Source organism: Hermetia illucens, chromosome 1 (genome assembly GCF_905115235.1).
Source record: "Hermetia illucens chromosome 1, iHerIll2.2.curated.20191125, whole genome shotgun sequence".
In the NCBI taxonomy this organism is placed as follows: Eukaryota; Metazoa; Arthropoda; class Insecta; order Diptera; family Stratiomyidae; genus Hermetia; species Hermetia illucens.
The window spans coordinates 198,598,366-198,886,723 of record NC_051849.1 but is presented as its reverse complement, the minus strand read 5'-3'; the positions used below and the strand labels follow the sequence as shown (position 1 = coordinate 198,886,723).

The 288,358-nt window shown below is 42.6% G+C and overlaps 9 protein-coding genes across 23 annotated transcripts; 6 read left to right on the top strand and 3 right to left on the bottom strand.

Annotated features, from left to right (window-relative positions):
- The first annotated feature begins 66,651 nt into the window (after window positions 1-66,651).
- On the top strand, window positions 66,652-75,830 carry LOC119646166 (equilibrative nucleoside transporter 3). The gene is made up of 6 exons (XM_038046542.1): window positions 66,652-66,906; window positions 74,059-74,350; window positions 74,423-74,881; window positions 74,945-75,030; window positions 75,091-75,290; window positions 75,353-75,830. The coding sequence occupies exons 1-6, from the start codon at window positions 66,652-66,654 to the stop codon at window positions 75,462-75,464; spliced, it is 1,404 nt and encodes a 467-aa protein (XP_037902470.1). The 3' UTR covers window positions 75,465-75,830.
- A 9,759-nt stretch (window positions 75,831-85,589) lies between these two features.
- LOC119646559 (mitochondrial basic amino acids transporter) lies at window positions 85,590-99,674 on the top strand. 4 transcript variants are annotated; one of them, XM_038047038.1, is made up of 5 exons: window positions 97,799-97,918; window positions 97,990-98,000; window positions 98,078-98,181; window positions 98,371-98,832; window positions 98,896-99,674. In XM_038047038.1, the coding sequence occupies exons 3-5, from the start codon at window positions 98,148-98,150 to the stop codon at window positions 99,540-99,542; spliced, it is 1,143 nt and encodes a 380-aa protein (XP_037902966.1). In that variant the 5' UTR covers window positions 97,799-97,918; window positions 97,990-98,000; window positions 98,078-98,147; the 3' UTR covers window positions 99,543-99,674. The 4 variants fall into 4 exon arrangements, with proteins under 4 accessions (XP_037902965.1, XP_037902967.1, XP_037902966.1 ...); XM_038047037.1 differs by lacking the exons at window positions 97,799-97,918; window positions 97,990-98,000 and adding an exon at window positions 85,590-85,981; XM_038047039.1 differs by lacking the exons at window positions 97,799-97,918; window positions 97,990-98,000 and adding an exon at window positions 85,590-85,981 and having other exon boundaries at window positions 98,354-98,832.
- Window positions 99,675-105,373: 5,699 nt separating this feature from the next.
- On the top strand, window positions 105,374-121,324 carry LOC119661492 (neutral and basic amino acid transport protein rBAT-like). Its single transcript, XM_038070857.1, has 4 exons — window positions 105,374-106,206; window positions 119,506-119,690; window positions 119,755-120,491; window positions 120,575-121,324. Exons 1-4 carry the CDS (start codon window positions 105,856-105,858, stop codon window positions 121,165-121,167), a joined length of 1,866 nt encoding a protein of 621 aa, XP_037926785.1. The 5' UTR covers window positions 105,374-105,855; the 3' UTR covers window positions 121,168-121,324.
- A 5,347-nt stretch (window positions 121,325-126,671) lies between these two features.
- On the top strand, window positions 126,672-129,861 carry LOC119661406 (coiled-coil domain-containing protein 40). Its single transcript, XM_038070735.1, has 6 exons — window positions 126,672-127,613; window positions 127,672-127,814; window positions 127,871-128,430; window positions 128,489-128,633; window positions 128,699-128,907; window positions 128,982-129,861. Exons 1-6 carry the CDS (start codon window positions 126,778-126,780, stop codon window positions 129,774-129,776), a joined length of 2,688 nt encoding a protein of 895 aa, XP_037926663.1. The 5' UTR covers window positions 126,672-126,777; the 3' UTR covers window positions 129,777-129,861.
- A 5,277-nt stretch (window positions 129,862-135,138) lies between these two features.
- Window positions 135,139-146,564, top strand: LOC119660263 (plasmolipin). Of its 3 annotated transcripts, none has more exons than XM_038068732.1 (4): window positions 135,139-135,478; window positions 144,930-145,058; window positions 145,130-145,396; window positions 145,485-146,564. In XM_038068732.1, exons 2-4 carry the CDS (start codon window positions 144,936-144,938, stop codon window positions 145,608-145,610), a joined length of 516 nt encoding a protein of 171 aa, XP_037924660.1. In that variant the 5' UTR covers window positions 135,139-135,478; window positions 144,930-144,935; the 3' UTR covers window positions 145,611-146,564. The 3 variants fall into 3 exon arrangements, with proteins under 3 accessions (XP_037924660.1, XP_037924670.1, XP_037924652.1); XM_038068742.1 differs by lacking the exon at window positions 135,139-135,478 and adding an exon at window positions 135,728-135,910; XM_038068724.1 differs by lacking the exon at window positions 135,139-135,478 and adding an exon at window positions 144,677-144,817.
- Window positions 146,565-151,074: 4,510 nt separating this feature from the next.
- On the bottom strand, window positions 151,075-152,608 carry LOC119646236 (magnesium transporter NIPA2). The gene is made up of 2 exons (XM_038046626.1): window positions 152,241-152,608; window positions 151,075-152,127 (listed from the first exon to the last, which is right to left on the bottom strand). The coding sequence occupies exons 1-2, from the start codon at window positions 152,458-152,460 to the stop codon at window positions 151,280-151,282; spliced, it is 1,068 nt and encodes a 355-aa protein (XP_037902554.1). The 5' UTR covers window positions 152,461-152,608; the 3' UTR covers window positions 151,075-151,279.
- Window positions 152,609-158,030: 5,422 nt separating this feature from the next.
- Window positions 158,031-210,591, bottom strand: LOC119658550 (PIH1 domain-containing protein 1). Of its 2 annotated transcripts, XM_038066009.1 has the most exons (5): window positions 210,449-210,591; window positions 210,292-210,388; window positions 168,315-169,012; window positions 158,231-158,374; window positions 158,031-158,177 (listed from the first exon to the last, which is right to left on the bottom strand). In XM_038066009.1, the coding sequence occupies exons 1-5, from the start codon at window positions 210,515-210,517 to the stop codon at window positions 158,127-158,129; spliced, it is 1,059 nt and encodes a 352-aa protein (XP_037921937.1). In that variant the 5' UTR covers window positions 210,518-210,591; the 3' UTR covers window positions 158,031-158,126. The 2 variants fall into 2 exon arrangements, with proteins under 2 accessions (XP_037921937.1, XP_037921938.1); XM_038066010.1 differs by lacking the exons at window positions 210,292-210,388; window positions 210,449-210,591 and adding an exon at window positions 197,243-197,334.
- LOC119658491 (multidrug resistance-associated protein 1) lies at window positions 180,837-265,088 on the top strand. Of its 9 annotated transcripts, XM_038065954.1 has the most exons (18): window positions 180,839-181,012; window positions 181,084-181,282; window positions 210,850-210,928; window positions 211,028-211,327; window positions 211,399-211,677; window positions 219,301-220,206; window positions 220,266-220,403; window positions 221,151-221,297; window positions 225,980-226,064; window positions 226,125-226,835; window positions 226,902-227,016; window positions 227,075-227,240; window positions 227,296-227,503; window positions 228,499-228,722; window positions 256,156-256,373; window positions 256,468-256,971; window positions 257,100-257,481; window positions 263,806-265,088. In XM_038065954.1, exons 3-18 carry the CDS (start codon window positions 210,884-210,886, stop codon window positions 263,995-263,997), a joined length of 4,620 nt encoding a protein of 1,539 aa, XP_037921882.1. In that variant the 5' UTR covers window positions 180,839-181,012; window positions 181,084-181,282; window positions 210,850-210,883; the 3' UTR covers window positions 263,998-265,088. The 9 variants fall into 9 exon arrangements, with proteins under 9 accessions (XP_037921935.1, XP_037921895.1, XP_037921882.1 ...); XM_038066007.1 differs by lacking the exons at window positions 221,151-221,297; window positions 228,499-228,722 and adding exons at window positions 220,784-220,930; window positions 242,190-242,410 and having other exon boundaries at window positions 180,837-181,282; XM_038065967.1 differs by lacking the exon at window positions 221,151-221,297 and adding an exon at window positions 220,784-220,930 and having other exon boundaries at window positions 180,837-181,282.
- A 5,142-nt stretch (window positions 265,089-270,230) lies between these two features.
- Window positions 270,231-287,783, bottom strand: LOC119661709 (sphingosine-1-phosphate phosphatase 1-like). The gene is made up of 5 exons (XM_038071164.1): window positions 287,263-287,783; window positions 287,015-287,168; window positions 276,573-276,669; window positions 271,563-271,735; window positions 270,231-271,510 (listed from the first exon to the last, which is right to left on the bottom strand). Exons 1-5 carry the CDS (start codon window positions 287,621-287,623, stop codon window positions 271,093-271,095), a joined length of 1,203 nt encoding a protein of 400 aa, XP_037927092.1. The 5' UTR covers window positions 287,624-287,783; the 3' UTR covers window positions 270,231-271,092.
- Between the last annotated feature and the right edge of the window lie 575 nt (window positions 287,784-288,358).

Below are 288,358 nucleotides of genomic sequence, written 5' to 3'. Positions count from 1 at the left end.
ATCCTGAATCGCACACTTTTAGAGTGCTTAGAAGAGGTTTGGTACATTAACCGAGTTCAAAGCGGTAAAATGGTTCTCTGGTGGAACAGAGAACTGCAAAAACTGGGGATATCAGCAATAAGAATGAATATAAGTAGCTGGTAAAACGTTCGAAGCGAGACTCCTTCAGAGCACTAGAAAGTAAAAGGGAACCCACAAGGTTGTGCTGAGTCGTTAAAAAAACATGAATCGGCTAAGTTTGGCTCTCTTAGAAAAAAGGATGAATCTTTGACGAACATGCAGTGCCTTCAGACTACGTGAGTCCGGATACCGGGCAGCGAAGTCCTACGGCCACAGCAACGTCCTAGACTAAGTGCCTCGGGAAATCTGGGCATTCCCCACGGACTATGCCACACGCAAGCTGAACTTCACGAAAAACTTTGTTGTGGACTTCCCAACCAGGGCAAAGTGGAAAACCAGTGGCGGGTTGCAAGGTTATGACTCAGTATTCTTTACCGACGGATTACAGATGATCTGTGCATCCAAGTCGTATTTCAAGCGGAAGTACTGGCGATGTTGAAAGTCTATCGATGGCTGGAGCGAGATACGAGCCCCAGCGTAACATAGCCATTCTAACCGACAGCCAAGCAATGACGACACCTTTCAGACTGGTGGGGTAGGGCGGAGACGCGCTGAACCGTCTGGTCGGCACGCTCAAGGTTACCCTCCTCTGGGTTCCCGGGCATAGAAACATAAAGGGGAATGAGCAAGCTGACGCTGGCCAGGTGAGGCTCAATACAGGCTGAATACAGTCGGTGTTTCGCTGGCGGCTGTCGGGGGCCGAATCTACTCGCACTACCTAGCAGCCGCGGGACTAAGATGGCGAGCTGTGCCAAGTCAAGGAGAATTTGGTCCGCTGATAACATAGCCCGATCACGAGAGCTAGTGTGCCAGACGCGTGCAAATGCATTCAAAATTACGGCAGTCTGCACGGGGCACTGGCCCATAGGGGACCATGCCACCAGCATACCCTACAATTCGCATTGCCGAAGCTACGAGAAGGAAGGAAAACCCTCATGCACTTTCTCTGCGATTGCCCGGCTCTAGTTAGAGTCAGGCTGCGGACACTGGGTAAAGCATTTTTTGGGGACTTCAGAGAGATTTCTTGCTCACCACAGCACTAATTGGGCTACCCAGAGCGGCCACTGATACCTACCCCTACCCTTTCACGATCTCCAGAGTTGACTCTGTATAGACTTACTTGGAAGTACATGACCCTGGAGAGCAGGTCACAGAATAGAGAGGAAGAGAATTGGCTCTAAACACAAAAGTGTTACAAGGGGACAATGCGAAAACGATGATTACCAACGAAAAAGCCAAAGTTGCTATAATGTCCTTTGAATGCTATCCAGCAATCTCAAAAATGGGTAATTAAAGCACTTAGAGTGAAATGAAACCTCGGTTGCCTTAACAAAAGAGGATTCAATTTCTTCCATGCCTGGACCGGAACTAGTAATTGGACGGTCAGAGACATTGGCTAATGCACCCATCAAAACCTGGGAACAAACTCCCCTTAATGGCAGGTGACAGAACCTTAATGCTGCTTTTCCGCCGAAAACGGGTTCCGCTCCTGTTGCGAAATGGACAAGCGTTCTTCACACATGGACAGCATGAAGACATAAGTAAATTAGTCCGAGGAAAATAAATACGTGTCTGCACACTAACTATGGGCCCCCTCACTGGAAAGAAGAAGGAACTCCGAAGAGCCCTTCAGAAAAGGCGCATTGATATTTGCGCTCAACAAGAACGAGGCGATCCGCTTAAAGGAGACAAGACATTGGCTGCTAGCGTTGAGCGTCGAGATATTTAAATGTCTCAATTCTGCTTGCTGCCACTAACTGCCTCTTTCATTAGGATCAGTCGACAATAATGCAGTCTCAGACTGTTTTTTTGAAATTGCTCGAAATCATCTTCATTATGAGACGCTTGGAAAGTATCACCTGCATAGGCACAGCAAAGGACGTTGTATGGTTCATGCATCAGTATTCCTAACAAGAAGCAAGAGGAGTGGCGAGAAAGTCCTTACTTGATGAACACTTCCTAAGACACGAAGCAGTTTTAATACACCTGTCACAATTCAAATTTTACTCATTGGATCACAGTAAAACAATTTAACCGAGCGTATGTGCTCCTCCGGCACTAGGTGTTGTCGCAAACCATACCAGATGAGTTTGTCTGATACGGAGTCAAGCGCGTTCTCTGGATGCACAAATGCTTTGTAAAGAGGGCAATATTCCCTACATAACTAATACGCCTCCGTTAATAGTTCCGGTATTCTTGACAAACATGATTTGAATCACGGTTATTTGAACGATGTCAGGAATGCGATTGTCAAGGATGCGGTCAAAAATCTTCATGTTATATAACAGCAATAGGATTTGTCGATCATTTAAAGACTCTATTGAACTGCCTTTCTTTTTCCATATTGGAACGGTCGTGCTTTCTTTCCAGTTAGTTGGCGTTCTATCCTCCTCCTAACCCGAATGAAGAGCTCACTAAGGCACAGTGTTGAGTGCCAGCTCTTCGCGTTCCAGAGTTTAGCTATGGTGTCGTGGTCCTGTTATTTCACCCGATCTCATTCATAGTGCAGCCTTCTCGATTTTTCGGACACCCATGACCTTGTACTTATGAATACATGGCTTATCAAACAATTGTCTAATCTTCCTACATTTTACAGTGGAAACAGTGAAACGCAAATCGGCTATATTCTCATAAGACGCGAACATTTTACCACCGAAACTGACTACAAAGCCGTTTCCTATAGCCACCAATAAAACAGCGTGAGGAACGCACTGGCATACTAGGCATTAAACGGTAGCGATTTCGTGAGAACAAAGAAGAAATATTCTTACTAACGCGATTATCAGCCATCACGAATGTGGAAGAATCGTGGAATCAAATTAAAGACACGATCCAAAAAGCGGCCTCTGCAACCCTCGGGGTCACCAAGCCAGGTAAGCGGTACATCAGCCGAGATACTTGACTTTCGAATGACGAAGTTGAAATGAAAGTCCGCGAAAAGAAATGCCTCCACCACAAGTTTAACGACGATGAAAGCCTCGCCAATTGGTAAATTTATAAGAAAGCCAACCGAGAAGTAAAGAAAGCGATCGCTGTCACCCAAGCGGTCCATTTTACGATAAACTGGACACTCTGGATGGCGAGAAACATCTGTATCGACTTATTAAAAGCCAATACAAACGCACACAGACGGGACGACCGACGAGCTACGACGGATAGATGCACGGTACACCGTGAGAAACATCGCCCTCTGTACATTGCATTTCTGGCGAAACTCTTTGACAGTGTGCCACACGAATTCATCTGGTGAAATTGCTTCACGCATCAGCGCAACCTGGATGAAGTGGCGTTCTTTTTGATCGACAAATGTCGAATGTCTCAAATCTAAAATTTACCGCAATATCGTCCGTCCTGTTGCCCTCTATGGTTCTGAGTATTGGCCGACTATAAAGAACAATGAACGGCGTCTTGCGGCAATGGAGATGTTACATTGGAGAAGTGGCATGGGACGCCTTGACCATCCGAAATGAGGATACCTGCGATCGATATGGGGTTGCAACGATCGTGGAAAAATCGAGAGAGACCCTTCTCTCTCGATTTTTTTGAATGGTAAGCGATCAAAAGGCTGACCGAAACAACTGTGACTTGATACGCTAAATGGTGATTTGAAGTCCTCAAGACATCTCTGCAAACACTACCAGAAATGGGGAATAAAAATAAACGAGGCAAAGACGCGGGTCTCCATCTTTCAAGGAAAATCTAGCTACCCTAATTCTAGAACCATCCACAAGAATGCTAGATGCTTAAAGTTCAAAGTCGGGAATTCCACAGCGAACAAGTCAGAACCGATCAAGTACTTGGGAATTCAACTCGGTGATTTCCTAAGTCCAATCCTCACCTTAAGCCTGCTATTAGTAAGGCACGCGGTGCATTGAGTACAATCTACTTTCTTTTTCGAAAGAAGATAGGTCCAAGCATCAAAACCAAACTGACTCAATATGGAACCTTGATACGACCAACCATATGTTACAGGGCCCTATATGCTCATCGTAAGCCATGGAAAAGTATATGGCTTTCAAACGCGATTTTTCAAAACAATGGAAAACCAACCAAATCCAACTGCATCAACAGGGTGGTGCTCAGAGGTGGCTGGTAGGAAGACGGGGCGGCAACCTTGTCGGCCGAACCAAAACCAAGTGGCAGGAGAAGAACCTCCATGGTGGTGGCACCGGGAGACGCTGTATCGCATTGGCTTGCCGGCCTTGATGCAGTAGGCGAATGTTCCAAAGGCCTAATTAGGGGGATCAGACCCGAATCGGCAAGGGGACTCATCTTAAGTGGCAATAGTCACAAAACCTTACCAGAGGTATTCTAGTACTATGGGAACCGGGATAGCCCCTGGATGCATATATTTCAGGAGAATTCCTGTTGTATCTGCATTCAGCTCGGTTCTTTGTGGTTGGCCCCAAGTGAGAGCTTCATTAGGATCAGTCGACAATAATCCAGTCTCAGACTGTTTTTTAGAAATTGCTCGAAATCATCTTCATTATGAGACGCTTGGAAAGTACCACCTGCATAGGCACAGCAAAGGACGTTGTATGGTTCATGCATCAGTATTCCTAACAAGAAGCAAGAGGAGCATGTGGTTGCGTTCAAGCGAACAGAAACCTTCGGGTCTCAGCGTGGTGTTGCGTTTCAACACGGGTGCCGTACTCCTTAGTTCGGTAGAAATTTAGGCAGGTCTTGCATTCACCAGTATGAATGCTGAACAATGCACTCGGTATAGACTGGTACCGTCGTAGCTTGCTACGGCGAGACTCTAATTGTGGTCACAAAATCAATCTGTGTCTTAAGAAGACCGTGGGATTAAGTCGACGAGACAGGTACCCACGTAAAACCCGATGACGTAACTACATCAACAGGGTAAAATAGCCAACCAGATTTCTTCTTCCCTGCCAATTCCACCCTTAAATCCCAAATTCTCTGCCTCATTGATACACATTGCCTAGTGGAAGTACATAGAGTATAAGTACAGGAAATGTTATGTGTTAATTGTAGAAAATAGTTTTTAAGTAATCATGTTAGGTTAAGTTAGCGTAGCTAAGTAGTTTTAAGCCTACTCGCTACTTCAGATTGATAGAGAATGGAACCAGGTCCCCCTTATGAGTTGGAAATGAAGAAGTCAGATCTGCCAAAAGGTTTTCTCGAAATAATAAATGTGAAGTTATGGTATTATAGGATATGTCCCGAACAATCTCTATCTGCTCAGAAAGCTTCCCTGTATCAGTACCTAGAAATTCTTAAGCACCCTACTTCATGTCCCTATTTCTTCTATGCTTCCGATAAACCAAGTCTATTCGCGTAATTCCCTCGTGCTCGATTGATAAAAACATTATCAAAAAAATTTTCAAAGACAAGTGGTATAAAGCTGCTCTTGAAGCAAAACTGAGAAATGTCTTCCCTTAAAAGTCACCCTATAAAAAATTTAAAATTCATCTCATCAACTTTATTATTGTGTGAAGTATCTTAGATATAAGTTCCCAAGTTGACTTTGGATAAACTTGGAGTTGAAAATTTGATTAGTTCAGCTAAAGTCTAAGAGTGAAATGCTTGACCTCCAAACCAGCTTATCTCTGACCGCAATGCGACTTCGGGGTAGGCTTGCCCTTTCAAGATTCACGTACAAAGGGGAAGACATTTTGAATAGTAATTAGCAAGGCAGGATTAAATATGAAAATATTTTAATATTTTCATTTTGGCAACCATAATCCCGTTGGCCTTTTCAGTGATTTTCCACTAAAGAATTGCTTTGTGCGGAATCAACCTCCGCGAAAAGTTTTCTGAAACAATGCTAAAGTCTTGCAAAAATATGAAGCCTAGAAAGTCCGAAAATCTTTTCGCATTTTGTTTGGGCATTTTCTAATTATTGAAGCTTAGAGAAATTAGAACGGTCCGATGAGAAGATATTTTGATTAGAAAATATGTTAATTAATTATACAAGAAACGTTGCAGACAGAATACAAAGTAGAAGACGTAGAATCGCGGGCATGACTTTAAAATTTTCCAGTCATCAATTATTCAACGCATTTCAGCACTTTGCAGACGATTTTCAAAAATATTTTTCTAAGCCCCAAGCCTGCATATTTTGACGCGGCAGATTCCAGTGAGTGGCAGAAAGTAAGCCAACGCCAGATTTCATTATCCTGATAGGAGCCGATTACCCCAACCACGGAATTCTTCTTATGTGCGTAACATCGGAATGATTATCCCGTTCGTCTGGCATTATCCAATCGCAATATTTCAAGAGAGATTTAACAAATTAAATTAATCAAAAAATAGGATCAAAAGCGGTATCAATCTTGCAGTAATGCCGATAATGCCAGACCGACTAATACGATACAGCCAACCATGTTTCCTTACATTGTGTCGTGCGCGTTCCAAGAGGAACTTTTCAAAGACAATTTAATTAATTATTACTTTCCGCCTTGAGTTTGAATGTAATGGCTCTATTTAAATGGAACAATTTTCCTACCAACAGGGAGAGTTATTGAACAGATATTTCTTTTTTTCCGTTTTCAGTGTTACCGAGCGGATTTTTTGAGAAGAAGGGTATCATTTATTGGTATGGCGAAAAAATTGCGCCGGTGCCCCTTGAATTTACAGAAGGACTAGATGCTGGAAAGATGCGTCATGAAGAGAGGACGGTAAATACAAAGAAAAATCACTGATCACCGGTAACCGGTGATACCAACAAATGCACTTGTGAGCTTCCTGTTGCTATTTAATAATAGTCATTGTGACTTAAAGGAGCCATTTTTCCAGAGGTAACTATATTTCTGGGTAAGAATATCTTAAAGCGGTAATTTCTTGATTGGAATTAAGGCTGAGTTGAGTGACTTTGAAGTTGGTTATCGCGTCTACTCGTCTGGTAGATAATCTCGCAAATATGGTCTACGATAGTTTTCTTCTCTTTATCCTTTATATTTAATTATAGATATCTCTTGCATGCTTTTGGCTCATCCTCCGGGGGCTCCGAAATAAACATAGAGATGCCATTGGGCAGTTTATTGGGCTATATAGAGCACATGGAAGAATTCATGTCAGTACTGTCATGACTATAGAAAAAGTCATCTTGTAGGAGTATGTTCTTCAACACCAGTATTAAACAAGTCGATCTACCGGAAGCTGGACACTTCTAGTATAAAGGTTTTGTATTCGTCTAATGCGAGGCACTTTCTATGCACGTTGTTCAATTGATACATTGCCAAGAATACAAAGTATCCTTTTATACTTAGCATAAATATTGTGCTCATCCTACACAAACAATCATTTCCTTCCATCTCCACCACCAGCGTTTTGGGAACAAGGTTAACGATTCTATCTCTAAGCTCCTCCTCCCCTTCTCCCAACTACTACTTTGACGTAGAATTAGGGAAAACATCCCACTCATAGTCAGTCATCAGTTAGAACACCTTAGCAGCTTCAATAGCCAAGGAGTACCTTTTTCCAAACTAGAATTTTTTGTTTTTAACGTATATATATATATATATTGCGAGAGCGACATACCCCCTTCTTCAGTATAAGACTTCCAATTCGGGGGCCGACCTAAATACCCGGTTGAGCGCGCCCTCCTCATTTTGAAATCGAACGTTCGTCTAGATGGTAACCCAGAAAACCCTGACAATCGCCTCTCTCTTCTATCTCCTCTTCCAAGGTCCTAAACTTCCATCCGCATCTCTGCAAGTTAATCCCTAGGTTGCTAGATCGGTAGAAATACCAAGTCCAGATACAATCATACCTTACACATGTGCTGCTGGCATCTCACAAAAATCAGTCCGTTTTACCACCTTCTTTTCCTTGTTCATCGCCGACCTTCCAAAACAACCATCATACCCTAACCCCATACGAGTCCACCAATGTTCAGGCGAGTTGAACCTCTATACCTCCACTAAAAATATCCCGATATGCAAAGCAATGGCTCTCCAATTATCCCTAAATCCCCAGAAATGACAAACCATCCTCTTCCATAGAAACACTCGCTTGACGTCGAAAATATGGACAGACCCTGTCCCTACAAATTTGCAACGCTCAGGTCCCTACCGTTAAAGAAGTCATCTGCCTTGGGGTCACCATGAACTTCCATCGCACATAATCCACTGGGCTGTATAATCGGTGTCTTCAGATCCCTATGCCCTATCTTGAAATGCAGCGTCCCAACACTCGAATAGATTAGAAGCTGAATTACTTTAAATAGCTTATCTCATTTTCCGGAGTTACGAGCGCGAAATCCTCCGCCATTGTGCCAGCACCTTCAAAAATAGAAATCAGCCCAAATATATCTTCAACCAAATCCTGTACGACTTCTGTCAAATTCTCTGCATCGACGTCATCCTAGCCCGCCATTTTCTCAACTTCCTTACCAAATACCAATTTCATCGCAGCCCATTCATTACCCATCCCATGTAGATCAAGATCGTTTAAGAGAACCTTCTGCGAACTAATTTGTTCCCCCAATTCCTCCAATTCAAAAGCCGTTTTTTTGTAGAGTAGTCTACATGGTTAACTACTCCCAACCCCAGTTTTAAACTCGATGGGATCATCAGCGTCCATCCCACCTTCTAGTTTCAAAACCCCTCCCGTATGCCCCATCCTATCCACATCCTCGATAAAATTGGGTAAATTTCTAAAATATGGTAATACACCATTATTAACTCTTACTGTGCAAATATTGGAGCGGCAAATATTTTGAGGCTTTGAATTCATCCAGATGCACTATTGTGATTTTCTTCAGATTTTTCAGTTGAATAGGTTCTGAGAAAAAGATCTATTCCATTTTCTGGGGCAGACATTTTGAGCCCTCACTTCCCTCATCGAATATCAAAAATAGAAGCAGTTTAGAATTAACCACAAAAAGGACCCATAATTTGTTATCTCTGGGCCGAAATCATGTTGGCGCCAAACCGGAGGTGTTAACCTAGGCGCCGACATGAATTCGCCACACCTTACACTGCCATATTCTGTGGAAAAAAACACTCACCCCTTTTTCTCATGTATGGGAAACCCCTCCTTCTCAAACTCAACAGAAAATGGCACCACTTGCTATTTGCAAGGCGATTCACAGACTACAAGGTCTCGCCAAATTTTGTGACAATAAGTTCATCTGTTCCCGAGTAAATTGCGTGCGACAGACAGACAAACAGATAGGCGTATGGTTACCCACCGACGGCAATAACACGAATCCAAATTCCTAGACTTTGAAACGGTCATATTCGTTAAGTCGCCTGTCACCTTACGGAGAAGCTTTTTTTGAAAAGATGCTTCAACTCTCTATTGACTAAATTTGAGGACATGGCCTATCAGAACATTGCGCCGAAAATGTCATCATTCGTTCTAGAAATCACGCCAAACAGTGGGGGACCCCTAAGCGTAAAAATTCAAAAGATCTGATACTAGCCTGCGAAAGCAATGGATAAAAAATTATTTATGTAGGTTTTAGTGCATTCGGACCTCGTACTAGGCACACCATCGGAAAGAATCCTTCATATAACAGAGGGCATTGGGACAGTAAGCAACTAGTCAATATCATGATACACTTTCACCAATCCGGAAGTTCCAATTCCTAGTGGAATTATGCATTGTTTGACCTACGATGGACCTGTACTAGACGAGCTACCTAGAGGGCGGTGGGTAGGACTGACCAAGACGTTAATCCGCAAAGACGCCGAGCTAATCTCCTTCCAGGGATTGTATCTTTTGAGACATAGGGACTACCTCCATTATCCTTCGGACCCGGTAGTAATAATTGCAATAACCAGGGAGGAATTGCTCAAAATTCATAGCAGGATGGAAGATAACAAACCAACGGACCTCAACAATATATAATAGGCTATGAAGTCGAGGGCTACCTCCAGTAACCCTTAGGCACGGTAGTAATAATTGCAGTAATATATTCGCAGAATTGCAGATATCAAACCACAGATCCTCGACAGTATACACAATAATGCCCCTAAGTGGCTATTAACTGGAGGCAGGGGGTATTTGTGTGGCTGTTCGATGAAAGCTTGGCGGAGAGGTCCGTCATTGTAGTGCTGAAAACCAATGCTGTTGCTTAAAGTTAGTAAGCTTCCTGGAAAACAGACCGATATGCCTTTGGAGCACTATGTGGAAAATTCTGGAGCTGATTGGAAAGTACTAGCTTGATACTCACAGAGGACAAGTACAGGCGGTGCTAACCAGGACCGCATCCCTGGCTGTTCTGGCTAAGTTACCTTGATGTATTGATGTATTTCCCTTGTTCAATCCTTTGTCGAGCATAGAGCATCCACACAATCTTAAAATTCAATAAGACTTTGCTTGAGTTTCATTATCAGGGACACGAATGCTTAGTTTTATTATCAGGCACACGAATGCTGCAAATGATAAGCCTACAACAGCGGGATAACACGTATACGATCACAAACATTCAAGGCGAGCGGACTTCGAGGCTGACACGAAACCGTCTAGACCACCGCACCCGTGAAAACTCCTAAATAGAGTAACTACTGAGATGGTGGCAACAATAATGAGTGAAATTATGCGGTGTTTCCAACGATTAATTATCTGAAATAATAAAAACTTGTTTCTTTTTCGTTGGTGTGAATATTTATTTTTGAAAAGACCGATATTTCGGGAACCACTTGTTCCCTTCATCAGTGCTAACAAGAACAAGTTGACGCCACACGTTTTAACGATGCGCTGGTCGGGCTAGACGAGGAATCAATTGAGCTCGTCTTCGACGTGTTGGAGCAAGGTTCATATGAAATATTATCATCACCTAATACGGCGTCTGTCAGTAAGTGAGGCAATCAAGCTGAATCACTTGGTGACGAAATAGTAACCACCATAGCAAATTTAGACGACACCGTTGCTGCTCTCCATTCACGACGAAGTGCCCGAAACAGGTCGAAATCCGTTCCTCGAAATAGGCCCCCTGCCATTTTGGGCGCAGACTTCCTGTGCCACTATGGTTTAACAGTGGATCTGGAACACAATTCCCTCATTGATCCCACAACCAACTTTACGTCATCAGGAACGATCTCCACCTACCCATGCAACATTCTATCTATCATCCGTGCACATCTTCAAAAATATCGCAACATAGCTACCGAGCGTAGCCTCTCCTGGCCAGTAGAGCTTGATGTTCAGCAGCACATTAGCACCACCAGCTCCACCATCTTCTCTACGGCGGGTCCACTACCACCACAGAAGGTCGGAAGTTCGGAAACAGTTTGAAGAGCTCCTCAATCAGGGTATATGCAGACCCTTAGACAACTGTTGGTCTTCGCCACTCCACATGATCCCTAAACCAGACGAATGGAGACCATGCGATGACTATAGACGCCTAAACGTCCACAATATTCCGGACCGATGCTGCTCATTCATAACTTTGCACATTCTCGTCTGTCGTAGCAGCCGTTGAACTTTCGAAGCAGTTGAACCGCGCCCAACGAAACTACAGTACCTATGATCGTCAGTTGTTAGCCGCGTGCCTCCCAATAAAATACTTTCGCACAATACGTTCACAGACTACTACCCTCTTACCTTTTACATATCGCTATTTGCAAGGCCAATAAATTAACACTAGCGAATAGGAAAAACAAATTTTTATTATTTCAAATAATTTAATGGCTAAAAATACCGCGTAATTCCACTCAGACTCTTACATTTGCCTTACAACAGAAACCCGACGAAACGTCTCCTCGTCAACTCAGACACCTAACCTCCGGCATCCAACGCATGTCTGGAAAAGACAACGTAGATGCTGATGCATTGATGCGTTTCTGTTTTTCAAGGCCTGAGGAGTAACTGCAACTACATTTTCAGAGAGTTCCCCATTTTTGGCTCGACCTCTACATTATACTGCGAAACTTCAGAAAAGGGTCCAAGGCCATACATTCCAGCCGCTTTTCGCAAGCGAGTTTTTGATTCCGTTCAAGATCTGGCATTCCCAGGCATCCGAACAACGAACCGGTTACTCACTGCGAAATATTTCTGGTCTTCCACAAACAAGAACTTCAATTCTTTGGCCAGACAATGCATCGCATGTCAGAAATGTAAAACTTGGAAGCATATGAGAAAAGAAGAAGGTGTATTCCCCAGGTCCACCAAGCGCTTTCACACTGTTCAACTCGACATAATTGGCCCTTTGCGGGACTCGCATAGTTTCAGGTATTGCCGCACAATGATCAATAAGTTCACGCGATGGCCTGAAGGAGTCTCCTAAAAGATATTACGGCGCTATCATATGCCGAGGCCCTCTGTCGAGAGTAAATTCCACACTTTGATGTGCCGGCGATCATCATCACTGACCAGGGAATGCAGTTTGAATCCTCTCTTTTCTCGTAGTTAGGTAAACTCCTAGGCTTCGAATGCCATCGGACAACTTCCTACCATCCTCAGTTTAATGGGATGCTAGAAAGATTGCACAGGATGGTAAAGGCCGCTAAAATGGCGCAAGACGACCCTTTCTGGTCGCAAGTCCTTCTTCTCGTCCTACTTGACCTACGGACAGTCAGCCGGGTGGGGTTAGCTGCAAGCCGCGCGGACCTTGTATGTGGAGAGAACTCCCCAGCGACCCAGTTCTCGACGCACTGTCAAGCATAAACCCTAACGGCCTGTTCCGTTTGCTCGCGGATGCCATGAGCCAAATCAAACCACCGCGACCCTCCAAACTTGCGAAAAACGTCGCCCGGGAACCCAGGAATCTTAAGTCGCACACGCATATCTTAGTAAGGACCTACGCCTCCAAGAGGCCGTTTCGGTCACCATAGAAGGGGCCTTGAGCGAGATCCGCACCACTTTACCCTCGACGTCGGAGGCGCGGCCAAGGAGGTCTCGATAATTCCCCTGCAACCTTTCTTCCGGGAAAAAAATGCTCCCTGGGGAAAGCGGAAACGGCGCGTTCAGTTCGACTTGCCAAGCTGAGGAAGTTAAACCTCGGACGCTCACTGAAGCCCCCAGGTTTCAGCTGGGATGGAGTGCTGTGGAGACCGCCGCTGTAATAAAATCTGCCACTGCGTAAATTTAGCTGCAGTGGAGTTCTGGAGCGGCGCACTCTCAAAGCGTCCCGTCCAGCGAAGAAAATTCATGGATCTAGCAGTGAGGCTGCATCGCTAGGTCTGACGACGAGGCTGCTTTCTTCTTCGAGCTGCAGTCGGCGAATTTGGACGGATTTTGGTTGTGGCTTTATTAATAAAATAGATTAGATTGTCGCTATATGTGATAACGTAGACACTTAATTATATATTTCTTTCATAAAATTTGAATTCTTTCAAACTTTGTAAAATCTTTCAATTTAAAAAGTTGGCGATCAATACAAGCTACTTTTCTGGAACATACGCTCTCAGAGGGTCAACTGAGTTCCGATGGTGGCAAATAACCCCCGATGAGGTTCGTGACAGTAGCAATATCACATAACTCTCTTGAAGGCTCCGGTCTAATCGATCTCGAATGCGTAAGAACTGCATCCCCCAACGGCTTAACTGGAATCATTTCAGTGTAGAGAACCGCATATCGCGTACGCTCAAAAGCGCTGCAAACTTAAGTAACTCGAGGAGATAGTCCCTTTTTTACTCTCCTCCTTATATCAGTTTTTAATCAGCTAAAATGGCAGTAGACATTGCAGTAACGACAAATTGAATCTAAAAATCAAAAGAAATTTCACAAAGAGTCCAATAGCTCAGTTCACATCACTAAGCAAATCCGATTAATTCCAATCCTTATCCTGCGCTCCTAAATAAATTCTAATCAACTTTCAATTGATTTGGCAACACAACAATGATCATCCCATTTTCCCAAAAATTTCCAAAATGTAGAGCACTTTCCCACCACCTCCATCCGGAATCCTCAATCTCAATTTCGATTAAGCATTTGATAAACACTTGCGTTTCGCTTTCGCATCTAATCAATATCCTTGGGTAATGATTTAACTCAAAGGCGAGCAAGCGGGAATACATTACGTTAACATTAGCGCTAGTGAGTGTTACTACGGAATGGAGGCGAAAGGCAGGAGTCCCCGATGGAAAACATTGAATTTATTTGGTTAAATCGGATTTCAATGGCGCTCTTTTGCTACCAGAGAAATGTTTTGAGATGAAATCACTTTGAAATTTGTCGAAGCTTTCATTTTAAATTTAACGTAAATGATGGCGCTCGGGGGCTGAGATTGTTGAATAGTGATTTAGCAGCCGCCGGGTGGGCCTGGGACGGGGTCTGTAGAGTGCTCCTTGAAGGGTGAGGATAATACAAGGAGCTTTTTATCACAAAATTGAAACGACGGCGAAATCAAATCAAAAGCTCCTTGAGAGTTCCAAGCCGAGAGTATCGTCTTGCCATTTTATATGTACTAGCTATCCCTGAAGATTAGACGAAATTGAATTTCAGGACATACACCGCAATCTCTGCAACCCACTTGCGCTGCACACACACGCTGACAGACCTCCATGTGAGGACGCCCGTGATGCGATGTTCTTGTTCAGGATTCACTTTTTGACGCTCTCCGTCTATTTCGCAGAAAAGTGAATATGCGGTAAAAGGATAGGGAAAGTACACAGCGTCGTTGTCGCTCGTCGCCAAAAGCAATCCCCAATGTAAATAAAAGTTCAAAATTGAGTTTAAATCCGCAATTGCCTTGATAAACTCATTCTCCTTCTGGCTGACTCCAGCCAGGACTCTGCGATCCGGCCCCCGGCAGTGCTGACATCAGGACCCTCCAACACGCGGCCTCATCTTTTCCCACTTGATACCATTGCCGCTGTTGCTGATGGTACAACCAGCATAAACACTCGATATTGAGAATCGAGATCCGGATCCGATTATTTACACATACAAACGCACTCATGTATAATCGCGAACGTAATTTAGTGTAATAAATTGTCTTGGCTTTTGATGGATACGTCGTGCCTTAAGATGCGGATTTATCTCTTAAGCCTTCTTCCATTTCCAGATTTGTGAATGTATGCGTTTATCTTGTCGAGAGAATTTATGTAGGTGACGTGCGTCTGGATTTCTGCTTCCAGGCAAGGATGTCTAAGCTATTCAAATTTGTATCCATTCGCATCAGGAGGAGGCTCTGTTAAATCTATTAAAAAATGAAGCAACTGATTTCGAGTGTTCAAAGCAATTTATTTCTGCTTGATCGGCACTTTTCAAACGTCGGAAAGGTAGGAAGGGGGTTGCAATTTTCTTTGAGGCGTAAGTTGATTTGCCCTGAAGCGAAAAATAGGAATCCAAAATCAAAATTTTCCTGAAATCAACTCCCACAAATCGCGAAATTTGCAGAATCTCAAAATCCCATAATCCGATTTCTTGCCCTTCATCCGCTCCACTCGGGAGTCCATCAGAAAACTATCAGCACGGGCAAGGGAATCCTCTGGCCGCAAGCGCTCAAACAGAAAAAGTTATTAATCAACCTCTCTCGGTATTTCATCAAATTTTTTGATGACGAGAGAATCCTTTCGTCAAATTCATTTGTCACACTCAAAAATTAATTCAGAGATTTTATCACGGTACCGAACTCCATTTGACACAGCACAAAACCATTGCAATGGAAAGCCCGAAGGGTACCGAGACTAACTTTACACACTCACTGTAAATGGGCGAGCGGGTGAAAGGTCATTGTCGTAGTTGTTGTTGGTCCTTTATTTCCTTCGTTTTTTGTATGTCCTGCCATCCGATTTTACACAATCATAAATTTCTCCCGAACTGTCCTAATGGGGGAAATTCGATGCCAGATAAGGAAATCTAATTTATTTTTCTCAGTTTTTTTCCGGGTGACGTTTGTATTATTTGGCCATCCCGCCGTTAAGCTCGTGTGTCGAGGGTTAGGGCATAGTTGTGCAAATGATAGCGTTAAAAGGACGTAGCCGAAAGCAAATATGAGTTATGGTGCTTTAGTTCAGAGTGAAACGGGCGGAGGATAGCAAATATGCATTCGTAGTTTCTTTGAAATGAAGCTAATGAAAATTTTGCTTAGATTTAAATTTAGATATAGATAACGAAAAAAGGATATTTGTGCCGACTTTTAGTAGCAAAATTGTCTGAAGCTGTGTCTATTTCACATCAGAAATTAAGTAAATCAAAAAGGCGGGGCAACTTCGTTAAGACAAATGATCTCCACTCAAATTAGGACACTCACGACTTCAACCCGTTCTTTATATTGTTATAATACTTGTGATCACGGGGACAGAAGTATCACAAAAACCTACAAAGGAGTGGCCAAGTAGCCCTTGCAGAGACTCCCCCTCGGACACCACCTTATAGTGGTGGGAGAATTTGTGGTCGTTTACTACTCCACTAAAGGTGTCCAAAAACACATGAAGATAGAAACAAAGAATTGTAAATCTCCAAGTGGTAAGAAGTCACAAACTTCGAATCCACCAGCGACTTTGAGAAATCAGGTCGTGGTCGAGGCACGGTTTTTGGAAGACAGGCTCTCCACTTCAGTGGAAAACCTACAACCGATGGCTACGAGGCGCTCAGCCAAAAAAGATACTACATGACACTGTTGCCTAAGTCTTCTAAAATACAGAAGACGCAGAAGGAAACTTTAGCTGCAAAGGAGAAGGGACTACAGGCTTAAAATTAATAGACAAGAGGTGGGGTTTTAAATGTGAGTATATATTTACCCCCTTCTGGCTTCTATAAGCTTGCCTGTCAGAAACTTCTCCTTTGCCTGTACCCGGAAAAATGGAAGAAAGGGAAGCTGGTAATGTGGATGCAACTGGTCTAACGCCGGTATGTTAAAACAGATCCCTACAGACCGGACACCGTAAACCTGGGAGGGCTCCTAGCCCACGACAACGGAAGACACTGCGAAAGAAGGCGAAGTTTCTTGGGCATGAAGTCATGGACATTGCTACACCACTAAGTGTGGCGATATCCAGAGAAATCGGACGCAAGAAAGTGGAACTTTCAGCAGAAGGTGAGGACAAGCTGTTAACCCCGATGAAGTCCACACCGAATGCAGTAGACTTTCCAGTTAGCGACGGTTTTCATATTAGATTACACTAATGGCCACAAACATAAGAGTTAGTCAAATTAACCTGCAAGCTTCTTCCCATCTACTGGCGGCAAAGTTGCAGGACTGTCATTATATATTCCTTGTTCAAGAGCCATGGGTTAATTTTAACAGAATCTGTGGTATTGGATCAGTCAAGGGAACTAGGGTCTTTTTCGATGAAAGATCCTTGGGACCGAGAACCTGCGTTCTGATGTCAAAATTGCTAAAAGCAATCATGCTGAGACAATTCTGTTCCCAGGACTTTGTTGCGATCAACTTACAATACCAGGTTTTTTTCGGGGGGTAGGGTAGATGAATGCATTTACGTACTCAGTGTTGAACTCCCGGTTCGGCACGTCGTCGGACTACCAACTAAACACCTCCCCATCGTCAGAGAGCTAGCCTGCAACCGTTTAGGTGTCTAGTGTACTTTGAATTATTTCTGACTAATACTCGCTACTGATGCACGAAATTAGTTTGGTTTTAAGGATTTTCAGATCTGCACGAATTTGCCTCTAATGAATGACAAATGAAATTTCTTTCTTGTATTTCGAATTATATTTCTGGTGAAACGCCAGCAACTCACTTCAATTATTTAATACTATGTCAAAATAGTTGGCAAAAGCCTACTCCCCTTTTTAATCGGCCTCGTGGAGAGTTCAAATATGCCACGGAGAGCACTGGTGGTGGCGTCCGTCAGTCGAATTAACAACATTCGAAATAAATTTCCATGTGGATGTGTGTCGAGCGGAAGGTGTGGTTTTAAGGCGGTGGAGGAGTGGACGCAGCAATCCAGAGTCTGTGAGACCTGATCTCTTGTCGAAGACCGGGCAATTTTGGAGTCTTTGGTTCTCCCAGTATACCAGCTCCGCGACGCTGGCAGCAAATTCCTCTCGGCGGGTTGTTCGGAGGCCAAATAGGACGAAAGGCCAGACTTGAGTCCAGGACGGATTAGATTTCAGCGTCCGATGCCAACGCTCTAGCATCCCATTGGATTGCGAGTGGTATGCCGTAGTCCGCTGGCGTTTTAATCCCAGGAGTTTGCCTAATTCCGAAAAAATAATGGACTCAAATTGCATTTCCTGGCCAGTGATAATCACTGCAGGGACACCAAAGCGAGGGGTCCACTCTCGACAGAAAGCTTCGGCACAAGATTGCTCCGTAATGTCGTCTTTCAGAGGTATTGCATCAGGCCACCGCGTAAACCTGTCGATGATTGTGAGGCAATACTTGAAACCGTTCAAGTCTCGCAAAGGGCCTACGATCTCGAGGTGTATTCTGTGGAATCGCTTGGTAGTGCATGGGAATGAGCCAACTTCTGTATTTAAATGCCTGGTGACCTTACACTTCTGGCATGCGATGCACTCTCTGGCCCAGGAGTTGACGTCCTTATTCATGGAGGGCCAGAAGTATTTTTCGGTGACTAGCCGATTTGTTCTCCTGATGTCTGGATACGCTAAGTCGTGAACCGCGTGGAACACTTCCTTCCGAAAGGTGGCCGGAGTATATGGCCGGGGGGGGGGGACTTCGCAGCAGACGAAGAGGTTCGAGCCGAAGATGGGCAACTTTCGAATTTTGTATTTGAACTAGCTTTTAAAGCTCGGCTGTCGAAGCTGACGAGGGAACGCTTTGTCGAGCTTTTGTTTTAAAGCATACGTGAGAGGCTTATGGTCCGTGAACACTGTGAAGGGCCTTCTAGGGAGAAACGGAAGTATTTAATTATCAAGTACGCGGCGAGCAGTTCTCGATCGTGAGTGCTGTAGTTCCGTTCAGCGGGGTTCAACTGTTTAGAGCAAATGCTCAACGGCTGCCAGACTTGGTTCACCTTTTGGTGAAGAGCAGCACCTACTGCGATGTCAGAGGTATCAACAAAAACGGCTAAGGGTGCATCTTGTCGAAGAAATGCCAAGAGTGTACCATCAGCCAGTTGTTGTCGAGACTTGTCACCCGCGCGGACAGCCTCTTCAGACCACACAATCTCTCGTGTGTCTTTTGTTTTGGGGCCAGACAAGTACGCATCCAAAACGGACTGGCATTGGGCAGTATTGGGCAGGAAACAACGATAGAAGTTTAATTTGCGCAAGAACCTCCGCAGATCCACTAACGGGGGGAAGGAGTAAGGGAACTGCCAGTTCAAAGAACCCCTGCCATCCGGCTCCTCCATCGGTCGAGCTCTATCTTCTTAGCAACGAAAAGGACCCGAACGTAATGGGCAACACGGCTCCGTCTGTCAGCACTCCTCAGCAACTCCACGATAATTTTGTCTGGAGGAAGATCCCATGTGTTTAAATAGAGCAGCTGACGATCCAACTTTTACCAAAAAAAAAATGTGGTGGATGTCGTCCACAACTCCATTGCAAAGCACACAATCCGGAGATCGCGCCTTTTCAATCTTGTGCAGGTAAGACTGAAAACCTCCATGCCCACTTAAAAATTGGGTAAGGAAATAGTCAGTCTCACCATGCTTCCGATTCAGGCACGCAATTAAGTTGCCGATGAGCCGCGCCATCCATCTGCCTCAAGGTTCATTTTCGCAATACAGCTGCCACTCATCTAGAATGCGTTGACGTTCTTCACCAGTAACAACCTCCCTTGGCTCATCTCCCCTGCGCTTGTATATGACTTGACGCTCCATAGCAAGAAGGGCAACGGGGATCACTCCCGTCATCACCATCACAGCTGGTTCACCCGCACAGCTCCCCGTCTCTGTACTTGCGCGAGAGGTGTACAATATATGTCCTTACCAAGAGCTTCAACCCCAACCTCTGTGCCGTAGAGCAGGAAACACTGCGTTTAACTCATCAGGAGACGTAGCCTGCTAGACGTAAGACTCCCAATGTTTGCTATTAGCGTACTTAACACCGAAATTCCAGATGCAGGCTTGTTCGCTGATGCTTTGATTTGCTCCAAAAGCTCATCTTCGAGTTAAGAGTCAGCCCGAGGTACTTTACCGCTAGTTTTGACTCGACTATCGATTCGCCGAACGATATGGGATGCAGGATCTGAATTCTCTTTTTAGTCAGGACGGCTGCCTCGATTTTCTCCAGTGCGACTCTCCTGGCATGTCGAGTTTAATAGACTATCATAGGGAGCGTTCCAGAGGTCCGAACCTAGGATGGATCCCTTCCCCGACGTGACCTCCACCCTCCTCTGACCCTCTAGTGTTTCATAGAGCAGGGAGCTATTCCTCAGATAGTCCCTTAATATCCGTAAGAAATAGTTCGGCACGTGGAAAGTATTGTCTAGTGTGCCTAGAATGTCTTTCCATTTTACGGAATTAAAGGCGTTTCTGACGTCAAGCGTTATCAGGAGCGCAACCCGTTGAGTTCGACGGCTATGTGCCTCCGCTCGTCGAACGGCATCCACGACTTGCATGACAGCATCAACTGTGGATTTCACTGCCCTAAAACCAAGCTGCCGGGGAGATGAATCTTCGGCAGCGTATATCGCTTCAGTGAGTCTACTTCTGATGAACTTTTCGAGCACTTTTCCAGCAGTGTCAAACATACATAGTAGGCGGTATGAAGACGGCAACTCAGGGTCGCCTTTCCCTTTGTGGATCAGCGCAAGTTTCGCCACCTTCCAACGAACAGGGAAAGTACCCTCTTTCAGGTAAGCGTTGAATGTGCCGAGCAGTAGATCTGGTCGGTGTTGGAATACCAGTTTGTATACCTCTGCTGGAATACCATCGGGTCCTGGCGCCTTCTTGCTTTTCATAGAGAGGACTGCCTGTTCCAACTCTTTTATAGAGAAAAGTGGACAGTCCACTGGAGGCTATGCGGGCCGTCCTTATCAGGTTCATAACTGAATTTTCGCGCCGTTGGGGTGGTCCGGTGTTTAGAACTACCAGTCATGTCCTCGTCGGCATTTCGAAAATTCGTTTCCCCCTAGAGTCTGTGTGAGGCATGCCCCATTCAAGGGCCCTAGCATTGAAGCCACCCCCGATCAGGATCCGCCCATCGCCAAAGATAGCGTCTTCCAAAGCATCAAGGCTCCATCAGTCCAGCATCGTCTCATTCGGCGTAAGATAGACACTAAAAACGTTATCCCTGATCACCGAATCCAGACAAATCCGTCCCCTCGGTCTTGGGTAAAAACCCTAAGGAGGGCGCCATCCCGAGCCCAGATGGCAGCGGTACCTGATATATGTCAGAGTGCAATGAAACTGGGTCCTTGTTTTGGTACTGCTCACTGATGAGTACTAAATCAGTGTCGTGAGCGGTTGTACTCCCGTGCATATTGATTTGTAAGATACGAATCATGTTGACCGCATCCTAGCTCTTTCCAACTCTGCTCTAAAGACTGGACACCGCCCCGAGCCCGTAGTGTGTGCAACGTTCTCAGCAATCGCGCCATGGTCTCTGCATAAGACGCAGCTTCCGTTTTCATTGCAGGTGTTCGCTTTATGGCCTGCCTGACCGCATTTCCGGCATGTTGTCCTTCTGTCAGGTCCCCGTCAGGTTTCAGATGTGCGCCCATAATCCAAACATCTGTAACATTTGGTTGGGGCGGCCCGGATTCGTATCCCACACACTACCCAACCAATTCTTATTTTCCTGCTATTTAGAAGCTTCCTCGCATAATGCTCGGCAACTTCCACCACAGCGAACTTTTGGCCTCGGGAGTTCGGAGAGGTGATATCAATCCGGGCATTGGTTACCTCCGGATATTCGCATTTGATGGCCCCTTCTACCTCGTTCTATTCTGTGAAGCAGTCAAGGTCTCGGATTTCCAGAGAACACGTGGGTTCCAGGCTGGAAACCAAAGCTTTTTCTCCTAGAAGCTCCTTGACTGCTTCACAGAACGCAATTTTATTTGTTATTCTGGGCCTAATTCGACTGGGCCTCCACCACCCTTCGTTTTTCGAATGGAAGGCACTTCTGCTCCGCTATCTTCGAACTTGATCTTGTAGCAGATTTCACTGAGGACTTCCGCAAAAATCTTGCCTTCAGTCGGCTTAACAACGAGAGCTGGCGGTGTAGTCCTCCGTCCTCTCCTCATCTTTTCTTTTGGTCCTCCATCTTTTTCGTCCACTTTAATTTTAAGCAGAAGGTTTTCCGATGACGGGGCGTGTTGTCGTCTCTTGTCCCTCTTCGCCTTCTACTTTTGAGCCCTGGAGAGTACCTTAGTGAAGTCTTCTTCAGATGCCCCTTCCTCCTTTCGTTTCTTCCCCAGTTCTCTCTAAAACGGGCTGTCCGCCATCCATTTGGCGCTCACGGTGTTCTCATCGGGAGACGCGGTTGCTTCTGCTTCTCGCGGATTTTCTTTTACTCTCCACGTCCGCCTCTTATACGAAATTCTGTCCAGGAGCTCAGCCAGTTTTTCACCCCTTTGCTGACATTTTCCCGGAGGAATGACGCAGGTTGCAAGCGCGTCTCAACTCCTACATATTTCTTAATGAGCCTTTCCTCTTCAGGTTTCGCCAGAATGATCGACAGCGCTCCCACTCGGCTTATGTCCGAAACCATCTGGCTAGTTTCAGAAGTTCCTAACCCGCCTCTTTCCGCACTGCTTTAAGGTGAGCTTACGGTGCCTATAAATTTTATGTTTAGAGAAGGCCAATTCAAAATAGTTACTAATACTCATACATACTTTTATTTTCTCTGCCCCCCCTCCCTCAAACGAAATAAATCTAGAATAACTCAAAGCATCTGACTTTGATGGTATTGTAGCGACTTTTTTCACCCACAATTGTCCATCTAACCAAAAGAAATCCCACACCAAAACTCCTTACATTGCTCCAGTTTCCATGAGCGTCCTTTCAAAGGACATTGAGTTCTCTCTGAGCAAAAGCATATCTCATTCAACATGGAAACTCCTATTTTTATATTCACATCTCTAAAGGAGCAAAGCGTCATTATCTCAAACGGAAATCGGATCCACATTTTCTCTGAGAAAAAAGAAACAAAATACGAATTCAGCTTTTACATGTCACTTTTCTCTCTTCCGTATCTTCCATAAGGATATTTGCAACCAGAGGCTAGATTATAATTTAGGAATTCTTTCATTAAAATATGACCAGAAGCAAGATTTCGGGTACAGAGAACGGGAAAGAGCGTATTGCTTTGATCATCATTCTTTTGTGTAACTTAAATGAGAAACGTGACACCTACTTTGAAGGTTTTTCGATGCTTCCCTTTTGTGTGGAAATGAGGGTGTGAAGTAAATAGAATGCGTTGCGTAACAGTAATGATCGATTTTTAGATTTTTTACCCTCACTGTAAAGTGATTAACTTGAACCAGATTACATCCTCAATGCTCCGACAATTAAAGCTACACCCCCAAGGAACTATATGCTCTCGTGTATGAGTTTGCACTAGGAAACACTGCAATATAGCCAAATATCGATACGCACCCCCAGGCTAGTGTATCATCAATTATAAAGTTTCTAAAAGCCATTATTTGATAATTTGCAGATAATATTTCCATAACTTTGGGCTATTTCCCTGATAATGATGTTTCCTATCGCTTTGTAAATTAATTACCTCATTTGCCCGATAAAGGACCTTCATATATGGAAATGTGTGAAAAGGAGTCGATAGACACTAGGAGCCCCTAGTTGTGTTTGGGATAGTGCTAATATTAACAGCGGCAACAGAATCTCGACTGGATATTGAAAGGATGGAGCAGACTTTTGGTCAATATTTTGTCAGGATTCCAACTCGATATTAATCTTTCAATTTCCAAAAATAGAAACAGGCGAGAGTATGTACAAAAGTTAGGACTTACCCCTTATGGCTAAAATACTCCTCAATAAAAATTCAACTTCGGACATGTTAGCAAATAAAGGGAACACGACAAACAATACTAAGAATCAAATAGTATCTGAAGAAAAACAACAAATTGCTCCGTCATAGAAACTTCAGGAAATGAAACTAATGAAAGCTACATGAGGCGTAAGAGCCAACTACCAACAAAATTCAACCCGAACTCGGAAACACAATATTTGGGATTGGACATGACTATCTATCTTTAGAATACAAACAGATACCCAGCTCCAAAAACGAACTAATCCCTTTGAACAATGATAAATTTCGAGGCTGATTTATGTAAGGAAATAATCGCGGAGCCACTTTAAATATTGCGATTTTTGGCAAACCTAGACGCCAGGGTAATGGTTCTTAATATTTTCCACTCTTTAGAGGGTTTTTTTGTTCGCCAGGAACACGGAGCTTCGAAGTAAAATTACGCTGGTCCAAATTGGTATTACAGAACATTATTTATATTATATGAACAACCACGATAGGAAGTTTTGGGTTGGTTTAAAGGACAACTGTCCCTACCTGAATAACACCTGAGTGTTACGTCGCCCTATAAAGCTGTCATCGCTCGAAAAAAGCTATCTCGGGCTTCCAGATGAGAAGTGTAATAGCACTGGGGCTCTGGAACAATTTGGTATCTCAATAATATCAACAGCTCCACCTAGATGCTGCTAGCCAGCAAACTAATAGGCAGAACCGATAGGCCGGTACTTTTTTTACTATCGGCATTCCTGAACCGGATATCGAGAAGGTACAGAAGCGAATGGGCTGCCGGCTCTACTACGGACTTCCGGCCGTCACGTTACAAGTTTGTGGAGAAATCGGAGATTTAAACTTCCAACATGCTGAACCGTTAAATACCAATAGAAGTGCTAGATCCCGCCCATGTATCATCATCGCAACAACCAGTATCCGGTCTAGGCCTACCTTAATAAGAAACCCCAGGCATCCCGATTTTGCGCCGAGGTCCACCAATTCGACATCCTTAAAAGCTGTCTAACATCCTGACATACGCCATCGTTCCATCTCAGGCAGAATCTGCCTCCTCTTCTTTTTTTACCATAGATATTGTCCTTATAGACTTTCCAGACTGGATCATCCTCATCCATACGGATTAAGTGACCCGGCCACCGTATCCAATTGAGCCGGTTCTTATCCACAACCGAACGGTCATGGTATCGTTCATATGATGATTCGTCGTTATGTACGCTCCAAATTGCCCCATATGCATGTATGGGGCCAAAAATTCTTCGGAAAATTCTTCTCTCGAACGCGACCAAGAGTTCGCAGTTTTTCTATTAAGAACCCAAGTCTCCGAAGAATACATGAGGACTGGCAAGATCATAGTCTTGTACAGTAACAGCTTTGACCCTATGGTGAGACGTTTCGAGTGGAACAGTTTTTGTAAACTGAAATAGGCTCTGTTGGCTGCCAACAACCGTGCGCGGATTTCATCGTCGTAGCTGTTATCGGTTGTGATTTTCGACCTTGGATAGGAGAAATTATCACCGGTCTCAAAGTTGTAGTCTCCTATCTTTATTCTTCCTGTTTGACCAGTGCAATTTGATGTTGTTGGTTGGTTGGTTTTCGGTTCTGACGTTGCACCATATATTTTGTCTTGCAGCCCAATATCTCGCCTCAATCTCGGGTCGTTCTTCGGGTCGGGTCGTTTATGATCTCGATATCGTCAGCATAGGCCAGTAGTTGGGTGGACTTAAAGAGGATCGTACCTCTTGCATTTACATCAACATCAAGGATCACTTTCTCTAGATCCAGGTTAAAGAGCACGCATGATAGGGCATCACCTTGTCGTAGACCGTTGTTGATGTCGAATGGTCTTGAGAGTGATCATCCTGCTTTTATCTGGCCTCGCACATTGGTCAGGGTCAGCCTAGTCAGTCTTATTAATTTCTTTGGAATACCGAATGCTCTCATGGCCGTGTACAGTTTTACCCTGGCTGTTATCATAGGCGGCTTTAAAGTCGATGAAGAAATGGTGCAACTGATGTCCATATTCCAACAGTTTTTCCATCGCTTGCCGCAGAGAAAATCTGATCTATTGCTGATTTGCCAGGAATGAAGCCTCTTTGGTATGGGCCAATGATATTCTGGGCATATGATGCTATCCAGCCTAGCAAGATAGCGGAGAATATCTTACAGATGGTACTCAGCAACGTTATACCTCTATAATTGCTGCACTAAGTGATATCTCCCTTTTTATGTATAAGACAGATAATACCTCGTTGCCAGTCGTCAGGAATTGATTCGGTATCCCACACCTTGAGTACAAGTTGATGAACCACTTCGTGTAATTGGTCGCCTCCATATTTGACCGATTCGGCTGTAATTCCATCGGCTCCTGGCGACTTCAGTTGGCGTGTCCTCCAACTCGCCGATGTTCTGGTTGTTCAGTAGTTCATTAAAATTCCCAACCCATCGCTCCAATATGCCCATTCTGTCGGAAATCAGATTTCCCTCTTTGTCTCGGCAGGGTGCTCAGAGGTGGCGGCGAGGAAGGTGGGGCGGCAACCCTATCGGCCAAACCAAAACCAAGTGGCCGAGGATAACCTCCATAGTGGTGGCACCGGGAGACGCTATAATCACTTTGGTTTGCCGGCCGTGATTCAGTAGGCGAATGCTCCAAAGGCCTAATCAGGGCGATCAGACCCGAGTCTGCACGGGGACTCATTTGAAGTGGCAAATTGGTCACGAAACCTTACCAGGGGTATACTGGTACCATGGGAACCGGGAAAGCCCCTGGACTCACATACTTCGGGTGAACTCCTTTTGTATGTGAGGACAGCTCGGTTATTTGCGGTTGGCCCCCCTGTTGGGAGTTTCATGGTGGTTGTGGTTATGCTCAAGGGAGAAGAGACCTTCGGGCCTCGACGTGGTGTTGCGTATCAACACGGGTGCCGTGCTCCATAGTTCGGTAGAGATTTAGGTAATTCTTGCATCCACCAGTATGAATGCTAAGCCATGCACTTGGTATAGACTGGTACCGTTGTTGCTTGTCTCAGCGGGGCTATGATTGCGGTCACAAAATCAATCCGTGTCTTAAGAGGACCGTAGGATTAAGTCTCACGACAGGTGCCTACGTAAAACACCATGGGCTTCACTTTGTCTCGGCAGGATGAACATCGAGGTGTGTAAGGCTTCATCCTACTGATTTGTTGGTAAAACTTGTGCGCCTGGTACGGTTGCTCCCTGTACTTTTCTAGTTCGCAGACCTGTTGGTTCTCCCAGGCTTCCTTTTGCGTCTGTAAAGAAGCCGATAACAGCAAGTTTCATTTTTTGGCTGACTAAGAAACCCACTCCGAGCACATGGTTTACTGGATGGCCGCTATAATATGTGGTGTAGCGACTCTTCTCCAGGAAACCGGCCCATGTGCAAAGCATCTTCTGTAACGCTGTTACATCAGCCCTATATTGGGACAGGGCTAGCTGCTTGGCAGCTTCATCCCTGTACGGGGAGCGCACGTTCCATGAGAAAATGAGCAAATCGTTATTCCGTTGTCGTTGGCGGATTCGTCGTTGTATTATCCGTCCAGTCCGAGGCTCCTGTTGTGGCTTCGTAACAAGTTGTTTTCCGTCTAGGGTTGTCAGCCCTACCCAACCCCCAACCTGGAGGACTGGTTGATACAATTTGTCCCATTTTTAGGCGCAGGAGTTGTCCTTCATCCAGTGGTGTTGGTTCAGCAGGCGTTTCCCAGGTTTTATGCTCCAGTACGCGTTTTGCACTGGGACATATACTACCCTTTGACCACCCCGTCCATGTATGGTGGCTTTAAAAAACCTCCAGCCTATCATCGCCCTTGTGAAGTCGACATCACGATGGTCACATTAACCAATCGCTTATTTTCCAATCAAATATGCCAAGAATAAAGGCCCATCACGTCTCTTGGGTTTAGAACTTACTTATTTTCTTTAACTTGTAACTTATTTACAACCAAATTGACCACATGTTGATCGAACACCGCTACCTCTCAGCCTTGATGAATGTCAGAATATATAGAGGGGCCAATATAGACTCGGATCACTATCTCGTTGGCATGGTACGCCGAGCTCGAATAAGAACACCATCCAGAATCCTCTCTGACAATCAGGTGAGAGTTAGCACTGAAGCCATCCACAACACTACAACGTCTGCAACGCCTACAAGAGGGAAATGGATGCAGCAATAACCACAGTCAACAGAGATCCTGGAGACGGGCACGCGCAGAACCTTATCACGATCTCCGGCGAGCGGAGAAACGACTTCACAGACGGAAAAAAGAAGCCTGAAAGAACCAACAAGTCTGTGAACTCGAAAAGTATAGAGAGCAACCGCACCAGGCGCGCAAGTTTTACCAACAAGTCAGCAGGATGAAGCCTTACACACCTCGATGTTCATCCTGCTGAGACAAAGAAGGAAATCTGATTTCCGACAGAATGGGCATATTGGAGCAATGGGTTGAGTACTTTGATGAACTACTGAAGAACCTGAACATCGGCAAGTTGGAGGTCCCGCCAACTGAAGAAGATTGAAGATTGAATTCAGCCTTATTGGTTATATATGGAGGCGACCAATTACACCAAGTGGTTCATCAACTTGTGCTCAAGGTGTGGGACAGTGAATGAATGCCTGACAACTGGCAAAGAAGCATTATTTGTCTCATACATAAAAAGGGAGATATCACACAGTGCGGCAATTATAGAGGTATGACGTTGCTGAGTACCATCTATAAGATATTGTCCACTATCTTGCTAGGCCGGATAGCCCCATACGCTCAGAACATCATTGGCCCATACCAAAGAGGCTTCACTCCAGGCAAATCAGCAACAAACCAGATTTTTTCTCTGCGGCAAGCGCTGGAAAAATTGTTGGAATACGGACAACAGTTGCACCATCTGTTCATCGAATTTAAAGCCGCCTATGATAGCATAGCCAGAGTAAAACTGTACACGGCCATGAGAGAATTCGGTATCCCGACGAAATTAATAAGACTGACTAGGCTGACCCTGATCAATGTGCAAGGTCAGCTAAAAACAGCAGGATCACTCTCGAGACCATTCAACATCAACAACGGTCTAAGACAAGGAGATGCCCTATCATGCGTCCTCTTCAACCTGGTCCTGGAGAAAATGATTCGCGATGCCGATGTAAATACGAGAGACACCATCCTCTTCAAGTCCACCCAACTACTGGCCTACGCTGACGCTATCGACATCATGGGAAGAACAACCCGAGATGTGCAGTCTACCTTCATTCAAATCGAGCAGGCGGCGCGAGATCTTGGACTGCACATTAATGAAGGCAAGACGAAGTACATGGTGGCAACGTCAGCGCCAAAACCAAAAGAACGAACAACATTGAATAGCACTGGTCAAACGAAAACAATAAAGATAGGAGACTTCAACTTTGAGACCGTTGATAATTTCTCCTATCTAAGGTTGAAAATCACAACCGATAACAGCTAGGAGGATGAAATCCGCCCACGGTTGTTGGCTGCCAACAGAGCCTATTTCAGCTTACAAAAACTGTTTCGCTCGAAACGTATCACCATAGGGTCAAAGCTCTTACTGTACAAAAGTATGATGTTGCCAGTCCTTATGTATTTCTCGGAGACGGGTTCTTAGGAAAAAAGTCTGGGAACTCTTGGCCACGTTCGAGAGAGAGAGAGAGAGAAGAATTTTTGGACCCCTACATGAGTATGGACGATTCCGTAGCCTACATAATGACGAAATCAATGAGCGATACCATGGCCGTCAGGTTGTGCATAAAATACGGTGGCGGGTCACTTGATCCGTATGGATGAGGATGATCCAGCCCGGAAAGTCTATAGGGGCGATATCTGGTAGGAAAAGAAGACGAGGCAGACCCTGCCTGAGATGGAGCAATGGCGTAGGTCAGGACCCCGGGATGTCTGGAGTTCCTTATTAAGGCAGGCTTAGACCGGATACCGGTTGTTGCGCCGTTGATGATGGATATTCATACAGAGGATTACCGCCTTCAGCTCTTTCATCGTGAAAAGTCTGTCGACTTTAGTCGTCCCTTACGCTGTTGACATAAACTTGTCCGATGTGCACCGGGAATAATGCTCGTACGATATGGTCCATTTCTGCAGGAGACTGATTTTTCGATTTACACATAAACCCCCAAGGATTTCCATCCACCTCATCAAGTAACTCCTGCTAGCAATGAACTTTGCAGTTATTTATCGCGCTTTCCAGTCTCCTTTTAGCTGAGTTCTTCTCTGTCATTCTGGTGCCTGTCGGTCATTTGAACGCTACCCCAAACAAGCTGTCGTTGTCAGGTTCATAACTGAATTCATAGTAGTGTCAACTGCAGCCGCTCCACTCCCGAAGTATCCTCCAAAGCAACGCCCAGGACCGAGTGATAACTATCGATCTCTTCGACCACTAGTCATCTTAAATTTGCCATTTATAAAAACTTGAAGTTTCAATTTTTATCATGCTGGTACAAAGGACAATATGACTACTAAACCTATGAAGTTTCTACCCCTTCTGGTAATTTTCAACATTCCACGTGCTGCTCGTCTGCTCTCCTTCTCCCGTTGGCGAAAAACTACCCAATTAATTTCACGGTACAAATAAAAGGTTTCAGTTCGTTATAACCCAAAACTAACACCTATTCAAGTTTCCTTGACACCACTTAATTTATTACACGGTACTGAACCCGTTTTGTATCATTCAATTTATTCCGTTGATTATGTAATTAGTATCGTTTTCTTCCATTGTTACGGTGCCATCAACATTTCCGCCGTTGCTATCCATTACTTCCGCAATCCTTTATTCCCTTCCGTCGCTCGTGTTCATTCAATAGAACCCCGAAAAAAAAAGATGAGATTTTACTCGAACAACATGCCAAGAAGTGTAAAGGGAAATTATCCGCTGGAAGGACGTGTAATTTATCATTCGCAATGCTACTCATTAGGATAATTACAACATTTCAATCCGATTAAAGATCCTCACATGTTTTCGAGATGAACTTCTAATGTCAGGATATCAGGAAAAATATTTAGGGAAGTCACCACGCAACAACATTTCATTTCTCTGAGACTGGGTAACGCACAACAACCCGCTTCGGCTCTCATTTCTACGTTTATCCTAGATACTCCTATGTGGATGGCTCAGTTCATCCACAGCTTCTGTTGCTTGAATGGGTTCACATTATAAAGATGAGCCAAATGTTTTGGGGATGAGCAAAAGCATACATACATATGCATGAGGACGATACTGAGAAGTGCTGTATGTCAGACATTTGCCTCCTTATTCAAGCTTCGCATTTTGCCGCCTAAGGATCGAACGTTATGTGTTAACCTGATTAGAAATCCAAGCCAAGAGGGCTGAAGTCTAAAATGTTCTCTCCTTTGGATCCGACTTAGAAACTTGAGGCCAGATTCATACCGGCTCGAAGTCGAACCATTCCTTAAGAGCAAAAATGGTTTTCAGATATTATCATTAAAGGAAATCTGCATCGTCTCCTCTCTCAAGAACCCCCAGAACGATTCCTAATATTTCCTGACAACAGATACTCCAGCACTTATAATACATCCTTTTCCAGGATTACATTCCGCCAAAGAACTTTTCGGGTAAAGCTATCGAAATCATTAGAAACAGGAGATGCTATCAGGGAAGTATCTATTCCGTCGAAAAGATATTAATAATGATGAACGGAATTTGGTAGTCATTATCGCTTTATGTTTAGGTACACGAGTGTGTGAATATGTGTGCAGATGGTATGAGCATAAAAGGCTTTTCAAGCCATTTTGGTTTACCCAGGCAACAGCGAATGAAAGTGGGAGAAAATAAGAAAGTGGATCAGCAGATTTATGAGAAAAGTTTGGATGTGCGAATATAATACTATTTAAGCTCAATTTGGAAAGATAAAAATTATTGGAAAAGGCAAAATCATAAATTTTCTTATGATGTACTTGCGGCAAAGTTGGACTGTTAAATACGAAGGGTTTCGTTTTTGCGGAAAACAGTCTTTATCAGGAAGTTTTTAGAATTTTTAAAATAAATTTATTTAATATTTTAAAAAGAATTCCAATTAATATCCAACTTTCTAAATAATTTTGTTCAAAAATGAACCGTATTAAAATTTTTACTGTCTGTCTGTTTACCCATCTGTCACATGTAGTTTTCTCGGAAATGACGGCACCTATTGAGATGAAATTTGCCAAACGTTTTTGAACTCCTTCGCTCGCCATTTGATGAAACCAAGTTGTTTATTTGCCGTGGACAGGATTCTGTCATATTCCAGATTAAAGCGTAATTTGTTGTCCAGAACTATACCAAGGTCGATGACATGATCGACTCTGTTTAGTTTTACGTTATCAACAGAGGAAGAAACTCTTGTGAGAGAAGCTTATCCTGTTGCATTTATCAGCATTCAGGTAGAGCTTATTATGAATACACCAACGTTCCAGAGATTGTAGCTTGGATTTAAGAAAGTCTGCGGATAGTATGGTACATTTTCGAGTCGCCCGCATAGAACAGGTGAGGGATGTTAGACACCACACGAGATAAGTCGGAAATGGAAATGTTAAATAGAAGCACAGCTAAAACACTACCTTGCAGTACTCTAGAAAACAAGAAAACCCTCTTGGATGGATGTCCTTGAAACTTAACGAATTGAGTTCGATCCAGAAGATAGGATTCCTTAAGACAATATACCGAAGTTACGTAATCTGCTTAATAGAATATGATGGTCGACCCGATCGAAAGCCTTGCTGAAGTCTGTTTAGATCATGTGTATTTGGTGTCCCTCTCCCAATTCACAGCGGACGTTAGAAACTAGAATGATGAGCTTAATGGAGGCTCACCTACCTTTTAGAAACCCATGTTCTTGTTCGTTGAGAAGAGGGTCAATGACAGGAGTGAATTTATCGTAGATCAGTTTCTCCAATAGTTTAGGGATAGCTAACAAAATAGCAACACCTCGGTAATTTTCAACCGACTGTCTGCCACCACTCTTAAAGATGGGCGTGAGATGAGAGGACTTCCACATCGATGGGAAAATAACCATTGAGAACCCATTTGTTAAAGATCATATGCAGAGGTGTATGGTCTATGCACAGCGCCAAAAAGTAGGGAGGGATTAGAATGGGGGCCGGGAAATCTTCAAAAGACACTGGCCTGGACACGCCAATGTGTGGGATTCTTACCCACTAAAACTACCCCCGATGCCTTTCACAGTTTGCTCTGGATAGATGCGACCATGAAGTTGATCGCATCAGAGTCTTCCTGACATACTAGCATTCTTCACACCAGTTTTTCTGGTACAAGCACCTTTCCTAGAGTCTCCTCTAGGTTCTTTCTTTCCTCCACAAATCTCGGACCGTGAAATAATACGTGCTTCTGGTCCTCTGGGACTCCATTACAGTTTAGGCAATCGGGTGAGGTATCTAGTTTAAACCTGAACATGTATTGGCGATATCCTCCATGCCCCGCGAAAAACTGGGGAAGATTATAATTAATCTCACCGTGCGTCTCTCCAACCATTCCTTGATGGCAGGGATGAGCCTGTGTGTCTAACGACCCTTTCCCGAGCGTTCCCAACGCTCTTTCCATCTATTTGGAGATCTCTCCCTTTCGGCGTTTTTCGTCTGCGATAAAGGCGAGATAGACTTCGTATAGTATATATTCGTCATCTCATCTGCCAAGATATCATTGGGCATCATTCCAAAGATTACGAATGATGCATCCTCTGAAACAGTCCTGAATGCCAAGCAAACCGTTAGGACTGTTATTCTGAACTCACTACCCTAGCTATAAACAACCTGGAAGCATGCCGTGGCCCTCCCCCGGCACCATCCTTGGCAGGGCCACACTTGCAGTTGATGCTTTGTCTCAAGGATATTGCACGTGCTGCTTATAGCTGAGCTTCCCATTTATTATCACTCCCAAGTATTTGATCACAGGCTTAAAAGTGATGATATGATTTCCAATTTGAATATGGGCATAATTTCTTTTACGGCGCTTGGTGAGGAGGACCGCACGCTTCGAACAACTCAGCGAACATGTCCGGTCTGGATTTCACGGCAAATTTAAGGGCCCTATTCGCCACGCTTTCTAGATTCGAAGCTTTGTTATTCCCTATTCTACCGCAAATCTTCAGCATCTCGTCACTGGTGACTGGCAGTATTGCCGTCACATTCAGAGGCCGCTGGAAGGTCTCTGTGCCCTCCTCTTGCCGGGGGAGTAACCCCTGGATAACTTTTAAGAAGCGTGATCTGCAGAGATGATCGGCCTCTCAATAGGCCCATCACGATTCTATAGGCGCTCCCCCACGAGTTTACATCCGTTACCGAACAGAGCTTCTTAAAGCATTCCCTCTTGCTCCGTTGGATGACAAGCTTGAGGGTTTTGCTTGCTTCCTTATAGGCGCACTCTTGTTGCCCTTGGTCGATTCTGCCTACCGCCTTCTGAGCTGCTCTTCTGACAGGCTGATCAAAGGCTAGCTAGTTCATTATTCCACCAATAGTTTGGTTTTCTACAGGAGAATGAGCACCTCCAAGGTATGGATACGTCACACGCTTTGATGATGCATTAGGCCACATTGCCAGCTCTTTCTGTAGAGGCGCCTGCTTTCTTAGGTTGGTCTAGTCTCACCTCTATGAAGGTATGCTCATCCAGAGCTTTACCAGACCAGCCTGACATCTTTCTCGGTTGCGGACATTATGGTTTTCTGCCCGGTGTCTCCATTCATAGCCCAAAAAAGATTGCCTAGTAATCACTGTGGGTGTAGTCTTTGCTGATGCACCAGGACATTCTACGTGCCAGTGTAGGGCTGACAAAAGTTAGGTCCACGATTGAGGCAGACCACCCTTTCTGAAAGGTGTTTACATAACTTTCGTTTGCCAGAATTATGTCCAACTGTGCAAAAGCGTCTAGTATACTACAGCCCCTTGCATTTGTCTCTCTGCTACCCCACTTACGGGCCCAAGCATTGAAGTCACCAGCAATCACCCTTGGACTACGACTCCTTGTGTCGAGCACAAGACTGTCAAGCATTTCATCGAATTCGGACAGTGTCAGACTTGGTGAGACGCAACAGCTGGACACATATACCCCGTTTATTTTCGCCCACACAAAGCCGGTGGCTGTCTGACTCCCAGTACATTGTATGGCTTGTCGTCCGCATGCCCATATCGCCGCTCCACCAGTCGAATCTGTAACCCATACGCCCCGCCACCGTGATGGTTTCTATAGGGTTCACTAATGATGGCAATTTCCACCTCGGATTCGTAGATGGTCTGCTCGAGTAAATCTTGAGCGACCCTGCAATGATTGAGGCTTATTTGAATAAGCGTCATCTTTTCAGTTAGGGCCTTCCTAAATTCCGGGCATTTAGCACTTCCGGCAATATGCCGATAATCCCGTCCCTCACTTCCTTCGCAAAATAAGCATTTGGGGTCCCTATTGCACGCTTTGGAAATATGTCTTTCTCCCCACACCTTCTGCACCGATCGGACCGATCAATGCTGCTGGTGCATGCCTCCGCGAAATGACCAAACGCGAGGCATTTGAAGCACCTCTTTAGAGAAATCTGCTCTCTCAGACGACAAACAACCCATCCGATTAGGACCTTTCCAACGGCCAATAATTTTTGCAGTATATCCACTAGTAATTGCAATGTGGCCATTTGAATATTGCGATAGGCTTTCCGCAAACTCACAATGGACTCCTCGGCAAGTTGCTCCAACTTGAAGTGTTCTATCAAAGCAGTGCAAATGTCTCCTTCGGATGTCACTTCTTGGAGATCCTTGTGCTATATATAGACCTCATGTTTTTGGGTCCATACTGTGACATTCTCACCAAGTGAGTTCTTAACCTGAGTTCGGAAGCCATCAGTTTTTCCCAAGCAGTTTTTTTAGCTCAAACATGAGGTCACCTTCCTGGGTCCTTCGAATCTTGCTGACATTTCCGCCTAGATTTTTTAGGTCGCGGTCAGCTTTGACCTTTTTCAGTATCTCCTCTGCTGATTTCCCAGAGGATCGACATCCCGCACCCTCTTGTTTGGTGGTAGGTTGATTGCAATACGATTAGGTGTCACTTGGAATTACGTTCCTCCTGCTGTGATTTGCTGTAGAGTGCACTAGTATTCTCACCATATTTTTTATGGCTTGGTACTCGTTGTGCTTGTCCTTGATGAACTCAGACAGTTCAACTATTTTTGCAGCAAGCTGTGTACTTCAGAGTTCAGTTCTCCATTAGTCCTACCTCCCGTTGTTGCCCCTCTTGAATGTGTGCGGTCGGTGTTCTTGCTGTTTTTTTTTTCGTCCAGCGATTTGCTTTCAATTCATCCTTCTTCGATTTTTTACTGGTATCCTTGGTAGAGTGGTATTTCGCTTGAGTATTTCCTTTTCCAAATCTAAAACACTTGTGGCATTAGATGCCACGGTGGCCAAGTTGTCCACCACCGAAGCGCTGTGGTCGAGGGATATCGACGGCCGGGTGCCCGCTTGCTCACTCCCAAAAGCCACCTGTACTGGAGTTCCAAGCCCCTGCACCATAAGTTTCCTCCTTCTCCCGTCATCCATAGTGGTTTTATGTTCTTGGTATCCTTTCCATATCCTTTCCGCGCACCAGAGATGAGCAAACACTAGCCCATGCACAGCCAGAAAAGAAAAGGGCATGAACACAGATTTACACATCAATAGGTATGCCCCAATCCGCCAGCTGGGGTCGCACCTGATGGGAGATCTGGCCACTCCTCACAGGTCTGTCTATCTGTCGGTCCGACAAACGCATTTTTTCTCGGAAACAGTTGTAGCGATTCGCACGCGTTTTGCAAGCAAGAGAACGATAAGCTTCCAGGTCATGTAGGACCTAGTTCTGGGGTATACCAAGCTCATTGTGATAACGAGAGGAGAAGAGTTTTAAGGATTTCACGTCAGTAGGTAACCCTTCTTGTTTAATCAATAAAGACCAACCTGAGGATAACCTCAGGTGCGCGGGGTAGCACAGAGAAAAGTGTAATGAGCGGTTTGTTCTAAATTTTTTTAATAAACTTGTGGTATAATAAACGACGGAACGCACCTAGAACAGGATAACAGAAGAGAACAGAGTACCCATTCCAATAAAAGGTTGGGCACACACTGGAGAGGTACACTATGTTAAAAACCTTGCCAAATTGCCAAAATTCAAAGCTTTCAAATTTGGGCAGGTGCAGCAGATTTTCACCAAAAGTAAAGATTTATTTGCGTTGAACTGGAACTAGTTTGCCTCTCTCGCGCTACAATTTTTCAATATTGCTATATTAAATCCTACCCGATCTCTCTTGGTGACAGCTCGTGCGACAGGCTGACCAAGAAAATGCATCCTATGTTGTTAAAAACAAAATGATCACGTTGAGAGATCCTAAGCCTCGGAGAAATGCTAGGGCGTTCACCCCAGACCACGCGGCAAGATAGGCCCCTATCCTGTCGAGCAATCAGCAGAGGTTCTTGATTGCGTTAGGACGTAAGTAAATTAGTCTGAGCTACTTGTCTACACGCTAAATATTTGTATACTTACTGGAAAGACGGAGGAACTCGCAAGAGCTGTTCAAAAAAGGCGCATTCATATTGGCGCTCAACAAGAAACTCGATGGTGTGGTACCAAAAGTTGCAACCCAACGTGAATAAAAAATCCCAGGACATAGGTCAACCTGATTCCAAGAAAGACGACTTCTGGCAACTACTTGACACAAAGATCTGTAACGTGTCTGCTGATCACTATATCATCGTTACCAGCGGTCTAAACAGTTCTGTGGATGAAAGGGCAGACGGCAACAGGTGCCATGAGGAAAAGAATATGGAACATGTAATGATGGTGGCGAGAGTATAGTGGATTTCCGGACACTCATGACCTTGTACTAGACTATCAAACGGTTGTCTCATCTTCCTACAGTTTATAATAGCAACAGTGAAACGTAAAACGAGTATATCCTCATAAGACGCAGGCGTTTTATCACCGGCATGTCTGCAAAGCCACTTCTTATGACATCCTCGCACCTTAGCATTGGCATTTGATTACGGTATCAGGAGGAACGCAGAGAAACCCACAGCTAAAAGAGAAAGAATTACCACCATTGATTCCATTCCATTCCAACCGATTTGTTTCAAAGTTGTCAGCTGTACAGATTTTCATAAGACCAAATCGATCCCAAGGAGACTCCTGGTTTCCACCTTATTCTGGGCAAGACAATCCCGGAACTTCCAAGATATACCATTATCTAACTGGCATTTATTTAATGGTGTCTTACGCCTCGGCTTCCGAAAAACTTGTCACAAATACTGATAATATCGAAAGAAACTGAAGATTCTACATCCTATAGATCGATAAGCCACAAGCCAGAAAAGCCATAATCAGAACTGTTACTAATTGCTTCTAACCAAGGTACAACAATACTTGGGCGAAGCGGAAACCATTCCTTCTCACCAGTTTGGGTTCAGCACAAAAAACTGTGCTTTAGAAGATATTAGGTTCTTGCATATGAAATGGCCGATTTGGCAATCAAGTGAAATTAGTTTCGATTTTGCTGTATCAAACCACCGCCAGTTGGCGCTGTTGGTATCGGATAATGAAATATAAATACTCCTACATTTAATCAAGGAGTCATTTCAGCTTTGACCATCGTTGTGATAAGAGTGAATAAAAAGGAAAAAAGATGGAAAAGAGGCAAGAACGTATACTTTTTTTGTATGAGTTCAAACTCGGTCATAAAGCAGCGAAAGTGACCAGGAACATTAACAGTACATTTGGAGCTGATACGATAAGCGAACAAACCACACGGCCGTGGTTTGGAAAATTCCGGCCAGGCGACGTAAACCTTCAAAGTGAGCCACGTGGACATCCAGGACCATCGCCTGATAACGGCAAGCTGCGTTTGCTAATAGAATCCGACACACGTCAGTCTGTGAGAGACATTGCAGATCAACTGGGCGTACACTATTCGACAGTTTCCCGATACTTGCATCAACTTGGAAAGGTGAAAAACTCGACAAATGGGTTTAGCAAACCCTTACGGAGCAAAACATGGCGCTTCGAATGGAAATTTGTAGTTCTTTTCTCTCCCGCAACAGAAGCGATCCCTTTTTGCACAGAATAGTGACATGTGATGAAAGGTGGACATTATACGACAATCGTCGCCGATCAGCACAATGGCTAGCTACTGATGAGCCACCGAAGCATATGCCGAAACCGAACCTCCATCCGAAGAAGGTAATGGTGACTGTTTGGTTATCTACAGCTGGAGTTATCCACTATTCTTTCTTGGCATCTGGAAAAACGATAAATGCACAGATAGACTGTGCCAAACTTGAGAAAATGCACCAAAAATTGCGTATTCAACGGGCGAGATTAATCAACAGAGATGACAATCATGACAATGCACGACCTCATGAATCCAGAACAAGCATGTGGATCATTTTTTGGCGGAATAACAATTGAGGAATGAAGAGGTCATCAAAATTGCCGAGTTTATCAACCCCTGAAACTTGGACTTTTACAAAACTGGCATACATGCTCTTGTATCTCGCTGGGAGAAGTACTTTGAATCGACTGACACCTATTTTGATTAATTAAATTAATTTTTGTAAACTTTACTGTCGTTTAAAGTTTTTGTACCAAATCGGCCATTTCATGTGCAACAACCTAATAGATAGTGCTGCCTGGCCGTGTTCCTTAACATTTTACGAGCACTGGACAACGTCTGCCATGTAGGCCTCATCTACAAATTCAAGGAAAAATTTCCTGTGAGTACCCGCAAAATACCTAACTCGTATTTTAGCGATAGAAAATTTATTATTAAACAAAAAAGCTTCATCTCACGCATCCAACATCCAAGGCGGGGTACCTCAAGGAAGTATCCTCCTCAATAAATTTTACAAGCTCCCGTGATGCATTAGAAATTTCCATATTCACCGCACCTTGAAAATTTTACCTACAAAAAGTGGGATTAATCAGGTGAAACAAACATATTCTGATAAACTTACTACATATCCGAATAGACTGGTCAAGGACCTCTCAGACAAAAGTACAACCACTTGAAGAAGGAAAGTCTTCAGCCTTCGGAAAACCACTCTTTCTTCACGAACGGTGGTAGGGGATGTAAACTGTTTTAGATTTACGATTTGATAAATATTAAAAAGGTTTAAAAATAAATTCCTGAAAAAAGTATGGGTTTGGAGTCATTTTCTATTGCACTACATCTATAGATTGTTCTTGGTCAAATCCATTCCTGTAGGCATTAACTACGCACTTTCCCTGACATCCATAAAAAAATTAATTTATTATAGCATTTTAAAATGCTACTAAATTGTAGCCACTATCCATCACCAACTCCCAACCTGGGTTTATTATTCAAGTCAAGGGTGCTTACCTTACTTACTCAGTTCTGCGGCTTTGAAGCGAAAGTCAGTGAGAGTAATTTCTATGGTAAAAGGACCTTTTACACATAAACTCATGTAATGGTGTTACTTTACGAGTGTGAATTTGCATTCGTGAAAATGCATAAGCTGGTCCTCATACTAACCTGTTAAATATTCATTGCAGGAAACATAAAAGAGAGCGTGGTATGGCTCAACCTGGTTTGCAAATTGCTGTGATTCTGATTTATGATTACTTATGCAAACGGACACAATGCATATGCATGTATGTGTGCTTTTACAATCCTGTGATTTCAAAATATTATCCTACTAAGTATGCTGTCGCTTTTCTTACACAAGTTCTATTATGAAGGTGCGTTGCCTCTCATGAATAATAATTATTGCGTTTTCTTCAGTCAGCATTTTCTAGCTCAGTCATCTCAATCAATCTGATTGCTAATCTTTTTGCTCGTAGTAACAGCCAACCCTCCGGGATCTTAGATAGTCCAGGGAAGAAGCAGTTTCTTTCATTTTCGGACCACCAAGAATGTAAAGGGCAGTGAGTAGGTTTTTTTGGGAGTAGGGTAGGTGAATGCGTTTACACACAGAGTGTTGGACTCCCGCAATAGCACGCTGGCGGACTACCAACTAAACACCTCCCTGTCATCAGAGAACTAGCCTGGAACCGTTTGACACATTACTTCGGGCTAGCCCTCCCGCTCTTCCGGCTTTGGGAGCCTTCAAGTCAGGGAATTCCTTTCACCAACGGAAGGGGAGGGGAGGAAGGGAGTTGTCATTAGTTGAGAGAACCCCTTACCGTCCGATCCCTCCGCAGGTCGAGTTCAATCTTCTTCGTACCCGAACATAATGCGGAATACGATTCCAGCTGCCAGCGCTCTTCAGCATCTCTCTGACAATGTTGTCTGAAGAGAGCTCCCCTGCGTCTGCATAAAGGTGTGTTCAGCGTCGTCCACCACTCCATTGCAGAACAATCAGGACATCGCGCCTTCCCAATCCTGTGCAGGTAAGACTGAAAACCTACATGCCCACTTAGAACTTGGGCAAGGAAGTAATCAATCTCACCGTGCGTTTTGTTCAACCATGGGTCTAATTTGTTAATGAGCTGCGCAGTCCACTTGCCCCTTGGCTCATTTTGCCAAGAAAGTTGCCACTCGCTAAGGGTGCGTTGACGTTCTTCACGGGCAGCCACCTTCCTTACGGCGGTAGATAGCTTTGCGCTTGGCAAGGAGGGCAACGGGGGTCACTCCCGCGATCTCCATCACAGCCGGTTCGGAGACGGTGCGATAAACAGACGCCACTCGCAAAGCTCCCCGCCTCTGCACTTGAGCGAGGCGTTTACGATGCACCTCCTTGTCAAGGGCATCAGCCCATACCTCCGCACCATAGAGAAGAACCGACTGCGTTGCTCCCATGAGGAGACGTCTCCTAATTGATATAGGGCTCCCGACATTCGCCATTAGCCGACTCAAGGCCGCGACTCCAGCTGCAGCCCTGTCCGCTGCTGCTTTAATTTGCTCGAAGAAGCTCATCTTCGAGTCGAGCATTAAACCAAGGTATTTAATCGCTGGTTTTGACTGTATAGTCAACTCGCCGATCGATATGGGACGCAGAGTCGGGATTCTCCTTCTGGTTAGGATGACTACTTCGGTTTTTTCTAGCGCAAGGTTGAAACTGTGAGCAGTCATCCATCCGCTTACCCGTCGCATCAATATGCCAAATCTCCTTTGCGCCTGTTCAACAGTGCGTCCGGCAACAAGTGCCGCAACGTCGTCTGCATAACCGACCAGGCGCGACCCTTTCGGCATGTCGAGTCTCAGCAGACTATCGTAGGAAGCGTTGCAGAGGTCTGGATGGATCTCTGTGCTACTCCCGACGTAATTTCCATCCTCCTCTGGCCCTCTAGCGTCTCATAGAGCAGGGAGCGGTCTTCCAGATAATCCCTCAATATCCGCAAGAGATAGCTTGGCACGTGAAAGGAGTTCTCTTGTGTGCCTAGCATATCTGCCCATCTTACGGAATTAAAGGCATTTCTGACATCAAGCATTATGAGGAGCACTATCCGTCGCGATCGGCGGCTGCGTGCTCCGGCTCGATTAAACGATTTCCCTGTTCTAAACCCGAACTGCCTTGCGGATAAGTCCCCGGCAGCACGGATCGCTTCAGCGAGTCTACCCCTGATGAGCACTTTTCCGGCCGTGTCAAGCATACACAGCGGTCGGTATGCAAACGGGGTCTCCGGGTCTCCTTTACCCTTACTGATCAACGCGAGTCTGGCCACTTTCCATCGACAAGGAAAAATGCCGTCCTTCAAGCACGCGTTGAACACTTCAAGCAGCAATTCTGGCCGTTGGCGGAACACCAGTTTGTAAACTTCCACCAGAATGCCGTCAGGACCTAGCGCCTTCCTGTTTTTCATAGTGAGAACCGCTTCTTCGAGCTCTCTCATTGTGAAAAGGAGGCAATCCAGCGAGTAGGTTCATCCTGCTGATCATGCTCTATTTACTTCCTGATCACGTCTTAGGACAAGCTGATCTAGTGGCGGGCGTCAGCTCAAGAGTCAGTACCATAAGGTCATTCGTATTCTAAATAAGATAGCAAAAAGTATGGATACTGACGACAAGCGGGATGAAAAGGACCTCGCTAAACGTCAGGCAACTGCCGAAGAATACAATAACAAACGCCTGGGAAATCAACCGAAATGAAGTCTACCGCTTTAAAGCGCAATCGGTCTGAAGATGAAGTCGAACAGTAAAAAGAGGAGCAGAGTGTGCAAGTGATCGCACGCCAAGCAACCTCTGAAAATAATGAAACAACAACGTCCAGCCGACGAGGCACGAACTGCGAAACCATTCAGTGACACGGTCAGGAGTCCCGTACTTCTGGCACTAGTACCAAAAATGTGCACCAGTGTTGATTCTACTGACTGCTGACAGAGATGGAGTGATGCATCCCCTACTTTGAGTCCTCCCAGGTGGACCGCGCCAAAATCAGTAGTCGTCACCGCCAATGAACTATTCAAGGAGATGAATAATAAGAACTGCCGAGCCTCCAAGAAAGCAGATGATCCTCGAAGTGCGTCTTAGTTAATCTACAAGTCTTTCTCAGAAAACATCAACGTCGCGTTTATACGATCAGAGGAGTCTGAACCATCAATTTATTTCATAGCTCAAGAGACACTGATCGGGACAGATCTAGACAATGTAGTCCCGCCAGAAGGAAACCATACAGACCCAGCTCCAGCGACTTACCCGTGGTCATAGGCTAACACGCGGCAGCAGAGTGCAAGTATGTTTTCTCCGCTTCCACAGTCCATGACCGATCAGCTCCACGTAAAGAACTACAATATCTAATGACCCCTATCGCAAGAAAGAAAGCCAACCTGTTGATAGGCTGCCAATGCAGGTCCTTCGCTTTTGGATAGCTCAGAAATCACCGAAGGAGGTTTGTTCCTCGTTGTTGTTTTAATTTACACAAACCTAGCAGTAAACTAACCTTTAATTTCCCCCGCTTGGAGACCTATGACGGTTTCGAGAAGGTCGGGGAGTGTGTGGACAAAGACTCTTTTCAATCTAAATCTCACTGTAAAGGTCTCCATTTTTTCCAGAGATCCCAGAAGAATCGACCGGAGGAAGTTTGGTCAATTTATCACCAATAAATTCTCCGGTGCACAAATTAGCAACATTTGCATGACAAATGAGCTGGTGTCAAAAGTCGAGACTCTGGAAAATGCAGTCAAAACCATCTTCAAATCCTTTAGTCCTGCTAAATGCAGCAAGAACATATTGTCATCATGGTGGAATGGAAACCTATCCAACCTCAGGAAGTTGAACAGAGAGTTCTACAACATGCACAAATACTGACAGTCATACAAAGACTCCATGAAAAAATACAAGTCAGCCATTCAGAATGCCAGGAATCAACCCTGACTGAACTTTTGCCAGAATATTGAAAGCAACAGCAAATCTATGAGATTCAGAAAGATTCTGGTCAAGAAACATAGGAGCCCATTTCCTATTTCTTAAAAAGCCGGAAGGTTCCTGGACTGAATCTTCTAGCGAGGCCGTGAAGCTGCTAGTTCCGACGCACATCCCCGCCAGTAAGAAGGACTGTGAGTGCGCCTCTGAGCAAGGTGTCTACAAACCCAGTCATGTGAGATTATTAAATCGGTAAAATCAGCTGAGCTATTGACGGTTTCTCCGCATATAAATCTCCGGACCCAAGTGACATAATGGCGATAATTCGCCACAAACAGCAAATAAGGGTTGTGCCGCGACTCTTTCGGATACGTACCGCAATTTTGGAGACGTTCACGTGTGTTTTTCGTATCGAGAGCGAGCAATCGCGGCCATGAATCCGAGAAGGACTTTCTGCCAATCAACCTGATCTCTTTCATGTTGACGACCCTAGAAGGCGCGCTGAGGATCCACTTAGTGACGTTTATGGGGAGAACGGCCTTTTTCAAGTCTTAGCACGTCTACTTCAAAGGCAAATCCACAGAAACCGCTTTTCACGAGGTATTGGCACAGTTAAGCGGTCGTTACACTACAACCTATAAATCCCAGCTGACTTCCTGGATATAGAGGGAGCATTCAACAACCTTAGTACCAAGGCCATCAAGGAAGTCCTAACAAAAATAAGATTCGAAACGTATGTATCCATGTATGCAGTAGAATGGAGGAAGACGAACGAAATAAAGGAGACGACATATACGGACGACTTGGTGATATTGATATCAGCGATGTTTCCCTCCGTAATGAGGGAGGGAGTGTTAGGAAAGGTGCGCCTGTGGCCTGCAAGATGCCGACTCGTCATAAATACAACAAAAACGAAACTGATTTTTTTCACCACCAAGGCAAGACTACCCGAATTCTACTTTGCGCGGCTAAATGAATAAAGACAGGTTCTTTTCTGCAATATAAAGTATCAAGTTGTGATCCAGGGTTCTATGTTGAACTAGAGACTGAACATAGAACTGAGAGTTCAAAAAAGGCTTCATAGCCTTCTACCCCTACAAAAGAACCTTCGTAAGGAGATAGAGTCTTGGGCCCAGAGAGGTTCTCTGCATGTACACAGCTTCGGTTCGTCCCGTCCTAACATATGCTTCTATTATGTGGTGGCAGGCGCTGAAAAAGAATAATCGTGTGCACGGCACTGCAGTTCTGCCCAGCAGGTGGCCTGGATGTACTCCTACAGCTTCTCCCCCTTTACACCCCAATTAAATGCGCTGCACCGTGTAATGCTGTCCGACTACGTGAGTCCGAAAATTGCAGAGCAAATCAAGCCATAGTAACATTCTAGGCGAAGTACCTCGGGAACTGTAGGCATTCCGAACAGTCTATGCCGCACGTAAGCCAAATTTTCAACCAGGGGAAGAGTGGAAGACCGCCAAAGTGTTCCAAGGTTATTAAACAGTATTCTTCCCCGACGGATCAAAAATGGTCTTTGGAGTCGATACGGAATCTTTTTCAAACGCAGATAGTGTACATAGGTGCCAGGGGCCAGAGTATTCCAAGCAGAAGTACTGGCGAATCTGGAAGCCAGTCGATACCTGAAGCCATTAAGTGCAGGAAGGGGCTAAACAGTCTCATCACCCTGAATGTAAGCAATCTAGAGGTATACCGTGACCCTTCTACATGCGACATGATTCTCACCGGGTCCATATTTGCGGTGCAAACCTTTTCGTAAGTATATTCTATGTACTGCTTAAAATTGAGCTTGGTATTTATCATCACTCCCAAGTATTTGAGGATCGGCTTTGAAACGATGATATGACTCCCAATTCTAATCCGAGCATAATTTCTCTTTCGGCACGTGGTGATGTGGACCGCTTTCATCTTCCGCAAGTGCAGTCAGCGGTCTCTAACCAGAACTTAAAAGTATTAACTGCACCTTATGAGTTCAACTCAGTATCTTCGAGATTCTTCGCGTCCACAACCAGTGCAATTTCATGGGCGTATCCCACCACCGTGGCCTCCTCCGGAACCGGGAAATTGAGTACATCATTGTGCATGATGCTCGACAGTAATGTGACAATTACAGAGTTATGTGAGATACCTGCGGAGATAATGTACTTCATGGGCCCATCACCAGTGTCATTCGAGAGCGTCCGTTCTTGCAAGTGGCAGTTGACAATAGTAGCGAGATAGATGGGAACAATTGGCAGTCGTTGCCAGGAACTTTTTTATGAAGCTACAACTGGTCGAGCTGAATGCATTCTTCATGTCCAAGGTAATCACCACGCAATATTTGCTAGTACTACCCTTTCCGTGAATCGTTTTCTCGTCCAAGCCAGCAACCAATTTGATGGCATCAACGGTTGATCTGACTTTACGCAACCCATACTCTCGATCTGAAAGGACTTCTTGGCTCTCAACAACTGGGAGCAATTTATTATATTATATATTAACCGCTCTAACATTTTACCCATAGTGTCTAGAAGACGTATGGGTCTATGGTATGATGGTTCATCTGGAGATTTGCCAGCCTTAGGCAGCGGTACCAACTTTTATCGCTTCCATATTGCAGGAAATATTGCCCCGAATATGCACGTTTCGAACAACTCAGCGGACATATCCGGTCTGGATACGCCGAACTAGAGGGCCCTATTCGTGATACCGTCCAGGCTCGAAGCTTTGTTACCACCTATTCTATTACAGATCTCCAACAGCTCGTCTGTGGTTACTGGCGGAGTTGCAGCGACCTACAGAGATCTCTGAAGGGTCTCAGCACCCATCTTTTGCTGGAGAAATAACCCCTAGCTATTTTCAACGGAAGCGTAGGGCACGTGATCTGTGAGATAACCGGGCTCTGAGTCATCCCATAACAAATCTACAGGCACTCCCCCGGTTTTATATCCGCCTTCAAGCAGAGCTCCTTAAAACATTTCCTCTTACTCTGCTGAATGGCAAACTTAGCGGATTTCCTTATAAGCGCCCTCTTTTTCACTTAATCAATCCCATTTCACCTAATGAATCCCCATCCCCCCAGCTCATCTGGCTCGGTGGCAAGCTGATCGAAGGCTGACAAGTCCAATATGTCACCAGTAGTTGGGTCTTCTGCTGGGAAAAGGACATCTCCTAGGTATAAACGCGTCACATACCTTGAAGATGCATTGTACTACATGAAATGCTCTTTCCGTGTGGCCGCCAGCCTTAATAGGTTGGTCCAACCATTAGTTTAGTTTAGTTAAATGGGGGGAGCCGCAGCTCCGAGCACTCAGGCCATTATTAGGCCCATTGTACTATCCCCGTAAGTTGCCTATTCAATGGCTTCCCGCCTACGGTGTTCGCAGGCTTTAGCGAATCTGAGAACATTCTCAAGAGGCAGAGAGTGTGCAGATTCTTCATTGAAGAAAACCTTGCGAAGGTGTCTTCGTCTGAGATCTGAGGATGCCGGGCAGCTGCATAAAAAGTGCAGGGCAGTTTCCTCCTCCTCCTCACATTGGCTGCACACAGCCGAAACCACTACCCCAATCTTTTCCATATGGTAGTTTAAGGGGCAGTGTCCCGTCAAAAGCCCTACTAGGGTTTTCATGTCCCACTTCTTAAGGGACAACAAAAATGCCGCTCTAGTGGCCCTAGGCTCCTTCACAAGGATTTTCGCTTGCCGGCAAGAGTCCAAATTTCTCCATTCGGTTGCGTGAATCCTTGCAATTTCACCTTTCAGAGTAGACTTGACAGTAGATGGTCGGATTCCAAGAGCTGGTTCTGGGCCCACCATTGTGGATCCAGACCCTCGGCGAGCCAGTCTATCAGCCCCCTCATTACCGGCGATGTTAGAGTGCCCCGGCACCCACATCAGGAATGTTTCGTTCAGTCGGCCAAGTTTCAGCAGCACCTGATGACAACTCCACACCAACTGGCCTGATATGTTGTTGCCATCTAGTGCTGATAATGCCGCCCGACTGTCGGAACAGATTCGAATGGTGCGACCCCTCCATTTTTGTCGCAGACATTCTTCTGCTGCCAATGAAATGGCATATATCTCCGCCTGGAATATGGTCGTCATTTTTCCGAGAGGTCGGGCCAGTTCTGTAATCGGATTCTCCGAGAACACCCCTGCACCTGATCCATCTTCCATGACTGACCCGTCGGTGAAGATTATTAGGTCTGTAATCTGAAAAGACTCATGACCACTTGTCGACCATTCTTCTCTTTCGGTGATTACGACAGTGTATGTCTTTTCAAAGACGAATCTGGAAACCATATGATCGGTCGGCATGAGGGCTACCGGATGTTTTTCAAGAAATTTCCATATAGACGCATGCCCGTTGGATTGGCCGCCCCAATGTGCCACGCCCCAATGGTATCGAGCCTATATGCGTCGTTGGCTGCTTTCCGTTTCACCTCCAAGTAGATGGGGGGTAAATTTAGGATGGCTTCAAGTGCCGCAGTCGGCGTAGTACTCATTGCTCCAGTAATACTTAGGCAACCAAGTCTCTGAATCTGCGTTAGCAGCTTCCTGCTGTTAGCAAAGTTCAGTCTTGGCCACCAGACGATGCATGCATACATCAAAATGGGTTTTATTATGGATGTATACATCCAATATATCCGTTTGGGTGAAAGTCCCCAGGTCTTACCTATCGCATTCCTACAGCACCAGAGCAATCTGCAGGATTTCTGGTATTGTTCCTAGATATGATGCTTCCACGTTAACTTGGAGTCGAAATGTACTCCTAAGTACTTGACTGTTTGTGCCAGCTGGATTTCCGCCCCTGCTAAGGTGGGTAGCGTATAGCTGCCCCACCTGACGTTCTTAGTGAACATAACTAGTCCAGTCTTTCTAGCGTTCACCGTGAGTCCATTGCGGAGGCACCAGCTGTGGATTACATGCAGAGTTGCATTCAAGCGGTCACATACTGTGTCCGCAAACTTGCCGGTAATTATTACAGCTAGGTCGTCCGCAAATGCTTGGGCGAAGACTTTTTTGTCCTCCAAGAGCCACAGCAGGGTATCCATCACCAAGAGCCATAACAGTGGAGAGAGAACCCCTCCCTGTGGGCAGCTCCTGAGACATCCTGCTTCAATAGACTTCTGGCCGACCGATATGTGGATTTTTCTCCACTCTAGCATGTGAAGGATCCAACTGATTAGCAGCGGTTCGATTCCATGCTGTCTTGCCGCATCACAAATTGCCGCAAATGAGGCATAATTGAAGGCACCTTCGATGTCCATGAATGCGCCTAAAGCGTATTCTTTATCGGACATCGCCTTTTCAATTTTTGCCGTAAGTTCATGGAGTGCTGTCTCCGTGGATTTGCCTTTCTGGTAGGCGTGTTGCCTATGGTGAAGTGGCCATTTAGGAATGTGTGTATCCCTTATGAACCGATCTACTAATCTTTCTAGTCCTTTTAGCAGAAAGGACATTAGGCTGATCGGTCGAAAGCTTTTTGCGTCTGTGTAGGTGGGTTTTCCTGGTTTGGGAATGAACAACACCTTCACATCCCGCCATTTAACTGGAATATAAGCGTGTGCTAGGCATGCCCGATATATATTCCGAATGTGTCGACCCAGGGCATCCATTCCTTCTACTACTAGCGCAGGAATGATGCCATCCGGACCTGCAGACTTATATCTGTGGAACGAGTTAAATGCCCATTTCACTCGCTCCAGTGATACTACTTTGCATGCCAGATTCCAATCTCTCGGTTGAGGGCTGTATGCACCTGTTGGCCCCGAGATTAGATTTTGGATGCTGCCTAGGAAGTGTACTTCAAGCAAATGATTTGCCGTTTCTTCATCGCTTTCTGTGTACTTCCCATTCTGTAAACGTAAGTAACCCAGTTTCTGGCTTTGACCAGAATCCGCTTCAGCTTTGACGTTGCCTTTGCCGATCTTATGCCTTTCTTTAGAGCCTTCTGTGCCTCTTTATAGCGATTCCAGCTAGTGCTTGATTCGCCCTTCAGAGCACGATTAAGGAGCATCCTTGTCGTTCTCCTCTGTTTTGCCAAATCCGAGTTCCACCATGGTGTTTTACCCTTCTTTGGCATTTTGAGTGGACAGCTTTCTTCGAAAGCTTCTCTCATGCTAGTTGTGATCATCTGGGTTGTCTTCTCAATTCCAGCAATGGATTTGATGCGCCTCCTAGGGATCGTGACTCGGGCGTTCAATTCTGTTTGATACATTACCCAATCTGTCTTCCTCGGATTCCGAAATGGAGTGGGTGGAGGTAGATCCATGCCCATAACGAAATCAATGCGTCTGTGATCCGAGAGTGTGATATCGTTTGATACTCTCCACTCTCCGATCAGAGCCGCGATGTCAGGAGATGCCACCGTGATGTCGATGACCTCTCGCCTGACCACGTTGAAGAAAGTGGGTTCATTACCCACATTTAGGATCTGCAAATCGGTTCCTACTAGATACTCCAGTAGTCTCGATCCTCTTGCATTGATGTTCGAACTTCCCCAGCATATGTGGTGAGCATTGACATCACATCCTGCTACTTTTGGCATATTGGATAGCTCTGATGAATGTTCCACTGGGAACGTCTTCTGCGTCGTAGGGGAAGTATGCAGAGCACCATAGTATCTCTTTATCTCCCTGTTGACTTTTTATGGTTAGCTTAGCCGATGTGGTGTCGCCATCACATAGATCGTTAACCAGGTTAGCTTGGAAGTCTTTGGAGACTACCATGCAGGTGCGGGGTCGATCGCTTCCATTGGTATACAATAGATCAGCATGTTGGAAGTTTAGGCCCCTGACTGCCCCACCAACAACCCACGGTTCTTGTATGAGGTATATAAATGTCTTGCAGCTATTGATCCGACGACTGATAACTGCAGTCGCCGCTTTACAATGCTGCAAATTTACTTGGGAGATGTGGCACCTCATTTATGTTTCAGATGTAGATGCCGGGGGCTGCATGTCCCCTTCAATGGTTTTAGGAGCCGACACTTGTAACGTGACGGTCCCCAGCCCATAGTAGAGCCGGCAACCCGATTTTTCCCGAACTTTCTTAACATCAAGTTCGGGAACGCCGATAGTGAGAAAAGTTCCCGGCCTATCGGTTCTCTCTCCTGTTTTGCTGCCTAGCAGCAACCAGGTGGAAGTGTTAAGGTTGTTCTGTACACCAAGTTGTTCCAGAACCCCGACACCATTTCGCTCTTCTTCTGGAAGCCAGAGAAAGCACTTCTTGATCGATGGCAGCTCAGAGACCCTTTTCAAGGTTAGTCGCGCACCCTCCCACACATCGTTAAGGGAGGAACAGTACTGCCTGAGCCACTCGTTCGTGTCTTCGTCGGCAAAGTTCAGCCGTAACATTTTACGGTATACACCTACCGACTCAAAGCAAAGCTTAATGCCTTGCGCAGACGCAGTCCTTACAGCTAGGAGGAGTTTCCTTCTAAGCTGTTCGCACTGCTCAGTATCGTAGCCGGATGGATTAGAGTCGTCATACAGGACCCATCCATTGGCTTCGATAGCCTTGGCTGCAAATGAAGGCCTAGCCGTTGCCGGCCGAGCCCTCTTTGCCGCCTTTTGTGTCGAAGAGTTAGGATCGTCCGAGGACCGCTGCCGCTTCGGTTTCCGCTTAGCCGCAGGTGCCCCGAACGCTCCTTTCCCCTCAACCTTGGCACAGCTCTTTGGTTGTGCGTTGCCCGGAGGCGGTTTGCCCGAAGGCGGTTTGCCCGAAGGCGGTTTGCCCGGAGGCGGTTTGCCCGAAGGCGGTTTGCCCGAAGGCGGTTTGCCCGGAGGCTGTTTGCCCGAAGGCGGTTTGCCCGAAGGCAGTTTGCTGTCCGTGGACAGGTGCTTATCCATGGGCAAGACTTTAGCCTCAGCAGGTGGCGCCGATTGGAGCCTGGGGTCAGGAGTACTGACAGAAGGGGCCTGCTTCGGCTCATCCATTAAGGACTGGGTCCCAATTGAATTGGATCCCACTTGAATAAGTGGGAAATCTGAGTCTAGACTCAGGTTCTCCATCGATGAGCTCAGGGTTGCCCCTTCACTCGGGGTTGGATCGTCACGATCGAAGTTTAATTGTGTTTGCTTAGTAGGTTTGTGTTTTTGTTTTTTTGTTTTTTCATAGTTGGCTGCCATGGCCTCAATTTTTCCGGGGAAAGTAAGTCGATCTCGGCAGAGCCCCTTTTTGCCGAGACAAGGCTAGTTGAAACTGGGGGTCGCCTGGTACCCAGAGTTCACCGTTTGCGGCCACATCTTAACCCCTGTGACCATTCAGCCCTCGGCACGGTAGTCACACCTTGGCTTGGGGTTTTGATTACCGCTTGGCTTCAGGTTTCACCTCCCGTTTCCTGGAGGATCTTTCTTACTGAGCACCCTCACCACGTCAAGGTAGGTAATCGTCGAGGGAGACCAACCATACTTTCATATAGCTTTGCTCACTCAATGCTTTTGTTGACCAAAATGGCGTCCTTCCCGGCTTTGGGTATGCTCTTTGCTTGCCATGTGGCTGTCTCCATAGTTGGAAGATAATTGCCTGCACCAGTATAGGACTGACAAAGATCATGCCTACAACTACTGGACCAGACATCCCTTTCTCAAAGGTGTTTGCGTTACCTTCGTTGATCAGACTTCGGCCTTTTGCTTTTTCTCTTTCTCCCCATTCGAGAGCCCACGCATTAAAATTACCGGCGATTGTAACCGCGTCCTAAGAAGGTATCGTCTGCTGGTCGAGATGACCCGGGATCCAGGTTTGTGTAGCCGCCTTTTGCTGTTCTGCGTCCGGCTGTTATCCATTGCCTAGGTTCTGTGTTTGCCTCCTGGAGGGGTGTTGTAAGTTGCTATCTTAAGGCAACTTATTCTTTTTGATCCGGTTTTCAATGAGGTTCCTATTGTATCCGGTTTTCTTGACTGTTTCCAGGATGTAGTTGACTACGTAGATGACTAAGAAACCTACTCGGAGCACACGATTTACTGGATGGGCATTATAATAGATGGTGTAGTGGTTCTTCTCCAGTAAACCGATCCCTGTCCAACGCATCGCCTGCAACGCTGTTGCATCAGCCCTATAGTGGGACAGGGTATCGACTAGCTGCTTTGCAGCTTCATCTCTGTACAGGGAGCGCACGTTCCATGTGAATTTATTCCGTTTACGTTGCCGGGTTCCTCGTTGTGTTATCCGTCCAGTCCGAGGTACCTGTTGTGGCTTCGTAACTTCGGTTTTCCGTATAGGGTTGTCTGCCCTACCCAACTCTCAACCTGAAGGACCAGTTGGTACAATTTGCCCCATTTTTAGACGCAGGAGGCGTGGAGGTGGAGTTAGGGTTTGGTAGTGGAGCTGTTGGTGTTGATTCAGCAGGCGTTTCCCTGGTTTTAGGCTCAATCATGGGTACCACGTTTCGCCCTGGGACCTATAATACTCTTTGACCACCTCGAATAAAACAGAGCTAAAAAGTGGTCTGTGCTAGCTAAAAAATAAAAGCTTTAAATTCACAGTCCCATGCAGGATTGAATTCATTATTCCGGCGAAGGTGTACCTTTCGAATTCTAAGCTAAAACCCCCAAGCAGTTAACAATTACCAACCCTTGGTTTGAAATGGAGAACTCGTGGAAAAAAAGGCGTCTTCCTTTTGAACGGCGAGATGACTCGGTGAATACTTATTTTCGTCCCTTGAGCGGTAGCTTTAGATAATGTTGCCTTGTCAACTCTACTTCTGTTAACTGGAGAAATGCTATCCTAATCACCTCGGCCATTGACATTAACATTTTCTAAGTGACGACATTTACTTTCAGAACTTTCCTTGATTTCCGAGGTTGATGACCGACATCAATTCCCAAAGCTAAATTATCCAGAATAGATCGTTTAGACCAAGATACTTATGTCTGGCATTACTTGCAGAGGCGAAAGTCCTTGTAAACTTCACGAGATATAATACATTAAAGTCTCATAACGAAGTACTTCTCTCAAGTGGTTCGTTATCTCAGGTGACTAGTCTGGAACTTTTAACCTTTCGGAAGGAATCCAACGGCATAAAAGATATACGTAAAATTTACGAGACGATTCCATGTGGGATGTGGTCGTCAAATTGGTAATACGCAAACATGGCTGTAATAAAGGAAAGTGACATCCGAATTGTCATGGCTTTCCCTAAATAATTGTCTAAGTTTTCACTATAAATTTTACAATCCAATTTGCGGAATCAATTACCCATGCAAAGGTTTTATTGTCGCTCGCACTCGAAACATATTCAGGGAGCAAAGTGCGTGGCAAACTAAAAACTCCGAACAAGTAGCGAACTTAGCGGCTTAAAAGCCACTTCATGTGATTCATGATTTGAAATTGTTGTGACGGTTGGAACCGGCTACACAGGACCCTCGTATTTAGTGCCATTCCTTGCAAAACTTTCCCTAATTTATGAATTCGGACGGGACCAAGTGGGTTTTTAATCATTACTCTTCCATTTTTTTTTTCGTCCTGGAACCGAAGCAATAAACTAACTAGTTACGGTCTAAGGCAATCCTTGCAATTAAAGTCATTGTCGTTCCGTGCTCATTCATTCGAACAGACAGACGGACAGACGGATCGCGGAACGACTGAGCGATATAGAGAAAAGTGAATGGAGGACCGAATGAAATCAACAAGAATGACTGCATTATTGGTTTGCTCCTGGCCCGGGAGGAAGGACGCTGGCGACGCGCTCCCTCGTCCTCATGACAGACGACTACAAAATACCAGAGACAGAGTAACGATGACAATATCTACGTCGACAGCAATTTTCCCGTCTACAATTTACAATTCCCGAGTTTCCATTCTGGCCGAGACATAATGGAGATTGCTATTTGTCGACTAACTTGGCCTGATGACGATAGGACAGGCACGATGCGGGGTATAGCCCTAATTTTTGATGATAATTTAAATTTAATTGTGCAGAGAAAGTTTAAATTCGTTTAGATGAAATAGAGAGAAGACAATGGATGAGAGGTTTCCGCTGAGACAAATGGTTTATGCCTTTATTTGGTTTGATCCTTTTGCAAGTTGCCGGTAGAAATGCAGAAAGGCCTGAAACTAACAAAGTTATCAATGAAGGATTCGCAACTTTTGTGCAAATCATGAAAACGTAAACATCCCGACGGGTTTCCGTCATTTCATCCCTTTTGGAAGAGATCTGAACGCAATCACATTTGAAAAGTTGTATCGAAAGTTCAGTCCTTATTTTGTGTGGATTTAGTCAAACCTGCGGAAATAAAGGAGGAGGAGAAAGAACGCCAAATTAAGAAATCGCTGTTGAAAAACAATTTTAAACCTTCTCATTCCAGCATCACGGTGGGATCGATATATATATATGGTTTTCCTTCGCCCCTAGGTGGGGTATGGCACGTCAACCATACCTACACGCCATCGCTCGCGATTACCTGAAATGCCCTTTAACTTCTCTCATGACTTCCCGAGACGCTTGAACTCGTCCTCTACTGTTCTGTGCCAAGTGCCTTTGTGGTGACCCACTCCTCGGCCATCTTGGAAGAGTGCATGCAATTGTCATCATCATCAACGGCGCAACAACCGCTATCCGGTCTAGGCCTGCCTTAATAAGGAACTCCAGACATCCCGGTTTTGCGCCGAGGTCCACCAATTCGATATCCCTAACAGCTGTCTAGCTACGCTATCACTCCATCTCAGACAGGGTCTACCTCGTCTTCTTTTTCTACCATAGATATTTCCCCTGGTTTAAGTGACCCATTCACCGCAACCGTCGTGGTAACACTCATTAAATTTCGTCGTTATGTAGGCTACGAAATCGTCCTTCCTCATGTAAGTGGCCAGAAATTCTTCTTAGGATTCTTCTCTCGAACGCGGACAACAGTTCGCAATGTTTTTTGCTAAGAACCCAGTTTTCTGAGAAATACGTAAGGACTGGCAAGATCATAGTCTGGTACAGTAAGAGCTTTAACCCTATGGTGAGACGTTTCGAGCGGAACAGTTTTGTAAGCTGAAATAGGCTCTCTTGGCTGCCAACAACCGTGCGCCGATTTCATCATCGTAGCTGTTATCGGTTGTGATTTTCGACCCTAGATAGGATAGGATATCAACGGTCTTAAAGTTGTAGATCTCGCGCCGATTGCCGCCCACTCGATCTGGATGAAGGCAGTTTATACGTCTCGGGCAGTTCTTTCCATGATGTCGATAGCCTAAGCATAGGCCAGTAGTTGGGTGGACTTAAAGAGGATCGTACCTCTTGCATTTACCTCAGCATCACGGATCACTTTCTCATGGGCCAGGTTAAAGAGGACGCATGATAGGGCATCCCCTTGTCGTAGACCGTTGTCGATGTCTTGAGAGTGATCCTGCTGCTTTTATATGGCCTTGCACATTGGTCAGGGTCAGCCTAGCCAGTGTTATCAATTTCGTCCTTACCTTGGCTATGCTATCATAGGCGGCTGTAAAGTCAATGAAAAGATGATGCAACTGTTGTCCATATTCCAACAGTTTTTCCATCGCTTGCCGCAGAGAGAAAACCTGATCTGTTGCTGATTTGCCTGGAGTGAAGCCTCTTTGGTATGGGCCAATGATGTTCTGGGCGTATGAGGTTATCCGGCCTAGCAAGGTAGCGGAGATAAGGTGGTACTCAGCAACGTGATACCTCCATAATTGCTGCACTGGTGGTCAAAGGGTAGTATAGGTCCCGGGGCGAAACGTGGATTGGTACCCACGATGGAGCATAAAACCTGGGAAATGCCTGCTGAACCAACACCAACAGCTCTACTACCAAACCCTATCTCCACCTCCACGTGGTGACCGCTGGGAGCTCTTTCTTGACGAAAAGCTGCAGACGGAGAAGGATGAAGGCGAGTCTCCCGCGCCTAAAAACGGGACAAATTGTACCAACTGGTCCTCCAGGTTGGGGGTTGGGTAGGGCTGACAACCCTACACGGAAAACAACCTGTTACGAAGCCACAACAGGAGCCTCGGATAGGACGGATGTTAAAACGACGGACCCGGCAACGACAAAGGAACAACGATTTGCGCATTTTCACATGGAACGTGCGCTCCCTGTACAGAGATGAAGCTGATAAGCAGCTAGCCGATACCCTGTCCCAATATAGGGCTGATGTAACCGCGTTGCAAGAGATGCGATGGACAGGGACCGGTTTCCTGGAGAAGAGCCACTACACCATATATTATAGCGGCCATCCAGTAAACCATGTGCTCGGAGTAGGTTTCTCAGTCAGCCAAAAAATGAAGCCTGCTGTTATCGGCTTTGAAAGTATAAGCGAACGGCTATGCACTCTGCGCTTGCGAGGCAAGTTTAGAAATATAAGCCCCATAAACGTTCACGCCCCTACAGAGGAGACTGCAGAGTCGGAGAAGGATACCTTCTACGAGGCAGTAGAAAGAGCCCTCGAAGCCTGTCCCAGATATGATATCAAAATCATACTTGGGGATTTTAACAGCCAAGTAGGGAAGGAGCCCGTATTCAGGCGATACGTTGGCTCCCATAGCTTACACGAAAAAACAAATGATAACGGACTGCGGACTATTCAATTAGCAGGGTCACACGAAATGGTTGTTGGAAGTACCTGGTTTGCGCGGAAAGCGGTCCACAAACATACGTGGGCCTCTCCAGACGGGACCACTTTCAACCAAATTGACCACGTGTTGATCGAACGCCGCCACCTCTCAGCCTTGATGAATGTCAGAACATATAGGGGGGCCAATATAGACTCGGATCACTATCTCGTTGGCATGGTGCTCCGAGCTCGAATAACAATACCACCTAGAATCCCCTCTGACAATCAGGTGAGAGTGAACACTGAAGCCATCCACAACACAACCCTCCGCGACACCTATAAGAGGGAAATGGATGCCGCAATAACCGCAGTCAATAGAGGACCTGGAGATGAAGCATCAACTAATGATCTTCACAACCACCTGAAGAACGTTATCATGGATACGGCCACAAATATACTTGGCCCCAGCCGCAAAAGGAGTCGGAACGGCTGGTTTGACGATGAATGTAAGCTAGCAACGGAACGGAAGAATGCCGCATACCGAGTAATGTTGCATTCTCAAAGAACGCGGGCACGCGCAGAGACTTATCACGAACTCCGTCGAGCGGAGAAGCGACTTCACAGACGGAAAAAGGAAGAACCAACAAGTCTGTGAACTAGAAAAGTACAGGGAGCAACCGCACCAGGCGCGGAAGTTTTACCAACAAGTCAGCAGGATAAAACCTTATACACCTCGATGCTCATCCTGCCGAGACAAAGAGGGAAATCTGATTTCCGACAGAATGGGCATATTAGAGCGATGGGTTGAGTACTTTGATGAGCTACTAAACAAGCAGAACATCGGCGAGTTGGAGGTCCCGTCAACTGAAGACGACGGACAAATACTGCCACCACCAAGTTTAGGAGAAACAGTCCGTGCAATTCATCGGCTAAAAAATCATAAGTCGCCAGGAGCCGATGGAATTACAGCCGAATTGGTTAAATATGGAGGCGACCAGTTACACCAAGTGGTTCATCAACTTGTGCTCAAGGTATGGGACAGCGAATCAATGCCTGACGATTGGCAGCGAGGCATAATCTGTCTCATACATAAAAAGGGAGATATCACACAGTGCAGCAATTATAGAGGTATCACGTTGCTGAGTACCATCTATAAGATATTCTCCACTATCTTGCTAGGCCGGATAGCCCCATACGCCCAGAACATCATTGGCCCATACCAAAGAGGCTTCACTCCAGGCAAATCAGCAACAGATCAGATTTTCTCTCTGCGGCAGGCGATGGAAAAACTGTTGGAATATGGACAACAGTTGCACCATCTATTCATCGACTTTAAAGCCGCCTATGATAGCATAGCCAGGGTAAAACTGTACACGGCCATGAGAGAATTCGGTATCCCGACGAAATTAATAAGACTGACTAGGCTGACCCTGACCAATGTGCGAGGCCACATAAAAGCAGCAGGATCACTCTCAAGACCATTCGACATCAACAACGGTCTACGACAAGGGGATGCGCTATCATGCGTCCTCTTTAACCTGGCCCTCGAGAAAGTGATCCGTGATGCTGAGGTGAATGCAAGAGGTACGATCCTCTTCAAGTCCACCCAACTACTGGCCTATGCTGACGATATCGACATCATGGGAAGAACCACCCGAGACGTTCAAACTGCCTTCATCCAGATCGAGCAGGCGGCGCGAGATCTTGGGCTGCACATCAATGAAGGCAAGACAAAATACATGGTGGCAACGTCAGCACTGAAGACGAATCAACCAACAACATCAAACCGCACTGGTCAAACACAAGCACGAACAAGAATAAGGATAGGAGAATACAACTTTGAGACCGTTGACAATTTCTCCTATCTAGGGTCGCAAATCACAACCGATAACAACTACGATGATGAAATCCGCGCACGGTTGTTGTCAGCCAACAGAGCCTACTTCAGCTTACAAAGACTGTTCCGCTCGAAACGTCTCACCATAGGGTCAAAGCTCTTACTGTACAAGACTATGATCTTGCCAGTCCTCATGTATTCCTCGGAAACTTGGGTTCTTAGCAAGAAAAATTGCGAACTCTTGGCCGCGTTCGAGAGAAGAATCCTCCGAAGAATTTTTGGCCCCCTACATGAGGATGGACGATTCCGTAGCCTACACAATGACGAAATCTATGAGCGATACCATGACCGTCCGGTTGTGGATAAAATCCGGCTCAATAGGTTACGGTGGGCGGGTCACTTAATCCGTATGGATGAAGATGATCCCACCCGGAAAGTCTATAAGGGCAATATCTGTGGTAGGAAAAGAAGACGAGGCAGACCCTGCCTAAGATGGAGCGATGGCGTGGGCCAGGACGCCAGACAGCTTTTAGGGATATCGAATTGGTGGACCTCGGCGCAAAACCGGGATGTCTGGAGTTCCTTATTAAGGCAGGCCTAGACCGGATACCGGTTGTTACGCCGTTGATGATGATGATGTGATATCCCCCTTTTTATGTATGGGACAGATAATGCCTCGTTGGCAGTCGTCAGGAATTGATTCGCTGTCCCACACATAGAGCATCAGTTAATGAACCACTTGGTGTAGTTGGTCGCCTCCATATTTAATCGATTCGGCTGTAATTCCATCGGCTTCCGGCGACTTATGGTTTTTAAGCCGGTGGATTGCACGGAATGTTTCTCCTAAACTTGGTGGTGGCAGCATTTGTCCGTCGTCTTCAGTTGGCAGGACCTCCAACTCGCTGATATTTTGGTTGTTGAGCAATTCATCAAAATACTCAACCCATCGCTCCAATATGTCTATCCTGTCGGAAATCAGATTTCCCTCTCTGTCTCGGCAGGATGAACATCGAGGTATATAAGGCTTCAACCTGCTGACTTGTTGGTAAAACTTGCGCGCCGGGTGTTGTTGCTCCCTGTACTTTTCGAGTTCACAAACCTGTTGGTTCTCCCAGGCTTCCTTTTTCCGTCTGTGAAAGCATTCTTCCGTTCCGCAGTTAGCTTACATTCGTCGTCAAACCAACCGTTCCAACTTTTCTTGTGGCTGGGGCCAAGTATGTTTGTGGCCATATCAATGATAACATTCTTCAGGTGGTTGCGAAGATCATTTGTTGGTGCTTTTTGTCCAGGATCTCTGTTGACTGCGGTTATTTCGGCATCCATTTCGCCCTTATAAGTTTTGCGGAGGGCTGTGTTGTAGATGGCTTCCGTGTTAACTCACACCTGATTATCAGAGGGGATTCTGTGAGGTGTTATTATTCAAGCTCGGAGCACCATGCTAACGAGATAGTGGTCCAAGTCTATATTGGCTCCTCTCCCGACATTCATCAAGGCTGAGAGGTGCAGCGTTCAATTAGCACGTGGTCAATTTGGTTGAAGGTGGTCCCGTCTGGAGAGGCTCACGTATGTTTGTGAACCACTTTCTGTGCAAACCAGGTACTTTCAACAACCATTTCGTGCGATACCGGTAACTGAATAATCCTCAGTACCTTATCATTGGCATCCCTATGTAAGCTATGGGAGCCAACGTATCGCCTACTTGGCTGTTAAAATCCCCAAGTATGATTTTGATATCATACTTTCGACAGGCTTCCAGCGTCCGCTCAACTGCCTCGTAGAAGGTATCCTTCTCCGACTCTGCAGTCTCCTCTGTAGGGACGTGAACGTTAATGAGGCTTATATTTCTGAATTTGCCTCGCAAGTGCGGAGTGCATAGCCGTTCGCTTATGTTTTCAAAGCCGATAACAGCAGATTTCATTTTTTGGCTGACTAAGAAACATATTCCGAGCACATGCTTTACCGGATGGTCGCTATAATATATGATGTAGTGCCTCTTCTCCAAGAAACCGGTCCCTGTCCATCGCATCTCTTGTAACGCTGTTTCATCAGCCTCATATTGGGGCAGGGTATCGGCTAGCTGCTCAGTAGCATTCGGTCTGTACAGGGAGCGCAAGCTCCATGAGAAAATGCGCAAATCGTTAATCCGTTGTCGTTGCCGGGTTCGCCGTTTTGAAATCCATCCTGTCTGAGGCTCCTTCCATTTCTTCGTAACATGTAATGTCAGCTCTACCCAACCCCCAACCTGGAGGACCAGTTGGTACATTTTGTCCCGGTTTTAGGCGCGCTGAGACTCGCCTTCATCCTTCTCCGTTTGCAGTTTTTCATGAAGAAAGAACTCCCAGCGATCACTACGTGGAGGTGGAGATAAGATTTGGTAGTAGAGCTGTTGGTGTTGGTTCAACAGGCGTTCCCAGGTTTTATGCTCCATCGTGTGTACCAATTCACGAGTCGCCCTGGGACCTATACTACCCTTTAACTGTGTAATAAATACACAATTATTAAAGTATTATCTTGTATTTCTCTTCGGACATATTTCGCAGCAGAATTCCTCCAGCAAAGTAACGTAGCAGTAATAACAGTAGTAGTAGTAGTAGTAGCAATAATATATGGTCAACCAAATCTTCTTCATCATAACTAATACTTGACATGGTGTAAAAACTACTTTCCGCAACGTCGTTACGCTACTGACTGCAATACGTATCTCCACACATATCAACTGATCCAGATTCAGTTGCTCCCGCGGATAAGGAACATAAACTGATTGCAAAGCAGTTGCACAAGTAGTTATTGGGAAATCATTTTGCAATTCAAGTTTGAAAACAGTCGACTCGTGTGTGGAGGGCCTTAGCCTTAAGGGGGTCACCCCGTGTGAAGGCCGTTTTTTTTGGCTTTTTTTAGAAATTTTTTGTGAAGAACTGGATAAAGATACAAATACGAATTTTTCACCATATATTTATTAATACCTTGAGCATGCGAAATATTTTTTCCAGCGCGATAACATAGTTCATTATTGAAATTCAGAGCAATTTATACACCCGTCTCCAAAGAAAAGGTGTTTTTCTGCTGCCACGCTAGAGGGCGCTGCGATCATATTGAAGAAAAAAAAGTAAACAGCATTTTAACGTGCGGACTTAACTACAGTCCGCAAAGTAGGATTACTAAAAAATATTGAAAGGTGAATTTTTGGTGCCGCGTCCTAGTTTGCGGACCGTAGAAAGATGTTCTGAATAAGTCGTGAAAATTTCAAAGAATTTCTTTTGATAGATTTGGGGCTATGGTGGCAACCTATTTTCAAAATGCAGTTTCGAGAAGAACCCATTTAAAGAGTAGAATGCGATCTTATGCGACTTATTACGTGTTTAACACTATAATTTCCGAACGACTCCAAATATCAAAAAATCACTTTGCCCATATATTCTACACTATATCTAGATACAATTGATGCCAAAAAAAAAATCGATTTCTTGGATCCGACACACGGGATGACCCTCTTATTTACCAGGCGATTCGTTTTAAACGCCTGCTGAGGGGCGAAATAGCCCAGTGCCGAAGATGCCAGCTCTACGGTCAGTCAGCAGTGAACTGTCAAATGACCTTGGGATGTGTAAAGTGCGAGAAAGGCCATATCGCAGCCGAATGTTCGCTAACTGAAGCAAAGGGCAAGGGAAAAACCTTCTGCGTCAACTGCGGAAGCGAAGGGCATCCGACTTCGTACCGTGGGTGTCCTGCATACCGGCATGTTAAGATCACAAGGCAGCAGGCGTCAAGATCGACCCACAGGACGAAGGTATCAGCGGCGTTGGACGGTACCGTCCCTTCGGCACCAATTGTCTCGTGGTTCCCGTTTGCAGAAGTAGTCCGACAAGGGGAAGCTAAGAAACCCTAGCAAGATGCAAGTGGCTGGATGAACACCATCTTGAATAAAATATTAACCATGTGTGAAAACATGCAGCATACGCTACACGTACACAATACAAAAATAAACAGCATAACAGAATATTTACACAAACAGCATGCCCGCTGCTAGGTGTGTGGTCATAGCGGTGCCAGTGGATGGTCTCCGGGTCATCGCGATTAATGTGAATTCCATCGTAGGAATCCGCCGAAGAGTAGAGCTCCTTAATTCGCTGCCAGGCAACAGCCTGACATTGTCTTGATTTCAGAAACCCACCTCAGTCCAAGGCATTCGATAACATTCAAGGATTTTAAATTCGTAAGGAACGATGGACGAAATTGTGATGGGGGAGGTGGTACCGGAATACTTGTGGGTCGCCATTATCGTTTCAGGCATATTAATAGGCGTGAATTTGTTTTCACTGCCTAGAGGAGGGAATTTATACACTCTGTCAGTTTATGCAGTGGGAAACAATCGAGCCTAGTTTAGGGAGGAATTCCACTCTCTGTTTACGATACTCGAACTGAACAGGCTGCATAATTATTATCGCGTTCATCCGAGAATTGAAGTCACGTTCTGAAAGTTCCTACACTATCGCCATCTTATAGGGATGAAAATGAAGATCATCACGAAGAATTCTTCTCACAGAACGATCGGATAGTCCAAGGGCAGATGCGTGTTTGCGCGCAGAACGCCATGGCGATCGCAACATTGACGCTCTCACTGCTTCAATGTTCTCAGGTGATCTAACGGGCCGAGGGACTCCAGTTCTTCCTTTTGTGGCACTTGCAGTTTGTCTGAATGTAGTGACCCATGTAACAATTGATTTGCGGTCTGGGACGGGAGCCAACGGGGCTAAATTAAAGCGACTCCGAAATGCACGCTGTGTTGCAATAGTCGAACATCCGCTTGAAAAGTAAACCTCAACGGCAAAGGCACGCTCCTCACTATTCCAACGCATGATGGCGATTGAACCGTGTCGGGATAAAACTTTACAGTATCCCCTCTTGTACGAGACCACTAGCGCTCCGCTATGACATCAACTAACTGAGTGGCGCGCATTTTAAAAAAGGAAGTTATGCTGCCGCACCCTGTATTATAGCCGGCGACTTGAATGCTAAGCATATCTCGTGGCTAAACGCCATAAACAATCCCAGAGGGATATTCCTCGAATCTTGGATAGAGCAATACCAGATAGAGTATAAATGAGTCCAACCTGGCCCAGGGCAAATTCCTATCTGGATTTGTGCATTGCTGACGCGCGAAAGTTTCTGCTTTAATGTGTCCAGAATTTCAACTACGGGTGTCTTACTGGGAATGGCATAATTCCGGTAAACCCTCTGCAGTTTATTTCTCAACTGTCTGCTGGCATTGCCAATGCTGATCTGAATCAGTCTAACAATGTCCTGCCTTAGTGAGTCCCGCCGACGTTCCAGACGAATTTTCCATGGTGGATCTCTTTTGTCACTCAAACCAATAACACGAAAGCAAATCTTCTGGACGTGCAATCTGATAGCCGTATCTGCACCACAATACACAAGTGATTGTAGTTGCAGCAGCGACATATCAGCATACAGCCGAGATGCAATCTCTGGATTGATTTGAGATAGAATTCCCGGAGTTGTTGGAGATGCATAGAGCCTGGGAATACCTGGTCTATGCAAAGAATCCATATCCGAGAATTTTATACACGCTCTTTGGAATTCGTCCCGAACCTCAGCGGAAACCTCAGCTGGAAGGTGGAGAAGAGTGCTTCGCCGAGTACTGAATCTGTTGCCTGAAGTGCGGCGTGGTGTTGTTGATGCCGCCGCCTCTGCCCCCATCGACTCTCGGTCACCAGTTTCCCCGATAACCTCAAGTCGAACACGTTCCCTGATGGTGGCCGGCATTGTGTCGCTGCGTGTAATAAAGCGGTACTGGTCTGCGACTCGCTGCACATTCACGTGCGCGAATTGCGGGAAAGGCTCGACGAATCTCTGGTGTAACAAGGGGCGGTAAGACGTTGTACCCGCCCTCGCCGTTATTTCGTAGTAGGAGCGAATGATGAAGCGGTTCATTTCTTCAGTCCATTTCATCCGCTGCCTACGCGAACCTGCTGAAATGGTCGCCACAGATTGTGGCGAAACAGTTGCAGCAGGCGAAGCAATGCTCCTAGTCGTCGTGACGTCTAGACGTCGAACCACCCCATGACTAGCAGTTTCGACGCCGTGCTGTCCATTACTGGAGCCCGACCCAGTCACCAAGTCAGAGGACTCCCGCCGGGTATCCGTACCGGACCTTAAATTCCTTCTTCTTCTCATAGATGGATTTGCATTTTATACCTCCTTCCTCAGTGAGTAATCTCTAAGAATGCAAAGTTCCTGCACTTTCCTCACCTACCCCCCGAGACACTGCGGTGGCGTCAATCCATTCAGACTGAAGCTATCCATCCCTCTTCCCTTCACAACCGGGGGACCGAAATTTTATTTCTTTATTTATTTTTTTTTATTATTATTATATTTCTTTATTTGCCACTGAGGCCAAGCCAATTCTGTCGGTTTTTTTTACCATTTCCCGACAACTTACTGTAAAATTCAATTTTTATTTCTTACTGTTTCTCTTCTCGGTCTATAAATCGTTATCCAAAAATTTTGAGAGCCCACAGTGGCCGTTAGATTTAAGTTATTTTTGTTAGTTTAAAAGATTGTTTTTTTTGTTCATTTTTCCAATCTATAGTACACCTGTTTCTTGAAAATTCAAAATGTTTTTAAAAAAGAACTAAAAAAAATCATGCACATGGATTGAGTCTAGAATAATGGACATATTTTACATGTAGAAAAAAATTAGAACTAATAGAGTGCCACCTAGCAATAAATCGAAAGACAGATTTGCATATTTCAGATTATATCGATCCAAAATATCCAACAGATGGCACTCAAACTTTACTAAAAATGGACTCAGACAGAATCCAAAACCAAATGTACCAACAGATGGCGCCCAATTAATTTTGACTCAATCAGCTGTGGTAATTATTTTTGTTGACATCGAAATCAAACAAGTGCCCCTTTGACAGCTTCATGCCTGTCCTCCACTAACTTCGTGTGTCGTCCTATTGTAGTGAGCCCGCATCTTTCCGAACGTCGCGACCATTCGATAATCAATTTAATTAAATCGTTAACGAAGCAAAAAAAATCGACCTCGCAGCAACCCCAGAACTATAAATGGATAACCGATAATCGACCAGTGGCTTTGTTACACAATAATCGTTCCCTATAGCATCCCAGCGATCTTGCAAAAATGACCACTTCCATTAACAATCGGCCTTTGCTGGAGGAGAGCGAAACTAGTGAAAATGAAGAAGACTTCCTGGACAACAGCTACACCGACACCCCCGGCACCAGCAAGAACACCGTGAGGACGGACTCCCAAGCGGAATTGGTGCGATTCTCCCAGAGTGTTCCCGCCGACAAATTCAACTTCAGCTACATCATCTTCTACCTTCTCGGAGTGACGACTGTCTTGCCTTGGAATTTCTTCCTGACGGCCGAAGAGGTGAGTTTTCCAGTGTTATCGATTCAAGGTGCATTTCAAGAGATTCAGTGCACATGCACCGGCCAACAGTGTCCGCCATATGGTTGCAGCTAATGCGCATCCAGACAAAGGGTAACCATTATCACTAACAAGCCAAGCGAAATCGAATTCGAATCACAGACTCGGGTGAGCGCTATCAAGTGCCAAATTGGAGCAAGTGGCTGGGGTCAAGTTTCAGCCAATTCGTTTGTTACAACAAAGCCCAAGATAGCTATGACTAATCGTCGCTCTTTGCAGCTCCGAAATGTAATGTGCCTCAGTGATTGCATCCGTGATTCCAGTCGCCACTGATACAAGTGGAAATAAGCGAAGACTGTACCACTTGCAGCTGAGGATTATCTGGTGCTTCACGGTTCCGAGATTGATAAGAAGCTGTCGTGGTCGAGTTAGCACTTGAAAGTGATCAGATTCTACGTAGTTTCTTGGCGCACTCTCACTGAGTCGGTTATTTAACGATTATTTTGATGGGAAACATTTCCTCAAGCTCCTTATGCGTATGAGGATTGATAGATGTTGTAAAATTGTAATGAATGAAGTGCATAGACTGGAATTCGCTACTTACCCTTTATCTGGGAGTTACCCTAAATGTAAGCAGCGGAAAAGTTAGATCATTCAAACCTTAGTTGGCTCCTAAACAGAAAGTACAGAATCAGCTATGGCCAACCTGTCAGTAGCAGCGTATCTCTTTTATTAGCTAAATGAGAAAGGATCCACACATCTAAAAAATATTTCAATCTTCTTTTCAATAAACAACAACTACGAGCGTGTAGGAATATCGATAATGTGAAAAGTAATTTCAATGCATATCACTATTTCCAGTAATCGTGAAAGTCGGGTGTGTTATTGTTCTAGTTTAACTTTATCTGCTAATGGCGTCATTGGGCTCCAAGCACCTAATCTGCCAGATCATGAGCTAAGCAAATGGTAGCCATAAAATTAAACACAATGACGGGATGAAGATTTAGCGAGAAAAAATGTGAAGATCTGCTTTTTGTATCAAACCATCAAAATTCTATGAAAAAGTTTCCTTCAGTGAGTATTCCCTCATTTGGAAAATGCTATATTTTCAGTAAATACTCGCAGTTTACATAATCTATAGCATATTCGCGGAAAAACATTTCATTTACATAATCTATAGTATATTCGTGGAAATACTTTCAGTGAATAGTGGAATTATTGAATGGAATGCTTGAATGCAAATTTAATTTATTGCACAAACGACTATATTGAGAAGAAAGCGAGAAAACATTCTAATATGAAACAACTCCAGAAAACTCGTTCAAAAGCTCTTAACGTCCCTGCTGTGTAGGCATAATACCACGGTTCTCTATGGACCCGGATTGATTTAACAACCACAATCAGAGCCTCGCACGTTCAGGATTCATATCAGTGGATACGAGAGCCATCTAAAACCTCTGCTGCAACTAGACAGTATCGCGTCCTAGTTGTACAGCGCAGTATCGTTGTGCCCATAAAGAGCTCGTGATATGAATGCAAATACCCCCTCCATGAAACTCCGATAAGGGGGGCAACTACAAATAACCGGGCTAAGAACACATCCTCCAAGAATTCTCCTGGAGCACATGGTCTCATAGAGCTACCCCGGATCCCCTGAATCTGCCCCATACAGGACAGAACCTCGATTAGCGGTATTTCAACCCTGAAGCTTCCTCTGGCAAACACACATTTCGCGTACTCATATGTGACTTTTGTTCCATCTCATGTGCCACTTTAATCTGACACCTTCATCTGATAATTTTTTTACCTCAAACAAGCTTATCACTACTTATTATTATTATGTTAAGGGGTTAGTTAGTTTAGTTTACTGGCGGAAGCCACATCTCCGAGCACTCAGGCCATTGTTAGGCCCATTGTACTATCCCCGTAAATCTCCTATTCAATGGCCTCCCGTCTATGGCGATCGCAGGCTTTAGCAAATCTGAGAACATTCTCCAGAGGCAGAAAGTGTGCAGATTCTTCATTGAAGAAAATCTTATCAAGGTGACACCACAACCCCAATCTTTTCCATATGGTAATTTAAGGAGCAGCGTCCCGTTATAAGCCCTACTAGGATTTTCATGTCTCACTTCTTAAGGGACAACAAAATGCCGCTCTAGTGACCCTAGGCTCTTTCGCAAGGATTTTCGCTTACCAACAAGAGTTCAAATTTCTCCACTGGGCTGCGTGAATCCTTGCAATTTCACCCTTCAGAGTAGACTTGACAATGGATTCCAAAAGCTGGTTCTAGCCCCACCATTGAGGATCCAGACGCTCGGTGTCTATCAGCCTCCTCATTATCAGCGATGTTTGAGTGCCCCGGCACCCACATTTAGATTTAGGATAGCTTCAAGTGCCGCAGTCGGCGTAGTACTCATTGCTCCAGTAATATTTAGGCAACCAAGCCTCTGAAACTGCGTTAGCAGCTTCCTGCTGTTAGAAAAGTTCAGTTTCGGCCACCAGAAGATGCATGCATACATCGAAATGGATTTTATTATGGATGTATACATCCAGTGTATCCGTTTTGGTAAAAGTCCTCAGGTTTTACCTATCACATTCCTACAGCATCAAAGCAATCTGCAAGATTTCTGATATTATTCCTAGATATGGTGCTTCCACGTTAACTTGGAGTCGAAATGTACTCCTAAATGCTTGACTGTTTGTCTGTTGCGGAGGCACCAACTGTGGATTTCATGCAGAGTTGAATTCAAGCGGTCACATACTGTGTCTGCAAACTTACCGGTAATTATTACGGCTAGGTCGTCCGAAAATGCTTGCGCGAAGACGTTTTTGTCCTCCAGAAGCCACAGCGGAGTATCTATTATCAAAGCCATACGAGGTTAGTAGAAAGTAATGAGACTGATTCCATAAAAACCGTATATTTAAAATTATTCTACAACTCTGCCATTCCCTTCAAAGTAGTCCCCTTGTGCAGCTATACAGTGATTCCAGCACGTTTTCCACTCTTCGTAACATTTCTGGAGCGCTTCGACTGAGATGTCCTCGTTTCCCCACTTTCGTGACGAGCACCACCAACACACGTCTACTCAACACGACACAGCAGGCGAACTAAACAAGCTAGAGTGGTGGTGGATATATCAATGGAGAGGTGAAGGGGAAGGGAATTTGAAGGTTGCATGTTTACCACAGGCGTCTCAATAAAATCAGTCTCATTACTTAATTGTCTAACCTCGTAACAGTGGAGAGAGAACCCCTGCCTGTGGACAGCCCCTAAGACATCATGCTTCAATAGACTTCTGGCCGACAGATATGTGGATTTTTCTCCACTCTAGCATGTGAAGGATCCAACTGATTAACAGCGGTTCGATTCCATGCTGTCTTGCCGCGAATGAGGAATAATTGAAGGCACCTTCGATGTCCATGAATGCGAAGACATCGGCTTTTCAATTTTTGTCGGACATCGCCTGTTCAATTTTTGCGATGAGTTCATGGAATGTTGTCTCCGTGGATTTGCCTTTCTGGTAGGCGTGTTGCCTATGGTGAAGTGGCCACTTAGAAATGTATGTATCCCTTATGAACCGATCCACTAGTCTTTCTAGTCATTTTAGTAGAAAAGACACTAGACTGATCGGTCGGTAGCTTTTTGCGTCTGTGTAGGTGGGTTTCCCTAGTTTGGGAATGAGTAACACCTTTACATCACGCCAATTAATTGGAATATAAGCATGTGCTAGGCATGCGCGATATATATTCCGAATATATAGACCCAGGGGATCCATTCCCTCTATTTCTAATACAGGAATAATGCCATCCGGACCTGCAGACTTGTATCTATGAAACAAGTTAAATGTCCATTTTACTCGCTCCAGTGATACTACTCTGCATGCCAGTCTCTCAATTGAGGGCTGCATGCACCTGTTGGCCCCGAGATTAGATTTTGGATGCCGTCTGGGAAGTGCGTTTCAAGCAAATGGTTTGCCTTAAACGTAAATAACCCAGTTTCTAGCTACGTTCTTTAACCAGAATCTGCTTCAGCTTTGAGGTAGCTTCAAGGCAGTTAGTCTCTTCGCAAAAGCGTCTCCATGATGATCGTTTAGCCGATTTTATGCTCTTCTTTAGAGCCCCCTATGCCTCTTTATAGCGATTCCAGCTAGCGTCTAAATCGCACTTCAGAGCACGATTGAGGAGCATCCTTGTCATTTTCCTCTGTTTTGCCAAATCCGAGTTCCACCATGGTGTTTTACACTTCTTTGGCATCTTGAGTGGACAGCTTTCTTCGAAAACTTCTCTCATGCTAGTTGTGATCATCTGGGTTTTCTTCTCAATTCCACCAATGGATTTGATGCGCTTCCCAGGGATCGTGACTCGGGGGCTCAATTCTACTTTATACGTCACCCAATCTGTCTTCCGAAATGGAGTGGGTGGAGGTGGATCCATGCCCATTACGAAATTAATGCGTCTGTGATCCGAGAGTGTGATATCGTTTGATACTCTCCACTCTCCGACCAGAGCCGCGATGTCAGAGGATGCCATCGTGATGTCTCCTACTAGATACTCCAGTAGTCCGGATCCGCAGCATATGTGGTGAGCATTGACATCACATCCTGCTATTACCCCCATGCCTCTACTTTTGGCATATTGGATAGTTCTGATAAATGTTCCGCTGATAACGTCCTCTGCGTCATAGGGGAAATATGCAGAGCACCATAGTGTCTCTTTAATGTTGACTTTTTATGGTTAGTTTAGCCGATGTGATGTCGCCATCGCATAGATCGTTAATCAAATTAGCCTGGAAGTCTTTAGATACTACCAGACAGGACCGCGGGTCGATCACTTCCATTGGCATACAACAGGTCAGCATGATGGAAGGCCCCTGACTACCCCACCAACAACCCACAGTTCTTGTATGAGGCATATAAATGTCTTGCAGCTATTGATCCAACGACTGATAAATGCAGTCGCCCCTTTACAATGCTGAAAATTTATTTGGGAAATGTAGCAACTCATCTACGTTTCAGATAAAGATGCCGAGGACTGCAGGTCCCCTTCAATGGTTTTAGGAGCCGATACTTGTAAAGTGACGGTCCCTAGCCCGTAGTAGAGTCGGTAGCCAGATTTTTTCCGAACCTTCTTAACATCGGGTTCGGAAACACCGATAGTGAAAAAAGTTCCCGCCCTATCGGCTCTCTCTCCTGTTTCGCTGCCTAGCAGCATCCAGGAAGTATTGAGGTTATTCTGCACACCAAGTTGTTCCAAAACCCCAGCAACATTCCACCCTTCTTCTGGAAGCCAGAGGAAGCACTTTTTTAACGATGGTAGCTCAGAGACCCTTTTCTGGGTTAGTCGTGCATCTCTCACACATCGCTGAGGGAGGAACAGTACTGCCTGAGCCACTCGTTCGTGTCTTCTGTTAAGAGGAAGTCCCACCACGTCCTTAAATAACTTTTCTGCTCCTTTGGCTGGTTATAGTGTACCTATTAATCATAATATCTCAAGCAAGTCTATAACCGTTAGGAATTTTAGTACATTCTCAATTTCCATATCTTTCAACTTTTCATCTGGTATTAAGTGTTCTCCCAAATGCCACGACCTACTTTGAACGTGTGCCGGACACTGTCCCAGAACATGTATATGGGTTTCGTCACCCTCCGCACAGAACCTGCAGGCAGTGTCCGTAGATATCCTTAGCGTCCCTAGGTGATAATTTAGCCGACAGTGACCAGTGACAATTCATACTATGATTCTGAGTTTCTTTTTGGTGAGGTTTAAGCAATCCTTTGTGCGCTTGGGTTCGTATCTCCTGATAAGCACCCTGGCCTGCTCCATTCCTGGTAGGCCCGCCCAGTATAGCTACGTCAACCGTTCCTCTTCATTTTTTAAGAAGAAGGGTTCTGGCTCTTCCAGTTTGCCTTGTTACTCCAATGTGTTCAAACTTCTTATCGAAGTGAAACTTTGTTGGCATGTTATCCCTTGTTATCAATAATTCGGGATCATCAACGGTGCAACAACCAATATCCCCCATAGCTGCCTAGCCTCCTGGCCTACGCCATCGCTCCATCTCAGGCAGGGTCTGCTCCGTCTTCCTTTTCTACCATAGATATTGCCCTTATAGACTTTTCGGGTGGGATCATCCTTGTCCATATGGATTAAGTGATCCGCTCACCGTAACCTATTGTGCCGGATTTTATCCACAACCTGACGGTCATAGTATCGCTCATAGATTTCGTCGTTATGTAGGCTACGGAATCGTCCATCCTCATGTAGGAGGCCAAAAATTCTTCGGAGGGTTCTACTCTCGAACGCGGCCAAGAGTTTACAATTTTTCTTGCTAAGAACCCAAGTCTCCGAGGAATACATGGAGACTGGCAAGATCATTGTCTTGTACAGTAAGAGCTATGCCCTATGGTGAGACGTTTCGAGCGAAACAGTTTTTGCAAGCTGAAATGACGTGCGCGGATTTCATCGTCGCAGCTGTTATCGGTTGTGATTTTCGACCCTAAATAGGGGAAATTATCAACCGTCTCAAAGTTGTAGTCTTCCACCTTTATTGTTCTTATTTGACTAGTGCCATTTGATGTTGTCACTTCTTTGGTCGGCTGAAGTTTCCATCATGTACTTCGTCTCGCATTCATTATTGCGCAGTCCAAGATCTTGCGTGGCCTGCTCGATCTGGATAAAGGCAGTTTGTACATCTCGGATTGTTCTTCCCATAATATCAATATCGTCAGCATAGGCGAGTAGCTGGGTGGACTAAGGCGATGGTGCCTCTTTCATTAACGTCTGTATCACAGATCACCTTTCCCAGGCCCAACAATGGATTGACGTGCCAATGTAAACGACAAAAATGGAGTCTTTGCCGCATAAATTTATAATAACATTCGAACCATTCGGAAGCCAGCCGGAGTAATCGATTTTATTTAAAAAGTTAAATTGCCATCACTCTGTCAATCCTTGCCATAAAAATACTCTAGACGATCAGTTTGCTATAATTTTGTCATTCTGACTGACGCCAGACTGATGAAATACTGATCATATACGATCGGTCTATGTACATTTCCTTGAATTTTAATATTATGCAATCTCCCTCCACAAATCTCAAAGCTTACTTTAAATAATATTTTTAATATCACTAAACAGTAATTTTATTGTTTCTTACAGTACTGGATATTCAAATTTCACAATGTAACCGACAATAGTACAACTGTTTTAACTCCAATCCAACGAACTATTACTTCTGATCTCACAGTTGCGGGATCCATTCCCGGAACTGCGTTCCTCATAATAAATGCTCTGGTTAGCCATTTAATTCCACTTAAGCTTCGAATGATTGGGTCCATGGTTATGATGTTGTTATTTTTCATCGTAACAACGGCATTTGTAGAAGTAGAAACAGATAGCTGGCAATATGGATTCTATATATTGACTCTAACTATAGCCGTTTTCATCAATAGTAAGTATTGCATGTTTTCAATTAATTTATAGTGAACAGGTTTGTTTCTTAACTTGGTTATCTTCTTAACAGGTGCTGCAGCTACTCTGACTGGTGCTCTAATGGGTTTAGCTGGTCTATTTCCGTCCGAATATATGACCGCCGTAGTCAGTGGTCAAGCACTTAGTGGTATATTTTCAGCACTCTCCGATATTATTTCACTTACTTTTGGGGCCCCTCCAAAAACTACTGCATTTGTATACTTCTCTATCGGAACTCTGACAGTCATCATATCATTGGCCTGTTATGTAATAATGTCGAAGACACTGTTTTTCCGGTTTTATCAGAATCAAGCTCATAAACAAATCGGGTCTTCAACGAGCCTGCAAGACGTGAATGATACCTTACAGCCAAATTACAGAGAAGTGATCGGAAAAATTTACTTATATGCATTTTCCTTATTCTACGTTTTTGCTGTGACATTGTGTGTCTATCCAGCAGTTACGGTATTGGTACAATCAACAAATCATGGACAAGGGCATCCATGGAATGGTAAGCTTCAACAATTTTCTTTAATCGAGTTTTTTTCTGACTGCACCATTCTAATTTTCACAGATGTGTACTTCACGCCAGTAGTAAATTATTTGCTCTTTAATTCGGGCGATTATTTAGGGAGAATCCTGGCTGGAATAATAGAGAAGGTAAGAAACGCCCAAAATATTCAGGATTTCCTCATTCAATCTAAAATAACTTAATTCCAGCCGAGGAACAAACCGCATTTGATAGTGTTAATAACTACCATTCGCACTGCCTTCATACCAATTCTTATGATGGGATATTCAACGCTCCATAAATTTTTACCAATTGTTATCCACTCAGATTATGTATTTATTCTGATATTAGCTGCATTTGCTGTTTCCAATGGATACATAACGAATATATCTTTGATAATGGCTCCCAAGTAAGTACCGAATATTTATAGATGTAAGAGAATCAATATGGTAAAATGTATCCCTTTTCTAGGATGGTAATGCAACACGAAAAAGAAATGGCATCCTCTATGATGGCGGCTTGTCTTGGTCTGGGAATTGCTGCTGGATCGCTTGGAAGTATGGCTTTAGTTGGGCTGTTTTAATGTGCAATATAAACATAAATCACTTTGTGATTTCAATCCGTCTGTTATTTGTAACTTGTGCGACCAATGACATCGAGTTCAGTTGTTTGTGATAATTTATTTTTTAAAATATGTTTTATGAACATATTTTATCTGCAGTACACTGGATTGTAATGTATCGAGCTTTTACTCAGCTTAATTAGCAAATTTTTTAAATTTTAATTTTAATTGTTGACTTGTATTTTGATAAGTAATTTTAAATGAAACATAATGTGACTACGATAACTATGAAACAATGGATCAATATAATATAGGAAAATCTGTATAAATGTGTCCTGATGTAAGTGTCTTAAATGTAGAACAATAAAGAATGCATACATGACATAATTGGTCTACACTTTGATTGCCAAAAGAATAATAAAAGAACATCGAATTTAAAAAAAATACATTCAACCCTTAATCCCTTGATTCTTCAGTACATTCTTCATGCCTTGAGTAATATCCAAGTGTGTACTTTTTTGCCTCTTTATTTCTTTCCTTAAATAGCGTATATGGCTTCTGACTTTGTTCTTGCCAGACTTTTCTTTTCTCCTATAGAATGTTTCCGCGGTGTCCATTTTTTGAGACTTAGTTTAGCTTACTCGAGAAGCCGCAGCTCCTAGCACTCAGGCCATTGTTAGGCCCACTGTGCTATCTCCGTAAATCACCTATTCAATGGCTTCCCGCCTACGGCGTTCGCAGGCTTTAGCGAATCTGGAAATATTCTCCAAATGCAGGGAGTGTGCAGATTCTTCATTGAAGAAAACCTTACCAAGGTGTCTTCCTCTAAGATCTTAGGAGGCCAAGCATAAAAATTGCAGGACCGTCTCCCCCTCCTCCTCACATTGGCTGCACATAGCCGAAACTACCACCCCAGTCTTTTCCTATGGTAGTTTAAGGAGCAGTATCCCGAGCGAGTCTCCCGCGCCTAAAAACGGGACAAATTGTACCAACTGGTCCTCCAGGTTGGGGGTTGGGTAGGGCTGACAACCCTACACGGAAAACAACATGTTACGAAGCCACAACAGGAGCCTCGGATAGGACGGATTTTAAAACGACGGACCCGGCAACGACAAAGGAACAACGATTGGCGCATTTTCTCATGGAACGTGCGCTCCCTGTACAGAGATGAAGCTGATAAGCAGCTAGCCGATACCTTGTCCCAATATAGGGCTGATATAACAGCGTTGCAAGAGATGCGATGGACAGGGACCGGTTTCCTGGAGAAGAGCCACTACACCATATATTATAGCGGTCATCCAGTAAACCATGTGCTCGGAGTAGGTTTCTTAGTCAGCCAAAAAATGAAACCTGCTGTTATCGGCTTTGAAAGCATAAGCGAACGGCTATGCACTCTGCGCTTGCGAGGCAAGTTTAGAAATATAAGCCTCATAAACGTTCACGCCCCTACAGAGGAGACTGCAGAGTCGGAGAAGGATATCTTCTACGAGGCAGTAGAAAGAACCCTCGAAGCCTGTCCCAGATATGATATCAAAATCATACTTGGGGATTTTAACAGCCAAGTAGGGAAGGAGTCCGTATTCAGGCGATACGTTGGCTCCCATAGCTTACACGATAAAACAAATGATAACGGACTGCGGACTATTCAATTAGCAGGGTCACACGAAATGGTTGTTGGAAGTACCTGGTTTGCGCGGAAAGCGGTCCACAAACATACGTGGGCCTCTCCAGACGGGACCACTTTCAACCAAATTGACCACGTGTTGATCGAACGCCGCCACCTCTCAGCCTTGATGAATGTCAGAACATATAGGGGGGCCAATATAGACTCGGATCACTATCTCGTTGGCATGGTGCTCCGAGCCCGAATAACAATACCACCTAGAATCCCCTCTGACAATCAGGTGAGAGTGAACACTGAAGCCATCCCCAACACAACCCTCCGCGACACCTATAAGAGGGAAATGGATGCCGCAATAACCGCAGTCAACAGAGGACCTGGAGATGAAGCATCAACTAATGATCTTCACAACCACCTGAAGAACGTTATCATGGATACGGCCACAAATATACTTGGTCCCAGCCGCAAAAGGAGTCGGAACGGCTGGTTTGACGATGAATGTAGGCTAGCAACGGAACGGAAGAATGCCGCATACCGAGTAATGTTGCATTCTCAAAGAACGCAGGCACGCGCAGAGACTTATCACGAACTCCGTCGAGCGGAGAAGCGACTTCACAGACGGAAAAAGGAAGCCTGGGAGAACCAACAAGTCTGTGAACTAGAAAAGTACAGGGAGCAACCGCACCAGGCGCGGAAGTTTTACCAACAAGTCAGCAGGATGAAGCCTTATACACCTCGATGCTCATCCTGCCGAGACAAAGAGGGAAATCTGATTTCCGACAGAATGGGCATATTAGAGCGATGGGTTGAGTACTTTGATGAGCTACTGAACAACCAGAACAACGGCGAGTTGGAGGTCCCGCCAACTGAAGACGACGGACAAATACTGCCACCACCAAGTTTAGGAAAAACAGTCCGTGCAATTCATCGGCTAAAAAATCATAAGTCGCCAGGAGCCGATGGAATTACAGCCGAATTGGTTAAATATGGAGGCGACCAGTTACACCAAGTGGTTCATCAACTTGTGCTCAAGGTATGGGACAGCGAATCAATGCCTGACGATTGGCAACGAGGCATAATCTGTCTCATACATAAAAAGGGAGATATCACACAGTGCAGTAATTATGGAGGTATCACGTTGCTGAGTACCATCTATAAGATATTCTCCACTATCTTGCTAGGCCGGATAGCCCCATACGCCCAGAACATCATTGGCCCATACCAAAGAGGCTTCACTCCAGGCAAATCAGCAACAGATCAGATTTTCTCTCTGCGGCAGGCGATGGAAAAACTGTTGGAATATGGACAACAGTTGCACCACCTGTTCATCGACTTTAAAGCCGCCTATGATAGCATAGCCAGGGTAAAACTGTACACGGCCATGAGAGAATTCGGTATCCCGACGAAATTAATAAGACTGACTAGGCTGACCCTGACCAACGTGCGAGGCCAGATAAAAACAGCAGGATCACTCTCAAGACCATTCGACATCAACAACGGTCTACGACAAGGGGATGCGCTATCATGCGTCCTCTTTAACCTGGCCCTCGAGAAAGTGATCCGTGATGCTGAGGTGAATGCAAGAGGTACGATCCTCTTCAAGTCCACCCAACTACTGGCCTATGCTGACGATATCGACATCATGGGAAGAACCACCCGAGACGTACAAACTGCCTTCATCCAGATCGAGCAGGCGGCGCGAGATCTTGGGCTGCACATCAATGAAGGCAAGACAAAGTATATGGTGGCAACGTCAGCACCGAAGACGAATCAACCAACAACATCAAACCGCACTGGTCAAACACAAACACGAACAAGGATAAGGATAGGAGAATACAACTTTGAGACCGTTGACAATTTCTCCTATCTAGGATCGAGAGTCACAACCGATAACAACTACGATGATGAAATCCGCGCACGGTTGTTGTCAGCCAACAGAGCCTATTTCAGCTTACAAAGACTGTTCCGCTCGAAACGTCTCACCATAGGGTCAAAGCTCTTACTGTACAAGACTATGATCTTGCCAGTCCTCATGTATTCCTCGGAAACTTGGGTTCTTAGCAAGAAAAATTGCGAACTCTTGGCCGCGTTCGAGAGAAGAATCCTCCGAAGAATTTTTGGCCCCCTACATGAGGATGGACGATTCCGTAGCCTACACAATGACGAAATCTATGAGCGATTCCATGACTGTCCGGTTGTGGATAAAATCCGGCTCAATAGGTTACGGTGGGCGGGTCACTTAATCCGTATGGATGAAGATGATCCCACCCGGAAAGTCTATAAGGGCAATATCTATGGTAGGAAAAGAAGACGAGGCAGACCCTGCCTAAGATGGAGCGATGGCGTGGGCCAGGACGCCAGACAGCTTTTAGGGATATCGAATTGGTGGACCTCGGCGCAAAACCGGGATGTCTGGAGTTCCTTATTAAGGCAGCCCTAGACCGGATACCAGTTGTTGCGCCGTTGATGATGATGATGATCCCGTTAAAAGCCCTACTAGGATTTTAAGGGACAACAAAAATGCCGCTCTGGCAACCCCAGGTGCTTTCACAAGGATTTTCGCCTGCCGGCACGAGGTCAAATTTCTCCACTCGTATGCATGAATCCTTGTAATTTCATCCTTCAGAGTAAACTTGACAGTGGATGGTCGGATTTCAAAAGCTGTTTCTGGCCACACCATTGTGGATCCAGACCCTCGGCGAGCCAGTTTGTTAATTTCCTCATTACCAGCGATGTTTGAGTACCCCGGCACCCACCTCAGGAATGTTTAGTTCAGTCAGGCAAGTTTTAGCAACACCTGATGACAACTCCACACCAACTAGCTTGCTGTTGCTGTTTAGTGCTGATAATGGCGAATGACTATCGAAACAGATTCGACCCCTCCAGAAATTCTTCTGCTGCCAATGAAATGGCATATATCTCCGCCTAGAATATGGTCATTTTTCGGAGGGGTCGCGCCAGTTCCATAATCGGATTCCCCAAGAACACCCCTGCGCCACATTACTCACCCGTCGGTGAAGATTATTAAGTATATAATCTGAAAAGACTCATGACCATTTATCGACAATTATTCTCTTAAGGTGATTACGACAGTGTATGTCTTTCCAAAGATGAATCTGGAAACCATATGGTCGGCCGGCATCAGAGGTACCGGATGTATGTCAAGGAAGATAGACGCATGACTGTATGATGAAGTGAAGGGGGTAGATTTAGGATAGCTTCAAGTGCCGCAGTTGGCGTAGTACTCATTGCTCCAGTTATACTTAGGCAATCAAGCCTCCAAATCTGCGTTAGCAGCTTCCTGCAGCTAGCATAGTTCAGTCTCGGGCACCATACATCCAGTGTATCGGTTTTGGTGAAAGTCTTACCTCTCCTATTCCTACAGCACCAGAGCAATCTGCAGGATTTCTGATATTGTTCCTGGATATGGTGCTTCCACGTTAACTTGGAGTTCTCCTAAATACTTGATTGTTTTTGCCAGCTGGATTTCCGCCCCTGCTAAGGTGGGTAGCGTATAGCTGCTCCACCTGATGTTCCTAGCGAACTAACTAATTCAGTCTTCCTAGCGTTCACCGTGAGTCCATTGCGGGGGCACCAACTATGGATTTCATGCAGAGTTGTATTCAAGCGGTCACATACTGTGTCCGCAAACTTGTCGGTAATAAGGGCTAGGTCGTCCGCAAATGATTGTTTGAGGCTACTTCCAGTATAAGATTTTCTTTCTTTTCTCTGCTTTCCTTGCTCATCGGTCCATGACTCTGTAAGAGTGCAAACATATGTTATCTACGTAGTTAATGTGTTTGAGAGAATGAAGAGATAAAGTATCGCTGACAAAATACATCCTTGGAGGACTCCAACTTCAAATACCTCTAAGATTTCACTTTGCTCCAGCACGTAACATTTTGCGTCATCATATGCCGCCCCAATAATGGTTCCTAATTTCGCTGGAACTCCTCTCCTGCAAGGAGCACTCTCTTTGCTCATGCAGTCGTTCATCGATGATGAACAAGTGAAGCCGAGATCTGAACCGGGAAGAGCGGATAAAAGGGAAGCTGGCGGTGTGGACGCTATTGGTTTAACGCCGGTATGTGGAAATGAATCCAAGTGGCCCGGACACCGTGACCTGTAAGACCCTAACCTGGAAAGACCCTAAGTCGTCGGCAGAAGAGGGCACTGCGAAGGAAGATGAAGCACCTTGGGAATGTAGACATGGACGTGGCTGTAACGTCCAGAGAAATCGGACGATAGGAAGCGGAATTTTCGGGGAAGGTGGAGATAAACTGGAAACACCGGTGAGATCCACACTGGACGCACCTGTCTCTTCTGTCAGCGGTAATGTATGCAAGAAGCAGAAGACCAACGCATCTGTTGTGTCCGGAGGGCTGCATGGTTAGAGCACAAAGCTGTCCTACGGAAAGCCGCGGTTCAAATCTCACTGTTGGTAGTGAGGTTTGTATCGTGATTTGACGTCGGATACCAGTCGACTCAGCTGTGAATGAGTACCTGAGTCAAATCAAGGTAATAATCTCGGGCGAGCGCAATGCTGACCACATTGCCTCCTACAGTGTTCTGTAGTGTACCGTTACGGTCTTGAATGAAGTGCTCTAACACACTTCAAGGCCCTGATCCAATTGGATTGTTGCGCCAATGATTATTTTTATTATTATTATCTATTGTGGCCAACACTTTATTGTGTTCCGCACCAGAGCTTACATCCACGCGTCCCGCGGGGATTAGGACCGTTGTGCCGGGAGGTGATCAAATCAGCTCCCATAGGAATATGGACATGAAGGCGGGAAGGAAGAGGACGTATGCGCAAGCTGCAGCCCTCGTATGGGGGGTGCACTGGTGAGGGGACTACAGAGTGAATCCTACCTTCTAGTAACTTCTCCTACGCCTTCCAAGGAACCGGTGAAAGGAAGCGAAGCCAGTGACGTGAACGGAACTGACTTGATGCCAGTTCGAATCATTGAATTTATGCAAACCGGACACCGCGAACCAGTCAAGGTGGTAAGTGGAAAACAGACGAATGCCCTGCGGGATGAGATGAGATTTTTCATAGATGAGGATATGAAAACTGCGGCTTTTCTCAGGGAAATCAAACACGAGGGGATCGAGTCTCTAGCGGTACAGTTTAGGGGGAAACCCTGTCACACGCGGACTGTTTATCCTTAAAACATTAGACTAAGTTGGCGTATGCAGAATCAGGTGGTCTCGAACTCTTAATAGGTTGCGATGCGAATGCTCAACATATTAGTTGGGGCAGTAGCAAATGACATCCAAGAGGAGGAAGGAAGCTATTTGATTTTATCACTTCAACTGGTCTTATGACTGCAAAGGTAGGGTGCACCCCTATGTTCGTGGGACCGAGAAGAAGCGAAGTAATTGACCTAACAATCTGTACCTCAAAAGTGTTAGAGTTGATTACACATTGGCGAGTGCCAGACGGGGTCTCACTGTCAGCTCACCGATACCTAGAACTCAATCTGACTATTGCAAGCGAACAGCCTGCAGTACAAAGCGCAGTAAGAAAACGGATTGCACAAAGTTCAATGAACTTCTTGGCAATAAAGTACAGTTCCCTAGGCGACTAAGCACTCCTTTGGCGCTGGACGATGAATTGAAAACTCTGAACTGCACACTTTTAGAGTGCTATGAAGAGGCTTATTCTATTTCCCGAGGCCAAAGCTGTAAAACAGTTCCTAAGTGGACCCGGGAATTGCATAAACTAAGGACATCAGACAGGCGACTTCTGAACTGGGCTTGCAAAAGTAATAAGAACGAAGACTGGTTAAATTTCAGGAACTCGCAACATGAATATAAGAGGCTCGTTAGGTGTTCGAAACGAGACTTCTTTAGAGCGTACTGTAAGGAACTGGAAGGCGAAAGAGAGACTTCAGGACTGTGCAGAGTCCTTAGAAGGGATGAGTCGGCCAAGTTGGACTCTCTTAGAAAACCCGACGGTACTTTCACGAGCTCCAGACTGAATTGAGTACAGACCCTCCTGGAAGTACACCACCGGGAAGAACGGGTGAGAGAAGTGGTAGGGGGAGAATTGACGGTTCTTGCAACCCCTTCAACACGCAAGTGCTGCAAACTGCAATAGCGATTGTTACCCATGAAAAGGTGAGAGCTGCCATACTGTCCTTTGAACATTTCAAAGCACCTGGCATGGATGGCATCTATCCGGCAATGCTAAAGGAGGGTATGGAATTGATAGACCACTAGCTTACTCCAAACTACAATTTTATTTTATTGTGTATATATATGTTTCGGGAGCAACTTACTCCCTTCATCAGTGGGCTATTCCTTTGGGACAATACACAACGATCTTTCAGACTGAAGTGTATACGATCCTAAGGACAGCAACCTGGATGATTGACGAGCGGTTGAAGGGTAGACGCATCGCAATCTGTAGCAATAGTCAAGCTGCATTGAAGGCGTTGGGCAGTACTTTGATCACTTCAAAAATCGTTCAGGAATGTAGAATCCGATTCTGTTTCTAGATTCAATACGGTGCTTTACTCTGGTCATTGTGGTGTAGAGGGAAATGAAATCTCGGATCCCTTAGCAAAAGAGGCTTCAACTTTCCCCATGCCCGGACTGGAACGATCAATTAGGGTATCGGTAACATTGGCTAATGCTGGTATCAAAAACTACGAACAAGCTTCCCATGATGACATGTGGCTGAGCCTTAATGCTGCTAGACACACCAAACTTCTTCTATCAGAACCAAACAAACACACTGCAAAGTTTTTCCTTCTGAAAAGCAGGAAAACTTGCAGAAGTACTGTGGGCATTCTGACTGGGCATATGTTCAGAATAGGAATTATCCAAGGTGATACGTGTCCATCCTGTAATGAAGAAGCGGAATCCACGGAACATTTTCTATGTGAATGCCCCGCCTATGGACACATCAGACATCAGATTTTTGGCCCTGATGAGCTGGAACTGCAGCGGGTAGCATCACATCCACTAACGGAAATCCTGCGATACATAAACGAATCCGGGATATTTTGTTAGACGGAGGAATCGAGTATAATGGACCACTAAGGTCTGAGTGCTCAATGGCTTCGCCTCTCCCCACCTCAAACACACAGCCACACACATACAAGGATATTGTTGGGATTATTCCGCTGAAGAAAGCTGCCGAAATACATTTTCGGGGAAATAAACTAAATTTAATTCAGTGACTAAAAGGGAAGTAGAATCAGTTGGTTTGTTGGAATTAACAATTCGGTGTATTTATCGCCTTACTGAGAGTAATGTGTCTTATCACTTACATATGATCACTCCAAGCTCCACGGGGAAAAGCATCCATTTAAAAAAAATGATGCTTTTCCTAAAGATGAGGGACCATGGACCAACACAATCAAGGAGAGTATCTCCCCATTTGTGCTCGTTCGTCTTCAAGCGGTCGTTCATATTATAAATAAAACATCGAGCCCCTCTTTAAAATTTTTGAAGTTCCATTGCCTCGTGCTCCAGAGTTTTAAGAAAACTTCCAATTGATCTTAAGGACATTTCTTGTTTGTAGGCTCTAGGAAGACCAAGCAATTGGCTTCCTTCTTTTTAATTAAATTTGGGAGAAGTACGGAAGGTTTTCTGACAACTTAGGTGATCTCATAACAGCTCTTCCCGGCTGACCCCATGAGAGGATCCAGCTAGAAGGTATCATTCTTGTTTCCCTATATATCCGTTCACTATTAAACAGTGTTCATCCAAATTGATGGTAAGATGCTGGATAGGATAGGTGCTCTATGCATATTTGGAAGATCTCATGCAATTTTTTGGTTTAGTGCCTTCTCATCATAAAATTGCCTCTGCAAGATATATCAGTTCACCTATTTTTCGAAAACAAGTTCTAAATTATTAATAAAGTTCCAAAAAACCATCAGAAACAATATAACAAAGTGTTGTCTTGACCTGACAAGTTGAAAAGGTCTAAAATTTGCATTTCTTATCATCATTAATAGTAAGCATGAGCTGCAAACATCAGTCTTAGCTATTAAATTCGATTGTTATCACTTCTCTAATAATATTGCAAAAATAACCCAAGATTACTGACTATTGCATGCATTACTTGAGATAGTTATTTACCTTATAATGAATGAATAGTGTTCATGACATCCTCTCAAGGTCTCAAAATGAAAGAATCATCGTGCGTATTTATACGCAGCTTTTCCGCAAAATGGAATATAACACAATGTTGTTCTCTTCAAAACAGCCCTGTTTGCACCATATTACGTGAATCCAGAATATGCTGAATAATCAAGCAAAGCCTATGAGTATGTCCTGAACAACGCAAATTTCCCTATAACAAATCACAAGACTGTATATAATGCATATGTATATATAACTTCATCAGTAAATCAACATAACATTTTGACCCACGTTTCATTGATAACCTCCGACGTAGGATCTCGTTTCGAACCACATTATCTCCGCCAAAAGATTCCACCATTTAATGCAACAACAAAAAAGCTACTTATATGCTTAGAGAAGTGAAAAGTTTTGAACAATTATAAGACATTCGATCAGTTTTAGAAATTCCATCAGGGTCTCAACACGGCGAAAACGGACGACTCAAGTTCAGGTTTTTTGGTAAACCCGGTTTCCACGTAGGTGCTTAGAAAACAGTGACAAGTTTTTTTCAAGTTCGAGAAAGATTCTGGTTGTTTTTATCCTTGAATTGTGACAATCTGACCAATAGTGTACCTAGGAAGTCCTTCTTTTGGACGTTTCTTTGGACAAGAAAAACCAAAGTGTATATAAAAGAGAAAGTGATTTGGAAGGCAGTGGAAGTACTTTGAAGTAGATTTACTGTAAACATGTCCATCGGATTTTTATGTTTTTCAACATTGTTTTCTGCAATTGGATAGAATAAAGGAAGACACAAAGAGAATTCCTACTAAAAGTAAGTACAGATATGTGATTAAACAACATATAATATATACATATTCCCCTTGTTTTCAACCTCGCGGATATATGATCAGTTTCATTTTCTCCCAACTTGTCACCCTTATTGGATGGCACAGGGACATACTTACTTTCTCCCATTTATAACAAAAGTAAGGCAGTAAAACTTTAAGTGGACTCTTACGAATCGAGATAACAAAGTAACTTTCCTAACAATGACCGAAGAGATAGGAAATGGATCTTTGCCATAGTTGTACATAAATCAAAATTCCATATCATCAAATGTGAGCAAATACCATACCGACACGTGCCATTGATTCTCATACACATCTCTAACTCTAGACAGATTTCCTACAAAATCTGTATGTATATGCGAAAATGTAACTTTGTTTCTCTGATAATTAAATTGACTAGATTAGACGAATAATGGCCGAATATCATCCAAATAGATGATAATAGCAGTTTCCGGGGAAGCACGCTCTCTCTATATGTTAGGTCAAAAATCAAATTTTCTTATATACATTCATCTATTTTCCCACTTTCCAATGTACTTACAAAAGCCCACTATTATTCAAGAAAAATATTTGAAGCTATTTCACCATGAAATGTTCAACTCTTGGACCCGAGTAAGATAGTAGAATAGAACCATACAATACCTACCATAAGGCGGCTATTATAGTGGGTGTGGTAGCTGTGGTGATTACATTACAATCAAGAGCTGACCCGGTCACCGTTGAAGCAATTCGGAGATATCTTCCTATTGCTAATGCAAGCACTTGAGACGACAATAAGGAATCGAAGTTGATCTGCCTTACCTTTCTGTTAATCCTTACCTGTTACCTTCGTCATCGAGACAATGCGAGTTGTAGTTGGGAATGCGATAGTAACCGGTATCGTGCATACCATTCCATTCACAGGTCTGCATCTTTAGTAGGCGTACTGATTTTAAATAAATTTGGATCTATGTCTGAGCTTCTTTTTCTTCAACCTTTGTCCCGTTCACAAGCGGGGTCGGTTCGTTGTGATCGAGTTCGCCATTTGACTCTATCAAATGCCTGATCTGGGTGCAATCTTGAGACTTTTAAATCCCCATCCGGCGTATCGACCCACCGTAGTTTTGGCAGGCCTTTTGGTCGTTTTCCATCGACTTCGATGTTCAGACCAATCTTGGCAAGTGAATTCTCGTCTACGTAATCATACCATCAAAGACACCTCTCTCCCAATTTTTCCACGATCGGTGCAACCCCATATCGATCGCGAATATCCTCATTTTGGATGTGATCAAAACGTGTCACGCCACTAGTCCAACGCAACATCTTCGCGTCCATTACCGCAAGACGCCGTTCATTGTCTTTTATAGTCGCCAACACTCAGAAACATAGAGAGCGACAGGACGGATGACATTGCGGTAAATTTTAGATTTGAGTCGTTCGTTGATATGTCGATCACAAAAAACACTAGTTGTGGGAAGCCACTTCAACCAGGTTGCATTAAGGCGTGAAGCAATTTCATAACGCAGTTCTCCATTAGCTGGTAGCGTTGACCCGAGGTATTTAAAGCGCCAGTTCTGGGCAGCGGCACACAGCCAAACGCTTTCTCTAGAGCCAGAAATGCAATTTACACCGCGCAGCGTGTATTGCGTCAGTTGTTCCGCAGTTTTTTTTACAAATCCGGCTTGATTCACGGTTATTTCAACGATTTCGCGAATACGGTTGTCAAAAATGCGTTCAAAAATCTTCATGAAATGGGAAAGTAACAGGATCGGACGGTAATTTGAACATTCTACTGGACTACCTTTCTTTTTCTATATTGGAACTGTAGTACTTTCTTCCCAGTCAGATGGTATTCTACCTTCCTGAATAATCCGATTAAAGAATTCACTGAGCCTACCTCCTCGACTTTGAACGGCGTATATAGGTTCTGTAAGTATGATTTACAATTTTCCAAACTAATTTCAGAACTTTCCAAATTAGCTTTAGACCTTACCAAATCTATTTCATTTTTCAATATTTTATTATCAAGTTTTATACGAACTTTGGGTGGAGTTGAGGTTCCTTGAAATACATCTGAGTGGCTCATCAAGTTTCTATCATTATTTGTTTTAATGGATCATGGTATTGTTATTAGTTTGGGACTTTTACCCATCCTCGGGAGCACCTCAGTTTGGTTTAATGAAGCAAATAACGATAGAAAATTGGTGAGCAGCCCAGATTTTTTCCAATGAATCCCTATTCTTATCCAGAGGTAAAAAGCTAATATAAAACTTGATAGTAAAATATTGAAAAAATTCTGACTTGGAAATGGGAAGGTTTGAATTTGAAATAGAAAATTCTGAAATGGATTTGGAAAAGTTTGAAGTTAGTTTGGAAAATTCTGAAATTAGTTCCAATTGTCCAAATTCTGAATTTGACTTGCAATACCTATAAATAGAACTGTTCTGCACAAAATATGAGGCACGTCTAGAACGGAGGGCTTTCACGACCTAGGGAAGGGTTTTCAATACGTTAGCAGCCCCGACCCCCACCATTCGAATGAGACCATTCGAGAGAGTATATTGAAAAATCTTGATACAGAATCATTTCTTGGAAAAAATGCTGATCCAATCTAACCAAGTGCGAAACACGCGTCGTCAAGGACGACGTCGTGAAGGACGAAACTCCAGTTGAGGTTTTCAATGAGATGAAACTGTTTATGGAGTTTGCCCAGTACACGCTTGAAACCTTTGAAAACAAAAAACAGTTTCAACATCGTTTCCATGGCGTTGCATCTTTTCACCCCCGCCAAATTCAAAATTACTATTTTCTGCCAAAAAAATCATAGCATTACTGTTACCGGCCATAATGGCAAAATTTTGTACACTTACTTTCTGGAAATGCTTCATATTTTACCATACATAGGAGATAGACAATTACCATTAAGGCCTTATACTCAGTGACGACATCCTCCAGGCGGCACGCTCAAGGTCACCCTCCTCAGGGTTCCCGAGCATAGAGACATAGAGGGGAATGAGGCGGGGCTCTGCTCTTGGCAGTCCTTCAACGGGTACAGTCGGTGTCTCGCTGGTTACTGTCAAGGGGGGAGTCTACTCGCACTACTTAGCATTAGCGGATCTTAGATGACGAAGGCTTACCAGCTGTGCCAAGTCAAAGAGGATCACAAGAACTCCTGTGTCTAGGCACCATTTAGTGGCAACCTCTTGATTTTTTTCAGATTTTTCGGTTAGGTAATTTCTGAGAATGGGTCCGTTAAAGAAATGATCCCTTTCAACCCTCCGCACTCCCCACCTTTCCAACAAATATCAAAACTAAGACTTCGGCTTCGGAAAGTACTAATCGAGACCTTTTATTTGATACCCCACATGACTATATTTGATAAAAAAAAATTTACACCCCCCTTCCCCCTCCCTTTTTCATGTATATTAACCCCTCCTTAAATTCGAAGTAAAAGAATTTACTTCACTATCTATATGAGCGTTCACAGTTCCCACCTTTCTACCAAATTTGGTGTCCATCGCTATAACCGTCTCCGAGAAAAAAAATTCGTATGACGGACAGACAGATGGACAAACAGACAGACAGTAAACCCATTTTAATAAGGTTTTGTTTTACATAAAACTTAAAAAAAAATGGAAGCTAAAGGTTTCGTTTATGGCAGAGATAACTCATCTGGTGCTGTTTCACCTTTCTTGGAAGCACCGTTACCGATCACATGTGTTGCTCGCTCCTTTATATAAATTCACAAACACGACGAATTATATTCAGGACGAAAACCGTCTAGTTGATAAGGCAGCGTCTAATGACTTGCCTCTCTCTCTAGATGAAACGATTAGCCTTCATTTTTTAAAAATTGGGTGCTTAGCCAAAAACCTATGGGCAGTAGACCAAAAACATGAGAAAGACTTTCTTCTCAACTGGTTCGGCCATTCATCAAGTGGATACGGTCTCAGGACTACTTCAATTTTAAAATAAAAATTAATCTTACTTGATTTAAGCAAATAGATAAATCTTTATTTAATATAATCCAAGTATACAATCATAGATAATAATTTCAAAGATCGGAATTTGGAGCCAATACAATTTTGGTCTATATTTTAGCTCATTGCCGACTAAAGGATTTAATCTATATTGTACTTCATCATCATCATCAACGGCGCAACAACCGGTATCCGGTCTAGGCCTGCCTTAATAAGGAACTCCAGACATCCGTTTTGCGCCGAGGTCCACCAATTCGATATCCCTAAAAGCTGTCTGGCGTCCTGACCCACGCCATCGCTCCATCTTTGGCCTCTGCCTCTGCCTCGTCTTCTTTTTCTACCATAGATATTGCCCTTATAGACTTTCCGGGTGGCATCATCCTCGTCCATACGGATTAAGTGACCCGCCCACCGTAACCTATTGAGCCGGATTTTATCCACAACCGGACGGTCATCGTATCGCTCATAGATTTCGTCATTGTGTAGGCTACGGAATCGTCCATCCTCATGTAGGGGGCCAAAAATTCTTCGGAGGATTCTTCTCTCGAACGCGGCCAAGAGTTCGCAATTTTTCTTGCTAAGAACCCAAGTTTCCGAGGAATACATGAGGACTGGCAAGATCATAGTCTTTTACAGTAAGAGCTTTGACCCTATGGTGAGACGTTTCGAGCGAACCTTCGAAATAATAAAACTTTCTTATTCGCTAATGTTGAGTTTTATTTTGCGATATTTCTGGAATCACTTATTCCCTTCATCTGTGCTAACAAGTTGGCTCATCAGTGGGTTTATAAGCTATATTTATACTGATCTAAATCTATAATACTATTCTAATTATGGCTAAATTAGTTTTTAAAGGCTTATATCTAAATCCTGAAAAAGAAGAATATTTAATTACATTTTAAGAACTTATCTATCGATCTTGAAAAAAGAAGAAGTTTTTAATTAGTTTTTTAAAAAAATTTTAAATAAGGATGAATAGCAATTACCTAGATCGGAATTCAATCTAGTGTCTACCGGCTGTTTGTTAATGAATAAACTTTCGTCCAGCTAGTTAATTTTCATTACCTTTTTTGGCAGCCTCCTTCATATGCTCCCTAATTCTAGTAGTTACCAGTTTTTTCGTTTGTCCGATATACACCTTCGGACAAGCGATTTTATATATACCGCTCATCTCCCCTACCGTTTTCTGGTCCTTTTCTCTAGGCAGCTGGGATTTTAGCTGGTAGATACGACTTGATCCTACCAGTTGAATGTCGAACCTTTTCAATGTCCGTTTTATATGCTTAGACAGATTTAAGAAGGTGACAGTTGATCTTTTTAATGCGGTAAAAGTCGATCGTTGGGTGTACAGTGTAGTGAGGTTACTACGTTCTAACCTTCGTGCGTGTCTCCTGATCATCGTGTGGTGGTGCTGGTATACCCGTTCTTCCTTGCGGTGTCGATAATGTAGATCCGAGTGAAATTATGTGGTGTTTCCAACGATTAATTATCTGAAATAACAAAACTTGTTTCTTTTTCGTTGGTGTGAAAATTTATTCTTGCAAATACCGATATTTCAGGACAGTGTCACACTGATAAAGGGAACAAGCGGTCCCCGAAATATCGGTATTTGCAAGAATAAATTTTCACACCAACGAAAAAGAAACAACAAGTTTTATTATTCCAGACATAATGTAGAGTTTTTCGCTCTGGTAGTCTTCATCTGTGAGTGGGGTTGTAAGAAGGCGGTGGATCATCGTGCCATAAGCTGCCATTTTATGCTGGTAACTAACTATATACCGCTCATCTCCTCTACCGTTTTTCGGTCCTTTTCCCTAGCCAGCTGGGATTTTAGCTGTTAGGTACGACTTGATCCTACCAGTTGTATGTCGAACCTTTTCAATGCCCGTTTTATATGCTTGGACAGATTTGAAAAGATGACACTTGATCTTTTTAGTGCGGTAAAGGTCAATTGTTTCTAACCTGAAGCGTCCAGCTTCCAGTTTCCCGACTTGTTTGTATCTGTTGTAGATTGTCGTCTTCACGTTTGTTAATAATACTGAGCTTCTTGTGTGAAGCGTATGAGGTGAACTGCAATCAATATGGTGTTTCATAGATCAAATTATTTGTGTAAATGGCTTTTTAAAAAGTAGAAGGCAATTGAATTTTTAACTATGGACCCATGGAACTGTCAGCTACTCATCATTCCTCACATAGCTAGCTAGCTATTATTCTGCGCTCAAAGCCCCTCGAATTGACAAGTTTTGCATTCATTGCAAGAAAAGTCCTCAGAGCACTGACATTTTAAATAATTTGTGGCACGCTTATTGCAAATAGCATGCGCCTGGCTCATCAGTTATATTCATTCCTGATTTCATGGGTAGATAATTCCGATTTATTAATGAAGTTGATAATACGTAAGCGGCGACACACTATAAAATCACAATAAATTTGCAGTCATTAACTTTCCAATTGCGCAGTAAAATAAATAATTAAATTTCTCTATGATCCTCATTTTGTAAATATTTGCGTCTTTCCAAATGAACCAAAAACAATTCGCCCAGAAGTAAATCATATATGTATGCATCAATAAATCATTTGAAATCAGAACCCTCAAAAAAGAGAACCTTGGACAATGTCGACTAAATTCGTTCAGAGAAAATCATAATGATTCTGCCTCCTATTGAAAAAATGAAAGTCACTCAGAGATTATCGCAATTATATATATGTATGTAATCATATATTTACGTGCTAACTTTTTTATTAAAGGAAAAGTGATAACACCCCGAGTTTTTGATTGCTGCTAATGAGGCTGAATATTTAACTGAAAGCTAATCATGATCAACGTAAGAAAAGTAGAACACCCTCGGCAACGAAGTACTTTTGGAAAAGTTTTTCGGGTCAAATGCTATAAAAAAAATTTTAAAAAAGTTTCTTCAAAGTAAAGTATCTAATAAAATGTTATTTTTTTTGTATTTTTACTCCAGACTTTTTATGTTTGCCAATAGAAAAAATGGTACCATTCAGTTACAACCATAATCTAAGGAAGGGAACATTTCCGTGATTGAAGCAAGTTAAATTTTGGAACTTTGAATTATGTTTTGACTTCAATGTGTAGATTGTACTGAGCACGAAGTGCAAAAATGATTGATAAAGACCATCAAATTATGGGATGATTTTTAATCAAATTTAAGGATTTAAGGGTCAGTTTGGTCCATAATGTAAAGATTGGAATATGTAGTTAGTTCATACAAGGTCTTACGTTGTGTAGATGAATATTTTTTATTAGGTAATTAATGTCAGTAACTCTTGTTTGTATTGATTTTGAAGTAACAAGGCATAATTGTATATGGACGAAACACTCGGTACTTCAATTGACATCACATCTATGGAATTTCAAGACTTAAGATTAGTTTTTTTATGGGTAGAGGTGAAAATCTTAAAAAGACGCTGCTGCGCCAGGCTGCTGCAGTGTGTGGGATTCTCACCCACTAAAGCCACCCCACTTCTCCACCCATATCCTCGCGGAACCACCGTGGAGTATTACTTCGCGAGGAGGGCTCTGGTTTACACCAACACAACTAAGTCACGCGTCCGTTGCGCTTTCCGTGCTCGTTCCAGTTCTTTCAGTTTCTCCGATATCGCAGTTACTGTTCCGCTGATCGAACTCCAGTTTGCTGCGGACCTCAGCATCTCCTCCACGAAATTATGGGGTCCAATAACTGCGTTGAGGGCATCATATCATACTTGGCATCATCCTTGCTAGAGATGAACTAGCTTTTGCTGCCTTTTCGCGAGCATAGTCCAGGTGGCCCTTGAAGCTCAACTCGATCATTACCCCCAGGTATCTAATGATCGATTTTGAAACGACCCCGCGCTTACTAACCCGTTTTATCTTCCGCCAGATCCAATTTCACCATTTGGAGTCATGCTTTGATAGCATGAATGGTTTCACTTCCACGTCCTGGTGGTCTTTCGCAACTACTACCACTGCGAGATCGTCTGCAGAACCAATCAATGTTGACGCCCATGGCACGCGAAGGCCGAGCACTCCGTCATACATTATGTTCCACAGCAGGGGCCCCAGTGCGGAGCCTTCGGTCCGTCGTCCGTCTCGTACCAAAAAAGTCTCTCCGAAAGGTAACTCTCAACTATCCGACCTAAGTAACCAAGAACACCCAGTTTAACCAGGGTGCCCTTAATTCAACTCCAATTGGCTGAGTTAAAGGTTACCACCGCGCAGGCTTCCGGGGCCAGGTCCTCCTCGACCGTTGCAAAGACATTAACTGCGCTCTACGAAACCCATATTGCCGCTCCGATAGACCAACCGCTAGCTCGACGAACGGAAGCAGCCTGTTGTAAATCGCTCGCAGACATTATGCTCTCAACAGTGCGATTTCTTGGTTCCGCCAGTAGTTTGGTATCCTACTGTAATGAAACTTGCGCCGCGGCATTGTAGAGTCGCAGGCCTCAGTTATCCGTTGACATAACTGGCTCACTTTTTCCAGCGTCGTTCCCTTCAGGTCGTAACCTCTTCTAAAGCCGTCAGGAATGTCTCTTCCTAGGAAGAGGTGGTTTTCATGCTTTTGATGCTCACTCAACTGTCGCCTCCCCCGTTCCTGATGTCGAGACAGATGGTCTGATGGTCACTGTGGGTATAGTGTTCACTCACCCGCCAGACCATCCCTTTCGCCAACGAGGTACTGAGGTAGGTTAGATCAAGGTTTGAGCCTAGTACTCTGCCTTGACGGGGACACGCAACCAACTTTGGCGAGTACAATGTCCAGCTCCGCGAAGGTTTCAAGCAAGATTTAGCCCCTGGGGTTCGTCACTCGACTTCATCAGTCTAAAGCCCACGCGTTGAAATCGCCGGCAATGATTTTGAGGCTTTGGTCTCTAGCGTTTTTGAATGCCTAGAGATGCAAAACCGATTACTTTCGGACCCACTCGAAAGCCATTAACATCGGTAAAAACTGTTACGCAAGAGAGTACCATTCTCAAAGTATGAGACAGCCAATCAATGCCTGACGACTGGCAACCAGGCATTATCTGTCCCATACATAAAAAAGGGAATATCACGTAGTGCAGCAAGTACAGAGGTATCACGTTGCTGAGTACCATTTATAAGATATTCTCCGCTATCTTGCTAAGCCGGATAGCCGGTGGCTTCACTCCAGGCAAATCTGCAACAGATCAGATTTTCTCTCTGCGGCAAGCGATGGAAATGTTGGAATATGGGCATCAGTTGCACCATCTTTTCACCCCTATCATGCGTCCTCTTTAACCTGGCCCTCGAGAAAATGATTGGCGATGCATGACCTGAATGCGAGACGCACCATCCTCTTCAAGTCCACCCAACTACTAGCCTACGCTGACGATATTGACATTATAAGAAGAACAACCCGAGATGTACAGTCTACCTTCATCCAGATTGAGCAGGCGGCGCGAGATCTTGGGCTGCACATTAATGAATGCAAGACAAAATATATGGTGGCAACGTCAGCGCCAAAACCAAAACCGAAAGAACGAACAACATCGAATCGCTTTGGTCAAACGAAAATAATGAAAATAGGAGACTACAACTTTGAGACCGTTGAAAATTCCTCCTATCTGGGGTCGAAAATCACAACCGATAACAGCTATGACGATGAAATCCACGCACGGTTGTTGGCTGCCAACAGAGCCTATTTTAGCTTACAAAAACTGTTTTGCCACCATAGGGTCAAAGCTCTTACTGTTCAAGACAATGATCTTGCCAGTCCTTATTTATTTCTAGGAGACTTGGGTTCTTAGCAAAATAACTGTGAACTCTTGGCCGCGTTCGAGAGAAGAATCCTCCGAAGAATTTTTCGCCCCCAGGGATTCTGTAGCCTACATAACGACGAAATCTATAAGCGACATCACGACCGTCTGGTTGTGGATAAAATCCGGCTAACCAGGCTGCGGTGAGCGGATCACTTAATCCGTATGGATGAGGATGATTCAGCCGGAAAAGCCTATAATGGTAATATCAATGGTTGAAAAAAAGACGAGGCAAACCCTGCCTGAGATGGAACGATAACGTAGGTCACGACGCCAAGCAGCTTTTAGGGATATCGAATTAGTGGACCTCAGCACAAAACCGAGATGTCTGGAGTTCCTTATTAAGGCAGACCTAGACCGACCAGTTGTTGCGTCGTTGATGATGAAAAGAGTACATTGAATGACATGTAAACGGATGATTCGTCTAATCAAAATATATGCTCTTTTCAGCAATTCGTCTGATTCGACTAGCTTTTGGAAAATGTTAGGAGGTCAAATACCGAGTGCCGATGGTCAAACATGGAGGCGGGTCCATGATGGTACGGCGTATTTTTTCTCGGAATGCAGTTATCCCAATATTTAAGACTGTAGATTTTATGGCTGCTGGGAAACACTGTAGTTTATTATCGGAATCTATGCTACTTCAGTCCCGCGACTAATTGGGGAACGATTGGATTTTTTTTAATAATAATAATAATCGTTGGCGCAACAATCCATGTTGGATCAGGGCCTTGAAGTGTGTTAGAGCACTTCATTCAAGACCGTAACGGTACACTAGGAGGCAATGTGGTCAGCATTGCGCTCGCCCGAGATTATTACCCTGATTTAACTCAGGTACTCATTCACAGCTGAGTCGACTGGTATCCGACGTCAAATCACGATACAAATTCCACTGCCACCAGTGAGATTTGAACCGCGACCTTCCGTACGACAGCCTTGTGCTCTAACCACTCAGCTATCCGGATTTTTTTTGCAGTACAATAATCTGTAACTTTCGACTCTAATGATGGAAAGTTCGTTAGCTGATAAACACCTAGACGTCTTTCAATGACCTGTACAAGTTCCTGAATCCCAGCCAACATCTCTGGGTTCTCGATTCAGACTAGATCGGACTTCAGGAAACCTATTTTATTTCTCTTTAAACTATGCCGATTCCCATCCAAGCATTATATATTGCTGAAAAAAAGCCCTTTCGTCTACTAATGCGAAGCTCAAATTTGGCAGCTGTTCCTGGGACACCATAAAATAACATGTTCCATTTCGATTTCCTAAATTTATCATGTGTAAAGGCACCTAAATAATTGGCAGCACCATTACTTATAAGGGCATTGTAGACGTCTTGGGAGAAAACAACGCAACCTCCCAATCTAGTAACCTTTAAGCTTCCTCCTCACAAGTTTTAGCTAGGTCAGTTCTAGGACTCGACTCTGAGTCCCCGTAGAGGTTAGTTCAGTTGAAGTTCGTTTAAATGCATGGGACCTTATCCACCCTCATAATGTCGAAATTGGAGCCACATTTTCTGGCCACAGTGGTTAGGCGATTATTGGTTTGATAGTCACAACTCAAAGTGTTATCGACTGTATACATGATGGCTTCCCCTGGTGGGAGGAGCTATTTTCTAAAGGCAGGAGAAGGTTCATTGGCGAAGCCAAAAATAACATGAAAGAAGCATGACTGTCAATGATTGGTCGTCTACCAAGGAGGAAGAAGCATATTAAAGAGTCAGGCTAATGACTATCTGTGCAGTCTAAGAGCCTCCCTAGAGTTCAGGCCTCAGGTTGGCCCTAACACAAAATTCACAATTTTAACCACTTTTCAACTTTATGGATGATATGATCCTGTAGTGTCAGGCCACATGCCAACCAAGTTAGCTTTTCCTTTCCGAAAGCATTTATGTAGCTCGTGTGCTTCATCAATAGAATTTCTGTTGGGTGGTTTATTTCTTGTCAATAATGATCGTGCTGGTTAAAGTTATACCAGTAGCTTCTCCTTCTCTTCATAAGTGCTTAGATACTTTGCGTTCTTTCTCCAATCCAAAATTATAGCCCTCTTAGCAACTCTTTAAAAAATGACATTCGAAATATTATTCTTACTTCAATCTTTCTGACTTTTCATCTTTTTTATTACAAATAAAATATAAATAATTTCAAAGCGTTGTCCGTTAGGTATTTCTGAATGATGATTTTACATTCAACCGCTCTATGTAGTCCACTTCCATTTCTGTCCCTCATGCTGCAATAATGAACACATAAACCACATATATGTGAATACTGTTTTCTTTTATTATTGAATATATTTTTAGAAAGAATATTTATCTATTTTATCTTTATTTTATGATAGCTTCAACGTAAGGCAAACCCTACCCTCAAAGTAACACTGTATTTCGGCTGTAAAGCTGTAAGTGTCAAAAATGGCCTTAGACTTTTTCGCGGGGTGCTTGGGAGGTATGTATACTCTACTATTATCATAATTCTAAAATTTTAATCAAAGTTGACTCTTTCAACCGAGGGCAGCTACAGATTCGTGACCTGACCCAATTTAATGGTCTCAACAAGAAGATGTTCTTATTTCCAAAATCCTCAAATGGTCCTGACACAATAAAATATCTTAATGTAGTCTCCGACAAATTCCAGGATGCGCTGGAGTATTGGTCTCCCACCCACTGGACACAATCAAAGTTCACCTCCAAACACAGGATGCCAAGAACCCTCTCTATCGCGGTACATTCCATTGTCTCAAAACTATCATCGCTAAGGACTCAGTACGTGGTCTCTATCGTGGCATGTCCAGTCCTTTGGGGGGAGTAGCTTTCGTAAATGCAATTGTGTTTGGCGTTTATGGCAACGTTCAACGAATCACTGATAATCCGGAATCGCTGAAATCCCACTTTTTAGCTGGCTCCACAGCAGGTCTAATACAGAGCTTTGTATGTTCACCGATGGAGTTGGCGAAAACTAGGTTGCAATTACAAGAAAACTTCCCAAAAGCTACGAAATATAAAGGTCCTCTTCATTGCCTTGGTGACATATGGAAAAAGCAAGGATTGCGTGGGGTTTTTAAAGGACTGAGTATCACAGCATTCCGAGACGTACCAGGTAAAGTTGCTTCTTTACTTGCAGAATTCAAGTCGTTTTCATTGTTCTTCTCTATGTCCTTAGGCTTTTCCAGCTATTTCGTCAGCTACGAGGTAATGATGAGTTGTGTTCAACACCCAACAGCTGTACATACCCTTATGGCCGGCGGGCTAGCCGGTACCTTCTCCTGGCTCGTTTCATTTCCCGTTGACGTGGTAAAATCTAGATTGCAAGCCGATGGTATGTCAGGACATCCTCAATACACGGGAATTCGAGATTGTATGCGAAAAGGCTACCAAGCAGAAGGGCTATCATTCTACACAAGAGGTCTTTGCTCAACACTACTTCGTGCGTTTCCTATGAATGCTGCCTGCTTTTTGGTTGTTTCCTGGACTTTGAAGTTTGCCGAGAATTTTCGTCTGAATGTGAACATACAGCAATCACAACCTTTGGTGATTATGAGTTCGCAACATACTCCCGTGGCTGGCCCCCATACCGGACATCATTTCAAGTTTCACGAGGATCATCATGAACATTCTCGACGAAGATCACATTTGATTAAGAGTCTGCTGTTCTTTGGTGCTTTCAGCGAAGCGGTTTGCAGTGCGGAAATAGTGGAGCTTGCTAATGATCTCTATGATGATCACTATAGCTACTATGATTTCAATACGGAGTCTTTCTGTCATTCCAGGAAACACATGGAGGATGATTATTGCTTAATAAGTCATTGATTCTATGCCCGGTTAGGACTATGTAAATATTCTCTATTTTATTTTTACGGTTTATTATTCTACTTTCATTTTTTAACTGTTTTATTTATTTATAAAAATTTTATATAAAATAAAAAATGCTTAGCACGCCCCTAAAAACTTTCTGAGTTTGTATTTGCTTGAAAAGTAGTAAAATACATTGCCTTACCTGCTACGTCATCAGGTCGAAGTCCGATGCAGTCTTAGCTTGATATTCCTCACCGTTTTCATTTATTATCTCTTTCCTTATTTTTATTAATTTTTATTTTTATTCAACACGACGATGATTCTCAGTGAATACATATGCAGTGCATATTTCTTCAAAAAAGCTACCAAAAATGTGTTGTTTTTATTTTTCATAATTTTTTTAATTTATTTATCCCACTGACATTGGTAAATCCCAATTATATGTACGGCCACTGCCGCTTGGGTTTCCCGTCCGTAGACAGGCGCTTACCCATGAGCAAGACTTAAACCTCAGCAGGTGGCGTCGATTGGCGCCCGGGGTCAGGAGTGCTGACAGAAGGGACCTGCTTCGGCAATTCCGTTAAGGACTGGGTCCCAATTAAATTGGTTCCCACTTGAACAAGTGGAGAATCTGAGTCTAAACTCAGGTCCTCCATCGATGAGCTTAGGGTTGCCCCTTTACTAGGTTTTTGGTTTTTTTTCTCATAATTGGCTGCCTCAGTTTTATCGCGGAAAGTAAGTCGATCTCCGGAGAACCCCTTTTTTGCCGAGACAAGGCTGATTGAAACTGTGGGTCGTCTGGCACTCAGAGTTCGCCGTTAACGGCCACATCTTAACCCCTGTAACCATTCAACCCTAAGCTTGATAGTCACACCTTGGCTTGGGGTTTTAATTACCGCTTGGCTTCAGGTGTCACCTCTCGTTTCCTAGAGGATCTTCCTTACTGAGCTCCCTCACCACGACAAGGTAGGTAATCGTCGAGGGTGAGCTCTGGGAGTTACTAAATCCCTTTTTTTAGCCTTGGGCCTAAAATTGGTGCTTCAGCCAGGAGAGCATTATTTTCAATGTCGCCGAAACGCGTAACATAATGTTCTCTTAAGTTGAAATAAGCTTAACGCAAGTTATTTCATCGATGGATTTTTGTATGTGTTTCTCCATAATTGCGCAATATATAATATTATGACCGTAGATGCCGCTGATTTCTTCTTTATAAAATATTTTAAGGATAGAAACAGTCTTTTCGATAATAACCCAGTCGACAGGTGAGAGACCTAGGTCAGTCCTTACTAGGGCAATTGTTGCAATGACGGCATCTTTTATCCTCAGCATTCTCTCCAACAAATCGTAGGTGGAATTCCAATTTTTTTTTGGCCCCTTGAACGCTACTATGGAAATATTTAAGTTTTCTAACTAAATTCAAGGTATGTGCAAAACAGCTGATAGAGCGCGATCCTCCTAAATGGACAACTCCTAGCATATTAGCTGCGTTATCGGGAACTACCGTAAAGATAGTATATTAGTAAGTTGAAGCTTGTTTGCTAGTCTACTTTTTCTACCATAGATATTGCCCTTACAAACTTTTCAGGCTGGATCATCCTCATCTATACGGATTAAGTGACCCGCCCACCGTAACCTGTTGTAGTATCGCTCATAGATTTCGTCGTTATGTAGGCTACGGAATCGTCCATCCTCATGTACGGAGCCAAAAATTCTTCGGAGGATTCTTCTCACGAACTCGGTTAAGAGTTCGCAATTTTTTTTATTAAGAACCCAGGTTTCCGAGGAATATATAAGGACTGGCCAGATCATAGCCTTGTACAGTAAGAGCTTTGACCCTATGGAGAGACGTTTCGAACGAAAGCGTAGGCCAGTACTTGATTGGACTTGAAGAGCATGGTACCTCTCGCATTTACATCTGCAACGTGAATCACTTTCTCCAGGACCAAGTTGAAGAGGACGCATGATAGGGCATCCCCTTATCTTAGACCGTTTTTGATGTTGAATGGTCTCGAGAGTGATCCTGCTGCTTTTATCTGACCTCGCACATTGGACAGGGTCAGTCTAGTCAGTTTCTCTCATGGCTATGCACAACTATACCCTGGCTATGCTGTCATAGGCGACCTTAAAGTCGATCAAAAGATGGTGCACTGACATCCATATTCCAACAGTTCTTCCATCGTTTGCCGTATGATTTACCTGAAGTGAAGCCTCTTTGGTATGGCCCAATGATGTTGTGGGCGTATGGAGCTATCCGGTCTATCAAGATAGAGGAGAATATCTTATAGATGGTACTCAGCAACGTGATACCTCTATAATTGCTGCACTGCGTGATATCCCCCTTTTTATGTATGAGACAGATAATGCTTCGTTACCAGTCGTCAGGCATTGATTCGCTGTCCCATACCTTGAGCACAAGTTGATGAACCACTTGGTGTAACTGGTCGCCTCCATATTTAACCAATTCGGCTGTAATTCCATCGGCTCCTGGCGACTTATGATTTTTTAGCCGATGAATTGCACGGACTGTTTCTCCTAAACTTGGTGGTGGCAGTATTTGTCCGTCGTCTTCAGTTGGCGGGACCTCCAACTCGCCGATGTTCTGGTTGTTCAGTAGCTCATCAAAGTACTCAACCCATCGCTCTAATATGCCCATTCTGTCGGAAATCAGATTTCCCTCTTTGTCTCGGCAGGATGAGCATCGAGGTGTATAAGGCTTCATCCTGCTGACTTGTTAGTAAAACTTCCGCGCCTGGTGCGGTTGTTCCCTGTATTTTTCTAGTTCACAGACTTTTTGGTTCTCCCAGGCTTCCTTTTTCCGTCTGTGAAGTCGCTTCTCCGCTCGACGGAGTTCGTGATAAGTCTCTGCGCGTGCCCGCGTTCTTTGAGAATGCAACATTATTCGGTATGCGGCATTCTTCCGTTCCGTTGCTAGCTTACATTCATCGTCAAACCAGCCGTTCCGACTCCTTTTGCGGCTGGGGCCAAGTATATTTGTGGCCGTATCCATGATAACGTTCTTCAGGTGGTTGTGAAGATCATTAGTTGATGCTTCATCTCCAGGTCCTCTGTTGACTGCGGTTATTGCGGCATCCATTTCCCTCTTATAAGTGTCGCGGAGGGTTGTGTTGTGGATGGCTTCAGTGTTCACTCTCACCTGATTGTCAGAGGGGATTCTAGGTGGTATTGTTATTCGAGCTCGGAGCACCATGCCAACGAGATAGTGATCCGAGTCTATATTGGCCCCCCTATATGTTCTGACATTCATCAAGGCTGAGAGGTGGCGGCATTCAATCACCACATGTTCAGTTTGGTTGACAGTGTTCCCATCTGGAGAGGCCCATGTATGTTTTTTGGACCGCTTTCCTCGCAAACCAGGGACTTTCAACAACCACTTCGTACGATACTGCTAACTGAATAATCCGCAGTCCGTTATCAGTGGCATCCCTATGTAAGCTATGGGAGCCGACGTATCGCCTGAATACGAGCTCCTTCCCTACTTGATTGTTAAAATCTCCAAGTATGATTTTGATATCATACTTGGGACAGACTTCGAGGGTCCGCTCAACTGCCTCGTAGAAGGTATCTTTCTCCAACTCTGCAGTCTCCTCTGTAAGGGCGTGAACGTTTATGAGGCTTATATTTCTAAATTTTCCTCGCAAACGCAGAGTGCATAGCATTTCGCTTATATTTTCAAAGCCAATAACAACAGGTTTCATTTTTTGGCTGAGTAAGAAACTTACTCCGAGCACATGATTTACTGGATGGCCGCTAGAATATATGGTGCAGTGGATCTTCTCCTGGAAACCGGTCACTGTCCAACGCATTTCCTGCAACGCTGATACATCAGTCCTATATTGAGACAGGGTATCGGCTAGCTGCTTGATAACTCCATCTCTGTACAGGAAGCGCACCTTCCATAAGAAAATGCACAAATAGTTATTCCGTTATCGTTGCCGTGTTCATCGTTGTAAAGTCCATCCCGTCCGAGGCTCCTTCTGCGACTTCGTAACGTTGATTTTCAACCTTTTCGTTAAGAAAACGCTCCAAGCGATCACCATGTGGTGGTGGAGATAGGGTTTGATAGTAGAGCTGTTGGTATTGGTTCAGCAGACGTTTCCCAGGTTTTATGCTCCATCGTGGGTACCAATCCACGCTTCGATCTGGGTTTGAACCAGAAATATAATGCAGTCTAATATGAAAACCGCCGCTTATTGAAAAGTTTGCTGCATGCAGTGTGGATCTCACCGGGGTTACCAACTTGTTCTCACCTTCCGCCGAAAGTTCCGTATTCTTGCGTCCGATTTTTTTGGATATCGCCACACTTGGTAGTGTAGCAACGTCTATGTCCGCATTCTCAAGAAACTTCACCTTCATTCGTCGTGCTTTCCGTTGTCGTCGGCTAGAAGGCCTCTCAAGTTCTCGGTATTCGAGCTGCATGGATCTGTTTCCACATACCGGTGTTAGACCAGTTGTGTCCACATCGCCAACTTCTTTTTCTTCCGTTTTTCCTGGTACAGACGGGGAAGAAGGTTCTGACAGGCAAGCTACAATCCTTTCTCCTTTGCGGCTAAAGTTTCCTTGTGCCGAGCCTTCCCTCCCGTATTTTGGAAGAGTTAGGCAAAAGTGTCACCGACAGGCCGGTCGTAGTCAGGTTTCCAGTTCCTTTCATTAAGAGAGTTGCTATACTATCCTTTCTGGCTAACCGCACCGTAGACACCGGGTGTAGGTTTTCCACTGAAGTGGAGAGCCTGTCTTCCAAAGATTTCTTCGTGGGGGAACATGAATTTGGATAGGCCTCCAAAATCCGTGCCTCGGCCATGACCTGGTTTTTCAAAGTCGCGAGTGGATTCGAAGTCTGTGGTTTCTTACCACTTGGAAAGTTACAATCTTTTGTTTCAATCTTCATGTGTCCGAGGGGGGGGCCTTAATACGTAGTAGAGAATTTATCTTACCTGTAGACTGTCACTAGGTTCATCACGAAAAAGTTAGCAAATCATTATATGACCTTATTAGAGGACAGTCGAAAGTCTCCACTGGATATATCTAGATGTCTACGCGTAACCTGGAGCTTCCAAGTGATCTATTGAATTTGCCTTCACTCAGGCGTAACGAACAGGAAGAAGTATTAAATATGTACATACATAGATATGTAAATTTCAATACCTGGACCGTCCGCATTTTGACTAATTGGCTACTTTGTTTTTATCGATATGCCAAAGCAGATGTCTGATAAGGACCTAATTAAATATTTCTAAGCTCAAACAAAAGATTAGTAAAATGCAACACGTACTCAAACAAATTATCACATACTGAGAATTCCTTGGCTTATTGGGATCAGATGTCCACTATAAACTCTAGCCTTAAATTTGATGATGATCCCTCATAAATTATTATGAAAAGATATCATATGATAGTTAAGTGGGCCTTATTGTCTTCATACGCTGGCATTCTACGTATGCACGTAGATAAGTAATCACTAACTTGAGGCTTGAACACTTTAAACTTGAACTTAGCCGGGTATCTGATATCCGATAAAAGCAAATCAATCTGAAAAAGCAAAATCTGTGCGTCAACACATCCAACGTGCAAACTATTTTATTTTTGTACCCAGACATTCGTGAAAGCTTTGATTCAAATTCGAATTCGAGCGCACGAAGCTCAGCTCTCCCCAATGCATATTTGTGGATACGTAGATACTTCTCTCCTAAAAAAGTTCACCTTCAAAAAATATTTACTTTCTGCTCTGTTTGAATATTTCCCATGTATTCTCCGATATATGCCTTAGTCTGAGAAAGAAGGCCCGAAATAAGAATTTTTAGTGCGCCGTCGCAGCATCTTCGCCTCAGCACACCCCGTCCTCTTGAAGGGGAGCGAGCCCACACTGAAAAGTTCTAAAGGAAAATCGGAAAACCCCTCAGAGTATTTATCTTTTCCCGAAGTCACATTGATGAATTTTTCGTTGCGTGTGACTTTCATAGAGTTAGTTGTCTGCAAAAGGAGACAACTTGCCGTGCCGAGAAAATACATTAAGAAATAGCCATTAATTCGGTCTCAATTGAAATCAATTGAAGTGAATTATCTCAATTCCATCTAAAGTCAAAAGATAAATTGGCCATAATTCGCCGGCCGTTGAAAAAAGCTTTCGATTTCCACTAAGAACTCAGTCTATTACGCGATTCTCTTAGCATATTTCACTCAGTCGCGGGTATATCAATTTTCGCTTTCGTGCAATTTTGCATATGTGTATTATGAAACATCGAGTGTGCTGTTGATTCACCAGAAAGAAAAAGTTCACATTTCGTGTTTAGTGCTTCGTACATTTATTGCGATGAACAATTTGGGTATATCTACGGATCCGGCACTCTTGAGTGTTGATTTGCCGACGTCACTAACAGAATCCCCCTCGGTTACCACCTTTTTGCCGGAGGAGGATGCCTCCACGTGTCCTTTGTTGCCCAACACCCCGTCGCCACCCCCGCTCGCGTTCTCACATCCTCTGACACCAAGCGTGGACAATGAAAGCAACGATTCGGTCAACTGCGAAGACACGAAAGCAGAAACAAGTTCATCAGGAAGTAGCTCGGGGATTGCAATGGATGCTCCTGATGCAGCCGCCACAAGTCTGTTCAATAAACATGCCTACCATCATTTGGGAAAGAATGGCGACATTGCGATACAGGTAAATATTCAGACGGATTAAATTATAAGCTTTAAAAACAGATTTAGATTAAAGTGTTCCCCGTAATTTCACATGTTATCATACTTCCGAATATAGTTCAACCTCTCTAGTCTCTCTAGTCGGATACACCTCAGAAATCTATGTATCTATCTACAAAGTTAATTACGCAATGTTTGAAGTATGTCCACATGCAAAGCCCAAAACTGATAGGAAACAAGTCGCAAAACCGGAAAATGAACACTTCATCTATTTCTCCATTGCTTTGTTAAAAAATTAGTTAAAAACCTAAAATATAAAAATAAAATGCTCCCATCTAAGTATTACTAACGACTCCTAACAACGCTTAACCTAAGTAATCAGACGATTTTTTCATACAAACAATTTTCAAAATCTAAAGCCGTCTTATGTAGTGTAATGATACGAAATAGTGTATCATCTGTGTAAAGTAGGAACATACCCATTTGCAACAACCCCTAACCCCGGGGACCGGACGACCACCGTGTTACACAATCAGCTAATCTTCAAGCAGTTAGATTGTTCCAGTAATTGTAATAAATATTATGCGATGATCGAGGTTTTAGGGAAGTTATCAAGCAGTTCTACCAGAAGTACTCTCGCCCCTTATATGGTCTTTTACTACAGTGTATATCAGACTATACACTTTAATTTCAAACCAATACACTGTGATTTCTTGGTATGCAGTAAACTAACATGGAAGACACAAAAAACTATATAGAAAACAGCAGACTTTCAACAAAACTTTGTAGTCTCTGTTTTCAAATTAAGGCAATTGAGTGAAGAAGATAAACAGGTAAAATAAAACCCCTTTGGTCCCCTCTCTAAGAAGTAATCAGTCGTCACAACGCTTAACCTCGGTGGCTATTTGTCCAAACCGGCTGATTATCGTTAAAAGCCCCAAAGTTTCAAAATTTGCATTGGTAATACAATCCTCCGACACCACAACCTCTGACAATCAGGTGAGAGAGAATACTGAAGCCATCCACAACACAGCCCTCCGCAACACTTATAATAGGGAAATGGATGCCGCAATAACCGCAGTCAACAGAGATCCTGGAGATGAAGCATCAACAAATGATCTTCACAACCACCTAAAGAATGTTACGATTGATACGGCCACAAAGATACTTGGCCCCAGCCGCAAAAAATGGACATATTAGAGCGATGGGTTGCGTATTTTATTGAACTGCTCAACAACCAAAATATCGGCGAGCTGGAGGACCCGCCGACTAAAGACGACGGACAAATGCTGCCACCACCAAGCATAGAAGAAACAGTCCGTGTAATTCATCGGCTTAAAAAACATAAGTCGCCAAGAGCGGATGGAATTACAGCCGAATTAGTTAAATATGGTGGCGACTTATTACACCAAACAATTCATCACCTTATACTGAAGATGTGGAACAGCGAATCAATACCTGACGACCCATTCATAAAAAGAGAGATATTACACAGTGCAGCAATTATAGAGAAATCACGTTGCTGAGTACCATCTATAAGATATTCTCCGCTAGGTCGGATAAGCCCATTCGCCCAGAACGTCATTGGTCCCCAAAGAAGCTTCACTCCAGGCAAATCCGCAACAGATCAGATTTTCTCTATGCGAATCAAGGTAAGAGACTATAACTTCGAGACCGTTGTTAATTTATTCTAGCTAGCGTCGAAAATCACAGAAGAAGATGTTGACTGCCAACAGAGCCTATTTCAGTTTGCAAAAACTTTATGCCAAAAGTGTAAATGTTCATCATATTAAAATACATCATAAGGTGTATAGGAGTATTTGTGGAGCAGAACGAATAGAATGATCTCCAAATCAAAAATTTGTTGCCGAAACTGTTCCTATTAACCATCATTATTCAATGTTGTTTCCCTGCGTTCTTCTTGCTCCACCGTTGGAAGCTTGGAAGTCTTGTCATTCTCATGATCATACCTTATCTGCGCTATCACATGCTAAGACAAAACAAAATGTGAACCCCACAACATTGCTACTATCAAGTGATTGACAAGGCTTCCAACTCAACAATTTCAAAAAAGCTTTGCGCTCTCCGCCTACAAATTAGCCATCAGTCGAATAGTCACCACTTCTGGTTTTACAGTATTCTTATTGGTAACCTCGTACCACTTTACAATTTACTTCTTCCCGTTTTGGAGCTCTCGTCCCCATCTGCCACTTTGTCATTTGTTTATCTACTATTCCCTTTTTTAAGGTAAACACAAAACCTTATTAAAATCGGTTTACTGTCTGTCTGTCTGTCCGTCTGTCCGTCACACGCATTTTTCTCGGAGACGGTTATAGCGATTGACACCAAATTTGGGGGGGGGGGGGGGGGGTCCCCATACATGCAAAAGGAGTGCGGGGGGTTGAAAGTGATCATTTTTTTAACGAACCCATTCTCAGGAACTACCAAACCGAAAAATCTGAAAAAAATCAGGGGGCTGCCACTATATGGTGGGCTCCGAAATACCCTCCATACCGATACCTGTTCAAATAAAGTTAATAATAGTATATTACTATAATTTTTAGTAATTGTCAGGAAACCCCCCCCCCCTTAAGTTCACCCTAGAATCACCAAGTTTTGCAGAAATATAGGCTACAGTATAGAGCATAATTTCCCCAAATTTGGTGAAAATCATGCTATTACTAACAAAGTTATACTAGATCAAAACTGTCGTTCCTCTGCAAATTCAAGACTATGAATGTCAATATCACTTGAAAGTGGCTATTTTCACATAATATATGCATATTTTACGTGCTACATGCTAATGGGACAAATGCACACTCAAATCTTTTTATAAAAGAAATACACAAAACCTTTCATACCTGAAGCGTCTACCTTCCAGTTTCCCCACTTGTTTATAATTTTACCTTCCTGGATGTGGTTTTTTACCAGTTTGTCAGTTCCTGGCTCTTCACTGTTTGTGCTCTGGATTTTCATTTACATTTAAATTTCCTCGCGTCTGTTCACTTTGAAGATTCCCCAATTGCTTTGTTTCAGCGCTACCCATCATTATACTGTGTTCACTGAAAATGATTGAAATTCAAAAGAAGTTGCGAGATAGGCGAGAGTGTGATAAAGTCACGCTATTAACACTAATTTGCTACCTAAAATTGATCTGCAACACAAAGTCAAAAGCAGACAATCCAAAAAGCAGCTTTCTGACGATCTGGAGTGGTGAATGCGATGCAAACAACACGAACCTACTATCGAAAGAAACCTAGGACGAAGAAGCAAAGAAGCCGTTGTGGAATCACAATGAAAAACACTTTTCGCGACGTTGAGCCTATATATAATTCCTCTATAAGTCTGTTTGGTATGGTCTCTCCATCTGAATCAAACTGATCGGATCTGATGTCTTACCTTCCTTCTCCTGAAAACATCACATCAAGTCTTGGCTATTTATGTAGCCTTTGTCAGTAAATATCAATAGCTGTGAGAGAGAGAGACTGCAGAGAATAGTGACGAGAGCAGCCACGGTTCTGATTTCCTTTGAATCCGATAATGGAAGAATTTATCGACCAAACGTGATCCAGCATGGCAACATATAACAATTAAAGAGCACACCTTAAAAGGTGACCTTCTAGATGAAAGGCTAGCATTTCACTAAGGAGCTTAAAAGGTTAAAATGCATGTATTTTATCTAGCCTCATTGCTTCAGAAACAAACAAAAACTAGTGGAGGTCCAGGGGTCTTGAGATGCTCCAAAATAAGGTCTTGTGATTCAGGCGCAATGGAATAAAAGTCTCTATGTCTACAAAATATAATTAAATTCAGAATCAAAGAAACCTCTAGCCAACAGACAAGTAACTAACATCCTAAGTTACAACCCCAGAATCAGCATACACATATTAATTGCGTCATAATTCTTAGACTAGTGTCACATTTGTTATTTTGAAGTGGCTTAGTAGGCACAACTTAAAGAAAGTTCTTCCTTTTTTTACTAAAAAGTGACTTATTCAACAAATATCGTTTTTCGGGAATCAGTTATTCCGTTTTCCCGAGATTTCCAAGAGAACAACTGGTCCCCAAAATGTGGTATTTGTTGAATAAACCAATTGGTACCAAAAAAAAGAACCGTCTACAATCTAATCATAGGCGTATGTCTTTTAAAATAGAGCCAACTTACCGAGATCTTCTAGGCACAAAAATATAAGTAGTCACTTATCTGGGCTAGCAACACATATTAGTGAATATGCAAAAAATTTATCAAACCGGGCAATACCATCAAAATAACATTTTTTTTTTTTGAGGATTGAGTTGGTCCTAAGTGTCCATTATTTCAACGGTACTACCACTTTCGGTCACGCCGCTCCTAGGATAGAAGTGAGGCAAAGTCTGAAAAATTACCTCTGCCGTGGACGAAAACACCAGCTGCCTTTCAAATTACGCTTTTAAGTTAATACTCTATTCAAATGAAGGATAGAGGAGTTCCTTGTTGAAAACTCACAGACACTATGAGAAAACTCACAGAATCGTTCATCAAGGTGTGACTGCAAGATGGTGAGACTAGAACCCGCATTTGGCGTTAGGCCGACCATTGTCAAATTTACTCTGAAATTCCATCGGTTTGTGAAAATCTTTGTGAAAGAACCCAGTGTCTCTAGAGCAACATTGAAAACCTTAGTAGGACTTCTAACGGGGTTCTATTCCTCAAACTACCAAATCTGAAAAATCGTTGTGGTGGTCTCGGTTAAATGTAACCAATGTGAGGTAGAAGGGGAAATAGTCCTGCATTTCATATGAAGCTTCCCGGCCTCCTCAGTTCTTACAAGAAGGTACCACAAAAAATTTTCTTCAACGATGAATCTACCCTCCCTCTACTTCTGGAAGACGTTCTTAGATCCACATAAAACCGCAAACGCCGCAAGCAGGAGACGATATGAACAATTTTAGAGGATAAAACAATGAGTCTAATAGAAGGTCTGAACAACTCCCCACAGTATTACAACTTTACCTACCCTAACCTTCCCCTTTCCTAACCAATATTTTTTCTATTGTACTTTCCCTGTGCAGTTTTTCACCTCCAGTAAATTTTGATAAATGCATGCTATTCCACCGGAAGTATAATACTCAGTGGATACGCGATAGAAGAAATTAGTGGTAAACAATTTCGAAAAAGCATAGGGAACCATCTTACTATCGCCTGATCGCTGGTGGTTATTCTGCAAGATTCTCAATCTATTTCATAAGCAGTGTAGATAACCCAAAATTGTTATTCTTAATTGTTGTGTCCGAATTTAAAGATCTACAAATAGATTGATTTGAACCAGAGATTAAGGGAGCGCCTTTTATGTTTTAAATAGCAAACTTAGCACGCACTTTAAGTAATTATCGAGTTAGTAACGTCTTTTTTTAGTCTTATGTCTTATGACGTGGATGACGTATTCTAAAATAGCAAAAAATGATAAGACAAAGCTTAAATTACGTCGATGAGATTATCGTCAATGCGTCTTTTTCAAAAAATTATTGAAGCAAAAACACACCCCCCATGAATAAGTTATCTCATTCGCGTGATCTGTCTCCTTGAATATTATGCACAATCGGGTAGTTTGCTCATTGTCTTATTCTTTTATTTTTTTTATCTAAATTTTCGATGTCATCTCGGACATCAAATGCATAGTAAACATCGATAATTAAATAAATCAAGATCATGTGCCAACTGATGGATGTTTGGCAATCAATTGCCATGTGCTAATGAGAGAATTCAGTGAACTTAGTTTCTGGTTACTAACAGGTAGCGGCATTTGGCTAGACATGGTATTTTTAGGAATAGTTAGTATCATCTTAAAGCTGTTCCTAAGTGCCACTGCATTGTTCAGAGCGTACCTTGAAAATTCAGGATAAAGCGATAATAATAATGATAAGTATTCTCTAAAAAAAAAATATGTGACCCTCTTAAAAGTGTAGGAACATTGTGCCTTAACCAGACATTCAATCATACTACATTGTACGAAGCTAAATCATGTGTCGTGTTGTCAGCAAAATTATCAAAATAATGTTCGAAAGAAAGTAAATCCCTGTGCTGATAGTGAATCACGGAAAGCTCTGATAAGATAAGGAAGTGCATCCATCATAAATTAAGTATTCTCCCACACACTTGTATGGAATAAAACGTGACGTTTGTGGGTATATTTGTACATGGAATAGCCATTGTTAGTAATTGTCTGGCAAGTGATATTGATGCTTCCAACCATTATATAGATAAGTAAATATATGTGCAGCTTCGACGAATATGTAAATGATTTTCGCAAGCTGGTGTTAAAATTAAAATTATGTACATTGCTAGACATTTCCTAAGAAAATGTGTTCCACTTTTGGATATTCGCATCAAGATGATAAAAAATGTAATCTTCTTTAAAGTTTAGTAGACTACGGCACATTACTTTCAAGTTTTACGGACCTTGCGAAATCCACGATAAAGCAAATCTATAAAGAATGTCTGGACCCAGAAGGTCGCAGCTCAAATCTCACTGGAAGCAGGAGAATTTGTATCGTAACTGGATGTTGGATACCAATCGACTCAGCTCTGAATGTGAGTACCTGAATCCTTTCAGGGTAATAATCACGGGCGTGCGCAAGCTTGACCACATTGTCTGCTACAGAGTACTGTAATCCTGTAGTGTACCTTTACGGTCTTGAATGAAATGCTCTAACACACTTCAACGCCCTGATTCGCCCTGATTTTCCGAGTTGTCACAATCTCGGCAGATGCCGAATTTTACCTAATAATAGCACTAAGTGCCAAGCAAAACCAAAGGGCGCTGGTGGTGGTAGGTCAATGGGAGAATCCGTCGAGAACTCCCCGCAACATCGAGTACATATGCAGAATGGTGTACTTCTACATGGCTTGAAGCAGACTGTGTGAGAGTCCCAGGACATCAAGGGAAGCCGTGAGGGACTTACGTACAATACCTGTAGCTGACAATATTATGGAAACTACAACCGCCCGCTCGAGACACCAAATTTCTTTGATTGCTCGAGTCAGTGGCTCATAGTTGACCTTCTTCTCCAAGCATTTCCGTTCAATGTTGCTATTATGGGGGATAGCAACATCAATAATATACGCGGAGCGACCCGTCTTGTCAACTAACTGCACGTCACGCCTGTTGTGTGGAATGAGCCAATCAGTTAGAACTTGCCGGTCCCAAAACATGCTGTAAGCAAAACTGCTTGCGGCTCATATCGGTAAACCGGACATGTTCCTGTGCAAGGTTTTGATGGATCACCTTACATATAGCATTGTACCTGGTGGTGTAGGGTAGGTAGGTATCAGTGGCCGCTCCGAGAAGCCCAATTAGCGCTTTGGTGCGCCGTTTTGATGCCACAAACTCCTAAGACCGTGACTGTTGTTATAGGAACAGGGAAGCAGAGTCCAGCTGGCTCGGATCTTCAGAGCCAGCCCGTAGCATTCACGAAGAAAAGCAGCTCTCCTACCCTGCAGCTAGAAATCTCACTAAGGTCCCCAAAGAATGGTTTACCCAGTGTCCGCAGCCTGACTCGAGCCAGAGCCGGGCAATCGCAGAGAAAGTGCATGAGGGTTTCCCTTCCTTCTCCGCATCTACGGCAATGCGAGTTGTAGGGTAAGCCGAGCCTAGCGGCATGGTCCCCTATGGGGCAGTGCCCCGTGCAGATCGCCGTAATCTTGAATGCATTTGCACGCGTCTGGCACAGGAGCTCTCGTGATCGGGCTATGTTGTAAGCGGGCCAAATTCTCCATGATTTGGCACAGCTTGTAAGCCTTCGCCATCTCAGGCCCGCGGCTGCTAGGTAGTGCGAGTAGACTCGGCCCCCGACAGCCGCCAGCAGAACACCGACTGTATTCCCCGAGGGACTGCCAAGAGCAGAGCCTTGCCTGGCCAATCCGTCAGCCCACTCATTCCCCTCTATGTTCCTATGCCCGGGAACCCAGAGGAGAGTGATCTTGAGCGTGCCGCCCAGATGGTTGAGCATGTCTCTGCACTGCCCCACCAAACGGGAAGATGTCGTCGTTGAGCACAAGGCCTTGATGGCCGCTTGGCTGTCGGTCAGAATGGCTATGTTACGCTTGGGGCTCGAATCACGCTCCAGCCATCGACAGACTTCCAATATCGTCAGTACTTCCGCCTGGAATACACTGGCGAAACCTGGGAGACCATACGACTTGGATACACCGTGTGTATTCGAGAAAACCCCCGCGCCGACTCCATAGGCCATCTTTGATCCGTCCGTAAAGAATACCGTGTCATAGTCTTGCAACACGCCGCCGGTCTTCCACTTTGCCCTGGTTGGAAGGTCCACAGCAAAGTTTCTCGTGAAGTTTAGCTTGCGTGTGATATAGTCCGTGTTGGATGCCCAGATTTCTCGAGGTATTTCATCTAGAATGTTGCTGTGGCCATAGGACTTCGCTGTCCAACATCCGGACTCACGTAGTCTGACGGCACTGCACGCTGCAATATATTTGATGTGGAGGTCAAGGGGGAGGAGATGCAGGAGTACATTGAGAGCATCTGCCGGGCAGGACTGCAGAGCCCCGGTAGCACCTGCACACGCGGTTCTTTGAATCCTGTTAAGCTTCGTTCTATTGTATTTCTTCTTCAAAGCCTGCCACCATACAATAGATCCGTACGTCAGGATCGGACGCACTACAGCAGTGTACATCCAGAGAACCATCCTCGGCCGGAGACCCCATTTCTTGGCAAAGGTTCTCTTACAGGCATAGAAGGCTATACAAGCCTTCTTAACCCTCAGTTCTATGTTCAACCTCCAATTTAGCTTAGGATCCAGGATTACACCCAGATACTTTACATTAGAGGAAAGAACCAATCTTTGTTCATTCAGCCGTGGTAGATGGAATTCAGGTATCCTTGTCTTGGTGGTGAATAGCATCAGTTGCGTTTTGGTTGGGTTTATGCTGAGTCCGCATCTTGCGGCCCACAGGCACACCTTTCGCAACGCTCCTTCCATGATGTCGCTCATAATGGACAGAAACATCCCTGATACTAATATCACCAAGTCGTCGGCATACGCCACCACCTTCACCCCGCTGCTGTCCAATGTACGTAAAATTTTGTCCATTACTATTAACCAGAGCACCGGTGAGATACCACCACCCTGGGGCGTGCCTCTGTTCACAGCTCTGGTCAAGTGGTTGCCTCCCAGATCGGACTGGATTATCCTGGTACTCAGCATGGATATAATCCAATGCGTGAGATACCCCTCCAGTCCAATACCGGTCAAGACTTCCTTGATGGTGTTGGTACTGACGTTGTTGAAAGCTCCTTCTATATCCAAGAAGGCAGCAAGGGTATACAGCTTGTACTGCAGCGACCGCTCAACCGTGCCAATTACCTCGTGGAGGGCGTTTTCTGTGGATTTTCCTTTGAGGTAGGCATGCTGGGACTTAGAGAAAGGCGTTCTCTCCATAATTGTCCTTAAGTGAATGTCCAGGACGCGTTCTAGGGTCTTCAGCACGAAAGAGGTCAGGCTGATTGGCCGAAAGTCCTTCGCAGACTCATGACCTTGCCTGCCCGCTTTCGGTATGAAAACCACCCGTGCGCGCCTCCAGGACTGCGGTACGTATCCTAAAGTGATGCAGCTTCGGTAAATCTCAACAAGCCACGGCACAACCCTTTCCTGCTGCTTCTGTAGCATGACTGGCATTATGCCATCTGGGCCTGGAGATTTGTATGCGGAGAAGCTGTTTATAGCCCAGCCGATCCTATCCCCGGTAATTACCGATTTGATAGTCTCACACAGCTGGGGTTGCCGCCTGGTGGTGTATTGCACCGGTGCCATAAGAGTACAGCCAGAAATGAGATGGTCCAACGTCTCTAATGCCAAACCACACATTCTGCACTGGTCGTTTTCCACCCGCTCTTTCATTATGAGCTTTTTATAAGCTCGGGTGGCGACTACCCCGTCCTGAATGGCACACATGAACCCCTCCGTTTCAGCAAAGAACTCCTCAGAACACAGCCATTTGTTCGACAAATGCAAATCGACAAATGGCTGCCAAAGGAAATTCACGTGTTTACAGTGCATTGCCTTTCATTTTCATTCATCGATTCGCTCTCGCTCCGACTTCACCCCACTCAGAGGATTAAAAGATCGATCCTTCAAATTAAGTGGAGTCAGCCCACAGTCTGCCTTACAGGATTCGACATTTGTCTAATATAAACTGCATCGAAATATCACGACTGTACATGTCTACTATTTACAACAGACTTCTAAGATGGTCATCAGTACCAGCATACAGCTTGATGTCATCTAAATACATCAAGTGTGTCAGTTCACGCTTAGCACGTAGGCCATACTTTATTGCAAAACCATGCCCTCTAGCATTATTCAGTAGCCATGAAAGGGGGTTCAATACCATGCAAAACCAAAGGGGATTCAACGAATCCCCCTGGAAGATGCCCCTCCATATATGAATGAGCTCTGAGGTATTGGCACCCTCAGATGTACGCACTGATAAGGTGGTATGCCACCCTTTGGATCAATGCCATACAGATGTAGGACATCGATTAGCCAGGTATGCTGGACACTATTGAAAGCCTTGGCATAAGCGATATAGCAACTAAAGAGATTTCTTTGGACTCTAGTTGCTTGTCCTACAACTACCGAGTTGCTTTTTGCTACTCCTTGACCCAACTCGGCAGACCTGCTCTTCCTCGGACAGAATATTGTTGGTCTCAAGGAGCGCATTGACCCTTCCACGAATAATAGACGTTATGAATTTGTAGAGGGTTGGTAAGCAAATAATCGATCTTGAATCTGTGGGATCCTGCACCGTGTCCTTCTTAGGGATAAGGTAGGTAACCCCGCAGTGAGAAGGAGTGGAAATTCTTCCGTCCGACTAATGACCTGATTTATGCTGTATGCCAACCGGCCATTTATGCTGGTGAATTTTTTGTACCAGAAGTTTTGCACTCGATTCAGACCTGGGCCCCTCCAGTTCTTCGAGTTGTTTATGCTCGTCGAACTTGCTCTTCGGTAACATCCGCAAAATTCATGCCAGACATATTGGCATGGCGGATGCCTTCGGCGGTGATCCACTCAGCATGCTGAGCGGGTAACCCCCAAAGTCCACCCCAGTATTCTTTCGCTTCCGTCACCGAAAACTGCACAGTCTGGACGCTCTGTTCGGATTCATTGAGAGATCTAAAAAAGCTCCGCTGGTTCCTCGCGTATGTTGCATTTTGGACACGTCTGGTGTGACTTTCGCCATACCGTCGTAACCGACTACATATGACTGAAAGTTTCTGCATTAGTGTGTCCAGAATTTCAACTACGGAGGTCTCACGGGGAATGGCATAGTTCCTATAAACCCTTCTCACTTTATATCTCGCGCTTCTACTGGCGTTCCCAATGCTAAGTTGAGTCATCCTGGCAATGTCCTGTCTTAGTGAGTCCCACTGACGTTTCAGACGAATTTTCCATGGTGGATCTCTTCGGTCACTCAAACCAATGACGCGAAAGCAAATCTTCTGGCCGTGCAATCTGACAGCGGTAACTGCACCACAGCACACAAGTGATTGTAGTTACAGCAGAGGCATATCAGCACACAGCCGAGATGCAATCTCATCATTGATTTGAGATAGAATTCTTGGATTTGCTTTAGATGCATAGAGCTTGGGAACACCTGGTCTCTGCAAAGGGTCCATTTCCGAGAATTCTATACACGCTCTTTAGAATTCGTCCCGACCATCAGCAAAAACCTCAGCTGAACGATGAAGAAGAGTGCTACGGCGAGTACTGAAACTGTTGCCTGCAGTGCGACGTGGTGTTGTTGATGCCGCCGCCTCTGCCCACATCGACTCTCGGTCACCAGTTTCCGGGGTGAACTCGAGTCGAACACGCTCCCTGATAATGGCCGAGATTGTGTCGCTGTGAGTAATAAAGCGGTACTGGTCTGCGACTCGTTGCACAGTCACGTGCGCGAATTGCAGGAAACGCTCGATGAATCTCTGGTGCAACAATGGGCGGTAAGATGTTGTACCCCCACCCCCCCTTATTTCTTAGTAGGAGCGGGTGATGAAGAGGTTCATTTCTTTAGTCCACTTCATCCGCTGTCTACGCGAACCTGCTGAAGTGGTCGCCGCAGATTGTGGCTCCTGGTCGTCGTGGCGCCTAGACGTCGAAACGCCCCACGACTAGCACTTTTGACGCCGTGCTGTCCATTACGAGAACCCAACCCAATCACCAAGTCAGACGACTCCCGCCGCGTTATCCGTACCGGACCTTAAATTCCTTCTTCTTCTCACAGATGGATTTGCATTTTGTGGGGACAGCTTCCTCAGTAGGTAATTTGCAATACTGCAAAGTTCCTACACTTTCCTCACCTACCCCCGGAGACACTGCGGTGGCGTACAGCCATTCAGACAGAAGCTATCCATCCCTCCTCCTTTTACAACCGAGCTTGGGACCGGCTACGGCGGAGTTATTATTATTATTATAGGGGTGAATTTAGGTAAAAATTTCCATTTTTTCTAGGCACCTCCTCCTTTCTATCACCCCTTCCAATAAGGATAAAAGCAGGATTCCGCTAACAACTGACGTTCTAGTTTTCCACACCATACTATCTAGAATATAGGCAGCTATATCCAGTACAATAATGAAGATTGCAAAGGAAGTACCACATCTTGCAATGCAAGATTAGTGGAATAAAAGTTTCATAAACCAGCAAAAATTGCAAACTAGTCCTCGTTATCATTGCGTTCGCTAAAATGAGATTTTACCGCCAAATGCCCACCTACTAGACTCAACTACATTCTGAGTTGTCTGGGTATTACCGGGCCATTCAGACTACAATGACTTATCTCTCCTCCTTTGTCAACCAAGCTTGGGACGATATTTGACGGAGTGAAAATAGGAGCTTCATGTACACAAATATTCTTTCATTAAAAATCCACAAAATCTTTCATACCGAAAGTTAGGGCCTTGCTTTCTTGTTGTCTTAAAAGAGGAGCACCATAGTTCCCACAAACTTGCCTTTAACAGGTCTATTGTTCTATTCCTTAAGCATTTACACTGTGGTCGCGCTTTGAACCAAAAATGTAGGGTCAAGGCTGCGAACCTGCCGCCTCAATCAACTCGGCCATCGCACCGTCTATTGCATACGTACCATTCATACGAAATTTCATTATAATCTCCCCGATAAGGCCATTCAGCTAGGTATTTCCAAAAAAAACCCTTATGCATCTGTCTAAAAGGGGATACGATTAAGGACCAAATAATCTTCTTTTTTTCATTTCCTAGTTATTATTGAAACAAAAAGAATTATAAATAATTTCACTCATTGCAGGAAAATGGACTAAAACAAAGTGGTCTGCTGAACATCCCCATTACAAAGGACACACCCAGCTTTGTCTCCTGGAATTGGCCATTGATTCGAAAATGTACATTTTTCCTATTCATGTCAAGCCTCCTGGCCATGTGTGCTCTCGTGGTTGCTATGATAATAATGCTGCCAAAAACATGCAATCCAAGGTATAAAATTAGTCCCTCCGTAATAGGGTCACTATTTTACAATTATCTGACATTATTTTTACAGGATAAGTTGGTTCAAAGGAAGCGTTTTCTATGAAATATTCCCGGCGAGTTTTCAAGATTCCGGAAATGATGGATTGGGCGACCTCCGAGGCATTGCTTCTCGTGCTGAATACTTCCAAAGCATCGGCGTCGGTGCAATCCGGCTCAATTCAATATTCCCTTCGCAACATTATCCTGACCACTACGAGAATATTTCAACATTAACAGCTATTGATAAGACATTAGGCAACGAAGCGGATTTTATGCATATGATCAACATCCTGCACATGCGGAATGTATCCGTAGTCTTAGATTTACCCATTTACCCATATTTGAATCAACTGGGAATTGCGGAGATTGTTAACGTGTCGTTAACTAACGAAACTATAACCACAACCAAATCGTCCTTGGAAAGTAGCAATGTTATCACACAAGCTATGAGGTACTGGTTGGCTCGAGGTGTTGATGGTTTCTATGTGAAGGGATTGGAGCACTTCATCGATGATCCCAATTTCGAGGATAATATCGCCGAATGGAAGTATGTCTTAGGAAGTGACCGAGTGTTGATGATTAATAAGAAGGTTCTTGAGAAGATGGATAAATTCAGTGCTGCACAGATTATGAAGTATATTGATTTGGTTGAAGTATTCTTAGATATATCGAACGGAACCCAAGCTGTTTTTGAGGAAATTACAGCCACACTATCCAGTTCGCTTGCACCTGAATTAAGTGGTCCATGGATACAGTGGACTTTAGGAGGTATGTATATTCATCACTTACACGTCCTCTTCCTGATCAGAAGAAAGGATTCATTACTTTTTTTTTCTTATTTTACTTTCCAGGAGTTGGCGAGCAGCGTATGTCCCGAGATGCCTCACCAAATGTAACTCTCGCAGCCAACTTGATGCAGCTTACACTACCGGGTACCCCAAGCATATTCTATGGGGACGAAATTTCACTGCAAGAATCACATGATCCTCACAATGAACACAGCGAAACCAAGCACATGCACCATCTGTCTGCCATGATGTGGAATGGTACCCAGCAGTTTACGAATCGTGAAACTCTGCCATGGCTTCCGCAAGGTGCTTCAGCATCTATGCATCACTTGGAACTGATATCCGAAATGATAAATCTCCGCGATCGATCACCATCTATCTACCAAAACGCAATTGCGAAGGAATCTAAGACTACCTCGAATACCAACGTTCAGTATCGACCTGAAAACATTTTGATCATAGAACGATGGTATCCACGTCGAAATAGTTTTGTAGCCATCACAAACTTTGGCAAGGAGTCGGTAACTATGGATTTAACCACTTTCTTTTATAGTGGTAAAACTATACTGGGCGGGATGGAGGACGAAGAGAAAGTATATTTCAATAATTTCGAAATTGGTCCACTCAAAACTGTAATTGTTAAATTAGATAAGTGAGGAGAAAGGAGATAAGGAGGCGCTTCTATAGTATTAAGACTTTCTCATCGGATTTGAATCAAATATCATAAGTTATTGTATTTATTGTTGAGATTTTTTATATGAAAAATTATATTTTGAAATGCAAAATCAATAAATGAAATAATTTTATTTAAAATTTTTAAAACCCTTATTTTAATTGTCTAGTAGTTACCTAGAAATTATTTATTTATTTAATTATTTAAGGGGCAAAAAACAGAGTAAACTCCAATTACTTATTGCCCTCAGGAGGAGGAGAAAGCAATAATCTTATCTTATGCTTAAAACTTCCTAAGGAAGAGAAGTTTAAAGGACCAAGTTACTGTGTGTTTTAACTTCAGCAAAGTCCAGGAATCGGGGTATGGAAATAGACTTCGAGCTGTGCGAAGGGCACGTGGTGGCATGAGGTCGTTGATAAAAAATAAAAATAAAAAGGACCCAGAATAGATCCCTGTAGGACGCCAGAGGAGGGGGAGAAGGAGCGTGATGTGCAGCCATGAAAAGAAAAAATAAGTTCATCATATTCATTTCTTCAAAGCACCACGTCATCTAACAGTGCCCTCTTAAGAGGCGCAATTTCTTTCTTCTTCCCCGTCTCCAAATCCAACAATTTAATTCCTCAATACTTAAAATTAAAGATAGCAAGCACGGCTACAGGCAAGTAGATGTGAGTCTTGGTTTGTTTAGGATGTTTTCGCGCCACTTCAGTTGAGTGGACATCAGGATCCCTATATAGGGTGCAAACTTTTACTATGGGCTGCTGCTGCTGGATATTCAGGCCATTTCGTCACCCCCGACGGTGTACAACCCGACCCAAGCAAGGTACAAGCGATCGCGAGATTTCCACTGCCTAAAATGATAGAAAACCTGCGGAGGTTCTTGGGAATGGTAAATTATTACCGTCGTTTCTTGCCCAAAAGCCGCTGACCATCAGTCCCTACTTAATGCCTTCTTGTCTGGGTCTAAAACCAAGGAATCGAGAGGTTATATGGTCTCCAGTATCCGTACTGGCGTTTAAGAGCACCAAGCATCAGTTGGTAGACGCTACACTTCTTATACAGTTGAATTTCGCTCAACAGAACTACAGCACCTACGATCGTGAACTTTTAGTCGCGTATCTGCGTATCAGATATTTCATCATCAACATTTACAATATGGCAAAAACCCAACATAGCGTCTTTTCGTTAACCTCAGCAACTAACCCTTATAACCCAATGTACTTCGAACGTTCAACGGACAGCTTTGTCGTCTATCCTTCGTCCCGGATCTCAGATATCAACAATCCAGTCGCAGTTGATTTTTCGACAATCACTATAGTCAAACCCCGAATACACGTTCAATGAGTTCTCTATCTTCGGCCCACCTACCGCCATCTGCTGCAAGATCCCCGGAAAGGAACCTAGGTCATATATTCCAGCCGGTTGCGCACCCCTAGTAGTAGTGTGCTAATAAATATTCCTGGCCGTCCATAAACAAGGGCGTTAATTTTTGGACCAGAGAATACATCGCATACCAAGAGCGAAAGGTCACTAGGCATGTTAAGAAGGAAGTAGACGGAGAAGTACGCCCTTTTACAAGACTCGCATGGCTACAAGTATTGCCCCAGGATCATTGATCGGTTTACGCGGACGCCTGAGGCAATACTTCTGAAGGACAATACAGCACAGTTATGTGCTAAGGCTGTAATGGTCGTAATAGTCACTGACCAGGGAATGTAATTCGAATCTGCTCTCTTTTCGGAGCTCGGAAACCTCATCCAATTCAAACGTCATCAAACAACCGCATACCATCTGCGGTCCAATGAGATGCTGGTAGTTTCAACTGTGTTTGAAGTCGTCCACCTCGAAGCATGTTTTTCAATTTTTCACTTTTAATTCGAGTTGACCTTAGGATTTAAAACAAGCTGAATGGATGATTGACGTAAAGAAAAGAAGTTACCATTTCAACTGTTATATCCTATAGTCTCATATGTCCTTTAGGTACTGTGGGAAATGATGAAGCGGGAAATTTGTAATAGTTTAAATTAAATCCTGTTGTTGGGTACCAAGCAAACTATTGTCGGGTACTTGATATTGGATTGACTAAAAATACGATTCATGGAAAAAGTAGCCACATCAAGTATTGCATGGTAATTACCTTACATTGGTATTCTTAACTATTTCACAAATTGGTTCTATACTGCACCCACTATTGTAGAACAACGTATAGAATGATATATATTTGATCTTTCAGTAAAGGAGGAGATTACGATAGTAATATGCTTTTTTTATGCACCTCAGCTCGGCTGCTCAAGTCCAACTCTCCAAACCCAACCCCGTGGGATCATTATTAAGGTATTACTTCCGGCAGTGGGCGTCCCTTAAGGCATTCGTACTTCTCGTCCTTCTAGGTTACCTCACCACTAGTTCCATCTTTTTACAATTAGAACTACAATAGAATTTTGCAAAGCCTTAGAGCCTAACCCCGGAAAACAGAATAAACCTACTTCCTCTCTCTGAGAGTTTTCAAGCCCTACCGGTGACGCGTAAAGCAGAATGGTTCGCATCATTCCACCCCTGCCAGATCGTACCACAGCTTTCCCGCAGCTTCTTCTCTGTAACTGGAAGTACCATGCACTCGTTGACTTAAATCACCGTTTGCCTGCCGCTATTTTGGTGGTAAAGAAATAGAGTGGCAACAAATTTTTTAGACCGCGCGGACGGTCACCTGTGGTGATTTTCGCAACCTTTTCATTCCCACCCTGTAAGACCCATCTCGAGGAGTATATCGGCATCTTCGCACAACTGCGGACTCGCAGTTATCTATGTTCTTTCTTTCGACCATCTCTACCGGGTTTCCCTAGGCCTCTAGTAAAGTCTCCTTGCCCAGAAGTATGTGGCTCACAAAGTTGCGATTTTGTTGTACTACCAGTAGTTGGATTGCCTTCTGGCGAACATTCGTACTCTGAGCATAGTAGCATTGCATGCTGCCATCACCTATTGGATGATCTGGATGACTTTTTCAATGGCCGCACCATTCAGGAATATAAGAACCATTCCAACCAAGTCTAATTCCACGAATGCTTCGAACAGAACACGTCCAATCACATTCGTTGTACTGGGTGGAACATGACAGTGGTATATGTGGCCTTTTTTTACCTTCTGCCTAATGAATCCCTCCTCCAGTTCCATTATTATTATTCCATTATTTCCTGGAAGACGAGTTTTCCGCAAACCAATAGCACATTATGGTCAGTTTTTTCCCTAACCTAAATGCCGACACTACGATTTCGCTGTTTCTCGCGGATGGTTTGCAAAAGTAGGTTCTACGCTACCTGATTGTTACGTCGATATAACATAATTCCTGTTACAAACAACGAGCAAGTGAAACTCGCCCTGATTTTGATAGAAAACGGTCCGATCGAATTTCCATTGGGGTCTGATAAAATTAAGCAAAGCGTTGGTACGAAAGAAGACTCTGGTATCCTAAAACAATGTTGAACGCAACACAATAAATTTAATAATTCAATTCAATTCATTTAATAATCCTTCTTCGTAGAAAAGATGAAGCTTACTGAATGAGAAATATTACAACAGATTTTTCCAGTTACATTTGAAGAACGAAAATTTCAGTGGCTTTCCTCTTAGCTCGAGTTCGAACAATACTAATAAAAAAAATTATTTAGCCGAATGCTAACAGTTCGATGAAATGAGGGCCGAGGTTCTTGGTTCTAAAATATTATCTCCCGGTGAGGACACAGAGATTTTGTCACGTGCCTTTACTCAAGAGTCAACAAAACCAAACCCACCCGAGATAGACTACTCTAAGAGAGACGTGAAGTCTCGTGGCGGATTATTACCATCGAAGATTTCAATCCCTAAGCAGTTGAAATGCCAAACAACCTAATAAGGGAGCGGAGCAAATCACAAAAACCGAACGCGCGCGGGATGGTCGGGCCAAGGATCAGCTATGAGCCGATTCTGACATCTACGCGACGAGTTGCCTCCGTCTTCCTTTCCTCTTCATGGGGGGCCACATGATGGCCCTGCGGGAGCCACAGTTGTTACAGATGTGAAAGAGTAAATCCCACTATATTGGAAGCGACAGGGGGAGGCGACGAACGTTTAGATTGGGGTGTGCCGCCGTAGGGCCACCATATCATCTGGCTCCCCATGAATAGGAAAGGAAGACGGGAGCCACTCGTCGCGTAGATACCAGAATCGGCTCACAGCTTATCCTTCCCCGTTCATCCCGCATGCGTTAGGTTTTTGTGATTTATCCCCCTCCCTTATTAGGCCATTTAGTAGTTTAGCTCTTTTGGGAATTAGTTGACAACCTTGGTGACTATGTTGGTGCCAAAATGAGGCCACAGTTGTTGTGTTGGTAACATGCTGCTGCCCGCAATATACTGATGGGCCACACCCTATTTCTTCAAGGCATCTACGAATAAAACACCGTTTCAGTGCTACTTGCTCCCTATGACAAAACATAACTCAACTTATTCTTTCTTTTCCTGCAGTCTCCACGGCTAGGGGGTTTATGTTTCGCCGCAGGCTTTCGGAAAAAATTTTACTGTTAATTCTTCGAGTCCGGTGGGGCTGAACTTCCTTTCCAAGGCTTCACGAACCTCCTCCTTCGTGATAACCTCGTGATATCTGCGGCTAACAATATCTTCCAAATTAGTCAGTTCTGCCTTCACTCTCCTGAGAATACTCCTCACCTCGTTTGGAGATGATAGTCATCTCCCGTCTTATTCTCCTATCTCTCTTGTCCCCTGGTACCAACTTTCTCCAGGCTTCCACATACTTCTTGTGGAGGCCACCCCCTCTCTCCGGAAGAGTAGGTACAACATGTCTCCTCACCTACTCCACTTTCTTAGGACCACTTTTTTCTCCTCTTCCCCATTTATATAGTATTAGTAATAATTTCAAAGTATCTCGAGAATGTTGCGTTACACTCATGCGAAGTAAAGAAGGACGTAATGTCCGGATAGTTTAGTTCAACAGAAGGTCGCGGTTCAAACCTCACCTCACCTGAAGCAAATTAGGGTAAAAACCACGATCAATCGAAGAGCTGATCACATTGGTTCCTACAGTGCCGTGTAGTCCTGTAGTGTATAGAAGAGAAGAATGTGAAATATAGTGGTCAAATTTCCACAACTTTGCAACATAATCATATACTCTTGATCCTAAGCTTCGTCTATTTTTTCAACTAGACAATGCATTCTACAATGAGAAGTCATCGACTTTCCGCAAAGGATGAAAAGCATACAATCCTTTCTCTCGACCGTTTTAGATTATTACTATCATTTTTATTATGTATAAAGGACTGATATGAAAATCCGTTATCACAACAGATGAAGAATCAGGATATTCCCAAAAACAATCAATGTGAGCTCCCATCATTCAATATGAAACGTTGTTATGGAAAATCAGATTCGTTTATAGAATGCCCTGAAAACAACGTATCATGAACAATCAGTTCTAATATCGATTTAATAGAAAATACTTCCCAATATCCTGTATCCAGGCAATAAATAACAATTGAAAGAGTTTTTGATTCAATATATTTCGATTATTCATATTAATCAAGTGATTCAGTGAAGTCGAAAAAATGTCCTCGTGCTGCACGCTGTCATCGGAAAGTGAAGAATCCGAAGAGGTCATAGTAACAAAACAGGAAATCGACTACAGTCATGTTCAACCTGAACAAGATGATTTGGGGGTACTACCCGAAGACCATCCACTTTTGGAGCGGTTCCAACAGTCCCTTAAAGCCCATCTTCTTCGTGTGCGCGACCAGCTCGTCACGGAAATTAAGGACCTCGATTATAACATCAAACTAAAGGAACAAGAGCGCGAGGACATCGGCTGCAAGCTCTATGATTACCAACAAGAAATCCGTCAGCAAAATGAAACCCTTCAGGACTACGAGAAGCAATTAAAGGAGGCGACTGAAAAACGTCTGAAGCACGAAAAAAATGTTGAAAAATCGAAGAAGGAATACGAGAATAAGCTTCTCATGTATAAGGATCAGAAGAGGTTCCACAATCAACGTTTGCTGGAACTGAACAGCCTGCAAGTACTTGAAGGCAACATTGAAAAATGGGCGAGTGAAGTCGACAATGAAGTTCAAGCTGCAAAACGTGCAGTAAATAAGGACTGGCAGGATCAAAAGGCAATCTCTGAGGAGAAGAAAAAAATTGATTTGCTCGTCTTTAATTTGGACGATGAGATTCGCAAACGTGAACAGGAGCTAAATGGAGTCAATGAACAAATTCGAGAGCAGCGCTGCGTATTGGAATCATTGAATAAAGACTTGAGTAATGCCGCAACTGATTTGGAGGTTTTGCAACAGGAGCACAAAAGATTAACACAAGCATGGAGTGAGGTCATTATAGCGATTCAGCAAAGAGATAAGTTACTATTCCAAATAAAAGATGACCTAACGTGAGTAGGACAATAAATTTCCCTTGAATCCGATTTACAAGAAAGAATGAATTTTCAGGAAGGAGTATAATGACCACAAGTTGTTGAAGGCAAGTATTGAAGCAACAAAGAAGGAATGTAATAAGGAAATGGAGCAGAATGAACGGCTGGTGAGCTTCAAAACCCATATTGAAGAAGACATTGCTTCCATCGAGAAACAGAGTAATAAGTCACTTATTAAAGATAGGAATTGATAATAAACTCTGTTTTTATTCTAGTTCAAAAGGAGCTTAAGGACATCAATAAGCATAACACAAAACTCGAAAAAACAGCCCAACTCGTAGCTCAAGCGGAAGAAGATATAAATGCATCAAAAGCCGAAGGAAATGCCTTAGAAGTGCAGATACGATCTGTCCGCTTGCAACTCGACAAACTAAATCGGAAAAAGGTTGATGTTGAGGAAAAGATACTCCAACTGGCACAAGAGCAAATTACAACAGACAAAGCAAGCGAACATCGTATGAAGATGCTCCGTGATGTACAAGGTCAAAGACGGAGTATGGAAGTAGCCATTACTCAAGCTGAGAATAATTTATCAAATGCTATGCTGGAGCTGGAACGTATGCGCGGAGTTGTAGGAAAACTGAAAGAAGATGCTGAAAAAATCGAGGAAGATCGCCAATTGGCCCAAGCGGAAGCAGATAAGCTAAATGACGAGGTTAAAGCAGTAGATTTCTCAACTAACGTGAAAGTAAAACAAGTCGACCAGCTAACTAAGAAGTGGATGAATTTGGTTCAGGCACAGGGAGGTGGAGATGAGTGTCCTTTTGAGGTCCAGGTAAAGATATATCCCTAGTGAAAAAATTTACTAAGTAACTTTTCACCATTTTCCTCAGATTAAAGCCTTGGAGAGAAACATCCATCAAACTGAAAACCAAATTAGAGAACAGCAAAATTTCTGGTTACTGCTCCAAGGACATGTGGTTCACTTGACTGAAAAACGTTCGGCCCAAATGAATGATATACAGCTTGCAAGGAAACGTAATATATCGAATTTTCTGACCTCCCTATTTCTTTTTAAAAACTGCAATATATCTTATTTTCAGAATTATTGATTATCGAACAAAAGACTTTAAAGGTCGATAAAGAACTGGAAGTTGCACAAGCCCTAGAGAAAGATACATCGAAAAATATTCAAAATATGAACACAAAATTAGACCTCTTAGGAGCTAAGTTATTTAAAACGAAACAAACCCACGCAAAGGATGTCTTAGAATCCCAACATATTCGCTTAGAACTCCTAGATAAATTTCGAGTAAGTCTATTTGTCCAGTCCTTCTGCTTTGGTATTTTTAGGGACTAGCAAATTGACCTTCTTATCCATTCCAGGATACCGAAATGTCCGTTTTATCACTAGAACAAGAAATTGTAGATTTAACCAAAGAAATCGAGCAACACAAAGAAATAGTCCTCGAAATGCACCGTGAGGCTCTGTCCTGGGAAACAAAATACAAAATGGCAGAAGAAATGAATCGTATCCGTAGCGAGGAAAAGGCCAACGATGGTGAAATTGGATCCATGCGTACGGAAATTCATCGTATGCAAGTTCGTTATAATCAGCTTAGACGAGCCCAAGAAAAACTCATCCAAGATTTGGAGCACTGCGTGATGCATCGCGAGCAGATTTTCTTCCAGGCTATGCGACGCGAAAGGACTGAAGCAGGAGCAGCTCGAAGTCACCCCAACGTTCAGCATAAATTAAACGAAATCAAAAATAAAATTAAACAAGCCCAAACTGAAATTACCAAGACCGAAGCGAAATGCGCTAATCTAACCTCGGAATTTGCAAAAGCCTCAGAGCTATTGGCTTCCTTACAAGGACAAATTGACAATGAAAAGTTACAGGACACACTAACCCAAGCTGAAATCGAGCAGGGAATGTTGGACAAGCATCAGAACCTTGAGACTATCGTGAGAAAACAGCATCGAGCCAAAAGATACAGAGCGCTTGTGGGTATGAAAAATTTTCCAAAGTGTCGTAGTGATATCATTACTGAGATGAGTTCCACGAAGCAGAGAGAGATCAACTGTAATCTCACGGATGTTATCCATAGTTTGCTGAATGATTTTCCGGATAAAAAATACTACTTGATGAGGATTCTACAGACCTTGAAGGCAGATTAAGCTTCCTAAGATTTATTTAAACGCATATTTGTGATTATTTTGATTATAGCGTGTAGTGTTTGATTGTGTAATTTAATTGAGGTTTTGCAGATAAACAAAATAAGATTTCGGATTTCACTTTGAAAATCATACTTTCTTTAAGTCGTTCTTCCTCTCGGACACCACCTTGTTGTGGTAGGGGAGTCTGTAGTAGTTTACTACTACACTAAGGGTGCCCAAACATGAATATGGAAACAAGGGATTTAAACCCTGCTCTGGGTAATTTGCTATTCCATTACAAATATCTTTACGATAAACTGAACACTCGGAATGGCCAGAGAGGTCTGTGTTGACTTATCAAAAGCCGTCACCAACGCATACAGGATATCGAACACTTCCATAAGCATTGCCGATATTTGGGGCAATTCCACTGAAGTCATAGAAGCAATAAAACGAATGAAATGTTCAGCGCGTTTCTGCTCTCCCTACCAGCCTGCATGATGTCGTTGCTGAATACAAAGCCTTAATGACGGCTTGGCTGTCCAACAGAACAGCTATGTTATGCTTGGCGCTCTGATCATGCTCCAGCCATCGACAGACTTCGAGTATCGCCGTACTTCCGCTTGGAATACACTGGCAAGACCTGGGAAACCATACAACCCGAATACACTGTGTGTATTCGAGAAAACCCACCCGCCGACTCCACTGGCCATCTTTGATCCATCGGTGAAGAATACTGTGTCATAACCTCACAACGCCACTCTTCCCTGGTTGGAAAGTCCACGGCAAAGTTTCTTGTGAAGTTCAGCTTGTGTGTGTCATAGTCCGCGGGGAATGCCTAGATTTCCCGATGTCCTTCTTCTAGGATATTACTGTTGCCGTAGGGCTTCGCTTTCCAGCAATTGGGCTCACGTAGTCTGCGGGGTCCTGCACGTTACAACGTATTTAATGCGGAGGTCTAGCGGGAAGAGACGCAGGAGTACATTGAGAGCATATGCCGCACCTGCACACGCGGCTCTTTGAATCTCATTAAGCTTCGTTCTATTGCACTTTTTGCTCAAAGCGTACGTTAGGGTTGCACGCACCACAGCGGTGAATATCCACAAAACCACCCTCGACCGGGGACCCCATTTCTTTGCGAGGGCTTTTTTTAGGCATAGAAGGCTATGCAATCCTTCTTAACCCTCAGTTCTATGTTCAATCTCCAATTTAGTTTTGGGTCCAGGATTACACCCAGATACTTTACATTTGAAGAAAAAACCAATCTTCGTCCATTCAGCAGTGGTAGGTGGAATTCAGGTATTCGTCTGTGCCTGTCTTCACAGCTTTGGTCAAGTGGTTAGCATGGATATAATCCAATGCGTAAGATACCCCTCCAATCCAATGCTGGTCAAGACTCCCTTGAAGGCATTGGTACTAACGTTGTTGAATGCTCCCTCTATATCCAAGAACGCAGCTAGGGTATACCGCTTGTACTGCAGTGACCGCTCAACCGTACCAATCACCTTATGGATACCGGTTTCTGTGGATTTACTTTTAAGCTAGGCATGCTGTGATTTAGAGAATGGTGTTCTCTCCACAATCGCCCTTAAGTGGATTTCCAGGACGCGCTCTAGGATCTCAACAAGCCACGATTTTATCCTTCGCAATTACCGATTTGATATTCTCGCACAGCTTGGGTGGCCGCAAACCCTCCAAGCAACGCTCTGATTCACAGTCCTCCTCGCTGACAGGAAAGTGCGTCTAAATCTGCAGCTCCAAGGTTTCGCCACTAGATTCCGTCTGTAGCAGATGTTGAAAATTTCCCTGGTCAGCTTTCTGAGGCTGGAAAGATCTTCATTCCATCACAGTGGCAGTGTCTTCTTGCTGTATTTAGCAGGGCACGAGGCTTTCAAGGCGGTATCAAATGCCTTTTCCAAGGCCCCGACCTTTGACTTCAGTGCGTTTGTCGTGCCAATCTTACCAATTTGCCGCCGGAGTGTTTGTTCTTAATTACTTGATCAGACTTTCTCCTGTCAATCTTCCTGGGGTGTTTGAAGGGTTTGGAGACCTCTGCGGCGGGATCTAGAATGAAAAGTATCCAACTGTGCTCTGAAAAGGATCTCTGGTCAGACACTCTCCAGTTCTCCACCCTAAGAATCCCATTGTCGATTAGTAGGGTGATATCAAGGATCTCCTCTCAACCGTCACAGTTCTCCGAGGTGGGTAAATGAAAGGTTGGTATTCTGTCAATATTATACACCAAGAGGTTTGTAGTAATAATAAAATCAAATCGTTGATTTCCGAGCTGCCCCAAAGCGTGTGCCTTGCATTGGCATCGCAGCCTATCAACAGATTAACCTTCTTTGTTGCTATGGTACTCGTCAAATGTTGTAGATCTTCTGGCGAAGCGGATCAGTCGTGCGCCATGTAAACCGAGGAAACTTACACATTCTCTGCCCCCGCCTGCTGCAGTTTGATCACGACTAGGTCGCTGGAACTCAGGTCCGGACACAGAAAAGCGTACACACTCTTTTTCGCGAGGATACATGCTCTAGATCTGTCCTGATCAGCATCTGCTACGGTTTGGAATAAATTATAACATTTTCTTTGGAGCCCTTTGATGATTTGGTCGCCTCTGACCCAGGGCTTCTGTATTAGGGCGATGTCGATGTCTTTTTCTAGGAGGAAGACAAGGAGATTACCCGACATCTCTGACCCAGAGCTTATGTATTAGTGCGATGTCGATGTTTTTCTCTAGGAGAGAGGCAAGGAGATTAGCCGAGGCGCACTTCGAGTGTTACAGATTTATCTCCGTTACAATCAGCATAATCTGCTTGCGGGGGGGGCGTCGATCCTCATCTTCTCCAACACTTTATGGTCGACCTTTTCCAGTGCCTCCAGGCACTCTTCGTTTATACAAAGCAGAAAAGGTTGGCTGTTTGTCTGGGGTTCCTCCTCCTTGATAACTACCCAGTCGTCCATGGGAATCCTGGGGTTTTGAAGGTGTAGGGATTGGACGAGCTTATCCTTATCCATGCGGATCTTCGGCAACCAGAGACCGGTTTCTTGGAAATCTCGTCGTAGAGGATGACTTTGATGATGACTTACCCAGGCGTCGCTGATCTTAGCGATTCACGAACCAAGAAAGTCCCTGGAGAATTGGTCCTCGCAATCTATAACGTGGAACCCGCGGACCGGTTGAGAGGAATCAAAGCAGGGAATGGATCCCCTGCCCTTGCTCCCGTCCAGAAAATGCACAATGACCATCTCTGAAAGCTTGGCCTCAATAGTGGTCGACACCTCCGGCGCTAGTTTGCAGCTAGCGAACTAATATCCACCAGAGGCTGTTGCTGCTTACTTTTCTGCATAGGTCGCTTAGCGTCCGAGCTCTTGCCCACTCTGCTCTGCTTGCGATATTGTTCGACCTCGTCCTGAGATTAATTGCGTTTGAGAGCGGTGGGCGATTGCTGTTGTATAACTCAACAATCGCCTGGCATTTAGCGAGGTCTTTCATTCCGCTCGTCGACAGTACCGGGCACCTTATTCCCAGCAATCTTGCGGAGTACGACACTAGTGGACCTTCCCCTCTCAGCTGGTTTCCGGTGATCTGGAAATCACTAGCCCGTCTGCCGCCTCGCTCTGGGAGGCCCCTACGTTTAGTTTCAGCACAGGGGTGCTACACTGGCAACGAGTGTGCTGCTCTCGACGGCTATTGTCTCCTGGCTGGATGTCAGAAGCTCGTGCTCCGATGATGCGCCTGGCATCACCACCTCTTTTTCTATCGGCCGTTTATTGTTTTTTTTTTTAAATTATGTGCATTTCTTGGTCTCACCAGTAGTCCGGCAAGAACGTCCACCCTGGCTAGCCCAGCCACCATGATAAGGGTTTTATTTAAAGCTGAAAGTGCCCAAGGTATTCAGAGCCCGCATACTAAAAATCAAACTGGCCATTGGCCTCGGAGCCCTTAACGTATGCTGTGACTTGAGCACACGCTTAGCACGTTCCTCAGCGCAGGGAGGACGATCTCCAGGCTGTTGCTTTGGCGCTTTCCCCCACCAGATCCAGTTGCACCTAACACATGACCAGCAGACAAGCAGATCCTCGTCAGTTGGATAAACCTACTCTTGGCCCGTCCGAAGACGGTTTCCAGTTGCCACCGCGAGTAGGCCGTGTGAGGACTTGCCGAATTATGCAACCAAATAGAGTTCCAAGTGTATCGGGTGTGTAGCGGGTGTATGAAAACCACTTCGTGTCTCCCTCAGTGTTCATCTAGGAAGCGCCCTCTCACCACACCTCTTTGTTCTTATTATGGAAACTGTCACAAGAGCCATCCAATGTTCAGCTCCCTATCTAGTTTATACAGATGATGTTTTCCTGGCGTCTCATAGCAAAGCTGATCTCGAGAAACTTATCCAAAAATGGAATGATCGCCACTTGGAACATGGCCTCTGACTGAATCTGAATAAAACAGAATTTTTTTCACCCGATCCCCATGAAACAGACACTATCACTATAAATGGTAGCGACCTGCCCAAAACTGATCGGATCAATGCTATCAACCAAAGGAGAACTGCGTTATGAAATTGCTTTACGCATTAATGCAACCTGGATGAAATGGCTTTGTACAACTGGTGCTCTTTGTGATTAACGTATCAACGACTATGAAAGCCAATGTACAGCACCTCGCAGTAATGGAAATGAAGTTTTTGCGTTGAACAGTATCGTGACATGCTTTGATCACATCCGTAATAAGGATATCCGGCTAAAGGAAAAGAAGCAGTTTGCTCCCTGATATTAATCCGCAAACACACCATGAGTGCAAATTATATCCACGGGAAGAACCGTCTAGGGTTTTTGGCCTAAGCCGGCGGAAGGTGTAATAATTTCTGTTTGGAATTAAGGAAGCCCTAAATCCTCCATCCATTTAATGGCGGACCAGACCAATTAGACAGAAACTGTTTCTCATTTTTCTGGCCTTCAGCCGGCTTAGGCCAGAAATACTAAACGATACGTTCCAAGATTATTTTAACTATTATCTTGCAACAGCAGACACCCAAATATCCTTCCACTCATCGCATTCTAGGCTTACATCTTTCTTCGACAATGGACTAAGCAAAGTAGGTTTTGTAAATAATTTAGAACTCAAAACCAATGGACAGAAAGTGAAAGCCGTTACAAGCGGCTGGTCCGACTTCCGTCATTGCGTTCCACTAATATAGGTTTGCGCCTTCACTACTACCGTTCTGCACATCCACCACTTCCGATTAGCGAGAACAACAAACACCTGTTCCGAAGAGCGCAATGTCCAGCCGAGTCCATCTCTTCCACCGAAAACAAAACCCCCCTCGCACCGCCCGCAAGTAATTGCTTGACAAACGCTTCCAAGCCATAGTGAACCAAACAGAATCGCCACGCCACCACGTCTGGCCCTGCGCCTCCCGCCCGTAAGCGCACGGCCTGTGAATGTGACAGTTGTTGCGTACGGAATCGAGCAAACGCGGCAGAGCAACAAAAACGCCTACTTGTTTGCGTTTCGGAGTGTCGTCGCCGTCGTCTGTCATCTAAATTTAAATCGCGCAAAGTACATTTTTAATCCGCACCCGCCCGAATTGAAGATTTTATTCGCACCAGCGTCCATCCGAGACCGTTAACGAGAAAGACCAGAAGACGTCAAGCAGACGAGATTAGCCGTGCTCAAGACGATTCTAGCGTTCCAGACGTGTAAACGGCCATCTTAGCAGGTGAGGATCTTTTCGTTCGACTTCTTTTTTTCCTTGTTCTTAGCCACACATTCCGCTCGTAATTGTTTACTACCCGATGCGGCCGCGTTGATCGACAATCAATGTAGTGAATTCCAGGAGTTTAATCGCCCCGGGACGCGGTCAGTCGACTTGTTGCTTAGTGTGTTGTTTTGATACCTAATAGAGTCAATCGAGAAGAAATTAAGTCATCATCTCGCTAAAATATCTGGTGATCACATCGGTGAGCGCGAAAATCTGGCCGCCTCGCCTTGGTCGCGTGAAAATCTCCAAATTTAGCCAGACTTTCTGAAAAGTTTGAAATGCCAACAGTGAATAGCGTACTTGCTGGTCAGGCGGGAATACCGTCCTGCGCGGTCTCTGGAGGTTCTTAAACCACAAAGCGCGTCAGTTTCAAAACCTAATACCCGCAAAGTACGTGACGAAAGCTCCGTGACCTAATTTCGCATTCAGCATTTCCAAATTTTACATAATTTCATCAGGGGCGCCCAGCGATAAGCTTGCGGGAGCTGCGAATGCGGCCTGATACCGCCCGCTCGGGCGGGCCACCATCGCAGTGCTGCCCCGTCTATTCCACAAAATTCGGGCAAGCTCCCTGCCTGCGCTGACCAGAAATGACAACAGCTGGGAGCTTGACCAGAATTCTTGATTAATTTCGATTTTCTAAGCGACGGCAGACTTACTCGCACTATATCAGCCGCGAGCAGACGAGTGGGTGGAAGAATTAAAATTCACAAAGTTCTAATTTAGTGCTTCCATGCTAATTGCATTATGGAGTTGGGGTTTGGCCCCAATTGCTAGGGCGACTCGGAAACCGCCCAGCGCCAATGAGCCGTTGCTAATTAGCATTTTAACGACCGGTTTGCAGTTTCTTATCGGTGTAAACACAAATATCGGCGTGATAAGATTTGACTGAAACGGCGATAACGCTTGTGATTCACGGAGGTCGTTTTAAACTCGCTGCAAGCTGAGCAGACTAAATGGAATTCGAACACACGTTGCGGGTTAAACCTGAACAATCGCGCATTAGTCTCACTTATGACTTAATATTTGACCGTGATCGCAGATAAGGCAGTAATTCGTAATCATTACATTGGCATGAATAGTTCAGATTTGACTGCATCGGCAATGATGCATGCTAATTGTAATAGAGACTTTTCTTTCGTGGATGTGGTTATACTCATTGCGGTAAAGCGATACTCAGGGCAATCATATCGCCACTGAGGTCGAAACAAAAAATTATCTGCACTTCTATTCGTTTTTATCAAAATTTATAGTGAATTTACGAAACTGATATTATCCCGCTCAACTGATTAGGATCGCTTGCAAAAATAGCCCGTTTATGTCGACTAAGTCAAGGTTTTTAGAAGAAACCTTTGACTATGCAGTTCTTGTGCCTTCTACATATCAAAAATTACTAAAAACAAAAAATAATACGCCTTGGCAGCAGATTCCAGCTGATAAGAAGCACGACGTGTGTTTCATCCAATACTGCACTAATGGTTCCAAGTAGTGAAGCTATCTATTCTGGGGGTTGTAAAAAGCGTTTTATATGCTTTGCTTTTTTCCGTAAAACTTCAACATTAGAGAGGCAGATCACAAAAAAAGATTGAAGTGACGCGCGTTAAGCTGCTAAACGGATGAGTCAGAAAGTTAATATGCTCACCAATGTCTTTACGGGTCCAAATTGTTATGAGATGATTGTGCAACGTATAATTAGAGATACGCTACACCTCTAAGTATCATAATTTACAGTCATCAATGGCGTGGCTGCTGCAAGCAAAGATGGGGTAATTTACAAACTTCGTAAAATGGCAGCCAGTATTGATGGTGCCCTGGTTGTGTTTCTAACGATCAGAGAACGCAGCATAAAAATTATACCATCATTGCCGTGACGCAATATTTAATGAGGTTGCCCTTGAAACATCTTCTCTTCAACAAATGTTGGGTTTCATTCTTAAAAAAAAAACCAAACTATTCAAGAAAAGTCAGTAACAATCCATTCAGTTATTCGTGGCTTGGACGATAGTTTGGTAATTATCTTAATCATCATCATCAACGGCGCAACAACGGATATCCGGTCTAGGCCTGCCCTAATAAAGAACTCCAGCTACCCCGGTTTTACGCCGAGGTCCACCAATTCGATATCCTTAAAAGCTGGCTGGCATCCTGACTTATGCCATTGCTCCATCTCAAGCCTCGTCTTCTTTTTCTACCATAGATATTGCTCTTATAGACTTTCCGGGCTGGATCATCCTCATTCATAGGGATTAAGTCACCCGCCCATCGCAAGCTGTTGAGCCGGATTTTTATCCACAACCAGACGGTCATGATATGGCTGATAGATTTCGTCGTTATGTAGGCTTCGGAATCGTCCATCCTCTTATAGGGGGCCAAAAATTCTTCAGAGGATTCTTCTCTCAAACGCGGCCAAGAGTTCGCAGTTTTTTGCTAAGAACCCAAGTCTCCGAGGAATACATAAAAACTGGCAAGATTACAGTCTTGTACAGTAAAAGCTTTGACCCTATGGTGAGACGTTTCGAGCGAAACAGTTTTTGTAAGCTGAAATAGGCTCTGTTGGCTGCCAACAGACGTGCGCGGATTTCATCGTCGTAGTTGTTATCTGTTGTGATTTTCGACCCTAGATAGGAGAAATTTCCAACTGTCTCAAAGTTGTAGTCTCCTACTTTCATTGTTTTCGTTTGATCAGTGCGATTCGATGTTGTTCGCTCTTTTGGCTCTGGCGCTGACGTTGTTACCATATACTTCGCCTTGCCTTCGTTAATATGCAGCCCAAGATCTCGCGCCGCCTGCTCAATCTGGATGAAGGTAGACTGTACATGTCCAGTAGTGGGGTTGGACTTGAAGAGGATGGTGCCTCTCGCATTCACATCGGCATCGCGAATCACTTTCTCCAGGGCCAGGTTGAAAAGGACGCATGATAGGGAATCCCCCTGTCGTAGAGCGTTGTTGATGTTGAATGATCTCGAGAGTGATCCTGCTGCTTTTATCTGGCCTCGCACATTGGTCAGGGTCAGCCTAGTCAGTCTTATCAATTTCGTTGGGATACCGAATTCTCTCATGGCCGTGTTCAGTTTTACCCTGGCTATGCTGTCATAGGTGGCTTTAAAGTCGATGAACAGATGGTGCAACTGTTGTCCATATTCCAACAGTTTTTCCATCGCTTGCCGCAGAGAGAAAATCTGATTTGCCTGGAGTGAAGCCTCTTTGGTATGGGCCAAGGATGTTCTGGGCGTATGGGGCTATCCGACCTGGCGAGATAGAGAAGAATATCTTATAGATGGTACTCAGCAACGTGATACCTCTATAATTGCTGCACTGCGTGATATCCCCCTTTTTATATATGAGACAGATGATGCCTCGTTGCCAGTCGTCAGGCATTGATTCGCTGTCCCACACTTTGAGCATCATTTGATAAACCATTTGGTGTAATTGGTCGCCTCCATACATAACCAATTCGGCTGTAATTCCATCCATTCCATGCAAAGCCTTTCGCTTATATTTTCAAAGCCAATAACAGCCGGTTTCATTCTTCGGCTGACTAAAAAACCTACTCCGAGCACATGGTTTACTTGATGGCCGCTATAATATATGGTGTAGCGGCTCTTCTCCAGGAAACCGGTCCCTGTCTATCGCATCTCTTGTTACACTGTTACATCAGCCTTATATTGGGACATGCTATCAGCTAGCTGCTCAGCAGTATTCGGTCTGCACAGGGAGCGCACGTTAATAACAATAAGCAAATCGTTAACCCGGTGCCGTTGCAGGGTACGTCGTTGTAAATTCCATCCTGTCCGAGGATCCTTCCGTGACTTCGTAACATCGGTTTTCCGTGTAGGGTTGTGAGCCCTACCCAATCCCCAAACTGGAGGACCAGTTGGTACATTTTGTCCCGTTTTTAGACTTTCAGAACTCCCAGCGATCACCACGTGGAGGTGGAGATAGGGCTTGGTAGTAGAGCTGTTGGTGTTGGTTCAGCAGACGTTCCCAGGTTTTATGCTCCATCGTGGGTACCAATCCATGTTTCGCCCTGGGAGTATATACCTTTTGACCGCCAATCATACAGTAAATTAAAGAGAAGACTATTGTTAATTATTATTCCCAAGTTGTTACAATTTCAGGAACTACAATGGGGCAGAACATAGCTATTCTCACCGATAGCCAAGCAGCGATCAAGGCACTTAGGTCCAACCAGGTGAACTCTAAACTGGTATGGGAATGCCTTGAGAGACTGAATACACTCGGCTCGTCCAACAAGGTCTGGATACTTTGGGTTCCAGGCCATGCTGGGCTGGAAGGCAATGAGGCAGCGGATGAACTAGCCAAGAAGGGAGCAGGGATGCCTTTATACGGGCCAGAACCCTTCTGTGGAATCGGAAACGGTTTCATGGCTATGAATCTAAGAAACGAAGAAAAACGGCTGAGGGAACTATATTGGGCGGGCCTACCAGGGATGGAGCAGTCCAGGGTGCTTATTGGGGGATACGAACCCATGCGCACAAAGGATTGCTTAAACCTCACCAAAAAGAACCTCCGAATCATAGTGGGAATTCTCACTGGTCATTGTCGGCTGAACTACCACCTAGGGAAGCTAGGGATATCTACGGACACTGCCTGCAGGTTCTGTGAGGAGGAGGACGAAACCTCTATGCACGTCCTGGGACAGTGTCCAGCACTTGTGCAAAGCAGGTCGATACATCTGGGAGAACACTTAATACCAGATGCAAAGCTGAAACTTCTGGAAGTGGGGAACATACTAAAGTTCCTAACGGTTACTGGCCTGCTTGAGATACTATGATCAACAGGTACACTATAACCAGTAAAAGGGGCACAATAGTTCTTCAAGGACGCGGTGCGACTTTCCCTTAACAAAATAATAATACAATTTCAGCAGATGTCGGATTTTACCTAATACTAACACTAAGTGCCAAGCATTTATGCTCGGACAATCCTATCTACTTAAAAGATGAAGGGGACCTGGTGGTGGTGGCCGGTGGTAGTTTAGTGGGAGAATCCGTCGAAAACTCTCCGTAACATCGAACACGTATGCAAAATGGTGTGTTTTTGCATGGTTTGAATCAGACTACGTGAGGGTCTCAGGATATCAAGGGAAGCCCGGAGGGATTTAAGGAAAAATACCTGTTGCTGACTATATTATGGGAACTACAATCACTTTCTCGAGCCGCCAAATTTCTCTTTCCGTCCTTGCCTAAGTTCGTCCTCACTATTGACACATTGTTCATACGTAAAGTGCTCGTGAAACCTAAAGAGATGATGGTCCGCCGGAGAAATGTTGCGACTATGCGGTGGATTAATAAGAAGTTTTCAGCTCATTCATAGAAAGCTAGTAGTATAAATAAACTTCTGAAACAGAATGCAAGGTGTGTTACCATCATATGACTGCCCAATCCCAAAGCCAATTTCAATGTATTTTATTGTGGACATGAAAATCTTTAATGTGTTGCTAACCCATAATTTTCAAACATGAAAGCTAGGTTTTCCCCACCAAACACTTAATCAATACATTGGTGGATAGCCTTTTAATATTTCCGCGATCTTTCGCCCACAATTAATTCGTGAAACGAGAAATTTTACAAGTCGATTTTCAAGTCGGAAACACGTACTTGCTCTCAAAAGGCTTATGAGGCTAGATGCCAATGCAATGCCACATGAGGACAAGGAGCTTGATGCCACTTGAAGTATTAACAGCGCTGGATCTGCTTTCGCTGTTTTGTCGAAAATCTGGATATGCAACGATTTCAACACAAACAAGTTGAAATTGTTCCCAATGTTTTCTCTGCAGTGCTATATGAAAGTAGCACATGGAAAGTGGCCGCCACTGTTGCTCGGAAGCATTAAAATTTCATTAACTTTAAATGTCTGCGTTGTCATCAGGGTTCATGAGCCTAACATAATTACAAAAAGAATTTCGCCGGTGTAGGGGTCAGATGCTTTTATAGGTGTTGGTAGGTCAAAAGGCGATAATAACAGTGGATATATCATATATTGAGGTAGATTTGCAGTGACAATAGTGGTTTGGCGATGTTTAAAAGACCATCTTGAGTGGCCGGAGAGAACCAAAAGGGGAGAGTTATCCCAAAAACCTAAAAATATGGCAGTGAAGGTCAGCCCGCAAATATTGAAATTCCATCGAAGCGCTCCTTCCATCGTCACGTCTGTTATCAAAATGTACTGCACGAGTTGAGGCAGGCGGATATTGAGCAGCCTCATGCACTAAGTGTGTGTTCGGGTTCGAGTCTCGGAGTGCAGATAATCGCTCTCGAACCGATCCTTCAATTCGTGAAGCGTCCGTCGTCCTTGCATCCTGCGTGGAAAGATCAACCCAACCCACAGGATCCTCGTGGCCTCATGCCACCGTCAGCTCAGCAGAGCTAGACCTGGAGAGAACGCGGAAGGAAGGCGGCGTTTGTCACGTGGAAAATGATTTCGTTGATATGACATTTGTATAAATCGCTGGAATCAAAACGATCAGCAAGAGAGAATGAACGATTTCTTAGCTCAGGAAAATCAGCACAAAAGAAGAAAAGCGGATATAATTAAAGAGAAAAAAATATGTATGAAATGGAAAACTATTATAAATAACTAACAAGGCAAAAAAAAATGATAAATTCGGATAAAATACGAAAAGAAATGAGATAAATAAAAGAATCAAATAATTAAAAAAGCCAAAATATAATCAAACATAAAAAAAAAAATCTTGAGGACTCCTCCGTCCTTAAATTTTCCAATTCTCTATTTTCAACTCCCGCAAAACTCATGGATGGCCAAAATGCTGTTTCACATAGAGGTAGGAAAGGATACTCCACAGAAGCTCGGACGGCAATCCCTTTTACGGCGGCAAAGGCATGTCGATCCGGAAAATTCCGGATGGCAATCACCTACGAGACATTAAGCCTTAAAGACAAACATAAGAAACGAACAGCTCTTGTGGTGTACTACCGACAATAGGGCAGGAAACTACAAGGTGGGAAGGAAAATTGACACTTAGAACACTTGCTTCTGGGGAAAAAAGGCGTGAAACACAAAACTTGAAAGATGACGTCAAGTGCACGTGGAGGCTAGCCGGGAACAATGTTGAGAATTTTTTCTTTCTCTATCCGACACACCAAAACAAAGTTGCGAGCCTCAATGGGCTATTTTCCACTAATTCAAGTAACTAGAACCTAGGTAATGTTGGGCCTGAACCTAGAAAATGTTTTGCCCCACGTTGGGCGCCATTTTTAATGACATAAGTGGATTGTCGATCATCCTAAGTGGCCGGAGGAGACGATGGAGAGGAGAGCTATCCCAAAAAAACCTAAAAAGACGGCGAAATTGACCGAGCTAAATCTGAAAATCAAAAAAGGACGCTTCGAACCAGAAGGCCGCGCCTCACAATACATCTGAGCGAGGGGAAGCATTGATCGAGGATATTATCCATCGTGAATCCTCCTTTTCGATCGCGGCACTCGGGTTCGGAATTTTACGGCTCCACACGCGCGGTCGTGCCGTCTTTTTTATTTTTATTTGCATGTGAATTTTGTGCAATCACACGTGAGGGATCCAAGTGCTCAAAGGACCCCCCCCCCCCCACATATTCTGGAGCCTGGTTAGCCAATAGGCGTGCAAGCACGTGTCGACGGAGTACTTCGATCGAATTTCACAGCCAATTTCATCATCTTTTTAGGTTTTTTTTGGATAGGTCTCTCTTCTTGGTCGTCTCCGACCACTTAACATGGTTTTTTAACCATCGACAATTCACTTATATCATTACAACGGGGTATGCCATTCAATGGAACCCACCATCCCAAGGTAGTTGACCGGTAAGATATAGGAATTTATGGCATAATTACATAATTTGTGCCTTCTTTCCGGCATTTCTCGGCTCAATCCTTTGAACCTTTTTGAGGCGCCTTCTCCATTATTAGATTTATCATCAAAGCATCTAATTCACCTAACATATACCATTGTATCAAGGGAAGATTGAAACATCTAAACATGCGTTACCATTTTTCAGCCGTCGTAACACGACACGAAATGCATATTTCCTCCTATTTCATTGGAGAAATTCCGAGGTTATTTTGCATTGTTTTAAATCCAACGGATGCGAGGCTGATGCACTCCACTTCGAAATTTATTGAATGGGAATTTCAAGTTGGCTTCCTTAAAATTATCGGCCGGCCTGAATATTTCTTCTTCCGTGTTACAGTGTCATTTTTCATTGCATCTCACAATAACTTGGTGAAGTCAATGTATCCAAGTGAAATGGCAAACCTTTTAACGAATTGCTTGTCTTCGACAAGACTTCTATATATTCCCTGATTGAAAGAATATTATTTACAATCTCACGAAATGTCATCACAGTGTTTGGACATGAATTTAGGGACGATAAAGGTGTTTTTGGACGTCTAAAAGGGGAACATCAGGATGAGTACTTTTGTCTTCCATTTTCATGCTTTTCTCCCTCAAAGACTTTCAAGTCGACGGAATGCGATTATCAGTAAATGACGTTTATCGAGACTACATAATGAAACACTTTTAAATATGTTTGCCAATAATTTCAATAAAATAATAAAATTTAGGAAACTATCTATTACTAAATTAAATTAATTTCACCCCATCCAGAATTGTGTCAATTGGGAAAGTTCATTAAAATTCATCCTCCTTCTTAAACCGCGGTTTGAAATAACATAATTGTTAGCAGAATAGCAAGTCACTGCACGGATAACAGAAGAAGTTGGCTGGATAAAATCCATTCAAAGGTGAATTAAATATCGCCCAACTACTCTTTGAAATAGATGGGAAATTATCACGTGTTCGCTTGATTTAATCATTCATATTGAATGAAGGCAGTTTACCCGTTCTGTTGGTTACTGCATATGCAAACATGTATTGCTTTCCGAATATGTTGCAAGTCGCTGGTTGAGTTCGAATTTAGTGTTAAATATCGATGGCACACGTGATTTCATATATTCTTTGGTGAAAGGATATTGTTCGTTTAATTGTAAGTTCCTCCACTAGTTAAAGACACAGCATATGCATAAGTACTTGGTAGGGGGAGAGTCAATACACCCTTACCAACTACAATCAACAACTATAGTGAGAAAGTACAGAGAATTGCTTGAAATTGCAAGAAACTTTCGCGATACTATTAAGTATTTGTATGTCATTCCTTGATCCTTGCTACACGGGGGCACTTTGTTATTGCAAGGTGTACTTTAGTGACCGAGAGTGATGCATTTCAAAATACCAACCTATATGTTTAGTAGAGCATTTAGAATTTTTCCTACTATCTTGGAGGTATAGAGTTTAATGACGTGATTTGACTTTAATTGAATTTTGAAAGATTTATCTATATCCTATGCTGAAAACGAAACAAGTTGCAAACTGTTCTCCTACTTATCTCATTCAGGTCAAAATGGCGGACGCAGGATTCCCTACACAACACACAACAACCACAACTGCCACGACAACAGCAGAAATACGATATGATGTGTCATACATTAGAACACTTCCTGGTCTAACGAAATGCATCTGCATTGTGAGTATTCCCACTGTGTCTACATAACAAATTATAGATATGACCTAATATTTTTGGCTAAAATTTCGCAGGTTCTTAATCTTCTTGGTTTCATATGTATCCAAGTTAGTTCATTCAGTTATCATTCTCGCGGAAGTTACTTCAGTTCAATTGCCATGACTGGATTTTGGCTCACAGGCATTTTGCTGTTCTTCTACATCTTTCATGTCTGTCAGAGGTTCTACAAAATACCATGGCTGAAAATTGAAATGATATATTGCGCGCTTTGGACCATTTTGTACCTGATTGCAGCCTCGCTTGCAGCAGCATTTGGAACAGAAGCCTATTCAGCAGCAGCGGTAATCCATTATTCTCATTCTTAGAATAACCTTAACCCAATGCCATGTTCTGAGCATTCTTATTTTCGTGGATATTATATCTTTACAGTTCTTCGGTTATTGTGCAATGGTTGCGTATGGATACGATGCGTTCCAAAAGTTCAAAGCTGTTAGGGAGGGAATCGTCGTTCAAGAAACGCGTACCACACAACAAACAACAGTAACTATTGCATAAGTCAGCGAATTTGAAAAACTAGAAAACACCGAACGATAATTATCAGTAGCAATTCCCCGGTGATCGCTGAATACCATACAATGCCTTGCTGCTAAATAGTTACTCATACACAGCGATTCGCATTTTGATATTTATTTTTCTTCAATTCGAAAATGAAAGACGACACGCTGAAGTTGTTCAGCTATCGTAAACGTGTTCAAGCTTGAAGCTATAATTTTATTCCTTATTTTTTTTTTTTCCTTTTTTATTTAGTGATAGTTACCACTATTTCGCATCGCTAATCACTGTACAAAGTTTTAAACAAAAACTGAATTTTAAATTAAGTTTTTTTTTATCTGGAATTACTGGAGAGAGGGTTCATCTTTTCAATCCCAGTGATTGCAACATGGAAAATGACCCTTTCTCAATGCACTCCAAAGAATTGAAAGGAAACGCTACTAGACTTTGCGACTCTCAGATTGATCTTCTAACTATTGTTAATCGCTTAAACAAATTGTTTACAATGCAAAATACTCTAGTTAATGTGTTACGCATACAAACAAACAAATCATTTTATCCTATTCAAAGAATAAGAATGTAAAAGTCATATCAATATTGCAAGTTTATTATACAACTTAATATACACTCCGTTATTTTTTATATTAACACACAAATAATAAACACAAAGAAATGGAACAATTGAAAAATATACGCATTTACTGTTATATTTAATACAGATTTCTATTTATCGAGTACACATATATGTACACATGCGCTTTTGTCCGCAACAAAAAAGTTTTGATATGTAAAATTTTGTTAAAATTGTTGTTTACATAAACTATATAAACTGGAAAATGAATTGTTAAGACAGAAAAGTGCTCGAATTTTTTGATGTACATTTTCAAATATAAACAACTATACAGAAAGAATATAATGGTATTGCGCCCGAAATAAAAATTCTACTTAAAAAATTAATCTTGTTATTTTATTCAAAGCGAGCCTTAATCCATCACCAATACACAATAGCAAATTGGGAAAAATTAATTCTTTTTCAGCCTTTGAACCATCCAGCGTGGGTTGACTTTTTGTGATTTGATTCTCCAATTCTGACGTCATTTTGGATGTAATCATAAATCATTATGCCTCTGATCCGACACATCTTGATTCAGTTCATCTTCAACAAATGACATGGGATAAACGAGTTTGGGGAACGCAATCAGGGAGACGAGCATGTAGTCGATTTTGCGAATGCTTCAATTTCCTACATTTTATAGTGGGAACAGTAAAAAAAATCGGCTATATTCTCATAAAACGTCGACATTTTACCACCAACAATGATAGCGAAGCTGTTCCCTACGAGGCCATCGCACATCAAAATCGGTCGTTGACTACCGTCGTGCGGATCATCCCACCGACAGCATGAGGAACGCAGTGGTTCACCGCGTATTGAATGGAGATGATTTCGTGGGAAGAAAGAAGAAATTATCTCACTTACCCCATTACCAACTATTACGAATGTGGAAGAATCGTGGAAGCAAGTTAAAGACACGATCCACAAAACGACCTATGCAACCTTCGGGGTCACCAAGCCAGTTAAGCGGTACATCAACCGAGATACTTGGCTATGACTATGTTCAAGTGAAGGTCCGTGAAAAGAAATGCCTCTAACACAAGTTTTTTTAAGAGAATGTCAGCCGAAAAGCAAAGAAAGTGATCGCAGGAACCCGAGCGGTACATTACAAAGACCTATGTGATAAACTGGACACTTTGAATGGCGAAAGAGGTCTGTATGGACTTGCCGCGTTAAAGGCAAGAATGGCCGCGGCGGATAGACGACGAGAATATTTCCGGCAGATTTTAACTGAAGACTTTTTTTATCCTCCACTTCCACAATCATTGCCGAAATGGCAACTGAAATCGAGGAGTAACAGGACTAGACAGCATCGCATCTGAGATCTGGAAGGCAAAGAGCAGGAAACCAACACTGTAGCTCAGTGAGTTTTTCAATCGGGTTATTGAGACGGGTAGAACACCATCTGACGGGCAAGAAGGTACCACAGTTCCAATACGGAAAAAGAAAGGTAGTTCAGCAGAATGGAAGAATACTGAAATACTAATGCAAAAATACAGTGAGAAGCATCGTTCTATTGACATTGAATTTTTGGATTTAGAGATGCTCGCATTCCTACTCTACTGTTCTGTACCAAATGTCCTTCGGGAACCCACTCGTCGGCCATCTTGGGAGAGTGGATTCCACTGAATGGCGTAGTGCGCAATGTAATTGTCGCCCTTCCTTAATGTGTGGCTTATTCACTGCCACTTACTTTTTTCGATCAGAGTGCGTACGATTGGCAGGCCTAAACCTTCCAAGTTCTCCAATTGAGATAGTGTCAGACCAGCGCACTCCTATGACGCAGACGGGTATTGACGAAAGCTTGGAGCTCTTGGGTAACAGTAGAGGTCACCTAAGGCCAGAAGAACTAGTGTGCTGGGTAAAATTGCTCTACCTCGGTCTGAAAAGCGAAGTCGGAACTGTGGCATGTATATGAAAACCGCTTCATGTCTCTGCCGGTATTCATCATCTTTATTTTTGTTAAGGACACTGTCACATGGGATCTTTGGTTGAGAGTACCGATCCAAAGTACTTAAATCACTCATTTCTATGCAGCTGTCATTGAAAGTGATCGCATCCCGTATCCCCTTACGTATTTCTCCGTCCAACGCAAGTCAATTTGCTATTTCCTGTGTACATTTCCCTATCTTAGCCCTTCACTTACACGATAAATTCTTCGACAGCTTACCGAAGAGCCTATTATAGAAACTCTTACGCTCGAAACATTTCAACGTAGGGTCGAAGCTACTGCACAAAACAATAATCTTACCAGTCCTCGCGTATTCCTCAGACGCTTCTTAGCAAAAAAAATTGTGAACTCTTGGTCGCGTCTAAACAATAATCCTCCGAAGAATTTGCCCTCTGAGTTGAGACCTAAGAATTGAATGTATTCTTAGTCTTGAATGAAAAGGGCAGATTGTTTTTTTATTAGGGACAATTCTGGTATATTTGATCACATATACCAATATTTCGGGAGCTGTTGTTGCTCCCTTCCTAAGCAAAACTATTAACGTAATACACGCCGCGCGGTTACTCATGGAAAAACACCGTGAGAAGCATCGACCTTTTTACAGTGCATTTCTGGATCTAGAGAAAACGTTTGACCGCGTGTCACATGAACTAATCTGATATGCTTTACGACGACACCTAGTATCAGAAGAACTCGTGCCCTGGATTTAATTGCTCTACTATGACCCAAAAAGTAAAGTTTGAAGTGTGGTGGGTGTATCAAAACCGCTTTGTGTCTTAGTGAGTCTTCCACACTGGTCAAATATTCGTTTCTGGAAGATCAGATCAAATGATATAGAAGGTGTTGAGAACTTGGTCACACGTAAATGGAGAGAGGAGGGGGACCCAGTTGATTGGCGTCCGGGCTGAGTTCAGTTCTTCGAAGTTCGCATTACGATAGGAAGGTTAGAGAAGACAAGGTCAAGAATGCGATCTAAGTGGTTTCGAAAAAGGTTAAACTGGAGGGCGCCACAGATGTACATGAAAGTGGATAGAGGAAGAGAAGGATGGGTCGAGTTATTAGGGAGGGAGGGAAGGGCAGGAGTAATGGGCCAGGAGAGCATAGGAAGATTAAAGTCGCCACAGAGGATGAAAGGAAGTGAGGGGAAACAAAACGATTAGGACCTCTGATAATCTGTCGAAAAAATCCTCGTACAGAGAAGGCGGACTTAGGCAGGGAAAATATACACACGATATGATGAAGGGACATACGTTTGGCGGAAAGACACGTATGGTGATAGAATCGTAGGAGGAGGAAAAGATAATTTCGGCACGGAGAGGGGACTTAACAGCTATTGGGGAACTTCCACCGGTTGTCTTACTTAGCGCAGCGTAATCTAAACTCCTGACACCCAGCCAGGTTTTAGAAATGCAGATGATATGATGTTGGAATGCTAAGGCACACAGTTTAAAATTCGACAACTTGGTCCTTAGACCCCTTAAATTTTGATAAAAGAGTGTATAGTTATCGGAATCATTCAAGTTCGGCGAGGCAGGTGGGCGGGCCGGAAATTTTCACAAAGCTTAATCCGGCGAAGATGTTACGTTGGACCACAATCACATCCAGAGTGAGGATATTTTCGATCGTGAAAAAATTCGATGGTATGACCAAGCAACCATAGCTTGATACGCTGGATGGTGATTTGAAAGCCTCGCAACTGCATCCAGATCAGACCTTTGACAGAACAAAATGACGCAACCGACCAAGATGAGCCAACCCTGTTTCTGAACGGAACAAAGGCTGAAGATGAAGAAAATTGGAGGCTTATCTGTCTATTCCCTCACGTCGCAAAGATAATAGCTAAGATAACCTTAAAACGCATCAAAGAACATCTCGACGGTTTGACAGAGAGCGGTGCTGTATCGAGGGAAAATCTCAGAGAGAGAAGAGTCCAAAGCAGGGTCTTTCAGGGTCGCATCTGGTGGCCGAAATTATTTCTTTTTGTTATCAGTGAAGTTCTTCAAGCAGTCTTGTCCGGAGGACGTGGGGAAGGTTAATGGACCATGGCGCCATTCCTTCAAACACCCCAACTACGCTGATGACTCTCTAATCGAGTCATGGACCTTGGCCAAATAACTCTGGATTTGGAAACAGAAGTAAGTTGAGTTGAACTGATGATAATCAGTTACCCAAGAGAGCCTTTAAAATTTGATAGGTAGTTTGAGTAAGCGTTCCTAATTAAGGTGTTCTTGGACAAACGTAGGAAATTTTACAAGATGAATTGCATTGCCTGTGCGACAATATTTTAGCCAAGACCGGTGTTTGTTCATGATTGCTATGAGAATTAAAAATGTAAGAGTGATTGGTTTGGGTAGAACGAGCGGACCAGCAGAGGTCGTACATTTAATTGAAGGCCCGGGTATTTAGTTGAGAGAACATTCGCCAGCGTATCAAGAAATTCTTCCAATAAGGACGATGAACAAGAACATGAAAAATTAACACAGGAAAATAGTAAACGGGATACAGTTCAAAGGTGAAATGCGAGCAGTGATTATCTTATAGGGGCAGGTACCTAACAAGGTAATAGGTTACCAGGAATTTGCAGAAGTGCTTAGTCCTGGAGCCCCTCATATTTTGGGAGTATAATGTGAACGAAATTAAGCGCGCTACCGAGGACGGCGATCCCATCGGCAACGCCTGACGGCCAAAAAGACGCAGCTTCAATCCATTGAGATCGTGTGGGTATTTGTTTTAAATGGTGCAATAACTTGGCCGTTAGGTTCGTTACCCTCATTAAAAACCATCTCTCGCTCTCAGGCGTTTTGAACTTTTAAGATAGAACCGGATAAAACTCATACACCTAACAAGAATCTAAAACCTGAATAACAAAATAAATTCCAACAGATAATAAAAACTAAGGTGACTTCCATGAAAATATTTTATTAAAGCCTCAACAAAAGGCGAAATAATAAATATGAAATAACAAAAAAGTACTCCATTCGGTGTACCAGTTCGGCACTTTTTCCTTACATCTTAATGCACTACTAAAATGAGTTCTTCATCATAAAACTACAAAAGAACCATAAGTCTTATAAATATACGTGGAATCAGTCACTGCTGGTATTTTAGTCACGCCTTTCTCAGCAACTCGTTTGAGCCATACGAATAGCCATCACGCGGGCATTGACGAATTAGCGGATCTTCCATGTATGTCCGTTGGTATCGCGACCGCATAATACCCCGTACGTCATTAATGGATATATCCAGGTCCTTGAATGCATTCAAGAGGAAAACGGCTATGACTACTATGAAAAACCCACATAGGTCGCCAACGACATCCTGCGCCTCCATATTTCGCCATTCCTTGAACAAAATAGCAGAAGCCATGATGACAAGGGTTGTGAACATTACATAATAGACAGGCGTGACAATGCTGGTATTGAAAATATCCAAAGCTTTGTTCAAGTAGTTCATCTGAATAGCGATGCAAACGGCCGTGGCCATTATCAGCAGCCAAGGTAGCCAGGTCGAGAAATCGTTGGACCTGCCCGATAATGTGTCTCGAATGGTGAGCCCCAAGGCCTTACAGAACATCACCGTCAAGCTCCCGATTGCTGAGCAGAGCGTTATATAGACTATCACATTCACGTGGCCATACCTGGGTCCGACATAGAAGGCAATAAAAGCGGACACTGAAACTATCACCATAAGATATGTGACGAAGGAAGAGTCTTGAAACTTTTCAACTAAAACGTTCAAGTCTTCGACTTCCGCTTCCTTCGGGGAATGTAAAACTATCACCGTTGACCCAAGAATGCACAGCAAGCAGCCCAACTTTCCAAGTAGGTTCAGTCTCTCTTTCAGAAATTTAGATGCCATTATTGCGGAAATGATTACACTGAGGGCTCCAAGCGGTGTTACTAGCGAGGCTGGCGCAAAGGCGTAGGCGGCGAAATTTGCTGCTTCGCCAATTCCCACTGAAACGATCAAAAATTTAATACTTTTATTATCAAATTAGTGATAGTCAGATTTTCTGAAAATTTATGAAGTGATAAGATCCGAGGGTCATTACATCTCGTGAGAAACTTACTCGTGAGTAATCCTGCCCACCAGATCCACTCCTTCAAATATCCATAGCCGCCAGCTCCAGCTCGAACCTCGCCAATCCTACTCAGCCTGATCAGGGCCACTTTCTTTATAATGAAACTCGACCCAATAAACAGGCTCGAGGACACCGCCAGCCCGAGTCCAATGTAGAATTCACGCTGCGTCAGCTGCTGCGATAGAGATATTTCTGTTGTGGAACCCATCGTAAGAGCACAAACTTGTATTCGATGTATTAACTTAAATTTCGCGTGAGATTAATGCTAAATATTATTCCCTGGGCCAAATGATGCATCGCCCCGCTGACATTTGAACCTCAAGTGACAATTGGGACGATGGGGCTGACTAATATTTGAAAGAACTGATAACAGGGAATCTGCTACAATTTGAGGTACAATGGGTAATGCAGTTCGCCCGAAGTATATATCGAAGCGCTGTTGATAGGTAAACAAAGTATTTTGGCGAAAGGCTCCTGTTAATCGGAACAAAAATTGTTCATGAAGTTTTTACGAAATAACGTTCCAGACTTCATTCAAAACACACTGTAGTTTTCACCTTTTTAATGAATTTAGATGAGCATATGTGCGACGTCGATCTTCTTGGAAAATTGGAATCCATAATTGTGATTAAAGGGGCCGAATGATGTTCATGTATAATAATAATAATTGTTGGCGCAACAATGCATATTGGATCAGGGCCTTGAAGTGTGTTAGAACACTCCATTCAAGACCGTAACGGTGCACTACTGTAGGAGGCAATCTGGTCAGCATTGCGTTTGCTCGAGATTATTACCCTACGCTTGCCTTTCGCAGTTTGCTCTGGATAGATACGACCATGTTGTTGATCGCATCCCAGTCTTCCTGACATACTAACATTCTTCGCACCAGATTCTCTGGTACGAGCCCCTCTCCTAAAGTCTCCTCTAGGTCCTTCCTTTCATCCACGAACCTTGGACAGTGCAAGAATACATGCTTTGGGTCCTCTGGGACTTCATTGCAGTTTGGACAATCGGGTGAGGTATTTAGTTTAAACCTGAACAGGTACTGGCGATATCCTCCATTGCCCGTGAGAAACTGAGTAAGATTATAATTAATCTCACCATGCCGTCTCTCCAACCACTCCTTGATGGCAGGGATGAGCCTGTATGTCCACCGACCCTTTACCGAGCGTTCCCAACGCTCTTGCCATCTATTTAGAGATCTCTCCCTTTCGGCGTTCTTCGTGTGCGATAAAAGAGAGATAGACTTCGCATTATATATATTAGTCATCTCATCTGCCAAGGTGTCAATGGGCCTCATTCCAGAGATGACGAATGCTGCATCATCTGAGACAGTTCTGAATGCCGAGCACACCCTTAGGGCTGTTCTTCTGTAGACTGAACTCAGTTTGTTAGCGTTAAATGCAACCTGCAATGCCTTTCCCCAAACTGGAGCTGCATAGAGCAGGATCGAACACACTACCGTAGCTATAAGTAACCTGGAAGCATGCCGTGGCCCTCCCACATTCGACATCATTCTTGCCAGGGCCACACTTGCAGTGGATGCTTTGTAATAAACATACTGCACGTGTTGCTTACAGTTAAGCTTGCCGTCTATTATCACTCCCAAGTATCTGATGGCAGTCTTAGAAGTGATGATATGATTCCCAATTTGAATACGGGCAAAATTTCTTTTACGGCACTTGGTGATGAGGACCGCTTCCGTTTTTTCATCCGCAAGTGTCAGACCAGAACTCTCTAGCCAACCCTTAACAGCACTGATCGCTTCGCATGAGTATAACTCAGCATCTTCGACGTGTTTTGCGACCACAACCAGCGCTATATCGTCGGCGTAGCCCACCACCGTGGCTTCCTCCGGAAGAGGAAGATTAAGTACATCGTTGTACATGATGTTCCACAGCAGTGGGCCCAGTACGGAGCCCTGTGGGACGTCATCGGTGTCATACCAAAGCCTCCGATCTTGTAAATAGCTGCAAGATAGGCGGGAATACCAATCTTCGCCAGAGATTCCCGCATTAGGTTCCAATTGGTCGAATTGAAGGCATTTCTCACATTCAGGGTCACTACTATGCAATATTTGCTAGTATTGCCCTTTCCGTGGATTGCATGTTCGGCCAAGCCAGTAACCATTTTGATGGCATCAATGGTCGATCTGGCTTTATGGAACCCATACTGTCGATCTGAGAGACCTCCCTGGCTTTCAACAACCGGAAGTAATCTATTATAGATTACTCGCTCTAGCATTTTGCCCACAGGGTCCAAAAGGACTACCCCCAAAAAAGAAGAGCTTGGGGTATCAAGCATTGAAGCCAAGGTTGATCTTTTGCAACAAGGTATTCGCTAAAAAGCAGGGACGAGGAAGGGTACGTCTGAGGGCACTATATCAGACGTAAGGAAGCAAAGATGCCTCAGTGGCGCAGGTGCCAAAAGATACCTGCGATATCTGAAGGAAGGCCTGAAATCAGAAAAAGCCCTTAGGAAGGCTCGGGGCAGACCTAAGAAAGCGGGCAGCGGCGGAAATCAGCCCACAAGATGGAAATGCTGCCAAGAAACCTAAACCAGCCCAAGAAAGGGGGACACCTCATGGCGATAAACGGTGAAGGCAAGAGCTAGAAGACCTACTATTAACTATGCTAATACGGTAAAGAGCATTTCCCTCGTCATAGTGCCGAAAATATTGTCGTAGCAAATACTCACTCGTGAGGAGCAGGAAATAATTGAGATGTGCGAGGAATGAAATAAGGAGGTCGCGTTTAGCAGCATTGCGGAGGACTGGCTTAGGACTGTAGTCCCTAAGATACCAGAATGAAAGCGATACTGTTGATATGTGCAAGGAATGATATATCAGGGGCACATATGGTGATATGTCTGGAAAGGTGAGTGGTTAGAGCACAAGGCTGTCGTACGGAAGGTTGCGGTTCAAATCTCACTGTTGGCAGTGGAATTTGTATTGTGATTTGACGTCGGATACCAGTCGACTCAGCTGTGAATGAGTACCTGAGTCAAATCAGCTTAATAATCTCAGGCGAGCGCAATACTGGGTACTGTAATCCTGTAGTGTACCGTTACAGTCTTGAATGAAAAATTCTAACACACTTCAAGGCCCTGATCCAATTGTATTGCTGCGTCAAAGATTATTACTATTATTATTACAGCCACAGCGATTGAGACGGGAAAGCTTTTACACCTCCTCATCACTCAAAGCATGGATTTCCATATACGGTTAAGGATACTTTTTAGAAGCAAGGGATAGAGGAAAGACAAACTCCTCACGGTCAACGTAGATGACCGATCCCTGGCGGTAATTAAACGTTGTAACCGTCTCCTCAATTACAGATTTGGTAGCATACCTGTGCACGTGCACAGAAACTAAGGAAGGATACTTCGGGGAACGCATTACGTGAAAAGCTTACCGAGGTCCCCGAAGGAATCGTAGAGGCGCTAGAGACTGAAAGGATGAGACCGAGCAGGGAAGTGGACCTGCTGCCCACAGAAGAGGAGAAGCCTAACGACTTTGATCTAGTCCTAGCCCAGGTAAACCTCCACCATGAAAAAACTGCATCTATAGTAATTGCGAACGCAGGTTCCAAGGATAACATTGGAATAGTTCCGGCTCAAGAGCTTTGCGTGCACCGGTGGCAGATTCGCAGTCTGCAAGGAGAAAGTGTGCAGGTAATTTGGGATTTCTCTTTTGAAAAACCAAGGGGTTGCAACATTCTCAAAAGGAACTTATGATAAGGTCTTTTAGAGTTTCTAACTGGTTACCGATAATCGCAGCTAACAGGGGTCTTGGAGACGGAACATCAATAAATTATCTTCACAACCATCTGAAGAGCGTTTTCATTAGTACGGACATAAATATATTTGGCCCAGGTTACACAAATTCGGAACGACTGAACTACGTCGAACGGAAAAGCCACTTCATAGAAAGAAAAAGGCGCGGAAGTTTACACAAGTCAGCAAAATGAGCCCTTATGCATCTCGATGCTCATATTGAAGCGATGAATTGCTCAACAAACAAAATATCGGCGAGTTAGAAATTCTGCCAAGATGACGGGCTAATGCTGTTACCACCAACCATAAAAGAAACAATCCGTGCAAATTATAGGCTTAAATTCATCAATTGACGCTCAAGAACTCAACGAATCGATGCATGAGGATAGGCAACTATTGGAATATGGCCATCAGTTGCATCATCTTTTCATCGCCTTCAAAGCTGCCAATGGTGGCACAGCCAGAGTAAAACTGTACACGGTCATGAGAGAATTCGATATCCCGACCGATTTGATACGATTAACTAGGCTGAGCCTGACCAGTGTGGGCGGTTAGATAAAAGCAGCAGGAACACTCTCGGTTTAAGATAAAGGGATGCCCTAATATGCATCCTCTTTAGCCTGGTCCTGGAAAAAGTGATTCGAGATGATGAAGTAAATTCCAGTGGCGTCATCCACTTCAAGTGCTGATGATGTTGAGATACCGAGATATGCAAACTGCCTTCATCCCGGTGGGGCAGGTTACTGTATATTAATAATTGAGTCTGTCAAGAAAAATTGCGAACTCTTAGCCGCCTTTGAGTGAAGAATCCTTCGAAGACTTTGTGTCCCCCTCCATGAGAATGGACAATTCCATAGCCTCTATGACAACTAAATCTACGGGCAATACCATGACCGTCTCGTTGTAGATCAAATCCGTCTCAATAGGTTACGGCGGGCGGGTCATTTAATCTGCACGGATGGTGGCAAATTCTTTCTCAAATAAAGCCAGATAATTTTTTAGATGATGGACCTTACCGCAAAGCCGGATGTCTGGAATTTCTTACTAAATTAGGCCTTGACCGGATATCGATAGCTTTGCCGTTGATGATGATAACTACTTTGAACGTGCTATAAACTCTATAAACTCTTAACAATATTAGAACAGAACATGCCGCCTAACCGAATGGCAGTTATCACAGATGTGGATTTTAAACAAGCACACGGCAACATAGACCGGAAAATGCTGTACAAAATAGTCCCTGCGCTCTAAGAAATATTTGACGAGCAAAAAATTTCCATGTTCATCAGAATGCAAATTTACAATGGGCTGGCAACTTCAAATTCCTGGACAATAGCCGACTACCTAAAAAGATATCCATGGGAAGAATCGAAAAGCTAGGCCAACGAGAAAACCCAAGAAACGCTGGCCGAATTCAATAGACGAAGATAGCGCTTCACTGCTCGTATTCAAAAATCTACTGCGGATGCTGCCATAAAGGGCAGTGGTCGGTTATTACAATATCAGTGCCCTGTCTCGACAAACTCGGTCTTTAGAATAAGGGGAAAGGGTAAAATTCAGGTAGGGGCAGTTAAATGAAATTGCGGAACAGAAACAGTCGTTTTATTGCGGACCTATTGCAACCCACTGCAAGCAGGAACGACAAATACAGCATGACAATGGATGTGGATTTCAAAAACTGATAATGAAATGATCATGCATTGCTATCAGAACCCATCTGATAAGTAAAACCCTTAATTAATTTACACAATAATGTCAATATTGAAATTCAGAACTTGAAATAATTTGCGCCGTGGCTCTTGCCTTATCAAAAAGCTGTATTTAACTGTTATTTTTCCCTCTTACTACCTGAAATGGTATTTATATTAGTGAATGAGGTACATGTTTTTTATGGACGGAAATTCACTGATAATCTGTAGAAAAGGAGTTGCTTACTATATCTAGCAATATAAAACGCTAAAGCTTTTGGATCAGTTAGAATCGACGGCATTTAAAACGCATAGCTTTTCTTTACGGTACATTTATTTATTTCATTACCCACTAAATTGAAACAAAAAATCATAACCTATGTACACCTTCTCAAAATAATTAGATAGACATTTAGCTGGAATATGGTTCTGTCTTAGCAACCGGCATTCGAATGTTCAACATCTGAAACAATCACAATATAAAATATTTTTATATTTAGCCGTATTGAACTATACCTTTGTTGCCTTATTAAATTTAGCCACCACATTATCTTGATCGATGCTGTAGTCGACAAATTTATCGAAGAGATATCCGTGCTTCATGCATTCTATTAGTACGCGATCTTCACCAATGTCAAGTATGATTTCTTCGGCAGTAATCTGTAAGAAAAAAAAATCGTAGTATCTAGTTTGAGGTCACAACAGGGCAGAAGTACTTATAAGTTACTAAAAATTCAATTCAAATCGATTCTTTGAAAAACCCAGTGCCCGTGATACGAAATATTTCTCTCGGTGCATCGGTGTGTAATGATCATGGTTTTGCGAGAGTGCTCAAAAGACCCCTTCGAGTTCACTTTCGTTAACCTTGGGTGATGAAGCTACACCTTACTACGGAAATTGCCGAATAACCTTACACACATACCCGGATTAGGCATCGTAGGGACATAACACCTAAGTACCAGGTGAACCAGTCTTTTCCATTTTTTAAAAACCGTTAATGTAAGCAATCGATTTGTAATCTTTCTGGTAACTTGTGAATAACGTGCCAATAGAATTACTTGTTGTTGGTAGCACACAAGTGCCACACTTCTACTCAGTTTTTGTTCCATCGTCGGAAGAGACCAAGTCTGATGAGTAAGTTGCATGGGGTAGCAATTTTCAGTCATCTGTTGTCCAGCATGACCTACCAGCATGATCTGTTATTCTTAATAATTATCTGTTATTTTTAATAATCGGGTTGAATTCTGACCATTGGCAGACTCAAAGCGATTATTTATTGTCAGTAGGTAAGTTTCGAACGATTTCTACAGCCCATAATACATCACATCGGTCTACTCCCACAAAACACAGAGGATGGTCTTTAACCAAAATAATTTGGCCGTGCAATGAACGTTAACTGTTGTCGTGATCAATCCATGATTCGAAGAGAATTTTTATTTATTGGCTCACATCTTTTATTTGAATTCGCAAATACTATATTTCGGAATACAACCCTTCATTAGAGTGCTCTTTTTATACGCATGTCCTTGTGGCGCGGCAGGATCTGCAGCATTCGAAATTTATTTCGGATGTTGCGGATGCGGACGGGTAGATGGCGCTGAACGTGGAAACTCTCCACTCACGCGTTTTCAGAACGCACCGGGTAAGTGGAGAGCCAGCGGTAAAAAAGTGCCGTTGGTTGGGACAGTAAGGACCGCATGGAAATAAGTCGGTCTCTTCTGTTCCCAACCGCGACACGGAACACTTCAGCGCGATCATTAAAAAAATATTGTAATCAAAAAAGGCTCCATCGGTCAGTCTCCTACAAGTGCGGAAAAAGACTATTACTAAAGTTGTTCGTTATTTTCTTATACCGTTTTTGATATTAAGACTGAATGTACAGAGACTGAATTGGAAGTGTTATTTCATTGATTTGATATTATATCTAGTCATAAATATGTGGACATTTAAAATTTTTATTACTAAAGTGGTGACCCCGATAAAGAACAAGTAACAAGTTATCCGCCATCGCCGCCATTGGTGAAGTTCTATTGACGACAAAATTCGTCCGAGCAACACGGCAGAAATAGAACTTTCAAACGCCTTTCACACACCGGACCAGCCATCATTGCCACGAGATTCCGACAATCTTTGTAGGAAATACTATCCGCGCTTCAGAAGTGTTCCCAATGTGTGTGTGCGGATTAAGGGCGTAAAAATCTGACGACGTTCGTCAACAAAAAGAAAGTGTCGACGAGATCTCCACATTGAATTCCTGTAAACGCCAGACATTTTTGCTTATCGCTTTGAATTGTGGCTGTGTCGCTCGCAGCTGTTCCGAGTCTGTGCCCAGCCCGCGATCAGGTTCAGAGCAATTGGGCGCTGCAGCGTTCGGAAAGGATAAGTTGAACAACCGCCCGGTCTCCTCGCCGTCAGTGGCCGCGTCATTGCCGTCGTCATTGTGCAGCAAACGGACGTACCCAGGAACTACACTGTTGGAAGCCGCCGAAGTATCTAGAGCAGCAGAGTTCTACATCATCAGCATCGACATCTCTAACAACCTGACCGCCAACACTTTCATCATCATCATCATCGTCGTCCTCGTCTCTTCAGACATAGCCACCATCGTTGCCACCGCAGACGTCGTAGCCGCTGCAGACGCCGTAGCCACCGCTACCACAGCGGACAATTAGGTCATTTACTAAATTACTATTTACTGCTATACTACATTTACTACTATTTGCAAAATTAAGTGATTTCGTGCATACATTGTTACAACAAATTAATTTAAATATTGTAAATAAAAAAAAAAAAACGGAAATCAATAAAATTAAAGCCGCTGCAAGAGACGGCGTTGAGGTGTTTCAAGTCGCAAGTTCTCTGTTTTCCCGGTGTTTTTGGTCTGCGCTGGAGAGCGTCCGCTTCGGTCGTCGTTTTCTTTTTTCTCGTTTCGTGCGTGCATTTGTGGGTACGGCCTGCCGTGTCGGTGTAAATTTCACCGCGTTTCAGTATAAACTCACCGCGTCTGCATCACAATCTCGTACTTCTCGGTAGGAAAATGTCGTTTGACAATAAAGACGCGGCAGGCCCATCGGACCCACAAGTGACCGCCCTCGCCGTACGCGTTCCTCCGTTTTGGCGTCGGAACCCCGAGCTGTGGTTCGTGCATTTGGAAGCACAGTTCCAAATGTCCGGTATCACATCGGACGCGACCCGTTTCAACTACGCGGTGGTCGGCCTGGACGAAGAGTCCATACTTCTGGTGTCCGACGTGGTGAAGTCGGCATCGTACGCTCAGCTCAAGAGCGAGTTGATCAGGCGCCTGTCGGCAAGCGAGTCGGCAAAATTAGACCACTTGCTGGCAGGTTTAACGTTGGGTGATCGAACTCCCAGCCAGTTGCTTCGTGAAATGAGGCAATTGGGTGGGAGCAAGATCGGCGACGACCTGATCAAGTCGCTCTGGCTGCGTCGTCTCCCGGAGGGCACCCAGGCGATCCTAGCTTGCGTCTCCGGTTCCTTGGAGGAACTAGCAGCAACGGCCGATCAAGTACAGGAGGTGTACGTTCGCTCAACCATAGCGGCCGTTCAACCACCGTCGGATGAGGTCGGCGACTTACGGCGCGAGATCGCGGCCTTAACTGCCAGCGTGGCCGAGATGCGGGCGACGTTGGACGCTCAGCGTTCGAGTGCCAGGCCGCGAGCTCGCTCACGGTCTGCCACACGAAAAGGGCGTTCGGGTAGCAGGTCGTCAAGACAGCCTGCGGACCAGGGTATTTGCTGGTATCATCGTAACTTCGGAGATAAAGCGACAAGATGTACGCTACCTTGCAAATTCGCGCCTACCACAAAAAACTAGGTCCGCGGGGGGTCTTGGCGACGGCCACCCAGAGCGCAGCGCCACGTCGCCTAACTATTTTCGACCCCCTCAGCAGGCGCAACTACCTCGTCGACACGGGTGCGGAGGTTTCGGTTCTTCCCGTACCCCAGCATCATCGACTATATCCACAACCCCTCAAACTGGCGGCAGCAAATTCATCCCGCATCAATACATACGGGTACAGGCAAGTGGACGTGAGTCTTGGCTTGCGTAGGACGTTTCCGTGGCGTTTCATCCTGGCGGATGTCAGCTTCCCCATATTAGGCGCAGACTTCTTGTGTCACTATGGGTTGCTGGTGGACTTGCAAAATAAGTCCCTTATAGACCCCACAACCAAACTAAATTCGTCGGGCCAAATGGTATCTCACGCTGACAATAACCTTTCCGTTCTTTTGGAAGACATCTCCGACTCTCGTGTTCGGACACTCCTCCAAAAGTTCAGCCAGATAACTACCGAGTGTAGTCTCTCGAAACCAGTAAAGCACAATGTGCAGCACCACATAAATACTACTGGTTCCCCGATTTTCTCAAAGGTGCGTCCTCTACCACCCCAGAAACTGGCTATCGCGCGGAAAGAATTTGAACAACTTGTTCAACAGGGTATCTGCAGGCCCTCAAACAGCTGTTGGTCTTCCCCTTTACATATGGTCCCTAAGCCAAATGGCGAATGGCGTCCCTGTGGGGATTACAGAAGGCTAAACGCACAGACTGTTCCTGACCGATATCCAATTCCACTCATCCACGACTTTGCGCATCACCTCGCGAATTGCCGCATCTTTTCGACCTTGGACTTAGCCAAGGCATACCACCAAATCCCAGTAGCTCCTGAAGACATTCCAAAGACGGCAATATGCACACCCTTTGGACTCTTCGAGTTCACCCGAATGACTTTCGGATTGTGCAATGCGGCGCAAACCTTTCAAAGGTTCATTCACTCAGTCCTGCGAAACCTCGATTTCTGTTTCGTCTATTTGGATGATGTTTTGGTCGCTTCTTCTACTGAGTCTGAGCACTTAGCCCATCTCGAGTGCATTTTTCAACGTCTCCTTGAGGCCGGTTTAGTCTTAAACGTTGAGAAGTGCAAATTCCTTCAAAAACAGGTGAGATTCCTCGGCCACTCCATTTCCTCTGAAGGAATACAGCCCGACCCAGACAAGGTGCAAGCAATAACAAGCTTCCCGCGTCCAAAAACAGTGAGGGAGTTGAGGAGGTTCTTGGGCATGCTAAACTTTTACCGTCGTTTCCTGCCCAAGGCCGCCCATCACCAGTCCGTTTTGAACGCGTACTTGTCTGGCCCCAAAACAAAAGACACACGAGAGATTGTGTGGTCTGAAGAGGCTGTCTGCGCGTTCAATAAATCCAGACAGCAACTGGCTGATGCTACACTTTTGGCATTTCCTCATCAAGATGCACCCCTAGCCGTTTTTGTTGATGCCTCTGACATCGCAGTAGGTGCTGCCCTTCACCAAAAGGTGGACCAAGTTTGGCAGCCGTTGAGCTTCTTCTCGAAGCAGTTGAATTCCGCTCAACGGAACTACAGCACCTACGATCGCGAACTGCTCGCCGCATACCTGTCCATTAAATACTTCCGTTTCTCCCTAGAAGGCAGGCCGTTCACAGTGTTCACGGACCATAAGCCTCTCACGTTCGCTTTGAAACAGAAGCCCGACAAAGCGTCCCCTCGTCAGCTTCGACACCTGAGCTTCATAAGCCAGTTCACGTCAGACATCCAGCACGTGTCCGGGAAGGACAACATTGTTGCTGACGCTTTGTCTCGTGTCTCCGAAGTTAACATCCCCGCCTCACTCGATTTCTCGGCTATTGCCAAGGCGCAAGTGGATGACGCAGCACTTCAGAGCCTCAAGTCCAACCCCAAATACAAATTTCGGGAGTTGCCCATCTTCGGCTCAAACCTCTCGCTCTGCTGCGAAGACTCGGAAAAGGGACCTCGGCCATACATTCCGGCCACATTTCGCAAGGAAGTGTTCCACGCAGTTCACGACTTGGCGCATCCCGGCATCAGGACAACAAACCGGTTAGTCACCGGAAAATACTTCTGGCCCTCCATGAACAAGGATATCAATTCCTGGGCCAGAGAGTGCATCGCATGCCAGAAGTGTAAAGTCTCCAGGCATGTAAGGAAAGAAGTGGGCTCATTCCCCCGCACTACCAAGCGTTTCCACACAATACACCTCGACATAATAGGGCCTTTGCGAGACTCGCACGGTTACAAGTATTGCCTCACAATCATCGACAGGTTCACGCGGTGGCCTGAGGCAATACCTCTGAAAGACATTACGGCGCAATCTTGTGCCGAAGCCCTCTGCCGAGAGTGGATACCTCGCTTTGGCGTCCCTGCAGTGATCATCACTGACCAGGGAATGCAATTTGAGTCCACCCTTTTCTCCGAGTTAGGCAAACTCCTGGGTTTTAAACGCCAGCGGACTACTGCATACCACCCGCAGTCCAATGGGATGCTAGAACGTTGGCACCGGACGCTGAAAGCCGCCATTATGGCACGCGACGACCCGTCCTGGACTCAAGTCTTGCCTCTCGTCCTACTCGGCCTTCGAACAACCCGCCGAGAGGAATTTGCTGCCAGCCCCGCGGAGCTGGTTTACGGGGAGAACCCAAGACTCCCAAGCGATCCGGTCTTCGACAAGAGATCGGGTCTCACGGAGTCGGGGTTGGTGCGTCTGCTGAGGGACAATCTCCGACGCATCAAAGCGCCACCGCCCACTCGACACTCGTCCATACCTGCTTGTTCGCCCAAGGAACTGGACACGTGCACGCACGTGCTGATCAGGACGGATGCCGTCCGGAAGCCGCTGCAGCCTCCATATGAGGGCCCGTACCGCGTTCTCGAGAGGGGAGAACATTTCTTCCAGCTCGAGATCGGTGGTCACAAAAAGGCGGTCTCTTTGGCCAGGCTGAAACCCGTGTGCGCCCCGAAGCAACGTCGTGTCCGCTTTGTGGATTAACGGCGAACGAAGTTCGGGGATCCGTCGCCGAAACCCCCTAGGTTTCGTCTGGGGGCGGAGTGATGTGGCGCGGCAGGATCTGCAGCATTCGAAATTTATTTCGGATGTTGCGGATGCGGACGGGTAGATGGCACTGAACGTGGAAACTCTCCACTCACGCGTTTTCAGAACGCACCGGGTAAGTGGAGAGCCAGCGGTAAAAAAGTGCCGTTGGTTGGGACAGTAAGGACCGCATGGAAATAAGTCGGTCTCTTCTGTTCCCAACCGCGACACGGAACACTTCAGCGCGATCATTAAAAAAATATTGTAATCAAAAAAGGCTCCATCGGTCAGTCTCCTACAAGTGCGGAAAAAGACTATTACTAAAGTTGTTCGTTATTTTCTTATACCGTTTTTGATATTAAGACTGAATGTACAGAGACTGAATTGGAAGTGTTATTTCATTGATTTGATATTATATCTAGTCATAAATATGTGGACATTTAAAATTTTTATTACTAAATCCTTCTTCAGAATCGTGAGGACTATCCCTTTTTTCCACTCTCTGAGGAAGATTTCAGATTCCCAGGATTTTCGAATAAGTAGAAGTAGTAGCTCTACGAAAACTAGAGGGGTTGTGGGAAACAGTTTCGCAGAAAGACTATCACAGCGGCTTTATTTTGAGAATAAAAGGCTAACGATTGGCAGAAAAAGAATTTGAGAATTGAAGATCGTCAAAACGAAGTTTGAGCAAATAATATGTAAGGCCGTTTCTAGGTTTTCAGAAAGTCTACAGTCTCAGACGATTTTGAAAACATCTCATTCATACACAATTGATTTTAGTGCGTTTCTACGAATGTTTTATTTTGAGAAACTAGTTAAGTACATATTTTGCATTGAAGTGCCGATTTTTGATTATCTTATAACCGGGCAAAGCCTATATGTCTTCTGTGAACTTAAGAAGCTTGAACACGATTCAAGATCGAAGCAGTCTTGGCAAGTCATCTTCACCATATCAATTACAACATTTCTATACTTCGAATGTTCATCTTTCCGTACAATTGACTTGAACTAGCGAAATGTTTTCTATTCTCTCTTGTGTTTATACTCATAATAATACTATTGTTTGTTGATCTGATATTACATTCCTTCTAACATTCGATTAGCTTCCCAGAAACGCATTTTAACTTAGAGCGACAACGCAGTAGATGTTTTTTATCTATTCTTGGAACAGATAAAACGTAAACAACTGTACTTATTCATCTACCTCACATCTTTGACGCTCTTTCACACGAATCTGAGCGATGATTAGATATAGGTACAAACAGCATAATGATCATATCTGCGATAGTAACAAGATACATATGTGCATCCTAATAGAATGCATTTTCAGTAATATTATTCGAAAAAAGCTAGAGTTTGTGAGATATATGAACGAACATTGGTTCCTATGTATCCGGAATATTTTGAAATCTGACGAGAAAACATACTACATATACGAAGAGCATTTACATGAAACCCCTGAATACCTAATAATAATAATAACTTGTTCGGCGCATAGGCCTACGCACTGTGATCGGAAGACGGAAGTGGCGGGGGATAGATCACATTTTAAGGAGGGGCGGCAATTGCATTGCGGGCTACGCCAGGCAGTGGAAATCCACTTTCCCAAGATGGTCAACAAGTAGGTCGTCCCAAGGGCACTTGGCGCAGAACAGTAGAGGAGTGCGAGCGTCTCGGAAAGTCATTAGGGGAACTGATGCGCATTTTAAGAAACCGCGAACGATGGTTGTGGATAAAATCCAGCTTGAAAGGTTACGGTGGGCGGATCATTTACTTCGTATGGGCGAGGATGATTCAGTCCGGAAAGCCGCTCCTCTGACATCTAGTACGTCATGGATACTCATAGTCATACTACAAACTTTGTTCTCATAAATTTCCTCTAGTATTGTGTTACATGCATCCTGTGCATTTGAACACGATTCGATTAGTATCCCCAATCGTTTTGACCGTTTTAAAAGAATCCAGAGATGCTTAGTGGGGTTAAGTTTAGGTATTGAAGAGGCCAGTTTAACGTTTTTATTCCGCACGCCTGGAGCCATTTGGCGGTCAATTCTGCTGTGCGCTGCGGATCATTATCAATGTACAAAGCATTTCCCCCTCAAATCTTCCATGGTGCCAACTAAATGATCTTGTAGAACCCTAATATAAGAGTCCGCCGTTATACAGTTCCATACTATAATTGAGCCTCATGCAAACTTTGGTGTGGGCTCTACATGACATGGTTGTATTGTGTATCCCTTCATAATTCCTCGGCATCCACCGGCGGCCGTCCGACCCAAATCACTTTATTTTGGCCCCATCTGTAGTTCGTTTCAGCCCAGGTTTTATATTTTTTTTGCGAACGATAATTGCAATTTCTGGTGTCTCTCTGTTAGCAAGGATTTTCTTTAACTTTTGCGCACCCTCAAGGTGGGTTTCAGAGAATATTTCCAGTTTGTCATTGTGTTGAAAGCTGTGGCATATTTCTACTGCTTTTCCGTATTTATCGCTTCTTATGCCTGTTCCAAGCTCCTGCCCCTGAACTTGGCTAAGAATCCGCTTGCAGTTTGCGCTATATTTTTCAGCCAGAGATTCCAATCTTTATTGAAATCTGCCAGTGCGTTTCACCACTACCCAGCATATTCTCAGTTTCCTTGCGAATGTTGTAAGTTAAGGCCTTGCTTTCTTATTCAGTGGCTACCGATGATAACAAGCACCTTAATAATTAGTTTTGAATTTCTTTAATATTTTTAATTTGACACTGTTCACAAAGCGAACACAACTGTCAACCACTCGTCTTTACTCTATGTGAGAAACGCACAAAATTGATCTCGCGATTATTTCTCATTCAATCCAAAATTACCATTAGTTCTGATGGAAGTCAGGAATATGTTGAAAATGGAAGTTCAAATCATAAGCAATAAAACTATGAAATGCTATTTCTAGATTTATACACATTGAAGCTCCAACATTAGATAAAAATCGTAACTAATTCGAGCATGATCAATTTGGTGAGTGACTGTATATTGGCTGACATTGCTTAACCGATTGTTGTTTTTTCGGTCCCTCCACGAAGAATGCCTACTTAACTAATGAAACATTTAAACGACTTCAAAGCAACATTCGGAAACATTCACACGATCTTGCTTTTGGTTCATTGGCAGTAACTGAGACATCCAACTCGCATAAAGTTCATATCGAATATATCGCAAATATTCTGTTGAAATCTGTACGATGTTTGCCATCTAATAAATTGTCACGTTATGGTCACTCAAATGGTGAGGCTACTTTTTTCCATGTATTTTGCAATTGTGCACGTCCCATAAGTTCCGCGTAGTCGGTGTTCAAGTTTAGCTAATTAACACATTCAATATGTTCGTAAGGACATAGAAATCAACATTTTTCCTTTCTATTTCTATTCATTTCGCCAAAAAGTCTGGAGGAACTAATCAACGAATTGCCATGATATTTTCACAGTATTCAGATTCAGATTCCTATCAGAATCGATCAATCAATGTCACCAAATACTTGAAGATTATGTGAATTTATTTTATTATAATTTAGGTTTCAGTTAAAGCTTTACGAAAATAATTTAGCCTGAGAATAGTACATTCTCTCTCTTTAACTAAAGATTAAAACTTAAATATTTTTCCAATCAGTGAGGTGTATCTGAAGAGGCTTTTTAATAAGGTTTGATCTAGCAAAGAAAATTGAAAAAAACAATGTCATTATTTATACTTACGCATTTTGGCAAAAAGAACTCAGCAATGATTTCTACAACATCCGATCCCCTTACTTTTCCAATAAATTTATGTCGAGGAACAATTGAATTCGCTTGAGCAATCGATTGCTTAATTTCCTCAGGAGTTCGAGGCGAATTGGGATACTGCTTCTTGACTTCTTTCATAGCTTTCAATTCCCTCGGATTAATTTCTTCAATTAGCTTCTTGCTTTTAGCGTTACCCGTTGTCAACTCTTCAATCATTCTCTTCTGTGTTGCGTTTGGATTCTTATAGCTATCATATACAGTTTTAACATCACGATTTTGCACACGATGGGGAACCAGTTGTCCTATAAATTTACGATTTCTCAATACTATCCAATTATCAGCTTTAATTTGTATATTATATTTTTCGCTAAGGCCTTCGAGAATAACAGCTACTAGAAAATCACGAAAGAAAATTTCTACTTCGCATTTTCTAAAGAATTCCGGATTTATTGCAATATCGCAGGCATCGGCTGGATTTCCTGATTTATCTTTTGTAGTTCGAGGTTCGCTAATACTCATGGGAATACGATATGAACTTGGCTCGTCAGAATTAAGTATTTTATTTAATTCATCTTCGGTGATGTTTTCAGGGGATGGTATCGCATCGGTTTGGCAAATATTGATGAAGAACTTCTCGTTTGTATTCACTTTGAAACATTTGATACAGAGACCTGAAAAAGGGGATGGAATTATTTAGACGTTTTGAATACTTATCTTCAATACAATTTTTGTCAACAAAAATAATATGATATTTAGTTAAAAACGAGTTACATTAAGACTGTGATTGATTATCACAGCTGTCTTTAGTTTTCGTCCTCAAGCCACTGTATATCCCTTGCATCATTCTTGCATTTGGTCTTGAGGTACGACCGCATCTACGTTACGCGAACCGACGCGGCCACAAGCTGCACTGCCTGTTAAAATATTTTTATATGATTCAGCTGAGCGACAGAACACGGCCGATGTGGAGAGGCACATATTCCCGTTTTTTTATCCACGGACCCTTTTTTCGGACTTAACTCCCAAGTAAAATCAAGAGGCGACAAAGACGGCCACCTGGGCTGCTAAGCTCAAAAAGGAGGTCCTTAGACCAAAAAATGGGAAATTTCATTCACTTGATGTCAGACCGAACCAAATGGAAGAGACCACTCAATCCCTAAACAAAAAATGTCTAGCTCCGGCCAAGCTTTGGTCCGAAGTATGGATGGATTTACATTTAATATCATTCGCGCTCACATTGTGTTTTGTGAATTATATCAAAGAGCATTAGACACCCGCCTTGTTACAATTGATGAAGGGAACAAGTGGTTCCCGAAATATCGGTATTTGTAAGAAGAAATATCTAGACCAGTGAAAAAGAAACAACACGTTTTTTATTATTTCAAATAATTGATCGCTGGAAACACCGCATAATTACACTCAAATTGAACTCACTCTGCTCCTACGGCAGAGAATAAGCAGCGTTTGATGAGACGCCGCTGTCCTGATACAAAAGCGTAATTCGTTTTGGTCGCCTCTTGACCAGAACATAAATTCCCTAGACATGTGTTAAGCACTCAATAAATTTCGACCCTTCTTCTTTATATAGTTTTACCCTTAGGTTTTCACCAGGTGAGTTTTCCCTCTTTGCTTGCATATTTTGGCTTCAACGTTTTCAATATTTGGTGGTAGCTCGCATGAGCTTTCGCGAGCTACTGATGACAATTTTAATTTTTTCTTTGCTGGATGAGCTCTTTACTGAAATTACTTTGAAAGTGTTCTACCCATCGAATAGGCATTCCCTTCCATGCAGCAGGCAATCCTTTTTTCGTTGACAACTCAATGCCTCAATTTGGGCCAGACGCGCGTAAATACAGGATTTACTAGCCTAAAGGGAACTAGTCTTGGTATACCCTACAGTTCGGATTAACCCAGTTTCAGAGGGAAAGGTACTTCCTTCCTTTACGATTGCGCAATTCTAGGCAGGCTGTGAATAATAATAGTAATCGTTGGCACAACAATCCATAATGAATCAGGGCCTTGAAGTGTTTAGAGCACTTCATTTAAGACCGAAACGGTACACTATAAGTACACTGTAGAAGGGAATGTGGTCCGCATTGCGCTCGCCCGAGATTATTACCTAGATTTGACTCAGGTACTCATTCAGAGCTGAGTCGGCTGGTGTTCGACATCCAGTCACGATAACAAATCCCTCTGTCACCAGTAAGATTTGAATCGCGACCTTCCGTTGTGGCAGCCAAGCGCTCAAACCACTTGAGCTATCCGGCTATGAGTACTAGGTAAAAAATTGGTAGGGCGTAGGAGCTGCTATCCTTCGTGAACGCTACGAGTTGACTTTGAAGATCTGATTCTGCTTTCCTTGTCCGGCCCACCAAATTCACGGTCTTAGGAATGAATTTTTGGTATCAAAACGGCGGAACACAGCGCTAATTAGGTCGCTCGGAGTGACTAATAATACCTACCTACCAACGGACTCAGTTTCTTTTTCCTTATTGCCGTGCTTTCTCGCCAGTCAGATGATGTCTTACCATTAATTTCATTCAGGACGGACCAGGGCGCTCCCCACGTTGGTTGAATGGTAGCTTGATTCGCAAGATATCAACGGCCGAAGCGGACGAGTGCTAAATTTGCTTTCAGTAGCGGTGAGAAAATGAGACCGTCTTATGAGAATATAGTCAATTAACGTCCCACTATAAAATATAGAAAGAAAGACAACCGTTTGATGCGCACGATCGATGTAACTCCATATGGATCCTCACTTCGGATGTGATCCAGGCGTGTCACGCTTTTAATCCAACGCAACATCTTCGTTTCCATTACCGGAAGACGCCGTTCATTGTCTTTTATACTCGGCCAACACTCAAAACCATAAAGAGCAACAGGTCGAACGACATTGCGATAAATTTTAGATTTGAGACATTCGTTGATACGTCGATCACAAAGAACGCCTGCATAAAGCAATGTATAGGGCGCTGGACGTTGGATGTTTCATGTGACAGTGTCCATAACAGAAACAAAGAGGAATGGTGAGAGGGCGCTTCCTTAATGAACACCAATATTACCATTAAGGGGGTCATCCCGTGTGAAGGCCGTTTTTTTGCCGTTTTTTGAAAAATTATTTTGAAGGACTGGATAAAGATAGAAAGGTGATTTTTTCACCATATGTTTATTGATATCTCTAGTATATGTGATAAATTTTTCAGCTTGACACCGTAGCTAGTTTTCGGAACACGTGTCAATTTATGCACCCATCTCCAAAAAAAGGTATTTTTCTGCTGCCACGCTGGAGGGCGCTGTGTTTATCTGAGAGAAAAAAACTAAACGGCATTTTAATGTGGACAATATTCCACGGTCCGCAAACTAGGATAATTAGAAAATATTGAAAGGTAAATTTTTGGTGGGCTTTTAAACTTAATATTTTGGATTTTGGTGTTTTTTTACGGCTTTTTTTAAGAATAAAAAAAAAACTACCTGTCCGATTGCAATTATCCTAGTTTGCGGACCGTAGAAATATGTATTAAAGAAGTCGTGAAAATTTCAAAGAATTTGGTTGAACAGATTTTGAGCTACGGTGGCAGCCGATTTTCAAGATGCAGTTTCGAGAAAAACGCATTTGAAAATTTGAATGTGATTATCAACAGTAAAATTTTAACTCATCATTAATCTGTTATACCTGGTCCATAGAGAGCACCCTCCGTTTCTTCAAAAAAGTCTCGTAAGGCCGATTGTTGCTCTCTGGTTTAAATTCTGACTCTTTTAGCGAGGTCAGTCGATCGTCGTTCGGACCGCCAAATTCGCGCTTCATTACGGCGGTCGACATAAACCTGACATATGTGACCAACTTGACATCCCATTGTCACTAGGATTTTGAAAATGCCATTGAATCCTTCATTGAAAATAATTACAGCCAGAAAAGTGGCTATTTCTACTACTTTGGCCCCAGAATGAAGGTGTTTAGGAGCGAAAGTCCAGATCAATGCATTCGACGACTCATTGTTATTCTGGGTCTCTGCTCCTAAACATCTGTTCAAGAGATCATCTCGTGACACATCTTCGTAGATTGGTTTGATGACTGTTTGAACTTCTTCAGTCAAAGGTACCTTCTCGTGGTGGAAAGTTCTCCTTAAGCTTGCGCTTTGCGCCATTTGCACCAACTGTCCTCGCCTGCTGGACAATTTTGATGCTGAGGATTTTCGTCTGTAAAACATTTATGGAAGAAAGTTGCCCAAATTTCTTGCGTCATTCCTTCTATCGAATTTGCGTGTCGACGAATAGCTAGCCCAACAAATGTAGTGAGGTCGTTAACAACCTTACCAGTAAGTTTTACAGCCCATTTTCCACCAATGCCTTTGTGATTCTTCTTTGCGTTTCTAAGCCGCGTTCCCATTCTTTTCTCGACATGTCCTACGCATTCCTTTTTTACTGCTACGTATATTTTATTATTTGCAGAAATTTGCAGAAATACCGGAGAAAACTCCAGCAAAATTCAATATACAATATACAAAACTTGTCGCAATTGGAACATCCATGTTCATGCTTGCTAAAAGTTTCTTTGCTGATGTTGATGCGAAGTCCTTTTTCTTCTCTGATAATTATCGATTCCCATGAAATACTCGTTTTTTAGTGCGAGCATGACGTTGAACACTAAAGCGATCTCCCTTCGTACGATCCATTTAAAAAAATCACTGAACACCCAAACAGCACAATACTTACAATAAAATATAACTGAGTATAGCTTGAAAGCCTTTTAGTGCTCACTCTAGACTGGATTATCCTTTTTATTCTAAACGGCAAATAAGTTTAGACAATTGATTGGTTTTCCATCTTTTTATATTTATACCTGTGTTCAAATTTATAAGGCTCAGATAAAAAACCAACAGGTAAAAAAAGATTCGATGCTTTTTCTCATCGAGTACTCTAGTCGCGGCTGCAAACTCCTTACTTGTTTAACCCTGTAATTTCTGAAGGACTCAGAATATCGGAAAATCCCTTTGCCCACATATTCTCCACTATATATAGATACAATTCATGCAAAAAAAAAATCGATTTCTCCAACCCGACACACGGGATGACCCCCTTAAGATCACCGGTAATGACAATGTAGTCATCGACAGGCACCCTGCAGATCTTTGTATCGAATAGTTGCCAGAAAGGTTTTTTCTCGGTATCGGGTCGATATGTCTATGGTACGTACGTAAAGAAACTAATCATGAGGTCAGCTAAGGAAATAGTGAGTCATCAACCGATGATGGCGTCACAGAAACTCTCAGAAATGGCAAATGTCGACACCATATCAAATGCGTGAGTTACCAATGTAGGAGTTTATAGCTATTTTTAGCACGTTCCGTTCTATGTCACAACTGTCGGCACCACACTATTTTCTTTCAGAGTAGGAATATTGATGCGCCCCTTCCGAGGAGCCCTTACAAATTCTTCCGTCTTACCGGAAAGGGTATCGATATTTAGTATGCGGACTACTTGGGTTAAGAGCCTTTGCTCGTCCATTGGAATGGACGCCCTGGTATTTTCCGAGGCATTATATTTCCCGAAAATCGTGGAGATGAGTTGATGTAATTTAGGAGCTATACTTCGGATAAGTGATTAGGTGATTAGGTCACATATCTCTTGATTGCAACATTGAATGAATTTCTTTGGATGGCCTATGGTAGGACCTGTCCCCGAGAAATATCAGGTAAGATCAAACATAGGGAAGTGATCCCAATTATATTTATCGCTTTCCCTAGCCTCGTCAACTTATTTTTATTTTAAACGACCGATCCCCATGAAACAGGCACAATCACTGTCAATGACAGTGATCTGCCCAGAACTGAGCGATTTAAATACCTCAGGTCAATGCTATCAGCCAATGGAGAACTGGGTTATTATATTGCTTCACGCATTAACACAACCTGGATGAAGTCGCGTTCCACAACTGATGTTCTTTGTGATCTCTAAGTCTAAAATTTCGTCCATCCTGTCGCCCTTTATGATTCTGAGTGTTGGCCGACTGTAAAAGGCAATGAACGGCGTCTTGCGGTAATGGAGACGAAGATGTTGGGTTGGACTAGTGGCGTGACACGTTTTGATCACATTCGAAATGAGGATATCCGCGATCGTTATCGTTATCGTAATTCGTACTAACGAGAATTCACTTGCCAAGATTGGCCAGAACAACGAAGTCGATGGTAAACGACCAAAAGACAGCCCGAAACAGCGGTGTCTTGATACGCTGGATATGGATTTAAAAACCTCGAGATTGCACCCAGATGAGGCATTCGATAGAGCCAAATGGTGAAACCGATCATGACGAGCTGACCCCGCTTGTGAACGGGACAAAGGTTAAAGAAAAAGAAAGGCGTTAGTGAATGGACGAAACGGTAGGAAAGTCCCAGGAGTCCATATCCGCTAGAATGTATTTCAATATTGTTATTGGACCACTGATATAAGGATCATTCATGCCAATAGATCAATGAATGCCATATATTGCGTTCATATGAAATCACCTTTCCAGTCAAAGGTAAAGAAGGGACAAAAAAGAGAACCTGATTAAATGGAAAAATACCTGTTATCATCATATACGGCTGTATCGCCTGCAAACTCTACAAAATACAAATGCATTTATATCATATTTTTCTGACACCCAGCATCATTACATTAACAGCTATTACGCGGTGAATCAGATTTGGTATAAAAAGTGAAACTCCGAAAAAAAACACTCATTAGATAGGACTGAACGCATCACAAATTTATCGCTACAATAATGACCTCCTAAAATATTACGTCACAGGACAAAAAAAGATTAAATATTTTCCAAAAATAATTTCTAAACTGGCTAGAATTTCGCAATGCATGTCAATCGATAGACCACGAGTATTGCAATTAATAACAGTGGCGGTAGAATTAGCAAGTTTTTTTGACACATTATAGTAGAAATATAATTGGATACCCAAGACAAATTACCAGCGTTTATTTAATGACACGAATAATTGTTTTAAGACTAGAACCTATGTCCAAATACCACGAGAGAACGTTGCAGAAATTTATGTTCAAATTCCATCTGAGAACGTATTACAGCAATTAATTACGACCATATTACAACACTTGGTTATAACTAGCGAGCATGACTCTCTGCGTCTGATAGTATTGGAAGAGCAATATTTTCATATTTTGAAAAAACAATAATTGAATATCCGGTTTACCTTGGCTGACGATATTAAAGGTTATTTAGTTATTATCTGGTATTTACTTATTTAACACTGCGTTTGCATAGAATGTTTTTCAAATATAATTTGAGGGGATGAGTAGTCCCAAATATTATGATTTCTAAAACCAAAAAAAAAACCTTCATGCAAAAGAATGATTATATGACATATTGTGACTGGTAGGTGTTAATTATATTATTCCATTTGAATAATCTACATTCATGAATCACTCTTTAGCTAATTATCTTTATAGAAATCTATGAGGAAAGGCAGGGACAAAATTATGTAGTTAAACGGAAGGAGGTTTCTTATGGGCTCCGTATTTATGCTCATTCCTCCGAAACTTCATAAGGTTCCACTTCGATCTACTAAAAATTCAGATAACCCAAGGTTATGCAGAGTTTCCTAGCTTTGATGCTCCTATGTAGCAAGATATTTCCAGGCTTTGTGACCTTTCCGGTTGTCATATACTAGAATGAACCGAATGAGAGACATTTTATGAACATAAGTAACGCTAGGATAAACCGTGCTAATGCCACAAATCTCATGGTGGTTATACAGGAAAAAGGAAGTAGGAATCCGGTGGGTATTAAATTTTAGAGCCAACTCACGTACTTTACGAAAAGTATAACTTCTTTATTTTACAGTTACAAATTTTTTTGAGACCGACCAAGAACTGTTTGCCTCATTGCCAGTTGCTTGGTTCTAGCTACAGCTGAACATTCGTAAAGGTAGTTCACAAGGGATTTACCATCTTTACGACAAATCTGATGACATGGTTCTTTAGTCGGCAGATGCAGATCTATCATGCCAAATATTTCTTAATTTACCACATATATATGGCTCCCCACCAAAGCTAGCAGGACCAAATCTGCGTCCCCAGGAGCAGTTGAACCACATTTGGCCAGTTCTTCAGCCCACCCATTTCTCTCAACCCAAAAGTCTTCAGCAACCTATTTAGACTGGTCAATTTATCCCTGCACTGACTCACCAGATGTCACTGTCAACTCTAAAGGTTTGATGGCGGCTTTATTGTCAGTGAAAAAACCTGTGTTTCTCTTCCTCTCATCCACGGACAAGCCTTCCTTAGTGGCAGGATGAAAAGTCAAAGTATCAAGAAGTGAGTAGACAGAGGGAAGTAATGCGGCGTGAGAATGCCAGTGAGATTCCAAAAACGATAGAGGAGAGGATCTGAGAAGATGAAAAATGGCAGGGGAAAGCTACAAAGTTGCGTAAGGGTGCCAAACAAGATATTAGAAAACTGCAAGAAGTGATCAGACAGCAAGTAACTAAAGAGCAGGAGTAAAAAAAAAACAACTCCACATCAATCAATATTTTCGCAATGCAATTGTCGCCCCTCCTTAATGTGTGACATATCCACTGTCACTTCCGATCACATCGCAAACGAGTGCAAAGCCTGTGCGCCGCCAAAATTTTTCGTTTAAAATAGTATCAGACCAGCGTACTCCGATGATACGATGCTGGCAGGTATTAACGAAAGCTTGGAGCTTTTGAGTAACAGTGGAGTTCACTTTCTATGTGCTATTCCCAAATAGCAACACAGGTAGGGCAGTGAAAGTGGATCTAGCTCTATTAATGGGTCGGGCAATATCTTTCTACATATACAAATTGATCGGCACCTTCGATGGTTTGCCCATTAATGCAGATAGGGAGGGTGCGATGACCCGTCAGACTGAGAACCTTGGTTTTTTTAGTGTTTATCTTCGGTCAACTCTACTTGCCTCTCTTTCCAAATCCAGAACCATTTGGCCGAGGTCCAGAGCAAACAGATGCCATCAGCGTAGTCGAGATGTTTGAGGAAAGATATCACCGTCTATTGAATTCCTCCACTTCCTTCGGAAAAGACAGCATGAATAAATAATATCGATGACAGGATGCAACCCTGGCAGACTCCGCTTTGCACTTCAAAATCCTCCGAGATTTTACCCCGTGATGCGTAGCACATGACATTTTGGGATACCATATGTCGCTCTGATTATAGCTATTAGTTTCTCCGGAAAGGCCCTCCTGCGTAGAGCATTCTAGATATACTCCCTCTTCACGCTGTCGAAAGCTTTCTCAAAATCGATGAAGAGCAGGTGCAGCGAAGGATGTTGGATGTTGATGTGGTCAATGGAGGAGGATCCAGAGCAGAACCCAGCCTACACTCTGTCGATCAACCTTTCGAGATGTTCTTTGATGAGTTTCAGGATTATTTTAGCTATTATCTTTGGGACATATTTCTGCGGGAAAATCGTTAAGCCCTTCGGCTTTATTCCATTTGAGTGCGATGATGGCCGAACAAATTTCTCTTCTGCTTGGAGGAATAGTCCGTATACGCATGTTACGGTGGCTAGCTATTTCATCCGCAAGTGGAGGAACCTCACCGGATGTAATACGTCTTCTTTTCACCTCTTTAGTGGTTCATCATTGTGGATGAGAAGTTGATCATTGACGTTTTCACAGGACCATCGAAAGATTTGCGACCACATGCAAGTTATTTCGTGATGCGGTATACAGTGTTTGCGATCTGTGACATTTTCCGCTTTTCTGACCAGTGCAATAGAAAATTCTCTGTTGTGACTCTGTTGGTAGCGGATTTCGAGCGCATCACGTTCACCATTATTCGCAGCGGTCATCGATCCGCTTTTATGACTCCGCAGTCAGCCAGATCTTATGACATCCATTCGGGGCGTGCCGACGTGCACATCCAGAAGACAACTGTTAAATCTACTGCTGATCGTGAAGTGGGCGATTTGATTGCTCGTATGACGTCGGTCAGTTGAAACCCAACTAACTTTATAGCACGCTTTGTGCTCGAACAATATACCACCAATGACGAGGCGGCGGAAGTTACAGAAATTCACGAACCTGCCACCATTACCGTTAAGGTCGCCAAGACCGTGCTTACTCATCGCATGCCCGGGCAAGTTGTTGTCAGATCCCACCTTTGCATTCAGATCACCCATCACGATTTAAAGAAGATTCCCCTGCTCCGCGTTTAGTTGCTTGTAGAAAACATCCTTCTTCATTACATCTTAAGTCTCCGTTGGTGCGTACCATTCTACAATTGTGATGCTCCTTAACCAAGACCGAAATCTCGCAGTTAGAAATTTTCCAGAGCGCGCGTCTTACGGTAACCGTCAGAAGCAACCCGACACCGGATTCGCGCCTGCTGCCACTTGGCTTTTCAGAGTACAAAAACACATTGTCGCTAGACGGAGAGGAGTACTCTTCAGACTCCAAGTTGGAGAAAGTGAGCATTCTGAGGACCCCCGCTACCGTTTTCGAGGAACGTGCGCATATTCCAGAAACCAATCATAGTCCGTTTCGTGAAGTTCTATCCGAGGCGTTGTGGATGTTTCGGTAGCAATAAAGTTTCAAAATTTGCAGGTTGCTAGCCCACAAATTTCTATCCCTTTTTAGTCGGTTTTTACGTAAATAGTCCTATCCATCAAAACTTAAAAACTTAACATAAATTAATTTGAGCAGATATCGGTATGAGTATATTCTGAGGCCTAGACACAATATAGGCGTAGCTTCATGTTTTTTTCAGATTTTCTGGTTGAGTAGTTTCTGAGAATAGGTTCATGATAGAAATGATCACTTTATAGCCTCTGACTCCGGCTTCGGAAAGTACTAATCGACACCTTTCATTACATCCTCTTGTATGTATATGGACCCCCCTTAAACTCAATGTAGAAGAGTGTAACTCATTGTACTCCCACAAAATTTCATGTCAATCGGTACAACCGTTTCTGAGAAAAATGCACGTGACAGACAGACAGACATCGACTCGATTTTAACAAAGTTTTGTGTTTACACAAAACCAATGGTACAATGGTTGCCGATACGCGATAAGGCATAAAAGAAAAAGATCTTCAAAATCAGTGGTGTAAAAATGAAGAAAGGTATATTTGTAGGACTTTGGATCAGGGACTTGTCCCGAGACGCAATACTCGAAGAAAATCAAAAATCCGCATGATTGATATGTGTAGGATTTTTTTTATATGTAGTGCGGCATAGCTAGATGTTAGATTCCTAACAATGTGCTTCAGCTCCCATTATGACTTATCGAGAAGTTTGGACTCTTCCAACTCAAGGGCGACCTACTCATCAGCCATCCTGAGATAGTCAGTCCCGCTGTAAAGCATAACTGGACACTTCGAATTCGAATGGATGAGGATGATCCAGTCCGAAAAGTTTTTGTTGGTTCTTGGTATCCGACATTCAATCACGATAACAAACCCCTCTGCCACCAGTGATATTTGAACCGCGATCTTCCGCTACGACAGCCCAGCGCTCTAACCACTTAAGCCATCTGGACAGTCAGGAGCATATATACGGTAGAAAAGGAAGACGTGTCAGACCCCGCTTCGGGTGGAAAGATGTCGCAGGCTAGGACGCCAGACAGCTATTGGTGGATCTCAATGCAAAAACGGAATGTCTAGAGTTCTTTAATAAGGCACGCCTAGATCGGATACCGGTTGTTCCGCCGTTGATAATGATGATAGAAAATACATGTACTGATTTGCGGAACAAGAAACAAGTTTAAATTTTGTTAATCAGTGTTTTTGATTCTTCTTATGGCACTCCACCCCAAATCCGCGTACCCCTTATCGTTATTTAAAAATATCATGAGGCTTCTTTGACTTTTGCCTTTAGAAATAATTAATGGCCCAACAATCCAACTAGAGCTTGGCTTTGGCGCGTGTAAGCGCACTTCATCTCAAGACCGTAACGGAACACTAGGAAATAGTGTTGTCACCACCACCCAGAATTATTACCTTGATTTGAGTCAGGCACTCTTTTATAGCTGATATCCGATGCCATGATACAGATCCCTCTGTCGCCGGTGACATTTGAGCCGCGGCCTTCTGCTTAGTGTTCTAGCCTGTAAGCCTTCGAACACTTTTACCATTAATAGAATATCTAGAATGAATTATAAATTCGACTAAAAAAGAGCTAAATTTTTACAGCCCAAAAAAAGACTAGCAATCTTAAGAACAGAATTTCTGACCTACTCATATCAATATCTGCACAGTTCAGGTGTATGCCCGCATAGTACGATCATAAACGTTTGAAACAGGCACAAGTTTGGTTGGCAAAAAGAAATCAACAAAAAAGGTGAATAATTTTGCTCTTGGCTTCTGCGCTGCCTCGCTTCTCTTATAGGAATTTCAAAACGTTTACTCCGAACCGGCAAGAGATATTCCAAAACGTGCATTCGCGAGATTTAGCCGTAACTATATCTATCTTTTCAGAGAAAGTTTTCATGAGTTCCCGCATGTTAGCTTTGCTCGTATGGAGAGTCATTCCGTATTGCAGAATAGTAAAATATTGTAGGAGCCAATTCCAGTGATAATCTACCGAATGCTAACAAACCGGGTCTTCCTAGCTAACTCAGATACAGTGATTGATCAGTTGCGCGGTGGAGCTTACTTGTAACGGTCGTTTTTCTGGAATCAAGTAAGTGCAAAAATTTAGATTTTGGCTAGAGTCGAGAGTGGCTGGTGTCAAACACTTCTACTTTGTAAAAGTGGTGGTGAAAATTATTCCTAGGTGCTTCAATACACTATAAATTGCTCGTACAGTGGAATCAAAAAAGATAGAATTCATATGGTCGATTTCCAACGTATTCCCTGAAAGAAAATGTGTTAATATTGTGCAAAGTATAGTATAATCCAGTGCAAACTACGGCAAAAAGTAAAGGATACAATTTCGCAATTAAAGGAAAAAGTAGGTTCAAATCTACAAAAAACCGAATATTTTTATACTTTATCTATTAAACATAGTTTTGGAGGTGACGTAGAACAATAGAATTTCACAATGGCTGCAATAGTTATCTGGAACCAGTATTAAAAACGAACTCGAGGATGTCAGTCTTTTGATAAAATTTGAATTAACAAATAATCAACCCCAGAAAATCTAGGCAAATCCAGATGAACATCTGTCGGAGCCAACTTAGCGTGGCAACAAAAAGAGTCATGATACTCTTGGCTGAACACTTCAACTGATTCTCTTTTAGCATTGTTTGTTTTGATTAGATAAGCACAGTTTTCGAGGTCACTCGGGCTTCTCTTTTTATATTCGGTGGGGGATTTTTTGTCTAATCGAAAAATAGGTCTTTGCTATATCTATTAATGTGAACAATTCTATGAGTCGACCATGACGAATCAATTTCGACTTCTAACTTCTGATGGTGACGTGTAATGAAGTAACGTACTATACTATACGTACGTTGGGTTCAACCTACTAAGCGATGTTAACTCGGGGAGTGTGCCGTTTAGAAAGTTTGCCGGTAGTCTGGTTTATGTTTGAGCCGAAATGGATGCATAATGAACTTATAAAAAGATGAGGGCAAACCGGTTTCGGTAATTTTTGCTTGCGAATTAGATACGTAAAGATATTTCTTGTGAATTAAGACGACATTATTATGTGCATGTGAAAGTATCAATTTAGATATCTATTTGTTCGGAATACGGAAATTCTGTTGAACGTTCTGATGAACAGTATCTCGTGGAGGAACCAATTGAATATGATGTTTTAATTTTGGAGTTGTATCTTGATATGTGTTAAAAGAATGTGATATTTCTATGTGTGTACTCACAAAATTGAAACTAGTCACGTATCATTAATAAAATCAAATTTCAACTTTTCTGTCAGAGATGACAAAAGTCTCATTTTATTTTTTGAGATGTATCTTATCATCCCAATATTTCCCAAGCAGATCTTGAAATTGTGGGACACAAGTCTTCAGTAGCATCATCATCAACGGTGCAACAACCGGTATCCGGTCTAGATCTGCCTTAATAAGGAACTCCAGACATCCCGGTTTTGCGCCAAGGTTCACCAATTCGATATCCCAAAAAGCTGTCTGGCGTCCTGATCTACGCCATCGCTTCATCTCAGGCAGGGTCTGCCTTGTTTTCTTTTTCTACCATAGATATTGCCCTTATAGACTTCCCGGGCTGGATCATCCTCATCCATACGGATTAAGTGACCTGCCCACCGTAACCTGTTGAGCCGAATTTTATCCACAACCTGACGGAGATGGTATCGCTTATAGGTTTCGTCGTTATGTAATCCCAGGTCTCCGAGGAATACATGAAGACTGGCAACTTCATTGTCTTGTACAGTATGAGCTTTGACCCTATGGTGAGACTTTCGAGCGAAACAGTTTTTGTAAGCTGAAATAGGCTCTGTTGGCAGGCAACAACCGTGCGCGAATTTCATCGTCGTAGCTGTTATCAGTTGTGATTTTCGACCCTAGGTAGGAGAAATTATCAACGGTCTCAAAGTTGTAGTCTCCTATCTTTATTCTTCCCCTTGGGCCAGTACAGTTTGATGTTGGTTGGTTGGTTGGTTTTTAATGCTGACGTTGCCACCATATACTTTGTCTTGTCTTCATTGATATGCAGCCCGAGATCTTGCGCCGCCCGCTCGATCTGGATGAAGGCAGTTTATACGTTTTGGGTCGTTCTTCTCATGATGTCGATATCGTGAGCATAGGCCAGTAGTTAGGTGGACTTAAAAAGGATCGTACCCCTCACATTTACCTCAGCATCACGGATCACTTTCTCCAGGGCCAGGTTAAAGAGAACGAATGATTCCCTTGTCGTAGACCGTTGTTGATGTCGAATTGTCTCGAAAGTGATCCTGCTGCTTTTATCTGGCCTCGCACATTGGTCAGGGTCAGCCTAGTTAGTCTTATCAATTTCGTCAAAATACCGAATTCTCTCGTGGCTATCATAGGCGGCTTTAAAGTCGATGAAAAGATGGTGCAACTGATGTTCACATTCCAACAGTTTTTCTTCGCTTGCCGCACAGAGAAAATCTGATCTGTTGCTAATTTGCCTGGGGTGAAGCCTCTTTGGTATGGGCCAATGATGTTCTGGGCGTATGGGGCTATCCGGTCTAACAAGATAGCGGAGAATATCTTATAGATGGTACTCAGCAACGTGATACCTCTATAATTGCTGCCCTGTGTGATATCTCCATTTTTATGTATGGGACAGACGATGCCTCTTCGCCAGTCGTCAGACATTGATTCGCTGTCCCACACCTTGAGCACAAGTTGGTGAACCACTTGGTGTAATTGGCCGTCTCCATATTTAACCAATTCGGCTGTAATTCCATCGGCTCCTGGCGACTTATGATTTTTAAGCCGATGAATTGCACGGACTGTTGCTTCTTCAGTTGGCGGGACATCAAACTCGTCGATGTTCTGGTTGTTCAGTAGTTCATCAAAGCACTCAACCCATCGCTCCAATGTGTACAAGGCTTCATCCTGCTGACTTGTTGGTAAAACATCCGCGCCTGGTGCGGTTGCTCCCTGTACTTTTCGAGTTCACAGACTTCCTTTTTCCGTCTGTGAAGTCGCTTCTCCGCTCTCCGGAGTTCGTGACAAGTCTCCGCGCGTGCCCGCGTCCTTTGAAAATGCAACATTGCTTTTACTTTTTTACTTACATTACTATTCTTCCGTTCCGTTGCTAGCTTACATTCATCATCAAACCAGCCGTTCCGACTCTTTTTCCAGCTGGGGCCAAGCATGTTTCTGGCCGTATCAATGAAAACATTCTTCAGGTGATTGCGAAGATCATTTGTTGATGCTTCATCTCCAGGACCTCTGTTGACTATAGCTATTGCGGTATCCATTTCCCTCTGCGGAGGGCTGTGCTGTAGATGGTTTCAGTGCTAACTCTCACTTGATTGTCAAAGGGGATTCTGGGTGGTGTTATTCGAGCTCGGAGCACCATACCAACGAGATAGTGATCCGAGTCTATATTGGCCCCCCTATATGTTCTGACATTCGTCAGGGCTGAGAGGTGGCGGTGTTCGATCAACACGTGGTCAATTTGGTTGAAAGTGGTCCCGTCTGGAGAGGCCCACGTTTGTTTGTGGGCCACTTTCCGCGCAAACCAGGTACTTCCAACAACCATTTCGTGTGATACTGCTAATTGATTAATTCGCAGTCCGTTATCATTTGTATTTTGATGTAAGCTGTGGGAGTCAACGTATCGCCTGAATACGGGTTCCTTCCGGACTTGTCTGTTAAAATCCCCAAGTATGATTTTTATATCATATCTGGGACAGGCTTCGAGGATTCGTTCTACTGCCTCGTAGGGGCGTGAACGTTTATGAGGCTTATATTTCTAAATTTGCCCCGCAAACGCAGAGTGCATAACCGTTCGTTTATATTTTCAAAGCCGATAACAGCATGTTTCATTTTTTGGCTGACTAAGAAACCTACTCCGAGCACATGGTTTACTGGATGGCCACTATAATATATTGTGTAGCAACTCTTCTCCGGGAAAACGGACCCTGTCCAATGCATCTCCTGCAATGCTGTTACGTCAGCCCTATATTGGGACATGGTATCGGCTAGCTGCTTAGCAGCTCCATCTCTGTACAGGGAGCGCACGTTCCATAAGAAAATGCGCAAATCGTTATTCCATTGTCATTGAGGGGTTCGTCGTTGTGTTATCAGTCCAGTCCGAGACCCCTGTTGTGGCTTCGTAACAAGTTGTTTTCCATCATATCCAGCAAGTTGTTTTCCAGTTGTTAGCCCTACCCAACCCCCAACTTGGAGGACCAGTTGGTATAATTTGTCCCATTTTTAGGCGCAGGAGACTCGCCTTCATACTTCTCCGTCTGCAGCTTTTCGTTAAGAAAGAGCTTCCAGCGGTCACCACGTGGAGGTGTAGAGTGTTGGTTCAGCAGTAGCATAACACAACCTTATCTAACGTTTCTTGAATTTTTCAACCATTTTCGTTGATTTTCCATAAAATCAAAAAAAGTATAATTGACTCTGATAACAAAACATATCAAACAATTCATTCAATTATAGATAAAATAAGTTTTTACCCACCCTAATGCGAATATTTGTCACCCCTACATTTTCTGTCTTTACCACTTTGTAGTCGAAGTGATTGATTTGAAACTTACATTTAGTATTATCATCAACGCAGCGGTTATCATTTTCGTTGCCGGTACACATTTTAACGTATTTATATCAACTGCAAAAAGTATTGTATATGAAAATGATTTCATTTTGAAAAGATTGAACATATTATTTTTAGTTTACTGAGAGATTGGGAAATTTCGAATTGTTAGCATTTTCCCGATAGGGTAGGGGGGGAATATAGAATAATGGTATCCATGTCCAAAAATTGGTTAAAAGTAATCATTGGTAATAAGTCTCTACAAGTCTCAAATAATTGAATAACATCGTACTTTGAGTCCCATAAATTTCATCTTATCGTTAATCACCCTAATTATACTCAGATCATCAATGCCTTTCGACTATCTTATCAATGCTGCTTGATCAGAGCACAATTCTTCCAACTACATTGCTACCCTATTTACAGAACCGATCGCACTTTTGCAAACTATTACAGATTCATTATATTTCTTCATTTCACAATTTCAGTAAATAGAAATAAAATACTGAGACCAGAAAAAGAGATAAAGATAGAGTTGCTCCCCCTATGCTAAATCTAACCTGATTTCGCTTGGTGACAGATCCCGCGATAATCATTGAATGTCGTAAAGATCATGCCATTTAACAGCCTCAGAAAAATACTAAGGTGCCCACCTCAGTTAACGCGGTAGAGCGGACCCCGAACCTGTAGAGAAATCAGCAAGGATTCTTGATACAGGGATGGCATCAAGATGTAAGTTAACTAGTCCGAGTCACACACACGTCTGTGTGGAAGAATTTGTAGAATCCCATCGGGAAATGCGCCTCGATATTTGCGCTTTGCAGGAAACTCGATGATGTCGTGCTAAGAGCTAGGACAGAGAATGAGAACACGGAAAAATGACTATAAGTACCTGCACTTTGGTAGCCCATGCTTTCAATTTGGTGTCATGTCAATTCCATCTCTAAGAGTTCCCGTGACGCCATTAAAGAATTCGAGCGATTTGACGGCCGGTTGGTGAATTCCGAGAAAATCATATTAGATGATCTAGGTTTCATGGAAGTAAAGACTTTAGCACAAGCAATTAGAATGACAAGGGTATCATCGATTTTGCAGACAGCCACGAACCGTGGCCGTGCTTGTCAATATATGGTTTATTAAACGGTTGTCTCACCATCCTATATTTTATAGTGGATACAGTAAGACACAATTCGATCATATTATCATAAGACACCGTCATTGTCAAGCAAAGACGTTCCTTATAATGCGAATCATGCCATCGTTAAAACAGCCTGAGCAATGTTCTGGCCCGTCACGAAATAAAGAGCGGCGATTATGTAAGATAAGAGAAGAAACGATTTCGCTTACGCAATTGCCGACGATTAAAAACGTTGAAAAAACGTCGAATCAAGCTAACAGCATGATCAATAAAGCGGTCTATGCTAGCCTGGTAAGCTTTGGAACGACGACGTAGAAATCGGAGGTTCGTGAGAAGAAATGCCTTTTTCATAAATTCCTCATCGATAAAACCTTAGCAAATCCAAATTTATAAGAATACGAACCGTGAATTGAAGATGTTCGTCGTTTCCTGACCAGTCCATTACCAAGATTTTTACAATGAACTGCGCATTTGGAAAGCTGAGAGATCTATATCGACTGGTCGAAAGTCGACATCAGCAAACACAGATATCGAACAATTCTGTTGTGTTAATAACAAGAACGATACGTTGCTTACCAGCCGCGAAGGACTTCGATCGATTTCAACGATAGATTACGAGGAGATTTCAAAGAAAGAATTTGCCACCCCTTCCGTAGGAACTATAGTTATTTGGAATAATTCCACCTGTTAGCCCATAAAAATGGACAGGCAATCAAACAATGCAACACTTTGAATGAGGATGCTGGGAGTCCTGAGTAAACATCCACTTGGGAAGCAGCTGACTTCCTCTCTTGTGGTCCTCTTTTTGCGTTAAATACCCAAGTTTATTAAAAAGGTTGACTGACGGTTTCGTCCAGGGCAGCATCCTCAACAAATAAATTCACTTCGGCCTGGTTTGGGTTTGAAATTGGGACGAATTTCACTTCAATATAATTCGCACTCATGTTGTGTTTGGGATTATATATAAATGGAGCGATTGCCACTTGCCGCTACTTTCGGTCACGCTACTCCCAGGGAAGAGGTGAGGCAGCGTCTGATGAGTTGCTTCTGCCCTGCACGAAACCGTCAGTCAACATTTTAAACTGAACTGAATGAGTTCTTCAACTTCTCGTCCGATTCGGTTGTTAGCCCATACCAAGAAGAGTTTTCAACGCATTATTGGCAATTATATTTGCGACTCCGTTCAAATTAGAGTTTCCTAAAAACTGCAGAATTACCGATGCAATACATGCTATGCGTGAGAGATAAAAAAAATCCTGGATTTAGAGAAGGTAATTGACCGCGTGCCAGATAAATTCATCTGATATGTAGGGCGACAATACCTGGTGTCAGAGGAACTTGAATTAAATTACTCTACCGGGATCCGAAGAGTAAAGTCGGAAGTGTTACAGGAATATTTAAACCGCTTAGTGTCTCTAGCGACGTTTATCAAAGATGTGCACTCATATCAGTAATCGATATGAAGTTCACCCATCGTGTGAAAAATGGCGGAAGAGGCGTGCCCGGTGACGTGGTCACATAATTTGCATTGGCAGTAATTCACCAACTAGGATTGGCCTGAACATCAAGTCGATATGATTAAAAGACCGGCGGAAACAGCGATGGCTTGACACGTTAGATGGTGATTTGAGAGTCTCTTGACTCTATCTGCCTATAACCGAAAAAAGTGGCAAATCACAACAAACACCTATTCCAATGGTCACAGCTTCAAATATTTCTAATGAAAGAGATGCTGACGATGACGTTTCCACCTCTACCCTTCCCGTGATTTCTGATTTAATAATCTAAAATATTCAAAATACATGCAGTTGAATTCTTTCACGCCCACCTCTTGAAACCTATTGAAAATAGAGGCTAAGTTCTGAAACTACATAAGAAGATGAACGCTACTATTACAAGGTAGGGTACATTGTCAAAGTTGGTAATAACATGTTCTGTATTAGGCCCAGTGAAGCTTTTGAGGAGTTTGTCACTTCTAGATACTCAAAGGAGAGAATCAAATTTGTGGAGAAGGCGATTATCTCCAACTTGCCACCAATATCCTACTATTGTGGCGCAGAAATGAAGTCGAACTGAATTTGTAACGAATTTTTATTAAATTTTGCGTCAAAAATCTCATAACTGAATCTGACCTAACATGCACTAAACGAGCTACGTTTTACACAAAACTTTAAAAACTATCTAAAACACACTCGACTCCACACAGATTGGGACTTATCTTGCGATGCGATTGAAATGCGCCAACCTCATTAACAAACAGGATAAAGGCTAAAAAGAGAAGGGCAGACTTTTCGGTTTCCTTAAAACAATCGAAATTCCAGGTTTAAGTGGAAGTGAAAAATTGCGAGACTCTGGCAATTGCTTCCTTCCCTTATAAAATAATTTGCATTTGTATCTGGCTTTCTTCCTGAACTTCCTGGGCAAGCGTCCGATGGGCTCGGCTTTTAATCAAGATCGCGATTCGAGTAGAAGTAATCGAGTCCATTTCGGTGATGGCTTGATGGGGAGAGTGCACATGATTGCATCTGTAATGACAATCTTTTCACAATTACATAGCAGACGTTGATAAAATATATGACAATCTCACTCTGTCAATTTACACTCAGCTGTGTGTAACTTGTTGCATGCTACCATGGATACGTCCAAACCAGAAGACTGTCGCTTGCTATAGAAACAGGATACACAATACATGTAAGAAATGCGCAGAACGCACCTTGATCCTCTTTTTTTATTCCACATTTTCTTCTTGGTTATAATAGATCAAATCTAAGACATGTCGATGACTTATACACTTTTTTTGTGTGGTTCAAATTTGGAACAGTTTGAAGCACCGGGTTTCCTTGTTAGAAAAAGGGAGACACGGCGAAACAAATTTTTGAAAAAAAGTGTCCGAGGAGCCCAATTAGCGCTTTGGTGCGCCATTTTGATGCCACAAACTCCTAAGACCATGACTGTTGTTATGGGAGCAGGGAGGCAGAGTCCAGCCGGCTCGGATCTTCAGAGCCAGCCGCGTAGCATTCACGAAGGAAAGCAGCTCCCCGACCCTGCAGCTAGAAATCTCTCTGAGGTCCCCAAAGAATGGTTTACCCAGTGTCCGCAGCCTGACTCTAGCCAGAGCTGGGCAATCGCAGAGAAAGTGCATCAGGGTTTCCCTTCCTTCTACGCAGCTTCGGCAATGGGAGTTGTAGGGTATGCCGAGCCTAGCGGCATGGTCCCCTATGGGCCAGTGCCCCGTGCAGACCGCCGTAATCTTGAATACATTTGCGCGCGTCTGTCACAGGAGCTCTCGTGATGTGACGGTAGTAACCAAAGAAACTCTTCACAAGGTCGAAAAATTACTACTAACTGTGGCAGATAGCAGATAAACTACTGATTAGAAAAGAAGGAATTGGAGAAATTTTAAATGAGCATTCGTAAAATCGATTGGACAATTGTTAAGATTTGTTGAGGTTGCGTCAAAATGATTTGGATGAAGTTTGCTACCTGAGTTTGTCAATATGATTCGAAGTTCAAGAAAGCCAAGGGATTCAAGCAATGGAGGGGAGGGGAAAAAGGTCAACAAACAAATGCAAAGTGAGACGGCGCCGAAAATTATGGTTATCATTTTTTGCGATAGCGAGGGGATGTTATTAATGATTTACTTTCCTAAAGGGACACTAATCGGCCGCTAATTTACTGGGTCCGACACGTGAGGCAGTTGTACAGAAGAGACGCTACAAGTTCGCGCTAGGAGTGCTGTTTCTACAATACAACGCGCCCATTCATGCTGCTCGGGTCGCGAGGGATACTGAAAAAGCTACGGAATTCACAGAAATTGGTCACCCACCTTCCAATCCAGGCTGGACTCCCAATGGCTGTTCCTTTTTTCATATTTAAAAAAGTAGACCATTTAAACCTTTTGACGGGAAATTTTTTTAGAACCATAAACGATGTGAAATGTGTATTTCACTTGAGAGAAATCATTCGAAAAATGAAAAATATAAAACCGTACTTTTCATTTATTAAATATGTACCATAGGCCAAGGACTTATTGTCATCCTTCGTACGTGCAATGTCTCACATAATAGTCTACTGAAAGTAATCTTGCTGGCAGTATATTCCTGGACAATAACTATAGAACGGCGCTTAACACAAAAATAAAATAAATTTTGAAGAAAAATGCAGGTTTAACTCCGATAGCCTACCTCAAGCACCAAACTTCCGGTTTTTACCTGTTTCTGATTTTTAATATACTATACAAAAAGAACCAGCTCATAAATAGGCAAAATGCGTTTCATAAATTGAGAAGATATTGACGTCAATATTTCAGATGCGAGAAATTAAATTGGCTTAATAGTTTCCGTTGTCAGCTGTTGGCAAATTATTTCTTTTGAAGTCAATTCTGTTTCGAAACTGGGTACGACAATGAAGGTAAAAAAGTATCTATGCAATTAAGGAACCATAGGGACGCTTTTTGAGAGACTCGCCAAAATCATGTAATTGACCATCAGCAATTTATACACCCATCTTCAAAAAAGGTGTTTTTCTGCTGCCACACTAGATGGCGTTGTAATCATCTCAAAGAAGAATAATCATTCGGACTGATAAATACGCGCTTTATTACGGTGATCGACATAAATCTGGCATGTGACTTATCACGTGTTTAACACTATAAGTTCTGAACGACTCCGAATATCAAAAAATCACTTTGCCCATATATTCTACACTATATCTAGATACAATTGATTCCAAAAAACGCGGGATGACCCCCTTAAGGAGGAGGAGGGGACACGGGATGACCCGAAATTAGTGGGAATTCCCTAAGCATGCACATCCCCGAAAGATGTTCACATAATTGCCATTCAATCCAAATTAACTATCATTCATGATATCAATGAGGAATTGTATTCGAGCTCTAAATACCGTGAAATTGCTTTAACAGGGAACAACAAAATATATATGTATGTATATATCATGGTGCACCATTTTACGACCATTTGAATTACCACGTTCATCAAGTTTGTATAATTTGTAGTGATCATTACATGATAACAAAGCTCATCCTCAGTTGCACAGTATGCAATTCTATACAAATCTACAAAGTTTGGCGACATATTCACTGAAACCGGTCTCAAATAAGATGAGCGCCTCAAATACAAACTGGTATTTTACGCCATTGCAACAACTAGTTTTGAACTTGGAGATACAAATCCTAAATTTATCCTTGCTGATCATGTATACTATCATTTACTGGAATAGTTAGATTCATCGAAATCTGTATCTTTATTAACAAATAATGATACAAGCAGATGTGGGAGTTGGATTTTAATAGTTTGAATTAAAAATAAAAAGGGAAGAGAATACAATGAAGAAAAAAAGAGTTTGCCTTGAACTTGGAAAACTTGTTCTTCTTGAGTTTAAATCTGTTAAAAGTAAGATTTATAGTCTGGAAGATGTTTGACGAGTTATGTTATTTGAAATATGAAATTCCAACAATTTTCTTGTCTCTCTTCAACCTGCATAGAGTGTATTTTAGAAGTGGTGCTGTTTTCCCAATTTTAGAATATTTGCTTGATTAGGCAGCGTCTCATGATTTAGATTTTTTTGTGTCTTTGGTGGCGTCATATTTAGACAACCAAGGTACCGATTATTAACCGGATATCTTATATGCGATTTAATGGTGGTTTTGACTTTGAATAGTTAATCATGCGTTTGTTTAAATTTTCGAAGATTCGTGGTTTAGTGTTGAACATTTGAGTAAAAAAAGATTGTTTTTTTAATGAAGGGCGGACCCGGTATATTTTTTGCATATGTATATCAGCATCTAGCCCCCGATATGCAAAATATATACCGGGTCTCCCTTAATTTAAAAACAATCTGTTTTCTTTTTTCTTCATATTCGAAGTCTAAATGTTTATTATTAGATAAGATTTGCAACAACTTATTGGATAGGATTCCAAGCGAAAGCAGATATTTACGCTAGATTTGTATCGTTTAACAGCTTCGTAAATTAGTTAGTTTAGCAAAAACTAATTACATGCCATCCGAAGCGGAATATGAGCATTAAGGGGTGATATCTGTTTGGAATTTTTTTTATTCACTTTTTTTATTGGTTTAAAATACGCTAAAATATCTCTAAATTCACGTTTTTAAAAGTAACTTCTCTGGAATAACTCCTAAGAAAAACAAGTCAGGAAACCGGAAGCTAGACGCTTCAGATACGGAAGGTTTTGTGTATTTCCTTTATAAAGAGATTTGAGTGTTTATTTGTATGTAGCACGTAATATATGCATATATAATGTGAAAATATCCACTTTCAAGTGATATTGACATTCAAAGTTTTGAATTTGCACAGAAGTAACAGTTTTGATTTATTATAACTTTGTTAGTAATAGTTCGATTTTCACCGAATTTGGTAGGATCATGCTCTATGTTGTAGTATATATTGCTGCAAATTTCGTGATTCTAGGATGAAACTAAGGGTGGTTCTCCTGCCAATTACTAAAAAATTATAGTAATGTACTATTATTAACTTTATGTGACCAGGTATTGGTATGGGGGTATTTTTGAGCCTAAGCACCATACAGTGGCAGCCTCTTGATTTTTTTCAGATTTTTCGGTTAAGTGGTTTTTGAGAATGGGTCCGTTAAGAAAATGATCACTTTCAACTCCCCGCATTCCCCACCTTTCCAAAAAATGTCAAAACTATGACTAGTTTCGAAAAGTACTAATCGAGGCCTTTAATTTGATACCCCATATGACTATATTTGATGAAAAAAAGGTACATCTCCCTTTTGCATGTATGAGAACCCCCCCCCCCTTAAACTCCACATAAAAAGATGTAATTCACTATATGCGTGAGCGTCCACAGTTCCCACCTTTCTATCAAATTTGGTGTCAATCGCTATTACCATCTCCGAGAAAAATAGGTGTGACGGATAGATAGCATAGCATAGCATTTTTAAACATAAAACGTGTTTTTCTTAAAATAACATTTGCGGAATTGGTGAATAGTAGAACTCGAAGAGTTTTTATTGAATCAACTTGAAAATGTAATTGGAACTTCTTCATTTGATTATCTAGTGAAGTACACACGATTTCGTCAATTGATGAAGAATTTTTTTTTAATAATTTTTTTAAATCAATTTTTTTTTGTTGAAAAGGCGAACTTTTTTCCAAAACCCCGCTATTTTGCGAAAAAAAATCCAAAATTATAATCGTGTGTACTTCACTAGTTATACTTATGTAGTTCATGAAAAAAAATTGATTGGGCCATCGAGTCGGAGTTTATCCACAATCAGGCGGTCGTGGTATCGTTTATAGATTTCATCATTATATAGACTACACTATTCTTCATTCTCCTGCAAGGGTCGGACATTTCTCGAAGGATTTTCGCAATTCTTCGGTGGATTTCTCTCTCGAAACAGACTAAAAGTTTGCAATTTTTCTTGATAAGAACCCAAATGTCTGAAGAAGGAAAGAGCATTGTCTTGTATAGTAAGAGTTTTGAACCTATGGTGCGACATGTCGAGCGAAACCGTTTTTGTAAGCTGAAACGGTTTCAAAGTTGTATTCTTCTATCTCTATTGTTCTGGGAACAAAAGCCAGGCTGTTCAATAAATTTTGTCCTTCAATAAGAATCGGTGCTGTTAGATTTGTCGTTTTATTTTTTTAAATATAATACTACGTGCAGTTGGTCATACAAGTGTGGAAGGCGATCTGCATGGAGGATCTCCAAAAAGTGTATCAATATCAAAAATACAGAATATAGTTTTGGAGATCATCAATTAACTGATAGAATTTTAGTAAAAACCATATGTAAATAGCATTTTCGCTGAATTTTTGAGTTTCAGAAAATTATACGCGGAAAGGGTGCACATTCGCTACCAATGGAATAAAAACACATCCGAATGCGATTTTCTCAGCAACTTTTGAAACCTTTTGATTCTAAACCAAAACAAGAGATTAATTAGTTTTATAAAGCCAATATCAAGTTCTGAAATGAGTTAGGGTAAAGAACTCGGCTAAGAAAGTGTCAGCATCCGTTTTTTGGGATGCACTTGGCGCACCACACCATCCACTGTCTTCTTTTTATTTTACAGTCGGCAGCACACGCCAGCATATATGGTATTCTTCGTCAACTCTGCATCTAATATACGTTACCCCCAGGTTCCAAATACATAATAATCCACCAGTCCTCCTAGGTTCTTGGTTAATTGTTTTTGTACGTTTGTGACGTCATACATTCCTCTGATTAGCTTATTTTAAAACATTCACGTATACTAGGGAACCATAAAGTCCTTATAGATAAAAACACAAAAATTGTAATTGGCCAACGTTGTACCGATAAACTGGTAAAACAACTAACTCAATTGTTCAGTTGAATGCAAAAATTCGTGAAAAAAGACCTAGTTTGTCATACAAATGAGGCAAATCATCATCACACCCTCTCACGCAGTTCAAAAACCCAATAAGAAAATTAATAAATTAAAGTATGAATTGTCGCAACATCTACTTTTTTCGCCAGATTTAGCCCTCACATCTCAAAAAATAGACGCATGGGAAGCCTATTTTGACAGTCTTGGGGATTTTCAGTTCAGGGATGAAATCCGTAAGTTAGTATGTCACTGGAATAAATGTATCGACGTTCGGAAAAAATAAATTGGATAGTAAAACGCATTTCAAATGGTAAATTCGTCGTTTTGTTGTCGAACAACAATACTTGTTGGACAATCTAGTATATTAAGCTAAGTAAAAAGTCATTGCATATTTTTGGCACATATCGTTTAACAGCTACCAGTTTAAGTCACCTCTCTGGGCAGTTTCGATTGACCGTTGCCCGTATCATGATTTAATCTATTTAACCTTTGTTCCGGTAAGATTGTCGGGCTCTCTTGTATGTACATCTAGCTTTCTGTTGTTCCCGAATTTCCTAACTATGCACATGTCGCTCCATGTAGTGCGATGTCCTTCCGCCATCATGCACCGTGCTATCATCGATTTCAGAAATGTGCTCTTCCTTTTGTTTCTTTTCTCTCCCACAGCCAGGACATGTAATTTTATATATTTCGCTAGATTTGTGTTTCAACTTTCAGACTTTGGAGGATTCTAACCTGCTTTTGATTTGATGCATCCTACTCGATAGCACCATGTCGATGTTCAACCCCCTTATCATTATTTTAAGTTTTGACGAAGCCGCTGAGTGTGTGACCCCAACCACTAAAAAAGGAGCACGGCAGATTCTTCAATACACCGAACTAAAAAAAAGGCCTTTATTAAAAGCAAAACAAGAAGTAGATAGAAGAAATGATCATAAAACATAGCATCATGTCTCTCTACGGAGGTTAGAAACTAATAATTTGAAACTTAGTAAACAAATCTATGGAAAAGCGAGATATGAATAGTATATGATAAAAGTGACCGCATCATGCAGCACGGTCTCCACTAAATCTCAATATACCAGAGTTTTTGACGACCAATCATAATAAAATATGCAATAGCAGTGTCAGGGATAGCAATCTGCCGAAAACTGAGCAATTAATTTATCTCGGATCAATGCCATCAGTTAACGATAAATTACGGTATGAAATTTCTTTACAAATTGGCGCAAATCGGATGAAATGACTTTCTTTGTGATCGATGCATCAACGAACATCTCAAACCCAAAGTCTACCACAATGTTATTCACACTCTTTTCTTCTATAGTTCGGAGTGATAGGGGAATTCCAAACACAATGAACGATGCTTCATGATAATGATCGCCTGCGAAATAAGAATATCAGCGATCGATATGGGGTTTCGCCTACCGTAGAAAAGTGAGAGAGACGCCTTCGTGTTAAGGAAACTTACTACTTTAGATTGGTCTAAGCATATAAGTCGACGGTAATCGACCCAAAAACTGACCAACACTCGATGGTGATTTGAAAGCCTTTTTCGCCTCCTAAATAACTAATTTGATCTAAACCAGCCGACCTCGCTACTGAACGGGACAAATATTAATAAATGAGAAGATGGTAAAAAATTAACAGTATGTTGCTGTGGGGAGTAGTGTTGCTATATGGGAGTAGGAAAGTCACCTTCATTGTCACTGAAAAGCTCAAAGGCTTTGTCAACTTTTGTCCACGCCGTATTATCGGGATACTCTGGCCTGATACAACTTCGAACGAAGAGAGAGAGAGAGAGACGGCGCATGGACCAGATACCCGTAGATGTGTTGATCAGAAGGCGGAAGTGGCAATGGAGCGACAACTCCATTGTTGCCTTGTAATGGAATCCAAGCTTTCAACCGAAAAATCTTGGATGGAGCTGAAACACATTTCAACAAACCTTTAACGATGGCGGGCAAGAATGGTTGACGTGCTACGCCTCATACAGGGGTAATTGGTAAGCTTGGTCCTGGGTCCTTAAAAAAGAGTCCTCATTACAGTCCAAGGAAGCCAAAGTAGAACTAACATCTAGTCACGCAAATAACAAATCTAATGAACATATTACTCAAGAACAATTATCACTAATCATCAAAGGGCTAAATCATGCCATTAAAGATCCTAACTTCCTTGAGAAGAATCTAAAGGGGCACCAAATTGATTCAACCAGTAGATGCTTCTTACTACGTAAGGCAAATTAGAAAACTAATCATACCTGGATCATGGAACATATCAAAGAGGCCGAATTATAAGAAGAATCACGACCAAAACATAACAAAGACGTGGGATGATACGAGATCAATAAAGAAATAAATAACACTTTAAACTGGACTCGTATGAAAGTTTCCACATATCAAAAATTCCACCAAAAGAAAGCTACAGTCCATTTAATAAGCTATAATACCTTTTAAACGAACATTTTATACAAAGAACAATACATTGCGACAGTATCTAGTTCACACAATATTCTCTGAGATCTGCTCTTTCTATAAATTGACCTTAATTTATTCTGTACCAACCAGCAATCAACATGCAAGATAAGACCTCACGATTTAAGAAAACTGCACAAGAAGCACACTGACGTAAGGTTTTAAAGCAATACAAATATAAATTGGTATAGGATTGATAATTCATCTCGACAATAATATACAACTGTAATCATGAATTTGTTAGCCCGCAAGTCATTGTCTGATTCCACCTTGGAAAAGTAAACAGTATTGTTCCGTAAGGCGATAATTGCCAACTCTCTTGATAATATACATAGATTTTTAATTAAGGTTATCAATGGATTTGAATCACCCCATTGAAGGAAGCATTTTGTCGCTGAGACCCCTGTTTGATTAAGTTTGATCAGTTTGTCACATTTTCTTATAAATATGAATTGACAAGTGGTAAGAGTGAAGGCATGCATGTCAGTATTATGAAACCAAAATTACAAAATTTTAAAATTTCTTTTCGAACTTGAAATAGTGCCGATTCATAGTATAAAAAATTTCAGGTAACTTTGACGGACTCGAGGTCAATTTTTAAGGATCTAAAAACGAAACAAAAGGGAATATCGGTGCTTCAAGTATGAAAGATTTTGTTGATTTTTTTTTGTAAGAACTTTTGACTACACGATGGTTCCACTTGTGTATATATGTTGCATTTACCGATGTGGTACTGACATTTTATCTGGCGAGGAGTAGTAACTTGACGCGAAACTGTAACTTTGTTAATAATAGTAGGATTTCTACCAAACTTTCCAGTATGATACTTCTTATTTGCCTATTATGCCTATTTTACTGTAATTGTACGGATCTAGGATGAAATTAAGGGGGGTCCGAATAAATTTTCAGAATATAATTATATTCTATGATTGAAATAATTGACCCCTTTTGAACCCCCGCACTCCTCCTCCTTTGGCAGCAAATGCCAAAACTAATATCTACTTCGATAAGTACTAATCCAAACTTTCAGTCTGATATCCCACATATCCGGTGAAAAAAAGGTTCATCCATCTTTTACGTGTATGGGGACCGCCCTTAAGTTCAATGTGTAGCAATGTAATTCATCATATGTGCGGGGGTTTGGCAGTTCCTAAACTTCGCACCAAATTTCATGTGAATCGGTACTGTCGTGTCTGAGAAAAGTGCGCGTGACAGACAGATTGTTTTTGAAAGAACCTTCAAAGAGCTAATTTCTTTGTCGGCGAGATGGTCGAGGAGATTGAATTTGAACTTCTTGATTATGACGCCCCCCTTGGGGACAAGTTTGGTGAATCAACATTGCCGTTTATAACCTAAAAATTAATTTTAACAATAGCTAGACCAATCAAATTGTTTGAACAACATTCTGTCATTCAGTTCTAACTGGCTCAAGGAGAAAAACCAGGTAGAATATAATCTGGAATGACCAAAGTGTATGGTAAAATCTGTATGAACCGTGGAACCTTTTACAAAAGTGATCAAAACCCAGAGATTGAGCGATCAGTAGAAGTTTCAATCCTCTCATTCGAAACTCGAATTGATGACATTATTTTCGTCGATCGCAATGAAAATAACTCCAGAAAAAGTTCAAATACTGTTACGATTCACAGAATTATTAGTAGCAAATTTTCGTAAAATATGAGTATAATGAGTTTCGAGGGAGTTGACACGAATACACAAAAACCCAAGACTGAGCAAGTGCACAGAGTTTAAGGAGTGTTGTGATGGAGAAAGTGAACACTTCCTCAATAAAATTTTAATTTTTGATGAAACGTGGATTCACTATAAAGAACCAGAACCCAAAAAGTAAAACATAGAGTGGAAACACACTTGTCAGAGAAGGATTCAAAACCTAAATATCAACAGGAAAAGTCATGTGGACTGTGTTTTCTGTCGCTGAAGATGCGATTTTCTGATCCCAAAGAACAGCGTACAATAAACAATCAATACTTGCTAAGTGAAACCAACTTTGAGAGAGAAACGTCATGGATCTCAAAGAAAAGTTGTGATCCGGCAGCAAGACAATGCACGTCCTAACGCTGCTCAACTAGACTGTGAAACCATCAACAAAGTGAGCTGACTCTACCTCCTCCGCTTAGAGCCCATATTTAGGAAAATATGATTCGTATCTGTTTAGTTCATTGAAGATGTCAACAAATTCATGAATAATTGTCTCAAACACCGAGACAATAAGTTCGTTGCAATTGGTATAAAAAAAGGTAGTAACCCGTTGGAATAAATGTTAGTGGGGATTATGTTGGAAAATAGGAAAAGTTTCATTTTGTAAAAATAACCGGGCTTTTCTCCAGACCAATTGTATCTCCTTAATTATTGAATGTCATCTCTATAATTTTTTGGGCTGCAAGGAGTTATGTTAAACGTAGATGAAACAACAGATAGCCTGCCTTCCATGTAGGGCATCATTTCCAAAAGTCTTGCAAGGATTTGAAACTATTTCTGCGGTACAGAAATGAAGGCTTGTCTGTGAACTGTTCGTGAATGGATATATTGCTATATTATTTGAAATTGGGCTACCAAAAATTTATATGTGCAATGGAATAAGTTGGTCAAAGGGAAGTATAAATCCCAGAGAGAAATGTGGATTGGTACCCACGATGGAGTATAAAACTTGAGAAACGCCTGCTGAACCGACACCAACAGCTCTACTACCAAACCCTATCTCCACCTCCACGTGGTGACCATTCAACTACTGACCTATGTTGACAATATCGACATCATGGGAAGAACAACTCGAGACATACAAACTGCCTTCATCCAGATCGAGCAGGCGTTGATTGGCGCGAGATCTTGGGCTGCACATCAATGAATGCAAGACAAAATATATGGTGGAAACGTCAGCACCGAAAACCAACCAACTAACAACATCAAACGGCACTGGTCAAACGGGAAGAATAAAGATAGGAGACTACAACTTTGAGACCGTTGATCATTTCTCCTATCTAGAATCGAAAATCACAACCGATAATAGCTACGACGATGAAATCCGCACACGGTTGTTGGCACCCAACAGAGCCTATTTCAGCTTACAAAAACTAGTTCGCTCGAAACGTCTCACCATAGGATCAAAGCTCTTACTGTAGAAGACAATGATCTTGACAGTCCTCATGTATTCCTCGGAGACTTGGGTTCTTCGCAAGAAAAATTGCAAACTTTTGGCCGCGTTCGAGAGAAGAATCCTCCGAAAAATGTTTGCCCCCCTACATGCAAAGATTGATCTGAACATCGAAGTCGATGGTAAACGACCAAAAGGCAGACCTAAGCAACGGTGGCTTGATACGCTGGATGGGGATTTGAAAGCCTCGAGATTGCACCCAGATCAGGCATCCGATAGAGCCAAATGGCGAAGCCGATCACGACGAGCCGACCCCGCTTGTGAACGGGACAAAGGCTGAAGAAAAAGAAGATGAGGATGGACGATTCCGTAGTCTACATAACGACGAAATCTATGAGCCATACCATGACCGTCAATTTGTGGATAAAATCCGGCACAATAGGTTACGGTGGGCGAGTCACTTAATCCGTATGGATGAGGAGGATCCAGCCCGGAAAGTATATAAGGGCAATATCTATGGTAAAAAAAGAAGACGAGGCAGACCCTGCCTGAGATGGAGCGATGGCGTAGGTCATCGAATTGGTGGACCTCGGCGCAAAACCGGGATATCTGGAGCTCCTTATTAAGGCAGGCCTACACCGGATACCGGTTGTTGCGCCGTTGGTGATGATGACCGAAAGCATGTAAGTTAAATTTATGGAACCGCCAGGTTTGCAAACTTAGTTTCAGCTTAGACATCAATAATTTTTGTTTGAGATAAATTGCTTGCAAGCAGGAAATGAAAAACGCCAAAATATGACTAATACCTAATGTTCAATCTCCCCAGTATTTCAAACACAAACATTTGTGATTTACGACGATCTATTAATTGTTAAGAGAAAATGTAATTAGTTGATGAGGTTTCCGTTCTAATGTATCGCTTTTTATAATGATCACAAGTAACATTTTAGTGCATTGTAAGAGAAAGAACTATACTAAAATCAGCTATTAGTCCTGTGACATTGTCTCCAAGACACTTTATCCAGAAATGGTTAAATTTATTGTCATAAAGTTCATGCAATAAAATAATTGCAAACTTTGCGATTTTTATTTTTATCTGATACGTAGTAATTTTGATTATTTAAAAATATCTCGCAAATATTCCTAAATGAAAAATTTTATTTTGTGTAGGATTACAAAGCCTTTCATTGTCTGGCGCCCGGCAACCGGTCGAAGACCGGCCTTGTTCCAACGTCGCTTTTGTTTGATTTATCCGCACTTCATATCTAATCGCATTAGATTACTTGCATATTACAACTCAAGATGTATGCATATTAGTGCTTGATAGAGGCTTATCACATTGCGATAATTGAGTCGAATAATATGAGATAAATAAAAGGTTGGACGGGCGCCATTACAAGGTAGAAATGAATTCTGAGTAATTTTATATATTTTAAGCAATTTGAGTTTGAGAAAGCAGTTCTAAACAGCACGAAAGATTTATAATTTCCACCCAAAACCATAGACCTCAATCTCTCAACCCCAATCATGCGAATTATTGCTAAATTTCTACATACTCGTTGAATTGTTACATTTTACTCTACTAGTAACCATAGATCATTCTGGAAAAGAAATGCGGAGTCAGTGTCGCAATTCAATCTTTGTGTTTTCAGTTACTCAACGTGATACATAGTATTCGCTAGATTTCTCCGTATAGAAAGGGACGATATGCTACTTCGAAAACATCAAGTAAAATATTCCAGAGTTAGAGCTATAGAAATAAGTTATCGAAATTAAGGTTACCTTTTCATTGATCATGCATGTTCATTTTGCCTGCATAGAAATAATGAAGTCTGTTTTGAAGCTGACCTTCATTTTTGTGACACATTAGGATCTAGAATTTAATTTTTTTCAGGTAAAAGATAGTCTTACAATCTCACATAACACAAAAGAAATTTAGATTAAGAAACATCGATTAAGTGACAAATTAATCGTTATAAGCGAGATAAAGAGAAATATAATATAAATAGAAAAAATATCTTCAATACAGTGGTACTACCTCATAGATGATGGCGACTTATCGATAGAGGCTTATACCCGTTGACCTGAGTAAGCGAAAAGCATGAAAATTAAATTCACACAAAAAAACAACAATCTAACAATGATAAAAGGGCTATAACGAATATGTTTCTCACAATATTCTTAGTTCCAACCGCTACAAGAAGTTAAGAACCTAAAGAAGTTCTCTTAATATGAAGTATCTACGAAGAGAATGCATTTGAATTCGTTTACTACAAGATGTGGAATTAAGTTCTCAGTGTTTGTCAATAGGTGGCTTCAGCGGTAATTGCTGGTCGATTTTCACATATCTAAAACTTCATTAACCAAGCTAAGTCACAAACAAAGCGCTTTGATATGTTTGATTTTATTCATCATCAACGGCGCAACAACCGGTATCCGGTCTAGGCCTGCCTTAATAAGGAACTCCAGACATCCCGGTTTTGCGCCGAGGTCCACCAATTCGATATCCCTAAAAGCTGTCTGGCGTCCTGGCCCACGCCATCGCTCCATCTTAGGCAGGGTCTGCCTCGTCTTCTTTTCCTACCATAGATATTGCCCTTATAGACTTTCCGGGTGGGATCATCCTCATCCATACGGATTAAGTGACCCGCCCACCGTAACCTATTGAGCCGGATTTTATCCACAACCGGACGGTCATGGTATCGCTCATAGATTTCGTCATTGTGTAGGCTACGGAATCGTCCATCCTCATGTAGGGGGCCAAAAATTCTTCGGAGGATTCTTCTCTCGAACGCGGCCAAGAGTTCGCAATTTTTCTTGCTAAGAACCCAAGTTTCCGAGGAATACATGAGGACTGGCAAGATCATAGTCTTGTACAGTAAGAGCTTTGACCCTATGGTGAGACGTTTCGAGCGGAACAGTCTTTGTAAGCTGAAGTAGGCTCTGTTGGCTGACAACAACCGTGCGCGGATTTCATCATCGTAGTTGTTATCGGTTGTGATTTTCGACCCTAGATAGGAGAAATTGTCAACGGTCTCAAAGTTGTATTCTCCTATCCTTATTCTTGTTCGTGCTTGTGTTTGACCAGTGCGGTTTGATGTTGTTGGTTGATTCGTCTTCGGTGCTGACGTTGCCACCATGTATTTTGTCTTGCCTTCATTGATGTGCAGCCCAAGATCTCGCGCCGCCTGCTCGATCTGGATGAAGGCAGTTTGAACGTCTCGGGTGGTTCTTCCCATGATGTCGATATCGTCAGCATAGGCCAGTAGTTGGGTGGACTTGAAGAGGATCGTACCTCTTGCATTCACCTCAGCATCACGGATCACCTTCTCGAGGGCCAGGTTAAAGAGGACGCATGATAGCGCATCCCCTTGTCGTAGACCGTTGTTGATGTCGAATGGTCTTGAGAGTGATCCTGCTGCTTTTATCTGGCCTCGCACATTGGTCAGGGTCAGCCTAGTCAGTCTTATTAATTTCGTCGGAATACCGAATTCTCTCATGGCCGTGTACAGTTTTACCCTGGCTATGCTATCATAGGCGGCTTTAAAGTCGATGAATAGATGGTGCAACTGTTGTCCATATTCCAACAGTTTTTCCATCGCCTGCCGCTGAGAGAAAATCTGATCTGTTGCTGATTTGCCTGGAGTGAAGCCTCTTTGGTATGGGCCAATGATGTTCTGGGCGTATGGGGCTATCCGGCCTAGCAAGATAGTGGAGAATATCTTATAGATGGTACTCAGCAACGTGATACCTCTATAATTGCTGCACTGTGTGATATCTCCCTTTTTATGTATGAGACAGATTATGCCTCGCTGCCAATCGTCAGGCATTGATTCGCTGTCCCATACCTTGAGCACAAGTTGATGAACCACTTGGTGTAACTGGTCGTCTCCATATTTAACCAATTCGGCTGTAATTCCATCGGCTCCTGGCGACTTATGATTTTTTAGCCGATGAATTGCACGGACTGTTTCTCCTAAACTTGGTGGTGGCAGTATTTGTCCGTCGTCTTCAGTTGGCGGGACCTCCAACTCGCCGATGTTCTGGTTGTTCAGTAGCTCATCAAAGTACTCAACCCATCGCTCTAATATGCCCATTCTGTCGGAAATCAGATTTCCCTCTTTGTCTCGGCAGGATGAGCATCGAGGTGTATAAGGCTTCATCCTGCTGACTTGTTGGTAAAACTTCCGCGCCTGGTGCGGTTGCTCCCTGTACTTTTCTAGTTCACAGACTTGTTGGTTCTCCCAGGCTTCCTTTTTCCGTCTGTGAAGTCGCTTCTCCGCTCGACGGAGTTCGTGATAAGTCTCTGCGCGTGCCCACGTTCTTTGAGAATGCAGCATTACTCGGTATGCGGCATTCTTCCGTTCCGTTGTTAGCTTACATTCATCGTCAAACCAGCCGTTCCGACTCCTTTTTCGGCTGGGGCCAAGTATATTTGTGGCCGTATCCATGATAACGTTCTTCAGGTGGTTGTGAAGATCATTTGTTGATGCTTCATCTCCAGGTCCTCTATTGACTGCGGTTATTGCGGCATCCATTTCCCTCTTATAGGTGTCGCGGAGGGTTGTGTTGTGGATGGCTTCAGTGTTCACTCTCACCTGATTGTCAGAGGGGATTCTAGGTGGTATTGTTATTCGAGCTCGGAGCACCATGCCAACGAGATAGTGATCCGAGTCTATATTGGCCCCCCTATATGTTCTGACATTCATCAAGGCTGAGAGGTGGCGGCGTTCGATCAACACGTGGTCAATTTGGTTGAAAGTGGTCCCGTCTGGAGAGTCCAACGTATGTTTGTGGACCGCTTTCCGCGCAAACCAGGTACTTCCAACAACCATTTCGTGTGACCCTGCTAATTGAATAGTCCGCAGTCCGTTATCATTTGTTTTTTCGTGTAAGCTATGGGAGCCAACGTATCGCCTGAATACGGGCTCCTTCCCTACTTGGCTGTTAAAATCCCCAAGTATGATTTTGATATCATATCTGGGACAGGCTTCGAGGGCTCTTTCTACTGCCTCGTAGAAGGTATCCTTCTCCGACTCTGCAGTCTCCTCTGTAGGGGCGTGAACGTTTATGAGGCTTATATTTCTAAACTTGCCTCGCAAGCGCAGAGTGCATAGCCGTTCGCTTATACTTTCAAAGCCGATAACAGCAGGTTTCATTTTTTGGCTGACTAAGAAACCTACTCCGAGCACATGGTTTACTGGATGGCCGCTATAATATATGGTGTAGTGGCTCTTCTCCAGGAAACCGGTCCCTGTCCATCGCATCTCTTGCAACGCTGTTACATCAGCCCTATATTGGGACAGGGTATCGGCTAGCTGCTTATCAGCTTCATCTCTGTACAGGGAGCGCACGTTCCATGAGAAAATGCGCAAATCGTTGTTCCTTTGTCGTTGCCGGGTCCGTCGTTTTAACATCCGTCCTATCCGAGGCTCCTGTTGTGGCTTCGTAACAGGTTGTTTTCCGTGTAGGGTTGTCAGCCCTACCCAACCCCCAACCTGGAGGACCAGTTGGTACAATTTGTCCCGTTTTTAGGCGCGGGAGACTCGCCTTCATCCTTCTCCGTCTGCAGCTTTTCGTCAAGAAAGAGCTCCCAGCGGTCACCACGTGGAGGTGGAGATAGGGTTTGGTAGTAGAGCTGTTGGTGTTGGTTCAGCAGGCATTTCCCAGGTTTTATGCTCCATCGTGGGTACCAATCCACGTTTCGCCCCGGGACCTATACTACCCTTTGATTTTATTGCGACATCATATACTTTTAGTTGTGTGAAAATGTCTGATTTTGTGCCAAATATTTGTCGTTTGCGAGAAGTGTTACTTTTCCTACTTCATTCAAAGAAAACGGCGGCTAAAGCGCATCGACAGTAAAAAAAAAAGTTTACGGAAATACTAAAAGACAAGGAACTAGGGTTCCTTATGATTTAAAGTTTTCTCGCCCGTAAACAACTACTTCAGCGAAAAAAAGAAAGGAGTTTCCTCATCGGATCGTGAAATATGATGAAAAATGGATTTATTACAGCAACTCATAAAAAAGAAAGTCACGTGGACTGCCCGATTATGCTTCTTCGTCGACGGTTACGCCGAATATACATGCTGCGAAGATTATGCTGTTTATTTGGTGGGACGTGGGGGTGGGGGCGAGAACCACGAGAGCAGCGTACCGTCATTGTGGCAACTTACTTTTCTAACAATCGTTCGATTATCGAAACTCAGCGTGCATTTAGAAGAAAATTAAAAATCACGCCTGCAGGTCCTGTTCCTGATCTGAAATTGATTGTTCAGTGGGTGGACACGTTTATGGATATTCCCAGTGTGTTTAAAAAAAGCCAGGACTCTCAAAAACCACCAGGACCCCAAAGAACGTCAAGAAGGTATGAAAAACGACTTTGAAATCCCCCGATCTACACGCAAACATTCAGTTGCTCTTAGGATTTCTGATCGACGAATTCTTCATGAAGACCTAAAATTTCATCCATACAAACTAGCAGTAGTGCAAAAATTTAATACACCTGATTTCGATTCACGAAAATGGGTTTGTGAAACCTTTGTCGAAAACCAGCCTTATGACACGCTTGTGTTCTTCAGCGATGAGGCGCATTTTCATTTGTCAGGATGCATTAATAAACAAAACATGCGATATTGGAGTAGCACAAACCGCCAGAACTTCACGAGCAGGCCCTGCATGCAGAATATGCGCATTATCGAGCGCTGACATTATTGGACCTTGTTTTTTTAAAGAAGACGACAAGGCAATTCTAGCTACTTCTGACCATTATTTCCAGATTATTTTCCTTCCAAACTTGAAGAAATGAATCTGAGGGAAATGTGGTTCCAACAGGACGGTGACATAGTTCAAACGGTGTAAACATTAATAACTCTCTTGTGCGAAGATTTTCCTGCACGTCTTATCTCTTTAAGGGGTGATCTTGAACGGTCAGCACGCTCGCTAGACTTAGCATCCTGCGATTTTTTTATGCGATATTTCAAATCCTTGGATGGATACTGATTGTCGAAAGATCTTGGGTATGCTGAAGACCAATATTCGTGTTGCTATTGCTTTCAGCGATACAGGCGCACTGAACAAAGCGGAAAAAAGCTTTCTATTTCGATTCTCTTAACGTGTTGACCAGAACGGAGGTTACCTTCAAGACATTATTTTAAAAAAGTAACTAAAAAAACTTGAAATATACCTCTATGTAAAAATAGAAAGATTAAAATGACAATAATTATTATTTTATGATTTTTTTCAAATAAGCAAGTTCTCGCGCCGCACAGCGATGGAAAAATTAATTTGCATGATTTTCATATTGTAGTAGTTTCAAGCTTATTGCCCCAGCCGTCCGAACAAGCGCGACCAACTAGTGAATTCATTCATTTGTCTGACTGTTTACTCAGAGACCCAAATTTAAAAACGGGTGAATTCCAATTTTGGATATGCTTCCTGTCTGGGGTTTCTAGGATTTTGTTTGACACCATGTTTTAGAACACTCCATGGCTACAAGAAGTAATGTTTGATGATTTTATTATTTGCATTTGTTTTTTCTTTTGTGAATTTGTATAATTTGGAACATATTTTTATATATCAGCTACGTATTTCTTCCTGTGCAAGTCAATAATCTAATAAGCAGACGCCACTCGCAAAGCTCCCCGCCCCTGCACTTGAGCAAGGCGTTTACGTTGCACTTCCTTGTCAAGGGCCTCAGCCCATGCCTCCGCACTATAGCGCATAATCGACTGGGTTGCTCCCATAAGGAGACGTCTCCTAGTTGATATAGGGCCCCCGACATTCGCCATTAGCCGACTCAAGGCCGCGACTCCAGTTGCAGCCCTGTCCGCTGCTGCTTTGATTTGCTCGAAGACGCTCATCTTCGAGTCAAGCATTAAACCAAGGTATTTAACCGCTGGTTTTGACTCTATAGTCAACTCTGCGATTGATATGGGACGCAGGGTCGAGATTCTTCTTCTGGTCAAGATGACTACTCCGTTTTTTTTCAGCGCAAGGCTGAAACCGTGAGCAGTCATCCATCCGCTTACCCGTCGCATCAATATGCCAAGTCTGCTTTGCGCCTGTTCAACAATGCGTCCAACAACAAGTGCCGCAACATCGTCTGCGACCAGGCGCGACTCTTCGGGCATATCGAATCTCAGCAGACTATTCTAGAAAGTGTTCCAGAGGTCCGGCCCTAGGATGGATTCCTGTGCTACTCCCGACGTGATTTCCATCCTCCTTTGGCCCTCTAGCGTCTCATAGACAGGGAGCGGTCTTTCAGATAATCCCTCAATATCCGCAAGAGATAGCTTGGCACCTGAAATGAGTTTTCTAGTGTGCCTAGCATATATGTCAATCTTACGAAATTGAAGGCATTTCTGACATCAAGCGTTATGAGGAGCACTATCCGTCGAAACCGGCGGTGGTGTGCCCCGGCTTGATGTACCGTATCTACGACTTTCATAATAGCATCCACTGTGGATCTCCCTGTTCTGAATCCGAACTGCGGATAAGTCCCCAGCAGCGCAGATCACTTCAGCGAGTCTACTCCTGATGTGCTTCTCGAGCACTTTTCCGGCCGTGTCAAGGATACATAGCTGTCGGTATGCAGACGGGAACTCCGGGTCTCCTTTACCCTTACTGATCAACGCGAGTCTGGCCACTTTCCAGCGACAAGGAAAAATACCCTCCTTCAAGCAAGCATTGAACACTTCTTGTTTTTCATAGTGAGAACCGGTTCTTCGAGCTCTCTCATTGTGAATTATGCGCCTGGGGACTGGACCCCCAATCTACATTTCGCAGGCATGAGACAAGAGTCTTGTTTACAGTTCTGCATACGCTGAATCCCGAGAACCTACCGAACCAACAAACCAGAAAGGTCAAAGTCTTGCAAATAATTCAGGTTTCAATGCGTTTGTCTTTGAATTGATTTCAAAACACTCCTAAAAGGTAAATATTTCCCCAAGCATTCAACTAAAGGCAAAAAAGTCCACTCTTTTATCACAAACAGTTCTTCGAACGCAAAAATGAAAATCACACCCTCACTCCCCATGTCTATCCCATACGCGATCGAGCCTACAAAGAATATATTCAAGAATACTCATAATACCGCGACAAAGTGAGTCTAGCGCCAAGATAAAGTTTGAGCGCGAATTTGATATACAGTGGAAATCCCCCCAAGGAAATGAGGTCCCATGTGGGGATACAAATTCGACAGAAATTCTGTCCATAAAAGAAGTTGCTGCCTTTTATGGTTAAAGCTCAATTATCGTATCCAAACGTTTAACAACCGCGAAGCTTATATTCTGTAAGCAATGGGTAATAAAATTCAGTGAATCGTACCGAATCATGACACCTAACAAGCCGGCAAATTACTACAAATGACGCAATCCTCGTTCACACTTTGTGAAGCGAGTTTGCTCACCCAAAAGTAAGTTTCCATCCAAGCGCGAATAGTCGCCGTTCCTTACTTATTTGCCGCCACGAACATCAGCACGCAAACGCCGGACTGTAGTCGTATAACAAATAATTTCAATAAATACATTTTATGTGTACTGACACATGTTTGAACAATATTCGATTCGGTGTCTCATGGGGACTAGCCCGCGTAAACCTCTTTCTGTTGACTTGCGAGCAAACAAAAATCAACAAAGCTAGTCCCTCTTCCTCCAAACGAAGCTGACAACTTCAGTTTGAATTTAGAAAGTGAATAGCAATAGTGAGTGCCTAGTACTCACCTGGTTTCGGCGTGACAACCTTCGAGTCGACATCAATTCCAATTTGTTTCCCAGCAACGTTCCCGAATAATTGATCAAGTTCCTCTTCCACTTCATTCTAGAAACAAACAGGCAAGTTAGTTATGTTGGTGAAAACTTGACAAAATCCTCATCGTACTTTCACAAATCGAAGATTATTCTCCAAAATTGTGGGATCGGACTCCAAAAACGTACTTCCCTTCGGCATTTTCGCGAAAAATATCAACTTCCGCACAACAATAACAGACACCACTCGCGAATTATTTGACAGTAAATGTGACAAGTGACACAGCTGCAGCGCTTTAAGTAGTAGACCAGCTATTTGGAAATGTAATAGAGTTTCCAGTTGGGTACTGTTCGGAAGATGAGTTGAATTCAAATATGATTCGTTTTGGATAATTTTTCATGTCTTTCATCATTCAGATATTAATTATATTATTTAAACGTCAGTTTGAAATTATTTCACTGAGGATAGATCCATTATAAATCATAAACCAATGTTGTTAGCCTCAATTTAATATCAAGTATTTGACATTTCAGTCAGTGACGTAATTAAAGGTAATCGTCAGTCGGCATGGCCAATCACTCGATGGACGAGTTTTGTGGCTCCGAATTTTGGGTAAGTTTGACTAGATCGTCAAGCAATTAAGCCTTTTAAGGATAAATTTAAATCACTGAAAAGCTCCACAATCAATCCTACTAATTCTATCCTTTTCAGAATATCAACAAAACATGGTACACGGACAATCCGGATCTTTCACCATGTTTCGAACAAACTGTTTTGGTTTGGGTTCCATGCGTTTTTCTATGGGTTTTTGCCCTTTTAGATGTATATTATATACGCACCAGTTTAAATCGAAATATACCATGGAATGTACTTAATCTCAGTAAATTAACTTTAACATTGTTCCTGCTCGTTGTCGCCATAACCGACCTAATTTCCGCATTATCATGGTCGGGCGACAGCCCCATAATGCCTGTGGACTATTACACGCCACTCATAAAAGCCGTCTCATTTGTAAGTATTCACTAATTCATGTAGTTTGAAAATATCGAAAATCAATAAATCGAATCTCGTATCCTTTACAGGCACTTGTAGCCGGTCTCACATATTATAACGTGAAATTTGGCGTGCGGACGTCCGGGTTGACATTTTTGTTTTGGTTCCTATTGACCTTGCTTAGTATACCGAGATGTAGGACAGAAGTGCGGCTTAAGAATGCTCGAGTTGACAATGGAATAAGCGATTCTTGGGCAGATTATAAGTTTGTAAGCTTCATGATTTCCTTCGCTGCTTCGTGTGCGCTGGTGATACTCTGGTGCTTTGGAGACCAGAAGCCGAGGGATATGAAATACGAATCGACTGAGGTAGGTGATGTCTGTTTGATAATAATTAAGGAACTAGTTGCTGGCTACGAAAAGTGTTTGTGGATATTTATGTGAGAGGGAAGTTTGCTCTTGTCAAATTTGAAAGCCGTAAACTTAGAACTTGTAAGAATTTTAGGATTCTTTTCTTATATTAAGCAACAAAACCCTGTTGCAGCCGAGGATCCTTCTTCCGATTTAAGACTAAGTCGATGTGCAATATGAGAGTTTTCTGAGAACATCTTTGAAGGGAATTGTTTCAGATCCCATCAGGAGAGGTTATTGTTTCAGAATTGGATTAGCGCGCTTAGCCGTGCAAATCGTAAGAGATATAGACAACTCACGTAGGAATCTCTACTGTTTAATCTGGACAAAATCTGCAACAGAATACTCAGCAACAAAGAAGAAAAGGAAAACAAGTCGGGAAACCGGAAGCTTGACGCTTCAGGTATAAAAGGTTTTGTGTTTCCCTATGTGAGGAGCATAACGTAGTTCTCCATTGGTTACTGCCATTGCCAGAACTCAGCGATTTAAAAATCTCGAGTCAATGCTATCAGCCAATGGAGAACTGCGTAATGAAATTTTTTCACGCATTAATGCAACCTGGTAGCATTCCCCAACTGGTGTTCTTTGTGATCGACGTATCAGCGCACGTCCGAAATCTAAAATTTACTGCAATGTCGTCCGTCTGCCACTCTCTATAGTTCTGAGTGTTGACCGACTATAAAGGACAATGAACGGCGTCTTGCCGTAATGCGAACGAAGATGTTGCATTGCACTGGTGGCGTGACACGTTTCGATTACGTCTGAAATGAGAATATCCGCGATCGATATGGGTTTGCATCAATCGTGGAAAAACTGCAAGAGAGGCGTTTTCGATGGTGTGGTCACGTAATTCATGCTAACAACCAGTATTGATCAGAACATCGAAAGCATGGTAAGCAACCAAAAACCCGGCCAAAACAATGGTGGCTTGATACACTGGATGGGGATTTAAAGCTATCGCGATTACATCCTGATCAGGCATTTGATAAAATAAAATGACGAAACCGATCATCACGAGCCACCCCGCTTGTGAACTGAAGGCTGAAGAAAAAGAAAAAGATGTGAGGAGCGACGAGTGCACGACAGCTCCGAGTAATATAGCTAAAAATTCCATTGCCCTCTATTTTCTAGAAAGCGATTTAAATAAATCATTTGATGGAAAGCCCTGTGTTGATAATGGTCAACCTCATACGCTACACGCTCTGAGTTTAATATTATTAGCGAATGAAAACAATTTAACCAACATCAAATATAAAAAAAGAGCTAGGGAGAACTAGATTCTTCTTGAAAGGAATTTTAATATTTCACTCGAATGTCAATTATTCTCGTTAATTATGACGTCAGCATCTTATTTGTATGACTTAGAATGCTGTTAATTAGCACGAAATTGATAAGTTTGAATTGCTATAACTTTCCCACTAATAGTTGGATTTCCATGAAACCTGGCATGCGTATGCACGAGGCTGTCCTCTATGTTTAGTACACTTAGGATGGACTTAAGGGGAGTTTTTTAGTCTATTTCTAAAAGTTGATAATATACTATTAGTAAATTTTTTGAGCAGATACCGGAATGGGACATCTCTCGAAGATTAGATTTCACATAAGTGTTTTACACAAAACCTTAAAAAGTCCTGCAGATAAATAGATTCTTCATAAATGTGACTTTAATATTCCACGCGAATGTCAATTATTCCGGGTAATTATGACGTCAGCATCTGATTTGCATGGCTTTGGAAGCAGTAAACTCGCTCGAACTGCTATAACTTTGGCGTTAATTGCCTGATTGATGGCAAGCCCTAAGCGAGGGATCCGTGGACCAGAAAAGAGGGAGTAAGTTGCTCCCCAGTTGGTCCGGTCCTGCATTAAGTTGATGCGGACTTAGGACCCCCTTCATTCTCAAAACGAATATTTCAGCTCTGGCCAAGCTCTGGTCAATAAGGCGGATTTGCGCTCAATATAATTCGTAAGCATGTAGTGTTCTACGAATTATATAAAGGAGCATTCAACATCTGCGAGCCGCTACGGTCACGCTGCTCCCAGGGGAGAGGTGAGGCAGCGTCTGACGATTTGCCTCTGCCCTGGTAAGAAACCGTAAAGCCAAGCCGTCGTCGCTCGACTTTTTTTTTACTATTAGTAAGTTTATTTGAGCAGATATCGGAATGGGACATATTTTGAGGGCTAGATTTCATCTAGGCGCACCACCCTGATTTTTTTCGGATTTTTAGGTTGGGTAGTTTCCGAAAATGAGTCCTGTCTCACTTCAAGTGCGTACATTTTGACTCCTTACTCACGCACTTTGCAATTTATGCCAAAACTAATGTCAGTTTCGGAAAGTACAAATCGAGACCTTTCATCTGATCCTCTACACAACTATATCCGGTGAAAAAAATTTTTGAATCCCCCCTTTGCATGTATGGGGAGCCCCCCTTTAAACGCCACCTAAATTTATGCCACTCGCTGTATGCGTGGCATTTCATAGTTCCCATCTGTCCACCAAATTTCGTTCGGATCGGTTTAGACGTTTTGGAGAAAAATGCGTGTGACAGATATTGAATCGATTTTAATAAGGTTTTGTTTTACACAAAACCTTAAAAAAGATGAGACGTAGTCCATGGATTTGATAGGTCGTGCTACAGCATATTGATGACTTAATTAAACCGATGGGGTGTCAATACTTATGGTTGAACCTGTAACCACCGATAAAACAACGCCCTGGCCGCAAATTAAATGGGCGATTTCGGAAAAGAGGAAGTTATCTCACATACGCGGTTGCCGACAATTACGGATGTCGAAATCGTGGAATCAATGTCGTAGAATCATGGAATCAAGCTTAAAACACGATCCATAAAGCCGCATATGCTACCCTCGGGGCATTAAGACCGGCAAACAGTTTCTCAAACAACATTCTTGGTTTTGGAATGACGATGTCCAAATGAAGATCCATAAGAAGAAGGTCCTCTACCAAAAGTCCATAAAACACGGGCCAATCCACCAATTTGTGATGTAAGCTAGCAACGGAACGGAAGAATGCTGTATATCGAGCAATGTTGTATTCTAAAAGGATGCGGGTCCGCGCGGAAACTTATCACGAACTCCGGCGAGTGCAGAAGACGAAAAAGGAAGTCTAGTCTGTGAAATCAAAAAGTACAAAGAGCAAGCGCACCAGGCGCGCAAGTTTTACCAACAACTCAGCAGGATGAAGCCTTATACACCTCAAAGCCCATCCTCCCGAGACAAAGAGGTAAATGCGATTTCCGACAGTATGGGCATATCAAAGCGATGGGTTGAGTAATTTCATGAACTACTGAACAACCAAAAAGTCGGCAAGTTGGAGGTCCCACCAACTGAAGACGACGGACAAATACTGCCACCACCTAGTATAGGAGAAACATTCCGTGCAATTCATCAGCTTAAAAATCATAAGTCGCCAGGAGCCGATGGAATTACAGCCGAATTGGTTAAATATGGAGGCGACCAATTACACCAAGTGGTTCATCAATTTGTGATCAAGGTGTGGGACAGTAAATCAATGCTTGACGACTGGTGAAGAGGCATTATCTGTCTCATACATAAAAAGGGAGATATCGCGCATTGTAGCAATTATAAAGGTATCACGTTGCTGAGTACCATCTATAAGATATTCTCCGCTATCTTGCTAGGCCGGATAGCCCCATACGCTCAGAACATCATTGGCCCACACCAAAGAGGCTTCACTCCAGGCAAATCAGCAACAGATCAGATTTTCTCTCTGCGGCAAGCGATGGAAAACTGTTGAAATATGAACATTAGTTACAGCATCTTTTCATCGCTTCTACTAGCACTGCCGACATTTGCAACAATTCCACATGTTAGAGCCAATGGAACCGAGCAAGCAATTAAATGAAATAAAACATCGAGGAAAGCAACTGGACCGCAAAACCACCTGACAGTGACTCAGTGGGTTCTTCATTGGGGTCTCACAACAAAGCTGATCTCGATCGAATCATCACCTCATGCAACACGGTCTCACCACTGTCAATGGCAGTGACTTGCCGAGAGCGATTCAAATGTTTCGAATCAATGCTATCAGCCAATAGTGAACTGTGCTATGAAATTGCTTCACGCATCAGCGCAACTTGTATAAAGTGCTACTCCACAACGGGTGTTCTTTGTAATCGATGTATCCATGAATTTCTCAAATTCAAAATTTACCGCAATGTCGTCCGCCCTGTCGCTCTCTATGGCCCTGAGTATTGACCGAATATAGCAGACAATTAGCGGCGCCTCGCGGTGATAAAGACGAAGCCTTGCACCGATCGTGGTAAAATTGCGAGAGAAGGATCTTCGATGGTATGTACATGAAATTCACGCTGACGAGGACTCATTTGATAAAATTGTTCCAAAAGTAGCCTGGTAGTCTAGTACGCTGGATTTAAGGGCAACGCAACTCCATCCAGATTAGGGCTTTAACCTAGCAAAATGGTGCAACCGATCAAGACGAGCCAACACGAAACGACCAAGTTCGAAGAGGAAGTAAAATTGACGTTAAACACATACAACTAGTCCGTGCCCGGTACTTTTCATCTCCCCACTCTTATCCAGATACACTAATCAATAAAGAGCAGGTGAAGCGAAGATCTAAACTCTGTGCACTATTCCAAAATGTTCTCGCGCTATACAGAGAAACTGGAACGTTTGTATCTGCTTGTAGTAAGAGAGTGATGGAAGCTGTTCGTTCGCGCAGCAACTGTAACCCAGCGCGTCGACGAAGAACGATGGCTAAAGAAATGAATGTCGCACCGAGAACTCTCTCACATATATGTTTTAAAGATTATCTACTTATATGACCATATAAACGGCGCACGAAACAAGTTCTTACGCTGCGTTTGAAAGCCTTGCAAGTCGAACGTACAAAAAAACTGTTTCGCTTGTACAGTAATGACGGTTAATCGTCTTCCGAAAACTTTAAAAAACTTCAAAGGATCAAGCGCGGTCATCACCGCTTGTCTGTATGGTGCCTATTCCATATATTTCTACGAGAAAGGAGTGAGGACATCGGATGCTGTTTACCGAAATACCATAGGAGAGCTGGTTGTAAAACCCTTGATCGATACTCTGTTTGTCTTTACATACATGTCTTCAAAGTATCGGCAAAGCATATAGCCAGGCTAGGTAGACCTAGTGGGGTGTTTTTGGAAAATGCAATTATGAAACTAGTGTTGCCCCTCTGGAATATGATGATGGTCTTCCATTTTACGAACATTACGTTATTACTGGCAACAAAAGAATGCTTGCGGTTGAAGTGGCAACGAGGTAGCGGACGAACTAGCCAAGAAGGGAGCAGGAACGCCTTTACATGGGCCAGAACCCTTCTGGAAATCGGAAACGGTTTCGTGGCTGTGATATTAAAAAATGAAGAGGAACGTTTGAGGGAACTATACTGGGCGGGCCTACCAGGAATGGATCAGTTCAGGGTGCTTATTGGGAGATACGAATCCATGCGCACAAAGGATTGCTTAAACCTCACCAAAAAGAACCTCCGAATCAGTGGGAATTCTCATTAGTCATTGTCGGCTAAACTATCACCTAGGGAAGCTAGGGATATCTACGGACACTGCCTGCAGGTTTTGTGCGGAGTGTGATGAAACCGCTATACACATCCTGGGACAGGGTTCGGCACTTGCGCAAAGTAGGTCAAGGCATCTGGGAAAACACTTAATACCATATGCAAAGTTGAAAGATCTGGAAGTAGGGAATATACAAAAGTTCCCAACGGTTATAGGTTTGTTTGACATACTATGATTAATAGGTGCACTATAATCAGCAAAAGGGGCATAACAGTTCTTTAAGGACGCGGTGCGACTTTCTCTTAACAGAATAATAATAATAATAAAGTAGGGATCTCACACCATTCGAATTTATTTCGACAGATTGACACCTCTGGCATGCTCAACAATGGTGGAACCAGAGTCGGTTTTTGGTGTCAAGTCATCTATCTGCTGGCAAACCAAAGCGTTCGTGAGGGAACCTGAGACCTCTGGTGCGATATTTTTACTGTTCTTAGTAAGGATTTTAACAGTGCGCTGTTCTTTAAACTATTATCTGCAGGCTACTTACAGCCCAGTTGAAGAAGGGGAGGGAAAATGATCGGGCACTTTATGTGAATTAAAACGAGAATACCTCAGAAAGGCCTTTTCATTCTATTTAAAGCGGGAAACATTTTTTTTTTCTTAGAAGACCAGGAATTTGATTATATTTGGCGTTTCATTCAAGGTTAGATTACTCATTCGATAGTTAGTAGCGGAGCATTGGTCTTCATCTATGGAGTCTTTACTTTTTTGATAAGCTATTTCCATGCAAATGGTGAAACCATTTGCATATATTCCTTCAGACTTACTGCAGCGAACAATTTGAATGCGAAAAATAAAAAGGGAAGATGGCTTTACTGTTTCGTATCAGGGCAAAAGCAACTCGTCAGACGCTGCTTCACCAGTGGCCTGGGAGTTGCCTCTGCTCCGGTGCGAAACCGTAAAGCGGTCTTCGCTTTTTATTTTTGGAGCTCGGTTTATTATACTACGCGCCGTAAAATAAGAAAAAGAGGGCCAGGAAAATGACATCATTGCTTAAAGGAAGGGTATACATTGTAAATTGCGGTAACCATGCAAACAAGTCGTCAGTGTGCGTCTATAACGCGAGAGAACAATCTGTAGTGAGGTGCCTACGAGAATCGTATTGCGATAGTCGCGCTACACCGTTGTGGTATGCCGTATTGTGAAAACGGCTGGGTATCAACGAACGACCGGTGTTTTGTACGTTTTCAAGGTACAAAAAAACTAACGGCGTGTTTGATCTGACGAGGTCAAATCGACGCCCGAACAGAATATGTACGCAGTGTGCGGGCACCGTTGCCATCGCCAGAGAGATTCAAATCGCACCGAGAACAATGTAGTAAAGCGGCGTAATATTCTCTTCGGGGATGAGAAAATTTTCAATATTGAAAATGCGTTGAATCAACAAAACAATCGCGTATACGGTCGATCATTCGTGGAAGCCAGGGAGACAGTGGGGTGTGTCCAATGGAGAAACCTTCCTGCGAGCGTAATATCTGGCTCCATGTCAATAGGCGGTTCACGTTCATTTTTGTGAGAAAGCACTAAAAAAGTCTACATTGGTATATAAAAAAATGCTCGAGGAAAGGATTAAACCTTGAATATGAAAGTGGTTCAAAGGGAATCAGAATCCGATCCAACGCAAAAGCTCGTACAAACGTACAATCCACTGGATTATTCTTCGTCGCCACAAATCGAGTCGAAAGCCTGCGCAAAACGAAACTAAGCTGACGAAGAGCTCAAGGAAGCGATATACGCTCAAAGAATTTCGTCTCGACCTTATTCGCAAATCCATCGACAACTGGCCGGAGCGCCTTCGTGAGGCACCGTACAGGGGAGACATTTTGAATAAATTGTACATGCTCTGACTTAACATTATCTCTACTTTTGAAATATATAACTTTCCCAACTTTTATTGCGTTCGTTCCGTCTTATAAGAAATTAAACTGCTTATTCTCTAACACGCTACCAATAATTCCCTCTTACTTTACAGAAAGAGTGTCCCGAGTTGAGTGCCAGTTTTCTATCGAAAATCACTTATAAATGGTTCGACAGTTTAGCATGGCGTGGTTTCCGAAAACCCCTCGAAGTCGAGGATTTGTGGGATCTAAAGCCAGAAGATTCATCGAAGGAAGTGATGCCAGTTTTCGCGAAACATTGGAATCGTTCAGTACAGAAAAATTCTATAGAAGCACCCGTAGAAGACCATAAAGCAAAATTTTCAAAAAATTCCGCGAGTGTTAATTTTACAAATCCAAAATCAGTTAAAAGTCGTAAAAATGCATCCATCATGCCTCCCATCGTTAAATCATTTGGTGGGGTGTTTCTTTTGGGTTCATTTTTGAAATTGATCCAAGATTGCCTCACGTTCGTTTCACCACAAATCCTACGCTTGATAATTAACTACGTTGAAAGTATAAATACCGACCCAGAGCCCGAGTGGAGAGGAATATTTTATGCTGTTCTCATGTTTGTCGTGACAGCAATACAAACAATTGTTTTGGGACAATATTTTCATCGCATGTTCATTGTTGGGCTACGGATTCGTACATCTCTCATTAGTTCAATTTATCGAAAAGCATTGATTATATCAAACAGCGCTCGCAAGGAATCGACTGTTGGTGAAATTGTCAATTTAATGGCTGTCGATGCCCAGCGGTTCATGGACTTAACAACGTACTTAAACATGATATGGTCCGCCCCACTTCAAATTGGATTGGCACTGTACTTCCTTTGGGATATTCTGGGACCATCTGTTTTCGCTGGATTGGCGGTCATGATTATTTTAATTCCTATCAATGGATTTATTGCAAACAAAATCAAAGGATTACAAATTAAGCAGATGAAAAATAAAGATGAACGAGTGAAACTCATGAATGAAGTACTTAGTGGTATGAAGGTAAGCGTGTTTAAGCAAAACACCCCAGTCAGAAGTTTTCATTTGGAGTATTCTTGTAGGTTTTGAAATTATACGCTTGGGAGCCCAGTTTTGAAAAGCAAGTTTTAAATATTCGTGATAAAGAAATCGACGTACTTAAACGAACAGCTTACTTAAACGCAGGAACATCATTCTTGTGGTCTTGTGCACCATTTTTGGTAAGTTAGATTGGGTTCAATATTAAAATAATTAATTGGACAATAACATAAAATAAAATAAATGTTTTCAGGCTATTAGTAAGTTTCAGACAACCGTTTCCTAGAACAGGTTTCAAATATTTTATCCAATAAACCACTATCTGAACGTGAAGCGTTTAAATAAGAATTTCGTAGATTGAGATGCAAATCCCCATTGCATTAAAATTCTAAATTTCTTTTACTGACATTCTCCTTCTTTATTGGAAAGCGTTCGAGCAGTTGATATGTAGTTGATTTATCTTCGGACATGAACAATGTGAACCCAACTAAGCATTGAGTCCTAAATAATATATTTATCAATACTCAATTCCTCAATTATACAATTTCTTATATATCTAAAGGTAACGCTCGTTACATTCACAACATATATTTATACTGGCGACGACCACTACTTGACACCAGAAAAAGCATTCGTCAGTTTAGCATTATTCGATATTATGAAATATCCTCTTGCAGTTTTACCGCTGCTGATTGTTTACATTGTCGAGGTAAAGGAGAAAATACCAAATAGTTTTCTACGGTTATGGTGAACTACTCGAAACATTTTTCCTTAGAATATGATGCTATTTAGAATCTTAATGGAGACCGTATAAGCATGACAACTTAATACGGTTATTAAGCATATTATATTTCAGTCCTTCATTTTTTTTAATCATAAATCCGATGATTCTTCTCAAAAACATTTTCATTTCAATTCTATGCAATTAGGTTTCATTGGTCACTTTTGGTACTTACGTATTAGTAGACGAAAATAACGTACTTGATGCGACAACAGCTTTCGTTTCTCTATCTCTTTTCAACATATTACGTTTTCCTCTTTCTATGTTACCAATGCTCATCACTAATATGGTCCAAGTAAGTTTCTACCGTACATTGACATAATACGCCAAGTGAAGGTAATGCATTATAAGCGCCGTTCATTATTCATGGAATAAAGAATTGATCATTACAGAAATATTAAAAACAAAAATCGATGCTTGTCATGCATATCTATCACAAATTTCTTTTCATATTTTCTTTATTTATATTTGCAAGTACGATGAAGCAAGACTTTAATTAGAATTAAGTAGGTGTCGAACTGTCCGCTTCATTTGCTGATTCTATTAATTATAATCCCTCGTATACGCGTGGTAACAATAATTTTCTTTCCATTGTATCACAAATAACTTAATAGTAATTCATAGAATGCTTATGCCATTTTCCAAAGTCTTGCTTCAGCTGCTTTTATTTTAGTGGCAATAGAACTTCAACCCCAATCAAACAGGTTTACGTGAATGAAAAATATGATCGATTACGCTTGTAATCTACTATTTTCGTGATTCGTGGTTTCAAATTTGTAATAAAAGTTTGCCGGAGGACATGCTTACTTGTAATCAATTTTTACTTATTTCATGGATTTCCCACAGTGACTTCAAAATTCAAATATCCCGACAAACACGCCTATGCGCCATCATTGTCAATCTCTAGAAGGATATTTTAACACCATTTAGGACTTACGGAGCAGCCTATATTTCATCTAACACAGACGACCGGTCGATCATCCTGAGATAGTGAATGGGAGTTATCCATCGTTTGTCTATGCGCGACTCACCCATTGCTACTTCCGTCCGCGCGCACTTCTGACGTAATCATTCCGTCGGTCCAAAAAGCTCTCATTAACCCAAGAAAGGCAAAAGTTGGTGGAAACTTAGATTTTTCAAGTAGTCTGGGGGCCACTTTTCGTGTGTTACTCCTAAATAACAGCAGACAGAACAAATTAATCGGGAACAATCTTAACTTTACGTTGAAGTTGTACTTGCATGTCGAGATTTGTGACAGGACACAGAAGGGCGATCCAGTGCAGTTAATTTGTTCGATGATTATCCTACCCTACCCCACCTTTTTCAAGAAGCTTGTTGTTGTGTTCTTTATTCCAGATAGTCGACTCCTCAAGAGGAGAACCTTGGTTTTATTAGTATTTATTTTCAGGTCGATCCTCCTTGCCTTCTTATCCAAATGCGGACCTTCTTCTTTTTCTTTAGCGTTTGTCCCGTTCACAAGCGGGGTCGGCTCGTCGTGATCGATTTCACCATTTGGCTCTATCAAATGCCTGGTGTGAATGCAATCGCGAGGCTTTTAAATTCCCATCCGGCGCATCAAGTCGCCGTTGTTTCAGCCTGCCTTTTGGTCGCTTACCATCGACTTCGATGTTCAGACCAATCTTGGCAAGTGAATTCTCGATGGCGCGAATTACATGACCATACCATCGGTGCAACCCCATATCAATCGCGGATATTCTCATTTCGGATTTGATCAAAACGTGCCACGCCACTAGTCCAACGCAACATCTTCGTCTCCATTACCGCAACACGCCGTTCATTGTCTAATAAAGGATAGAAATTATTAATATTAGTGTTATTAGGCATTAGTGTCGACCCGACGGTTGGTAAGCAAAGTACCGTTCTTGTCATTAACGCGGCAGACCGATTTATCCAAAGCCATAACTCCGTGATCAGACAGATGTTATCAACGTATTCGAGGTTTTGAGAAATGGGACTCCATTGAATTTCTCCATGTCCCCTCGCCAAAGCAATCTGAAGGATAGCCTCAATCACATGAAGCAATAAAATTTTTCAATAAATGCAGCCTTATCGCACTTTTTGGGCCATAAAATGCCGAATTTTATCAAAATTATTCCGTTCAAGGTAATCCCCATCGACGCACTTATGTCAGTTTTTTGGAGGTCGAATAGTATTCCCCATTTATTTGTACAAATATTCGCGGGTAGTGATGGAATCTTGTAACGGTGCGTTATAGTGATGTGAAATCCATAAGTTATTTGCCCAGAAATCCTTTCATTTTTGATTATTCGCTTCAACTAGGTGTCCCGTAACGCCTGAATAATACTCCTTGTTGCCTGAGCTTCTGGCAAAAATTCAGAAAGGTCTACACCGTGGTAATCGATGAAAGCCCAGAACATCGTCTTCTTTTTCGACTGAAAGTTACATGTTTTTCCAGTCTTTACTCATTCGTGGCACTTTTTCAACATTTCAAAATTCTGCGCGCCATTGAATCGGCAAAACGCAAAATTTAATACAAACTCGTTGCAAATTCAATTTCATTTTTAAAATTAAAGAAAGCGCGCAATTGTTAAACTATACCGCTGAAGTTTGGAAGAAATGCCCAACAGCACGTAACAAAAAAAAAAGATAACATAAATGCGCCACAGGGTGATGACATTTTGCTCAGTAAGTCCTGGTGGTTTGCCGTGAGTTCTTACCGTGTAGGCGTAATCCCACGGTCCTCTTCGAACACGGATTGATTTGGTGACCACAATCAGAACCCTGTCGTAACTTCCATAGCGGTTCTGGTTTATACTGAGTGAATGGGGGTAAGAAGTACTGGGCCTACAAGGAAGCCAACAAAAAATAACCGGGCCGACATCCCCGTGAATACAACGTTGCTGAAGTGCCTGCCCCGCATGACATGGACTTCGGACTTTTCACCCGATTAGGAGCTTAATATATGAGCTGACATGTACAATAATATTATTCAAAGTATTGTCCATCTGAATTTATGACTTTTTCCTATCTTTCTGGTAATTTATGGACTCCATCCCAAAAAAACTGCGCCGGCCAAGAATGAATTAAGCCAATTTTTGATATCCTGTTCTGATGTGAACCGTATTCTAGTGAAAGCATTCTGCAGCGATCGGAATAAGTGGTAGTCAGACGGGATAAGGTCTGAGCTATAAGGCGGGTGAGTTGAAAACTTCCCAGCCGCTGTTTTCCAAATAGTGTTTGACCGGTGTTCAGGTTAGGTCGAGCGTTGCCATGATGGAAAATTATGGACTCATATTTGGTCGCATATTCCGGATGTATTTCGACTATTGCTCTCTTCAAACGGATTAATTGTGTCTGGTAGCGTTCTCCATTGATGGTTTCACTCGGTTTTAGCAGCTCATAATACAGCACACCCTTCAGATCCCTCCAAATACACCTTCGGGCCATGGATATTTGGCTTTTGTCGTTGATTTGGTTGGTTAGCAGAGTTTCACAGGACCAACGTAAAAGAAAAGGGATAACTTCCGGCCAGAGGCCATTCCCATCAAATAAATAAATTCCACTCGACGGGCCCGAACTGGCCGTATACTATCGTATCGAAATTGGTTCAAAGAGCAACAATCCGATGCAAAACTGACTTCCTTTTGTGGCGTTCCAGCAGCATTTCGGACATGAAATTTCCTTGCGTTTGAATGTGCCCGGCTGCTTTTAAACGTTTTGAAATGGCTGCTTGAGTGACTCCCAAAGATCCTGTCAGCTCCATCGAGTAATGCTTCCAATTCTTCAATTTCAAAGTTTTTTGGCTGCCCTGAACGTTCTTCGTCTTCCAACTCAGTTTTCTTCATATTAAAGTAATGAAGAAGAACTCCCCGCAAAAAAAATTTTCCAGGCACAAAGTTCGACATATTTGAGTAAAAAAAAAATTATTGTTGTTTACACTTCAAATGAATGACATATACTGAAAAAGACGCATAATGGCAGTCGCTTTCCAACGCATGTGCGTAATATTGGAACAATAGAATAATAATCAAGTTATGCCATCTCTTAGTAAATGGCACGAATTAAGTTATAGAAGAATTTGATCAGCACGCAAGCGTGGCATCCGTACACAATGCAGTGGAATCCACTCTCCTAAGATGCCCGGATGGGTCGCCCCAAAGGGAATTGGCGCTAAACAGTAGAAAATTAGTGCAAGCATCTCATGATGTGGTGGAGGGAGCTAAATCACGATGCCGCGTGGGTTTGGTTAGCGTGCTATACCCCACGAAGAGGTAAATAGCAACCATATATACTCATTAAAAATTCCGTCCCTTACAATGATTGCTCATGGAGCGGAACAAGTAAAAATTCAAGAGGATAAGGTCAGGGAAGTACAGTGGTTGGACCAACTGCTGCCGACATAACTCCACAATTTTTCTCTGAGTGTGTTTAGTTGTGTGAGGCCTAACCTTGTCATGAAGAAATGTGGCGTGACCCCTCTTTACCAGAAATGGACGTTTTTCCCTCAGTGCTGCTACCTTGAGATGTTCTAGCTGTATGCCTCAGCTTTAAGGCTTTGGTACCATGGTAACAGTTTCCAGTGAATAGGCTTTCGAATATTCCATCCAACCCACAATAAAACCTTACTAGGGTGAAATCCTGTTTTTGATGTCATTGACAGTGTTTCATTTTTCTTGCAAACGGTTCTTCGGCGTTCAACAATTCTGCAAAGAACCCACCAGAAGAGACCTTGTGATTTTTGTCCATTCAGGTGTGAAACCCAATTGCTCTGTCGGTCTCTATTGTTCCTGAGAGAAACCTCGTAGAGAACAAATCGTTGGCACCATAAGCGCGTATTTAAGTTGTCATTTTAGAATTTATCCAATTGAGTTAGTACTGTAAAGATCGTATACTCTACCGCGTCTATTTCACGTAAATGCAGTTTCGATTTTGCGGAAAGTGATATTGCCACTGAGGGAAATATTACTTAATAAAATGATTTATAATCCCTACTAGACACAAGTCTCTGTGAAACGTATCAATAAATTCATGAACAGCGAAGAATTGGATCCAAATAATGTTTACCACGAACCAAACGAAGGTAAGTGATAAACAGTTTTTAATTCCCTAGCAACCTTTGATATTCCAATAAATTTTCTAGCTTACCCAATGGAGATCGAAAACGGTACTTTCTCATGGGGTGACGATGAAATCTGCCTTCGTGATATCAACATCAAAATCGGAAAGAATCAACTTGTTGCTCTGGTTGGAACTGTTGGTTCTGGAAAAAGTTCAGTAGTTTCTGCATTCCTTGGCGAAATGGACAAGATATCGGGTCGCGTGAATACACATGGAAGAATGGCGTATGTGCCACAACAGGCATGGATCCAAAACGCCACATTACGTGATAACATTCTGTTCGGAAAACCATACGACAAGAAGCGATATGATCGCGTAATCGAAGCTTGCGCGCTTAAGCCTGATATAGATATCCTGTCTGCTGGTGATAACACTGAAATTGGTGAAAAGGGTATCAATTTATCTGGAGGACAGAAACAACGTGTTTCATTAGCTCGCGCTGTTTATAATGACGCTGATATTTACTTATTGGATGATCCACTGAGCGCTGTTGATTCTCACGTTGGGAAGCACATTTTTGAAGAAGTCATTGGCCCGAATGGATTACTTGCAAGGAAAACATGCATTTTAGTAACACATGGTATCACGTACTTGCCAAGAGTAGATAATATATTTGTTATGAAAGATGGTCAAGTAAGTGAATCGGGAACGTATCAGGAGTTGCTTAACAAAAAGGGATCGTTCGCCGAATTTTTAATTCAACATTTGCAAGAAGTTAATCCAGAAGAGGAAGGTTAGTAATTATACTTTTTTCCCTTAAATTTTTCCCAGTTTCATATAAACTAATATTTGTTTCTAGATCTTGATGAAATTAAGCATCAATTAGAAGAAACATTGCCAAACTCTGATCTTCTTGGTAAACTGGAACGTGCTATAAGTCGCCAGAAAAGTTCAGATAGTCACTCAGATACAGCGTATGTATAAGTGAAAAAATTATAAAATACCCTTTATGACTGTATCTTTCAATTTCAGTTCTTTGTCTGATTCGCGTAACAATCTAGAAAGTGGTGATCACGTAATAAGAAAACGTCGCACTTCGGAAAGATCAAATTCGATAAAATCAGACACTCCGGAAAAAAAACCTGATGCAAAGGACAACGCAAAATTGATTGAACAGGAAAAATCCGAAACGGGTGGAGTAAGTACTTGGTGATTTTCTGGACGAATTGTTTGTTACATTTTTATATCTACAGGTGAAATTCGCTGTATATAAACATTACTTGAAAAGTATTGGATGGAAAATTAGCATAGCTACGGTGTTACTTAATCTAACATTCCAAGCATTTTCGATTGGATCGAATTTATGGTTGAGTCAATGGTCCGGTGATAAGAATGCGGCAAATGACACAGCTGTACGGGATATGTACCTGGGAGTATATGGTGGATTCGGCGTAGGGCAAGGTAATGTAATCTTTTTGAATAAACATTTTAACATCGGTTCAACACACATTCACACATCAATAAAGAGACACATTTACACGCTTCAAAATTCAAAAAAACATATTCACAGGTATCTCTTCAATTCATCAAAATTGATCTATGTATGGTGTTTATGTTAAATCAAAAGCTCCGATAGTGAACTGCAGATCTTTGTAATGTATCAATAGAAAGTAAATTGTATTCTTTATTAAAAACATTTTGCTGTTTTTAAAAAAGAATACAATTTACTTCGAAATTTTTAATAGTTATACACAATCGAAAGTTTTTTTGAAAAGTTTTCGGGGCTTTTGATGTATACAAACGCATACATGCACCACGATTTTCAACTAATTTATTTTAAAAACATTCACATGTGACTAAACGCCATATTTATAACAAAATACAATAATTCTTTTTATAATTTACAAATCACGAAAAAAAATTATCTAACAGACCTTCGATTGGGAAAACAAAAATCAACATAAATTTTTGTATAACTGCAGTTATTTCACACTTCGTCGCGTCCATAACAGTGGCTTTGGGAACCTTATATGCTGCTAGGGAAATGCACCTTTCTATGCTTGATAACGTTATGAAATGGCCTCTACAAATATTTGATACAACACCGATTGGTAGAATAATCAATAGATTTTCTAAAGACGTTGACGTGGTTGACAATGTCCTCCCACATGTGATGCGTTCCTGGCTCTTACAGGCTTTGGTGGTAAATTTCCTAAATTTCTATTCTATCCAACTGTTCTGGTCATTTATTACTTGATTTATTTGAAAAGAAAAGGGAAGAAAAACCATTGAATCGAACAAAATCTAGTCAGGATATTGACTTCTTTTCTGAAACATTTGGTCATATCATTTACATTTCATTCTCTCCTTGGGTTTAACTGAAATGTGCATTTACTAAAATAGCAAATATGTTCAATTTCTAATGTAAATATTTGTACGTTTTGTTATATATTTAGCTCTGTTTGTGTTTTTGACGGTTATGTGTTTGTATATTGGAGCATTTCATGCGGCACGAAAATTACATAACAAGCTTTTAAGAAATATTATGCGAGCACCGATAACAACATTTTTTGATATCACACCAATTGGAAGAATATTGAATCGATTCAGCAAGGATATTGATGAAATCGATGAAGAACTACCAGCAACTGTGCACGCTCTGACGTCCTGTTTGTTTACGGTATTTGGTTGTTTGAATATGTTATTTGGTTTGAACTGGATGGATTGAAGTTTTAAATGGGTTTGCATGGAGAAATTTCAATGCTTAATAAACGATACACATACTTATGCTTTTTGTGGAGTTAATCTTAGAATAATTAAAATTTTGGGACTACACTATCATTTCTACTTTTATCAATTTACGATCTTCGGTATCCGCTTTTAGCCAAGCATCTTTCTTACCTTAATTCTAATTTTTACTTCTTAAATTTGGGAAAGGTCACTTAATATGGAATTTTACTTATCATCATACCAAGAAGACTGTGTACAGGAGGAGCAAATCCGGCAGCAAAGGGGCACGGAATCTCATTGTGTGTCTTTGACTCTTGTGGTTAATGTATTGGTGTGTCGATCACCTTTGAATGGTCTTCTTTTGTGTCCCCCAATTCCACATGACGAACCATAAACAGCTGTACAATATCACAAGCCCGTAACCATGTGAAAGCACATCATTGCACTGCACTGTACGGCGCTAACACCAGATCTTATGCGCGGAATTCTGATCCCGGAATTACCGTCGCGATCAAAGCTCCGCAGTGATTTTTCTGCCTATAAAATTTCGAAGAATGCGCTGGGAATTAAATCTGCTGTATGCAGTCTTCTTGTATCATACATTATCAAATGAATCTAATACTTAAGTAATAATTTTATGTTTGTTGGTGTTAATTTTTTGTTGAATGATTTAGTGGATAAATGGGTCTAAAGGGCATAGTTTTAAGCTATTGTTTTGTTTACTTCATCCGGGTAGTATATGATACTTCAATCATGTATAATGTTAAAATTATTGCAGAAAAGTGAATGAAAAACAACCGTCTTTTCAAAATGAATAACTTTACAAATGCAGACTATATCCAAAATTCATTACACCTTTCCACTCATTAAATTTAGCCCGCGAATATTATTTTAAACTTGGTAGTTAAAGAACTCTCTAAAAATTAGAAGAATACCTCTAAAAACAGATACAGTGGAGGTACATGTATACGGACATGTTCCATATTGACAGCTTAACTGAATACTTTGGTATTTATTTCTTCTTTTTTATTGACTCCGTCGTTTATTAATCAAGTCGATTTCAAGTAAAATGACTTATTAAAATGTTATACCTAAATCACCAACTTGAAGGAATTATATATTTTTAGCGGTAAATTGCTGAAAAGTTTTTTTTTTATGAACCATAATATTACTATCAGGAGGCATATTTTTCGGAGCCTTCAATCGTGAAGATTGGAGATGCTTAAATGTCCACCAAAATTTGCTATTATCAAATACGATGACGAGGAGCTTAGCATTCAGATGCATCAACACCTAAATCCAGCTCCACTTAAATACTTGTCTTCTTCGGCTTGCTTGTCACTGCAAACGTGCGTATTCTAAGCCTTCTGTAGTTGGGAGATCTCTCAGAACGGACATTATAACCTAAATATCAACTAATCTTGCGTTTATAAAAACTTTATAAGACAAAAATTTGCAAGTCTATTTCAAAATTTTCCAAACCAAATTCACAATTTTCCAACTAATTTCAGAACTTTTCAAATTAACTTTAGATTTTTCCAAACCAATTTCAGAGTTGTGTATCAAATTTCCGAACAGCTGAGTGGTTAGAGAACAAGGCTGTCGTACGGAAGGTCGCGATTTAAATCTCACTGGTGGCAGTGGGATTTATATCGTGATTTACCGTCGGATATCAGTCGACTCAGCTGTGAATGAGTACCTGAGTCAAATCAGGGTAATAATCTCGGGTGAGCGCAATGCTCACCACATTGCCTCCTACAGGCTATCCTGCAGTGTACCGTTACGGTCTTGAATGAAGTGTTCTAGTACACTTCAAGGTCCTAATCCAATTGGATTGTTGTGTCAACGATTATTATTATTATACCAATTTTTTACCACCAGATGAGGATGGAGCTGAGATTCTTTGAAAAAAAATCTGATCTGCTCATCAATTTTCTATCATTTTCTGTTTCAATGAAGCATTGTATTCGGTCTGGAAATATAATGGTCCAATGGCGTCCACTAGGCTGCTATAAGCCGCTTCATGCTTTTCGAATTCAACCCTGAAATAGCGGCCGCCTCCTTGAGCCTAATTCAATGTTAGTTAAGTAATTTAGTAATTTTTAAATTAAGGATAAGACGGCAGAAAATAAAGCAATGAAGACAGTTAATGTAGCCGCCCACTTCGCGCTTTCTCAGGGTAAGTGTCTGAAAGTAGTGCTGCTGAGGCTCTTTTCCAATGAAAGAACTCTTGTAAGGGTTCAATTTGTTGCACTTGACCTCTTTCAGCACCGTTACCCTCTCCATTTTATGGTCATGCTCTACAATATGGGGGGCGACTGCAGATTTGATATGTGTTTTTCTGCCCCCTTTTATTAGTTCAGCTTCTTTTAAATGTTCCTTGAGTGCTGATTAGCCGGTTGGTTTTCCCTACGTATGTATAAGGGCAATCTTCACAAGACATCTTGTAAATTTTTGAAATAATAAAAAACTAGTTGTTTCTTTTTCGCTGGTGTAGATATTTATTCTTGCAAATACCGATATTTCGGGAGCCAATTGTTCCCTTCATCAGTGCTAACAAGTCTTGGCGATGCCGCTTTTTTCCTCTTCCTTCTTCGGGTCTTTTTCATTGCCTAATTGCGTTTTGAGTGTGTGAATTCTGCTCGATCCTACTGCTTCGATACCTTCTATGGCCAAGATTCATCGCCTAGTTGGGAAGATTTCCGATGAGTATGATATGTTGGCTCGTTGTGTGTCCATCTTCATCCTCTCGTGTTCGTACAAAGTTGTTAGATGCTTTGGTTCCTACGTATCTTGTATCTTCCTAATTAAGCTCTGGTTAGATATGTTGATGACAGCTTTACGGCTTCTTACCAGGCAAGAGGCAAATCGTCAGACGCTGCAGATGTTAAGTGCTGCTTTATATAATTCGCAGAACACAACATGACATGATATGATCAAGTCCGACATCAAGAGGCTTTAGATATATATGAAGAAGGCAGCAAGTGGCTGCCGAAATACGTATTCAGGGAAATAGACTAAAATCATTGACAAAAAGGAAAGTAGAATCTGTTTGTTTGTTCAGGCATGAATTCTGTCAATGCAAATACGCCGGGCACAATACGCAATACCATCTGAATTTGAATTGGCAATTTTAAAGTTAATTTGGGAAGGTTTAAAATTAGTTTGGAAAATTCTGAGTTTGGTTGGAAAAATTCCGAATTAGACTTGCGAAATCTATATTTTCTCTCTCCGATGGATGACACAATGTCATCGAGTGCGTGTTATATGTAACCGACTCGGGAAATTGTTCGAATGTCTACCCGCCGAGAATTTCAAGCCTGACTCTTGAGCTTTGTGTGGCAGCGTTCATTCTGAGCAATGCGAGTCGGATTGCTCGACAATAGTTGGCAGAGACGGGCAACGTTCTTTATGTCAGCGCTAAGGAATAATCGCGGTAGGGTTTTTAAGCCAGTGACGTGCGCGATTAATGTAACTAACCGTCAGAATGTGAGCGAATTTCGCGACAGATATAAAGTTGTCTCATGTGCCATCGCCCTTTTTGGATGTCGTGACGGAGGGAGGTGAAGTCCTCAACGGATTGTATTCTCATCTGACACTTTTTTCTCCTCCAGCTGTTATTCCCACGACCTACATAATTTCAGATGATGCTTTCATAATTTATCAGTTTTTAGGGAAGACGACAAGAATTTCAATTATTGCATGCGGTAAAATGAAAGCACGTGGATGCCAAGTTATTGGTATCAAAACTCCACTTAGCTAACATATTGCGTCTAAACTGGAATAGCACAGAATTGACAATATTCATTTGAAACATTTTGGGTCCAGAGTGAGCAAACGTGGCACCCATCGATCAGCTTTCTTATGCCTATATCTTGATTCACAAAAATGTGTATTGGGCATATTCATAGCCCCTGCTGTCCCTTTAATTCAAAGATCGTCTAGCTAGTGGACTTAAGGGAAACCATCGTCAGTGGTTGTTGTTTTTCCCCATTCCGAACCTTCATCATTGCCTAAGCTGGCAAGGTAACATTTAAATTAAGTACTTAGATCGAGTCACTTAAAGGATTATCCCACGAAAACTACGCGTTCAAAATGAGTGAAAGTTTGGTGAGTAGATATTATAACATCCGTGAACAGATTCCTCAGCTTTCATTGCCAAGTGCTGCAATTTCGAGGACGTAATCATTTTTTTACAAGAAAACCGCATGCATTTAAAAGAGAAATTTTGTCATGCTCCTGGAGCCATAATAATTATCAAAATCCTTCAATTCCAATCCAAGTCGTCCAACTTTGTTTGCTATTTGAGAAGTTCATCACAAAACTGTATTTTAGTTTCCATTGAACTTATTAGTATTTTTATTTCGTAACAAAATTCGTGTTATTTCCTGTTTACTTCTTATGTTTGTGAATTCGTAGGCTATATAAAATTATCTAACTCCCCCTAAACGGTAATTGTTAAGTGTTGTATGCGTATTTCGGTAAATGCTGGGGTTTTGTTGTCATTAATTTGAACTTCAAATTTTCAGTTACGCTCAACTCAAGTGGCACTCGTTTCTTCCATACCTTTGATTTTATATCGTGTTTATCGCAGATTAAAATAAGTACAAAATCAAATCACGCAGCTAAGTCAGTTGCTTAGAGAAGCCAGTGCTATACAACAATAATCTTGCTTAATGGAACTGTTGTATCAGTTGATTCGTTTTGTTGTACCTTGTTAGGTTTGGTATATATGTGAATGTTGCACTTTAAATTGACAAACGTTAGTGAGGGTTATTTCTCGACATAGGAGAGAGGAGAATGACATATTTGAAGTATACATATCAGTTCAATGATAAAAAGTCAAGCAAATCCCCATAATTGGGTTAAACATTGCTTTGCAAATTTAATATCCTAGATTCCAAGTAAGCTGTATCCATTTGCTGCATAAGTCACAAAAGAAAATTGTTTCAATGTTTCAAAATATATTACTGTAACAAAAGTTACCAGAATTTATTCAGAAAACTTAAAATGCAAGATTATACTTCAAAATCTATATTGTCTGAAGCAAAGTAATCCAACCCCATCGATTGCAAAGTACATACACCAACGCTTAATCCAATCCTCCAAACATTTTTTACAATGGTTACCTATCATCTATTTTTCAATTACGTTCTCTTTGTCGTTGAAACGAATTTTTCTTAGTAGTGCTTTGATTCAATTTAGCAGAAACAAGTAATAAGGAGCCAATTCAGGTAAATTCGAACGGTGTGGGGTGGTATTCATTGCTTATTTGGTGAAAGGTTCGGGGATAATGATGATGGCGTTGTTTGACGGTGCGTTATTTTCATCCAAAATCCGTGAGTTATTGGTTGATCACAAATTTGTACAATTTCGACAAATTTATTCGGGCTAATGTCTCATAATGTCTAAATAATACTCCCTTTCCATTAGTTGAGCCTCTGGCAAAAAATCATCATGCAGAACGCCATTGTAATCGATGAAAACTGTAAAAATTGCTTTCTTTTTCGAATGAAAAGTATTTGGGCTTTTCATCTCAGCATTTGTATCATACCATTCATTCGCCTGATATATGGACTGCGTGCCCTACTCAAAACCCCACGTTGGATCGCATTCAGCCACGGAAATAATATCTTAATCTTCCAAAATTTAATTCAGACTCGCACACACACAGTCATATATGCTAAGCACGCTACCATTTTCGCGACTATCAAGCCATGACTCCATGATTTCTCGTCGAGTGGTATCCTTCAATAAAATAGCCTGCGAATAGCAGGGAGGGAATCTCGAAGTCCGCACTTCACCATACATCTGAAGCAGTAGGAACATCGATCGAGAATGTGATCCGTCGTGGATTCTCCCTTTCGATCGCGGCACTCGGGTCCGGATTTTTACGACTCCACGCGCGCGGTGGAGGTGTTATTTTGTTGTAATTTTCATTCCAGCTTATTTCGCGTGATGTTATTTCGATGGCCTTGCGCGAACCCTCCTGTTTATTTATTTTTCAGGAACCGATGCGGACTCCCGCACCCAAAAAGACACGTGCATTTTTGTACAATGACACATGAGGGATGGAAGTGTTCGAAGGACACCCCCTCAAAACCTCCAAATCCAAACAAGTTCAGAATTTACTTGGTGGCTTCGTCGTCGTAACTAGGCTCCCTTTGTCAGCATGCCTCCCCCGTTTTATTCCGAATTGAACTCGCCCTCAATCAAAATAATACTTTTATGGTCACAAAACAGCAATTTTTTGTTTTTTTTGGTTGAAATTGTAGTTTTGCATTTTATTGGCGACGGGTGAAATAGTGTGACGTGATTGTGGCGTAGCAGTAGTGGGCAACTCAAGTTTCATTTCCAGTAACAACGATGCTGAGAAAATAATCGCGTGCGAGTCTACAGCGCTCCAAAAAATTTTGAAGGGAATGAGTCAGACGACATGGCAGTGTTACCGAAAAATCATCCTCTACGGATATAAGAGTCCCATTACACTTACTTTATGGATTTGCCTCGTATTTTAGTTCATGGGCTTTTGATATTTGTGACGTGCAGTTGTTCATCAAATTTAGGCAAGGTTCTATGGCAACCTTTTGAGTCGCGGTCTGAAATCTTATTGGCACCGGAGACAACCGCATCCTCAATAGATACTTATCGTTCACCGATACATTTGAACGAGTTTTTTTTAAGATGCTGGACGGTTGCCAGATTTCAAGTCGTTTCTGCGGGTGCATCCATATCCGGATCCCAAAGATGAAGCAGTCAGCAATGAGTAGGGTGACGTTCCATTTGGGCACGCACTTCAACTTTTAATTTCTGTTTCCTATTAACCAAATTACTTTCTTTGAGCACTATCATGCAATTTCAAACTGCAATCCTCCTTCTATGTTAAATTACATGCCGTTGGTGGATGACTCTAGAATTTATATATATAAAATTTTGAATTGAAATTGAAACTGTTTTTGGTCACATTTTTTTAAACGTGGCTCATAGAATCTGGACAATTCGCATCAACGGAAAATAATACGCACCGGGGTATCCAACTATAATTTGAAATTATGTAATACTATGATTTTTTATTAGAGTGTTTTGAAAATCTTGAATCAGTTTGCCACTTTGGACTTTCATACAAACAACTGCGTGCACCCTCCAACACAAACTACCTATGTGAATGGTGAAGCTGTTTTTTCCTGTCTTCTTTCACCGTTTGTAATTTCACTGTCTCTAACCACATCTAAGTGATGTCGACTTAAAATTATTATATTCTAAAACTATATCAACCGAAGCACAGATGCAGTAACATTAACGTTTCTGTGACAATAATATAAACTTTTTTCGCTTTTCAATTGTGACTAATTTGATTCTTTTATTACAATCACTACAAACATCGAACATTTTCTTGTATATAAAAAGCTATTACAATGTATGGCGGCACAATATCACTAGCGATTGGCGTATTGAATGCATCAAATAAAATTCACCTTTATTTACTGAAAAATATTATGAGGGCACCCACCGCCTTTTTCGATACTACACCACGTGGCCGCATACTAGATAGATGTTGTAACGATGTAAATAGATTAGAGAATCATATGATGCATTGTTTGAGGATGATTGTAAATAATGTATACAAGGTATGTTGCTAGTATAATTGATGTATATATCTAAAATATTAATTCAACATTTTAGTAGAATATTAGCCGCAATAGTATTAAGGGCGTGATTTTTTGACAATGAGAGGGAAGTATGTGATAACATGAACAGGCAATTTTTATTTCCTTTTATTTTATTGGGTTAAGGATTATTCTTCTTTTTGTTTTGTAGAATATTTCTGTATTATCTATTATTATTATAACAATAGGGACCATATTCAATACTAGAACAATTTTTTTCGTGATCACAAATATTTTTAAGGACTATCGAAATAACCCAAAAACTACAATTCGTTTTCACACATTCGTTTTACAATTGGACTCTCTATAGAAGTAACGATGATATATCACAAGAAATTGTGGTCCTAAACATAATAAATCTAACTAAAATATCACCGTTAAAAAATATATTTTCTATGGCGCTTAACCTTTATAGCTCCTATGTTTTTCGGCACCTAGCCCCTACCTAGGTTATTTTCGTCCTTTGAGGTTGTAAAAGTATTTTAAAAAATCTGAAAATAATTCATGAAACTTCGTTAATCCTTCAACTTGGACTAACAATTATAATAATAGAGAAAAAATATTTTTTTAAATAGGTTTCAGTAAAAAAATATGGAAAAATAGTCATGAAATGGGTATAAATCAGTAAAGACTCAATATTTCCGTACCTGATGACAACACTATGAAATTCAAATTCAATGTTCGTCACACGTTAGTTTGCCCCATTTTGCACAATAATAGTTAGTTTTGTGGTCCCTTTCTGTGGGGTGAAGAAAGCAACCCTTTTGGTTTGACATTTTTTGAATTGCTAAATGTGGTGTTTTCGTTTTCCTCAATGTCAAAGATATGACGAATCCAAACACTTGAAGATGGTCTTGCTAATAACGCAAGTGATAAGTGATAACGCAACCTTTTTTAAGAAATTGGCACCTACCGAAAAATTCATTGTGTGGCATAAAATTATATAAAATAGACGTATTTACGCTCGCTTGGTCTAACATGTTCAGAAAGAATTTCATGGTCCACTTGTTAATTCCCACACAAATCGTTGAACGCGTCGATACCATATTAAGTTCTATTGTAAAAACTAAGATTTCGGGCTTATAATTTTCTTCGAATTTTCTACCCGTTTTATGTCTAAGAGAGGATAGCAATACCACTTTATTTCGTTTCGTACCGATCGTACAATTTCTCCAATAAGATTTGGTAATTTGACGCTTATTTTTACGAAGTGTGCTGACCATTGTTATGCCGAAGTCCTCCTTTTCATTTCGGTGAAGATTTCTGCAGAAGTTAATCGATTATCGCGCATCATATTCCTATTAATGTTATGAATGGGCTCGCTGAAAACTCGTCCTTACTATTATTGTACACTTTCACTACGTTCAACCGAGCTTTTCCAATATATGGTAACGCGGTTTTAACATATAGATGATTTTAGCGTCGTCACCAAAACGATTTCACGCCGGTTTCGATTGGTGTACACTCTTTAAAAAAATCGGTCGCAAGTTTCTAACAACTGTTTGTCAATAGTTTGTAGTGTCCACGGCTTTGTGACATATGCAACATTTCCTTTGTCTTGTTCAGGGACAATCTGACGGGAGAATGCATTTAATAAGATGCAATATTCCTTCGTTTTCACACGTTCTAACATCCTCTAGTTTTCCCAATTTACCTCCTTCCAATTTCCCAATTCCCATCTCGATATTCGTTTATATCCGACATTTAATATTTAAAATGATTAATTTTTTTAATCTAAAAAAACTACCAATTGGTAGCTTTCCCCTAGACCATCCGTCGATTGTTTTTGAGCGGGATATGGTTAATGTTTATTAAAAAGGGGAATCCCCTAATTGAATGGCATAGGGATGCCAAGCCAAGGAGGGAACCTTAAAGTCACGCCTCATCACACATCTGAAGCAGGAGAAACATCAAGTCATCAGTCCGTCGTGAATCGGCACTCGGGTCCGGAGCTATACGACTCCATCCGCGCGGTGGAGCCCTTTTTTTTATCTTCATCTTTCATATTTAACTCGCGTGTTGGTTTGTCGGTAGGTTCGGGTGAATCCCCTGTTTGAGGAATTTTCAAGATCCGGAGCAGACCCACGCATCCATTAAAAGGACACGTGAATTTTTATATGATGACACGAGGGGGATCGAAGTGTTCAAAGGACCCCCGTCCCCACATTCCCGAGCCTGGGAAGCATAGAGGCATACAAGTTAATGTTGACGGAACACTTCGATGGAGCTTCAGTATATGCAAGCTAACTTTCACGGTCAGTTTTGCCATCTTTTTAGGTTTTTGGGTAGCTCTCCCATCTCGTCCTCTCCAGCTACTCAAGATGATCGTTGGGCCATCGCTCATCTCATTAGTCATTACAAATTAGAAATTCACTTGGGAAATAATTTGTTACAATTTTTTTACGAAAATATCCCAGATTTCTCGGACAGATGCAAAGTTTTTAATAACGAGTCTTCCTAGACGGGTGTTTTTATGATCAAATCGAATCTTGGAGCTTATGAATTGAAATGAATTTTTCGATATCGATACTTTACGTAATGGTATGCCGAATTCTTGTCCCCACAATTCTTTTACTTATACATGGTTATTTTTACTCGCGCCTAATAGATTTAACACAATATTCCCAGGGCTTTCCTGGGAGTTGGTTTATGGTAACCGGGCGCTTATATGCATTTTTATCTCTGGCCTCTGCAAATTGTCATTAGTATTCGTATGTCATTCCCGCGGAAACAGTTGTTTTTTTTACTTTCGGCAAAACAATCATCAAGGTTGACCTTCTACCACGAATTTCCGTAGTTTTCAGAAACCATCGCATCGTTTTCGTCGTCGGAAATATCCTCTCCGAAAAATTCAACTGGTTCGCAAAAACGCAATATTTGAGGCACGTTCAATCTACCATGCTTTTTTTTCCCGTTTCGATATTTTTTGTTATTTGTTTGCGCTTAGAAATAAGGAAAGAAGAAAACATTTTTGATCAACGTACCGCTCTCGTGTCGGTCTTCCGGGAATGATTTGATATACTCTGGTGACGGCGTGAAGGGGACTGATGCTCTGTTATTCAATGGTTCAAGAGAGGCTCAAGTTATTTTATGTAAGGGTTATGGCACCTTCCGATGTAATTTTCAAAAGTTACAGCAATTTTAAATTTCGCCTGAGTCGCCATACTGAGCCAACCACTCCCGCATGAATATGGCGGTATTGTAGGGCGTATTTTCGTGGTGAAGCTTTCATGAACTGTCCGGTCAAACCCGGTTCACTTATGTGTAAAACTGCGCATTCAAGGTTTGCTGCAATGATCAAAAAAGACCAGAAACGTGGTTTTCACCTTGGATTTCCTCATCCGGGCCTTTTTCAAATGAAAAGATTGTGTGGCACTCCGAACTTTGGAGTATCGTTTCCCGGTCTACTGGAAACACCAGATTTTGTTTTCTTTCGTTTGTCAGCCGCGATGAGCTACATCTTCTCCCGAAACAACTTGTGCTACTTAAAACGCTTGAGCTGCCTATATCAGCCTCTCCATAGGCCCGCTTAATCATATCGAAGATTAGCGCCGATCTGGGCCATATCTTTTATAACGTATTGAAAAATCTACTGATTATTTTTCGGAAAGGCTATAACTCGGGCCTTAGTTTCCGATGGGGTTTAGACAACATTGGTTTTCTAAACTTTGCCCGGCCCCGTAAACCGTTCTTCCTTAAAATACTAGGCATTATTTCTACACTCATATTGATATTATCGGTCTATTTTAAACTCTGGTGCATTGCACCGGCATTTTATATTAGAATATATTATAAATAAATATATTATAATATGTTCGAAAAGCGATGATCCGATTGGACTTGTGAATCACTATATGTCTCAGGACAATTTCTGTGGCATGCGACCTCGATCCGGTTATTTGCATATGCCCCCCCCCCTAGTGGGAATTTCATGAAGTTGTGGTTACGCCCACATCGCGGACAAGAGACCTTCGGGGCTCAAACGTGGACTTGCTCTTACAACTCGGGTGTCACACTCCTTAATTCGATAGAAATATAGGTATGTCTTCTGCCAGTATGACTGCTGAGCCATGCACTCGATATAGACTAGTACTCTTGTTGCTTGTCACACCAGGGTTCTGATTGTGGTCACAAAATCAATCCGTGTCTTAAGCAGACCGTGAAATTAGGCCTAAATGGCAAGAACTCACGTTAAACCACCCGAACGTAGCCACATCAAGTGGGTCGGAATTTTTCAGTGGCTTTGTCTCACCCGCAGCCTTACTTTTTATGAATCTCATGATGAAACAAGCCGGAATGTCGAATCTGATGGTTTCGGATATGAAAAGTTTTGCAGTTCTTTGCATGTAAGTTTTTTTTTTCGGCAAATTTCAATTAAATTCTTGATTCTTAATTAAGGAAAGAACTAGGTTTTCTTCCTTATTCTGTAAATTTTTTATTTTCCTTTCAATTGTTGCGGGGACCACGTGCCTCCTTCATCAGTGCTAATGCCTAATTCTTGATTCTGATATTTCCTACCATTTGCTTCAATGTGATTCTTCTAAAATATATTTTTGGCGTGCAATAAATTCCTAATCAAAATTCCATTTTAAACTGCTCCGATTTTGTTAAGTCTAACAGGAAAGTTGCCATTACGCTTCTGCTTATGAGAGAGGGAATAACACCAAATTTTAGAGTGCTGTTTGTGATATTTTACTTGATACTCCAAAAGGTATTAATTGATGACCGCGCGAATCATTTCATTCACCACATTCGTCAGGCTTAACAAATTCCATACTCTACAAAATTTCACGACTGCAGATTTAAATTCATGATTTTCCATAAATCAATCATGTATGGCCATCAGACAGTGGATCGATTTTAATTTATTTTTATTACTTCAGGGGTTTTTCTTTTGAAAAAAAATTACTTCCCTACCACCCCTACCACTAGTATGTCATATGAGACAAAGTTGTATGTACAAATCTTAGTAACGAAAAACTATTTAATATGTGGACACTAGTGTGCATTTAGTAGTCCAATAAGGAAGAAACTCCTTGCTACCGGCTTTGCTCCGACCAGCAGTGAAGCCTACGGTAAAACAGTCTCCATTTTCCAAACATTTTTTTTTATTTCAACAAGTAATTAATTAAATGTTTCACCAATTAAGTGCGTAATCGTAATAACTGCATGTTCTTTTAAATTGTAGAGTCAATTTTCATGAGGAAGAAGATTGTCCCAAGTTTATCATTTGTAGAAATAAAGTTTTTATTGTGGAATTATTGTATTTTGTGAAGTACATTTCAGTAGGTGTTTAGCAGTTATGTATTGAAAGTGTAAAAGAGTCCACAATTTATTATTTACACTTAAAAGCTTCTAAATATTTCTTGTAGATGGAAAGCCTTAAATTTTGTTGCTCAATCTAAATCTGGAAGGGCAATAGACCCTACCCTATATAATGCAATATAAAAGTAACCTCTGGCTTTCATCCAGGCATGGACACACGACAAACTCAGAGGTTTCTATTTCTACTAATTATAATAAGGCTTGCAATCAGTCATACGTGTTGTATATTCATAACCTCTATGTTTCTATTACACTTGACCTTCTGTCGTCCCCTCAAAGTCGAATGCTAATCCTCTGTAAACACCACATTGTTAAACCAAGTGCATGCTTCTTACATATATACCTCTTTTTCCTGACCATATTCTATGTTTTCTCCATTTCATACATCTATATGTATAACATACTAAACAATGGTTGTTTTTCAGCTTTCACGTCCTTTCTATGTGATCTGACACCGTGGCTTGGGTGTTTGCACGCTGCTGTTGTACTACATGCCATTCTCTTGAGAAATATTTCTCGTTCACCACTATCATTTTTTGATACAACACCAGTGGGTCGAATTTTATCACGATTTTCCAAAGATATGGAATCCGTTGATAATAGTATGCCAAGATATATTTCTGATTCTATTTACTGTTTATTTGAGGTAAAAGGACTTTTAATTTTGCTCATTGTTTTCTAATTTTTTTTATTTTTCTATGTATGCCAGTTTGTGTGTAAAATATCGGAACTAGTGATATGTGTATAGATTCATAATAATTTGACACCTTTTTTCTACTGTTTTCGTGCTAAGCTTTTTTTCCCAAGACACTAGACCTATACGTGATCTTAGCTCGACAATGAATAAATGTAATTGACAACGTCAAACCAGCAATGGGCAAGTTGCTCACACCACTGAAGGGTATCATCTTTGCTACTAACGTTTTTGAGGTTTTGTTAAATAAGGTACTTTGTATATAGTTAAAAAGCGTTTAATGTATGATGATATGATCTCCACGTTTTTGATGCATGAAATCCTCCTTTTAGGCAAACGCCCCATTTTCCCTCACTTATACCTAATGGTTTCCTCCAGGACAGAGGAAATTCACCAGAGGCTACCTCACCTCTGTTTTGGGAGCAGTGTGTTGGTCGCCCCCCCCCCGGCTACCACTAATCATATCGTGCTCCATATCATGCCTTATATCACCCTAAGTTCCTAAAGCAAAACAAAGTTGAAGTTTTTTGATAAAAAGCTGCGTTTGGCGAAGACTTGTGTTACAAGTTTTCGCTTGACCTACGCCATCACTCTATCCGAAGCAGGGTTTGGTCTTCTTTTTCTACCATAGATATTGTCCTTATATACTTCCCCGGGCTGGATCTTCCTTACCCAAACGGATTAATCGTCCATCTTCATGTAGATGGCCAACCATTCTTCGGGGAATTTTTCTCTCGAACGCGGCTGACAGTTCGTAATTTTTCTTGCTAAGAACTCAAGTCTCCGAGAAATACATAAGGACTAACAAGATCATTGTCTATGGTGAAACGTTTCGAACGAAATAGTTTTTGTGCGCGGATTTCATCGTCGTAGCTATTATCGGTTGTGATTTTCGATCCTAGATAAGAAAAGTTATCAACGGTGTCATAGTTGTGTGGTGACCTATCTTTATTATTCTTATTTGACCAGTGCTATTTGATGTTGTTACCTCTTTAGTTTTTGGTGTTGACATTACCAACAAATATTTCGTCTTGCCTTCATTGATGTACAGCCCAATATTTCGCGCCGCCTGCTTGATCTACATGAAATTATATTGATGTCGATGATCTATATAGTTGAGTAGACTTGAAGAGGATGGTGCATCTCGGATTTACTTCAGCATCTCGGAACACTTTTTCCAGGACCAGACTAAAGAGAATGCATGATAAGGCATCTCCTTGTCTTAAACCGTTGTTGATGTTGAATGGTCTCCAGAGTAATTCTGCTGCTTTGGTCAGGGTCAGCGTATTCAGTCTTATCTATTTGGTCGGGATAGCGAATTTGCTCATGGCCGTATACAGTGTTAGCCTGGCTATGCTATCATAGATGGCCTTGAAGTCGATGAAGAGATGGGTTAACTAATGACCATATTCCAACAGTTTTTCTACCGCTTACCGCACAGGGAAATCTGATTTGTTGTTGATTTGCTTGGAGTGAGCTTCTCTGATATGGGTCGATGATGTTCAACTTGAGCGCTTGGTATAGTTGATCGCCTCCATATTTAGCCAATTCGGCTGTAAGGCCATAATTCCATCAGCTCCTGGCTGTAACTTACATCCATCATTGTCTGACATTCATCAAGACTGAGAGGTGATTCAATTAGTATATGATCAATTTAGTTGAAAGAGGACCACGTATGTTTGTGGACCGCTTTCTCCGTAAACTAGGAGCTTCCAACAACTATTTCGTGCGGCACCGCTAGTTAGATAATCCGCAGTCCGCTGTCATTGGTAATTTTGTATACGCTATGGGAGTCAACGTTTCTATTGCATAAGGGCTCCAAGTAGATTTTGATATAATACCTGGGACAGGCTTCGAAGGTTCCTTCTACTGCCTCGTAGAAAATATCCTCTCCTCCCCATACGTAGTATGGGTAGTATGGTAACATAGCCACTGTCATTTCTGCGGTTGGTCTTTTGGTCTTATTTTTTTATTGACTAAGGATCCCCCCAACCGAAAACAAAAAAATATAAGACATCGTTATTTGTTTCTCTTTCAAGCAATGAAAGCAAACGCTCGAGGGGCTCAGTACACAGATCTTTTTGACAAACTGGACACTCGGATCAGCGAAAGACAGCTGCATCGACTTGTCAAAAGCCGACATGGTCTAGCACAGGATATGAACACTTCTGTTATGTTTGTGACAATACCGGTAGTTTTCTTAGCGACTGACGAGTCGCATCGGATAAATGACAGGAATATTTTAAGCAGATTTCAACAGGAGTATTTGCTCATCCACCACTTCCGCAAGCATTGCCGAAATTCCATCTCTCGTGCCACAGAAGTTGAAAAGGCATTCAAACGAAGGAAATCGGGGCAAGCAACAGAACCTGACGATGTCGCACCTAGTTAGTATCAAATAGGCTGACTTAGTGAGCTTTGCAATCGCGCTATTTAGGAAGGTAGAATACAATATGACTGGAAACGCCGTTCAACAAACTGTTTAAATTATCGCCCGAATGAAGATTGAAGGTTTCTGAACGCATTCTTGACAACACATCGACATCGTTCAAATAATCGAGAACCAAACCGAATTCTGACATTCATTAACGCTGAGAGGTGTCGGCGTTCAGTCAACACGTGGTCAATTTGGTTGAAAGTGGTCCCATCTGCAGAGGCTCACATGTGTTTGTGGACCGCTTTTCGCGCAAACCAGGTTTTTCCAACAATCATTTCGTGCGATATTTGTATTTTGATTTATGCTATGGGACCCGACGTATCGCATGAATACGGGCTCCATCCCTACTTGACTGTTAAAATCTCCAAGTAAGATTTTGATGTCATACTCCTTTTCCGTCTGCAGTTTTTCATTAAGAATAAACTCCCAGCGATCACCACGTGGAGATGGAGATAAGGTTTGGTAATATAGCTGTTGGTGTTGGCTCAGCAATCATTCCTCAGGCTTTATGCTCCATCGTGGGTATCAATCCATGTTTCACCCTGGGACTTATACTACCCTTTGATCACCCCTATAGATTAGCAGTTCTTCCAGTAGTTTCGTTTCTTCCAGTCGCTCGACAAATCCGCTGCAGTTTTCGGTTGATGAAGTTGATTTGTCATACCGACCATATAGCTCAGCGTGGTAAATGTCATGATTTATTTTTACGGATTTTATAATGGATTCCCCACCTTAAAAAATAAGCACAGTGCCATGCCAAAGCATCAATCCCGACCACACAAGTTATCGAGATTTTACTGTATATGGTATTTTTTTTGTCAATCTATTAGATTCATCTGTTCTATTGCGATATCTTTGAAGAAACTTTTTATAAAGCTTTCATTTCATAATTATAATTTTTCAAAGTTTATCGACATATTCTCCTAGAGGCAAATATTATCTGAATTGTCCGTTGGTTCGTAATTGGGTTACGATTTTTGTTTTGAATTCGTTGGTTTTTATGTTGGATTCCATGACTTTTAACCCAATTTTCTTTGTTGCCAAGTCTAAGTCCACCAACGTCTCCTTCACATATGGCATTAGTGATTCCAATATGTTGTCCTCGGGTTCCGTGAAAATCAGCTTTTTAAACAAATGCGCTGTCAGCGCTTTACCTTTCTTGAGTTTGGGGTTCCGGATTTATGTCGCCAAAAACTCATCTACACACTTCTCCGCCTGTAACTTTCGTTGAAAGTTCACAGCCATCATCGAGGGGGTGCAGGTATGATTTGGTAGTTAACACTAGTGAGAGAGGTTATTGTTTTATTTTTTGATCTTTGTCGTAAATCACTGAAATCACTAAAGTCACTGGAATATATTTTTAATTGGAGTTTCTCTCCGTTTTTAAAAGATTCTATTCAGATTTCAATTAGTGAAGACATTACGATGATAAGGCGACTATTGTGGTTATAAATCTATATTGCAATAGGGTTACTATTGTGGTTATTAGGATCAAGAAAAAACGCTAACCTATTCGGTAGATGGGGAACAGATACTCTGTATCATATTTAGTAAATAAAATAATATTCTGGAGTTTCCAGCGACAATATTGATAGCGAAAGCTACATACTCTAAACTTTCATAGTTTTAATTGTAAATAATTTGCCCTTTCAGTCCTAATGCATGTTATTTGAATATAATAATATAATTCTCAATAAAATCGGTGCGGTGACTATATTTTCTTGCCAAAATGCCAAAAACATAACATATGGAGAGACTAGACTATTTATTGCGCCACTTCAATTGAAAATTTAAGATGAAACAATCGGTCCAGAAACCTTACTGTGTATTAGCTGCAGTAGTCTCAAATATATTAAAAAGAGTGTCTTTTCTTCAATAAATTATCTTTTTTCACATCACTCAATCCACTGACAATCGTATTTTAAAATAATAATTGCAAGATAAATATTATACTTTCAGCTATAATTTCATTCAGCAGTAGTTTGTTGCCAAAACTTGGTTGCTTATATGCAGCTACTGTTATTCACAAAGTATTTCTTCAAGGGATCATGCGCGTTCCTTTGTCATTCTTCGATAAGAATCCGACGGGTCGAATTTTAGCTCGCTTTTCAAAAGATATCGAAGTCGTCGACAGTGTTTTGCCGGAAGTTTTATCAGTATTTAGCTACTGTCTATATGAGGTAAAAAATTAATGATTTAGGTAGTTATGTGCTAACCGGCTTTATTTACACTTGACAGATTAATTCCTATCAGAAAAAAACCTAACAATAATTAAAAGTTTTTGATAATTTAATAACTATTTGTTGACCCTCTGTTTCTTATTTGCTTACTTCCCTATAGACACACACATTTTCCACCTTCACTTTCTAATTTTTTATTGCTCTTCTTTACTGTCTAGACTATTTAAGTATTTTTTACTTTAGCGTAAATTATACTTATATTTTCATTATATTTGTGGAACACCAACAAATCAGAACAATTTCACTTCAGGCCTCGGGGCGGACTTCCTATTAATTCATATTGAATGAGTGGAGACTACTCAACGCAGCTTGTTTTATTTTATTTCCTAAACAATTGACCGCATGTATTATAGCAATTCCTTAGGTTCTAAATTTACAGAAGTATTTTGAAGTAAGTTGCATTATAACTATGCAGTTTGCTATCCTCGGTTGACATATCTTCGCATATATGAGGCGACGAGCGACGAGCACCAAAATTGACTATCTCGTAAAATCTTGGGTCAACGCCTCATATATGTGAAAAAAATTAAATATTTAAATAATCAGTAAAATTATTTGATTTCTAGATTTTATGTAGTACCTCTACATCATTTTTCTCAAATTTCTTGTTTAGTGAAAATTGGAGATCCATAATGATATCTGAAAGCATATGTATTGTATTCCGTTGTCGATACTATTTTCCCGTGTGAGGGATTTATTTACGGACCTGGCTAGGATTTAGGAGAAAAGTCACAAGGAAAGTTGAACGGAACACAATAATATATATTAAACGCAAGATTCCTAGTTTGAGGTCTCATCACACTTTTCCTATTTGTATTGAGATTCCTTTCTATTTTTACTGACTGTAGGGTAAACATATTTGGTTCAAATTGCGTAAGAGCAGTTAATTGAATACGAGCGGCAAATTGACGTTGTTTCGCATCAAAATTCTCTTTGTTATCGAAGCAGCGCATTAGAAGCAATTGACATTTATCCAAAAATCCAAACTTCAATACGGAAATCTTCTAGATTGTTGAGGGTGGGATGATTTTTAGGCGAAAGCGACAGAATTGAAGATGCTTTTTAGGAGTATTCCTACCAAAGTACTAACTTCATCGGGCCAAACAATAGAAAGGGCAACGAAGAACTGATTTATGTTAAGTGCTCATGTTGCCTATTCTCCACCTAGAGAATCCAGACTAGAAATATTATGGACTTTAAAAACAAGATTGTACAACACACTTGAAAAAAGAACAAACACTTTGCTACATTAAGTACAATGTTCCATTGTTGTTGTAAATCGATCATCTAACCGCAACTAAAGAACTTAAGAAGATCAAATGATGAAAACAAAATATTAACACTCTCGAATTCAAGGGTAAGTCAAGACCTAATTTGATCTAATGAAACACAATCTAACTCCTGGCGCCAAGATATAATAGGTCTTTTTCGTGGTCCTGGAGCACCTACTGTTTTCGCCCCTCTTGGGCAAACTCGGTGGGTGTTGTTATCGTTTTGTGGTCCAGCCATTTGCTTAGCTCACCCTTCTTTGATTTTATTACTGGTGTTCTCGGTAAAATAGTACTACGTTTGAACACCGGTTTCTCCGAATTCAAATCACGTGTAGTATTAGGTGCCACCGTGGCCAAATTGTACAACATCGAGACAAAACCGCCGACAGGCATGCACGTGGTGGATATGTTCTATCATACTTGATCAGCTTTGCTTAAATCGCTTAGGATTTTGTTGTTCGAAAAACTATCGATCCTTCCTTAAGAGTATTTAACGATGTAGTTAGTTTTCGACGGGACCAAATACACAAAAACGATTACTATAATAAAATGAACATGACCTTTTTTGACACCCTACTCCTAGGCTGTGCCCCTCTTAACCTCGTTCTAGACGGTTCCTTAGTAGTCGTTGTCCCCTGAATGCTTTAATTTTTTTTCACTTTATTTCAGCGTCCAATTTTTAACTTGTGCACCCTTTGCTAACGGACCAAATTTAGTAATACACCGTTTAATGACATTGTGAGCATGTCATGACCTTATAATTGCGAATACATGGTTTACCAAACGGCTGCCTCATTTTCCTACATTCTATACTGGGAATAGTAAAACGCAAATCGACTATATTCTCATAAGACCCCGGCACATTCATCCTTTTCGAAAAGTATTTAGACGAGACATAGCAAATATAGTATGTAGTTGAGAATAGAAACTAATAACATGCAAGTATTGTTGTCGCGCTATCTTTGTGTTTAAAAGTAATTGTACAATATTATAACTCTGCTTTCCTTTCGGCATATCTCCAACAAAAAAATTATTTGTCAAAGCTGTACACCATTCAAACCATGTGCATATGAATCGGCATTTTGTTGAGGTGCCTAAGGGACGTATTATGCGAATAACTAACCTATTAGCAATACCATTAACGTGATAAAATTATTACATAAGGGAACAGCAAAATAACATATAATATGTATATATATAAATTACTTTTTACGGATAATAATATAATATTAAGGGTTGGCATTAATTCGTAGTATTTTGACGAGTAGTAGCGTAGGAAATACCTGCAGAAATGTATGGAGAAAAATTTGAAACAATTGGAAACTATGGAAATTGTTCCTGGCATCCTCAAAATTATGATGATTTCGATATTCCTTCTCAATAAACTAGACCCAAGAACTGTTGTACTCACCCTATTTGCTCCACTGACAAATGCATATTCAAATATTGATTACGAGAGAAATGTTATACTTTCAGCTTTCGTTTCATACTTCAGTGATTTGCTGCCAACGCTTGGTGGTTTATATGCAGCTACTAATATCCACAAAGCACTTCTCCGGACAATTTTGCATGTCCCTTTGTCATTTCTAGATCGAAATCCAACTGGTCGGATTCTATCGCGTTTTTCTGTAGATGTTGAAATCCTGGACAATGATTTGCCGGATGATTTACTAGCATCTTTCGAATGCCTTTGTGAGGTAAAAATAAACATTTTAGATGATTCTGTGGGAATTGCTTTTATTCATACATGGCAAAATTGAAATTGGGTCCTATTAGAAATTTTCAAATAAAATTGAAGCTTCTACTATTTGATATTTTGAATATCCATTTATTCTCACACCTATTCTATCTTATACCTGACGCTAAAATTTGAAAATTCTGATAAAATATTTTGAAGACTACAGGGGGTATTTTCTGCCTCAGACAGAGACTTTGATTACTAAATAATATTAGGTACCTTAAAGATTCCATTTGAGATAATGGATGAGGATTGCTCGCTGTGTAGGTTAGGTTCGGTTTCGGACGAGAAGGGAATAGGTGAATTGTTTGGATTGATTGCTGGTTAAAGTACTTCGCAAGAGGAGGTCTCACTGGTGGCAAAGGTATTTGTATGGCAGCCTGGATCTGTGTCAAATCAGAGTAATAATCGCGATAAAGCGCTGTGTGGACCACATTAACTCCTAGCGTATTTCCCTTCAAGCAGAGGCATCATTGCAGTTTTGTGAAATTTCGGACACACATGAAATTTGTTTCGCCAATACGGCCAGGAAAATAACGTTAATTTAGAGAAGGGTGTGATTACTTGACCGATGGTAAAAGAAAGTAGAAACTTTTGGGACGTGAAGGTTTTCAGCCATGGTGTTCGCTGTAAAGACTTTCCACCGAATTTCTCACTATAATTTAATGTCAAATCCTAACGACGGCGAGAAGTCTTCATTGTTTACGAATTAATAAGTTTTGTGTGGAAAATCAATGCTGGGTATTGGGATGACCGTGTAGACAGCGGTCATCGAACACCTGCTGCACAATAATTCAGGGGATCTGAACATTTGAAATCTCCACTACGTCCAAAAGACGGAGCTGACGTTTAGTGAAGTGGGGAACAATCTGTGAGCTGTCCGGTGAGAGTGACGAAAACTTCACAGTTAATTTTGTCATTTTTCTTTAGGTTTTGGGATAACTTAGCCCTAGTGGATGATCCTGGCTAATCCGGCTAAATGTCAGACTCATCTCTATCCTGGTAACAGTGTAATCAAAATGGTAGCCAGGTGCTCCTGTTTATTCACCAAAGTGGGTTCGAATGAAATCGAGCATAAGTCACACTTTTTTCAAAAAAGGAGGAAGATGTAGCACAAAAAAGTGAGAAACATTTTTTTTCAATTGGTCCGGATCACCAACAAATAGGTGCCAACTTAGGCCAAAACCAAAATTATTTTACATCACCCAGGACAGAGATGAGGCAGTTGGTTGTGGTTGTTGCATAACTAGCTCCTGTTTATTCTTCGATGTCCTCCGGCAAGACCACCGAAGCGAACCTCAACGTTTGCTCCATTCTCGGGGAAGCGACAAATTGTACTTATTATTGGCGAATAATAGGAATTACTTCCTGCTGGTGCACCGATAATGCTCATAGCATTTCGAGTTATATTGACAGGAGGAATCAGTCCTGTACAGTCTTCTACACCTTTCGGTGGTCGTTCCATTTGAGGAGTTTTATGTTGGACAATTCACATGCCCCCTGCTTTCACTGCTGACGGATAGGACGCGTTCTTCTCCTGTTTGTCTGTCATTTTCCGCTGATCAATTGGCTTCCAATCGAAACTGAAAGCTTTCAACATTGCTGAGCATCGAGAATTTCGACAAACGATTGTCTTCAGGAATTCCACTGTGTTGGGTCATTTTGCCGTTCGTGATTGGATTTGATCAAGAAATAAGATAATCCGTCAATTTCATCCCAACTACTCCTACAACACCCGGCTCCCTCTAACCGGCCTTGTGGCTGGTTGCGCTCTCTCTCAGTGCACCCAGTATCGCTTCGCTATATATCCGACAGGCAAATAATGTAATACGACCACAATCTTAAGGTGGGCAGATTCTTTTAGGTATGCTTCGAATTGTTTATCAAATTCGGTCCCTAGTTCCTACCACCAGATTCATTTTTTTTTTTTAGGATTCTGTCTGGATCTGGGGCTTTGTCACCTTTGATTCTTCTGACTCGGCATTTCATTTATGTCGTTTTTCTCAATTAATATAGGTCTCGCGTATAAATAGATAGTTCCTACCTTCTGCTCCCTACCTCATAAAATCGAACATTCACACGAGAAAGGGTATACAGTGCCGGAAAAAAAAAAAGAAAAAATTAACAAGTCGTATATCACAGCAATAAGTAATAATACGATAATGTATGGGGTCAATAAGCTGAATAATCAGATTCATTAGAAGTCCCGCCCACGCTTCCTCAGTGGCGGTGTACAGGTCGGTCATTCTCATAAAATGACGCTTCCAGATCTTTTTGCCGACAATTTCTCAAAAATGTTCGATAGGTTTCTTGTCATGATTTTGTGTAGGTCATTGAACCGGCCAGTGAACTATTCATTATTCGAACCGAAAGCTTCGGATCATTGTCGTCCATAAAAATTTATTGTGGCCATGAGGCAAGATAATTTCCAAGAGTACACATTTGGTTTAGCTTGAGACCATACTATCAGGGATCCGCCATGTTTGATCGTCGGTGCTTTGTATTTGACGTTGTATTTTTATTAAAATCCGTTCAATGTCTGTCTGTCTTTTTTTGTTTTTGACTGGGGGAAATACATCATGGATACCCATCCGGAATCTAGGATACACATGCCAGACTTTTACCGACTAAAAGCTCCCATATTTTCTCCACACTCTCCCCGCAGGACCCCCGTTCTGGTATTGTTTCACGGGGCTGTTCAGATCTTAGCTATTCACTCTAAACGAGCTGCTACTACTTTGCGTGGCGTTAGTTTCAGTAGCTTCCCTTCTATGTCACCGCTACGCTTCTGTTGCCTTTCGCTGCTGGTAGATTCGTTCCACTACCGCGTCCCATGCTGTATTTGATTGCACATTGTATCTTATCAGATTTTTCACCATTAAACGGGTATTTTGCTCTGTTTCAAGCTTTTTCCTTGAGTTTCTTGGGCAGGCGAAGAAACGTGTTCTTTCGGCTGCACCTTCACACGTAGGACAATCGGGCGATTCATCTAGACCGAACCTGTAGAGGTAATTCCTGTATCCAGCGTGTCCGGTTAAGAGTCAGATCATAACTCGTCTCATCATGGTTCTCCATAGTCGACATACTTATGTCTAGGATAAGCCTGTGTGTCGTCCGGCCATTCTCCGCTTGGTCCCATGCTGTTTGCCATGCAGCCAATGACCTGATACGCTCACTTTGCTTGTTTAGGCTCGCTTTCTGATCCTCGTACAGACGACTTGCCTCATCGGTTAGAATATCCACCGGGATCCGTAATCACGCGTGCTGCCTCATTAGATTTTGTTCAGTAGGCCCAACATGTTCGCGCTTAACCGATATGCAGCTTGAAGCTGTCTGCGATTTTTATCGCCGACGCCCACATTGGTACCTCGTATAGAAGGACAGAACTGACGACTCGCAACAAAAATAATTGTCGACTGGGTTTCGGACCGCCTACATTTGGAAGCATCCTTGTCAGTGTTGAGCTGGTAGTCGCTGCTTTCTGCCCAGTAAGCTTTAAGTGGGGTTTAAAGCTCAGCTTGGGATCGAATGTTCATCATCATCATCAACGGCGCAACAACTGCCTTAACAAGGAACCCCAGACATCCCGGCTTTGCATCGAGGTACACAAATCCTATATCCCTAAAAGCTGTCTGACGTCTTGACCTACGCCATCGCTCCATCTCACGCATGGTCTGCCTCGTTTTCTCTTTCTACCATAGATATTGCCATCATAGACTTTCCGGGCTGGATCATGTTCATCCATACGGATTAAGTGACCCGCCCACTGTAACCTATTGAGCCGGATTTTAACCACAACCTGACGGTCATGGTATTGCTCATAGATTTCGTCGTTATGTAGGTTATGGAATCATCCATCCTCATGTAGGAGCCCAAAATTCTTCGGAGGATTCTTCTCTCGAACGCGGCCAAGAGTTCGCAATTCTTTTTACTAAGAACCCAAGTCTCCGAAGAATACATGAGGACTGGCAAGATCATTGTCTTGCGCAGTAAGAACTTTGACCCTATGGTGAAACGTTTCGAGTGGAACAGTTTTTGTAAGCTGAAATAGGCTCTGTTGGCTGACAACAACCGTGCGCGGATTTCGTCATCGTAGCTGTTATCGGTTGTGATTTTCGACCCTAGATAGGAGAAATTATCAACGGTCTCAAAGTTGTATTCTCATATCTTTATTCTTGACCATTTGATGTTGTTGGTTGGTTGGTTTTCGGTGCTGACGTTGCCACCATATACTTTGTCTTGCCTTCATTGATGTACAGCCCAAGATCTCGTCTCAATCGCCACCTGCTCGATGATGGCTGGATGAAGGCAGTTTGTACGTCTCGGGTGGTTCTTCCCATGACGTCGATATCGTCAACATAGGCCAGTAGTTGGGTGGGCTTAAAGAGGATTGTACTTTTTGCATTTACCCCAGCATTACGGATCACTTTCCCGAGGGGCAGGTTAAAGAGGACGCATGATAGATCATCCCCTTGTCGCAGACCGTTGTTGATGTCGAATGGTCTTGAGATTGATCCTGCTGCTTTTATCTGGCCTCGCACATTGGTCAGGGTCAGCCTAGTCAATCTTATCAATTTCGTCAGGATACCGAATTGTCTCATGGCCGTGTAGTTTTAACCTGGCTATGCTATCATAGACGGCTTTAAAGTCGATGAAAAGATGGTGCAACTGATGTCCATATTCCAACAGTTTATCCATCGCTTGCCGCAGAGAGAAAATCTGATCAGTTACTGATTTGCCTGGAGTGAAACCTCTCTCCTACTGAATACGGTAAGCATTTATCCGGCACCGGACTTACGCCTATTTCTGAGATGCTTGCCAGAGTACAATAGCGAAGTTCCGCAAGAGAGAGAAAAGCACTGTGAAGAGTCCCATCATTTCACTTCATTTAAACCCAGAATATACAGATTGTATCTCTAAAGTTGGAGAATGCGAGCATTCTTAGAAACCTCGATATCGTTGGGAAAAGCAAAATGTCGTAGTCGAAAGATCAGCCCGATTCCGAGGCATGATAGCCGTTACCGAAGCATAAGACATTTTGAGAATTACAGGTTACTGGCCCATGAGTCTCTATTCTGTCAGTCGCCTTTTACGATAAGCTGGAAATACTTTGAGTGAATTGGGGGGTTCACTCACATGGCCAAGGTTTGTAACTTGGTTTTTTTTTTCCTTTAAAAAAAAAACCCTGTCGATACTATGTGTTACGAGGATAAGTATTTTTATGTTTTTCTTGTAATAATAAATATTTGTCACTAAGTTCATGCATTTCATAGTTGCTTTATTGTATATGCAGTACAAATAAGTGTCTGCTTCATGCATGATCTCCAAGTTATTAGCCCCTCGCCCTTGTAATGCTTGCTTAATGCAATTTTTGTTTTTCTATTCAGTTATTAATCGAGAATTTAATAGTAATAAACAAGTGTCTTTATTTTCATGAGAACATTGTAGCACGGCAATTCTTCCGGGGTCACTTATATAATCATTGCTCGAAATAGGATCCACTACAATTGTTCATGACATGTTGCTACGACCCTCCGGCTAGTCCAACCCATGCGCACAAACTATGCATATTACCTTACCTCGGATTATCCTTCCACACACTTCCCATTAAAGACAATATACATCAATGACATTTTTAGGACGCAGAGCTAAATATGCCTCCCCCAAAACCATATTCGATCTTAACTTAGAAGAACATTTTTAAAATATCAGAATTAGAATCGGTCCCGCCGAGATCACACCAACAATTTATTAGAATTATTTCTATTTTTTAAATATTTTAATTGGGAAATTGCATGTATCAAAGTATTCAATGTGGAATAAATGCATTTCATCACAGTTCCGATATAGTACACTATCACTGCTTTTATATCTAAACTGAACAAGGATTTTTCTACATTATTATGTAGTTTAACATGAATCAAGTAATAAACACCATCCAGAGTAGTTGGAGTTATTTTTGGGCTTTTATCCCTTTCAAAATGATGCTACAAAATCTTTCCAAAATTTAGGTATTGGCAACGATTGTCGTGATTAGCATATCAACACCAATATTTATCGCAGTCGTCGTTCCTATCGCTATATTCTATTACTTTGCTCAAAGATTTTATGTGGCTACATCTCGACAGTTGATGCGACTGGAGTCAGTTTCCAGGTCACCTATTTATTCACATTTCGGTGAAACAGTAACGGGTACACCATCTATTCGAGCATATGGAGTGCAAGAAAGGTAAGATAGCTGATGGGATGTTTAGATCATACAAAGTAATCCTCTCAAAAATCTTGATTTGAAAAAATAATCAAACTCCTCTTTATCATTACAGATTTATCGATGAATCTGATGCAAAGGTTGATGCCAATCAAGTTTGCAAATATCCGAGCATCATTGCCAATCGTTGGCTTGCTGTTCGTCTTGAAATGGTCGGTAATTGCATCATTCTCTTCGCAGCACTCTTCGCCGTTCTAGGTGGTCAAACCAATCCTGGTTTAGTCGGATTGTCTGTATCTTATGCATTACAAGTGACCCAAACACTCAATTGGCTCGTTCGTATGACATCCGATATTGAGACGAACATTGTTGCGGTTGAACGTATTAAAGAGTACAGTGAAACCAAACAGGAGGCAGCTTGGGAATTGGAAAATTCAAAGGTCGGTCCTAATTGGCCAGAAAATGGCACCGTCGAATTCCGCGGTTTCAAAGTACGCTACAGGGAAGGATTAGACTTAGTATTGAAAGGAATAACCTTCACTGTTACTGGTGGTGAAAAAGTTGGTATTGTAGGACGAACGGGCGCAGGAAAGTCGAGCTTAACACTATCCCTGTTCAGGTAAGTTAATTTCATTCAGTAGTTTAGTGCCCCCCTGAATTTCAAAATGAAAATTATCTGATTGTGTCCTTGAAATGAATGTTACTAAATACAACCTTATATTTTCTCCATTTTCTATATCACAATAGAATTATTGAAGCAGCTGAAGGTCAAATCCTCATTGATGGTGTCGATATCTCTGCACTTGGTCTACATGCTCTACGGTCTCGTTTGACAATCATTCCCCAGGATCCAGTGTTATTCTCAGGATCATTGCGTATCAATTTGGATCCATTCAATACGTGTTCTGATGAAGAATTATGGCGTGCCCTTGAACATGCCCACTTGAAATCTTTCGTCAAAGGATTGACAGCAGGTCTGAATCATGAAATCACCGAAGGTGGAGAGAATCTTTCAGTTGGACAACGCCAGCTTGTGTGCTTGGCTCGAGCGTTATTGCGAAAAACTCAAGTACTTATATTAGATGAAGCAACTGCCGCTGTAGATTTAGAAACCGATGATCTTATTCAGGTGAGTTTAAAGTAGATTAAGTTTAGACTTATGTGATATTGAATAAGGGGCTGCTAAAGCACTGTAAGTTGCTAAAGTTTCAAAAACGTTATCGATAAGAAATTCCATCATTGATCATAGGAACAAATTGCATTTTTTTGCTTTTGAGCTAACTTCGTAGATGGTAGAAGTGTAGATTGTGTAGGATAGAATGCTAAAATCATCTGTTAATGAATAGAGAACGGATTAGCATGTCCTCAAACAATCAATTCAGAATAGCTCAGTGTTAACATCCTACAAATTCTCTTGAAAGGAGTAGTAGGAATAAATCATTATTGACCGTATTTTTGACAGAATTGGCTAAATAAGGTTCAGGTGGAGAATGTGAATAATCAATCTACGCGATAAGGAAACACGATGTGAAGGCGACGCTGAGAACAGCGCCCAATGAATTCAGACAACCAGATAAAAGTTCATACTCCAAAATTGATATGTAACAATGTCCTAACAAAACATAGCTAGAGTAAATGATGGCTTGATAGAAGCGAAAAGGAACGATGGGTATTGATTAGGAAACATTGATTGGAACGACAACGCTTTCTACATGGATTAGTGTCAATACTAAATTGAATCTCTTTCGGAGGTCGAATTTCGCCAAATAAGTTGAAACTTTCAGGGCACATACTTGAAACTTTACATCGGGGCACAACCACGAGCAGTTCACGACCAATAAAATACTTAGGAAATTTATTTCATGAACTCCTTAGATCTAATCCTCACCTTCGATCTAGATCCCCTATATCTCGATTGCCTTGAAAAGTACAAACTTGAGTTTTGACCTCATCCATTTTTATAGTTCAGCTACGAGGGCGTAGACTCGGGGAAAAGATAAGCGTGTCGTTGGAAAATTCGGATCAAGTTTATGCCGCTCATAGAGATCAGACTGTCAGTTGTCACGATCTTTTAAGAAGTTGATCGGAAAATGGATCCCCGCAGTAGTCCTCACTTGATCAGCAGGAGATCAGAGTAATATTCATTTTCCATACTTACATAGAAAAGCCTATCTTTGAAAAAGCTTTGAAACAGTCTAACCAGTGGGATTGTGAATTCATGGTTGTATATCTCAAACCGTTTTCCTATACTGACTCGTAAATCGACTGCATATGGTTAACCTGGGTTCATTATTGGCGTTATGCCTGCCTCTCCCGGTAGTATGGAAAGCGCTCAGCAGATGCGTCCCAATCCCAATTCTATTTTTGTGCGCTAACATATTTGGCCCGAGTTTGTTTGTTGTTAATTTTCAGGTAAATTCTTTGTCGCCGAATTTTGAAATCATTTTCCGAATTAGTGCCATCAGGCAATTAATTCGGAATTGTAATGCTTTGTATCCAGCATTGACTTTGTTCCATATTTATGAAATTTGCCTTTAAGGTTACTGCGTCAAATTTGTTCACCTATTAGTTTAGTGTTTCTGCGTGTAGCAGTTTTGTTGTCATCAGTAGCCCAGATGATATATATATGGTTGCCTTTCACCCCTTAGTGGGGTATAGCGCGTCAAACACACCTATGCACCATCGTTCGCGTTTCCCGGGAATGTGCTTCAGCTCCCCCCTACGACTTCCAGAGACGCTCGCACTCGCCCTCTACTGTTCTGCACTAAGTGCTCTTGGGGCGACGCACACGTCGGTCAGCTTGGGAGAGTGGATTCCATTGCATGGCGTAGCCAACAATGCAATTGTCACTCCTCTTTAATGTGTGACCTATCCACTGCCACTCCGCTTTCCGATCATCGTGTGTACGAGTGCCAAACCTTTACGCCGACGCATGCTGCGATGATACGACGCAGACAGATATTGACGAAAACTTGGAGCTTCACTTTCCATGTACTACTCCCATATAGCAATACAGAAAGAACAGTCTCGGCTTGATTTTGGTGTTGAGATAACTGTATTTCCAGATTTTAGACAGGGCAGCGAAAGCCGTGCCACCGTCAGCAGAAACCATGCATCCTAGATATACAAATTCATTGACGCCTTCAATGCTCTTCCCTTTGATGCAGATAGGGAGAATGCGATGACCCGTCAGACTGAGGACCTTGGTGTTGTTGGTTATTATCTTCAGTCCAACTCTACTTGCCTCTCTTTCCAAATTCAGAGCTTTTGCCCAAAGTCCATTACCCGATGAGAGAGCAAACATATGTCATCAACTTAGTCGAGGTGTTTGAGGAAAGATGTCATAATATAATAATCGTTGGCGCACCAATCCATATTGGATCAGGGCCTTGAAGAGTGTTAGAGCACTTCATTTAAGACCGCAACGGTACACTACAGTACACTGTAGGAGGCAATGTGGTCAGCATTGCGCTCGCCCGAGATTATTATCCGGATTTGACTCAGGTACTCATTCACAGCTGAGTCGACTGGTATCCGACGTCAATTCACGGTACAAATCCCACTGTCACTAACGAGATTTGAACCGGGACTTTCCGTATGACAGCCTCGTGCTTATAGTCCATTGAATTCCTCCACTGTTCCAAAATGATCCGTAAGATGTTGATGTGGTCAATGCAGCAGGATCCAGAGCGAAAGCCCGCCTGCTCTCTGCCAATCAAACTTTCGAGATGTTCTTTGATGCGTTCCACAATTATTTTCGCTATTATCTTTGCAACAAATTCTCCTCCATTTGTGACACTCAAAACGTATACCTTTTTTGGGAGTCTTGACGATCATCCCCTTCTTTAACTCTCTGGGAAAGGTCTCGGATTCCGAACAGTTCCGTACAAGTGGAAGTAACAGATTTGCGGTAGCTGCAAGCGCAGCGGCTTTACTCCGTTTGAGTGCATTAATGGCCAAGTTGGTTTCTGTTCTGCTTGGAGGAATGCGATTTGCGGCATCTTCCGCTTCCCTGACCAGCTCAATAGCGAATTCTTTCTTTTCACGGCGTACGCGCTGAACTTCTCGGGATTTTGCTCGACATCGGAGTTCGAGCGCGTCACGCCCGCCATCGCATCGCAGCAATCAGTAAAGCCTTCTACCCCTTCCATTCATCGATCCTCGGAGACAAACTTTTGACTACTCTTTGACATAATATCAATTTCACCCGATATAATTTTATCCGGAATGATAACAACAGCCCCATTGCCCTACTGGTCAAAAGACTGCTAATCTCTTCTGGTGTAGCATAAACTAAAACTGTCGATACTGGTAGTCTCTGTCTATATTAAATGCAACTCCCACCTGAGAAACTGAAACATGGCTTAAAGGTCTTGGGTAATCTCCAGTTAAAATCCTAATACCTCGTTTTCAGGCAAGATTACCCCATTCAAGTACATCTACGAACAACATCAATTTAAAAACAGATTGAAATGGTCTTACCCGATACACCTACTTCAGCTCTTGTCTATTCTTTGAGGGAACCAGTCATTGCCTGCAGGTTCTGTTATGCAGATCAATGACATGCGTATTCGATTATTTGGCAGTTCAACCCAAAATTCTCCTTTTCCTCACAACTTTAAAAACAAGTATTCATTAACAACAATACAATCCCTCACCACACTAATTGGGACAAATTAAAGATGACTATCATCTGGGTTGCCCTGTGAGTTGGGTGTTAAGAATACACACAAAGGCTTCCCTGCTTATCGTAATAGGCGACTAAAAGAAATTGAAATTTGTGGGCTAGCAAACTGCAAATTTTGAAACTTTATAGCTACCGAAGCGTCAACAACGCCTGGCATGGGGACTGACCTAACGACAATGACCTTTGGCTATCAAACACGGACTATGATTGGTTTCTGGAATGTGCGCACACTCCTCGGTAACGGTAGCGAGGGTTCAAGTGGTAGCAGACGTAAATCCGGTGTCGGTTTGCTTATGACGGCTACCGCAAGGCGCGCTCTCTTGATCTGACACCCAGTTTCTGACAGACTTCTAACTGCAAGATTTCGGTCCAGGTTAAGGAGCATCGCAATTGTACAATGCTACGTACCAAACGAGATCTCCGACGTACTGAAGAAAGGTGTTTTCTGCGAGCAATCAAACGCAGTTCGGGGGAAGCTTCCTAAAGGTGACATTGGGATCCTAATGGGTGATCTGAATGCCAGAGTGGGATCTGATAACACCTTACTCGTTCATGTAATGGGGACGCACAGTCTTAGCGACCGTAACGGTAATGGTGGAAGGTTCGTCAATTTCTGCAACTTCCACCGCCTCATCACTGTTCGCACATTGTTCGAGCACAGAAACTGACCAACGCCATACGAGCAATCAGATCGACCGCTTCACGATCAGCAGTAGATTTAGGAGTTGTCTTCTGGATGTGCGCAACAAGATAGATGCTGACCTCGGTCTCGAAAGGGATCACCATCTGATAGTCGCTTATGTTCGCTTGCCTGTTGCGTCCGCCACTACTCGCAGAGTTGGGGAGCTGTGAACCCCTAAGTTCAACATCGATCGCTTGTGCGACCCAGCTGTCGCTCAACATGTTCATTTGTCGGGTGCTACACAGGTCGCCGGCCACGTCCCGAAGCGGTAACATAAGATGTTGCTGACTGCGGAGTCATGGAAGCGCCTCTCCGAGGCACGGTAAAAGTTTAATTTCAAAGGATCAACTAATATTTAACCAATTCTACCAACTGTTACGTAAGAGGCAACTTAATCGGCCAAGATTTGTGACAGAGACACAGCTGGGAGATGCTGCTGGCGCTGCTGATCGGTTGGTGTACAGGTATCTCTTAACTTCGATTCTAAGGATTTGACTATGTTCGTCAATATCGCAATTTGTTCCCACTGAAATTCAAACTCAACAGCTGCTTGTTTTCTTTCCTGAGTGAGCTCCATGATATGTCTCGTAGATAGCGGAGTCTCCGCTGCTGGGACAGTCTACTCTTCCATCATCCTACTTTGGGAAGTTTTCGATGTGCCTCGTTTGAACTATAGTAGATGATTGGATCGGAGGGTGTTGGTGGGGCGTTGCGTCAAGCTACTGAATGTCGTGACAGCTGCTCGAGAATATTAGTCCCAAAATTTTCAGGACTCTTAGGAGTCACTCATTCTATTGTTGGCAGAAAGCAGACTTCCCAACAAGAGTACAAAGGAATTCGAAGATTGGAGATTTGAGGGGGCGATTGGGAAATACCCTACTTGATCAACTGCTTCAAGCTGAGTATTGCGATTAACCTCTAGAGTATATTTTTTAGAAAGGCTCTACAAAATATCAAAAGGGTGGTTGAAAACAATCAGACTTTTAAATTTCTTGTGGCGCTACGCTCCGGTATCGATCTCGGCCTCCAAACGTTCTGTCCCCAGTTTTTTCGGCTGAGGAATCGCACAATTTCGAAAATCTTGCAGGTTGACATGACCTACTCACTCGAGCTTTCGAATATTAATATGTACGGCGGCTTCTGGATCGTCATATAATAGGTACAAATCATTGTTGTCTCAACTGCCGCCCGCTGTCCTTCCTCCCTAGGTCGTTAGGATATCTGCCGTGAATTGGGGAATTGTTGATTTTCTCCACTAGTATTGGCCGGCTATATTTCTTCTAAGGTCAATGATCCAGATTTTGTACAAAAATTAATGGAGCTTCTTTAATGACTCAGCTGATGCTTTGTTATTCCGAGTGTTTTTACGGCATGCTTGATTTCTTAGCGGGTGGGTGATAGGATATTAATTTTGCGTTTTCTATCAGCTCAGCTGCCGCGATTTTACATAGTGTTGTTCTTGGTTGGAATTCTGTTGTGTTGGTTTTTCAAGTTGTGATCGTATCTTAAACTACTAGTTTGGGATTGCAATCTGGAAACCAAATGTTCTTTTATATGTTTGAGTTTTTTCGTTCTGTAAATTTTGTCAACGGCTTTCCGGCTATGGTCGTGAATGTCTGAAGTCGTCTGGAAATGTCTAAAGAGAATAGAGGGCCTACTAAAATATAGCTTTAGATCTTTACGTATCCTTGTAACAACGGTCGGTATTTCGGTGAATTATACAGTTTTTCCTTAATATGGTTCTCAAAGTAAGAACCATCAATCATGACTATCAAAAAATTATGTATTTGGCTTTGACGGTTTCGATCACAGGGCAGAGGCGATCTCATCAGACGCTACCTCAGCGCCTCTAGCCTGCGGAGCAGCGTAACCGAAAGCGGCAACAGGTGGCATTTAGCCCTTTTTATTAAATTCAAAACCCGACAGGGGCATGAATTATATCGACCCAAATCGCCTGATTTGAACCTAAACTGGTTAAAGCTAATGAAATGAAAATTTTGGTTTGTAAGTGGATGATGGGCTCAGGACAACTCATTCCCACACAAAAACAATCATGACTAACCAATAACTTCTTTTGATTACAGAAAACCATCCGAACCGAATTCAAAGACTGTACGGTACTTACAATAGCCCATCGTTTGAATACAATCATGGATTCGGACAAAGTGCTGGTGTTGGACAAAGGTGAAATTGCTGAGTTCGATGCACCAACACTTCTTTTGCAGAACAAACGATCAGCCTTCTACAGTATGGCTAAAGATGCAGGGTTGGCGTAATTATCTAAGTTTTTAAGTAAATTCTTTTACTTATATTTCGTGAAAATGTATCTATAAATGTAGGAATAACAATTATTTTTCCTTTTCTTTATGGCCAGATTCTGAAAGTTAAGTTTATATGTGTTCAAAACTTTTCTTTGTTTCATCTTTTCTATTTTTAGTTCTTTCTATGATTTTTTTTCTCTGTAAGTGTAGATCAGTATTGTTAAATTTCGTTCTTTTCATTCTGTTGTCTGGAGGATATAGCAATGTCTTATTTTAAGCAAAGTAGGAGTCACAAGTGTCGCTTTCAGCAAGCAGAAACGGAATAACTTCCATCAAAGTTGATTTAGTTTTATGATCATTGTCAAAATGATGAATTAAATAGAATAATTTGTTGCTGGTTAACTGTTGTAGATCAATCTTATTTTATAAAATCTTTTTGTATAAACATAACAAGGATACTTACCTGGAAAAATACTTAAGTTGATTTTTTCACTTTTTTGTTGATAATGCTCGCACTTAACACATGAATATGTGAACCAGAAACGTGTGTACTTTACAATATAACTTAATATCATTCTCAACTTCTGTGTTAGGTAACATAATTTCAATTGTCTACATTTCGATGTAGAAAATAAAAAAATAAATCGAATCCTAATTCTAATGAATCTGCCTTATATATTATACCGACCTCAGCATAATACGCATTCAAACTTGAAGAGATTCTATTGTGTTGTAACAATGAAAACCATTTCACTGTCACTTCACACATCGTCAACCTAATGTATGTATCATTATCAAGTGTTGTAAATTGTGAAATGAGTATAATGTTGTATGATATATCGGTATGTCCTTGAAGACAGAAAATTATTGCAAAAATAAATTAAATTGAAATTAGAAACTACAGTGCGCAAAAAAAGGAACAAAGCAAATGCAGGGATCGAAGAGATTAGCACTTTATACTCTCAGGAGTATTTGTATATAATTAGTCAGCATTTTCGAAATAAAACTATATTATAATGTATATTGAAATGTATTTTATAAATGTAAAACGGGAATTCAATTAATTTTGCCTTTTAAATGGAATAAAAATTTTGCAATTGTTTTTACTTAAACTGGTTTGATTTGAATAAGTTAAGCACTCGTGCATCGAACACTCCTTGTTGGAAAAAGAGAAACCAAACGACAAATGGCAGGATTTCATCCCATATTTATCTGGAAGATAGTAGCGATATTGACGTTTCCATTCAATGAAGATCCAATTATTATTAAGGCCGTAGCCTGTTGTAATTATGGAGTTACAGTTAGCTGAAAGGTCAGACGAACCACAATTATTGGAAGCGTGTGTTTTTTCCTCCTGGGTTTGCAGGGTGCTCGCAAAGGACAAGCTTTGCACCCCTGGAGGACAAATTACAATTGACGGCAGCATGGTCAATTCATTGGCACTTTTTACACTGCTTGATCCCCTTGATTCATGCTTGTTCAGGGGCGTGTTGTGTGTGTGTTCAGGGGCTTTGATGCTAGCAAGCTTCGATGCACGGAAGCTTGGCTGAAACGTGGCAAGCCAGAGTTGGATGCCATGTTTTATCGAAGAGAAGGTCTCATTACGTACTCTCCAACCTGTGTATGCCACGAATGACCAAATCATAGACTTCATGCATTTCTTCTTCTCGCGAGGTAGCTTCGAAATCATCAATGGGGGATCACATTCATGATATCACTACTTTACTTGAGGCTAAACGCATTCTTGACAACCGTATTCGCGAAATCGTTGAAATAACCGTGAATCAAGCTGGATTTGTCAAACACTGTGAAACTACTGACGCAATACAGGCTGCGCGGTTACTTATGGAGAAACACCGTCCGCATCGAACTCCGGCTTGTGCTGATACCACCGTAGGTTTGTGCGCAGACTTCCTGTGTCACTATGGGCTGTATGTAGATATGCAGATAGGTCCCGGATGGATCCCACAACCTCTCTTCGGCCGTCAGGGAACATTTCAACCAGCTCTAACAAAAACACTCTTTCTATCATTTCTGAGGACGTTGTCAATCCACGCATTTCAACAAAAATATCGCAATATTACTAGTGATTGTACTCTACCTCAGCCAATTACGTATGATGTCCAGCAACACAACTCCAACACTACTGGTTCCCTAATCTTCTCAAAGGTGGGTCCTCAATCACTACATAAGTTCACTGTTGCGCGGAAAAAGTTTAAGCAGCTACTTAAGTAGGGTATATGCAGACCTCAGTTGGTCATCTCCACTCCATTTGGTCCCCGACTCAATGACGAACGGCGGCACTCATCCAAGACTGCGCATTGTTTGGAAAACTATCATGTTATCTCGATCTTGGATCTCGCCAAGGCCTACCCTAAAATCCCTGTAGCTCCCGAAGATATTCTAAAGACAGCAATTTGAATACCTTTCGGACTCTTCAAGTTTACATGGATGACTTATGGCCTGTGTAATGTGGCGCAAATCTTCCAGAGTTTCATTCACTCTGTGCTACGAAACTGGGACTTCTGCTTCGTCTAGAATGCATTTTTCAACCCCTTCTTCGAAATGGCCTAATTTTCAATGTTGACAAATGAAAATTTCTCCAGCACCAGCTGAAATTTCTAGGCCATTCCATCATCTCTGGCAGAATTCAATCCGAACCATACAAAATGTAAGCGAAGTTTCCGCTGCCAAACAAGATCAAAGGCTTTGCAGGGTTCTGGGGCATGATCAACTTCTCCCGTCGTTTCCCACCCAAAGCCCCTCGCCACCAGGCATTACTTAACGCCTTCCTGCCTGGTCCTAAGATCAAAGATTCGCGGGAGGTTGTGGTCTAAAGAAACCGTCCAAGCGTTTGAAACCACAAAACGACATCTGGTAGACGCTACTCTTTCGGCATTCCCTCAGCAGATGCATCTGTCGCCGTGTTTATCGATGCCTGAGGCACCGGCAGTAGGCGCTGCTTTTCACCAAAGAATGAATCAAAGCTGACCGGTTTCTTTTCAAAACAGTTGAATTCAACTCAACGGAATTACAGCGCCTATAATCGGGAATTACTAGCTGCGTATCTGAGTATTAAGCACTTCCGATATTCCCTTGAATGCAGGCCGTTCGTTGCAGTCGCTTTTTCGGCAGTATCTGAGGCCCAGAAGGGGGACGCAGTTCTTCCAAGACTGCAATCGGACTCCCAACACAAGTTCAAGGAGTTTCCTTTCTTCGGCTCGCTTTCCTTTATCTACTGCGAGATCTCTAATAGGAGACCTAGGCCATATAACAAGGACGGAGGCCAGAGAGTGTATCGCATGCGAAAAATATAATCACTAAACGTCAACAAGGCGCTTCCACACCATACATCTCGACATTATAGTTCCTTTGGGAGACTAGCACGACTACAAATATTGCCTCACGATCATTGATCGGTGTACGCGATGACCTGGGGCAAGGCTAATGCCTTCTGCCGAGAAGAGATTTCGCGCTTTGGTGTTCCCGCCGCAATCATCACAGACCAGGAAATGCAATTCAAATCTACTCTCTTCTCGGAGCTCGAAAAACTCCTGGGATTCAAAAGTCAGCGGACAACTGCATACCACCCGCAGTCCAAGCAGATACTAGAAAGTTGGCATGAAACGCTGAAGGCAGCCATTATGGCTTGCGACGAGCGGTCCCGCTCGCAGGTATTGCCTTTCCTTCTTCTTGGTCTCCTGTTCTTTATTGCCAGCTCTGGCTTAATTTGAGTCGGTATACGGGGAGAACCTTCGATTTGCTGACAACCTGATCCTCGACAGGAGAGACGGCCTTGGAGAGACCGGATTGTTGCATCTATTGCGAAAGGCCGTTCACAAATTAAAGCCACCTCTTCCATCTTGTCACACGCAGTCCACACCTCTGGGGAGCTTGAAGTTTGTATCCATGTTCTGGTGAGGACCGATAATAATAATAATTGTAGGCATAACAATCCATATTGGATCAGGGCCTTGAAATGTGTTACCATTTCATTCAAGAGGACTGATGCCCTCCGGAAGCAGCCGTACGAGGGGCTCTATAAGGTTCTTAAGCATGTGGAGCATTCTTTTAGTCTGGACGTGCGTCGGTAACAAACGCGAAAGGATCTCCTTGAACAGGCTGAAACCTGTCTTCCAGGAATTCGACGGCAATGGAAGGTAACGAGAGTGCCGCGTTCGTTTTGACGTCCGCCAGTTGGCCGCAACCGAATAGCCTCGTCCCAGGTTCGCTCACCGAAACCTTTAGGATTCAGCTGGGGGCGGAGTGCTGTGGCGGAGGGATACCGGGCCATGAAGATGATTAAAAACAGCGGGAATACTTCGCACAGAGTAATCGTGAGAAGTAGGCCCTCCCTGCTCATTTTGATACTTCAAAGAAAAAGTTTTAAAATTTTTTACAGTTTTGAAAATGTAAATCGTTGTAAAATGCAACATTCGCCTGTGGGTTCAATATATTGTTCAGATTGTCTTTTCTGCAATAAGTAGTGACCGCGGCGCATGTTGCTGCAACATGAACTTAAGAGAGTTCAAGGCGAAAGTAGCGTCATGCAGAACGGTTCTCGGGAAGAACAGCTGGACGGTGACAAGGAAAGAACGGCTGGACTGATGAGTCGAGTTGAGAGTGTCTTTTAGGACGGTGGAAAGTAAAGAGGATCGGGTGAATATTGTAGTTAGAAAGCCGCGTTTCGAATTCAATTTAATGCACAACACGTCGCTCATCTCATCGGTGAGTATTAATCTTTTATTTGGCCTGCGTAAATCGGTGATAAAAATTCAAAGCCGAATTCTCCCACTTTAACAAAGTTACTTCGGTTGAGACGTTTCCTTGGCGCGTGCATTTGGTGGATAGTTGGAGACAAGTTGGAAACGAGAAGGCCTTGTTTGTGTGGCAGCGAATGACGTAAATTCGCAACGACACAGTTCCATTCCTTTTCGAAGCAAAATACGAAAAGTATTAGAAAAGTTACAAAGTCGGAGCGTGGACAAGAACAGTGGGATTGGCGGCCCTTAAAGACCTTTATATAATACGACAGCTTTGTGAGATAGTTTCGGTTGATTATTTAAAAGTTGCTAATTTGAACCGGACAATTTGGAAATCTGTACACGCGAAATTGACTACTTATAAGACATTGCTGTGCAATTCACCATGGGATATTATCTCTAATACATACTTCGAACCAAATTTGAAGTCATTGAATAACTCATACGAACAACATTGTCTTAGCGTAGGTGAATTCGACGAGAGGATATTTTTTAGATGATCCTTTTCATTAGCTATGTTGTGCGATATACGCTGCATGCCGGGAATCATACACACCTACCGTTGGAAATGCTGATCCTGTAATCGCAGGCAACTGTGTGTTTTAATGTTTCGCTATGCGTTTATAAAAAATACGAAGAAAGCGGAGTTGGAAGAGGAAACAAAGACGGGAACAGCGCGCAGTCCGAATTAGTGCGATCTCTTGAGTACTCGTGAAATAATTCCACCAACTGTGAAGAAATTCGCGGTAAATATTGATTCGACTCCAGCTACTTGTCGCCAAATCCGCCAGTGCCACTTTCATGCAATGCTTAACTTTCTAAGAATTAGAGCAAACCCGTCACGTTAACGAATAACTGTATTTTGGAGCGCGTGCTCCTGTGGCCAGTTAATAGGTGCCGTCGCCGGTTCCATCATCATCATCATCATCATCAATCTTTACGGGTGGACCTTCACGGTCAATTTTGCCAACTTTTTTAGGTTTTAGGTTTCTAGGTCGTGCAAATAATCGAGAACGAGGAAAAGGCAACATCAATTGTTAAATGACTCGACTCGATGCGGTTATTCAACGAAAGACCGATAAGCATACAAGTTAATTCTGAATGGAGACAGAAACTAATTTTGGATTGCCATCACCAGTTAGCTCAGTTACTATCTGGCCACTAAACTGTGGTAAATACCTACCAAGTTTCGAGTACGTCGATTCATTTCATGTTCAACTTGGCGAGACTCGGAAGAAGACGCGGAGCATGAGGACCAACATTTCGGAAAATGGGCGTAGAAAGTGGTAGCATTTGTAATAAACTTCTAAAAAAACTCCGTATAGCGTAAAGGAAAAGCGAAAGATAATCATATAAAAATATCAGTATAATTGCTAACCGACCCGCGAGGTAAAATCTAGCGGCAGTTCTATGGGGTGGGCAATTGGATATTCATGTTTGCCTGCCCTCGGCTCCCATATTAAAATATAAATAGAAATACCTTCATTTCATTTAATTAATAATTTTTATTCCTATTATTATGAATTCTACAAATCTGAAGACTCATATGGTGTGCACTTTGTGACAAATTCAATAAACATTGAGTTAACATTAGCATTCGGATATGTAACCTGAAATCGAACTTTCTCCTACGTTATTGAAAAAAACTTCAATTTGTGCTAGTCAATAACACCACAATCGAAAGTATATAATAATTACTTATACATAAGAGACAATAAACTAAATAACAACCTTTGATATAACTGCAATAGAGGCACCTATTGCTTTGTAACTTACATTTGTAAACAATGAATGGAATGGGCAACATCTACTTTTTTTCTTCTCTGTTTCACAACAATTGTTATGCAAAGCGTATATATTGAACACAAATATTATTTACAATATACTGATATGTATGAAAGTCAAAGAAACAATTCACAAATGTTTTAGTTGACCAATTTCCCGTGTGCAAAGAGCCGTTGCATATCTCGTGTTTATCATTCATAAATGATGTTTGCACGACAAAAGTGTGTGTGGATGGGTAACAATTTGTACGATATCAAAACTAGCTTTGTCTTTCGCTTCCACGAAAGCGTATTGCGAGCTTAAAACCTAGGCATAAAGCATATCTGTATACTGACAACAGCATCTCTAGCAGGCATTGATTGACATATTCTGTATATCAAGCAGCATAAAAATGTATTAACTTTAAAATTTTCACTAGAGATGAACCTTCGTGTTTCAAAGAAACAATACATAGTGGAATATTTTTGATAAATTCGAGCACTAGAAGCGAATATCCTTGTCTCATTTGACTAGTTTAGTTGTTGTTGCTTGACTCAGCATTCCAAAACATTTTCACTTTCATTTAAATTTCGGTATAAAAGTCGGGTCGCCCTAAACTAACTAATTTAAAGGCATTTGGTAAAAGATATTGCGTATTAAAGCCAATCATTCCATAGGTAAAATACTTATAACACAAGTCAACGACATTTTTATTGCGATTCTCTAAGCTACTTTCTGACTTTCGAATTTCGCTTGGACGTTTTCCTAAAATTGCACATACGAAGGCATACGATATGGATTTCGCTACTGCTCGTGTCGCCACTATACAACACAATCCCAGTACAGTCCGAAGCAAAAGCATACCAAACATTTGATATGTCGGCCAGATTATTTGATAGGGTGGCTTAAGGCTGGTTGGAACCATGTCACCAACTTGATAATTTAACCAGGCACCAATTTGAAGGCCAACTGTGACGGAAACCATCATCGTGGAGTCACCCCTGCGAAGAAAGCATGATGTAGGTGGATCGAGCTCTAAAATGATAAAATTACCTTGTAGGGGTCCACTTGTCAGATTTGGGATGACATACGATTAACATAATCGATATAAATAGGACGAAAAGCGGAGAATATAAGTGGGTTACAATGTAGTAGTCCAAAAAGTCGACTAGAGGAATCAGGAAAATCATAAGAAAGATCGTCAGTAATATGCCAGCTATTATATCCTGAAAAAAAGAAGGGAAAATTTATTAATATATTTTTTTATTTTATTATGAGAGTTTCAAAGAGGGGGAAGTTCTTCACATACATTTGTTCTTTTTTTATACCATTTGATGACCTGGCATTGGATTTATTTCTACAAAGATCAAAATTTTAGAAAGACATTACTTGGCCACGTTAAAATAGCGTTTGTTATTTACATCGGCTAGTCCGCCTCCAGGTTCTTCTTGCCGCCATCTCCGTGAACGCGGAATCAAACCGTAAAGGATAGCTTCACAGGGAGAACACTGCTTTAGACCAGCACGTTCATGGTAATCCTTCGCTTCTTTCTCGCGTAGAATCTTCTCCTTGAAAGCTTTCTTGTATTGGGGGGTAGGTAGGGGGTAGGGTATCATTATATTTAAGGCACCCAGTTTTCGTTCGACTTTAACATCTCTTTAATCGGATTGTTGGATTGCATGTCCACATTCATGTCTTTCTGCAACCTCTTTGAGTTCCTCCATCATCGTGAACAATGGAATGTGATGCATTCAGAACAGTCGGTAGACCCAAGCATTCCTATAATCACCCTCACCCGTCTGAGTCTGAATACTTCCGCATAGGTCCAGCGTTTTTTTTCAGAACTACCTCGCCGGTTACAATTTTTTTGTACTTTTTCAGCACTTAAAGGATTATCCCTCTCAGTTTAATCAAACGATATTCCAAATCGACTCTTCTTTAGTTTACGGCCTGCCAGATGCCCCCATATGTCCAGATGGCTCAGTGGTTGGAGCGCTGGGTTTTCGTAGCGGATGGTCACGGTTCAAATCTCACAGGGGCCAGAGCGATTTATATCATGACACACTGATTTGACCGAACCGAATGAAGATAATAATCCTAGGCGAGCGGAATACTGACAATAGTGTACTGTAGTGCACCGTTTCGATCTTGAATGAAGTGCTCTAACACACTTCAAGGCCCTGATCTAATTGGATTATTGCGCCAACAATTATTAAACAACAATTAAATTAAATTATCAAACCGTGATAGTTATGAGCAACCTGTAATTGCAGTGCGGTTCCCGATGTTTATTATCCTTGTCAAACATAATATAATTCCTGCTGCCTTCTCTTAAGCTTAATTCCCATAGCAAATTTTTGATAACCAGCTTCGGGCAATTTCGCATTCATCGTGTTGTCATCAGTAACAGTGTAAGAAAGTGCGACACCTACAACTTTGAGCAATTAAGTTACAGCTGATCTTGAAGGCCTTACCAAATTGATTTCCTTTCACGAAGAACTCTGTGGGAGGTATCCTTTCCATTTCAATGGAAAGTGTGCACATATTGCGTACGGCGCAATCAACTAGAAAGCAGAGTACTGCAACTCCCATAATGGGAAAACCTGGACACCCGATTATAGCCGACCAGTCCGCGGTATTAACGCCTAAATCTCCCAGAAAACGGAGGAACTTCAGGCTAACTTTTGCCAATTAGAATGTGCTCTTCTGATTGTACCAGGAAGAATGCGGAGAGAAGATGATGACGTGGACGCACCTGGTTGTTTCCATATGCCCTCCGCCAACGCAATGACTAACGAAACTGGTAAAACACCCGGAATCAGGTGGTCTTGAATTCTTTAATTGGTCGTGATGCGACCACTGAGCATATTTATTGGGGAAATAGATGATCCTAGAGGAGAGACGCTGTTGGATTTCCTCACTTCAGTTGGTCTCAAGACGGTGAACATAAAGTATGTCCCAACGATCGCCGAACCAAGGAGAACTAAATAATTGCAGTTCAAAGATACATATTGACAAAGTCTCATTTTCAGGCCAGCCAGGGAATATAGATTGTTATATAAAGGCGGAATTGGAGGAAAACAGTTAAAAGAGCATTTTGTTCAAGATTTGAGGGATGGCAAACTGGACCAGTTGGGAACCAACTTACTTCCATTGTTTGTAGTCCACGGAGCTTTCAGTCGGGAGTTATTACCCGTTTTGCAAAATATACAACTTACGATTTCGCCCAGGGCAGAGGCAATTCATCGGACATTCCTTCACACCGTGACGAAAGTGGCTACAAGTTGGTGTTTGCCGTTTTATTTAAACCCATAAACACGACGTGGGCAGGAATTATATTCAGGACGAAAACCGCCTAGTATAATTCATCCATAAGTCGGCCGAAGCTAAACAAACAGTGTAAGGAAGTTCCTTCCCAACTGGTCCGGTTCACTACCAATTGAACGGCGTGCTCAGGATTCCCTCAATTCTTAAACAAAGTGTAGATTAGCTTCGCCCGCCTTAGGCTTGAATTCCACTAGGCAATTTTTGCCCTGAGTATAATTCGTCTTAATAGATTTATATAAGAAAGCAAATACCAAGTTGTAATCACTTCGGTCACGCTGCTCCCAAGGTAGGTGAGAGGCAACATCTAATGAGTTGTTCTTGCCCAAGACTGAGTCAATTGGCTGAGGAAAAACTTTGAATAGCTAGTCACTGTGGCGAAGGGTAGGTAGGTTGGCATCAGTAGCGCTCCGAGGAGTCAACCGCAGGTGTATCGTTTTGATGCTATAGACTCCTAAAACCTTGACTGCCATGAAAAGGGTAAGGCTAGCAGAATCTATTCGTTTTAGTCGGCAGAGGCAGCTGGTAGCCTTACGAAAGATATTAGCCACCCGACCCAACAATCCGAGATCTTAAGGTCCCAAAGAATTGCTTTCCTAGTGTCCCCAGCCTGGTCCCAACTAGATCAAAGTAAATGATTGAGGGTTGGTCACTGCTCTCCGCAACTTCGACTGGGTTGTCGTATGTCGAGTCTGGCCACATGATGCCCCATAGGCTAGTGCCTCGCGCAAACCGTTATAATTGTGTACGCATTTGCACGCGTCTGGGAGAAAAACTCTCGCGATCAGATCTTATTATAAGAAAGCAAAATGCTACTCCACTCAGTGCAACCGGTGGGCCTTTTCCATCTGAAGCCAGTGGCTGCTAAGCAGTGCGAGTAGATTCCACTCCTCACAGTTGCCAGTGGCACGCCGACTGTGCCCACCGAGGGACCGTCAAAAGCAGATGCGTGTCTGGCCAGTCTGCCGGGCTGTTCATTCAACACGTCCTGCATAGCCCACCAACTTGAAGGATGTCGCCATTGCGTGCAAAGCTTTAATTTCTGCCGATCATAATGACTATGTTATCTACGGAGCTCGGATCATGCCCCAACAATCGACAGGCTTACGGTATCGCCAATACCCCTGTTTGGAATACACTGGGCGATTTCCGGAAGACCATACGACTCGGCTGAACTGTGCGTATATGAGAAAAATCCTGCACGGACTCCACCGTCCATTTTTGATCCATCGGTAAAGAATACTATGTCATAACTTTACTGCACATAGCCGCTATTCCATTCCGCCCTGGTTGAAAAGTCCACAACAAAAATACCCAAAGTTGCCGTTAGTCGGCTATGTTACTGTTGCCCTAGAGCTTCGCTGTCAAACATCGGGACTCACGTACCCTGACAGCACTGTACGCCGGAGGGGAGAGGAGGATATACAGGAGTGCATTGAGGGCATATATCGCTAGTAGCGCCTGCACACCTGTGGTGCAAAAGAAAATGAAATTTCACATAATCCAGCGAAAGAGAGTTAAATTTCTCCCATACCGGAATCGGAACCAACAATTAGAGTGTCAGTAGGATTTTGAAATGCTGCTATCAGAAACTGGGAAAAGAATTCCCCTAGGGACAAGTGGTAGAGGCTAGATGCCATTAGTCACAAAAAAACTTACCTTGCCAGGAGCAAACGAACATAATAAAAATATTAGGACGGTAATCCAGATAAAACAATGCCTCGAATATCTGGTGTTTATACTTCGTTGTTCAGAATATACAATGAAAAACATGAATGGTTTTGCTGATTCATATACTTAAAGCAGAGAGAGCATTATTTCCTACTTCAATTAAAATATTGAAACTGACTGGAGTTATTCCTAACAAAAAAGCAAGATCCGGAATATAAAATATTTCGATGCCTAAGTCATGATAAACGTATCAACTTAATGCTGATCAATGTCCGGCGATAATCAAAGTCCAGTTCAGAGTTTTTAATCTTACTCCAGAAATTGTTTCATTGTCAGAACATTTCATCAAACAATGTCCCAGAGACGCAATGTAGCTGCACCAACGTCCAACGCATTAGGACACGAAGAATTATTCTTGGACTCATCAAAAATCCTTTTTTGAATTAATCACACTTGCTTACTGAAAAATTAAAAAGAAATACAACTGATGATCATCATGATCATATTCAATTTGCTTTTATTTGGCTACTTTGACAAAATAGCCATGAATCATGAAAATCCAACTTCCAGTTGCCTCATCATTTATTTTATGGTGGTCCTTCATTATCAAAATATTGTCAGTTCCGGGGTAAATGGTGAATCACAGATTATGACTTACACTATTTTATTGGCCTATATCCAAATTATATCTACCGTTCAGTAAAAACCTATTACAATTGCCACTAAAGATCGAGTGCTATTATCAAGAACTCTCCAAACAGTACTGATTATCAACAGCCTGTAGTTATCTGACCCCCTGCGAAGTCTTAACCATGACCGTAAGAGTTACTCATTCAAGCGTTAATTTCTACATTATCAGTCCGCAATTGATAAGGCTATCTACAAAGATATAACGCGCGCGTCCGTTTCACCAATGAAAGTTTATCAGTAATTTTCTCATTATCTCTCATAAAATGTAGATGAGCGATTACGTCTACAAACACGTAAAAGTAATAAATAATTACAGTAACATTTAGGAGCTATTTTAGTGTGGATAGAATCAAAGGTTAAAAATGCTGTCTCGCTTACCAATACGCTGTGCATTCCCAGATAAAGGCGGCTCACACAAATTACTGAACACCACGTTGTCGCTGCTATCAATCCTATTAAAGCGGGATATTGGTATCTAGGAGAATATGAAAAGATTTGGTTATGAAACAAGCTTTCTGGCAATTAGGGTTGTTTATAACTAAACTAATTATGATGAAGGAAGAATAATAAAATTGCTCGGAATTCAACATATGAATAAGATTCGCATACAATTTACGACCATTAGTTGTAAGACAATGCTGAATACGATTATTTTTAATTGGAGTTAAATTAAAAGGGTATGAACTGTTTCAAAGCATTATTTATAAATTGGTAGCCTCTTAATTTTGCATACATCACTTGCGCTCTCTGATAACTTACTAAAAGTATTCTCTGCTTATCGAGATAGAAATTAGAATATTAGATAGAAGTCGATAGAAATTTGTGAGCTACCAACTGTAAATTTTGAAAATTCCTTGCTACCGAAATGCCTACGCCGCCTCTGCTAGAAAGGGACCACGCAGCTATGGCCTTTGGCTACAGAGAGCGCCTAGCAGTTCGTAGACTGTAGGCACGATCCACAACAACGGTATCGAAGGTCCCCAGAATGCTCACTTTCACCAACTCGAATGAGAATTCCGAACGATAGAACTTTAAAATTTTGGGCCCATGCGAAGTAAGATGGCAGAATTCTGAGGCAATATGCTTTTATACTCGGGGAAAGCAAATGATAAGAAATGTAAATCTGATGCCGGAGTGTTACTCACGGTTACCGCAAGACGCGCTGTCTTGACCTGGGACTTGCTTTCTAGCAGGATCTTGACGGCAATATTCCGGACCAGATTAAGGTGCATCACCATTGTGCAAAGGAGCTTTCCAATATAGTGGGGAAGGATACTTTCTTTCTTCTAATTACATGCTGGTTTAGTCATCAGCGGCATCCTTTTCGAGCACATGGCCTGTAACAAGGTCAATTAGGTTTCGACTGAACGGCTACGAACATTTAATCAAATCGACCATATCGCGATTACCAGTAGATTTAGGAGTTGCCTTCTGAATATGCACAACAAAAGAGATGCTGAGATCGGTATCAAAAGCAACTATCATTTGACGGTCGCTTACCATCGCTAACATATCGCCACTACTGCATCCGTCAGCAGGGGAGCAGAACGTTACCCCACCAAATTCAATATGGGCCGCATCCGCCATCCAACTGTCTTCCAGCAGTGGAAACGCATGAGCGGGTTTTGGTTGTGAATCGCCATATGCCGACCAAATTAAAATCCTTCTGATCGTTGTGTGGCAATGTACGGAGCTTACATAATCGCAATCCTCAGTAAAAGTGTACTTGGAGTTACTCCACAACTCCGCCATGCTATTAACATATATAATTTGCTAATCCCTTAGCACAGGTAAAGGAGGAGGGTTTGAGGCAACGTACTTTGTACTGTCCTCAGTCAAACAAAAATAAAATGATGAGATCAGGGAAAGAGATGAATAAAGTATAATTGAAGTTGTTCCACTATGCTAAATCCTACTTGATCTCTCTTGGTGACAGGTCCCGCCGAAAGAAACGCCATTACCACAAGTTTCTCAACGATAAAACGCTCACCAATTGGCAAATTTATAAGAATGCCAACTGCGAAGCAAAGGAAGCGATCGGTGTATCCCGAGCGGTTCATTACAAAAAAAAATCTTTACGATAAACCGGACACTCGGGATGGCGAGAAAGATCTGTATCGACTTGCCAAAAGCCGTAACGTACGTGGCATTAATACAAAATCAACGTGTCTATATCGATGCGTGAGTCTGCACCGGGTTTCAAAATAGACAATAAACGAAGGAATTCGCGACGGTCTAACGAATAAAAACCAGAACCCGCGCGTGGAGCCGTAAGTCTCCGAACCCGAGTGCCGGGAGGAAAATCCACGACGGATCGCAATCCCGATCATGGTTTCTTCTGCCTTATATCGTGATTGAGGCGCTGCCCCTGAGATTCCCTGCCTTCCTTGACATCCTCAGGCCAGTATTTCAGAGGATGACCCTATTCAAGATTTTGCGGGATAGCTCTTCCCTCTAGGTCGTTTTTCACTTAGGATGATCGTCTGATCTTCATTACAAATGGCGCCCAACATGAGGCCCGAACCCACGACCCTGAGATTAAGAGTTTCATGCTCTACCGACTGAGCTAGCCGGGCACACTGTTGAGAATCTATTGATTCTCTATCCGACATCACCAAACGAAGTTGTGAGCCGGAATAAGCTATCTTCCACTTGATTCAGAAACCCTGCAAGAAATTAGGTCTGAATCCAGGAAATGTTGGGCCTCACGTTGGGCGCCATTTATTTCCTTAGCTTCATTACAAGTAGTTCCACTTGGCAGCGCAACTTGTGCTCAGAGGTGGCGATGAAGAAGACGGGGCGGCAACCCTACCGGCTGTACCAGAACCAAGTGGCCGAGGAGAACCTTCATAGTGGTGGCACCGGGCGACGCTGTATCACATTGGTTTGCCGGCCCTGATGCAGTAGGCAAATGCTCCAAAGGCCTAATTAGGGCGATCAGACCCGAGCCTGCACAACGGCTCATCTGAAGTGGCAATAGATCACGAAATCCTTACCAGGGATATACTGGTACCATGGGAACCGGGAAAGCCCTTGAATTCACATACTTCAGGAGAATTCCTGTTGTATGTGCGTTCAGTTCGGTTGTTGCGATTGGCCCCCTAGTGGGAGCTTCATGGGGGCTGTTGGTTACTTTCAAGCGAACAGAGGCCCTCGGACCTCGTCGTGGTGTTGCGTTTCAACACGGAAGCCGTACTCCTTAGTTCGGTAGAGATTTAAGTAGGTCTTGTATCCACGATCCGTCCGATCCGGTTACTTTCCCATACTATGAAGATTTTTGAACGCATTCTTGACAACCGTATTCGCGAAATTATTTCAAACCGCGAATCAAGCTGGATTTGTCAAGAACTGCGGAACTACTGATGCAATACACGCTGCGCAGTTACTCATGGAGAAACACCGTGAGAAGCATCGCCCTCTTTACATTGCATTTCTGGATTTAACGAAAGCGTTTGACAGTGTGCCACACGAACTCATCTGGTATGCTTTAAGACAACACTTAGTACCAGAAGAACTCGTGCGCTGGATTAAATTGCTCTACCATGATCCGCAAAGTAAAGTTCGCAGTATTGTGGGTGTATCAAAATCGCTTCCTGATTTTGTTAGCGTTCATCAAAGAAGCGCCTCTCACCACTCCTCTTTGTTCTTGTTATGGACACTTCTTTATGTAGATGAGGTTTTCCTAGAGTCTAATTGCAAAAACGATCTCGAGTAATTTGTCGAAAAATGGAATGATCGCTTCATGCAACACATTCTCAGATTGAGTCTACACAAAACTGAATTTTTGAACAGACACTATCACTGTCAGCGGCAGTAATCTGCCCAGAACTGAGCGATTTAAATACTTCGGGTCAACGCTATCAGTCAATGGAGAACTGTGTTATGAAATTGCTTCACGCATTAACGCAACCTGGATGAAGTGGCGTTCCATAACTGGTGTTCTTTGTGATCGACGTAGCAACGAACGTTTCAAATCTAAAATTTACCGCAATATCGTCCGTCCAGTTGCTCTCTATGGTTCTGAGTGTTGGCCGACTATAAAAGCCAATGAACGGCGTCTTGCGGTAATGGAGACGAAGATGTTGCATTGGACTAGCAGCGTGACACGTTTTGATCACATCCGAAATGAGGATTTCCGCGATCATTATGGGGTTGCACCGATCGTGGAAAAATTGCGAGAGAGGCGTCTTCGATGGTATGATCACGCAATTCGTGCTAACGAGAATTCACTTGCCAAGATTGGCCTGAACATCCAAAAAAAGGCAGGCCGAAACAACTGTGGCTTGATACGCTGAATGGGTATTTAAAAACCTCGCGATTGCATCCAGATCAGGCATTTGATAAAATAAAATAACAAAACCGATCATGACGAGCGGACCCCACTTGTAAAAGCTGAAGAAAAAGAAGAAGATCATTGTGGTTTTATTCGGTTTTACTGAAAGTCCATGCCTGAGACACCAATTGTCAATCAAATCAACGGCGCGTCGTGTATTTCTACACACCATTCCGAGAGCTCGACCAGCAGCACAGCTACGTCATGCGCATAAGCTTGAACATGTATTGGCAGATTTTGCAGTTCGCATAGTAGTGGGTCTATCAACATACTCCACAGAAGTGGCGATAGCACTCCTCGTTGGGGGCAGCCTTTCTTCGCTTCCGTTGTTAGGTAGCGATCAACACTCAATTCAGCGTGTTGGACACAGTTTCCTGGAGAAGAGTCGCTACACCATATATTATAGTGGCCATCCAGTAAACCATGTGCTCGGAGTAGGTTTCTTAATCAGCCAAAAAATGAAACCTGCTGTGATCGGCTTTGAAAACATAAGCGAACGGCTAAGCACTCTGCGTTTGCGAGGCAAATTTAGAAATATAAGCCTCATTATCGTTCACGCCCCTACAGAGAAGACTGCAGAGTCGGAGAAGGATACCTTCTACGAGGCAGCAGAACGAACCCTCGAAGCCTGTCCCAGATATGATTTGAAATCATACTTGGGAATTTTAACAGCCAAGTAGGGAAGAAGCCCGTATTCAGGCGATACGTTGGCTCCCATAGCTTACACCAAAATACAAATGATAATGGGATGCGGATTGTTCAATTAGCAGTATCACACGAAATGGGTTGTTGGAAGTACTTGATTTGCGCGGAAAGCGGTCCACAAACAAACGTGGGCCTCTCCAGACGGGACCACTTTCAACCAAATTGACCACGTGTTGATCGAACTCCGCCACCTCTCAGCCTTGATGATTGTCAGAACATATAGGGGGCCAATATAGAGTCGGATCACTATCTCGTCGACATGGTGCTCCGAGCTCGAATAACAACAGCACCCAGAATCCCCTCTGACAATCAGGTGAGAGTTAACATTGATACCACCCACAACACAGACCTCCGCAACATATATAAGAGAGAAATGGATGCCACAATAACCGCAGTCAACAGAGATCCTGGAGATGAAGCATCAACAAATGATCTTCACAACCACCTGAAGAACGTTATCATAAATACGGCCACAAATACACTTGGCCTCAGCCGCAAAGAGTCCGAATCGCTGGTTTGACGATGAATGTAAGCTAGCACCGGAACAAAAGAATGTTACATATCGAGTAATGTTGCATTCTCAAAGAACACGGGCACTCGCAGAGACTTATCACGAATTCCGGGGAGCGAAGAAGCGACTTCACAGACGGAAAACGTAGACCTGTGAGAACCAACAGGGCTGTGAGCTCGAAAAGTACAGGGAGGAACCGCACCAGAGGCGCAAGTTTTACCAACAAGTCAGCAGGATGAAGCCTTACACACCTCGATGTTCATTCTGCCCAGACAAAGAGTGAAATCTGATTTCCGACAGAATGGGCATATTGGAGCGATGGGTTGAGTACTTTGATGAACTACTGAACAACCAGAACATCGGCGAGTTGGAGGTTCCGCCAACTGAAGACGACGGACAAATACTGCCACCACCAAGTTTAGGAGAAACAGTCCGTGCAATTCATCGGCTAAAAAATCATAAGTCGCCAGGAACCGATGGAATTACAGCTGAATTGGTTAAATATGGAGGCGACCAATTACACCAAGTGGTTCGTCAACTTGTGCTCAAGGTGTGGGACAGCGAATCAATGCCTGACGACTGGCAAAGAGGCATTATCTGCCTCATACATAAAAAGGGAGATATCACGCAGTGCAGCAATTATAGAGGTATCACGTTGCTGAGCACCATCTATAAGATATTCTCTGCTATCTTGCTAGACCGGATAGCCTCATACGTTCAGAACATCATTGGCCTATACCAAAGAGGCTTCACTCCAGGCAAATCAGCAACAGATCAGATTTTCTCTGTTCGGCAAGTGATGGAAAAAGTGTTTGAATATGGACATCAGTTGCACCATCTTTTCATCGACTTTACAGCCGCTTATGATAGCATAGCCAGGGGAAAACTCTACACGGCCATGAGACGACGAAATTGATAAGACTGACTAGGCTGACCCTGACCAATGCGCGAGGCCAGATAAAAGCAACAGGATGACTCTCAAGACCTTTCGACATCAACAACGGTCTACGACAAGGGGATGCCCTATCATGCGTCCTCTTTAACCTGGCCATGGATAAGGGGTACGATCCTCTTTAAGTCCAAAGTACTTACCTATGCTGACGATATCAACATCATGGGAGGAACGACCCGAGACGTACAAGCTGCCTTCATCCAGATCGAGCAGGTGCTGATTGGCGCGAGATCTTGGGCTGTACATCAATGAAGGCAAGACAAAGTATATGGTGGCAACGTCAGCACCGAAAACCAACCAATCAGCAACATCAAACCGCACTAGTCAAACGGGAAGAATAAAGATAGGAGAATACAACTTTGAGACCGTTGACAATTTCTCCTATCTAGGGTCGAAAATCACAACCGATAACAGCTATAATGATGAAATCCGCGCACGGTTGTTGTCAGCCAACAGAGCCTATTTCAGCTTACAAAAATTATTCCGCTCGAAACGTCTCACCATAGGGTCAAAACTTTTACTGTACAAGACAATTATTTTGCCAGTCTTCATGTATTCCTCGGAGATCTGGGTTCTTAGCAAGAAAAACTGCGAACTCTTGGCCGCGTTCGAGAGAAGAATCCTCCGAAGAATTTTTGGCCCCCTACATGAGGATGGACGATTCCGTAGCCTACATAACGACGAAATCTATGATCGATACCACGACCGTCTGGTTGTGGATAAAATGCGGCTCAACAGGTTACGGTGGGCGGTTCACTTAATCCGTATGGATGAGGATGATCAAGCCCAGAAAATCTATAAGGGCAATATCTATGGTAGGGAAAGAAGACGAGGCAGACCCTGACTGAGATGGAACGATAACTTAGGCCAGGACGCCAGGCAGCTTTTAGAGATATCGAATTGATGGACTTCGACGCAAAACCGGGATGTCTGGAGTTCCTTATTAAGGCAGGCCTAGACCGAATACCGGTTGTTGCGCCGTTGATAATGATGATGAATTAAAGTTTCATCAACACCGTACTCTCTGGCGACATCACAGAGCCTTTGGAAGGGCACACAGTCAAACGCCCCTCCAATATCCACGATCACCCTCCATCACGTACCCGTCTTTCAGAGTTGCGTCCTCAATCTTTGAAACCAAAGAGTGAAGAGGAGATTCACAGGACTTTCTACGTTGGTAAGCATGCTGGTTTTCATTAACTGAGTGCGACCTTAAGGCCTTCTCGCGAATGTGACGCTCAACCAGTCTCTCCAGACTCTCCAGAGAATGATTTGTTAAGCTGATTTGCCGGAAGTTCTTTGGATTTGAATAGTCACCTTTCCCAGGCTTAGGTATAAAGACCACCTTTTTTTTTTTTTTTTTTTTTTTTTTTAGAAAGACGCCATCCAGTTTTCCTCCGACTTCAACATCTCTTCCACCAGGTTGGAGGGCTCGATGTCCGCCCCTAAGATGCTGTTCAACCTCCTTTTCTGCTGTAGAAATCTGGGACAATAGAACATAACGTGCTCCGGGTCCTCGAGTGTAGCACCGCATTCAGGACAGTTGGGAGACTCGTCCAACTCGAAGCGATGCAAGTACTTCCTATAGCCACCGTGTCCCGTAAGGAACTGTGTCAGGTGGTAATTCAATTCTCCGTGCTTTCGGTTGACCCATTTCTCGATGCACGGGATCAATGTATGGGTCCAGCTGCCCTTGTCGGAGTTATCCCATCGTTGTTGCCACTTGCCACACAACTCTCTCCTGATGGCTTTTCGGAAATCCGCATTCACCTCGGCTGGATTTGCCTTCCGTTTTTCGTAGAGCCAGTGTCCCTCGCTCGCTAGAAGATCTATAGGGATCATTCCTGCGATAACACACACTGCCTCCGTCGACGCCGTCCTAAATGCGCTGCACACTCTTAGCGCAATTGGCCGGTATGCCGAACATATCTTCCTTCGGTTGACCGCGTGGTTCAACGCTCCCGCCCAGACAGGGGCCGCGTATAGCAGGATCGACCTCACCACTCCCGCGATGAGTAGCCTGCGACTATACTTCGGCCCTCCCACGTTAGGCATCATCCTTGCAAGGGATGAGCTGGCATTTGCTGCCTTTTCTCGCGCATAATCCAAGTGTCCCTTGAAACTCAGCTTGGCATCGATCATCACCCCCAGGTATTTGACAACCGATTTTGAGACGACCTCACGATTACCAACCCGGATGGTAACCGTGTTGTTCTTCCTACGGTTGGTAATGAGGACCGCCTCCGTCTTTTCGTCCGCCAGGTCCAGCTTGGCCATTCGTAACCATGACTTGATGGTATGAATGGCTTCATTTGCATAAAGCTCCACGTCCTCGGGATGCTTTGCAATTGCAATTACCGCCAAGTCGTCCGCAAAACCAATCAGCGTTGTCTCCTTCGGCACGCGAAGGCCAAGCACTCCGTCGTACATTATGTTCCACAGCAGCGGTCCCAATACAGAACCTTGAGGCACACCTGCTGTCACAATGTACTCCTTCGGCCCGTCGTCCGTCTCGTACCAGAGAAGTCTATCCGAAAAGTAACTCTCGATGAGCCGAGCCAAGTAGCTAGGAACACCCAGTTTGGCCAAAACGCCCTTAATCCAGCCCCAGTTGGCTGAGTTAAAAGCATTTTTGACGTCCAGCGTCACCAGAGCACAGCATTTGCCCATGGCCATCGCATTTCGAGCCAATTCCACGACCTTTGCTACTGCATCGACCGTAGAACGGGCTCGCCGAAACCCATATTGCCGCTCTGAAAGACCACCCGCAAGCTCGATGAACGGGAGCAGCCTGTTGTATATCACCCTCTCCAACATCTTCCCCATGGTGTCTAAGAGACAAATAGGGCGATATGAAGAGGGCACGCCGGGTGGTTTTCGAGGCTTCGGTAGCAAGACCAGTTTCTGCCTCTTCCACTGGGCGGGAAACACTCCTTCCGCCATGCACGATTCGAATGTGCTTGCGAACCACCTTGGTCTGGCCTTGACTGCCACCTTCAGAGCCCTGTTCGGAATTCCGTCCAATCCCGGAGCCTTGCTGTCCCCAATACGTCTGCAGATTTCCCAAAGTTCCTCTTCAGTAACATCAGGGATCGAGAAGACGTCCTGCTGAGCTGCCAGTTGGGGTTCTCTTTCGTCCTGCTCCTGCTGCGGGAAAAGAGTTGTAATTATTTGCAACAAGAGCCGTGGGCATGTCACCTGAGGTGATTTTCGCCCGCGGATCTTCTTCATTACAACTTGGTAGGCTGTACCCCACGGATTCTTATTAGCCTCCATGCAGAGCTTCTGGTAGCATTCCCGCTTGCTTCTCCGAATGGCCTTCTTAAGGTTGCTTCGCAGATCCCTGTATTCCTCCTCACGCTCCTGGTGCTCCGGCCTTCCTCTTGTCCTGTGGGAAAGTCTCCTCGCTCGGAGACAAGAGGATCTCAAGGCAGCGATCTCCGAGTTCCACCAGTAGTTTGGCCTCTTGCCGTGGTGCAAACGTCGTCGTGGCATCGTAGCGTCGCATGCTTCGGTTACACGCTGAGACAGCTGTGTGACCCTTTCCACCGCTGTTCCATCCGGATCATGGGCTCCCTCCAATGCGGCCAGGAATGTCTCCTCGTCGAAAGCTCCGATAGACCAGCCAACCGCCTTAGCCTTTCCACCTCCAGAGCGTCGTTGACTGCTTCCCTTCTGCAAAGAGGAAGGCACGTAGCCTAGAGCAAGGCAGCATCGAAAAATATTTCTTAGAAGTTGCTCTAAGTGCTCTACACCCTTCTTAAGCATCGCTGGGTGGATGCCATCCATGCCAGGTGCTTGGAAGCATTCAAAATATAGTAGCTCTCGCCTTTTCATTGGTAAAAACGGCCCTCGTAGTGTCCGAATCCCCTTCGTGTTGAAAGGTTTGCAGAAACCGTCAATTCTCTCTCTCCTACTTCTGAGACCTGTTCTCCCGAGTGGTGTACTTCCAAGAGAGGCTGTATAGACTCAACTTTGGAGTTTGTGAAAGTTCCATCCGGTTTTCTAAGAGAGTCCAACTTGATCGACTCATCCTTGCTCTCTATGCTCTATAGGAGTCTCGTTAGTTGCTAAATGGGAAAAAACGGGAAACTGTGCGAATGAAAGTATGCTTTTCGGTGATAAATGTTGACTATCTGTTAAGCGACTTTGATGGAACAGAAAGATTAAATAATTTAATGATAGTAAACGCCACAATACTCGTTGATCCGGGCCTAAAATATCTTCCTTATTAGAGTTCAGATCGAACAGCCTCCAATTTTATTTTGTTTATTGCATAACATTTAGCAGAATGAAGAGTTAACAAGCGAGTCACGTACCTTTGCAATGTAAAAATCAGCACCGAAAACGGAATCGAGACAGCGACCATGGCGTGAGTCGAAGGCATTCCATACTCGAGAGCCCACTTATTCTGCAAGCGGATGACCGGCGGTCCAGGTCGCTGCCACCTGACGATATCTTTGCAGCTCTGACCTGTACACATCAACGCACACGGGTTAATCACTGACCACCCCATTTGCGGCAGCCAACTCTCGGACGCGAGAGTTCAAGGCCCGCTTCATCTTACCTATGTACATCACGATCGACCATAAGAAGATAACGCGCCGCCCGACGGCACTATCAATATTCCAAAACCAGAACGGGATAAAGCTCGCGTAGAAGATCTCGTCGCCGAGCTCGGTCCCAATCAGGAACAAGTAGTACCACCACTTGTTCCGGATTCGGTAGCTCGCCTGTTCCGGGGCCTTCTCCTTCGGTCCTTGAGTGGATTTGGCGGTGGATCTGTGCCCATTCTGGATTTTATTGGGGCTTGCAGGGACACCTTTGCGAGGCGAGCCAAACGGCGGATTCAAATACTCGACACCGAAAAACTGTTGAATTCTCACCACGAGCTCGGGGCTCTTCAAATACTCTATTGTGGCTGACATTTCGACGGTTGGTTTTCGCGTAGACGCCGCAAGTACTCTCAATTCATTTTCAATTGAATTTCGACGATAACCCAGTTCAAGGCCGAAAATAAAAACTCCACGAACAATCACACACCACACCGCAACTCGCCAAATTTGACACTGACAATTCTTGTTTGGATACATTCGCTGATAAGTGACGTTTCTCGCAAAACGGTTCGTGTGTGATAGCGGGAAAATTTTCTTGCATACTTTTCTCTTCAGACATATTCAAACATTACGTTATTTCTTGGGAATTATGAAAAACATTTTACTTCATACTCAGACTATGCTTTTCATATTAAATTCGACAAAACTATTCTCCAACAGAAAAAATTTAAAATCTTCGCGCCATTCGACACATCCGTACCGTTTAGTGCCGGCTTTTTGTGCAAAGTTGTTGCACTTGAAGCGTCTTCAACTCACTAGTCGGCAATTTTCCGGCACAAAATCGTTCTTTCTCTTTTCCTCATGAGTCGCAACTTCGTAATCTCAATCGCCCACCAATACAATGGTTTCGCCTTTCCAGTTTCGAGTCTGCGAAGGGGTAAATATGGACCTCGGTTGAAAAGGAAATTACCCCGGAATAGGAACAGGAAAGAGGCAAGGATGTCCCACTTGCTCTCCGGTGCTTTGTGCGAAAGGGTGCGGTTGGTGGCTCTTGTGAAAAGGCTTCCAGTTTGCTGTAGCGCCATCTTATTCCGTCGGGGTCGGTGG

What these genes read in the sequence shown, in the direction of transcription:
- LOC119658550 (XM_038066009.1), bottom strand. Translation starts at nt 210,517, where the DNA reads ATGCCGAAGGGAAGTACGTTTTTGGAGTCCGATCCCACAATTTTGGAG. An exon ending in ATAATCTTCGATTTGTGAAA is followed by an intron (nt 210,389 to 210,448) that starts GTACGATGAGGA and finishes GTTTGTTTCTAG; the next exon opens with AATGAAGTGGAAGAGGAACT. An exon ending in AGTTCTTTTTGCCAAAATGC is followed by an intron (nt 158,375 to 168,314) that starts GTAAGTATAAAT and finishes TTTTTCTTACAG; the next exon opens with ATTACTGCCGAAGAAATCAT.
- LOC119658491 (XM_038065967.1), top strand. Translation starts at nt 210,884, where the DNA reads ATGGCCAATCACTCGATGGACGAGTTTTGTGGCTCCGAATTTTGG. An exon ending in TTTGTGGCTCCGAATTTTGG is followed by an intron (nt 210,929 to 211,027) that starts GTAAGTTTGACT and finishes TATCCTTTTCAG; the next exon opens with AATATCAACAAAACATGGTA. An exon ending in TGGATTCGGCGTAGGGCAAG is followed by an intron (nt 227,504 to 228,498) that starts GTAATGTAATCT and finishes TTATATATTTAG; the next exon opens with CTCTGTTTGTGTTTTTGACG.
- LOC119661406 (XM_038070735.1), top strand. Translation starts at nt 126,778, where the DNA reads ATGTCCTCGTGCTGCACGCTGTCATCGGAAAGTGAAGAATCCGAAGAG. An exon ending in AGTGTCCTTTTGAGGTCCAG is followed by an intron (nt 128,431 to 128,488) that starts GTAAAGATATAT and finishes CATTTTCCTCAG; the next exon opens with ATTAAAGCCTTGGAGAGAAA. An exon ending in AACTCCTAGATAAATTTCGA is followed by an intron (nt 128,908 to 128,981) that starts GTAAGTCTATTT and finishes TATCCATTCCAG; the next exon opens with GATACCGAAATGTCCGTTTT.
- LOC119646166 (XM_038046542.1), top strand. Translation starts at nt 66,652, where the DNA reads ATGACCACTTCCATTAACAATCGGCCTTTGCTGGAGGAGAGCGAAACT. An exon ending in TATAGCCGTTTTCATCAATA is followed by an intron (nt 74,351 to 74,422) that starts GTAAGTATTGCA and finishes TCTTCTTAACAG; the next exon opens with GTGCTGCAGCTACTCTGACT. An exon ending in TGGCTGGAATAATAGAGAAG is followed by an intron (nt 75,031 to 75,090) that starts GTAAGAAACGCC and finishes ACTTAATTCCAG; the next exon opens with CCGAGGAACAAACCGCATTT.
- LOC119646236 (XM_038046626.1), bottom strand. Translation starts at nt 152,460, where the DNA reads ATGGGTTCCACAACAGAAATATCTCTATCGCAGCAGCTGACGCAGCGT. An exon ending in GTGGGCAGGATTACTCACGA is followed by an intron (nt 152,128 to 152,240) that starts GTAAGTTTCTCA and finishes TGATCGTTTCAG; the next exon opens with TGGGAATTGGCGAAGCAGCA.
- LOC119661492 (XM_038070857.1), top strand. Translation starts at nt 105,856, where the DNA reads ATGAACAATTTGGGTATATCTACGGATCCGGCACTCTTGAGTGTTGAT. An exon ending in ATGGCGACATTGCGATACAG is followed by an intron (nt 106,207 to 119,505) that starts GTAAATATTCAG and finishes CACTCATTGCAG; the next exon opens with GAAAATGGACTAAAACAAAG. An exon ending in CCAAAAACATGCAATCCAAG is followed by an intron (nt 119,691 to 119,754) that starts GTATAAAATTAG and finishes TTATTTTTACAG; the next exon opens with GATAAGTTGGTTCAAAGGAA.
- LOC119660263 (XM_038068724.1), top strand. Translation starts at nt 144,752, where the DNA reads ATGCATTTCAAAATACCAACCTATATGTTTAGTAGAGCATTTAGAATT. An exon ending in TTTTTCCTACTATCTTGGAG is followed by an intron (nt 144,818 to 144,929) that starts GTATAGAGTTTA and finishes TATCTCATTCAG; the next exon opens with GTCAAAATGGCGGACGCAGG. An exon ending in TAACGAAATGCATCTGCATT is followed by an intron (nt 145,059 to 145,129) that starts GTGAGTATTCCC and finishes AAAATTTCGCAG; the next exon opens with GTTCTTAATCTTCTTGGTTT.
- LOC119646559 (XM_038047037.1), top strand. Translation starts at nt 98,148, where the DNA reads ATGGCCTTAGACTTTTTCGCGGGGTGCTTGGGAG. An exon ending in TTTCGCGGGGTGCTTGGGAG is followed by an intron (nt 98,182 to 98,370) that starts GTATGTATACTC and finishes GACAAATTCCAG; the next exon opens with GATGCGCTGGAGTATTGGTC. An exon ending in AGCATTCCGAGACGTACCAG is followed by an intron (nt 98,833 to 98,895) that starts GTAAAGTTGCTT and finishes CTATGTCCTTAG; the next exon opens with GCTTTTCCAGCTATTTCGTC.
- LOC119661709 (XM_038071164.1), bottom strand. Translation starts at nt 287,623, where the DNA reads ATGTCAGCCACAATAGAGTATTTGAAGAGCCCCGAGCTCGTGGTGAGA. An exon ending in CTGATTTTTACATTGCAAAG is followed by an intron (nt 276,670 to 287,014) that starts GTACGTGACTCG and finishes ATATTCTCCTAG; the next exon opens with ATACCAATATCCCGCTTTAA. An exon ending in TGGGAATGCACAGCGTATTG is followed by an intron (nt 271,736 to 276,572) that starts GTAAGCGAGACA and finishes TCTTTTTTTCAG; the next exon opens with GATATAATAGCTGGCATATT.